Source organism: Candoia aspera, chromosome 2 (assembly GCF_035149785.1).
Source record: "Candoia aspera isolate rCanAsp1 chromosome 2, rCanAsp1.hap2, whole genome shotgun sequence".
NCBI classification, from domain to species: Eukaryota; Metazoa; Chordata; class Lepidosauria; order Squamata; family Boidae; genus Candoia; species Candoia aspera.
The window spans coordinates 263,365,857-263,654,214 of record NC_086154.1 but is presented as its reverse complement, the minus strand read 5'-3'; the positions used below and the strand labels follow the sequence as shown (position 1 = coordinate 263,654,214).

Sequence of the window (288,358 nt, the reverse complement as noted above, 5' to 3'; positions counted from 1 at the left end):
ACTCGAGTGGCTCCTCTCCAGTCGCAGATCCATGGTGCTCCTTGATTCACCAAGAAGTTCTGGAGATGAAGCACATGAACAGACGCCTAGAGTGATGGTGTCAACATCCCACCCCATCCACACACAAGGAATGAATATGACTTACCACAAGTATGAGTCCTCCTTCAGGCCCATACAGGAGATAAAGGTGGCAAAGCAGGCTCCCTTCGCCATCCAAAAGCGGATCTGCAGATTCTCATCCACCCCTCAGTTCAGGACAATTGGCTCCCTGTGGGGAGAAGTGGTAGAATTTCTAGGGAAAAATGTAGAGAAGATGGGAATGGCTCAGCTGGAGAGGATCCTAGATGAAGCAGATTATCTGGGTCCTTTTTAGTCTGGATTCAGACATGTGCATGGGACTAAAATGGCATTGGTTACTGCGGTGGCAGATCTCCACTGGGAAGCAGGAGATGTGCCCTTTCTGGTCTTACTGGGACTCTCATCAGCCATTGATCCCATTGACTGTGGTACCTCACTGGATGCTTACAGGAATTGGTAAGGGCACTGTTCTTGTGGGCAGTGGGAGATTTTTCTACTTCTGTCTTACAGGATGTTCCAGCCAGTAGTGGTGGGGAAGAAATGGTCAAACCAGCGAGTAAGCCAACATGGTATATTGTGGGGCCCAGTTCTCGCTCCACTACTCTGCACCATCTATGTGAAGCCTTAGGTAGAGGTCTCTTGTCAGTTTCCAGTGAGGTGATAACTCTCCGTTGCTACCCCAGGACAGACTGGAGATGCTGTGAACATCCTAAACCTGTCTCTGGGGCTGTGAGGGTCTGGATGGTAGAAACCAACTCAATCTGCAGCAAGATGGAGTTGCTGTTTGTCTGGAAACATTCTGGTTTGAAATGGTTCCAGATCTAGGTCTGGATAGAGCTGCTCTCCCCTTGATGGGGCAACTTCTGAACCCCCGGCTCCAGATGGAACTGCAGTGGAAGTCTTAGCCAGGAGACCTTTGTCCCCTGTGGCTGTTGTGGCTTATCTGGACCAGGATGTCTTGGCAACCGTGACTCACACCCTTATCACCACGCAGTTGGATTACTGTACTGCATTCTACAGGGGCCGCCTGTAAAAATGATTCAGAAGCTACAATTAGTAGAAAATGCGGCAGCCAAGCTGTTAATGAGTGAAAGATGGTAGGGATCCTACCATCGCTGCATTGCTCTTCTGGTTGGTGCATTGGCTGCCAAGGGGTTTCTGGGTCCAAGACAAAGTGGTAGTGTGGAGCTATAAAGCTCTCCATAGCTTGGCTTCAGGATATCTTAGGAACCGTCTCCACCAGGTAGAAGCTGCCTGCCTGGAGTCCCTTCCTTAGAAGAATTTAGGGGAACAGAGGCTCAAAGGCAGGGGTTCTCTGTCATGGCCCCTATACTCTGAAGCACCTTTGCCTCATGCCATCCCTATTAGCCTTTTGCATGTCAGTCTAGGCCAGTGTTTCTCAACCTAGTAACTTTAAGATATATGGACTTCAACTCCCAGAATTCCCTAGCCAGCATGAGTTGAAGTCCACGCATCTTAAAGTTGGTAAGGTTGAAGAACACTGGTCTAGGTTGATCGGTTTGAGCAGCATTAGAAGTTAGATAGTTATGCTTGACTGAGTGGATGACCATCGGTATTAAAAAAAAATAAGCAAATCATTCAATCTTGACCACCCAAAGCGATACTCATTGTTTTTTTCCATTGCGGTGCTCAAGTGCCTGTTCCTAAATGGGAAGTGAGCATTGGTCTATAATCCAGGATTGTCAGTCCAGAATTCCTCTGTCTTTTCAGTGCTGAATAATTATGTCCTTTGCTATTCCCAATTTTTTTAGAACGTTATTATTTTTCAAGATATAGTTAAGACGCAAACAAAAGAAAATATAGTTCTTTGCTATTCCCCATGTGTGATGCAGCCATAATTATCTGTATGATAGATTCCAAACATAATTCAAGGCCATCCTTTAAACAAGGATAATATTAAAGATGCAGCCATTGAACCAAAATGGAGTATCGACTGAAGAAAGTCAAATCACAGGAGTGAGCTGCTTCGTCTACAGTATATTAAGTTTCTGACATAATGAAAGTGGTAATCAGCTCTTTTAAAACATTCTCCAAGATGTCCAACACACACAAAATAGAAGTTTTTGCTATATTAGCCTCATCTGAAGCTCAAAGGAGATGTCTCATTTACTTTTAAAACTTTGTCATTGATTCAGCTATATAGGATATTCTAGTTCCTTATTCCAAGCTTCTTAAAGACAACTAATATTCACCTAAGCCATTGCTTTTCAACCTTGGCAACTTTAAGATGGGTGGACTTCAACTCCCAGAATTCCCTAGCCCACATGCTGGCTGGGGAATTCTGGGAGTCAAAGTCCACCCGTCTTAAAGTTGCCAAGGTTGAGAAACACTGACCTCAGAAATAGACTTTAACTGTTAGAAAAGGTTGATACTGCTTGGATCATTAGTTCACTGTACTGTGTGAACCCAGAAAATGGTTTAATACAGTAGCTGGGTTAAGTGTGTTGTGCAACAGCACAGACACACCTGATTGTGGAGACCTTTGTGCTAGTATATGGGAAAGACCCTGGGAGACAGGATGAAGAGACACTGCCAAGGGAACAGTCAGGTAAGGGAGGCCATAGCCTGCAGCTGCCTAAGGGGCAAAGCAAGAGGCTCAGAAGGGGCCCTCCCGAGTTTCTTGGTCTGTAAAGGGGACGGGGGGCGGGGGTGTTGAGGATTATACTTTCATATTTGCAAGATTCTGTCAATATAGTTTTACAATAAAATAGAATTAGCCCATCTGGTTATGATTCCTATCGCGTTTACCCCGTGAGGCCAAAGGTTTTCTTTCCAGCCACATTATAGGGCGTCATGGAGGAATAGAAAATTTAGAATTCATGTGAAGGCAAGTGCCTTTATTAGACCAACTGAAGTTAACAAAATAGTTGAGAGCCAGTTTGGTCTGGTGGTGAAGGCACCAGGCTAGAAACCAGGAGACCGAGAGTTCTAGTCCCGCCTTAGGCATGAAAGCCGGCTGGGTGACCTTGGGCCGGTCCCTCTCTCTCAGCCCAAGAGCCAATCAGGCGCAGTAGGAGAGTTCTAGTCCTGCCTGAGGCATGAAAGCCAGCTGGGTGACCTGGGGCTGGTCCCTCCCTCTCAGCCCAAGAGCCAATCAGGTGTGGTATGAGAGTTCTAGTCCCGCCTCAGGCACAAAAGCCGGCTGGGTGACCTGGGGCCGGTCCCTCTCTCTCAGCCCAACTCACCTTGCAGGGTTGCTCTTGTGGGGAAAACAGGAGGAGGAAGGAGTATTAGGTATCTTCCCCACTATGAGTTATTTATAAAAATAATAAAGGCAGGAAAACATCTAAAAAAAAACTTGATCTCTTTCCCCTACTCTTTAACATCTGTATGAAGGTGGTGAAGAGATATTTTCACACTCTAGGGTTTGGTACCATCACTACCCTGTTTATCTTATTTTTTTATTTTTATTTATTTGATTTCAAGGCTGCCTGACTCCATAAAAACTCTGGGCAGCTTACAATATTTAAAAGAATACATAATTTTAAAAGGATCATGACTGCCCAGACAAATCCTCATGACTAATATCCAGGAAAAAATATTTACCAGGGACTCCACAAACAAATTGATGACACTCAACTGTACCTCACCACCCCAGGTGATGAGGCAGATGGTTTTGACGTTCTTTCCCAAGTTCTGGACGCTGTTGGGGTCTGGATAGGAGAGCCAAGGCTGAAACTGTTGCTGTTGATACAATGGGGCTGTCCTGACAGCCTGTCCTGGCTCTCCAGAGTTGTTCCTTGATCCGCCAGGAAGCAGGATGGCAACAGAGATCTTCTGGACTCACAACTCCCACAGGAACACCAGGTGGGAGCTGTGGCCAGAGGAGCCTATGCCCAGCCCTAGCTAGCGTACCAGTTAAGGGTACCTCCTGGGGCAGGAAGACCTGGCTACAGGAACTGATTCCCTCATTAGCTCCCAGTTTTGCTATTGTAATGGGCTGCAGTTGGGCTGCCCTTAAAGACTATTCAGAAACTACAATTATCTGCAGGCCACATCACAAAGGGCTTTAAAAACGAACATATTTTTCATTTTCACATACAGTATATGTTTTTCTTTGAGGCTGTTTTTGTAGTTTTCTCTTGTGAAGTTCGTATGTGGTTTTGCATACTACCCTGGATGTCTTCAGCTGTTTCGTTATAACCTTTGTAAGCCTCCAAGAATCTTTTTGACTGAAGTGGATAGAAATGTGTTAGAAAAACAAACAAACAACAAGCCCTTCATCAGGCAATACGGCCAGAAAGCAGGAGAAAAGTAGCTGATGATGGACCATCGTCCGTATTAAGGCACAAACGGAAAGAGTCAATCTCAGGGTGGGGGTTCTTTTGGGTACCAAGGATTGGTGAGCTGCACTAGGGGCTGTCCCAAAGTTTTCTGGGAAGAAGAAATAACCATAATTAAGCATCCCATTTTTAAAAAGAAGGTTGACTTTAACAGCTGACATATCTTGGTCTAATAAAGTTCTGGATTCTGGGACTTATTAAGAGAATCTACAGCTGAAGGTCAATGCCCAGTGGGAGATGCCAGGAGGGTCTGTGTCATCTCCAAGGGTTGGGGGCAACATAATGGGAAGATCCTGGGAAGTCTCTGCCTACCACCATAGACCAGCCTTGTCCAATCGGGTGTTCTCTTGATAAAGTTGGACTACAATTCCTGGAATTTCCCAGTCAGCACCATCTTTCTTTTTAGAAGCCAGCCGTTATGTGATCATTGGGTTAAACTGAAAAGAGATTATTTTTCCATGGTTGGACTTACAAATCTCTCTTTTATGCAGCCCAACTGTTGGGCTGCCATCTATTCTGACTGGCAGTGCCTATCCAGACCATCTGACCTGGATTTCTCTTTGCCCACCTCCTGTCCCAAGAATTTGGACCTTGGCATCGAAATTGTTATTTCTGTCACTGAATTACGGTGACCCTTGAATGTTTTCTTTTTATGTGTTTCTTCAGATCGCAAGAAGAAATATAAGAGGCACATCCAAGAGGCATTTCAAAATATTCCTCAACTGGGCTTGCACCCCAGTCCAAGGGTGACTCTCCAGCAGAGCTATATAGAACTTCTTCTGAAGAGGAGACAAGACCCCCCCAAAAGAGGTCATGAGATTATGGCTGCGGAAAGAAAGCACTGGGAGATGAAGACTCATCCAGAAGGTGGCCCAAAAGTTGATCTGGAGAATTTATTTGATTCAGATAACGAAGGGGGAAGCTCCAAGACTGTTTTGTTGTTTGGACCTGCTGGGGTAGGAAAAACCACAGCCATGTGGAAACTAATGTTGGACTGGGCATCTGACAAACTATGGCACACAAAGTTTGATTATGCCTTTTACATCTCTTGCAGGGCAGTCAGCTGTGGCATCAAATTGATTAGTGCAGTTGAGATGATCCTCAGCAGCTGTCCTCCAGGAATGGTTTTAACAGAGGATGTTTTGAGAAACCAAGACAACATCCTCCTCATTGTGGATGGTTTTGATGAGCTGAAGCACTCTGATATCCCAGGGGCTATGCTGGACAAGGATCCCCATAAAAACCAGGATGTGGTAAGCCTGGTGATGGGTTTGCTCAAGAAAAAAATATTTCCAAAGTGTCACCTCCTGGTGACCACAAGACCCTTGGGTATCAGCCCACTGTTGAAGTGTCTGAGATCACCACTGTTTGTAGAAGTGTTGGGGTTTCATCCTGTTCAGAGGAAGGACTATTTCCACCGCTTCTTTCAAGATAAGGAAGAAGCTACTCAGATATTTGAACTTGTTCAAAGAAGTGAAACTCTTTTCAGTACGTGCTTCCTCCCTGCTACATGTTGGGTCATTTGCTCCATCTTCCAACAAAACCTGCAAGCAGAACTTCTTCAAGTCATCCCAGAAACTGCAACACTCACAGACATTCACATGCATCTCCTCTTGAATTTCTTGGGTACCTATTCCAGGCCAAATAACCTGGAAGAGCTGTGCTCTTTAGCTAAAGATGGGATGCTGCATAGAACAATGGCCTTCAGTGAAGAAGAGCTAAAAGAACGTGGCTTGGATTATTTGACATTAGAAACTCCTTCTGCAAGTAGGGAAGTTTTCCATCAAGATGTCCATGTGGCAGCCTTGTACAGGTTCACCCACTTGAGTTTCCAGGAGGTCTTTGCAGCCTTGTTCTACCTGCTGGACAATGATGAGACTACCGTAACACCTTACAGAGACCTGAGTGAAGTATTTGGAAATAAGAAGGAGCGCAGCAGCAACTACCTCATGTTGATCCGTTTTCTCTGTGGCTTCTCCAACAAAAAGAGGATGAGTGTCCTACAAGAATCATGGTCCTGCCAAATATCCAGGACAAAGCTTTGGCAAGAATTGCTAAGGTGGGTGGATCAGGAAGCCAAGACTCATTCCTTTAGAAGAGAGGAGGATCTGCTGGAATTGTGCCATTGCGTTTATGAAATGAAGGACACCCTGCTTGCTCAAAGTGTAATGAAGTATGTCCACAATATGGATCTCAAAACAGAACTTTTGACTGAGCTGGACTTTGCAGCTTTATCGTTTTGCCTATCAGCTGCTGAAGCTTGTAATTCGGTACGGCTCTCTGGCTATGAGTTTGGACCAGAAAGATTCCAACGACTCTTACCAGGATTGCTGAAATCTTCAGAGATCCAGTAAGTAGCAAGAGGCACAAGGGATATTTGCGCTGTCAGTGGGTTCAAAGCGTATCATTTGATTGTCCAGGATCCCAATCCATGCTGATAGTTTAACTTCTCGTTGACATCCATTCACATTTGTCTACCAAGCAGCCTTTTTTCTTCCTTTACTTTGAATCATAATGGAGATGGGAAGAGACATTTCTGGGCCTTCACAACATGCTTAACCAGGTCAGTTAAAGACCAGGCAGAAGCATTCACACAATGCACACGGTCTGGCTGGGGTTGAGTTTTGTGGCTTAGCATGCTGCATGAACTTGGTCGGGGGCATCGGGAGGAGGTCAAAACAGGCAAGATGGCAGTTACAACTGCCTGATGGAAGTGCTGCCTTTTTGACATACCTAGCACATGTGGGCAGAGTGCTAGAAAGCATTTGGCCCAGGAGAGATCAGAAAAGTCACACACCAGGCATTTCTATAAAAATAATTTTATTTACAGAAAACAAATGTATTTAAAGGCTGTTTGCTGAGAGGAGAGATTTCTCTCAGCTGCATATTCTCTGCAAGCCTACACAGAAGGGAAACTGAAACTAAAACAAGTTCAGGCAAGTTCCTCCCTTAGGCAATGCAACCATTAACACGTGAAAAAGGGGACAATTAAATTCAACCTCTTCACCTGGCCAAAATGATTAGTTACCATAGTAACCTTAATCTGTAGTAGAAAACATATTAACAGCACACACATGTAAAAAAGGGCAGAGCTTCAGCCGCACAGTGCACACACTGGTTCCCTTCACCTACCCAAGTACTGTATTCCCATGGCAAGTTACTCCTAAGAAGTGCAACTCATAACAACATGTACATACATGCAGCTTGAGAGGAAAAGAGAAACACACACACAGACACAGCACACTTGCATTATTGCATTGCATCGTTGCATTGTTACATCAAAGAAAATGCAGATGCCTTCCAGAGCTGTTGCTGATAAAGGGATTGGCAAGGGTTCCTGAAGCCAAATTCTGCAGGCTTGTATCCTGCTCACTGCGGTGATTTGGGGTTGTGTCTTTAGTAATCAAATCTTTAATCAATCCAGCAAGTTTTTGTTATCACACAGATTAAAACAGTGTTATAGAACAAAAAACCCATTTCCCCAGGCTGAACCGCTGTGGCCTCTCTCCTGCTGCGTGCAAAGACTTCACCCCCATTGCAATGACCCATCCGAGGCTGACCAGTCTGGACCTGGGTGAAAACCCCCTGGAGGATTCGGGGTTCTCCCACTTGTGTGAATGGCTTCTTGAGCCCACCTGCCAACTTCAAAGCCTCAGGTGAGCGGCCTCATTCCCACCCACAGGGCAGCAAATGGGGGGGATCTCTGCTGCCCCCTCCCCCCGCACCCGGTCATTACTTCACCACCCCTTTGGGAGGACCTCTCAGCCTGTCTCTTTTTTAGCCTGCTTATAGAGGCACTGATGATCCAGGAAAACCAACATGAAACTTTCTTTTATTTTGGGGGGAGGGGGAGTAGAAGGGATTGTTTTCATCCCACCTTCTCCATTCTCTTACCCTTCCCTTCCCAGTCGGCTGGGGCCTGGGGAGCCAGCTGTAGACCCCTGAGATGTTACTCCTTGGGAATTATTTCTTTATTTACTTCTTTATGTATTTATTCAACCCATTGTTATATTGCTGCAATCAATACTCATATGTAGTGGACAGGCCCCCAAAGTCAAGAGGGTGGCTGCACCCATGTGATCAAAGACCCTCCCCCTTTCAACATGTGTCACAAAAGGGCTGGGGCTTCAATCATGTGGCCAGGGCCACCATCTTGACTTTTTGGACCTCCCCTGCAGGTGCCCCTGATAGTGGGTGTACCTACAGGATTGTAGTTTGCCTATGTTTTTGAAAGTTTCACGTACACAAACACCCACACATAGATTAAACTGAGGGTTGTTGTCTGGGGACCTCAATTCTCAGAAGATATGTGGACTTCAACTCCCAGAATTCCCCAGCCCGCATTCAGGCTGGGGAATTCTGGGAATTGAAGTCTACACATCCTGAAGTTGCCAAGGTTGAGAAACAGTGCCTTAAAATATTAAGAGAGTTGTAGGAAATTTGGGGGGAGAATTACAGGCTTGGCGGAGAGTGCAGGGGGCGCCTTCGCCTCTGAAAAGTGGAAGGAAATGGTTCCCATGTTAAATCCTCTCAAACACATGAGAGGTTTCCCCAAAGGTTGGTTCTCTCCACCCTGGGGGGAATCTAGGGGCTGTGGAAGGGGTGCTGGCAATGCCATATGTGACCTCACTTTCTGCCATCCTTCACTCAACCAATCTGGCCCATAAACCATGGTTTACCCACCCCAGGGCTGGGTTTGCACCACAGTCTGAGCCCCAGCGAAGCAAACCACATTGTGGCTTAGTGCTGCGTGAGTTGTCCAAGGACGCAGCTGACAACTGAGCCTCTGGCCATGCGTTACCCAGTTTGAACCCGAGGGCATCACACCACGAGGGAGGCAGCATGTCTCCAGCCATCTCCTTAGGGACAGACCCCCCTCAGGGTCTGCCTCCCAGACCAAGGGGAGAGAAAGATGCAGCACACAAGTGTCCCAACTTTGCACAGAGGACTATCAGCCTGGGGGCAAATCCTTCCTTTTTCCCAATTCTCCCCTCCGTCTCCTACAGGCTGCATTCCTGCAACCTCACGGCTGCCGTCTGTCGGCCCCTTTCGCTGGTCCTGGACTCTAGCCGTACCCTTCTGGAGCTCAGCCTGGCAGGGAACCCCCTGGGGGATGGGGGAGTGAGGCAGCTGTGCCCGGTGCTGAAGAACCCATCTTCTCGGCTACAGAGACTCATGTAAGTGGGGTGGGCGGTCCTGATCCTGGATGTCAGAGGGCCTTTGGGCAAGTCAGCTCAAGGAGGTTGGTGGTTGGTGACGGACAGGCCGGCTTAGCATCCCTGAGTTTCTCCTTCAGCCATCCTGAAGGGCAGTTGGGGTGGGGGGCAGGGAGGTACTTTCTTGCCCTTTACCACATCGTATTTGCATCCCACACCTGCCCTATTGCTGTGTTTCTCAACCTCGGCAGCTTTAAGATGGGTGGACTTTGACTCCTAGAATTCCCCAGCCAGCCTTGCTCGCTGGGGAATTCTGGGAGTCGAAGTCCACCCATCTTAAAGCTGCCGAGGTTGAGAAACCCTGCCTCATTGCATCACCTTCATCCTTGGTCCTTCACTGCTATCTCAGTCATCCTTACAACCATCCTGCAGAGCAAGCTGGTAGTTGTGTGAATGTCATTAGGGCTTGTTTGAGACCTTCGCGTGAGTGGGAACTAGGATAAGATCCAAACTGGCATCCTTGCCTTCAGCCATCACCAGCTCTTCCCTGCTTTCTGTTTGCAGGCAGGCTTGACGTGCCCACCCCTGTGCAAACCCCCTAGCCCAGTCCTTGGCTGCTCTCCCAGCTGTGGCAGGTGGGAAAACTCCTCAGCCAAGTTCTAGCCTCCTTTTAACCAACTTTTAGCCACTTCAGGTTTGCTGGCTGCAGTACCAATTGCTGCTGCTGGGATTTTACCATCTCCCCGTCTTTGGCTGGGAGAGGAAATGTTTGTTAGCAGGTGCCAGCTAGCGGCTGGCATTTCTGGAGGAACTGGGACTGCTCTGCTGCTTGGCTCAGCTCGGTTTCAGCTGCTTGAGGGTCTGAATCAGCGCCCGCCTTTTCCGTGCCTTGGTTGCCCATGATGCCCTTGAGCCAGCTCTGTCTTGGCATCCCTTGCTTCTTCCTCTCTTGCTGCAACCTTCTCTCCAACATGCTCCCCCCAGGGCCAAAGGGGTTCGCCTTTGATGCCTGGAGCAGAGGCCTGGTCTGGCTGATCCAGCGGTCTTGAAATTCTGGGTGAGGAGCAAAAAGGACCCAAGGGCTTCTGCTGAACATTGCGGGTTCTCCTTCCTCACTGCCAGGAGGGTCTGGTCAAAAAGTCAAGATGGCAGCCATAAGAGTGCAATTGAAGCTCCGCCTAATTTTGATGTGAGTCACTTATGCATGTCTGACTTTTGACCACACCATGCAGGCATCCCTGCCCTTGACTTTTTTGACCACCCTGCACTTACAGTTAGTCCTTGACTTACAACAGCACTTGGGACTTGAATTTCCATCACTAAGCAATGTGGTCATAAGTGTGGCCACATTGCTTAGTGACAGTAATCCCTGCAGTTCGGGTTGCCGTCATTAACCGAATCCCACGGTTGTTAGGCGAGGCAACTTTCTGCTGGCTTCCCACAACCAAAGTCAGTTGAAGTTGCTGAATGAGTGGTCGTAGGTCGAGGACCACCTGTCCTGGTGAAGGCATTTCTGATCTGCCAAAGCGTGGTGAGTTGTCCTTGTCTTCCACTGCAGCTTACACTCCTGTGGTCTCACAGCTGGTGCCTGTGAAGATCTGGCCTCTGTCCTGGAAACCAGCAAGACCCTGTTGGAGCTGAACCTGGGCAATAACAGCCTGGGAGATGAAGGGGTCAGGCAGCTGTGCAAGGGGTTGTGGAAAAGGCACTGCAAGCTTCAAAAGTTAACGTAAGTGGGCAGTTTTCCCAGGGACCCCTCCCTCTGTTGCGGTACTTGGGTGGAAATGTTTCACAGTCTTGTTCTCCTTCTGCCACACCCCAGGAGGGGACTGACCCCACTTTCCCCATTTCGAAGGCAGAGGCAAATGGGAACTCCAGCGGAGAGAGCAAATCAGGCACCATTCAAGATCAGCTCAAGGGGCAGCTGTGTCCTTGGGCCAGGACAGTGAACTGTCCGTGTCTCAGCATCTTCAACTTACTGCCTTCCTAACGTTTTAAAGTCCAGCTGCCCTCCTCCCCAGCCAGGAGGGTCTGTAAGGCGTCAGCTCAGAGGCCAGGACTGGGTGATCTAAGTGCCACCTGTTTTTTTTTTATATGGACCTCATGTATGGTCAAAACTTTTTTGACCATACTGTTTGGACATCTCTGCATCAGGTTGAGTGTTGGTTTCATTCAAAGGCTGTTAACACCTGGGAGGTGTTAACACCGAAGGAGCCTTAACAAAGGGGGGGGGGAAATAATGATACACTGGAGCTGGGGGCCACGCCACCATTTTTCAAGGAGGTTAAGGGCCACAGGAGACAGGGGGTAAGAAAAAGTCAACAGGACCATGTCAGAATCTCCAGGGTTTTTCTGATTAGCAGTATAAATGGGAATTGGGAAGTTCTCCCTACCATATGCTGTAACTGTGGGGATTTATAGTCTGAATTTCAGCAGGTTACTTAGAAGCATCTCTAGGGGTGTAAAAAGGAGGTTTGGGAGCTGCACCAGCTTGGTCCTGGGGTCAGCCCTCCCTGCCACATCTCCTAAATGGCCACAGTTAGCAGGAGAGGCATGAGAAGCCAACAAGGTGGAAAGTCCACTTTGCGCAGATGAACCAGGATTCCCAGTGAACGTAGCCAGATTAACCCAAAGGCCTGACCCCCTCTTCCAGCAGAAGCCAGCAGGGCATCCATGGGGAGGAGGGCTGTGTCAAAAAGTCAAGTTGGCAGCTGCCATTGTGCCACTGTGCCCACCTTCTTGACTTTTTTGTCACCCTCATGGATACCCCTCAGGCCACCCAAATGCTTCTGAGGAAGTTCAGCAGCACAACATGAAGGGTATCACTTGAGCCTTGATAGGCCACTAGTATCTGGCCTTCCAATCCTGTCTAGTAGTCACTTCCATTAGCCACTCATGGAGTTGATCTAATTCCTCTTTGAAAGGCACCAGAATCACAAGGATGAGTTGCTACACTACACTAAACACGCCTGGTGTGAAGAAGGACGTTCTCAAATCCCTTTGAGAAGACAGAGCCATTTGGTGATCCTGAACTGTGTTAGAAGGGAGTGTGAATGAAAAGATCGCTCTAGTTATGCCCAGTCTTATCCCTCAAACATTTTAGCCTTTCTGCATCATCAGGAACGGTGCTCTGATTCCTCAGCATCTGCTGACCCCATCTTTTTGAGTGGACACAGGCAAGGCTGGTCAATGGCTGAAAGAAAGTCCTTCGAACTTCAGGTGGGAACACAGGGAGCCAAGTGCAGCTAATCCTTGCCTCCTTAAGTTGACCCTTATCTTCCAACCCAGATCAGTCAAGTTTTTGAATCACCTAAGAGCTGCTACAGAAACAAATACGATTTAATATTTGCATGATGTTTTCTCAAGAGGACTCCCAAGCACGTGGCTGGCGGGCAACACTCATATCGGCTTCCAAAACAAGGCCGTATGGCCGTGCATTTATGCCGCCCTACTCAGCAGTCGCTGCCACCAACACTTCAGCTCACCCGTGATGGGCATCAGATGAGTTGCAAGCTGTCAGAGTTGGCGTCCCTGCCTAAAGCCTTGCCTCATTCATCATGGTGAATGATGCCTCATTCATCATGCCTCTCAGAAAGTCCCTTTGGAGCTGCTGATGAGCACAGATTTTTTTTAGTTTTTTTATCTGCCTGTGTGATTTTTTTATAAATAACTCAAGGTGGCGAACATACCTATTACTCCTTCCTCCTCCTATTTTCCCCACAACAACAACAACCCTGTGAGGTGAGTTGGGCTGAGAGGGAGTGACTGGCCCAAGGTCACCCAGCTGGCTTTCAGGCCTAAGACAGAACTAGAACTCACCATCTCCTGGTTTCTAGCCCATTGCCTTAACCACTAGATCAGTGTTCCTCAACCTTGGCAACTTTAAGACGTGTGGACTTCAGGTGAATTCTGGGAGTTGAAGTCCACACGTCTTAAAGTTGCCAAGGTTGAGAAACACCGCACTAAACCAAACTGGCTAAATTTGCAAGCCATGTCTTCTGGACTGAAATTTGAAAGTATCCCAATTCTGATGCTTTTGTGTGCTTCTCCTCCTTCCAGGCTTACAATGGGATTGCTAAATCAGAACACGAAGAGAAAACTGCATGCAATTTGTGCTAGGCATCCTGGCTTGATTCTGGCTTCCTACTACCCTCCAGACTTCCCCCGCTTCCCAGGTGCTGAAGAGTGAAGGGTTCACAAGCGCTTTCTTTGTGCCCCTCAAGTGTGGGAAGCACCAGTGGCAAGCTGGGCGGCGGATGTGAAAATACCCAACGGCTGGCTCAGCACATCTTTTGCATTCCCTGCCGCGTGGTACTCGTGGTACTCATACAGCTGGTTCACATGTCCGGCTTCCGCTGGTCTCCCGGGCTTTCACAAGTGTGACTTGGCCACATGGTGGATGTTCTCCACCCAGAGCCCTCAGAGAGGTTGAACTCCATCTTTCATAATTCCTGACAGCATGGCAGCTGTGTGGTTGTCTGAGATACTGGACAGTGCCCATCTGAAGAAGGCTTGAGATACATGTAAAGCTTGACCTATCCTTTGTTGGGCCCTGTTATACTTCCTTTTTTTTTTTTATCCGTTCAATGGTGTCTGATTCTCAGAGACTGCCTGGACAAGTCCCTGCAGTTTTCTTGGCAGGTTTTTCAGAAGTGGTTTGCCATTGCCTTCTTCCCAGGGCTGAGAGAAAGTGACTGGCCCAAGGTCACCCAGCGGGCTTTCATGCCTAAAGCGGGACTAGAACTCCGGGTCTCCTGGTTTCTAGCCTGGTGCCTTAACCGCAACACCACGCTTATACTTATACTTATTATACTGTATTTTATTATACTTATTATACTTAATATAATTAGTATATTATACTTCCATACTTCCTATTTATTCCCATCTGCAACAAGAAGTGGTTGCTGACTGAACCATGGACTTAACATCAAGAGAAGGGAATTTCCAAATTAACCATGTTCTGATTTCAAAGGTGTGTTATATTTTTTTTCTGAACAATGAGAATCTATTTAACTTTCTGATTCTGTAAAAAGGATGGAGTGCCCACGACACATGAAGCACCCCCACCTCATTTTGTGGCCCAAAAAGCTTTAACACAGTGTTTCAGATAAGGAGAGGAAGAAGGTCATTATTAGCACACTAGATACAATGCTTTGAGACTTAGAAAGAATTTAGACGTCATTATTGGGCCCCTCATGCATAATTAGATGCTACCTTTACGATTCCCTTGGGTAGCCCTTGTGTTGGGTCACAGGCTCAGTGGAATTGGAATAATAGGCAAAACGGGTACATTTTTAAGTTGCAACCGGCCCTCTTAGTAACTCCCCCAAATGTCAAACCCCACCCCCCATCTCTCTTGGCTCAAGCAATGTCTCCCCTTCCACAGCCACCCTCAGAGTCCAATTGCAGGCAGAGAGCAGGGTTGATCTACGGTGGCAAAAAATCCCGGTGTCTGGGAGTGTCCTTTCTGACAAACAGCTTTTATTCAAAGGCACGTGTTCATGAAAGCTTATGCTTTTTAATAAAATTTGTTCGTTGGTAAAGGTGCCTCCATTGGAGGAAAACTCTGAGAGTGCCTTGGACTGCAAGAAGATCAAACCAGTCCTTCCTCCAGGCAATAAAGCCAGACTGCTCACTTGAGGGAATGATATTAAAGGCCAAACTCAAATACTTTGGCCACATCATGAGAACACAGGACACCCTGGAGAAGATGCTGATGCTGGGGAGAGTGGAAGGCAAAAGGAAGAGGGGCCGACCAAGGGCAAGGTGGATGGATGATATTCTAGAGGTGACGACTCGTCCCTGGGGGAGCTGGGGGTGTTGACGACCGACAGGAAGCTCTGGCATGGGCTGGTCCATGAAGTCACGAAGAGTCGGAAGCGACTAATAAACAACAAAAAGGTGCCTCCAGACTCCTTTGGATTATTTTGTGACCCCTAATGAAATGTGCCCCTTTCTTTGTGGCTTTTAAACAGGTTCAGTAGTTTGGGGTTTTTCCTCTCTCTCTTTTAACTGGGTGAACTTGGGAAGAGTCCTGCCAGCTTCCCCTTTTAGCCCAAAGGACAGAAGAACTGCCCTCCCCCTCTGCTAGAAGGGAAAGCAATTGGCACTTGCTTTCCTGGCATGGTGGGAAGGCAAGAACGCAGGGCATCCTCCCGCCAGGGGCCGTGGTAAGTGCCTCCTGGACGGAACACCTGCCCGTCGCAGCCAGCACCAAAGAGGCTGAAATCCCAGAAGCCACTTCGCGCAAGGGAGGGAAGGCCGCAGCGCAAAATATCTGGTAGTCCTTGACCAGCATTTCATCCACTGTTAAAGCACCTCTTTAAATCCCAACTAATAAATCAAGCACCTCTTTAATTATGTGTCTCTTTCTTGAAACATCACTTACAGTATGTTCTCTGACTCATTTGCTATTTATGGGGGGAGGGTGTTAAGTGTGGATTTCTACATCATTAATTTCCATTGGCCAGAAGCATTTTAAAGTACAAGGCAAGATAGAAAATATATCAAAATACATTTATCTATCCATCTCTGTCTGTCTGTCTGTCTCTATCTAATTCTATCTATTTATCTATCCATCTCTCTCTCTCATTCTCTCTCTCTCTCTAGTCCACCCCATTCCTAGTTCCTAGCAGACGCTGGGCTGGGTACAAGTCAAAGCAAACCCATTGTCATGTTCCCGTTCCAATGTTTATGGTTCCTCGTAACGTTTCACATGTCATATCTGCAGTTGCGTGCCTGCCTGGCCACGCTGGTAAATTTCCTTTGTGCTGACTTGTGATCTTCTGGAATGTATGTTTGGGTTATCTCTGCTGTTCAAGGTTACTTTCTCAGGCCGATTCTAACGGTTGCTAGCATCTGGGGGGGTGGTTGCTATGCTAGCCTGAGGGGAGGGTTTGCAACAGGAGCAAGGCTTTTTAAGTTTGTAATTGGCGCGCTTTTGCTCATTCTCAGCTATCTTCATACTTTGCATACTATTCATTCAATAAATTAGTTTTCTCTAGTAACTACTGATGAGACTCCTTTTATTGGAATAAGCAATCATTACATAAAGCTGAGAATCTTTAATATCAGTCCGCTAGCATCCATCCAGTTTCCTGTGAGGAGTTTAATTAGCGATGACTGAAACTGCCCCAACCTCAACCACCGGCTCGGGGGAAAGTCAGCTCTCCAGAGGGGGGGAACAAGAGCCCATGGGACCGCGGAGAGAGGGGACTCTTACGCCAGGGTCGGATGACCTCTCCAAGGCAACGGATTCCAGTTGCGATACGGAGAAGGCAGTGAAGTCAGTGGTAGTCAAGAAGACGGAGGGACCCTTGTATGGGTCGCCACCAGCCCCAGCCAAGCCGGTGTATTCCTCGCTGTTTCCGACCGTGCAGATCACCAAAAGGACGAGAGCAGTGACACCAACGGAGATGGAGACGGAGAAATCCCAGCAGCTGGAGGCGAGGATGAAATCCATAGAGGATTTGTTGGCAAAGTTAACCTTTACCAGGGACACTCAGAAAAAGAAAAAGACGGGAGGTAAAGAAGGTAGTGACTCGCCCGACACCTCCGCATCCCCAACCCCCCCTCCCCCAGTAGACAAACAGAGAAAGCCACGGAAATATTGGGGGGGAGGGCCCCCGCCGAGCAAGCCTCCAAAGAAAGCCTCCTTACCTTCCCCAAGTAGGGAGCAGAAGGAGAGAGGACGGAGCTGGGAGGGGGGGAGACGTGTGAAAGTTCGACTGGCAGAGGCTCAAGAAATAGCGCCAGAGGTGCAGGAGGAAGAGCCACCACAGCCACGAAAGGCTAAGCAAACAAAAAAGAGACACGATAGCCCAACCCAGGTCCGATATCGAGACTTTAATGTGAAGTTTAATGGGGATCCTACAAAGCTGTCATTTTTTTTGACGAATGCACACAGCTATATGGAAGAGTTTGGGAGCGTGTTTCGTTCTGAGCGGGCTAAGATTAATGCTGTCGCGACCCAACTAGAGGAGAGGGCAGCAGACTGGTTCGTGCGGCTGGTTGACATGGACACTTTGGAGTTGGATTGCTTTGATGATTTCATGTGGGCAATGAAAATGCATTTTGGTGATCCTCTAGCTGAGGAAAAAGCAAAGGTAGCCCTAAGGGAGTTGGTTCAAGGCTCCAGATCAGTCTCGGATTATGCGCTGGAGTTTCAAGCACTCTCCGGCAAAGTAGAGGATTGGTCTGCCACCACCCTTGTAGAGATGTTCAAAGATGGACTAAGACCAGATATACTATGATGGGCAGTTGTACAGGACGACCCAGCAACGCTGTATGAGTGGATACAATTGGCTGCAAAGGTTGAGCAAGCCCAAGCTAAGTATACTCAAACTAAAAGTGGTCCCAAACAACAAGCAATGGGGAAACCTACAAGGCCAGCAGCTACTGCTAGCAAACCAGTGAGACGGTCGTGGCAAGAAGAAAAAGAAAGCCGTTTTGCCAAAGGATTGTGCCTGCGGTGTGGTAAGGAGGGGCACCTGGCAGCTGCATGTCCCCGCAAGAAACCAGAGGAACGGAGAGACAGATCAGGGGGGAAATCACCAGTGGCACCGAGGAAGCTGAAAGCGACAGTAGCAGAGCTGGTGGAGGATGTGGACTTGTTTTATGGTGGGCAAGACGAAAAAGAAGCCTCCCAACCGGCGGAAAACTCCAGCCACCTGCTCTAAAAAGCGCCAAAGAGCAGGTGGAAGAAGATGGGCGCGATCATGTCTCGGTGAGTGGAAATTTCCCAATGTTAACCGTGAGACTTAAGCTCAGTTCCCCTACAAAAACTGTGGAACTATGGGCTATGATTGATTCTGGATGATCACGTTCCTTAATGCATCCTGATGTAGTAGCTGCTTTGGAGTTACCCACCTTCCCGTTGAAACGTCCCATGATTTTCACCCAATTGGATGGATCTATATCGGGGGGAAAACCAGTCACCCAGTCTACAGCGTTAGTGGCTTTGCAACTGGGTAGCCACTGGGAAAAGTTGCCCTTTGTAGTTGCACCGGTGGGTGGTCCCTTGGTCATTCTGGGGATGCCTTGGTTTGTTCAACAGAACCCTAGTATAAACTGGGTACACCGAACTGTTACTTTTGCAGATGGGTTCTATAAAGCCCCTCCTGGGGATGATGAGGAGGAGGATACCAATGTGGGGAGGGCAGCAGTGTCAACGCTGCATACCCTCGCTGTACCGTTGGAAGGGCTACCGGACCAATACCAGGACTTTGCCAATGTGTTTGGGGAGAAGGAGGCAGATCGGCTGCCGCCTCATCGGAAAACTGACTGTGCCATTGAAATTCTTCCCAATGCCAAGTTGCCCAGACCAAAGGTATATGCAATGACCCCAAAGGAATTGGCTACTCTTCGTGAATTCATAGACAAAAACTTACAGCGGGGCTTCATAGAACCAGCCAATTCACCAGTGGGTGCTCCAGTACTCTTTAGATCAAAGAAAGACGGAACTTTAAGACTATGCACGGATTTCCGTGGCTTAAACGCAGTCTCCCTATTAAACAAATCTCCCCTCCCGGTCATCAAGGAAATGTTAGCCCACTTGGCGGGGGGGAAAATCTTCTCTAAATTGGACTTAAGGGAGGCGTATTATCGCATTCGCATTTGGGAGGGGGATGAATGGAAAACAGCTTTTAATTGTGCATTTGGGGCTTTTCAGTATAAAGTGTTACCGTTTGGATTGGCTGGGGCACCTGGGGTTTTTATGCAATTGATAAATGAGGTCTTGCACGACCACTTGTTCAATGGGGTTTTGGTTTATTTAGATGATGTGTTAATATATTCAAAAACCATGAGGGAACATGTGCAATTGGTTAGGCAAGTGTTAACCAAATTGAGAAATGCTGAATTGTATGCCAAGCTATCCAAATGTGCATTTCATCAAACACAAATTGATTATTTGGGGTATAGGATTTCAGATAAAGGCATTGAAATGGATCCTGCCAAAATTGAGGCTATTTTAGTATGGGAGCCCCCACACACACGCAAACAACTACAATCTTTCCTCGGATTTGCGAATTTCTATCGTCCATTTTTAGAAAAATTTGCTGAGATTGCCTTACCCCTAACTGAATTACTCAAAACAAAGGGTGTGGGAGACACCCGCAAATCAAAGAATCCAGGGGCACTCCTAAAATGGACGCCTGCTTGTCAACAGGCGTTTGACCAACTCAAGCGACTGTTTACCTCTGAACCAATCTTGCAACACCCTGATCCTGACAGACCATTTGTGGTGCAAGTCGATGCCTCAGACTTTTCTATTGGTGCCCTCTTATTGCAAGGCGATGAGCAAGGACAATTAAAGCCTTGTGCTTATCTGTCACGTAAATTCTCTGAGACAGAGAGACACTGGCATGTTTGGGAAAAGGAGGCTTTTGCGGTGAAAGCCGCTTTGGAGAATTGGAGGCATCTATTGGAGGGGGTGGCACACCCTTTTGAAGTGTGGACTGATCATAAAAACTTGGAGTCCCTTACTGCCTCTCGTAAGCTCAGCCCTAAGCAAGTGCGATGGGCTCAGTACTTCAGCCGCTTTGATTTTAAACTCAGATTCATTCCGGGAAAGAAAAACTTTTTAGCTGATGCACTGTCGCGCCAACCCCAGGATTTGAACACAATCACAATGGCAAGAAAATACTGGCCTACATTATATTTTCTGTTCCAGATGTTTGTCATCACTCCAGTTGCTGAATGCTGAATCTTTCCAGTCCTGGGCTGAGGGGCCTAACACAAACCCTCTTCATGGAAAATACTATTCCTGGTAGCTTTCTATTCTACTGATAGCAAGAGCAACCAATGAATTTAAATTTCTATTCATAGTGATATGAGGCATTGATTAAAACAAGCTCAGGAGCTTGAGGCAATTTTCCCTTTTTGTTCAAGAAGGCTGTCCTGAGTAGAATTTCAAATACACCTATTTTCCTTTTCAATCTGGTCTTCCCAGAAGCTTGGCTTAAAACTGTCCCTCGTATGGATATAGCATCTACAGTATTTAGATCTTTCTCTGCATGCCTGCCCTCAACAGGGATGAATGGAATATTAATCAAAGGACTGCCCCTGTCATGTTCCCGTTCCGATGTTTATGGTTCCTCGTAACGTTTCACATGTCATATCTGCAGTTGCGTGCCTGCCTGGCCACGCTGGTAAATTTCCTTTGTGCTGACTTGTGATCTTCTGGAATGTATGTTTGGGTTATCTCTGCTGTTCAAGGTTACTTTCTCAGGCCGATTCTAACGGTTGCTAGCGTCTGGGGTGGGTGGTTGCTATGCTAGCCTGAGGGGAGGGTTTGCAACAGGAGCAAGGCTTTTTAAGTTTGTAATTGGCGCGCTTTTGCTCATTCTCAGCTTTATGTAATGATTGCCTATGCCTAGGACTTCTGCCAGTCCTAGCGCGATACTTGTACCCATTCCTGCAGATTTGCAACAAAAGTTTCTGACAGAGTTGAAATCGGATACTTGGTTGCAAAACAACCAGGGCGAGGTTACTTTGAAGCAAGGTTTGGCATGGAAAGATGATCGCCTCTATGTGCCCGTAACCTTGCACAAAACCGTGCTGTTCAGGTCTCATGACGATAAAACAGCTGGGCATTTTGGCTTTACAAAAACTATTCATCTAGTGCGCCGACAGTTCTGGTGGCCAACCCTGCGGCGAGATGTGAAAGCCTATGTCAAGTCTTGCCCTGTCTGTGCTACTGCAAAACGAAAAGGGGGGAAACCTCAGGGCTTTGTGCAGCCAGTGGCCAATCCCTCCCACCCCTGGGAGGAAATCTCTATGGATTTTATTGTGGATCTACCTCCTAGCCAGAGAAAGACTGTCATTTGGGTTGTTAAGGATTTTTTCTCGAAGCAAGCTCATTTCGTCCCTTGTGCGTCTCTACCATCTGCACAACAGCTGGCACGCCTCTTTCTAGTTCACGTGTACAGATTACACGGTAGCCCCGCCCGCTTGGTGACTGACAGAGGAACACAATTTACTTCACGCTTTTGGCAGGAATTTATGAAACTATTGGGCACTAAACAGGAGCTATCCACGGCTTTTCATCCCCAAACGGATGGAAATACTGAGGCGGTTAATGCCACGTTGGAGCAATATTTACGTGCTTTTGTTAATTATCAACAAGACAACTGGGTAGACCTCCTGCCATTTGCTGAAGTTGCTTACAATAATGCTGTGCATCAAAGTACTGGGGTGGTGCCCTTTCGTACTGTATTCGGCCATGACTTTGTCCCTATTCCTGAATTGCCTCCACCGTCTACCTCGCCCACCTCCCCGACCGATTGGGCCTCACAACTGGCAGATTCCTGGCCAAAACTACAGCAAGCTTTAGCCGATGCTCAAGCCACTTATCAACGACATGCTAACGAAAAAAGGGCACCACAACCTCTTTTTCAAATAGGGGATAGAGTATACCTTTCCACCAAATACATCAAATCCCCTCAACCATCCCAAAAACTGGCGCCCAAGTTCATAGGTCCGTTTCCTATTGTTGCTCAGATTAATCCTGTTACCTTTAAGTTGGACTTACCTCACAATCTCAAGCGCTTACACCCTGTTTTTCATTGCAGTTTGCTTAAACCATTCGTGGAGTCTACCCATTGGCATCCTGAGCCGGCTGCACCTCCCCCCATAATGATTGATGGTCAACAACATTTCGAAGTCAAGGAAATACTAGTTTTCTCTAGTAACTACTGATGAGACTCCTTTTATTGGAATAGGCAATCATTACACCCATACTTAAAAGTATGCAAAATTAAAATAATATATTTTAAAGTCAACAATAACCCTCTGGAGCTGTCCTAACAGCCAGGAACCACGCTGAGACAAGGAATAGGTCTCTAGTGCTTTATTACTGCACATAAGACAGAAAATCCTAACAAACTGAAGAAGCGTGGGAAAAACCCAGACAGATAAACCCCAAAGATTAAGGCGGGTCTGATCTGTGTCTCTTTGAATGGCTGCTTAACTCCTCAGTACTACGCATGCGTTTTCCCCCCTGGATAGGGGCCCCCTCCTGCTCGCCATCAGTGCTCATGACAGGAGCTCCCATAAAACTATACAGGCTAAGTCCAGACACACAACAGAGTAAGACTGCTACAAATGGTGGCAAGATCAGGACCGCCAGTACTTCTGGGGAGAAGGGTATACCACAAAGTGGGGGCCAAAGCTAAGAAAACTGGTTGCTCGATCCTTACCCCCAGCCCCTCTTCAGGAAGGGGGGGGCTGCAACAGGCTGCCCCTTGATGACCAGAGGGGTGGGTTCAATTCCCATGTGCACTGCACATAAAGGGCTTTAAGGGGGATGACCAGCACTTTGAATTGGGCTCGGACACTGACCAGCAACCAAAGCAGCAACTCTAAAATTGGTGCTGCTCATGACTGACAGGATCGTTGTCCCAGGAGTGTAGCTGCTGCATTTTGCATTCTAGCTTCTGGGTCACCTCCGAAGACCACCCTATGTAGAACACATTGCAGTAGTCCAGCCTGGCACTGATCAAGCCATTAGTTACTCTTGCCAAGGCTTCTTGGACCAGTTTGGGATGCAGCTGGCACGCTAGCCAAAGCTCGGTGAAGTGCCCACAATGTGTTCCCCCCACAAAAGGGTTGCAGCTTCAGTCTTGACTTAATACACCTCTATCAGATGGGCTCATGCTGTGTACTCAACGTGTGCTACAGGATTCAGCTGACGCAGATTTTGCACTTCCATCGTTTGAAGCACAGTGAACAGCCACCAGCCCATTCCGTCAGAGGCCAGGGCCCAATGCCACATCCTTCTCTTTCGTGCCCCCTCCCTCCAGAGGAGGACCCATCCTTGTAGCTTTTTTTTTTTTTTCCATTTTCTTTTGGGGAGCAGTTTTGGTCTTCTCGAAGCTTTGGTCTGTGGCTGATCATGAACCAACAGGGGTTGACCACACCTGCCTTAGAGGCTCCTGGTGTTCCCAGATGTGATGGGACTTCCAGTATGTCTGGAGAGGGTAATCTGAAGCTGGGCTTCCACTGTTTGGCTGCATAGAGAGTAAGGGGGATGACCTTGGCAGAAATATGCAAGAATCATTGTTTGTTTATTTATTTTATTTGTCAAATTTCTCTGCCACCCCTCTCGCGCACAATGACTCTGGGCGGCTTACAGATAATAAAACGACAAATCACTAAAAAACTACAATGTACTATAAATATAACTACCCATAAATACAAACACAAATATAAAAATATGAAGAATATAAAATATAAAAGATGGCAATAAGACAAATTACCTAGACAAAGAGAGATGAAATATTCTTCAAGTCCTGGGAAGCAAGCTAAGTGGGTTGTGCAAACATCTCCCTGATTCACTGGGTTACCAGGAGGAGGAAGAGGTCCAGCACAATCAGACCTGCAGGATTCGGTTGTTACAGCCTATCTCAATAAAATATATTTCTGGTCTTCTTTTGAAGCTGATTTTCTTGTCTGTTCTGATCTCCCTAGTGGAACTGATATCAGTCTTGCAAGTCTGCTACTCTCTTTCAAGACAGGCTGAAGATCTTGCCTTTGTTAGCGGAGAGGAGATGGCCTCCAATCCTCAGGGCTGAAGCCAATTTAGTGGTCAATTCAGAACCACTGAAATGGAGCAGAGCTTAACACAGTTTAGAAGCTGGCACAGAAAAAGGAAATAATCTTAGATAGCTTCACTGAGCATGCCAGAGACACACAGGTTATTGATCTTACACACTCAGCCCTCCCAAGCATAAAGAATCACACACTCAGACATATTAGCTTAAAGAATCTTACTGACTTTATTGTTGCTTCTGCTACATCCATCTTGGTGGAAAAGATGAAGTTCCTTTGTTCTTCTTTTCTTTCTAAATGCTTAGTTTTGCCCCAAACTCTCAGCCCTACAGCTGCCAAAAGCTGCGTGGAAGAAAGGGGAATGCCAGGCCCACCACATGGTGCCCAGAATGGAGGAGAGCAGCACACATCCCTGTGCTTGCTTCTGGTGGAGAAGAAGGAAGAGAGAAAGAGGAAGTGGGAGTGGCAACAAACAGCTTCCTCAGAGGTGCATTGTGTGACAACTCAATTTACATGCTAATTCACATGCAAATGAGGCATGCTGGATTTGCCAGAACTTCCAACAAGGGCTCTCCGCCACCCATTAAGCACCTTGCTGCAGCTTTGTTGCAACATGGCCAAGTGGATTTACAAATCACCAATTTACAAAAAGCCATGACGCAACCAACACCACAGTTGGGACAGAATTTACCTCAACCAACCGCGGCGTAGCAGCCTGTAGCCCAGCCAGCATTTCTGCATTCTCATGGGAGTTTACCAGAGAATTTTGAAGGAGACCAAGACCAATCCCCGACTTTCACAGTTCAGTTTAAACTGTTTATGGTGCGTTGGCCAGTGGAGATTGCAGCAAAGTGACCTTTGTGCTGAGTTGGCTGAAAGAAGGGGCAGTAAAAGGGGCATACTATCATTGAGGGCCACAGCCCCGTGATGGACAATGATCAAACTTCATACAAAGATTTAGAGGTTCCTTTGATGATTCTGGGAGGTGCCTGACCACTAGCCATAAAATTTGCAAACTACCGCATGGTCAGCACAGGTCAGGCATACATATCGGATTTTAAATTGTTTGCCAGAGAGATGGTTTGGAATGATCTGGTGCTGATTCATCAGTTTAGAGAAGGACCTGCTGACAAACTGAGAGATGAGCTGGTGAGACAAGCCACCTCAGATGATTTGGAACAGCTGTTCCAGCAATGTGTGTTCATTGATGGCTGACTGGAAGAGTTGAGATGGGGGAGCTATGGAAAGGGGAAGAGGGCTTGGAGCCTCTCTTCTCCCATAGCCCCTCCTCTCCTGATGGCCTCCTTGGAATCCAGCACCGGAGAACCCATTGGAATGGCATGGGAGAATAATCTTGAGGAATAGGAGGAAGGGCTGTGGCCAAGACGACAGTCGGATAAGAGAAATCTGAGTCTGGGCCAGAACTGTAACCTGAAAAAGCATCTCAGCCAAGCCCCTTTTTAGGATAAGGAGTGGGGAGGCACATTCAGAGTTGCAAGATCCTGTTACTGTAACCCAATAATAAAAGTTTTAGTATTCGTAACTTTGGTTTCTAAGTCTGGCCTGACACCCATGCAGATTGGAGCAATCTCAAAAGATCTCTGTCTTCAGGAGAGAAACAGAGAAGGAAAGATCTAGGTTTATGCTTTTATGGCAGAACTCTCCGGCACACAGCCAGACCCTGCACAGCTAAAATTCATGGCTCTGACTCAGCTATGAAATGTTGCTTGCAGAATTTGCCTACAGCAGCTCAGCAAAGTGAGAGTGTCTCCCTTGCATCAGTGTTGTTAATGTTTCCTAGATAGATTAAGGATGCTATGGTAACTAATCATTTTGGCCGGGTGAAGAGGTTGAATTTAATTGTCTCCTTTTCACGTGTTAATGGTTGCAGCACCTGGGGGGAGGAACCTGCCCGGACTTTTTTTTTAGTTTCTGTTTCCTTCTATGCAGACATGTAGAGAGTCAAGCTGCTCTCACTGAGAGCCCAAGACTTTTAAATATGTTTTGCTTTCTGTAAATAAATTATTTTTATAGAAATGCCTGGTGCGTGTGACTTTTCTGATCTCTCCTGGGCCAAAGGCTTTCCCAGCAATCTGCCAACAAGTGTGTCTCCTTTTCAGGCAACTTAAGACTTCTGACCCCGTGTGTTGCCCCCCAGAAGTCCTGCATGTGCAGCTCTCCATGCCTCAGACTTCCTGCAGGAGGGAGAGGGTGCTCAGCACCTCTTGAAGCAGAGTTTCTCAACCTTAGCAACTTTAAGATGTGTGGACTTCAACTCAAAGCATTCCCCAGCCAGCAAACACTGGTCTGGCTGATTGGTTGGAGCAGCATTAGAAGCTAGGTAGTTGTGCCTGAGTGAGTGGATGACCACCAGTATCAAAAAAATAATAAGCAAATCATTCAGTCTTGACCCCTCAAAATGATACTCATTGGTTTTTCCATGGCTGGCTGGGGAATTCTGGGAGCTGAAGCCCACACATCTTAGAGTTGCCAAGGTTGAGAAACGCTGGCTTAAAGGAACAGCTGGATTTGGCACAGGCTGCATACAAATGAACCACGGACCTCACAGACAAGAGGGGCCCAAGGTTACCACGGCGGATTTGGTGTGGCTTTCTACAAAGCGCTTGGCTTCTGCCCGACCCTCCAAGAAGCTAGACTCAGAGTTTATTGGCCCCTTCCCAGTGGTTCAGGAAACGAGCCCAGCCGCCTTGGGTTTACAGTAGCCGGCACGGATGAGGATTTGTCCTGTCCCCTTGATATCACCTTGCCACATACGAACCAGAACAGCTCCACCTCCCCTTGCCTTGGTGAATAGGGAGGAAGAGCATGAAGCGGGGGCTATTCTGGACTCCAGACACAAACATTCGGAATACCTGATTTGGTGGAAAGGGGTAGGAAACAGGAACAGCCAGAAAGGCTGGCAAAGGCTGGCAAATAATTTAAAATCTCAAAGCAGTGAGAACAGAAGAAGGTGGGGGAGTGTCTGCTTCTTAGAAAGCGGCGTTACAGGACTTGTCTAGCGACCTCGGTGAGCCGTGGATCTGCAATTTGGTCCCAGGACTCTGACCCGGAGTTTTCTATGCACATGCAGAGAGCAAGGGAGATTACCTTGATGGGAAAATGCAAAAAAAAAAAAAAAAAACGTTAACAAGGCAAAGAGGGCTGAAACGTTTTTCAGTCCCGAGAAAGGAGATAACTTTCAGAAGCGTCTCAGGCGAACACCTCCCTGATTCACTGGGGGAGAGGTAAGGTACAAGCAGACCTGCACGCTTCCGTCATTATAGCCAGTCTCAATAAAGGCAGTTCTGGCCTCCCTGGGGAGGCTGGTATCTACCGGCACCAGCCAGCAGGAAAAAGAAATGACCCCCATCGTGAGCAGCAGACGAAGAAGGAAGTCCCATCACATCTGGGAACACCAAGGGGCTCTAAGGCATGGGTGGGCAACTCACCAGTCTTTCAGGCACTGGAGACCCCAAACACAATGCTGCTAAAATGGAGATTTATTGGTGAAAAGATACCACCTAAACAGCTGCCCCAAGCCCTTCTCCTCACATCCCAGCAGATTCCCCAACTCTCTTGGCTTTGAAGCCCCCGCCTTGCTGCTCTCTGCGTTTCCTCCAGAAGCACAGCCCGGGCCACAGACATAGCTTTCCCTTCAGGATGCTGCTGAGGATGGGGCACTTCTTGCGTGTGGAAGAGGGTGGGCGTGCCGGCCTCCCTCCCTGCCCTCCTCCGGCTTCCTCTTTGTTGCTCCTGCTGCGTCTTCCTTCCTTTTCCTTTTGACTTGGGCTCTGTCTCTGGCTGTGCCTCCAAATGGACAGTCCCTGCTGCAAATTCAATTTTCTCTCCAGGATTTTACTCAGAATGGTCATCTTCTCATTCTGCTCCCTTGATCTCTTGCTCGCTGCTTGTTCTCCCCAAGGAACTGCCAAAACCAGGCTGTGCTTTGGCTCAGAGATTAGCCCCCTGAGGACAAGAAGTTCTTGGTGGGATATCTGGGTCACCCAGCTTACCTTCAACTCTTTCTTCTTCCCAGCCTTTTGGTGCATTCCAGGTAAACAGCTTATTGTCCCTGCCCCTCCAATAAGAGGGCTTCTGGCCTCATTGTCCTGCCCCAAAGCTTCTGTTTGTGTGAGATCTACTGAAGCATGCCTCTTCTGACACAGGAGCATACTGTTATCGTCTGGAATCTCATCTGGCTTTAGGGCACCATGATCTTCAGGTGATCCCAAAGCTGCTTCTGCTACTCTGCTGCAGAGCTTCTTGTCACTTGGGGTGGCTCCAGCTTCTTCATAGAAGGCCACCAAGGAAGGGGCAGCATTCTCAGCTGAAGTTGGGGGCTGTCCACCTACTGAGGTATTAGCACATCTCCAGCAATCCAGCTCTTCTCTGGATGGCTCTCCTGCCCGCTCATTCCTGCCTCCCCCCTTCATTTCCAGCCATTTGCTTCCTCCCTTGTCATCTACCCTCACTCCTTTACATTTTGTGCCACCTTGGGACACAGTGTCCAGGTATGAAAGTCCCTGCTCCTTGGAGATGGAGAAGGTGACCACCTTTCTGCCCCCTCCAGGACTGTCTGTCTGCAGTGTCAAACTGCAACCTTCAACAGAGCCTTCATGTTTATGGGAGCTGTTCTTACTCCCTGTGGAAGTTTGAACACCCGTGGAGTACCTGATTCGTTTAGAGGGTGCAGGATGTTTCAGGCAGAGGAATTTCTCACACTCAGAGGAGACTTGTTGGGAGATGGGAGTGTGACATGGTTGAACATCTGGCTCCAAAGACCTGCAGTACGTCTCGGTGGCTTCTGGCTGTTGGAGGGAAGGCTCTTCCATGTTGTCTTCTGAGGACAAAGGAGAATTCTGGGTTTTGTTGTCTTCTCCTAGTAGAGAGAAGTTGGCTGCCACAGCCTCCCCTCCCTTCCCTACAGCTTCCTCATTCTCCTTCCCTGGCCATTTCAGTTGTCTATCAGACTTCGATAAGGAGACCGAGGCTGATAAATGGTACGAAAGACCACTGGTTATCTTACAAGATTCCTTCTGTTCCCTGCTAGCAGCTGAAGGTTTTGGAAGCTGAGTCAGACCTTCCAGAGAGCCTCTGCCTTTGGCCGTCCTCTGACAGCTGTCTTCTGTCTGCCAGTCTACCAACTTTGCCTTTAAAAGGCATGGGACAAATTCCTCATTCTCAACCCTTGGCGTGGTTCTTCCACTTGCAAGCCTCACTTTTTGGAAGCTGGGTAAATCTTCAGATTTACCAACCCTGGGCATGTATTTCCTGGTGCTGTAAGCAAATGGAGAGGAGGGTGGCAGGATCCCAGGATCTTCTGTCCCCTTAGAAACTCTTGAAAGCTGCCTGTGGGTGGCTTTGTCCAACCGTAAATTTGCCTGAGGTGCAGGCCCTTGAGAAGTTCCTCTTGTAGATTTTGCTCTCTTGCAGGTGTGATGGAGTTTACTCTTTTGCATCCCTGTGGTTTCCCATCTAGGCTTCATCTCCTGCAGAGATTCTTTACTGTCTTCTATTTGGGGATGACCCCTGGTCACCTGGAAGGTTCTGGATGGAAAAGAGAAGGGAGCCTGAGATGTAGCTTCTGCAGGGTAGGAAGGCAATCTAGGCAGCATGAATGCCCTCAGTGATTGCCGAATCCTTTCTGGAAGGCCCCACCTGTGCTCTGCCGCAAGATGTCTCAGGTGGGCCTCCAAGCGTTCCTTTGTATCAGTGCTGAGGAAACTGAGGTCTTGACTAAGGATTTGCACTTCTCCTCTATCACATGGGCGTCTCTTGGTCCTAGGCTCTGCAGGGCACTTCCCTGCTTTAAGGAGATATGGGGCAAAGACTTGCAGCGATTTTATCACCGTTGCTGGCAAGCCCCACGCATGCTGGATTCTCTTCCTTTGGATGTGGAATTCCAGGAGGTTCCAGCTACTTTCTGGGAGGAAAGAGAGTTCCATCCTGGTACAAAAGGAAGTCTGTGCTTCAGTTCGTATAGACCTGCCTGTCGCTATCCCTGCCTTATCGCAAACATTCCTCTTGGGCTTTTCTATAGTTGTCTGCTTGGGCTCTCTCTTATACAACAACTGTCTACGGATGTCTTCAGTTTGCAAATCAGCTCCAGTCTTCTGTAAGCATTTGGATGGAAAAGGCAAGGGAGGCTGTGATCCAGGCATTTCAGGATGAGAACGAGATCTGGGTGGCAGGAATGCCCTCAGAGATTGCCGAACCCTTTCTGGAAGGCGCCATCTGTGCTCTGACGTCAGATGTCTCAGGTGGGCCTCCAAGCGTTCCTTTGTATCAATGCTGAGAAAACTGGGTTCCCAACTAAGGATTTGCACTTCTCTTCTTTCCCTTCTGGGTATCCTAGACATGGTCTTTCCAGCATTCCTCTCTGGTTGAAGAAGATGTGGGGCAAAGACATGCAGCGATTTGAGAACTGTTGAAGGCAGACCCCACATATGTTGGATTTTCTTTCGTTGGATGTGGAATTCCAGAAGATCCTTCACCTCAACTGGGAGGAAAGAGAGTTCCATTTTGGGACGTAAGAAAATTGTTGCTTCAGTAGTCCTCTCTCTCTTAACATGTAATGCTTTTTTGGGGACCTTTATTGTCCCCAGATTGTGCTTTGCCTTTTGCAATGGTTCTGAAATTTGGGAAGCATCTGATGTGTCTTGAGAGTGTCTGTACTGGCAAGGCCAAAGAGGCTGTGTTGGAGCCTGCCCAGATTGGGAAGAGGGCCGAGAAGGTAGGAATGTGTGAAACAAATGTTGAATCCGTTTTGGAATTCCCCACCTATGCTTTGTAGTCATGGTTCTCACACTGGTCTCCAGATGCGCCCTTGTATTTGTGTTGAGGAACAAAAGTTGCTGGGGCAGAGTTTCCACATCCGCCTTGTCTCTCAGGCCCATCTGGGCTCTGCTTTTTCCTGTGTGCTTCTGTAGGTCAAATGGAAATGGAGCAAAAATACGCAGAGACTTCAGAATGGTAGATGGCTGTCCCCATGCATGCTGGATTTTCTTGTGGATGATGTGGAACTCTAGAAGATCCCAGGACTGATGTATGTAGGAAAATCGCCTCACCTCAGGTGATCTGAGGGCAGCCACCTGAAAGCCGGAACAAGTGCTTGCATCTGGGTTCCTCTGGTGGATGTTCTTCATTGGCTTCTCTGTGGCTTCTTCCAAGGATGAAACCCACTGCAACGACCCTCCTCTTTCAGAACGGGAATCATCCTCTCCATGTTGCAGGTCGGATTCAGCGTGACGTTTATGGTGGGTTTTTCCTTCAGTGACCTGTGGTGAAGGAATCATTGCTCTCAGTGAATCTTGAATCAGCTGAGGAAGGCCCCACTTGTGTTCCCCGGCCCAACACCTGACATGGGATTCCAGGCAATCCTTTGCATCTTGACTAAAAAAATGCAAAACCCGATGAGGGATTAACACTTTAATCATAGGCTGTGGCACCCTACTTACCCTTCCTCCCTCTCCTAATCTCTCCAGAGCAGTGTCTGTCAAGGACCTTTCCCGAGGCACAGGTGGAAGTGGTGCAAAAGCATGTAGAGATGTCTGCACAAGGGATGGTAATCCCCATTCGTGCTGGATTCTCTTGTGCCGTACATGTAATCCCATAAATTCCCAGTCTTCATTTTTAAGGAATGTTGGTGGTGGTGTCTCTTTGTCAAGTACAATCCTTTGGATCTCTCTTCCACACCTTGACATTTTTCCTTGGGACATTTCTCCTAGAAGACCACCCTTGGGGAGAACCCTCTTGACTGTGGCTATATGCTGTACGTTTTCTGCCTTGCTCCGTTGCTTTGTGACAGTCTGGAAGACTTGGTTATAGGCATGCCGGGGGATTTCTGCTTGACCCTTGTTGCCTTCAACTTGGGAAGGGGATGCAGGAGGCAGAAATGTTTTCAATGATTCCTGGACACGCTTGGGAAGACCCCATCGGTGTGCTACAGTTCGGGTCTTCATGTGAGTCTCCAGCTGCTCCTGTGTCGCAGGATCCAAGAACAAGCTCTTGGTTATTTTGACTGTCACTTTTAGCGCACCCCATGAGCCAGTGATGGCAATGCCAAATCCCTCTGAGTCTCGTTCTGGTTCTAACTGGAGTGCACCAAATGCCTGAAGAGATTTGTGAATCATGGACGGCAAGCCCCACTCATGCTGTAGCTTCTTGTGCCGGACATGCATCTCCAGAAGATCCAAAGTCTCTGTTTGGACAAAAGATGAAGCCTTCCTTGAGAATCTCAGTTCTTTTGTTCTGGAACCCATTGCATTTGCTGTTTGACTCCCTTGGCCAATGTTCTTCTCCAGGGCCCTTCTTCTGAGCATGGACATTTTTAGCAATTGGCTTCCTGTAGTAACTTTGCCAAGCATCTTGTTCAAGGATTTAGTATAAATACTGGGAAGGCCCCAAAGATGTATCAAATGCTTGTGTTTAATGTTCAAATTCATCTTTTCCAGAATGTTCTGCTCCAGGAAATACAAGCAAGATGCTCTAGGTCTTATTACTGAGGAAACGAAGGGACGTTTAGGGAGAAAAGCATGCTTGATGGGGCCGGAAAACGTCTTATATCCTATTAACTGGAATTTAATCTCCAGAGATTTTTTCTTGAGATGGGTCTCCACAGTATACCTAAGGAGATCTTCTAGAGCTTCCTTGTTCTTTGGGGAAAGTGTGTTACTTTCTACCCACCTTGCACTGTCTGTCTGAGTTTCTCCAAGGCCAGACATGGGCTGAGGTTTTTCCCATGGAACTGGTGAGTGAAAAAACTTCAAAAACTGATGGACTTTCTGGGGGAGGCCCCATCTTCGCTGCAGCTTCATCCTTCGAATATGGAGCTCTAGGTTTTCTCTGACCTTCTCAGAAAGGAAATGCAACTCTGAAGAGAACAAGGAGGTCTGAGTCACAGCCTTAGAAAGATTAGGATGCCAGGGGGGTTCCCCAGTAAAGCCCTGGAGGGACCTCTGGACCAGGGAAGCACAGCCCCACTCATGCTGTAGCCTCTTCTTTTTAACATGCATTTCTAAGTTTTCTGTGACAACATTTTTGAAAAACGGGGCCTTTACTTCTGAAAACTCAAAGGCAACCTCTCTGAACTTAACTGAAGACAAAGCTCCAGCAGGGCACATTGCTGCCAGCGTCTCCACGTACTTCAGACCGAGTCCCCAGAGGGAGGCCAGGCGGCCCCGCTGCAAGGCTAGTTCAATCCGACCCAGCGCCACCAAGCCAACGGAGGGGCTGGGGCAGGGGCTGCGGGTTTGGGGGGGCTTGAGACCAGGAAGGATCAGCCTGGGGAGGGGGAGCCTTCGGGACCACCAAGTGCAGTGCCAAGAGAATCGGGGGGCGGCGGGAAAGCTTTCCAAGCGCACCTCCAAACATTTCTTAGTCAGGTGGAGCTGCAGCCTTTCCAAGACCTCCATTTTGAACCTGAGAGGTGGATGAGCTGGACATGATCCGACAGCCTCCTCCTCTCCCCGCCTAGGGTTTGCAAGCCCCCCTGCCCATGTTTCTATCCCCAGATGGGGCTGCTGAGAAAGGGGTTTTACTGCCAGTCTCTTCTTCTCTTTATAATGAAGTCCTGGGAACAACCGTCTGCAGGACTCAAGGACTCTCCTGGGCAAACCCCACCTCTGCTGGAGCTTCATCCTCTGCAGGTGAAACTCGAGGCAGTTGGTGACTCTCCGAGGAAGGAAAAATAGCTCTCCAGGTAGCACGGAGGCATGCGCCACAGCCTTCGCACGATGCAGCTGGGATGCGGGGCCAGCAAAGCCCTGCAGCGATCTCAGGACCAGAGAAGGGTAGCCCCACTCGTGCTGCATCCTTTTCTTCCTAAGGTGCATTTCTAAGACCGCCCGGGCCGATGCCTGGAAGAACGGGGTCTTCTCTTCGGAGAATTGAAGGGCAGCCTCCCTGGGGCCGGCGGATGGCAGAGGCCTGTCTGCATCCGGGTGGACGATGGCTGCCATCTCAGCGACAGCTTCCACGTACTTCAGACCGAGTCCCCAGAGGGAGGCCAGGCGGCCCCGCTGCAAGGCTAATTCAATCCGACCCAGCGCCACCAAGCCAACGGAGGGGCAGGGGCTGCGGGTTTGGGGGGGCTTGAGACCAGGAAAGATCAGCCTGGGGAGGGGGAGCCTTCGGGACCACCAAGTGCAGTGCCAAGAGAATCGGGGGGCGGCAGGAAAGCTTTCCAAGCGCACCTCCAAACATTTCTTAGTCAGGTGGAGCTGCAGCCTTTCCAAGACCTCCATTTTGAACCCAAGAGGTGGATGAGCCGGACATGATCCGACAGCCTCCTCCTCTCCCCGCCTAGGGTTTGCAAGCCCCCCTGCACGTGTTTCTATCCCCAGATGGGTCTGCTGGGAAAGGGGTTTTACTGCCAGTCTCTTCTTCTCTTTATAAGTAAGTCCTGGGAACAGCCGTCTGCAGGACTCAAGGACTCTCCTGGGCAAACCCCACCTCTGCTGTAGCTTCATCCTCTGCAGGTGAAACTCTAGGAGGGTGCAGGTTTCCCCAGGAAGAAACCGAAGTCCCTGTGGCAGAGTTCTGATATGGCTCTTGGACTTGTGGAGGACAGAGCCTGGGACAAAGCTTTGCAGGAAAGCCTTCAGAGACCTCTGGACCACCTTTGGGAAGCCCCACTCATGCTGCAGTCTCTTTCTTCTGACATGTGCTTCCAAGGATTCCCGCCCCCATTGTTGGAGAAATGGGGTCCAAGCCCCAGAGAATCCAGAGGCAGCCCTTCTGCACTGGAGAGGTTTGGAGAACAACAGAGGAGGCACCACTGCAGCCAGGGACTCTGCGTACCGCTGCCCCAGGCCCCAGAAGGAGCTCAGGTACCATCGCTGCACAGCCATCTCCATCGTCTTGGCATTCTTGGAGACCACAAAGGGCAGGAAGACCAGGCGAGGTTGCAAGGGCTTGTCCCCATGCGATACCAGTTTGGGCAGAGGCTGCCTGGTCAGCTGCACTGTATGTCTCCAAGAACGGAGGGCAACAGCTGGAAACACCTCTGCTTGCATTTCTACACACTTCTTAGCCAGATGACGTTTCACCTTCATCTGAACTATATCCAGCGATCTATGGAGCAGCTGTGGGGTGGTGGCCACCGTCTTTTTGGCCCTCTTGCCCTGTTTCTGGATGGGAAAATTTTCACTCTTGGGCAGAAGAGGTGGCCCCATGCGCCTGAGGGCCTCTTGTGCCCGCCTGGGCAGCTGCCAATACTTCAGCTGTACTCTCTTCTTCAGATGAAGCTCGAGCCTCTTCTTGGTCTTTGCAGGCACAAAGGGGAGGACCTGAGGCCTTCTCACCACAACTGTGACCCCCAGGTGCCTCCACAAGGAAGAGGATGGAGCAGAGGGCATAAAGCTTCTGAGGGACCTGAGGAGAACCCAAGACATCCCCAGCAGATGCTGCAGCCTCTTTGCTACCAAGTGGGACTCTAAGCTCTGAATCATAGCTTCCTTCACAAAGGGGACAGGCACAGGTGGAAACGGCATCTCCTCTGCCCTGGTAGCACCAGGAGAAGGTTGCTCGGGTGTGCCTCTGCAACCCTCCTCCTTCAGAAGGACACTTTTATGGTGTTTATGGGATCTGTGGCTCTTCGACCTGCTGAAGGTGATGGCAGAGTAGCCGGAAGAGTCTGTCCAGGTAGTGAAAGAGGAGGTCTCATACGTGCTTGAAGAGAAACTCGAGAGGTCCTCCATCTGAACATCCTGATCCGCAGAGAAACTGCCCTCTGCCTTTCGGTCCCGGGAGGTACATTTTGATGCCTTCTCCCCCACCGGGAAACTTGCAACATCAGAGGAAGCTGCTCTTGCGCGCGCAAGGCAAACACGGCCCAAACAGGCAGAAGATGCCCTAGAGCTCTGTAGGCAGGATTCGTGCTCTTCCTCTACGGAGACCCCAGGAGGGATGGGGCCTTCCGCTTCCTTGCGCAGGCATCTTGGGTCGGTGCAGCCACAGCCGTCTGCTCCCTGCCAAGAAATCAGCTGCCCGGCCTCCTGAGCTACACACTCACACACTTCATGGGCCAGTTCTTTGCAGAGCAGTTGGCGAACTTGCTGATGGGGTTCCCGGAGGGCAATATCTTGTGGGCCCACCAGCTGCTCTTGTGTAGTACCTGCCGAGGAGAAGAATAATTCCAACATTTGACAACTTTGGGGAACATCTTTGCCCATCCCATTTAAACATAAAATGGCTAAGAAGCACACGTGCCCTGGCAGTGCCCTGTGCCCGGCTGAAAAGGGCTGCTTCCAAGCCACATCTCTGACAGGGCAGGGGATGAATGTTTCATCTGAATGCAAAGCCGCTGGGCAAACTAGAGCATAACTGTTGTCTGCAGCAATGTTAGAGTCCAGCAAATCTGCTGGAAGTCATGATGATCTGAGCTGGGAAAACATGATTAAACTATTGCTGTACAGGTAGTCCTCACTTAACAACCATTCATTTAGTGACGGTTCGGACTTACAACGGTGTTGAAAAAAACGACTTACAACCAGTTCCCACACTTACGACGGTCGCAGCATTCCTGCGGTCATGTGATCACGATTTGGGCGCTCAGCAATCGGTTCACATTTAGGACCATCGCAGCGTCCCGTGGTCACGTGATTGACATTTTCAACCTTCCCAGCTGCCTTCTGGCAAGCAAAATCAATGGGGAACTGTGTGATTCACTTAACAACTACATGGTTCACTTAATGACCATCGCAAAAGGTCATCAAATCGGGTCAGATTCGCTTAATGACCACTTTGCTTAGCAACCTAAATTCTGGTCCCAATTGTGGTTGTTAAGCAAGGACTACCTATACGCTGTCTCTCTGGTCCCTTGGGGGCTCTGGTGCGGTATATTTGCCAGTTAATCATTGCAATAATATACGAATTTGCTCATAGAATTATGCAAGGATTTATTTATTTATCTATCTGTCTAATTTATCCCCGCCCATCTCCTCCCGTCGGAGGATAACTATGAACGAATACATTTCCCTGTTGGTGATACGCTTGGCTTGTTTTCCTTTGCTGAATGCTGCCTCAGCCAGGCCAAGGGTTTTCAGCAGCTCTTCATTAGCCTTCTGCCCGCCAAATCTCTCCAAACACCTTCTTGGGGACCTTCCCCTGTATTCCCAATTCTACTGCCTTTATTTTCAGTTAAACGCTGCCTCTCTGATTCCTTTTAAATGGTTGGTCCTGGAATAACGCCCTGTTGATTGTTTGAGAGAGAGAGAGAGAGATCCCTCGTACTACAAGGTGAGCTGCCTCGGGCACAGTTTTTAAGGAAAAGTAAAAATAAAAACTACTGCAACAAATTGGTGGCTTAAGTGGTTGGAAGTATAACCTTTTCTGAGGATTTTAGTCTTCTGCTGGCTAGTCCAACTTCTCTGATGAACCTGCAAAGAGAAGGAAAAAAGAGGAATGGAGGTCTGCTGTGAGCATCTAATGGCAATTATTTGGCCCGGGACTCGTCCCTCGCAGCAGCCGTACACCGAAGGCCATGGTAGTTGCACTTGTGCTGCAGGGACTTAACCAGGTTCCCCGTTGACCCACTGTCTGGTTTCACCCAATGCAATACAAAGTAACTGAATGAGGCAGGTTCTGACAATTTCCTATTCCATAAGGAAGATTTACCAAGTTTCATGCCATACATAAATATGGCAGTCTATCTGATCGGATTGTGCGTTGTATCCACAGCCTCTTTTATTTTTATTTATTTTGTTAGATGTATGTAGTAGTAGTAGTAGTGAAGTTTGTTGTCGTGACCACAGGCCATAACATAAGAATGCAACAAAGTACAATAAAATATAATGACATTGAAACAATAAAATGTTGAGATTACAAAATAAAATAATAAAGGGAGCATTAAATATAAAAAAGGTTACAACAAAATAGAGCCCGAGCTACAACTAAGAACTTAAATATTTCTTCCTAAGTTTAACTGAGAGCAGAGCAGAGGTAGCAGCTTGGTTGCCAACAGTTGGAAGCCCGTCAGAGCCCTTGAGTTCGTCTGCCATTGACAGTTTGGCCCTGATCTCGTTGTAAATGGGGCAGCGGAGGACATAATGGACAGCATCCTCCGCTAGACCAGCACCACAAGGACAGAGGCCTTGTTCGACAGGGAGCTCACACCGCCTCCCTTCCAGATATGCGGAGGGCAGGGTCTGCGGGCAAAGGGATGTTCAAGCCCTTCTCGGTGATGCTCTGCTTACGTTAACCAGGTACTGGGAGAGGCTTCTGTGCTTTTCATAATGATGGTACCAGGATGAAAATTCAGACGGTGGTACCGCAATCGCGTCTTTATTAGCATCCCTTTCAGAAAGCCAATCTCTAACATTTTCTCTATTCCAGGTTCTGAGTTCTCCCAAAGATGGTAGGGAATGCATTTGTAAAATGGGTGACAAAAGTTTAGTCCACTGACTTCCAGCTGTGTAATGGAGAAAACAGAGATTGGCAAGATGGGATTCTTGAAGGCTTTCTAAATTCTTATAGTGGCCCAACAATGCAAGCTGTATTCGAACAGCGATGGAAGGCAGTCCTGCCTCCATCCTTAAATAGGCAGCAGGGGTGCCCTGGGGGAGGCCCAAGAGCTTCCTTACAAAGTTGTCTTGGACTACTTCCAATTGGGCAATGACCTTCTCACCCACCCCCAAATCTCAGCCCCATATAGCATCTGGGCTATCACCTTGCCTTGGAATATTTTAAATACAGGGGCTACCAATTGCCATCCTTTGGAATAGAAAAATGTCGGAATGGCACCTACTGTATGCTGAGCAGGTGCCAAGACATTAGATAAGTGTACTTTCCACAAAAGGGACTTATGAAAGGTGATGCCCAGGTATTTAAAGGAGGGACATTGCTCTATTAGTTGGGCATTAATTGTCCATCTATGTTTAATATTACTTTTGCCAAAAACTGCTACTTTAGTTTTTATTGTAATTTATCTTCAGTTTTTCCATTTCACAATAAGCAGCTAGTCTGGCCAGTAATCTTCTACGGCCGATCTCAGTATAGGTAATAAGAGCCATGTCATCAGCGTACATTAATATTGAGATTGTCTGTCCATTGAGCAAAGGGGAGAAAAAACCCTTGTGACTTCATGACCTCTACAATATCTTCTACAATATAGAAATTAAATAAAAAGGGGGCAAGTAGACAGATGTACGTATATGGCCCCCTATGCCAGTCAAGAACAACTCTGCCACCAAACGTCACAATAATTTTCTAAGACCTTCCTGCCAGAGTTGTATGTTAAGAATTCTTTCATGCCTGGACCCAAGTCCTAAAGCTTCTGCCTTACAGAGCCATGTCCCAGCCTTCCCTTGGACCCTGGGCACGTGGGATGGCCACGTAAGAGCTATTCCTGAGGAGGCAGTTCGACATCCTTTTGAAGGTTAACAGCAGTGAACTTTCTGATTGTTCCCAAAGAGAAGCTTGAAAGCACAGAACTGGCAGTTCCACTGTCAATTTCTTTGTTTTTCTCTTCTCTGTAAAATCCTCCCTTTTAAATCACAGAAGCACAATGCGAAATGTGATTTTCTCCTAATTGTCCAGTGTTGGCTGTCTCATCCAGGAAGTTGGCAGGCAGGTAGGCAGACAGACCTGTTTCCCACTCAAGATGCCTGCTCTGCATTAATGGTGCTATGAACACTGCCCCATGTGTGAAATACTTACGGAATAGCTATTTTCCATTGAATGCTGCCAAACTGGCAATGAAGGTTTTTAAAAATCCCCCACATAGATAGATGACTGATAGACAGACACATACACATCCACCAAGTTTGTTCAGTGAAGGCAACTACCGACACAGGGCTCAGCCCTTGAATTCATCTTCTTGAGAACGGTCACATTTTCCTTGCTGCGACTTCTTCCCTGTTGGAAAAGTCTCTGTAAAACTCACCCATTCTACAAGGGACGAACGTACAGATACGCATTCATGGAAGACAAACGGGTGTCTGTAGCTTCTTCGAAGCCACTCAGAAGCCGCATACCAAACTGTGAAACTTTTCAAAATTTTCCAGATGATGAAGAAAACTAAGATCAATGGGGCATTTCTGCAGAGAGGCAGAAGACATTTCTGAAGAGCAAAGAAGCCACCACATGAAATTATGCATTCCATGTTTGTAAGAAAAAGTCCCTGTGCTGCTTTTAAGTATGAACAGGGTCTTGGTGTGATGTGTTCTGACCGCATCATAAAGGTCTCCATGCAGCTCTGTGCCAATCCCATCTCAGAAAGAACCCTTGGGCCTCCTCAGCCTCTTCATGGGAACTGCCAGTGTCTTCCAGAGTTGCACATAGGGAATGCCATCCCCCACTTGCTAGGATTCGTGATGCTCTGCGCACAGGTCTGTATGTGCTCTGATGGGCCTGCTTTGTCCTATGGTAACTTGAGATGTTTTCATGAGAGATGTCTTTGTATTTCCTGTGTGTGGCTTTATGCATGTTCTTAGGACATGCTTGCCTTAGAAACAGCACCATGGCCAACCCTTGAAGAACAGAACCTCGAAACACAAGCATGGCTTTGCTGGATGAGACCTGCCAAGGCTCATCTAATCCAGCATTATATTTCTCACGCTGATCAAACAGGAGGACTCAAAAGCAGGAGATACAGAGATTTACCCCTTTCTCGCTCCTCTTTCCCTGAAACCATGGGCAGGCTGGAGGTAAAGTAGAGTCTTCAAGCCCAGTAGCCCTCAAAGCAGCTGCCTGGAATCATGTGGCTGTAGAAATCAACATTTTAACTAGATGTGTCCTCCATGAATATATCCAGTCCCCTTTTAAATGCATCTAAGTATTTCTTCGTGATTAAATTCACCTTTTTGTTTACGTAGCACTCAAGGCAGCTTTGACTAATTATGTACCATCAAGTTGGCGTCAACTCTTGGAGACCACACAGATTTTCTCTAAGACAATCTATCCATAACCTGTTCTTTCAAGTCTCCCAACAATGCCCCCATCACCACTGCAAGTGAGCCACCCATGTTGCTGCTGGTCATGTAGAGGAAATACACGGAAGACCATTGTTACTTTGAGGAGTTAGTTGACATATGTTGATTTTCTCCCTCACACAAAGAAGATTAGAGTTTATTTTGAGTTATGTTGATGTTTGATTGACTTGTTTTTGTTTCTGCTGGGCATGAGGAGAGGGGAGATAAAACCACAAGACTGTTTTTGTAAGAATAAGCCCACTCCTCCAACAGCCCTCCAAAAGTGTGGAGGGGGAAGAGATCATTCCCCCCCCCCCATTGTTTTTTGTAAATCTGCAAGACTTCCCAGGCTCTTGTAGACAGGTGTTTTTGGCCTGAGAAATGGCAAGTCAAGGTCAGGTCTCATAGCCTGCAACCATGTAACATGGTCACAAGGTTGGAGGGCCAGACTTCAATAAAAACTCCTGGAATTGGTTGGAATTTTGGGAGCTTCTGTGCAGACTCTTAAGCGCTGGGGTTCTACAGAACAAAAAAAGCCAGCCTTTTGGGGATCCCTGTTGCCTTGGTCAGGAGGCTCCTGGCAACATAAAAGGGAATAAAGGCATCACCTTGCTTTGGTATGTATGATTTCTTTCTGTATGCTATGCTTTTTATACTTTCGTTTAATGTGCCTAAACTGTATTTCTGTGTGAACGCTGTTTGTTTCAGTTTATAATAAAGTTTAAAGCTTCTTTATCCACTGGTGTGCTTATTACCTCTGGATCTAAAAAGAACCAATTGCCTGAGTGCCTGATCACTGCTTGGACACTTGGCAGGACAGGTCACTCTCTTCTTTCAGTGCAATGTAGACCAGCCTCCTCGTGGTGCACCCCGGGCAACGTGACTTGTGACGGCCAAATAGTCTACACAACTGGCTGCTGGACCTCACAAGGATTTCCCAGCAAGAAAAGCAGCACGAACACCGAACTATGCCATACAATTAAAAAAAAATCCTCTTCTCTTTCCTTCCACCTTTCCCAGCATTATGGACTTCTCAAGGCAGCTGGGTCCTCCTACTGGATCCGAAATATGATAGACAGCTTGCAGCAATTAAAATACAGATTATAAGCCATAAGAAATGTAATTCAATTAAATTTATGACAAAATGTAAATCAATTTCATTAAAATCAAAATTAATTCTATTATCAGCTTGGTGAAAGAGATGGTATTTCACCATTTTCCCAAAAGGTGGGGGAATCGGAGCCAAAGGACCACCCTGGGAAGTGCCTTCCCTAGCCTTGGGCTACAAAGGAGAAGGCCCTGCCTGTGTGAGACCAGGCTGAAGCTCCCATAACCTAAAGATGACACAGGTATGTAAACAGAGAGGACAGGAAGCCAGGAATTATCTTGTCTGTAAGATCCCTTCTGGGAGATGGATAAGAAGGAAGCAAGTTGTTAAGGAAACAAAGGAAAAATGTCACCTAAACCAGACAAAGGAAGTTGGGCCTGAGTACGCGGAAACCCCCCCCCATCCCATCAACAGCTACCGGACTTGTAAATTAACAAGGCAAGAGTAGCTGCCAGTCTTGTGAATCAACAAAGGGCTTTTGAGGATAAAAGGGGTCCCGAAGCCCACCCACTCGAGTCATCTTTGGATCCAGGCTTGGTGGCTTCCAGACTTGGCAGCTTCTGTCCCTCTAGCTAGTGCCTGGCAGCCTAGTTGAGAAGGACATGGGTAAGTGTGGTTGAGTGTGTGTGTGCGTGTGAGAAAGAGCAAATGTACTTTGCAACCAGTAAAGTTTTGCTGTTACTTTATATTCACTGGGTCTCCGTGTATTACAAAGAACCTGTTGTGCCTCAGTGTTCCATTGGAAGTGATTTGGATGTATTCCTAATTATTTCCCGGCCAGCTGACCAGGGCTGTGTGTCTTGTCTGCTCAGACCACACTCTGGAAAACCCAGGCAGAAAGCCAGGGGGGCTGTCAAGATCTGCATGCTCAACAGACTGAGAGAGTGTGAGCGACTGACTGACCATAAGCCGAACCTGGGAGCGCGTGTAACACCCACACGCTAGATAGGCAGTGAGATTCTTCAACATACCTCACTGCAGATCTAAGGAACAAGGCAGCTTCGCAGCCACAGAGGCACTACCTTCAGATAGCAATGAGCCCTAAACTACCTGGAGCAGTGTTTTTCGACCTTGGCAACTTTAAGATGTGTGCACTTCAACTCCCAGAATTCCCCGGCCAGCATACAACTCCCATAAATCTCTAGCCAGGTTGAAAAACACTGATCTAGGGCTTTAAAGGGCAAGACAAGCATCTTACTTTATTCCTGGTCAGCAACACGGGGCAGCAGCCTGGTTATCACCTTTTGCCCCAGCTGCAATTTCCAGACACTTTTTTAGCCCTCTCTAAAGCAGGTTGCCACATAATGAGAAGACAGGACACCCTGGAGAAGATGCTGATGCTGGGGAGAGTGGAGGGCAAAAGGAAGAGGGGCCGACCGAGGGCAAGGTGGACGGATGATATTCTAGAGGTGACGGACTCGTCCCTGGGGGAGCTGGGGGTGGTGACAACCGACGGGAAGCTCTGGCGTGGGCTGGTCCACAGAGTCACGAAGAGTCGGAAGCGACTGAACGAATCAACAACAAAAGCAGGTTGCAGCTACCAAGAAGGCAGGTAATCAAGACACAGGCACCTGTTGCTATGCACAGCCAGCTCAGGAAGGGTTATTGTGGGTGATTTGTCACAGATGACACTCAGATGAAAATCTCCTAGACCAGCATTTCTCAACCTCAACAACTTTTAAGATGTGGGGACAGAATTCCCAGCCAGCAATATTGTTAGGCTGAAATCTTAAAACCCTCTTGCCAAAGAAAACCCCATTAATTCAGAGATTTAGCTGAGGATGTAAAAGAATCTCCAGTTTCAGAGCACAGCACACAATTTCCTTTATAACGGCAGAAATTATTTATTTATTATTCTAATTTTGCTACCTATTATGAATTACATTCAAAGGAAAAAGCAATTATTAGTGCTAAACTTCAACATCTCGTATAGTTTATACCTAACATTAAACAAAATAGACGTTTTTCTAATTGAAGCCTTTATTTTCCCATCACAAAAGGTCCTGACATTCTGGATCCCAGCTGCTTTGCTTTCTCCACCGATGGAAACGCCCACTTTTCCTTTGCAGTTCGCTGAAATCCAGGAGTAGCAAAGGCCTTTTCCATCATTCCACCTTCGCAAGAGAGTTGCGCCCTTTTAGTTTTTACAGAAAATAAAAGTTGCAACAGCCTTAGACTATATAAAAAATCAAAATATTGGTGAACGGTACCACCGCGCCATAAGCAACCGCCGAGCGGTTTACAGAAAAGCTTTAAATCAGGCTGATCCCTGGGAAATGCTTGAGTCACGCTAAGCCACGTTTCTTTGTAACCTTAGTTCGCAACCTCAGTTTCTAAAGGTAACCCCAGTCGGTCTCAGCAGGTCTTCTGAGGCCACGTGACGGACGCGGTCTGGGGGAGGGAGGCCCGCCCCCCGCAGCTCTGGCCAATAGGAAAAGAGGGGCGGCCCTCCCTCTCTGCGCAAGCGCCCGCCTGTCCCTCCCTCTGCGTTGCGCGTGCGCGGGCCGCCCTTCGCGCTGAGGAGGCTGGGAGTGGCGCCGTCTTGGTTGCCGCGCGGCGGCGGTCGGTGTGCGGGGAAGGTGCGTGCTGGGGATGATGGGGGTCGGTGTCCAAGGCCTGGCGGTCCGCCCAGCAGGCCAGTGGCGAGCCGGGGCCGGGGCCGCGTTCACACGTTTCCGGGTCAGGCTGGGTTGGGCCCTCGGCAGCCGGGAGAGGAGTCCGCGGCCCGGCCGGTGCAGGGAGCGCAGCGCGCGAGGGCGGCCCGGCTCGCCCGCTCGCTCGCTCGCTCGGGGAAGAGGGCGAGGCGGGGAGGCGGGCATGCCCATTCCCGGGCCTCTCAGGCCGGATTCCCTCCTCTGCTTCCTCCCTCCGTCCGTCCTTCCTTCCATTCGTTCATTTACTTACTTATTTTCTATAGCCGCCCAACTCAACAAGTTATTATTAGATTTTTATCCCGCCTTTTATATATTCTGGCTCACCCAAGGGAGCAAACATACCAACTACTGTACTCCTATCGCCTGTTCTCCCCACAACAGCAACCCTGTGAGGTGGGCTGGGCTGAGAGAGAGGGGCTAAGGATGCTTTAATATGATGAAGGCACCTCATATTGAGTCAAGACGTTGGTCTGGCTTGACATCGGTAAACTGTGTTTTCAGTAGCGGTTGCTTCATTGAACGGTTATCTCTTTCCTTTTTTCCTTTTATTACCGTTGAAGACGGAACAGATAAACCTTGGTCTGTTCAGCGGGGTCAGTTGCCACCTTTGTGGGAATTTGCATCTGTAATCATAGCATATTGATGCTGATCCTGTGGATGAAGTGTTGTTTCTCTCCTAGTTCCTTACAGCATTGCAAACCATGGAGAATTATCAGAAGTCCAAGACGGTGGAGAAGCCTTCTCCTCTTCCCTTTACCAACTTGCCGTCAGATATCATTGAAATGAAAGTGAAGGATGGAAGCAAAATCCGGAATCTAATGGGCTATGCCATTGGCAAGATGGAGCAGGAGACCATGAGGCAGATGCTCTTCAGCGGGGCTGGCAAAGCAATCAACAAGACTATCACATGCGTGGAGATCATGAAGCGGAGGCTCAAGGACCTTCATCAGATCACAAAAGTGTTCTTCCAGCAAATAGAGGAGATCTGGGAACCTATCGTGCCAGAGGCTGGCCTTGATCCTTTGACTGTAAAGCGAAATATCCCTGCCATTTGTGTTTTGCTGAGCAAAGATCCACTGGATGTTCAGGAGCCAGGTTATCAGGCTCCTGGATCTTTTGATGCCTTCTGGTTAGAAACACTGGATTTGGAGTCCCAAAGCCAAACGAAAAGGAAGAAGGGTGGAGGGAGAGGGGCAGGCCATGCAGGAAAGCACCCTCGCTCTGTCTTTCGGGAAGAATCCAAAAATAAGCCTCAGTCAAGCTGACTGAATATTTATCTGCAGAGCCAAAGAAAGCCAGACAGTTTACATCTTGAGAGAGGAAAATCAGAAAGAGGTTAATTTAAAGGAAATGGAAGAAGAGAGGCTGTGGCTGCAGAACAGTCTTGGTCAGGCTGATCATCGGCATCTGGCAAGGTGGCTCTTTTCTTCCTTTACGAAGGAAACAAAAAATGTTCTGGTGGATTGTTCAGATACTTGAAACAATAATGATTTAAAAAAAAAGCAGAGCCTTCTGGCTGGGGGGGGATGTGGAGAATCTGTGCCTGTTTACCTCTTTGGTACGTGGGTAGCTGTGATGTTTACCTGCTTCCTTCAGTGGATGGCTCTTCCTTTGATGTTACAAGAATCTTATGATCTACTTCTGTGAAAAGGCGGGTGCCTGCTGCTTCTGAAATTTCATTGTGATAGGAGAAGGGCTCCCTGTTTTTTATGGTATTCTTTTGCTTAAACATAAGAAGCATCTGCCCTCCTGTGTAGCCAAGAGGTTATCTTACTTGATTCAGCATAAAGATGAGACGGTCTCATCTTGATTGTCCAACATGCAGAGGTGCAGCTGAATATGTCTAGAGATGATGGGGGAAATGCCGGGGTTGCTTGTTAATTAAAGTCCTGTTCTATATTTTTAATAACAAGAGGGCTGTATTTATTTTTCAGTATTTGAAAAGGCTGTTTGGTCTATGAAAGCGTTGTTGCTAGCCTAGACTCTTGATGCTTGTCTCCAATAATTCTGTCTCCCTCCATAAGTGGTGCTTGAGGAAGTGAAAGAGGGTACCAAGAGCATTCACCCTCTTTAGCTGATGTAGCCATGGCTCTTCATGTACCTCTGAAAGCATCGATGCTCCAGAGATCCTGTGTGGGGCAAGAATTTCAGCTGTTTGTTGACAGTACTGATTATTACTGCTTTCAATCAAACCATTAAAAAAACCACATTCTTAGTACTTTCAGGGCTCACATCTCCTCATTAACTACATAACAACCTGTATGAGCCTGAAGCCTTCGCTGTCCAGCATTCTGTTCTCAGTGCCCAGGCACAAGTTTCTGAGTAGAAACAAGCAGGAGGTTTGGTCTGGTTTTCTTGGCAACCATTCAAAAATAATTTGCTGGATGTGTGTTCTAATTTTCCAGTTTAGCCTACAGTCCTGGAATATTCTGGTGGTCTTCCATTCAAATACCAAACAGTTTGCTGCTTAACTTTTTCAAGATCAGTCAAGATCGCTAACAGGTTGTGCCATTAATCAAGAAAGCTCAGGTTGGAATGTCATGTCTGCTATTAAGTGGCTTTACTTCGCAGTTGTCCCCAAATTCCAGTTAAAAGATGGGGAGTTGGTGCTGAGAGAGAGTGCGCAGTTTGTCTGTTTCCAAGGCATTACAAGGGCCACAAAACAATAATAAAACCACCAAGCAAGCTTGTGGGGGGGGCAGAAATGCAGAACTGACCTGGTTAAGCATGTTGTACAAATTCTGCCAATGAGTGAAGAGCCTTGAATGCTCTTTTAGGGTCCTGCATAAACAGTAAGTACTTCAGTTACTGGGATCCAGCATATAGGTAATCTCTGCAAAAAAAAAAAACAGTCTTGCTATTCTTTTCTTAGATTTCCTTAATAATGTTCAGTAACTTGTTACACTGCATTTTCAACAAACTTTTACCAAAGATTGATCAGTCACAGGATGGAAAGATGTGCAGCTGGAAGCTACTGAGGGAACAGGAAGGGAGTTGAGAAACAGGGACTGCATTCTTAGGGTTTGCAGAAGCCCAGGGAGCCAAAGCAGAGCACAAGGCTTTCCATTCCCCACCTGTGGTCGTCTACAGGCTTCTGCTTAGTCACTGTGGAGCCAGGAGGCGGGTCCCGGTGGGCCTTCGGTCTCTCCTAGAAAGCCTCCTCTTAGTCCTTCATGGCTCTGCTTCAACCTGCAGCCTTTTAGATAAATCAGATGTCAGCTCTCAGAATTATGAGCTGTGCTGGCTAAGGATTTTGGAAGCAGAAGTCCAACTCATCTGAAGGGTTTTAACTGCCTTTCTTCGGTGACTCGTTTTTGTGAGAGGAGAGCCTTGTTGGTGTGCAATGGCATAAAACCAGAAGGGTTCTGGTAGCACATTTTCTGACCAACAGATTTTATTAATAGGCATAAGCTTTATACCCGCCTTCCTCCTCCCTGTCCTGGTGGGGGAAGAACACCCTTTTCTGAAGAAAAACTGAAACCTTGCTGACGTTACTCTTAAATGGGCTTGGGCCACGTGCATCCTCCCTGCTTGGCAAACTGCATCTTCTGAAGCAGCCATGCCAGCAGTATGAGACCTCCAAAGGCTTGGCTGTAGGAGGCAGGTGGGGGAGGCAGGGAGGAGGCATTCGCTAGGGCAGCATTTCTCAACCTTGCAGCTTTAAGATGGGTGGACTTCAACCCCCAGAATTCCCTAGTCAGCATGGAGTTGATGTTGACACATCTTAAAGCTGCTGGGGTTGAGAAACGCTACCCTAAGGAAACTAGGAAAAGCAACAGGGCTGAAAAGGGGTTGTAAAAAGCTTTGGTTGTGCAGCAGTGCTCCTCCAGAGGGCACCCCACGCCCTGAAGAGCTCAGCCTTGATGACTGCTCCGGTTGCCTTGCCAAGGCACAGCACTGATGGGTAGCTTCAATAAAGCCGTCTTCTGACAACCGAGCCCTGGGAAGAGCAGAGAAGAAACCACGGAGCGTATTTTGCTGCATAGCCCAAAGTCCGGGAGGGAAGCCGCTTGGCATAAATCCAGCCAGGAATGCCACACATACCTGTGCCAACCAGAACAGAAGGCAAGGGAATTGGGCTCCTGTTACTGAACAGGTGCGGCAGTATCCAATCCTAGTTCAGATAATAGGACTTGGCGACTGACTGAATAAGTCACCATGATCTAGGCCTAAAAGACAGCGCTTGAAATGTATCTGTAGACAGACTTAACACAAGACACTTGTTTATTGAATTAAATTACAATTTGCATATTGTGCAGATGCAACCACTGTGTCTAATACTGAGCCAGTTAAACTATTTTAGAGACTCACTGTTTATTTGTAGAAACAGAAGAGGATACAAGGACCAAGTATGGGTGTAACCATGAAGATTGTAGTGAGCACAGATGTCCCAAAGTCCCAAAGATGAGAAAGAACAAAATGGAGTGATTTGCTCCAACCACATGCATGGATTTGTGAAAAGCATTCCACACTTCAGTGAGCTCATGAAGAGTTTTAGTAAACCTTGATGAAAGATTAGAAAAGATCTGGGACAAAACACAGAACTGTTTTCACCAGCCTGGTGTATTCCAGGTGTGGGAGAAATTCAAGTATTTGTAACTGACATGGTCCTAGAATTTCTGGGCAGTGTAGTCCCAGCACGTCTGGAGGGATTTGGGTGGAGGCTGGCCTGAAATATATAACAGCATCTGGAATTTGTTTTGAAAGTGGGTGAGCCTACCCGTTCTTCAGTGTACCTCCTCTTTGTTCTGACTTTTCAGTTGGACTCCTTAGCTGTCCTAGTCAACTGAAGAAAGACAACTTAATTTTCTAACCTCTTGTCTTTAAGTCAACCATGTAATCCTTTTAGGAAAGAAGCAACCAGTGATTTAGCCATCCATCCATAGCTGTGGGCTTCTGATCCATTTTTCTGCTTGCAGGTGTTCTCAGAATAAGGGACAGTATTTGAAACCAATGCGATTTAAGTCGGCCAAAATCTCAGTTTAGATGTACCTAGAAATGCAATAAAGCATTTCTAAGTTTGCACTCTTATAACAGCAAGTCTGAGTCCACATCAGGAAAGGTCAGAGCAGCGTTTCTCAACCTTGGCCACTTTAAGAAGTCTGAATTTCAACTCTCAGAATTCTCCAAATTTCCATCCGAAACTGCCTCAGTCTCTTTTTTTATCTGGTAGCATCTGTTATTCTTTAGCCTCTGTTAAATCCATTTTCATAGTAGCAGATATTTTTAAAAGTAAGTCCTGAGTGTATTGTTCCCAAACAGACTTAATTTCTTTGAAAGTAAGATAATGCTGCTCCATTATATAGGCATCTTCCCCTTTAAATGCTGTCTGGTTCCCTCTAGTTAAGCTTCAAAGTTCACTCTTATCATATGTTTATTTCTCACTGGCAGAACTTTCCCAGGAGAGAGTTCTCACAGTTGATTTCAAAGTCCTAAAGTATGTTTTCTATAAAATCTTAAACAGTCCATAAAAATCTTGTTACATATCCTCCTGGCGCTAAAGCTATTCAAAGCCAATTCTAAACCTCCTTTGCTGTTTTCAGAAGTCAAAGTTATTCTTTTTAATCTTTAAACTTACAAACATCCTCCCGGTCTGCTGGAATTTGCCCTTCAGAAGCTTCCTAATTTCCAAGGCAATTTTAATAGATAGTACCCGATGGTAATTAAGAGAGGAGGTGAATCTAGTGTCCCTTTAAAAGCTCCAAACGTGGCATTGGCAGGATGTTTCTTCCCCCAACTTCCAGAGCACTTCACCTGCTGGAGAACGCAACTGAGCAATTTCTACGCAGAGCGCCTCTGTGTGAAATACGTGTGGGCAAGCCAGTCCTCTTCATCCGAAGAGAATTTGGAAGAGCTGAAATCTTTGCCGGCTCCTCTTACCCATCGCAGCCGTCAGCTCTGCAAAAAGCAGGGCCGTCTTCAATCCGCCGTTTCTCCCTCGGAAGTCCAGTAAGATACCCTTATTAAAATATGATTTCATTGCATTTATCTGTGCCTGTAAGCATTACTGGGAACGCTTAATCAAGTCAATCTATACAGTGCTTGTATTTGTGCTGAGCTAGAACTGGGGTCTCCAGGTGAACCCCCCCCCACGCACAAGCAATTAGGGGTGTGCATAAAAATATATCTTATTCATTGGAAACCCATACCAGGATCTCCACACGCTGGAGCCGAACTCAGTATCTTTAAAAGGGCGTGATGGCCAAAGTTCTTACCAAAGTCAGAACCAAGAAGGCGTTCAGGCTCTTTCCAGACCCTCCTCTGGATCTGCGTGCCAGAATTTAATGCGGCATCTGAAACCCGACATGAAGACGTCTCCCTGTTTGGCTTGCAGGAGATGATTAGAGCTTGACCAGCCTTGCTGGGATCTTCGGTTCCAACTGCATGGTCTCCACTTTCCCTCAAGTTTGGATTTGTTCTATCGCTGGGGATGCATCAAACATAGGGGAGCAGAAATCATCTGGTGGAACTGCTAATGCAGCATTTCTCAAGAGTGGCGACTTTTAAGATGTGTGGACTTCAGCTCCCAGAATTCCCCAGCCAGCTATGCTGGCTGGGGAATTCTGGGAGCTGAAGTCCACACATCTTAAAAGTCGCCACTCTTGAGAAACGCTGTGCTAATGGAAAATGACAGGGACACGTGTGTGTTTTGCCGCTCACTGGCTCCGACCCTGAGAGCCGACAAGCTTTCCGAATTACAGTGGGAAGCAGAGATGCAGCTGCTTGTGGCCGATCAGTCTGCAAACATCCACATTCCTCCCTTGAAAGACCTCCAGGCTGCATATTGATTAATGATGTATTCTGAGAATTTAGAAGCTGCACTTTTGTGCCGAAGTGGGTTTCCAGGCAGCATTTAGAAAAATCAATGTAATTCTAACGCAGAACAATAACACTGAATAAAAATGCATCTCTAGCCAAACAGGTTTTCATTTAAAGTAGCAAGGGAAAGGAGATCTGGAGGAACCATGAGTTTTTTAAAATTCAAAATAGGGGTGTGAACCCTAACAAAGATTTCACACACCTCTTTGCAGCTTACCCCTTTTCTAAAAATGTGTGTGCATACGACTTGCACATACACCACACACACAGACTGCTGGAAAGCACACGTTTGCTGCTGAATGTCAGCACTGATCTTGGAAAGGATCCAGAACAAAGGAACGGGGGGTGGGGGCATGTTGGTCCCACTGTCCTGGGTCCAGCCCTTCCCTCCTTGCCGATTCTCACACAAAAAGGCTTTAGGTGAAGCAACAGAAAAAGAGCCCAGCTGGATCCAAGTAAACCCAGATAGCATTCATTCCTTGAATAACTTCCAGATACTTGTTCTGCAGGTATGGTTTTGTTCCTTAACTGTTATTTATAGATCCCCATTCATCCCAAGACAGCCAGCATCAAAATGCAACTTTAAAAAAAATCCATGAGCCGGCATCAGCTGAGGCAGCCCAGCAGACTGCCTTGCAGGGCAGGCGGTGGTGGGAAGAGCTTTGCGAAGAGCCAGGGGGGGAGGAAGACCCCAGCCAGCAAGCTCTGGTTCCCTCTTTGTCCACCTTTTCTTCCCAAAGGGAGGATCCTTCCTCAGTGGCTGCATTCATACAATCATTTAACCAAGCCAGTTACAAACTGGAAGCAACATTTGCTCAACACGCTACCCAGGATTATCATGAACCTCAGGTCTGTATAGTTTAGGGAGATTTAGCATTCCGTGCAAAGCAAGCCTGTATCATTCCCTTTTTCCCCACATCTTGTGCAAATCCAGAACACATTAATTCCACCAAGAGGAGGGTCCTGCTTCACGTCAAGACGGCTCTTGATCCAACAGGGCCTCTCTCTCTGGGTCTCAGTTCTCCATTTGGGATGCTTAGTCCCGATGGCCCTTGCTAAGGCTGGCAATTTTCTGGGGGACCCTGGGGCCACATGAACATGAAGCAAGGTGTAGGCAGGGCCAAAAGCAGCACCCGCTTTTTCTGACCACCTGCTTCTCGGGTCCTCCTGGAGGAAAGCCACAGAGGCCCCAGCCGATCTCCTGGGTAGTGGGGACGCTTTCGGAACCAAATCCATCGGCCTTCCCCAGCCTGCAGACGTGGATCCATGGGGAGATGGCAGCCAGGCCCTCGGGACCGCTAGCAGCCAGGCTTTCCCCCGGTCTCACAGAAGTGCCATGGACACCTCCCGAACACGTGGGCTGCATCGGCTGGACAACCAGAGCCTGGCATGCGCATCCCAGCTCACCCCATCGCGGGGCTGCTTTGTCTCCAGCTGCATGGCCCTTGCTCTTCAGCTGCAACACGCCCGACACAGGATTCTTACAACAAATTTGCCAAATGTAATCAGGCTGCGGTTCCGGCGACAGTAACGGAGACATCTCTAAAACGCCCCAAGTTACAGCCACATCCTCTCCCGCATGGAAGATGGTGGCTCCAGATCTTGGTAAGGGAGAAAAGCGACGTTTCAACCAACTTCCGAATCAACAACCTGGCACTAATTAGTCACAGACCCTGCGTGCAAGCCATATAAATAGCTCAGATGCATCCAAGGCTGCATGGCTTCTTTTGACAGATTCGCCAATCGGTGCTTCTGATTCCTGGCACCACCAGCTGGAATGATCCCTCAGAGGCAGTTTCTGGTCCAGGAAATAGAAACTGAGCATCCCTAATTTATTTCAGCCTGCCACTCAGATAAACAAGCGAGCCAGCCCGATTAATTGCACCCATTTTATTCAATAATTGAGTAAATCTGTTTTCATTTGCCTGCACATCACACAGAAAAAGGCAGATGCTCTAAGATGATGCCCTTGTGTGTTCCAGATATGCCTGTGTAGACAATAAGTAATTGAAGGCCTTTTGCTTTCCCACTCAGGAGGCAATGCTCCTCCTAAAAGGTTATTGGACCTTGGCAGTTTTGATAAGTGGCTGAAAAAAGAATAATTTCCAAAATTGCAGGCTAACTAAAAGGGGAACATCTTCTCAGCCAAGCAGAACGTTTTAGAGTTGATCAACCTAACAGATTAATCCACAGCAGGATGCAGTTTGATGCCAGTCAAATCACTTTATTCTCCTTTGTAGTTTTATGAGGTGTTTGCCCTTTGAATATCACCAATGTGGTGTTTCTCCTGGTTGCCCCCAGCAATTTGGGTGGGAAATCCCAAGCTCTGGAAGCAGAGACTGATCTGCCAGCTGAGATATGTTTTGGAGGCAGAAACCCCCAAAGCCTCAAAAATAGGTAAAAGGTTACCAGTATTTATCAGAAAATAATGTTCTTCCTGAAGCCCTTTTAATGTCTAACACATTCCCATCCACTGCAACTGAGTCCCTCCACCTTGCTGCTGATCATCCTCTTCTTCCCTTTCCTTCCACCTTTCCCAGGATTACATCCTTCTCCAGAGAGCGGGGTCTTCACATAATGCCAGCCAAAGCGAGGCTGGTCATTTGTGCCTTGACTGAGAACCCTGGATTGATTTGTTCAATGATCCATCAGTTTGTTTCCTTGGCTGTCCATGGTCTTCTCAGGAGTCTTCTCCAACCCCAAAGTTCAAAAGCATCAATACTCTTCCTGTCCTGCTTCTTCAGAGCCCAGCTTTTGCTTCCATAGAGGGCCATGGGGAATATCATGGCTTGCTGTAATACATGCCACATCTTAAGTGGGGGCAATTCCATTTGCTGAATGCTCTTCTCCATTAACAAAATGCTCTCCAGCCAGAAAACGAGCAGCACAAGGATTGGGCAAGACGTGGACTTGTCTGTCCCCGATTTGCCAGGAACTGCAGACACTTAACAAAACACCTGGGCATCCCTCAGTCTGACAAAGAGCAGTCAAAGGACCGTACCATGAACTCGTGGACTTCTGCCCTAGCGCTGGGGGCTCTCCAGACCCTGGCACTCAGCAGAGTTGCCAGGAGGGATATATCGGAGCTAACCCAAGAGAGCTTAAGGGGAGTGCAAAAGTCAGTGAGTTCAATTCCCAGCAGAGGGTTTGAACCCCACAGGATAACATCTGCCTACAAACATCTGGTGGGTCCCCAATAGGATGAAAGCAGCCATGTGCCATCTCCTGGTGGTCAGTGGAACTGAAACTGCAGAGGACCTGCACTGTGTAAAAATAGAGATATTTCTCCCCCGAGAGGGGAAGCTGTGAAAAATCTCAGTTAATGCAAGGTCTGTATCTGTCAATGGAGATTCTCAGTCATCCAGGTGGAATTGTCTGTAGGTCGAGTCATGGCAACTGGATTTCCTTCTTTTTGGCTGAAACGTTTCGCTGCTTGTCCAAGCAGCTTCTTCAGTCTTCAGAAACATTTCAGCCAAAAAGAAAGAAATCCAGTTGCCATGACGCGACCTACAGACAAGGTCTGTCTCTTTCTCCTTGTAAGAGCTTAAGGAAAGGTGGACTACAGATGCCCGTCTGATGGGTTCTGTCATTCTCTTCTGGCTGCTTAAGCAGCCAGGACCCTTGACAGCACTGCCTACTTCACGCTCAGTTGCCAAATGCCAAGTGTGACCAGAAGCAAGGCGCAGGGCCCCAGCTGCTCTGCTTCATGTCCACTATAAGACCTGGTCCGCTGCTGAGCTGCTCCACCATCTCACCAAACACTGCTGAGATTTGAATCCAGTTGTGAAACCACCTGGAACCCACGCAACCTAGTCTCCGTTCTCTTCAGACTTCAGCAAAGCTCCCTCTACACCACACTGCTGCAGACCAGTGCCTGATGGTTGGTGTTTGGAGCGGCCCTGGCCAAAATCTAGCTGCACTTCAGCTGAAGGACAAACTCCATGTTCGTCGCGTTGATGGAGTGGCTGTACAAGGACCTTCATCTTTGGAGAGTATTTCTCCTTTTTTTTCCATTCACTATCTTTGAAATCAACCGCAATAAAATCTCAAACTGCAACAGCAAATGGCATATTCTGAAATCCCTGTCTCTGTACATTTTGTCTTGAAAGTAGATTTGCCTCTAAGAAATGAGCAAATGCTTGGATGCCATCCTCTTTTTCTTCTGGCCCAGACTGTGCCCTGTCCAAAATTCCTGACTGCCCCCTTAATGTTCCCAGATTGTAGCATGCTCATTAAAGCCCCGCTCTGCTTCTCCATAAGCCCCCGAGAAGGCAGTTGGTTTGTTACTTGCAAGATATTAAAAGAGCCCTTTTTGCTTTGCCATAGTCTGTGCTGAGAATCTGGGCTGCTCAGTCTATTTGCTAGACTTCGGCTTTGTTCTCTAAGAACATCTATCCAGGTTATCAAGGTTTCCTATAACCTTGAAAATCTGCCTTTCAGGGAGAGAGAGGATGCAGTTAACTGCTTTGGTGATTGCTGAGATACTGAAGGGCGGGAGTCCAGCTGTCCCAAACCGACCGATGCTTGCGCAGACGGGTGCCTGCGGAGAAATGCAGGCAAATGTCACATGTAATTATTTACAGAGGACTTGCCTGCACTCTGTCCCAAGGCTTTTATCCTTGCAAGAGCTGTCTTCAAAATGCCTTGGCCGTCACAGCTTTACCTTGGAAAGATCCTCCCCATGCTTCCATTCCCCATCTTATTCATTTAATCCCTCACCTTTATACAGCATCTCTACGGTGAACGATGACAGCAGAGAGCAGGGCTAGGATTGACCCTGCCATACCTTGTTATCCCAAGCTTTAAAGGGAGATCAAAGGCTCCCAGAGCCCGCCTGCAGAACAGTTACAAAATGATTGATCGCCGGGGCTGAAAGGCGGAAACTCTCTGGAGGCTTCGCCCGGTAGAAAGCAAGTGGGATGCTCTGGCCGGCAGATGCAGGAAGTGGGGAGGGGTGTGGGCACGGAAAGACTGTGGGGGTGCCTCCCTTGCTGCCCCCCAAGTTTGCAGGAGGCTTGGGGGGGGTGCAGCAGGCCTTTTCCTGGGGATGAGAAGCCCAAAGGCTGACCCTTCAAACCACCAGAACTTCTATGGACGCCGTAACTTTCCACACGCCCCACAAGCAGGTCCCTGAGCCTAAAAAGAAACAGCCACTGAACGCATCACTTGTTAAAGATGTTGACTGCCTTCCCCACGTTGGCCAGCAGAAGTTATACTCCAACTAATCCAAAAAAATGGTTAATTCTATAATTTGGCCACTGTGTAAATGCAGAACGGGGAGGAAAATTCAAAATCCGTTTCAGCTATTTAGTTTATCACTGATAAGGTGAAAGGTAAGAACCACGTTGTTGTGAGGATGTTAATTATTTCCTGCATCTAAGATATTTACATGCCATCCTATTTAATCCAGAGCTGTTGACAGTGGCTGCATTCGCACACCACCTCTAACCTGATTACTAAATTAAAGGATTTTCTGGGTCCACATAAAACATTGCCCCATGAACTGAACTAGCTACATTTAAAGGACATGGCAAGGCACAAAGGAACCTAACTGAAATTAAAGCTAACCAAGTTTAGCAGCTGTTTATTTGTGTTGTGTGAATACAGAGAATCTGCTGAGGAACCACCACCTTAACCTGGTCAATGAACTGTATCTTATTCCCCCTTAAATCTTGGGGTTTGCACCTGATGCTGAACCTACCCAAGTGGTCAGAGTTCACACAACATGCTAAGCCACCAGAAAAGTCACCAGATTAGCGGGAACCAAGCTTAGCATGTTGTCTGGATGCATCCGCTGAGCCTCCTGAAGCACAGAAAGGTCTAAGGAAGGGTATGAGGATGTCCAAATGCATAAATGGCCAAGGCCCAGCCCGGGACTGTTTGCTGCAAGAAAAGGGGAGGAGCGCCCCCCACCCCACCCCCGGGAGCAGGACGCCACTCAAGAGCCTCTAAGAGCCTGGCCAGGATCCCCCCAACGTCTGCACCCCGAAAAGTGGCTGAAGGAGGAACTCCTAACCCCGCTCAGTGTCTGGAGCCAGAGTAGGGAGGGGCATCCTGTGCTTTAGAAGCAGCGGTGTCCCCGGGGCTGGGTCAAAAAAGTCCAGAGGGCACGTTATGCAATGCACGTAAAAAGGGGCAGAGCTCCGATGGCATGGATGTGGCCACCATCTTGACCTTCTGACCCCCTCCCTGCAGACCCCTACCCTGTTCAGGCGGCTCAGACCCCCAACACGCTCTGACCCCTCAGCTTTCAGCACCTTGCTCTAAAGACCGGGGGAGAGCCGGAAGTACTGCAGCCTCGCTGTCCAGAGGGCCGGGAGCCAGGACCTGCACATGCCTCAATGCCCCCCTCCAGGAGGGCCGTGTGGCAGGGGCAGCTGGCCCTCGTGTGGCTACAAAGGGGAACCTACCCGATATGCACCTGCAGGCCTTGGCAGAGGCATGGCGCGCACACAGCACGGAATAGTTCTTTCTGCAATGGGGAATACAGGTAGTCCTCACTTAACAACCATTTGTTTAGTGATGGTTTGGACTTATTAGGTAAAGGTAAAGGTTTCCCTTGACATTAAGTCCAGTCGTGCCCAACTCTAGGGGGCGGTGCTCATCTCCGTTTCAAGGCCGAAGAGCCGCGTTTGTCCGTAGACACTTCCTCTGTGGTCATGTGACCAGCATGACTAAACGGAACGCCGTCACCTGCCCGCCGAAGCGGTGCCTATTAATCTACTCACACTGGCATGTTTTCGAACTGCTAGGTTGGCAGAGGACCCCGCCACCTGGCTGTGGGGGTCATTAGCAGGGAGGGGAGGAGGGAAGACCTTTCGCTGCTTGGTGTTTTGTGCCGAGAGAAACCAGGTGCTCCGCGGAGCGAGGAACAGCGCTGCACGGAAGCCAAGGGGCCGCTTCTCCAGGAGGCGGGCGCCCAACTGTTCAGTCCTGCCGTGTTTCCCGTGAAACTGGAGCCACCTTTGGAGCGCCTCGCCCAGTGCTTCCCAACCTCGGCAACTGTAGGACAGGTGGAACTCGACTCCCGGAATTCCCCAGCCAGCATGCCGTCTCTGCTGCCATCCCTGCTTGGAAGGGGAACTGGCCCCCTCTGCCCATCGCGGGGCAAGCCGGGCTTCTATTTCCAGGCGACACCGAAGGGAGCCTCCTCGGCAGGGAAACTGTCCCTGCCTCGCCCAAGGCCTTACCCAGGTCAGCTGAGCGCCCGCCGGCTGCGTTCGCACAGGCTCAGCGTGCCGCGGGTCACCCGCCGACCCTGCCGCGGCCTTGGCAGCTGGAGGCGGCCCAGGTCCGAGCTGGGGGCAGCCCAGAGGAGGGCTCAGGCCCGTCACTGGGCGAGCCGCTTCCGCCAGGAGGCGCCGCCGCCCGCGCCCGCGCCCGACCAGCCCCGCGGCCTCGCCAAGCCGCCCTGCCCCCGGGCCCGGGGCCACTCCCGCCGGGCCGGGAAAGCCGAGGCGCCGCGCCTGTCCCGCCCCGGGCGCCCGGCGGGGCCCTCGTTCCCCGGCTGGGGCCGCGACTGGCTGTGCCGGTTCGCCGCTCCTCCGCCCCGCCGAGCGCGAAACGAGCGGGGGCCGCGGCGGGCCGGCGTGGGGAGAAGCCCCGGCCGCCCCATTCCGCCGCCGCCGCCGCCCTCTGCACATGCTCGAAAGCGCCCTGCCCTGGAAAGCCAGCTCCCGGGGGACGCGTGCAGGAAAGCGACCGGCGCTGCGCCACGCGTCCGCCGGGCCGGGCCGGGCCGGGCGGCCGGCTGCCCCCAACCCCCCGCTCCAGATCCGCGGCGGGGCGGCCTCCCGGGCGCGTCCCCCCGACCCGACCCGGCGGCGGCGGCGGCGGCTCACGTGCGGGCGGGGGGCGGGCGCTGGCGCGGGCGGCCAATGCGCGCTCCCCGGGCCCGCCCGCAGCCAATGGCGCGCAGGGGCGGGGAGCGGCGGCGCCCCCGGCCCCAGCCCGGCCAGGCGAGACGCGGCGGCGGCGGCGGGGCGTCCTCCCTCGGCGTTTCCCGGGTCCGCGGCGGCTCGCTCCCGTGAGTAGGCGGGGCGGGGGGAGTGGCGCGAGTGCCTCTGAGCGACTGCAGGGCGCGGGCGGCGGCGGAGCGCGGCGGGTCGAGCCCTTTCCCGGCCAGACGCCGCTGCCAAGCCCCGGAGCGGCAGCCCTCTGCCGGCTGCCCGGCGGAGCCTCGGAGGTAGAGCGCCCCTGCTGCTGGAGGCTCGCTCGGCCTCTCTCGGGGGCGCTGGCGGCTCCGCGGGGAGGAAGCTCCCATTGCAGTTGCGGCCGGGGAGGGTCGCGGTCCCCGAATGCCCTGCCGGGGCACGGCTGCTGACCCTCGGGGGTCCCGCCTGCAGGAGCGGCGCAGGGGTGGCGCAGGGCTGGGGTGGCGCAGGGCTGGGCTGGGTCCCCCCCTTTCGGCCACTTCGCTTCGGGGCTGGAAAGCGAATCGGGGTTCAAAGTTGTACCAAGTTTCTCAGCTGTAAAGAACAAAGGGGGGGATTCGTTTTGCGCCAAGATAGTTTCTGTGACTTCAGTTCCCCCCCCCCCCCGCCCCCGTGTGGTTTCCTCGGGGACCCTTTCGAGAGGGCTGCTCACTGGCGTCCTCCGGTTGCTTCCAGCTGGGAGTTCCTAGTGGTCTCCCATCCCGCTCTGGCTCGGAGCGCGGTGAGAAGAGAGAGAAGGCCGGGCCGGGCCACAGCCCCTCCGACCCCGGGCCCAGGAGGCCAGCCTGGCTCAGAAGCTTTGCAGAAAGTTCTGCCCCGAATTGCGCCCGGGACGGGAGTCCCCTTGTTGTAGAGACAGGAGTCCACTTGCCCTTGTTGCAGAGATGGCAAAGGGGCCTTTTGAGGGTCTGCATTTTTCTAGAGCGGCTCCTAACCACGCAAATAACCCCCACAAGTTGCTAGTCCACAAGCCATCCGTCTGCCTGCCTTCTGTACAGGTAGATCTCCCCCCCCCCCTTTTTGTAAGTTACAGGTTACAGCCTGGGGGAGGTGAGCAAACAAGAACTTGTGCAACGGGACGCCCCCCCCCCCATTTTCTTCCCTCAAAGCACCCAAATGCACCCCAGATGGTTGTCAGGGGGGCTGACGGGTGCATTTCTTGGTGGATGCCACACGTGGCTACATCACCGCTGTGTGTGTGCATTCGTGAGATCTCCTTCGGAGAAGGCTTGGCAGAATGTCGGTGCAATTTCACTGGAAATAGGATGGGACTTGTTTGCCATGGAATGCCGCAAATGGGTGAAACGAAATCCCTGGCTTTGTTCGGTTTTCTGCGTTGCGGCTGGTCTGGCCAGAAGTCAGGCGGACCCGATCCTCGGCGGAAGGTTAGGCTCGCGGGATACTTATGCTCACGGCCGGGTGAGCGTTTCTCGTGGCAGGAAACTTGAGAGCCTCATTGTCCCGGGTCCGTGGCCTGGACCGTAGGGAGTTCCGGAACAATGTATTTATTTAATCGTGACTTTTTCGATACAGGATAACCCTGATTTAACCCATTTATATAGCTGCCCGCTCAACGTGTGGCTCAGGATAGCGCCTACCCTTTAAAAGTGGCCAATAACAACCCCCAAAACCGGACAATGGTAACATGTGCTTATTTATTGGTCTCCCATCCTGCTGCAATCGAGCATCCGTCATGGGCTTACAAATGCAATAAGAGCGAACACCAAAAGGCCACTGAGAGCCGCCAAACAAAACAAAACAAAACAAACAAACAAACTCCAATCCCCCAGGCTTTGCAACCAAATCCCCCCTGGAGAAGCTCGGCTGTGAATCTCTTCCTTAAAGCGGCCAAGGTAGGGGCTGGTCTGACCTCGTGTGGGAGGCTGTTTTAGGGGGCCGGGGCCATCGCGGGAAAAGAGCACCTCTGAGCATGAATGAGGGACAATCAGCTGCTTTTCCTGGCGCAAGGGCCAGTCCCAGGCGCCAGCCGTAAAGGAGCAGAACTTTGGATTACTGCTGGGAGCCACCAGAACAGTGTTTCTCAACCTTGGCAGCTTGAAAATGTGTGGACTTCGACTCCGCACATTTTCAAGCTGCCAAGGTTGAGAAACACTGCCCTAGGCAGCCAGTGCAGGGCCCTCAATGCACATTTTAGCTGCCCCCCTCAATGGCTAGCTGCAGCTTCCTGAATGTTCTGAAGGTGGCCCCGTGTAGAGTGCGTTGCAGTAGTCCAGATGCGAGGCAAAGAGGGTGTGAGTCACTGTCACAGAGTCCTCTGGTCCCAGGAAAGGCTGCAACTGAGGCATCAGCCGGAGCTGGACAGAGCCCCCCCCCTCCCTCCACCAGAGCCTCCACCTGCTGCCCACAGGGGCACCTTCAGACAGTAGAGACGGGCGCAAACGTTCCCGATCCAACACCTGGGCAGAACCCAGGTCTTTGGAGCCTTCCAAAAGGCAGGCAGGATCAGGGCCACCTGAGCCACAGGGGGGATGCAGGGTGAGGGCACATCTCCCGGGTCCCACCAGACATCAAGTGACGGGACCTGGAGCTCCTGCACCCTGTCCGAGCGCATCAGAGCCAGACAGCCCGTGCCCGGAAGGGCTTTCTCTGTGGCATGGACCTTCTTGGCAGGAAAAAAAGTCTATATTGCAATAAAGCAGGCGGCGGCAGCGTTAGGGGACAGGAACACCGCCTGATGCCGCTGGGCTGCAAACTTCCTGTCGGGTCCAAGTAATGAAATCCAGATGAAGCTGCGAAAGTTTTTCCCGAGCAGCTTTGAAAACAAGGCCGGGCCTCTGGGTTGGCGAAGGGAGTGTGGGAGAGGCCTGCTTTTCAGAGATGGGGGGATGCGTGCCAGGCCGACCAAACCCCTTCGCCTGGCCCAGCCGTCTCGCTGCCCAACGCAAGTTCAGCAAAAGCACAGGAGAGCCATACAGCTTCCCGAAAGCCGAGAGAGAGGGAGACGGCTGGAAGGGCCCTGTGGTGAGTCGGGCGCCTCTTCTCTGTCCGGTGGGGGAAGGAAGGAACGCGTGGCGCCCCCCTCCCCATTTCAGGTCACGGGGAGCTGCGTAACAGCAAGGACCGTTATGCCCCCCATCCTACTTGGTGGCATCTGTGGCTCTGGAGAGCGTTAGGGGGAGAAGGCGCGTTCTTTTCCTGGATCCACACATCTTAAAGTTGACAAGGTTGAGAAACACTGTTCTAAGTAGACAGAACTTTTGCAGGCAAAGTGCAATTCTACTGATTAATCTGTAATTGAATTTAGAAATCTCCTCCCCCCCCCTTTGAAATCTTTCTGTTCATCTGGTGATATCTCTGGTCTCTGTGTTTGAATTCACTGCCAGGTCATCCAGAGAGGAAAAATATTCCACCACCCCCACCACCCCCCGCCAAGCTCCCTGACGGGCTTCTCAGGGTTGGGTGCCGAAGTTGTCCAGGGACAGCCGTCGAGGGAGCCAGGCAAAGGGGACTCTTTGGGGCCGAAGGCGCAGGACGCCCTCCTGGCTGGGTTCCTGTGCCCCACCACCGCACTGTGGGGGCTCTTCCCGTCAGCCCCGAGGCGAAGCTGCCCAGGCACGGGCAGTTCTCAGGGCTATGGCACTTTCCTTGGGACGGTGCCACTTTGACCTGCTCCTGTGGCTTTGGAGGACAGGAAAACTGGCCATCTCCTTACGTCAGGTTAGACTCCTGGCGTCTTCCCAGATGCCTCTCTTCTCAGGGTCTTTGTATGGCAGTGGTGCGGAAGCCGTTTGCTGTGGCCGCTTCCCCAACGGGTTATCAGCTGCCCACAGATTTCCTGGTGGGGATGGAGGGGGAATGCCAACTCCACGTTATTTCATGCCTTCCCACAGAGCTCCTGGCCAAAACAAATCCTCAAAGCAGTGTTTCTCAACCTTGGCCATTTTAAGATGGGTGGACTTCAACTCCCAGAATTCCCCAGCCAGCTGAATTCCAGGCTTTGCAATAGCCCTTTTCAGGGACGGTTTCAGTGGGCCTTCTGGTGGTCCTTGCCCTCTGAGCCCACTGGTGGATGGGCCTTCTGCCTTGGCAGAAGGTTCTCCTCACCTGGGAATGGCAGGACCGTCGTCTTAAAAGAAGTTTGGTTTCTTTGCAAAACGTCCCGTAGGGTGCATAAACTACCTCCTGAATCCATTGGGTTTGCATGATGGCCCAGGCCATAATTCCTCTGAGGCCAGAAATTCCTCAGAGGGGCTGACGGGTTGGAGAAGGAATGGGGGGCGGGGGGGGGTAGAAAGGACTCTCTTGTTGGGTGTCTCTCTTGCGGGCTGGGAACAAAGGCTGAATTGTGAGGCAGAGTCTCATGAATGGCCCCTTGAAGCAGCCCGGCTGCTGATGTTTCCAGGGAGATGCTCCATGTTGACAAGTATTTGGAGGACCTGGCACGGCTAAGATGGGCCCCTTGGGGTTGCCTGGCAGAGGCCTTCGCAGGAGCAGCTCTCCCCCTGCAAAACAGACCACTGTGAGAAAGCACAAGTGCGGGATGGCCTCTTTCAGTCCTTGTGTGAATGGTCGCGCGTTGGACAGACCCTGGGAATGCGGCACACGGACCAGTGTCTCCTTCCTGCACTGGGGAGCTCCTGAGATTCAGCATGTAGGTGGAGAGTGAACAATGGATCCGGCGTGAGGGCACCAAGCATGTGGGGCTTCGGTGCAACAACAAGAAACATGCGCAGAGCCCAAAGCCAGGCCTGTGAGCACCAGGGCTCAGTTGCTGGAATTTGGTAGGCAGAGGCTTATTTAACCTGGCTGAGAATGTCGGCGCGTCCAAGCCCGGTCTGACGTGAATTGCTGCTGCGTCTAACGGGCTGGTCTGGGCTTATGTTGAGAACCCCCCCAATCAATGGTCTTTCCTCTGTTGCAGGTGAGTCTGGGCACCCTTGGGGCCGAAGCGGGGCAGAAAAGCTGCCCCAGTGGTCCATCCTCCTGATCTGCTCCTGCTCACTGTTTGGACCACCCTGGTGCGCCCTTCCCCAGGAGGAGAACTGGCCACGCTTTGAAGGATGGCTTGAGAGGCCGGCAACCAACCTGGCCTCTGGAGGGGACCTGCTGCAGAGAAGGCCTCTCTTTTGCCTTGGGGGACTCGGGACACTTTGGAGGGAACACGGTGAGGCCGGCCTGCTCGGAAGGGCCCATCCGGAGCGGGGTCCCTGCAAGCTGACCACAGTGTCCCGCTCTGCCGGTGGCGCCTGGCCACCATCCCACCTCGCCAGGGACCCACCATGGGGGCAGGCCTCTCCACCGGGGCCATCATCGCGGTCGTCTTCAACTGCCTCATCGCTGTCCTGGTCCTGGCCCTGTTCCTCATCCTCTGCAAGGCCTGCAGGACACCCTCCTGCCCCAACCGGAGTCCTCCTTCCGAGTCCGACGAGAGGGGCAACGAGGAGAAGCACCTGTTGCAGCCGTGACTTGGCGAGGGCTTGCGGCCCATTGATTGGGTTGCCCGAGCCAGGCCGCCCTCTGTCTCACCCAGCGGCAGGGGTCTCGGCACCATGGAGGCGGGCGACTGCAGTGGAACTCGGGAACTGAGGGAAGGCCGGGCCTGGGGGAGGCCCGTGGGACAGGGAAACTGGCTGGAGCTGACCTGCCGGTGTTCAGGGATGCGCAGCCGTGGTGGCCCCCGAGGTGGAGGGTGGCGCTCTCGAGACGGAGGCTAACCCGGCCCTGCGGGAGTAGCTTGGAGGAGTCCTTCCTCTGAGGCTGGCCAGGCAGCCCGAGCCTCCGGTGGTGCTGGAGGCCGTGGAGAGGCTCCCTGTCTCTCCTCCTGGCAGCTGGTAGCGGCCTGAAGTCAGCCAGCAGGAGCAGTGGAGCAGAGCCGGCCCGCAGGAGCAGGAGAAGCGTCAGGGACAGGAAGAGATGAGCGCGCTGGGCCCTTTTGTGGAGCAGACGAGGAAGGCGATTGCTGGCTGTGTTGCCCCGGAGGGGTGGCAGGGCTGATTCTGGGGTCCCACCCCTTCTCTGGGCTCTCTTTTCACCTCCTGGGGACCATCCAGGGAAGGCTGGGCCAGGGCCCGGGGCTGGGTGCCTCTTAGCAGAGGATGGCAGAGCCCCACGCGGCTTCGAGAGAGGCAGGAAATGGATGTGGGGGAAAGGGGGAACAGCGAGCCGGAGCCTGATCTGCCCCCTCCTCCCTTCTGGCAGGCAGCAGCATTGCCAACGTCCCAAGGGTTCCAGGAAAATGGCCCGGGGGTAGGTCTGTGTGTGGGGTGGGGCACAGGGAGGGAGCTGCCCCACCACAGTAGAGCCTTGCTGGAAGGGCTCACCCCGGTCGCATCTCCGGCAGGGGCGGGAGGGGCCTCCCTCGGCCAGAACTCTCGGGGGCTTCCTTGGGTGCAAAAAGAGCAGCGCTTGCCCCTTCTCTTGCCAACGGCCTTCCCCTGGAAGTTTCATTTGTAACCCGAAAACGTTCGATCTGGGCTCCAAAATAAAATAGATCTGGGTTTCCCAAAACAAGAGTATTTTTTAAAAGGACTTCCTGTGGCTCAGCTGGCCGTGAAAGGGTGGCAGCACACGAAGGGTGTAAAGGGCTGGTGCAGACACTGTGAGGGTGTCGGCTGTTGCAGCCCCCATCAGCTCCACCCCCCCGGGCAGCAGAGGTGGGGGCTGTCTCTTCAGATGCAAGAAGTCGGCTCTGCTTTGTGCTTTTCCATCCCGCTTTGCCTGGGGGCTCAACTCCACCAGACCGATGGTGTTCCCAGGCCACCAAGGAAGCCCTTTGCTGCCTGTCAGCTGAGGACTGTAAAGATGGGGTTGGTGGTGGGGTGATGGGGAGTAGAGGGGCCAGGGGCCAGGCTATCTGGGTTTCTTTTAAGGCAGGTATCTGTGGCACCTCATGGACTTGGGATGATTCCCCCCAAAGCTAAGCAAGTTAGGTTTGGCTAGGCCTTGGATGGGAGACCGTTAAGAAATCCCAGGGCTGGCGGTTAGACAGGCAAATGGGAAAACACGCTCTGAAAGAAGGCTGGGGCCAGCCACAGGATTATGGCCAAAAGAGCAACGTGGGGGGGCCACGGAGTCACACTTGGATCAAAGGAGACTTTCACCGTTGAAGACAGAGTGATGGCCAGAAGCTGCCGAGATAGGGGGAGAGAGAGAGAGAGATCATATTTCCTGATCTCAGGCCCGTTTAGCAAAGATCCCTGTACTGAGGGAAGCGTTTGCAAAGCCTGGGCATCGGTGCCAGCACAATGGCTATTTCTGCTAGGTTGGGCCTCAGGAAAAGGCGTTTGTGCAGCTGGATGCTGTGCAGTCTCTCAGCCCTGGTGTCAAATCTCCGCTTTTATTTTTCTGGTTGCAAAGCCCCGAACAAAACCTCTTTGTGTCAGAAGAAAAGGCCGCTTCAGCACAGCCTCCCACCCTGGCCGCCGTCCCGGACGAAGCGTTCTTGCTCCTGGACTCGGGGGGCTTCCCCACCGCAGGGGAGAGGTGCGTGTTGGCGTCCTGCCCACGGACTCCTCACTTGCCAGCCTTGGCTGGTTCCCTCACCAAGTTGAGCAGTTTGTCCAGCTTTAAAATCTCCACCTCGGGCCCTTTCTGCACCTCTTGGCCCTTTTTCTCCTGCAACGACAGAAGCACACAAAGCCGTCACCCCCCCTTTCGCTATTTTCAAAGGAAACACAGGGCCCATTTGCGCAAAGCTGGTGTCATGGGGTGTGTGTGCGTGTTGGTTGGAGGAGGAGGATGAAGAAGAGGCACCACAACGAGGAGGAAAGGACTGTGTTGAACACGGTTAACCTGGTTAGTGAATTAACTCACAGGCTGGGTTTGTGCAAGACTGCAAAGTTGTGGATTGGGCTGGGTTCACAAGATGCGTGAAACCATAATAAAGGTTAAAACTAACCCAGCTTCCCAGGCGTTCCCAATGCAGCCATGAGGTTAACAGCTGGCCTGGCCATGCATGGTGGGAAAAGCTCACCTCTGGCCTTCCCATCATCCACCTGTGCATCGTTGGCCCCACTGGACTTGGGGAACAAGCAAGGATTGTGTGCCTCCAGAAGTCATTTTGCACAACAGCAGCTCTCTTAAGAGCCAGGCTCATGCGTCTCCACAGGCTATGTTCAAAAAGGTCAAGATGGCGATGCATGTAAGCAAACAAACAAACAGGAGTAGCTTTGATGGTACTGTCATGGCCTCCATCTTGACATTTTTGACCACACACTGCAGACACCCCTGAGAAGTCCCCACCATGTCGAAGACCTCCCCCCCGCCCCGCTGCAGTCACGTTGAAGCAAAGAGAAAGCAGGCAAAGCAAGAGCCAGAAATGGCTTCTTGACAGCGGCTTCCTGGGGAAAATGAATTCTCCTGCTGCTTGGGAAGACTGGCTGCTCGGGGGCGCTCTCGGGGCCACTGAGGGTTCCTTGGGCTGAACGTTCCCACTTTTGGGGGGCTGCAGTTCAAAGAAGGTTGCAGGAACGGCATGAGAGGAGAGGTGCCCCCTGTGTGCCCACGGGCTGCCTGGACCACCGGTGGATGGCAGCCACGGTGGCTGGTTCAGAGGCACTTCTCTGACCGGGAGGCCAGAGCAAAACTCGCGGCTCCCTGGACATGGCATACGATGGTGGTGGTCTCAGAAAAGCTACACTTCAAACCAGTGCTCCTCAGCCGTGGCAACTTTAAGATAGGTGGACTTCAACTCCCAGAATTCCCCAGCCAGCAATGCTCAAGGGGAAAGTTCCCCATGACCCCTTCCTTGAGTGGAGACCCCAAAATCTGCTTGAGCCAAGTGTATTTGTACAGTGCTGGGCACAGACCACAAGGTTCTGCCACCTCTATACAGTCGTATACTAAATGCTGACCAGGAATGATGCCAGGCATCTTATTGTTTGATACCATGGTCTAGATTGTCGGCTTATCATGAGAATATGGTTAGTAAAGCGGAGTATGGCACAAATCGGCTTTTGTGGTTCGTTGCTTCCTCTCTGAAAACACAAGAGCCTGTTAAGATAACTCTTGAGCCAGCATCTGACAACACCTAAGCAAGCCATAAGGGAGGCTGGCTTGAGTTCAGGGCCCTCGACAGATTGAAGACCTTGATCTGGTAGGGAGTGCTACACATCCACAATAATTGGATGTTTTAAGGAAACACCTCCATTGCTATTTTTGTTTTCTAAACCAGGTTTTCCTCTAGCTGTTTGCAACAAAGAACTAAGCCACTAATGGCGAGCAACAAGGTCTTCGGTGTCCAGTGGGGGTCATTTGGCAGAGCCTTGCCCTGGAGTCGGATAGGTGTGCGGAGCTGGGATCCGTGGCCTGGTCCCAAGAGGGAAGGCCACAGGCTGCGCCTTCCTTCTCACCGTTTCATGCCTCTGCCAAGAGCTGCCCACCTCCCCGGAAGCCACGGCGTGTGGGACGGCCGTTCCACAATGCTTCTCGCCGGAGGGCTTGTTCACGCACACGGACTCTCTTGCACCTGGGCGAATGATTAGGACGTCGGCACCAAGCCATCCAGTTTCACTACAAGGTGCCCTCTTTAACTGCCCTCTTAAAACTGAATTATTATTTTTTAAACATGACTTTTGCTTCATTCTGTTTTAGAAACGGGCAGCAGAAACCCGAGCTGGGCCAGAGGCTGCTGGTGGTCTTCTCCAAATTGCAATGCTGCAGAAACTAGACGTGACCCTGAGACAGAAGCCCTTTCTTTGTGGCGACTCGTGAGCCCTCCAAGGCTGCGTGGACCTCCAAAGCTGCGGCTTCTGCTCTTCTGAAACAACTGGGCTGTTGTTCAACAACTTGTTTATCTTGCAGAGGAGAAATTGGTCAGAGCTCCCCCGTGGCTGACCAGGCTGGTAATGCCAGTGATCTTCGCCTAGCAGCAGACCCAGCCAGGCCCGGCCCGGCTAACCTTGGCTTGTGGGAACCAGAAGATGCTTGCAGCAAGGGAAGCCAAGGTGCAGAAACCAACTGGGAAGTTGAAAAAAAAAGCTATCTTAGAAGAAGGGAATAGCACCCCCCTTCTGTGTTATTGCAAAGAGAACAGTCTGGCCCTGCCCACGGGGGTCACCAAGGGTCACGCTGACTTGAAGGGTGGCTGGCAGATCATCACATCCCTTGACAAGTGGGAGGCCGCTGAGACACAGAGCGCTGAGGTGCTCCTTCGAACCGGATTCGGGTGACCAGGCCACGAGCAGCTGGAATGAGCAGTCGGGAGATGTGAGATCTGGGCAGTAACAGGGTAGCCAGATGCCCAGCCACACTCTAGTTGGAGCAAGTGAAGCAACTTCAGGTTTTCTACTTTGGTTTGAGCCTCCCCTGGACAGCAGGGATCCTGGTAGGCTCTCCATCTCTGGAGGCTTCTGGGAAGAGGCTGGGCAGCTACCTCGTGAAGACAGCTGAACTGGTTTTCCTGCGCTCTGCTAAGGGCTGGAACAGATGACCCTGGGTGTCTCTTCCAACTCCAGAATATTAGGATTCTCTGGGGAACGTCTTCTCCATTATGGATTTGGACAGGGTTTCTATTTAAATCAAAAGTGATAATTTTTAAATGCACAGCCGTGCATATAAATTAGAATGGGGAAAATTTATGTCCATCTGTGTCCTTTTTGTCTTGCTTCTGGGGGACACGTTCTCTTTGATTGCCATTGGCTCAGCCTCGGCAGCACTGGAGGGGGTTACAGGACCAGCCTCCCCACTTTGCAGGCGAGAAAAGAAAAGAAAGTCTGGGGAATTCTGGGAGTTGGAGTCCACACCTGGAAAGCTGTCAAGGTTGAGAAACACTGCCCCAGAGAGAGATGCCGGGTACACAGATCTGCAGCCGTAATTCTGAGCCCTCTTGCTCAGCTATTTCTATCCACCACCCCCATCACCTCCAAGGCTGAACAACCCTGCAGACTGTCATCCAGCTCAGCAGGAGCCTGGCAAAAGGTTCCCCCCCCCCCCCGCTGCCAGTGAGACTGCCCCATTCTGCTGCAGAGGCCACTTGCAAACACACCAGGGAGGGCCCTTTCAAGAGGGCACTGCTCCAGAGGGACTGCGCAGCCTGCCCAACTGACCCTCCTCGCTGATGGAGCAAAAACAAGTAAATGAATAAAAAGGGGGAGAAACGGACGGGGAAAAGAAGAGAAGGTTCCAAGACCCATTATCTGATGCTTCTAAAATCGTACAAGTGAATGGTGCACTTGCATCGATGGCTCGTCTGGAAGCCTCTCTGGGTATGTCAGCAAGCCGCACCAATGGTTGCCACGTGTCTCACGGAGGCTACGGGAGGCACGTGGCCGGAGGAACACGGAGAGCTTCTTGCCTGGGCAATCTCTAATTTCCAGGCTTCCTGGCTTGGTCTCCAGGCCCCGCCAAGGGGTGGAGAGGGGAGTTCGTTTTCCATTCAGGCTGCCTCCAAAAAGGATTTCATGTCCTCAGGAAATCTCATCCTGTCCCAAGATGTTCTCCGTTTCTGGAGCTTCTGCTTTTAATTAGACACGCACAAATGCACAAACACACTATTTTGGATCCTTCTGAAGAGGAGGGGCAACAAAAACAACAACAACAGGGGAATGAATGAACAGAGACGAAGCAGGAGTAAACCTTCCCCTAAACGAGTAAGACTTCCTTCCACCGAGCTGCATTCCTCATTCTCCGCATTTCTCCATGCTCTGACCACAAGCAACCATTTCCTTCCTCCTTGTTCCATCCTCTGTTACCCATCTTCCTTCCTTGACCCCCACCCCACCCCAAGTGTCAGTTTTAAAAATCCAAAAGCTCAACACTGGACTCTGCAATGTCTGAAAGGGTGAGTAACCCTCCAGTTCTGCCATCTGTTTTCCATTTTTGTAACTTGCCGTTCCAGTGGCACCTAAGAGGGAAACCAGCAATGTCCTACCCCGATTGCCAGAGCATGTAATTTAAGGCCAAGTCACTGGAGAGGATGTGCAGAACTGACAATGCAATCTGTACTTTCCTTCTCAGGAGAATGGGTTTCATGACAGAGAATTGTTCTGGGTGTGCATCATGTTTCTCACCACCAGTTTGGCGACGCAGAGAGCAGAGGAAATGCTCCCTCCTGGGAGGACCAAGTCTGGCAGCTCCTAGAGGCCAGGTGACAGAAATCTCCAGTTCTCCGTTTCAGTAAAGGATTGGTTCAGCCTGCGTGCTATAATTAAATTAATGGATGGTTCTTGATTTTGTTGGATTTCCCAGAAGGAAATGATCTCAGCTTCGTTGCAGATGTCCTGAATAGTGAGACATTTGTTTGTTCTTTGGAGTTTGATAAATGAACCATGTAAGAAAACTGACCTGCCTCCATCACAGCCGTTATCAACCGTTGAGGCTGCTTTGCCCCATCTTCTGCCTATAACCCTTCCCATGCGTTCCCCCATATTCCTTGCATTTATTTTCTTTCTGCAACAGGCCAGTTCAGAAGAAAAAAAAATCTGACAGCTGGGTGCTTTCTGAACAGTTTCAAGAAGACTTTATCTAGAAGCCACTTTCATTCCCCAAGATGGGCACATGGTTGAGGAGAATGGCAACTGCCAAGGACCACTTCACCTGTGGAGGCACCTCAGTTGCCCTTCCCTGCCCTTTCCTTTGGGCTTCAGCGAGCATGACAAGAAGGCCAGCTGACGAGGGCAAAGGGCCAGTGGGCTCTGCCTGCATGAGGCTGATTTTGGACCCTTCCTCAGCACATAAGCCACACAGTCTCTCCTGCGCACGGCCTCCTGCTTGCAAGGCCTGGCTCGCCCCAGCTGTTAACTCACGTGTGCCCATCGGTCACGTTTCCAACAAGATGGTTCCCCCAGGGTGTGAAGTGCAGGCCTAAGGCTGTGTTCCTGGATGTGACCCGGTGTGGTGCAGAGGATGCTAAAGAACAACAGCATGGCTGAGCTGTGCCGTCAGTGGGGACAGGGTCACCTTCTTTGTGCAGAAGATGTTCAAAGGGGAAGACGTTCAAGACAGAGCGGAGGAAGAGAAGTTCTACGCCCCACATCCAAGTGTTTGAACAAGGGTTCCTGTGCTGCTTCCACAGCCAATGTTCCCTCCTGCCCCGTAACTACTGTATATCCCTTTTTGTGATGGAAATGTCCCTGAAGGGTGGTCTTCAGCGTTTCCAGAGATCCTGGAGGCCCCTCTTGGATCGGGCACAGCAAGTGCGAGTGATGATCCAGCGTGCTACAACCACAGTCTATATCTTGTGGGGCAGTGCAACAGATTCCCGGGGTGCCTCTCAGATTGCATCCTGCTTCAGAAGGGGTCTGACTCCTTGCCCCCCCACCACCACCACGAAGAGCACTCTTGGAGTGACAGGCTGAACTGCTGCGGGTGGAAGGGTCTTCTCCAAAGTCAAGGGACACTTCAGGCACAGATCCACAACCAGGCAACGGAATGGGAAGCGTGGCTTCCAGAAGGGTGAGACGGACAGATGGGTCTCTGCATTGTTACTAGGGGTGAGGCCACCAATCGTCTCCAAGGCCAAGAGCTTCATGAATCCAAGCATCGCTGCAATGAAATGCTGAAAGGAGGGGCCCTCTATCCTCAAAATTAAAGGCAAAATGGCCAGCATCCTACGGCGTACTCTTGACTGCAATCAGGGTAAAGAGCCCTTAGAGCCAAGTTTGAGTCTTGATTTCTAGAAGGATGTGCACTCTCTTGTGTTCTGGGCAAAAGCACAGAAGTGATGCCCACATCCCGTCCTCCAGCTTTCCAAGGTCAGCCAAAGTCAACTAGGTGCCGACCGCTGCTGGGGCAAACGGACAGCTAGGCAGCCCTAAAAGGTCACTGACCATTTCTGATGCACAAGCAGCGCACGGGGAACCACCTGAGAATCTGAAAGCCATAATCCCCAACTGCTACTAGGCTTGCACACCTGACCTTGCACAAGTGGCGAGGGTGAGCCTGGATTTGGGCAGTAAAGCCCCTATAACACAGTTGATGCACCACCCTTAAGGAAATGCACAATATGCACACTGTTGCTGTACAGACCCTGCAGCTTCAGGCCCCACCTCACATCTCTCCCTCCCTTGCCACAGATGGCAACTCACAGAAAGCGCCTGGTGAGCCGGAACTGCAGCGGATTGGAAAAACTTGTGAGCCAGCAGGAGACATTGAGTTTATGCCACTTGGCATCGGTGCAGAGTGATTAGCGCAATCTGTTCAATCAACGCTACCAGAAACCAAAGACTGAGCAACCTCTGGCTCAGCCGCTCCCCCTCCTTCGCCCTTCGCCCTTGGCCCTTGGCCTCCCAGGCTGGCACCGATCAATCGAAGGTCTTCCCCAGCCCCTGACCACAGGAGAGCAAAGTGAGTAGCTCTGCCCGGGGCTCATCACAGCCTCTTCTGCAGACTTTTATGGCTGGCGTGTTCTTCTTCGGCTCCACGTAATGAGCCACCGCACAAACAGGGACTTCCATAATTATGCAGACTGTAACTGTCCCTCAGCCTTTCCTCCCCCTTAGTGGAACAGCTATTAAACATCTGGGGCCACTTATTTGTTTCCAGTGGGGATTATCCAGCCAAGAGGGATGACCAGATTTCTGATACTTGGATGAGAATGCACACACACACACATACAACCCCAACCGGTTTCTTCTCTTCCTTTCCTGAGGATCCATTTCTTAGCACTGACATACCAGACCACAGCAGAACCTGATATTCCCTAGATGATCTGCAGTTAATTTGGAAGTGTGTCTGGCTCATGACTGCCTAACTGTGAAACCAACGAGCGCTTTTTTCTCCCCGCACTGCTGGTGATGGGCACTGGTGGAAAAGGTGGGGTGATTTTTGGCTGGAAGGACTGGGGCTCACCACACACCTCTGGCCCTGATCCTGACTGTCCAGCATGCATTTCATCCTGGATTCTGGCTGATCAATGTGAGCTCCCTGGTTTGTCCCTCTCCCCACTCTCCCTCTGTCTCTCCAGCCATGAAAACTGTCACACACACACACACACCCCACTAGAGGATATATTTTACATGTGATATTTCTGTCCTGCCTTTCCCCCAGGAGCCAGAGACAGCCTATGTAGCGCTCCCTCCTCCCTTCCAAGCACCCCCGTGAGAGAGGCTGGGCTGAAAGACTACCTGGGGAGCTGCCGCGGCTAAGGCTGACCTGGAACCGGGTCTCTCTCCCCCCAGGCCAGGACCTCCATGTTCCCCCACGGGGGATCTTCCACGAATCATCCTGGCCTGGCTGCTATGTTGCTGGCCCTGGCTCAGCAGATAAGAGCGAGGTCACCTCTCCCAAGATTTCCTTCTATTTGGAAAGAAATCACCCTGGCTTCATTTGATGGAAGTGGAAGGAAATCTGCACAAGACCAGTGGCCGGGAATGCCAGAAAATCTTGCGAAAAGGTCCCCTGGTTTAGAGCCGCCAGCTTTTCATAATACAGATGATCTCGGAAAGCTGGTCTCCAGGTTCCTGCCAGCCTCCCAGAGGCCTGGGGTGCCAGCCCTGTTTCAGCTCTAACTTGCATTGCTGGGGTCAAGGGAAAGGCTTTGTCCCTGGAACTCTGTGAGAGGCAGAGCCTGGGCAGGTAAAGGATTGTACAGAATTTACGGTAAGGAGGGATGCTATTTTAAGCAAAATGTACCACTAAGTTGTTTTATGTGTATTCCTAAAAGGGAAAATGGGGCTGAGAATCCTAAACATTTTCAGCCAGCTGGAAGCAAAATCTGAGTGGGCAGCAGTCCTTTAGTGGACCTCAAAGAGCAGCAAAATGGCTGTGGGAAGAGCCAGTGAAAAGCAGATTCCCAAAGTTGTGCCATCAGTCAGCTGGGATCTGATCAGGAGGAAAAACAGACTACAAAGAAACCTCAGTGGCTGAGGAGAGAGACCACAGAAGCCTTGGCCCAAAGGAGTTGGGGGAGCCTTGAGAACAGGGCTGCAACTAAGGGCAGGGGGCAAGCGGGGCATGTGCCCCGGGTGCTGTGCTGGGGGTGGTGCCAAAATGGGCGCGGAATCCATGTTTGCCCCGGGTGACACAGATTCTAGTTCCAGGCCTGCTTGAGAAGGCAGAAAGAATGCAGAATGTAATGTAGCTTTTGTCATTTGCACAAGGACATCTCAGTGCCGGTGACTTCAGGGGCTGTCGCTGCTCCCCTGCAGATGCCCACAAGCTGGGGAGGCCTGGGGAGGCACCACAAGGCATCTCTGGGGAGGGAATTGTGAGGATGGGGAGGCAGTAGCTGGCACTGCTGTTCCCAGGAAGAATCACAGAATTGGAAGGGATTTTAGAGGCCATCTTGTCCAGCCCCCTGCTTGGGGCAGGTTGCAGGACAGCCTCTCTGATACATGACTCTGTTTGAAGACCTCAAGTGAAGGAGGACCCACTGCTTCATGGGGCAGTCTGTTCCACATCCCCCTGGTGCCCAGCCTGAACTTACTTCTTTGCAGTTTTAACCCACTGATTTGGTCCTGCCCTCTTGGGTAGTAAGAGAGTAAGTCCACTTCCCGCTCTTTGTAACCACTCTTCACACAGTATCTCTGAAGACTGCTATAATCTCTCCCTTTCAGGCTAAACATACCGCATCTTTGCACCATTTCTCAAAGGGCTTGGTTGCCAGACCCTTCACCGCCTTGGTAGTCCTTGATGAACTTGCTCCCATTGGCCATTGTCCTCCTGGAACTGTGTGCACAGAACTGGACACAGGACTCCAAATTAGGTCTGGCTAGGGCAGACTGGGGTGTGTGTATTGTGTGCACATGTGCCTTTAAGTCAGCCTTGGCTCCTGATGACTGCTTGACAAGTCGCTGCAGTTTTCTTGACAGTATTTTTCAGAAGTGTTTTGCCCTGGCCTTCTTCCTAGCCACCTGGCTTTGTGCCCAAGGCAGGACTAGAACTCATGGTCGGCCGGTTTCTAGTGCCTTAAGCACCACACCAAACTGGCTCTCAGGGCAGAGCAGAGGGGAACATTTACTTCCCACGATCTGGACTCTGTGCTTCCGTTAATGCGCCCCAAGATAGCATTTCTGTCTTTAGCAGTTGTGTCAGAAACCTGTGTGAATCCTGTCTTCACTTGGTTGGTGAAAATAGGGAGGTTAAAAATAAGAGGTTGGTTCTGGGGAAAACATTCCAGAGAATTTGGGGAAGAAATTGGGCCTAAACTTTAAGTTAGGAAGTAGTTGCTTTCCTGTCAGCCAACTCTTTTTCTCCTTTAGCTTGATATATTTTGTCGTAATGGTAATTATGCAAGTCTACTCAAACTTTACATGGTTTTCATTCTTTCTGTATTTTGCTTAGTTACTTTTGAATTTTGTCTCCAGCTGTGTCTGTCTTCTTCCTTTGTCCGGTAATAGACTATCCACAGGAAGAAAAGTAATTTTTGTCAGAGAAAGAAGAGACTAGTGCTGAATATGGGACATGAAGAGGAAGAAATGGCAGAGATTTTTCTAAGCGTGTCAGGAAAGAAAGCACTTTAGGGCAAAATATCCACTCTAGGAGTCTCTCCAGACCAGATGTTCACCAGCAACCTCAATGAAGGGAAGCAGATGCTGCAACAGCATCTGGACAGCAGGACCCTCCCTTTGCTCTTCATTGGGATCCAGAGCTTGGTCAAGGTGTTTGGACAAGACTTCAAACAGCCCAGGCTGCAGAGCAGGTGAAAGGGGAATGGGTGCTGGTCTAGGTAGGTAGGTAGGTAGGTAGATAGACAGATAGATAAGACTCTGCATGCTGGACTGGATGAAGCCACCCCTGTTCATCTCTTTGAGCTAAACATTGAGAGGACAGGACCTCGAGGTCTATGACAATGTAGCTGTTTGTGTAAAGCTGGGCCACCATATACAGGCTGCAAAATTGCACATTACCATTAAATGGTAGTAAGGATATTGTGCCAATCCATTCCTGCAGGGAAGACGATCAGTGGGACTCCCTGAGAAGCATAAACTACAGTCTCGTTTGTACACCTGATGCTTGAGACAACCACAGTTCCTACACGCTTGGATACTGACAGATTAGAACAGGGTCAGAGGAGGGAACAACGGTGATGCAGGACTTGAGGACATCCCTGTGGGGGTGGGTTGAAAACATTCAGGATGTTCAATCTGGAAAATAGAAGATGGAGGGGAGACTTGATAGCTGTGCTCAGGTACATGGTGGGGTACCATGGGAAGATGGTGAAGACGACTTTTCCATGGACACAGAAGGTAGGACCGGAAATAATGGGTGTATGTTGCAGCCACCTAAACTTCATTTAAATGTAAGGAAAAACATCCTGATGGTAAGATCTATACAACTTTGGAAGGGTAGCTACAGATGTTGTGAGTTCTCCATGTCTGGAGATTTTTAAGAAGAGGTTGGACAATCACCTCTTGCGGACGGTTTGACTGCTTTTCCTGCAGCTGAGATTATGTTCATGGTCTCTTCCAACCCTATAATTCTATCTGAGGAAATACTAAGACAACATTAGGGCAACCAGATCTGGACTAAATCCCACGGCTGGCATCTACTGGTCATCTGGTTTTTCGTAGCCCAGGTTTAGTAGTCTTACATACATTCCTAGCCAATCCTTAGCATCTTTAAGAACATAAGCTGTGCCCTGCTGGATCGGAGCCCTGGCCCATCTGGCCCAGCAGCCTGTTCTCACAGTGTCCCACTAACTACCCAAGGAAGCCCACGAATCTCCCAGCAGATGCCCTCCAGAGGCAGTCCCACCGCCAGCAGGGTTAATCGCCATGGATCCCCAGGATCGATGTTCATGGGACACAAGTAGCAAAGCAGGAAAAAGCCCTGGTCCAACCCCACTAAACCGGTGAGAGGAGGCAACTTGGGAGAAGCTCCTGATTAAGGGTTGCCATTTCCATATTTCCTTTAGAGCTTGTAGGGCAGAGGAAGCCAAACCTCCCTCACCTGCCTACTGATACCAGCTTTCCAGCCATTTAAAACCCAGTTACCAATATTGCTGGGGAGGACTCTCCATGAGCTACCAAGGTATATGCCAAGTGTCCAACCCGGGTTCTATGTTCTACATTTTAAAAAAACAATGATGTGCCAAGCTTCTAACTGGCTTAGTACACCTTTTTAATTTTTAAAAGCCCCCAGATTTTCTGCAGAGTAAAGCCAGAGTTCCCAGTTACTTTGAAGGGCTGGAGAACAAATGCAACTGCAAGAACATTACCCACCCCAGAGGACACGGCCTGGGGTCAGGGCGGCTAATGGCATTAAATCCTCCACTGGCAGGTCTACTGTGTTTGCCAAAGGTGCTGGATGAAATACGACCAGGATAATCAGAGGTCAGAAGGGCTGGATGTCAGCCCCACTGAAATGCCAGAGACTGCCTCCAAATCAGGGCTGGGGATGTCCTCCAGTTACGGGCCACAGAAACGAAGCAGGTGGTGCAGCACCTGTGGAATAGCAACCTCATCCTCTGCACATGCAGCTCTCAGCGAGGTTCGCTGGCTCACTCATTTCCACTAAAAGCAGAAGGTGGGAAGGGATGGTCCCTCTCTTCTTCACCTCCCATCTGAGACAGCTTCCTCTGGCTGAGCTCAGGAACAGTCGCAGCAAACTGTTTATCTTATTACGAGTTGCCCGAACAATTCATCTTTGCTTGCCACCTGCCATCTGTTCTGGTGGGACAGCACGCTCACTGATGCTCCGTATTTAATCAAGTGAAGCCGCATGAGCCAACACCTTCTATTAATGAATCCCCTGGGATACCCATTTAGATCCAGGAAGGGCAGAAGCAGTTGCCTAGGAATGCCTTACTCCGTATTAGGGCTCTTGGGAAAAGAGGGAAAAAGTTTCTGGATTGATTAGGCCACGGGAAGAATTTGGCTCCGTTCATTCTCTGCTAGGGCGGTCTGTCCCCACCTTGGGATTGTCCTTAACGACAAGGAAGCAAGCTAGAAAGGATGTACAGAAGGTAAAATACACCACTGTGTGCTTCAAAGAATATGGTGCTGTTGGTTGCATTCTTTGAAGGCTTGAGACAGGAAGGGGCAAAACCCTTTCCAGTCTTCAGCCTAATGCCTGCCAACATTCTGAACAAGGAGCTAGTCATTCTAAGCAGTCTCATCACCCTGGAGACCCAAGCAGATGGGAAAACATTTTACCAAAGAAAGGGGGGGGAAAAGCTAAATGAGAGGCCCACAGGTTCTCTTCCACATTTATGTCTCCCTCAATGATTTATTTGTTCTTAATCTTGGATTTAGCACAATCCAGATTCTCTTCTATTTAAGCTGGAGTTTCTCAACCTTGACAACTTTAAGATGTGTGGACTTCAACTCCCAGAATTCTGCAGCCAGCCTAGCTGGCTGGCTGGGGAATTCTGGGAGTTGAAGTCCACACATCTTTAAGAGGGCTTAAAGTTTAAGCAACTTTAAGATGTGTGAAATTGCTGTGGTTGAGAAACACAGATCTAGACCTTCACTCATCTCCACCAACAGCCAAGGAAGAGCCTCTGCAGAGCAGATGGACAGGTTTGCTAATGGCACAGCTGTCCTGTGGTTTGTCCCCTGGATGTAACCTTCAGAGACGTGTCTTTAGCCAGTTGGAGGAGATATGTTCCACTTAGCTCTTCCTGTTAAAAAAGGCAGTGGAGAGAGGATATTATTTTTGATTGCTCAAGAAAAAAATAAACCAAGTTGCGCTTGTCACAGCACACAGACAGTGAATACAACGATACTAAAGTAATGGGCAAACCTTCAACATTTTTAAAAAAATAAGCAGTGAAAACAATGGTCTTTCTTAATTAAATTAGTGTGACTACAATTGTATGCATATGTATAGGAAATAGATGGTATCTGTTTTTGAGGAAAGATGCCCAGAACTGTGTTATGAAAGTTTCAGATCACTTGAACTGAAATTCCAGCTGATCTGAATATATTCCCCTCTGACCCATCCAATTTCCCTTCTTCTTTCCTTTGATCTACTCATCATTGAATTCTTGGCCGCAGTGACTTGATCTGAAATTAGAAATCTGCTTTAGTTATTCTGGCTAATAGACCTTGACAATTCTCTGTGGAGATATTTAGTTCTTTTTGAATACCATCTAGGATAGCAGGAACTGTAGGAACTTTGTCAGAAAGGCTGAAGCTTGAATGATGCTTGTAAGAGATACCAAAAATAACAACAAAAAGGCTCTTTGGATAGGTTAGAAATCAAAGGAAAGACAAAGAGGATGTAAGTCTGTTGCTAGGAGAAGGTGGGGAATTGGTAATGGGTGAGGGTGAGAAGGCAGAAATATTTAACTCCTATTTTGCATCACTTCCTGGGACCGGCAAGGAGAGGGTAAGAGAGAATTTAGCTAATGGAAAGAAGTCCAAGTCTCTAGGGCCGGACGGATTGCGTCCCAAGAAGCAGAAATGATCGCAGAACAGCCCTCGGCAATCTTTGAGAACCCCTGGAGAACCAGCAAGGTCCAGAACACTGAAGAAGAGCAAACGTCATCTCCATCTTCAAGAAGAGGAAGGAAGAGGACAGGTCTGGGGAACTACAGACCTGTCAGTTATGTCTATACCGGGCAAGGTTTTTGTGCAGATTATCAGACATCATTTTTGCGAGCACTCGGATAGGCATGACACAATCAACAGGAGTCAGACAAATTGTGCCAGACTCCCTGAACCTCCTTCTTTGATAGAGCAGCTAGCTCAAGGGGGGATGCAGTGCACTTGGACCACAGAAAAGTCCTAGGCAGAATGATTTATGATACTCTCCTTCATAAAAGGGAAAAACATGACCTAGATTGTATTACTATCAGATGGTCTCACAGCTGGCTGAAGGACTGCACCTGGAGAGTGTTCATTAATGGTTCACTTCATCCTGAAGGAAAGCACTAGTTGGAGGGCCACAGGGTTCTGTCCTTGGCCCTGTGCTGGTCAATGTTTGCATCAATGACTTGATAAAGATGAGGGGACACATATTAAGTCTGCGCATGACACAAAGCTGGGAGGGGTGGCTAATACTTGAGAGAGAGAAGAGTAGGAACAATGCAAGAGCAGGGCAGGGCAGGGAGACCTGGCTTGGCAGTAGTACACATGAAAGGGATCTGGGTGTCTTTGTTGACCACGTTGAGTATCAGTCAGCCATGAGAAGGGGCTGCTGAAAAGGCCTTTTCATTGACTGGAGCACAGAATCCAGATCACAGAGAGTGACTGTTCCTTTCTACTCTGGCCTGGCCAAACCTCATTTGGAGTTCTGTGTCCAGTCCTGGTCACCATGGTTCAAAAAGGACAGTGACAAATTGGAGCAAGTTCAGAGGAAGAGCCACCAAATTGGTGAAGGATTTGGAAACCAGGTCTGTTAAAGGTCCGTTAAAGGAACATGGTATGGTAGCCTACAGGAGAGGCAACTGAGTGCCCAGGCCTGGGGCCCCAAGTGTGTGAAGGGACCCATCTCCTGATCGTGTTAATGATGAATGATTGTTCTATCTCTTTTGGCTGTTGTGTGTTTTAATTTTTGTAGTTATCATTCTCATTGTTTTTATTTTTTTCTTTTAACACTGTTCGCTGCCCAGAGTCACTTGTGGAGATGGGCAGCTATATAAATTGATTAAACGAATAAATATGATAGATATCTTCAAATATCTGAAAGGTTGTCACATAGATGAGGGAACGGACTTATTCATTGTTGCTCCAGAGGGCAGGAGCAGAACCAATGGATGAAAACTACGGGTGGTTCTCTTTTAGCAACTGCCTTGTACAGCGACCATTCACAGTTTTGACGGTGATGAAAAAGTAACTTTGCGACCAATCCTCGCATTTATGACCTTTGCAGGTCTGTAAAGCAAAGGAAAGCTGAACTAAGATCTCAATCACAGTTGTGGTTTCACTTAGCAACTGCTTTGCTTAACGGCTGAGTTGCCAGTCCCAACTGTGGTCGCTAAACGTGGACCACCTTATAAGGAAATAGGTTCAGCTTAGACATTGCGAGGCAGCTTCTGACTGTGTGAGCTGTTAGCAGAACAGACTGCCACGTGAAGTGATGAATTCTCCCTTGTTAGACGTCTCCACACAGAGGCTGGATGGTTATCAGCCAGAGATGCTCTAATGGATCTAATGGGCCAAGCAGGGAACCGGACTAGATGACCTCAAAGGTCCTTCAAACTCCCTTATTCCAATGCGCCAATTAATGACAGAATGGGTCTGGTGCGAAGGGAATATTCACATGCAGCGTCTGCGCACGTTAGTGTGCAAGGAAGTTATGAAGATGCCAAGAACTGGACCGTTCCTCCCCCCTCCCCCCGAGACACACATCTTCTCCCCCAGACCTTGTTTTGAAACAGGCATGGCATGTCCTGCCACGTACAAGTTGCCTGCCAACTTCCTCCTGCAAACGGCTAGGATACTTTCACGCTAGGCCAGAAGACGGGCGCATTCAAAGGCACTTCCTCACGAGGATTTGGGGCCAGCTCAAGCCTGTCTCTGGACCTGCCTGCCAGACGGGGCTGGCTGGGGCTGAGACCTGGACCGACATTTGTTTCCGAGGTCTTGGAATGGCTTGCCCTCATCTTGGTGGGGGACTCTTGTTTCTCACACTTCCCAGCTCCAGGTCTCCAGAGAACTGCTCTATTTCAAGAGGAGTTTTTCCACAGGGGGTGGTCGAAAAAGCCAAAATGGCACTGCAATGGTGCAATTGAAGCTCTGCTTGTTGTGTGTGTGTGTGTGTGTTACACATGCACATAAAAACATGCAGAGCTTCAATCACACCATCACAGCCACCATCTTGACGTTTTCGACCATACCCTGTAGATAACTCTTACTGCATGTGGGGGGAAAAAACATGAAATAGCCCACTGCTTTGTGTGCCATTGTGCATGAGAAGATTTACGAGGACCCGCAGACAGTTCAAACGGCCCAGTTCAACTCCCGCTGTGGCGTTTCCGAAGCCTCTCTGCATTTGTTTAGGACTCGCTTCCCCTTCTTTTCTAACTCCAGCCACCACAGGAGAACGAAACCGTGGCTAAAGAGCCTAAAGGAAGCGCTTGGTGCTTTCATGTGCAACACAAGAATAGTGGCAAAGCGGCTTGGATGTATGCTACAATTAAGCCATTTTCCACTGCACGGTTTCCCAGAAGTAGTGAATTAGTCGCAATTTCTTTTATTTCCTCTTCAGTATGGATGGGACAAAGAAGATCTTTTCTCCTCCAGGACAGCAGCAGCAGCTAATTTTATTAAAATTAAATTTTCACGCTGCCTGACATCCTGCGACTCTGGGAGTTAAATAGCTAAACCCCGTGGGGTACCGACTGAATGACTTGTCGAGACACTTCTCTTCGTAAGCAGGAGGGCAAGAGAGTGAGCATGGGTTGGAACATGATGGTCTCCACACGTTCGGCATTTCACAGCTGGCAACAGTTAAGGCGATGGGCAAGCGCAGGCCGCTTTCAAGCTACTTCGGAGGGATTACGGAATTAAAATGTTGTACTGTAGTGTGGAAGCACCCACTGTGGAGGGAGAAAACACTTAGGAAAGGTAATATTCAGCATAACTAATTCTTGCAATTGGACGCTGATTACAGCTTGGATGATGAGATCCAGAGTGAAGCCTTTGAAAGCAAAGGAGAGAGAGGTGTCTTGACATCCAGGTTACCTACTGAGCTCTTGCTAAGTTTGAGGGCATTCTGCAAAAGAACAGTCCTCGATAGAGAGCCGAAGGGTCAGGGCAAATGCCAAGTCAGGTGCTTTGGGATGACGGTGGCTGCCACCCGTGGATGCTGGCCATGCTGCGGGGTGCTGATGGGTCAGGAGTGCTGCAAAGTGTTTGGGGCTGCTCTCGTACAGGTGCCCATCTTGGGTTGCCCAAAGTCTTTCAGTTTCCAGGGTGTGGGTGGGTGGAGCAGAAGACTCTGCTGGACCCTCACATTCACAGGGAGAGACCTGGGCAAGGGAGGGGCAGTGACTGTGCTGAATGCATCGGGCTCTGCCCTACCAACCTGCCAGAGACACTTCCTGCCTGCTTGAGCACCCCTCGCTCTCTTTGGCGTAGCTCTTAAGTCAGAAATCACGGCCTGAGCCCTAAAGACTGCGTCCTCTCCGAAAACCATGGGTGTGGTACCAGAGATCTCTCACAGTTCTCACCAAGTGTAATGTTTAGCGTGAAGGGAGGTGAACACTGTCAAATTCACAACAATATCTAATTTAAGTGAGGCATGAAAGGAATGAAAGCCAGAGAACCGAGCTGCGCCTAGTCTCACATTTTAAGATATTAAAACACCCTGAAAGTTGTTGCCAGCGATCAAATGTCTTTCCATGTTCTTTTTCTTTTTTGATTTCCCCCTTGAGCTGTACGAGATCTGCTAAAAAAACTTGAGATCACAACAATTAAACGCCAAGTAAATAGGCGCATCCCAACCCTCAGCAGTTAAGCGAGACCGGCTTCTATCCCCACACAAAACCTTGCACATGGCTGCCTGTCCTTCCCCTTCTGCACCACGTAAAGCTACATAGTGGAAGGGCTGCATCTACAGAGGGCAAGAACTGCAGCCCGACTGCTGACCCTCATCTACATTCTTGACAAGACACAGGCCTGAGATGCAACTATCTCCCGCTGTATCTCCAGCTAACCCATGAGAGTCTGTCTTGCTCCTGTGTGATAAAAATAATTGCGTCAGTTGGGGAGAGGCATAATTCCTCCCCCCTTCTCCCATTAAGGCCATTTCCAACAGGAAATGCTGTACCAAATAAATCTGAGCAAGAAACAAGTAAAGGGTACTTTCAGGATGGGGCCACGGCTTCCTGACTCTTTGGAGAAGGCCCATCTCTGGAGATTGCGGAAGAGCAGACGCCCGGCCACCATCGGAGCTGGTCCCTAAAAGCTTCTGCTCCAAAGCAAGAAGGTCACTGGGATGAAGCTCGCTTGGAAGCACTGCTGAGTGACCTTCAGGTCCCCTCTTCCAAGGCTTGACAAGGAGGGAGGATTTGTGATTAATGCCTTCCAAGGGGGATGCTATCAATGTGTTTCAGGGCATCGCTGCAGTCTTGAATACTCGGGTGCCCTGGGCTCCTAAGAGGGTTGTTAGAAGGGTTCCTGGGCATCCCCCGTGATCCTGGCTCTCTGCTTGCCAGCAAACCCCAACCAAGTTGAGCTCCAGCTAGCAGGAAATGCTTGAGTCAGATCATCGTCTACAGCAGGGGTTCTTAAACTGGGGGAATGACCCCCAATGGGCTAATCGGGGCACATCCTGGGGTTAAGCGAGCAATTGTAATTGTTGGTGAGCCGAGGATCTGGTTCGGGACTGCCACTGCTGAGATGCTTGTGCAAAAATGTCTGGATTGACGTTATTGGAGACCAGGAAAGGGGTAATTGGGTCAAACCATTTCAGAACCACTGGGCTAGAATGGAATTTCATTTTATTTCCTAGCCTGGCCGTGAGAAAGTTTTTGCTCTCTATACAGAGATCCCACCACACGCTTAAAAACATGCTTCTCAGAAAGCAGTGTATTAGAATGGTCTCCTAATTCTTCCTGAGTATTATAACCCCCAGGAGGCCTTCTCAACTAGTGTGCAAAGAAAATAACTCCGTGCATCTGGCAGAGTGAGCCACAGCTCACAAATGCTTACTGTATAATAAAATTGTTTACCCTGAAAAGAGGCAAACTGTCTAAGGCAGTGTTTCTCAACCTGGGCCACTTTAAGCGGTGTGGGCTTCAACTCCCAGAATTCCCCTAAACCAGCATTAGCTGGCTGAGGAATTCTGGGAGTTGAAGTCCACACCGCTTAAAGTGGCCCAGGTTGAGAAACACTGGTGTAAGGTACAGAGCTCTGCTTTCTATGCTTTCTTCTACAGTAGCATCTTACCTGCAGCATCCTAGAACAAGCTTTCCCAACCTGCTAGCCTCCAGATGGGCTGGACCACAGCTCCCAGAATTCCTAGCCAGCCCAAAGCAAGACAGATTGGGAGGCCACCTGATTGGGCAAAGCCGTTTCAGGGCTCGAGGTGGGAATCCCTAGGTGCAACCTTGCTTCCTTGGGCTGCCAAAATAGAGACTGCCACTAGGCAGCAGCACAGAACGGGCTTTTCTGCCCTCTAGTGGTTGTCCTCTCTGTTTTGGCAGTCCAGGTCGAGTACCCTCCCCAAAGTGAGACGGGCAGGGTTAAAGGGGAAGGGTAGAAAACTCAAAGAAGGCCCAAACTCCTTCTGAGCACCCTGCCTTATCCAAACAGGGTAGCTAAAAGTTCCCAAGGGCCTAGTTGTTAAGACAGCACAAGTTTCACTGTTGGCAGGTAAGAGAAAAAAACTTCCCAGGCTATTTCAGTAAGGTAAGGACGGTGGTGCGATCTTCAGAAATGCAGACCGTTCATTTATGTATTTCTGTCTGGCACCTCCTCCTGTTTTTCTCATAAGGACAACCTTCAGAGGCAGGCTTGCCCGAGAGACACCGACTGACCCCGAATCCGCATCCAGCCTCTTGGCCCCCTAGATCGGTGAAACTGTGGATGAGCCTCCAGCTGGCTGGAGACTGGAGGAGGACGATCGCTTTGCCGGGACCATCTGTCACTGGTATTTTTAAAGCATTCGTTGTTCGGTTCTAAAAACACTCTTGCCTCCTTTCTACACCACAAATTTAAACCAGCCTGAAGAGAAGAATTCAGAGCAACACGCAGACATCCTATCAAGCCACAGAAGAGCGGATGCTTGCATACTCAGGGGCATCTGGGAGGGAGTCAACAGAGTCAAGGTGGTGGACATGACCAAACAATAGAAGCCCCTCCCCTTTAAAGTGCATTGCTGCGTATATAAGGGGCAGGGCTTTGATCATGCCGACGCAGCCACCATCTTGACTTTTTTGACCCCTTGCCTTACAGCCAGATGGCTGTGTGAAGCTCCAGGCAACACAGTTTTGCGAAGATCCAGGCGAACTGTAACGGGCACAAAGAATGACCTCGGGGACTGGGAGGCTAAGCTCTACCAAGGAATGATGGAGGAAATTGGGGGGAGAGGCACAGGTCGGCACTTTTCATGTGCCTGGAAGATGAAACATTAAATTTTCATTTGGGGAGAAAAAGGCCCTGACTTATCCTCTGTTATCCCAGAATGAAGGGCGCAGGGTAACAGTCTTCAGAAGGCAGCAGGGGTTCAAAATTTAGGAAAACGGGCTCTAAGGGAAAGCGCAGGCCAGCTACAGAAGGACTGAGCTCCCCATGGCAGAGGGTGCAAGGGGGGTGGGCGCTGGCCAGGGAAAGCAGTCGGGATTCCTGCATCAAGCAGGGGCTGGACTGGATGGGCTCAGGGGGTCTCTGACTCTGCAAGAGGAACGCCAAGCTTGGGCGAGAGTCCTACTTGCCCAGGGGCTGAGCAGAGCAGCAATTTCCACGCATGGTTTTTGGAGGACCAGAAATTCAAAACAAACAATGACAGATGAACAAGCCAGGGAAAAAACGGCTGAAATCGGTGGCGATTAAAGGATCTGCCAGCCATCCATCCTCATGCTCACATAAACAAGCTCTGGAATGCAAATTTGCCATTTGATAAACTCAACTAATTACACTTATCCAGTTATTGTAGACAAAGTAAAAAAAAAATCACAAAGAGGCTTTAAAAAAAAAAAAAAAAAAGGGTAAAACTCAGCTTTCTAGCAGCAGGGGTAAGAAATAGTCAGATAAAGAAATCAAAGGCTTTTAAACTGGCACAGCCAAGGCTGAATATAGGGATGGGCCAAAGGCTGGGTCTGCACTGGTGGGGCGTCTTGTTAGCCTGGCTGACAGGTCGTGGAGGTGGGCCGCTGGGCAGGGGAGGGGATGAGCCAGAGCGAAGAAGCCCCCTGCAGTCGGTCCCCAGTGTAAGGATGTCCCAGTTTAGGACGACTCCTAGCTAAGAACAGACTGCCATAAAGACTATTATATTAAAAATTCGAGTCAAGTACAATGTTTTGGGTTAAGTACACAATACACTTCAGCAAAGGATCGTTAACTTGTCGTGGTGCTGGAGCTTGAGCACCTCAGTGACGCCATGAGCTAAACCGTGAAGGGCCACCCAAGACGAGAAGGTCATGACAGAGAGGTCAGACTAAATGCAATCCCTGGGGAAGGTAATGGCAACCCACCCCAGTATTCTTGCTGTGAAAACTAAATGGATCAGTACAACCAGAGATATGTCGGTATACCATCAGAAGATGAGACCCCCAGGAACAGCGAATCTGTTGTTCTAAGGATCAACACACCATTGGAACCTGGAATGTAAGATCTATGAGCCAGGGCAAATTGGATGTGGTTATTGGTGAGATGTCAAGATTAAAGATAGACATTCTGGGCGTCAGTGAACTGAAATGGACTGGAATGGGCCACTTCACATCAAATGACCACCAGATCTACTACTGTGGACAAGAGGACCACAGAAGAAATGGAGTAGCCTTCATAATTAATAGTAAAGTGGCTAAAGCAGTGCTTGGATACAACCCAAAAAACGACAGAATGATCTCAATTCGAATTCAGGGCAAGCCATCTAACATCACAGTGATCCAAATATACGCCCCAACCACAGATGCTGAAGAAGCTGAAGTAGAGCAGTTCTATGAGGATCTGCAGCACCTACTGGACAACACGCCTAAAAGAGATGTTATTTTCATCATGGGAGACTGGAATGCTAAGGTGGGCAGTCAAATGACACCTGGAATTACAGGTAAGCATGGCCTGGGAGAACAAAACGAAGCAGGACATAGGCTGATAGAATTTTGCCAAGACAGCTCACTCTGCATAACAAACACTCTCTTCCAACAACCTAAGAGACGGCTTTATATATGGACTTCCCCAGATGGACAACACCGAAATCAGATTGACTACATCCTTTGCAGCCAAAGGTGGCGGACATCTGTACAGTCGGTAAAAACAAGACCTGGAGCTGACTGTAGTTCCGATCACGAACTTCTTCTTGCACAATTTAGGATCAGACTAAAGAGATTAGGGAAGACCCACAGTTCAGCTAGATATGAGCTCACTAATATCCCTCAGGAATATGCAGTGGAGGTGAAGAATAGATTTAAGGGACTGGACTTAGTAGATAGGGTCCCGGAAGAACTCTGGACAGAAGTTGGCAGCATTGTTCAGGAGGCGGCAACAAAATACATCCCAAAGAAAGAGAAAACCAAGAAGGCAAAATGGCTGTCTGCTGAGACACTAGAAGTAGCCCAAGAAAGAAGGAAAGCAAAAGGCAACAGCGATAGGGGGAGATATGCCCAATTAAATGCAAAATTCCAGAGGTTAGCCAGAAGAGATAAGGAATTATTTTTAAACAAGCAATGCACAGAAGTGGAAGAAGACAATAGAATAGGAAGGACAAGAGACCTCTTCCAGAAAATTAGAAACATCGGAGGTAAATTCCAGGCAAAAAAGGGTATGATCAAAAACAAAGATGGCAAGGACCTAACAGAAGAAGAAGAGATCAAGAAAAGGTGGCAAGAATATACAGAAGACCTGTATAGGAAGGATAACAATATCGGGGATAGCTTTGACGGTGTGGTCAGTGAGCTAGAGCCAGACATCCTGAAGAGTGAGGTTGAATGGGCCTTAAGAAGCATCGCTAATAAAAAGGCAGCAGGAGACAACGGCATCCCAGCTGAACTGTTCAAAATCTTGCAAGATGATGCTGTCAAGGTAATGCATGCTATATGCCAGCAAATTTGGAAAACACAAGAATGGCCATCAGATTGGAAAAAATCAACTTATATCCGCATACCAAAAAAGGGGAACACTAAAGAATGTTCAAACTATCAAACAGTGGCACTCATTTCACATGCCAGTAAGGTAATGCTCAAGATCCTGCAAGGTAGACTTCAGCAATTCATGGAGCGAGAATTGCCAGATGCACAAGCTGGGTTTAGAAAAGGCAGAGGAACTAGAGACCAAATTGCCAATATCCGCTGGATAATGGAAAAAGCCAGGGAGTTTCAGAAAAACATCTATTTCTGTTTTGTTGACTATTCTAAAGCCTTTGACTGTGTGGACCATAACAAATTGTGGCAAGTTCTTAGTGGTATGGGAATACCAAGTCATCTTGTCTGCCTCCTGAAGAATCTGTATAACGACCAAGTAGCAACAGTAAGAACAGACCACAGAACAACGGACTGGTTTAAGATTGGGAAAGGAGTACGGCAGGGCTGTATCCTCTCACCCTACCTATTCAACTTGTACTCAGAACACATCCTGCGACAAGCTGGGCTTGAGGAATCCAAGGCTGGAGTTAAAATCTCTGGAAGAAACATTAACAATCTCAGATATGCAGATGATACCACTTTGATGGCTGAAAGCGAAGAGGAACTGAGGAGCCTCATGACAAAGGTGAAAGAAGAAAGTGCAAAAGCTGGCTTGCAGCTAAACCTCAAAAAAACCAAGATTATGGCAACCAGCTTGATTGATAACTGGCAAATAGAGGGAGAAAATGTAGAAGCAGTGAAAGACTTTGTATTCCTAGGTGCAAAGATTACTGCAGATGCTGACTGCAGTCAGGAAATCAGAAGACGCTTCATCCTTGGGAGAAGAGCAATGACCAATCTCGATAAAATAGTTAAGAGCAGAGACATCACACTGACAACAAAGGTCCGCATAGTTAAAGCAATGGTGTTCCCCGTAGTAACATATGGCTGCGAGAGCTGGACCATAAGGAAGGCTGAGCGAAGGAAGATCGATGCTTTTGAACTGTGGTGTTGGAGGAAAATTCTGAGAGTGCCTTGGACTGCAAGAAGATCCAACCAGTCCATCCTCCAGGAAATAAAGCCAGACTGCTCACTTGAGGGAATGATATTAAAGGCAAAACTGAAATACTTTGGCCACATCATGAGAAGACAGGACACCCTGGAGAAGATGCTGATGCTAGGGAGAGTGGAAGGCAAAAGGAAGAGGGGCCGACCAAGGGCAAGATGGATGGATGATATTCTAGAGGTGACGGACTCGTCCCTGGGGGAGCTGGGGGTGTTGACGACCGACAGGAAGCTCTGGCGTGGGCTGGTCCATGAAGTCACGAAGAGTCGGAAGCGACTAAATGAATAAACAACAACAAAATTCCCCGTAGTAACATATGGCTGCAAGAGCTGGACCATAAGGAAGGCTGAGAGAAGGAAGATCGATGCTTTTGAACTGTGATGTTGGAGGAAAACTCTGAGAGTGCCTTGGACTGCAAGAAGATCAAACCAGTCCATCCTCCAGGAAATAAAGCCAGACTGCTCACTTGAGGGAATGATATTAAAGGCAAAACTGAAATACTTTGGCCACATCATGAGAAGACAGGACACCCTGGAGAAGATGCTGATGCTGGGGAGAGTGGAGGGCAAAAGGGAGAGGGGCCGACCAAGGGCAAGGTGGATGGATGATATTCTAGAGGTGACGGACTCGTCCCTGGGGGAGCTGGGGGTGTTGACAACCGACAGGAAGCTCTGGCGTGGGCTGGTCCATGAAGTCACGAAGAGTCGGAAGCGACTGAACGAATAAACAACAACACACAATACTGCTTTCTGTACTAATATGCTTAAGATGTTTTAGTGTATTTGGAAGCCTTCCTTAAGTGTTTTATATGAAAGGTAAAATATATACTATATACTAAGACGAACATTTGACTGACTGATGCTAAATAGCCGTTCCGACTTACAGTACATACAAATTCGACTTAAGGACAGACTTAGGAACGGAAGTTGTTCTTAAACCGGGGACCTGCTGTATCTGCACGGGCTTCCATAAACACCTGCCAGAAAGCAGGCTGGTCTTTGGGCTTGCTAACGTCGCTGAATAAGGGCACCTGTCACCTGCAGTACCAACAGGGGAGACACTTATTCCTGGCCGGCTACTATGCGCAGCTCAAGGGGCTGGCTGGCCACCTTCAAGGCTCTGCATGGCGCTGGACCTCATTATCCACGGGACTGGCTTCCCCTTATTTGTTCCCCCCCCCCCATCAGATCAAAGAGAGTCCCTCTAGGTGTTTCTCAACCTTGGCAACTTTCAGATGTGTGGACTTCAACTCCCAGAATTCCCCAGCCAGCCTTGCTCCAGGTCCTTCCAACCCTAGGGGTCTATGATGCTCTCCTTCCATCTAGCCCAGGGCGAGGCGCTTGCTCTGCTTTAGAGGCAAGGGTGACCAGCACGCGACTTTTCTGGGTTTTACATTTTGATTTTGACATTTTTCTGCCTGTCTGGGCTTATATTTTCTTCCCTTTTTCTTGGGGGGTGTGATTTTATCTTGTGATGAAACTGTCAGCCTCCTAGAGGCTTCTGGATCGCGTGGCATAGAAGTGAAGTAAGTAAACAAACAAACAGAAATTTCCTGCTGGCTTAATAAAGGTATTACCGCCATGTAAACCCTGAGATTTCATCTTTTTTTTTCCTCCTGGCAACACTCGTATTTTTATTGTACCACAAAAGTCAGTCTCCCACCTTCCCATCTGTGCAAACTGTCAATAGGATGCAAAGAGCAACATGAAATGTTAGGGAGTAAATCCAGGATTACAATTTCCATTTTTTCATATTGGCTGGGGAGAGGCAGCCAGAATCTTAGCTCTGTGTGTGTGTTTGTGTGTGTGTGTGAGAGAGAGAGAGAGAGAGAGAACAATCACTAAGCAGGACTTTCTCTCCCAATTCTGTTTGCCTGATTAAGAACAGACTGGCATGGGATGCCAACCCTTCTCTGGTGCTACACATGGATTCTAGTATGGTGGACCTTCAGGCCTGAAGAAGACACGCTGTTGTGCAGTTCATTCATGAACACGGAGGTGGCTCTGCAGTGCCTGTCCGGAAGCGCAGAGTCTCGCACAGTGGGGGCACTGGAAGTCCATTGCTGTAGTAGCTCCGGGTGTGATTCTGTGATGCCACTCGTGGTTTTCTGTCAGTTTTCGGCAGTGCCGGTCTTCAAAGCTGGTGAAGGCTGCATGGCACAGGGCTTGCCGGCGGGTTCTGCCAACAGCCACAGTCTTTAGTTCCCTCGGCTGGATGTTACAGTGGTGTAGGGTTTCCCTCCAGGAGAAGCCCTCCATCGGCATTCCCCTTGGGGACCGGTCTCTCTTCAGGAGGCTGACAGGCTTGTCAACCTGGCTCTTCAGGTGAAGCTTCCCCAGTTAGGTTGACCCCGGAGATTTCCAAAATAACCCAGTTTCTAATCAAAAACGGTCTTAGGGCATTTCATAGTTGCTTATTATATTTATAGCTTTTTGACTGAAGCTTGATGATGCCATGAGTCACACAAGAACCTGCTGGGGTTACATGTGGGATATAAATCTCTCCAAGAAGAAGATGGCAAATTACTCAGAGAGCTGTTGGCAAAATAGAGTAAGAATTGCAACACGTTGTTCCGGTGATTGCACTCAGGCATTAATCCAGCTAATCACTGTGAACGACACTCGCTGGTTGATCCCTCTGTCAAGTGGAGTTAGGATTATCCTGTTTTACTCCAAGAGGGACATTTCAGGATAATCCACGGTCAGTTCCTGGCTTGTGGCCCTGCTCAGAAGGAAACAGACAGGATTCCTAGCGAGCCACACGCTCTTCCTTGAGGCCCTGCAGCCCAGAAGGACTGGCTCCGTGGGCCAGATTAGCCCGGTGCCCCGAAGGTTCCCTGTTCCTGTGCACAGCCTCTCCAGACACCGGCCCTGGAGCTGGCCACTCATTTGAGGACTCATCACTGGCTGCCATGGTTAAAGGTGTCTTCTGCAATGGGACCTCTTCAAACACCAAAATCTCTGCTTGCTGAGTGCACCCAGGTTGGCAGCTGGCAGTGAAATGGCCCCCTAGAACCAGGGTGCCAACGTTCAGCAGCAGCAGCAGCAGCCCGGCAAGTTTCGAAGAAGACGACCAGAGGAACGGTGGAAAGGTGGGAAGGAGCAAGGGGTAGGGCCTTTAGGAATGGATGCCCGCATCTTCCCAATCCATCCTGCTTTTGAGGAAAAGCGAAAGAGGCCCAACTTCTGAGGAGACATAGGGGCTGCTAACAAAATCTATGGGTCACTTTGCAAATGGAAATGTGAAAGGAAACATGGACCGGGGCTGCTCAATGTACTATCAAAGAAGATGCAAAAACGAGAGAACTTGCAAATGAAGGGACCACGGCAATTCAAAGGGTCATCCTCCGCCTGCTTACTTGCAAGTCAGCCTCAGCGTATTCAGCGCAGCAGATGGCAACCCAGGTTGGGCATAGCCATCGCGGCTGCAGCACCATCCTTGCTCAGCAGGTTACTGGGCAGGGCATGTTCCAAGTGTCAACCGCTGAGTTGGCTGGATAAGGGTTTTTTTTCCCAGTGTTGAAAGAGTTCCATTAGCTCCACCACAATTTTAATCTCTTTATGCATTTTAACATGTTATTTTTAAAAACAATCCCAAAGCTAGGAATATTCATTCCATCCTGGTTGCCATCCCTCATTTTTCTACTGCAAAAATTTCTTTTATTATAGACAAGCAAAAGAAATGAGCCCAAATGTCCTGCATGGCTGGAAGCTTCTAGTGGCTCTCTGGCTCTCTCAAATTTGACTCTCTTCCCCAGTTTCCTGGCTGAGGTCATTTCATGCAGTGCCCTTGAATGGCTTTCCAGAGCAGTTGCTGAATGCTAATCCAGAAGGTTCTCATCTGAGGCAAGGAGGACCATTTTAGCATCCTCAGTGCACAAATGCATGGGGTGCTTCAGCAGCAATTAGACCACGTGAGATGGACAAGGATGGCAGTAGCTCCAAGCCAAGTGCTGCATGAGGAATTCAAAAGGCTCCTGCCCAAAAAGGAAACACCTCTGGTGTTTGTCAGCAACAGGGAGAGGCACCTGGATTAACCAGAAGAGGTTCCACCTGTATTTTGACCAGGAGGTCTCAGATGGCACAGGCAGGAAGACAGGGCATTTGGACCAGCCTCAGTCAAGGGCAAAGGAGGAAGTCAAGAAGAAGACAATGACAACAAAATATGCTCCTAATTCCTGTTATCTGAATTTGGGGTGCAGAGGAGCATAAGCAACCTCAGAGGATCAGGTGAATGTAAAGAGGCTGGATCCATCTGGGGCCACTGAAAAGGCCCCCGGGATCAGAATCAGTAGATCTCTAGTGAGAGTGAAGACTCATAGGGGTAGCCCAGTGTTGGGAAGGGAAAATAATCCAATCTTTTTACCACCCTGTAGCCACATTGATGACACCAGGGAGTTTCAGCAGCTCATTTTTATTATAGCAGAATCAGATTTTGCACTCTGCAAAATGGAGACATGTTCAAATTTGGAGTTTGCTTGCAACGCACAGTGTGGCTGGTTGGTTGATTTCTTAATAATCAAACTCATATCCTGCCGCAATCACAGGAATCTTGGCATCTCACAAATGAAGAATATACAATGAAATGTTTTTTTAAAAATGACATGACACAAATAAAAGTCCAAACACAAGAGGGTGACATCAGGTCCCAAAGCCCTGAGGAACAGCTCCATCTCTGGCTTTTTCCAGAAGGCAGGTAATGTCAGAAACAAATCTCCCATGGGAGGACATTCCAGTGGGCTGGCCCCATTATTGTTGGAAAACAGTGCTTCCAGGTTCCCCCCACTCCCCCACCTCCTGAAAATGGAGGCCAACCAGCTGCTTCTCCCAGCAGGATCGAAGTGGTCAGGCCAACTCAAAAGGGGAGATGCTGTCCTACAGCTAACCAGACACCAAGCCACGAAGTGCTTTGTAGGTTAATACCCACATTTCAGATTGCACCTAGAAGCAAATAGGAAACCAAAGCAGGGCCGGCAAAGCAGGTGTCATCTATGCCTAATGGTCAGCTCCCATGAGCACCTGAGCCACTGCATTTTGCACCAACTTCCATCTGCTACTGGGTGGTCTTCAAAGGTGGCCCCATGTAGAGCATGTTGCAGTCTCTAATCAGGTAGTGTTGATGGATTGGGGCCCCATGGTCAGGTTTTCTTGCCCCAAGTAAGGCCATAACTGGTGCTCCAGCTGAAGCTGGGCAAAGGTCCCTCGGTCACAACCACTAGCCATCATCTGCTGACCTAGCAGGAGCTGCGAGTCCAGGAGGACCCCCAAGTCATGGGCCTGCTCTTTGAGGGACAGTGCAGCACCATCCAGAGACAAAGCAGAGGGTGGAGAGCAACCTCAGTGTATAAACAATGCCTCCGTCTTGCTAGGGTTTAGGTCTTCCATCCAGATCCGCACAGCCTCCAGGCACCAGGATAGGACGTCAACAGCATTTTCAGCCTGGGTCACAATGTACAGTTGGGTATCATCAGCATATTGATGATCAACTTACCCACAAACATACACACCCAATCTCTGAAATGATTCAGTTTTAGCATCTTGCAGAAGCCAGAAGTGCAAATTTCAAACTTCTGGGGAGAGGTTATTCCAAAATGTAGGTGCACCAAAGGAAGAAGAGCACCTTTACCCTGCACACCCCTCTCCTCACTAAAGTGGCGGAATACAAGCAGGTTCTCCAGACATCAAAGCTGGGTGGGCCAAAGCCAGTTGGAGAAGGCAGTCTGGCAAATACTCTGGTGCCAAGCCACTTAAGGCTTTGAAGGTCAAAAGCAGCACTTTGAATTGCACTCAGAAGTGACTAAGGAGCCAGTGCAGGGCATGGAGCATAGGTGTCGTATGTCTGTTTTGACTAATGCCTGTCAATAGCTGGGCTGCTGCCATCTGGCTTAACTGAAGGTTCTGAAGGACTTCAAGGCAGCCTCATGTAAAGTGCATTGCAGTAACCCAGAGTCATGAAAATGATGGCATGAGTTACCGTTGCATGTGTTCCTACTCCAGTACAGCTGCAACTAGAACTCTCGCCAGAGCTGAGCAAAGCCCCCACTGGTCACATCCTTCACATGCCCATCTAGCAGTAGCCATGAGTTTGGGAAGACTCCAGAGCCATGCACCTGCCCCTTCAGGGACAAGGCCATCCTGTCAGGAGACAGTGTTGGAGATACTGCAAAACCTCAGTGAACAAACAGGAATTCCGTCTTGCTTGTGTTCAACCTGTTTCGTGGGTGTCATGAGTGCCGTTGAGCTGAAGACATCAGCGCAATGGCACACATGACAATAACAAGGAAACAGGGGAAGGGGCTCAAGATAAGTAGCCATCAACTTACAAAGACTGAAGGACAAGAGACAATGGCTAAACGGATCGCGAGGCACACCCAAGCTGTTAGCGCTAACGCAACGGAGATCGCCCAGCTGACAGCAATCACCGGAGGAATAGGGAAACCGATGATGGGCGATCCCGGAGCGCCAGCGGGGCCTCGCAACCCCTCACCCACCGGCAGGACAGCGTGTTGGACAAAGGGGGGTGACGTAACCGCGAGTGAGGGGGCGCTGACCGGCGCGGGGTATTTAAACCCCGCACCGGCGCGCTCCTGTCACTCTCAGCTTTTTTCCTATACTGTATCTACACTGTGAATAAACCAGAGCCTGGTTCACGGAATCAGCGTCTGTGTATTACTCGGAGGTAGGCAGCGCATGACATAAAGCTGAGAGTCATAAACTCAGCCTCGCCGAGCCCCACCGGATGACAACGAGCCGCGGGAGGAGTAGACGGCGAGAAGACCAGGAAGATGAGGCCGGCGCGACGCGGACAAGGGGGGCGAGCCGCACGGCAAGAAGCAGAGGAGGACCGATCGAGGCCAGAGGCACCGCGGACTCCCGGAGCCATGGACGCCCACCCGACCCAACCCGAGCCTCAGCTCCAACCCCAAGGGGAGATGGCGACGGAGGCAACCCGACCACGGGAGGGAGCAACATACCTCCCGAGACCAGCGGAGAACCCCACGCCCCACATCGCACCCCAGCAACGGGCGTGGAGCGGCAGCCCTACGGCGGTAAGCACGGGGGAGGACGATGAAGCAACCCAGCAGACGGCGGAGGAAGCGGACCAACGGCCGACAGAGACTGAACCCCACCGGCAACCCACCCCCGCCGACACACCGATGGAACCGGCCCCAGCGGCGGCGCGGATCGCGGACGAGGACGCACAAGCTAGACTCGCGGCCATGGAGACCCAACTGAAGGAACTCCGGACCATGCTTCAGTCGCTCATGCCCCCCGCGCCGCCCAACGACGTCCCCGCACAGGTCCACACCCCGAGCGAAGTGCCGAACCCCCACGGGCCAAATGAAGGTCAACAGACGGCCCAGGCGGACGACACCACAGGCCGGGAAGCGAGAGGAAGGGGCGCACAAAACGCCCGGGCCCCAAAGGACTTCCCCATCTTCTTTGATGGGAACCCCGCGAAACTGTCGTTCTTTATCACGAACGCCAGGGAGTTCATGGGGAGGCACGGACACTCCTACGACTCCGAAGCGGACAAGATCGCTGCCGTGGCGATCAAACTACAAGACCGGGCGGCGGACTGGTACGTCCAACTGTACGAGTCCAGCTCCCCCGCCCTCGCCAACTTCCCCGCCTTCATCAATGAGATGAAAAGCTACTTCGAGGACCCACTAGCCAAAGTGAGGGCGAAAAGCGCACTCCAAAGACTTAAACAGGGCACACGCACTGTCCCAGACTACGCCCTCGAGTTCAAAGCCCTCGCGGGGAAGGTCAACGACTGGTCCGAGACCACCCTGCTGGAAATGTTCAAAAGGGGGCTCAACCGCGACGTACTTCAATGGGCCCTCTACCGCGACGACCCAGAAACTCTACACGAGTGGATCCACCTCGCGGGGAAAGCAGAACACGCGCACCGCACCTTCCTCATGACAACTACGGAAGACACGAACAACACCTGCAAAAAGGTACCCGCATCACACGTGGGGACGGCCGGCCCCACATACCCAAAGAAGGAATTTAATCGGGGGCTCTGCGGGAGGTGTGGAAAACTAGGGCACAAGACGGCAGATTGCTTCGCCAACCGACTGCCGACCAGTGTGCCTAAACCCACCCCGAAAACTAGCCCCAAACCACCTAACCTGCCGCCGCCCCCTCACCGCCAAATGACCGGAGCCACAGCGACACCAGAGGAAGGCTGGGACGCCTACTGGGGGGAAGAGGACGACGTAGACCCAGACCAGCCGGCGGGAAACGCTCCCCGCCTGCCCTGAAACGCGTTGCGAGGCAGGCGGTGGGACAGCAGCGCGGACCACCTCGACGGAACGGCGAAAGCTCCGTGATAATGGCGGCAATCAAACTCTCTGCCGGCAACGGAGCCACCACAGCCGCGGCACTAGTGGACTCGGGGTGCTCAAAAAACCTCATCCACCCCGACTTAGTCGCCAAACTCGACCTCCGCTGCTTCCCCCTCCCCACGCCGTTGGCATTCCACCAGCTGGACGGCTCTACAGCGGGAGGGAAACCAGCCACGATGCAAACCGAGCCGGTCACCCTGCAAATGGGCACTCACACCGAACGCACATCGTTCGTCGTCACCCACATCGGACGACCCATTGCAGTCCTGGGAATGCCATGGCTCGCGACAAACAACCCGCGCATCGACTGGGAGACCCGCACCTTCACATTTGGCGACGGCGAGTATCGGGCACCAGTTCCGGCGGGCAGAACCAACCCCACTGTGGGACGAGCAGAGGCGACTACACAGGACAACGCCGCTACCACAGCAGACCTACCGGAACAATACGCCAACTTCTCCGAGGTCTTCGGAGAGGCGGAAGCTGACCAACTACCCCCCCACCGCAAGACGGACTGCCGGATCGACCTGCTGCCCGACGTCCCCTTACCTAGACCGAAGATCTACTCGATGACCCCGAAGGAGATGGCAACCCTCCGGGAGTTCATCGATAAAAACCTAGACAGGGGATTCATAGAGCCAGCATGCTCACCGGTCGGAGCCCCCGTCTTATTCCGGGAGAAGAAAGACGGCACCCTACGGCTCTGCACCGACTACCGGGGCCTAAACGCGGCTTCCCTGTCCAACAAATACCCCTTACCCCTGGTGAAAGACATGCTCGCCCACCTGTCCACGGGCAAAGTCTTCTCCAAACTGGACCTTCGCGAGGCGTACTACCGCATCCGAATCAGGGAGGGGGACGAATGGAAGACTGCGTTCAACTGCCCCCTAGGCGCCTTCCAGTACAAAGTGCTGCCGTTCGGACTCGCGGGGGCCCCCGGGGTGTTTATGCAGCTCATCAATGAGGTCCTGCATGAACACCTGTTCAAAGGGGTCCTTGTCTACATAGACGACGTCCTTATCTACACTAAAACGCACAAGGAACATGTGACCCTAGTCAGGCAAGTCCTCGACAAACTCAGAAGGGCGCAGCTCTATGCCAAACCCACAAAGTGCGAATTCCATAAAGCGCGCCTAGACTACCTGGGGTACCGAATCTCCGGAGACGGCATAGAAATGGACCCCGCAAAAGTCGAGGCGGTGCTGAACTGGGAACGCCCCCGCAACAGACGCCAACTCCAGAGCTTCCTCGGCTTCGCGAATTTTTACAGGTCATTCGCCCGGGGGTTCGCAGAGATAGCCCTCCCCCTAACGGACCTCCTCAAAACCAAAGGGGTGGGGGACACCTGACGCGCCAAGAACCCGGGCACAGTATTGAATTGGACTCCCGCGTGCCAGACCGCATTCAACAAGCTGAAAGCGCTGTTCACCACGGAGCCAATCCTCGTGCACCCGGACCCAGAACGGCCGTTCGTGGTCCAAGCCGACGCCTCAGACTTCTCCCTGGGGGCCATCCTACTCCAAAAGGACCCCACAGGACTCCTGAAACCATGCGCCTACCTGTCGAGGAAATTTTCCGAGACAGAAAGGCGATGGCACGTCTGGGAGAAAGAAGCCTTCGCGGTAAAATCGGCGCTAGAAACATGGCGACACCTACTCGAGGGAGCCACCCAACCATTCGAGGTCTGGACCGACCACCGGAACCTCGAGGCCCTCCGAACGCCCAGACGCCTCAGCCCAAAACAGGTCCGATGGGCCCAATTCTTCAGCCGCTTCAACTTCCAGCTGAAGTTCATGCCGGGTAAAAAGAACTTCCTGGCCGACGCCCTTTCCCGACTGCCCCAAGACGAAGAGCCCGCCCCAGACACCATTGGGACGGTCCTATCCGCCTCGCAACTGGGGATGGCCGTGACCACCCGAAGCGGCGCTCAGAGGCAGCTCGACTCTACGGCGCAACCGACGGCGGGACAACCTGTGACCAGACGACGCCAACCGCAACTACCAGGGGGGATACGCACGGACCTCGCCGCCGCCCTCAAAACCGACCCCTGGTTCCTGGCAAACCCCGACAAGGTAACGATGGCACAGGACCTGGCATGGGGGGAAGGCAGAATCTATGTCCCGGACTCGCAACGCCAAGCGATCTTGCATAGATCACACGACGCCAAGCAAGCGGGACACTTTGGGTTCCTTAAGACCCTACACCTAACAAGGCGTCAATTCTGGTGGCCCGTGCTAAGACGAGACGTGAAAGCATACGTAGCGTCCTGCCCAACGTGCGCTAGGGCCAAACGGGCACCAGGCAAACCCGCGGGGCTTTTACAACAGGTGGCAGAACCCTCCCGCCCATGGGAGGAAATCTCCATGGATTTTATAGTGGACCTCCCACCCAGCCAGAAGAAAACGGCCATTTGGGTGGTGAAGGATTATTTCTCGAAACAGCTCCACTTCATCCCCTGCACGTTGGTCCCGTCCGCACAACAACTAGCCAAACTCTTCCTCATCCACGTGTACAGGTTACACGGATGTCCCGCACGTGTGGTGACCGACAGGGGCACACAGTTCACCTCTAAATTCTAAAGTCGAACTGAGCCAAACAAACAGGGTGTGGCCGGAGCATGCGCACGCCCAGGGTGTGACCTGGGCATGCGCACTAAGAACACACCCTAGAGAGGCACGTGGTAGAGGGCGGAACAAAGGGAGGGGCGAAAAATACTCTGGCAGGAAATTCAAAAAAAAAAAAAAAAAAAAACCATTTTGACAGCTCTCCTGGTAAAAAACCAGAAAACCGGGGGGGGGGGCACTATTCGGACAGGGGGCAGTATGTCATGAGTGCCGTTGAGCTGAAGACATCAGCGCAATGGCACACATGACAATAACAAGGAAACAGGGGAAGGGGCTCAAGATAAGTAGCCATCAACTTACAAAGACTGAAGGACAAGAGACAATGGCTAAACGGATCGCGAGGCACACCCAAGCTGTTAGCGCTAACGCAACGGAGATCGCCCAGCTGACAGCAATCACCGGAGGAATAGGGAAACCGATGATGGGCGATCCCGGAGCGCCAGCGGGGCCTCGCAACCCCTCACCCACCGGCAGGACAGCGTGTTGGACAAAGGGGGGTGACGTAACCGCGAGTGAGGGGGCGCTGACCGGCGCGGGGTATTTAAACCCCGCACCGGCGCGCTCCTGTCACTCTCAGCTTTTTTCCTATACTGTATCTACACTGCGAATAAACCAGAGCCTGGTTCACGGAATCAGCGTCTGTGTATTACTCGGAGGTAGGCAGCGCATGACAGTGGGCCTGTTTTGTCCCATGCAGACCCTCACAGTTTCCAGCCCCTGCATCTTTGACTGCATCTCCTGTATGGCCCAGAATAGCAGTGTACAGCTGGGTGTTCATTCATTCGTTCGTTCGTTCGTTCATTCTATATACTTCCAAGTCAAAAACACTCAGTGGCAGTTTACAGGAATCCAATAAAACAGCCAATTAAAATGTCTATGGTAAAACCAAAACGATAGACAAGATAGAACAACAGCAGAAGTAATAATGTAAAAAAAATTAATAACACATCCCAAATACAAAACAAAAGTGGAATGCCACAGTTAAACTGAAATGAAAAAGAGACATTATCTCTGGAGCAGAGTCCCTAAGCACAGATAGGGTGCCTTTAATTGCCGTAGAGGTGGAGTGCGTAAGCAAAAGGCCACAACGTGGGGGAAGGCAGAGCCATTCATTTGAGAAAGCAGATGCCCTACAGTGACATCGGGAAATCTTGGTAACTGCAGGCTTCCTCACAGTCATTAAAGGATCACTCAGACAACATCCATGCAGAAGCCGCTCCAGGGGACCAAAACCGACCAGGGGTGCTTTCTCTGCAGAAAACCCCAATTTCCAGAGCAAACACCTTATCGAGGGTACCAAGGCAAGCAAATCCAAAAAGGAATGGCTGTGTAATGTGGGGAAAGGGCAAAACTTGGCTCCCGCTTCTCTGGCCTTCCCTCCGCACAGTGGCTGGTCCCCACCCCCATCCTGTACTTGAGCTTTGAATCACCCTTCCTAACAATGTAAGAGATTGCTTTTGTTCTTCTCCCCAGAGGCCACAAAGAAATCAGAGTGAGTATCTATAAAAAGCCTAGGAACTATTAAAACCGGCAGGCAGGAGAGGGAAAGCTACAGGACGCAATAATCCATAGCCATGCTGTCCTTCATTTGCCACAGTGTGTAGACGCCAAGAGACGGGCCTCAGCGTATGGTGGCTGGGGGAGAGGAGATGGGCCGCAGACTCTGCAGACCACCTTCCTCATCCCCAAGAGTGCCACAACTCTAGGGTCGCTTCCTCTTGTATTAAACATGGGTTCCTGCCCTTCCGCCCCAAATCAACCACCCCTTTCATGTAATGCCACATCCGGGATTTCTTGAGGCACTTATCTGGCCAATTTGGAAAGAAGTTGGAAGAGCAAGGTTTGATTGTATGAATGATAGAATAAAGCACAATTTATTGCTTTCAAATGTGGTTCTGAAACTTTATATGGAAAGGCCTGTTGGAGCAGCGCTGCCCACAGTCACTGGTTTGAGATGGGCCGCAAATCAAATCAAATCAAATCAAATCAAACCAAACCAAACCATTGATAAATCAACTGGAACCCTGAGAGCTAGGCATCTCCAGAAATGCAGAACAGCTGTTGTTCCAAGAGAAGAATGTTAAGAACACCTACTAAGCTAGAAAAGCAAATGTTTCCAGGTTGTTGTTTACAGAACCAATGCCTCATTTATGTTAACATGCATTATTTATTGCAAACTGCTTTTCAATCTCTGGAAGGAAAGAAATAAGGCCAATAATATTCTAAGGATATATATCATGTCTGTTGTTTTGCATTCCAGTGCTTTGTGTAATCCTACCTTGTTTTCAGAGCTGATTTGTGCCCCGCCCACCCCTCTTCCACTTAAAACAACATTGTAATGCTAATTTCTTCAGCTGGGACCTCTGCTGTCTGGGCCATGGTGTCTTTAATAAGAAGTCTTCTTCTTCCACCTTTGGCCCCTATTTGCTGCTTGTCCAAAGCAGCACAGTACTGGTGAATTTCTCTTAAGTATGTTTCCTATATGGAAGTTTAACTACTAATTTTCTCTGGTTAATTGCAGTTTCAGAATCTCAAAAAAGAAAAGAAAAGAGTGAGGCGAAAAGAGGCATACAATCCTGTATCCAGAGGGTAAAAATGCAGACAACCACTAGATGATAGGAAAGAGAGCATTTGGTATCTCTCTGCTGACATCTGATGGTTATCCCAGAATTCCATGGCCAGTTTGGTTGTGTTTAAAGTCCTCACGCTGGTGGGCCAAAATAAGATCAATCAATTTAATAAGGTCAAGGTGCAAATAAGCAGCTGTGCAGGCCAGCATCAGAAGTGCACTGTGCACTATTTTACACCACTCACAAATAGCTAACCTCAGCAAGGACAATCAGGAAACTGTCCCAGGTGCAACCCACTTACCCACTTCACATACATTGCGTATGTTTTGGTGTAAGTTGTCTGGATTTTCCAAAGTCACTTACCTTGGGCATCTTGCGGAGATTGGGAGAGAGTTTCAGGCAGGTGATATGGCCACGGTCATCACCAACGATGATGATGGGGTAGACGGCATTGAACTGGACATGGGTGATTTTGTTTCGCTTCTTGGCTACCACTGGCTGGTGGCAAATAGGTTCATATTTGTTGACACTTAAGTCAAAGATGTAGGTCTGGTGAGAAAACAAGGACGCAGGTAAGAAGGGATAAAGCCACAGGAGACTGGGGGGAAGAGAGCTGGAAAGAGCTCATTCTCTCTCTCTCTCTCTCTCTCTCTCTCACTCACACACACACACACACCACATTCCCACTGAAGAGTCTCTAGTAGATGCCCCCTCCTCCCCCCAAAACCTACAGTATGCTGTTAAAGGGATTAATACAGTTTCCCCAGCTCATTTCTACTGTCGAGCACATCTGTCTGGATAGGATCAAGATGGTAATACGGGACAGGACCTGTCCTGTTCTCTGTATTGTAAACTGGGCTGCCAGCTGATTGATCTTTAATCACAGTCCCTAACATACACACTTCCTCTGCTCTGCTTGACTCACCTTCTTAAAATGCTTTAGTACTACATGAAGCCATGGAATGAGTATTCTTGGCAACATGAAAAATTCAGAGTCAGCTTTGTCAGGGATTCCCCTCTTCCCAAGGGGTTCTGACAATCAGAGTGTGTGGTAGGGTGAGATTTAGGCTCATCCAGGCCTAGAAATCTCCGCATCTCAACAAACTACATTACTTAGGAATCTTTGCGAAATTGGAACGCGAAAGGCATAACGTTTACCAGAACCAGAAAAGGTCTTGTGTGGAGGCCAGGCTGCCAAGAGGACCAAAGTCCAGCCCAGTATCGGACTGCCACTTGGTTTGGCTTGATCGAGACAAGGGAAGCTGCTCCAAGAAGTTGAGCAGAAGCATTCCAAAAGGACTTCCAGGGCACGCCCACCCTCCCAGAATCTCCGAAAAGCCTCGCGGGCTGGAATCAAGGCCCCTGAAGAAAGCCTGAGACCCTCTCTCGCCCAGGCCTTGGGGCAGGGTGGATGGGACCCCTTGTTAGATGTGCTTCACATACAGTGCGCGTGTTTTGGTGTAAGTCGTCTGGATTTTCCATCTTGCTGATTTCCTTTACTGTATTTTTATTTCCTTTATTGTATTAGTATCCTGGAGATACACACATACGTGTGTGTGTGTGTGTGTGTGTGGTTGCCCAGAGTCAGCTTGGAATCAGGCGCCGCCAAAACAGAATAAAATAAATAAATGAAATAAATCGTCAGGAGGATTCCTGGTACAATCAACGCAAAATTACTAGCCACCCAGGGATCCCCTCAAGTATTGAACTGCAGAGAATAGTATATTTTCCTAGAATAAGAATGGTTGGTTGGTTAGGATAATCACAATGCCTTCCCACGGAAACAGAACTTCCATTGCATATACGTACGTCTGGTTCAAGCTACAATGTCAGAAATATCATGACAACACATGTAAATGAAGGGAATTATAGAATTTGCATCATGCAAATTAAATCAAGAGCAATTCTGAGGAGATGAGACGGTCACCTGGACCTACCTAGACTACATCTGCAACCACCAGTGGTACCTCTCTCACCAGTTAAGAACCACTGCCGGAGCCCTGTGGGTCCCATTATTATTTTGTGGCACCGCCATACTGTCTTCCAACCATCCCATTGAAATCTGTGGACCAAAGGACAGTCATTGGCAGGAGCTTCCCCACTATTAAAATATTATGGAATGTTCCCTTCAAAACCTTTAAAAACTAGGAAAGACCACCACAGAAAACTGCAACCCTTGGGCGATGCAGGAGGAAAACGCTGAAGAGCGGGCCAGTGAACAGTTGACCGACCACCTGCTAGCTTGCCAGTCCAGAAGAGGCACCCTGTGATTGCTAAGTTGTAGCTCATTCCTTGCTCAAGCTTGCCACGGCCAGTGCTGGCTGGGACTGATGTTCAGGAACATCTGGGTGGCCGCAGCTATTCTTTCCCCTCTAGCCAAAACATGTGGGGGTCTCTCACCAGGGTTAGCCCACTCCCCTCATGGCAACTCCGTTTCATAGCAGCCACCTGCTGCCCTTCTTCCCCAGGCACGTATCTGCTTCCACAGCTAAACAGAATCTTCCTGCCACTGTCAGGCCTCTCCTTTCTCTGTACCCAAACAAGGATGCGGTGCTGTTGCAGCAGAGAGCACATCCTTAATTAAGGCCGGGGGGTGGGCAGAGAAACCTGAAAGCATCCTGATGAAGTGCTGCAGACTCTTAATTGACCTGAGGGTGAGTGAGTGGCGCTAAGGGCAGGATTCAGGCAATGCGCAGCAGCGCACACACTGCCTGGGTGCTGCTATTCTGGGCCTTGATGGTACAATCAAGGGTGCTGTTAAAAGTAATTCATGGGGGGTGGCAAAGAGGAGGGAGAGCTTGTTATGCTAACAGGTTTCACGGGCCAGGAGGGAGGCTGAAAAAAGGAATCTGGCACAGGATTAAAGGTATTCAGATGTTGCTCCACTCACCCTCGACAGCACTCTCCAGCAGATTTGTATTAAACGCTATTAATGGATGCAAAGGCTTTCCTAAGACATATCATGAAAGCTCGCTCTCCCACCCATCCCTAAAGTTCTCTCTACCAAAATCAGTTTGAGAGAGCCAGTTTGGCCTGGTGGTTAAGGCAACAGGCCAGAAACCAGGAGACTGATAGTTCTAGTCCCACCTCAGGCACGAGAGCCGGCTGGGTGACCCTGGGCCGGTCCCTCTCTCTCAGCCCAACCCACCTCACAGGGTTGCTGTTGTGGGGAAAAGAGGAGGAGGAAGGAGCATTAGGCACGTTTGCCTCCTTGAGCTATTTATGAAAAATAATAGAGGCGGGATAGAAAGTAAATAAAATAAAATAAATAAAATCAGAACTGTTAAAAATGATCCTTGGTCTGAATGCAGGAGTGTGCACGTTCTTTCCACCTGGCGTCCCACTTATTCTCTGGGCCGGGACATCTCTGGGGAGAATGGAGCCAAAAAATAAAGATGACTGTCTCAACCGGATGCTCAAAATGCTGCAATGCACATTAAAAGAGGGTGGGGCTTGGACCTCTCATTTGCAACCGCCATCTTTACTTTTTTATTGCCCCTGGAAATGCCACTGCCCTGTGCCCTGCCTGGGGCTTCAGGAGGCATAGCCAGCAGTGATATCGCGGCATCCCCAGAGCAGCGGGGGCTGAAATGCTTTGCTCTTTCCCCGTTTGGGGTGATTTGGTGGGTTTGAAGGGGCAAAACAGGCGTCTGAAGTTTTGCCCTAAAGCCCTCAAAACACCCAGAAAAGGCTCTGAAAAACTCAGCGCAAGAAGGGCAAATGCGCCAACTGCAGTTTCGTTCCATTTATTCTGCCAATCTGTCAAATTTGGCTTGTCAGATTTGAGTTTTGATTTGTTGGTCGTATTTATAGCCCACTTGCTCCTGACAAAACTAAGTCCACACTAAAATGGGACATACTACATGCCCTGGAGGACAATCAAGCTCACGCTTTTGTTCTCGTGCCTTAGCAAAGGTTTTCTTTTTTCTTTCCTTTATGACAGAGAAAGTTGCCAGCGAGGGACAGGAACAGGCAGGCTTCCCAGTTTGGTAAAATCCCCAGAGTTCAAACGTTCAGGGCAGTATCAGTGCTGGAACAATTAGGATTTATTCAGCAAAGCCACAAATGTTCCCCCTTTGTCTTGCTTTCCTCTTTATTAATACGCAACCCAGTTCCTACCTCCGGTAGCTGAGCCTGTTCAGCCTCACACAGCCCCGGCCCATCCTTTCTCTCAGGAGCACCCTGTGAGACACAAAAGCAGTCCGAACGTCCCTGCACCCCACATTCAACTGCTTTCCAGTATAAAGAAGGCCAAGGGGGCTTCCTGGACGTGGAGCTGGCTCCACTCTGGTTCATTCATAAATCACTCCCACCTTACGCACATCCATGCACACCCATCGCTGTATTCCCTCTTGGGAAAGTCACCTTATGCAAAGTGCCCAAAAGGAGAAAGAAATGGGAAAGCAAAGGAAAAAGCTGGAGATAAGAAAAGGAAAAGGAAACAGAGGTAAAACGCCACTCGCTATCCTTCCTCCTGCCTTCCTGTCCTGACAAAGCAACCTTACATTTGCTCTGCCCCAGCCCTGCTCCGTGCATTACTTCGACCTCTCTCTTTTCCAGGATCTCCACCCAACCACCTTCTGGGTCTTCCCCTTCTTCTCAACATGTGCACGATTTGATCTTCATTCACCAACCCCTTTGCTATTCGAGCCACATTCCTTTGGCACCCATTCGCTCTTGACCTTTCCTCGTTCCACCCCACCCACGCCTTCGGCACCCCCTTCCCACTGCACGCAGATGGCTGTTATGTTCCTCCTGACATCCCCGGCCCTTATTTCCATATAACAATGCGGGTAGAAGCTCACTATTATATTCGGGCACCTTTGCTTCTTTCATTCCTCGCAGCTATTATCCACTGCCTTTCTAATAGCATTTGCATACCTTAGCATTTCTCCACCCATTGCCTCATCTTTGATAAACCTTCTAGCAAGGTATGCAAATTCATCTCCTAATTTTTCATCACTGATGTGCAGCTTGCAATTGTTCGCTCCATTTTCCTTCACAAACACAACTACCCCGACCTTTGATCCACTCATTTTCAGATCCATATTCCTTCTTGCGACATGCGGCCTGCTTAAAATCCATTGCACATCATTTGGGTTCTCAGCCGACAACACGGCATTATCCACGCACGGGACTGCACGGCCCCAACCCCTGCATCTCGGCCGTCCTTATCCACTTATCCATTAAGCGAGGGAGGGGAGATTGCCCGGCCCTGTCTTATTCCCTGCTGAATCTTTGATTTGCTACGCGTTTCATTTATTCTCACACCTGCTTTTACTTCCATTAAATAACAGCTCTGACCACATTCAGCAGCTGACCCTGGACTTGGTATTCGTACATTTCGCTATCGTATACTTTCTCTAAATCAGCGTGTGTAGAATCCGCTTCCTTTCTCACGCCGATACATTTCTCAGGGATCTGAGAGAGCAAAGTTTGGTCTGCGCTCTCCCTGGGACCGACATAAAGCCACAGTGCACAAAAGGTCTCTTTTTGAACCCTATCGGTTGGGTTTCCGCCCAAAACACCTCCCCCGGCCCACTTAAGAAACAGATACCCTTGCACGCTTTTTATTTACTTTTGCCGTCTTCTCTTGATCTGGTATGTGTATGTGCACACACGCCCGGATCTTCAGGTCAGTCTTGACTTCTGGCCACTACGTGGACCAGTCCCTGCAGTTTCCTCGGCAGCACTTTTGGAAGTGCTTCGCCTTGGCCTTCTTCCCAGAGTTAAGAGGGAGGGGTTGGCCCAAAGTCACCCAGTGGCCCCCATGAACTCAGCTTTCCTCACTTCTAGTCCAGCACCTTGGTCACTAGGCCAGTGGTTCCCAGCCTTGGCCACTCGGAGATGGGTGGCCTTCAACTCCCAGCCATGCTGGCTGGGGAATTCTGGGAACTGAAGTCCACACACCTCCAAGTGGCCAAGGCTGGGAACCACTGCACCAGACCAAACTGGCTGTCTTCCTTGGTCTGACAGTCTTCTACTTCTCAGGCCCAGACACGGCCTTCCTACGTTAAGCGAGCTGTACAGCAACTTCATAAGCAAACCACATCCGTATTTTAACACTTCTCTAGGGACACCACCAGTGTCTGCAGGCTGACCATCTTGCAACATTCTCTCTGCACTTATATCTTCATCATCAACTTTTTTCTTGGATACTAAGATTTATAGTATTTGTGTACGTATTTTAAACTGGCGACATGCATTACAACATTCAGCAACGTGCAATCTTTGAATGGCAACTGAGCTTGGGGTCTGTGTAAAGTTCACTGAGTTCCAGTGCAGACTTTCTCCCCATCCAGCACATCTCTAAAGCGGTCCAAGTAGGGCTTGGCTTGTTTGCAGGCCACTGTTCCAAAGCTGCCCATGTATGCCATTAGTTTGAGATGTGCTCTCTGTTCTTTTTAAAAAGAGGACAGCTCCCCACAAACCAAAACTAGCGATGGAGTCCCTTAAAATTGTACAGGTCAAAGATATTCAAGTCACTGGACCTCTTAGCCAGAAGAGGTGGTTTCCCTGAACTCTGAAAGGAAAAAAAGCTTTTATTTGTTTTTTATAAGGTAGACCATGGAAAAGGATGGTCTGCCACACTGCTTCTTGCAGGAGACAGAGAAACCTGTGAAATACAATACAAAAAAGTCATTATCGGTGCTCTGAAAGTGAACTATGTATTAGGCCAGGCTGATCTTCCAGGCCCCAAAAGGATGTCTTGCAAGGCTCTCTCTCTCTGAGCGTTTATCTAAATCACTTGATGGGAGCTCTCCCTTCCCCTCTGCTTGACAGCTTTGTTATAGCATGAATTAGTTCCAGACAACCGGCTTGCCGGTACATCGTGATTCCAACTTACAGCCCACTTGATATTGTGCTGAGCTGTTCAGATTATTTCTGATCATTCTGGGGGTGACATTATGAAAAATGGGGCACATTTACATGCAACAAAGGATCCGCCCATCATTTCTTGCCTTTTGGGCCAACAGCTGAGCCTAGGAGCTGGCAGCTAATCAACGTTCAGTTGCTAGACTTTTCCCTGCCAGATTAAGAACCCTTCCCTGCCTGTAAACCAAGAGCCAATGGAAGTTACATCTCAACTGTTTCAGGCAGTGTTTCTCAACCTTGGCAGCTTGAAGATGGGTGGACTTCAACTCCCAGAATTCCCCAGTCAGCCTTGCTGACTGTGGAATTCTGGGAGTTGAAGTCCACCCATCTTCAAGCTGCCAAGGTTGAGAAACACTGCTTTCAGGACTCACTGTGCCTCAAATCCTACCCTGGGGCATTCTCTGGGGCAGCATGCAGATACAGGGCAGCAACTGTCCCACCAGGATCTGCGCATGCAGGTGAGGCCTTGAGATGTTCCCACCACCACAGCAGCAGAATAAGCCTTCCCATTTGCAGGAGACCACCATCAAACACATCTGGGAGTGGTAGCGTGGGATCTCTGAGGGAGGACCGCCCAGATCAATCTTAGCACATCACTACTGGTTGCCATCAGGTACAGCATGTCCACAAATTCAGCGAGTTTGAGTGAGGATCAGACTATCAACAGCTGTTAATCCACTGGCTGATCCCCTAATCACAGGCAGGATGTTTACAAGCAGTTGCTGGGAATGCTGGTCGAAGAATATTGCCAGCCTCTTGGGCTGGCTGTGACTTTTCTAGAAATGCCTGAATGCTGAATGCCGACCAAGGCTCTTTTCATGCTTTGGGAGGAAAGGATGCACAGCCCGTTTATTTCAGCGATATGCTACAGTATTAGGCTTAGTGGCAGTGGCATAATTGTGGGGAAAGGTGGATCAAACAGGTAAATGTTGAGGAATGGAGTTCCATGAGTACAGGTAGTACTTGCTTAACAACCATTCATTTAGCGATGGTTCGGACTTACAACGGTGCTGGAAAAACTGACTTATGACCGGTCCTCACACTTACAACCGTTGAGCATCCCTGGTCACATGACTATGATTTGGGTGCTTGGCAATCGGTTCACATTTATGACCGTCGCAGCGTCCTGTGGTCATGTGATCACCATTTTTTACCTTCCCGGCCAGCTTCTGGCAAGCAAAATCAATGGTGAACCGCATGATTCGCTTAACCCCCGCAGTGATTCGCTTAACAACTGCCACAAAAAATGTAAAATCGGGTTGCATTTGCTTAGCAACCACAATTCTGGTCCCAGTTGTGGTCGTTAAGCAAGGACTACCTGTACAAACATGGAAGGGAGGAAGAGAGAGAAAGTTTGATCCTGTTTATGTGCCATGTTGGGTCTCATTTTAGAACATCTACGAGCCGAGTGCTCTAGCATCACTGCAGGGGATCAGGAACCGTGCCTCTTGGAAGGGGCAAAGCAGCTCCTTCCAGCCCGTTATCTCTGGATGGCTCTTAGTTCCACCTCCAGCTTTCCCTGGCTCCGTCACCCCAGGCTTTCCACAACAGCCAGAATTCAAGGCATGCCTGCTGCCCGTGCTGTAAAACGGCATCCAAGGAGCTAACGCAAACGATGCTTGAAAGCGTTCAGGCACGACACTGCGAGACACAGCTGAGAGCGTTCAGCCGGCAGAACATGTGTCCAGAGCGCTTCAGCAAAACCCCCGGCTGGAAACAGAACCAAAGCCTGCTCAGCTGCTCGTGGGGCTGGTGGGGGGTGGAGGGGGCATGGCTTGACCTCACAGCGGTGGGCAAGGGAGAGCGAGGCATTGCTGCCTTAAACAGCATGGAAGCACCCCGTCCTTGCGACCTGTTTTGGAACACTTCCCCCGTTTTTGCTTCAAAGCATGTACCCAGGATGGATTTTATTCTTCATGCATGTGGTTAAATCATTTCCCAAAATATATTCAACCTCCGTTTGTAACCATTTTATCTATTATCTATCTATCTATCAAATTTGTGACCGCCCATCTCCTCCCACCGGAGGGACAATACCTGCTTTACATTTTCAGAAAGATGTAGCGGGATTCTTTAGTTGTGTAACAGAACTCAGCGAAACGCCTTTTTCTGTAATGGTCTCATTTCTCATCCCTCATTTTTAGTATAAAACAACTTTGTGCACTAGCATTACTTGTTCTATTTATTCCCACCTTTTTTTCAGGAGCTGAAGGCAATGTACGTAGGGCCCCCTCCTCCCATCCCCCCCCCCACAACCACCTTGTGCGGTGGGTTGGCCGAGAGCGAAAGGGACTGGCCCAAAGTCATCCAGGGAGCTTTCTGGGGTAAAGATGGATCGGGGGGGGGGAGGTCTCCCTGTTCTCAGTCCAAGGCCTTAAGCAATGCATCTCTCTGGCTTTCCAGTCTGAAAAAACATTTTTTAATGGACGTTGAAGACAACAACATAGGATCAAATTAATAAAAACCTCATTCCACAGACCGAATTACTGATACCTCTGCATTACTGGACAGAGTTACCTAGCTGAGCCAGGCTGATCTTAAATATATTTCAGCTGGGCCAGATCTGGTCAGGACTTGGATAGAAAACCAGCAGGAAATTCCAGAGCTGGGGAAGAAAAACATCCCAGAAGGCAGCCAGTAGCAAACCATTTTTGTACTGTTGCTGAGAAAACTGCACAACTGTGTCCCTGAATAATCAGGTATTGAAATCAACTCAAGGGCACCTTTGCTGTGAACCTTCATGGGACCAAGTTTCCTGTCAATGATAAAAAGTTCAAATATGCATTTGCACTTGAAAAACATGCTTTATTTTATTTCAAAGTTCCGTCACTATGGGCCAAATAGTAACTTTGAAAATTTAAAGAAAAGCAAATAATTAATTTAGTCAGGAGGCACAGAATACAAGGTCACCAAATCTTTAAACACTGGTGATGTTATTTACCATCTTGACATGATGTTGCAGCATTTTTTTTTCCATAATGAGGAAAGAATGCATATTCAGTTCAATAATTCCAGATGATCTATTGTGCGTGTGAGAGAGAAAGAAATGTGTGCTGAATGTTAATTACTTGCAGGCGGGCCTGGGAACAGGGCAGCCCAAGCAGGCTTGGAAATTATGTCGTTTTCTAAAGAAGAGCGCAGAAGGGCAATATGTCATCAGATCTCCTCTGATCATCACAAGAATTACGGATGAGTCAGAAACAAAGACAATAGGAGCCAAGCAAAGAGTTGGTAACCTGGCAACAATAATGGAATTGATACAGCCAAGAAAGGTGAGGGGGGATTCAGAGCAGGGGAGCCCTCCACTGCCCGGGGGGCATCTCCTGGCCCAGACTGCTGAGTCCTGCAAGGGACCTTCTCCCCTCCTTAGATGAGAAGCTCCAGACAAACCTGCCAATGGACCCAGATTCTGCAAGATCTGATGGGGGATCTTGTGGGAACTGCCCATCTGGTGGGATTCTGGCAGTTCAAAGGTAGGAAAAAAAGCAGCTCACTGGCATCACCTGGGATGTCATGGAAGCCAAGGGCCCGTGGCTCTGGGTTCTTGACATCGTGTTTTTACAACAGCAACCTGCTGAAATTGTGCTCCCTCTCCAGAGAAACTTCATCCACCCTCCAAGCTCAGCAACATGTCATGGTTTCTATTCATTTTCCTCTCTGAGCCTGATGCATTGTGCTCTCTTGGAGCAAGACCTTGGAAGCCCCATTCAACACATTCCGTGGCATCTCCACTGAGGACCTGCAGAATGGAGGAATGAAGCACCCTGGAACAGCATTGCGGCTTCGGCCATCGCTCTTCTGGCACATGACCTTCTTGCAAGGGGCCTGGGGCACTGTAACGGCACCCCTGGTTAGAGCAAACACTTTCAATAGAAGCTAATACCATCCAGCCCTGCTGACAATTTACTATACTGGAAGGTCCTGTGCTATTCCTCAGACTATAAAATAATAAAAATGCAGTGCTGGAAGCCGAGATTGTCACCCAGGACTTTTGTTAGTGATCTTAGCCAGGTCTACTGAAAGACATCCAATGTATTCAAACAGTCCTCCAGCCGTGAAGAACGCCTTACCCGTTTAATTTGCCCATGCAGGGGTGGACCGCTTTTTGTGCCTTTAGAGCTCTTCTGACCATGACTGCTGAAAATTGATGGCACAATGCCCTGCCCTTTTAGGTGGAAATAGAGTTGAACTACAACCCCACGGCATCACCGTAGCACACAAACCAGCTAAAGCCCTCCAAAACACCTTAAGCAAACCAAAAGACCCAGGAGCCCAAGAAGGAAAAACAGGCGTCATCTACAACACACAGTGTGAGGACTGCAACAGCCACTGTGTAGGACAGGCAGGCAGAAGGCCAGCAGAGCGCATCCACAAACACCCACTGGCAGTCAGAAGACACGATGAGAACTCCTTAATCTCACAACACATGGACAGCCTTAACCACAGTTGCAGCTGGGAAACTGTCAGCATCCTGGACCAAGCCAAATCCAGAAACGCTAGGGAATTCCTGGAAGCTTGGCACTCTGACAAGTCAGCCATCAAGAGACAAAGAAAGAAACCAATTTACACACCATTCCAAAGAGACAAAAAAGCTAAGAAGGAAACCAAAAGACCAGAACACATCCTCTCCAGCAACCAACACCCCGATAAGCAGGGATTAACACCAGAGAAACAATCAAGCAGAATACAAAAACCTAATAAAGTGACTACCAGGAGAAAACCACACCCCCATCAGCTCTGGCAGGGCAAACTTCTGTATATAAACAGGGAGCAAACCCCACACTCACTAGTGCTGATGATGTTACTTAGCTGGGTAACGAAATGTCTGCAAATAACCAAGCTCAGAGAGCACCGAGGAGTCCACAGAGTTGAGTGAAAGGTAATGCCTCCAGTGTTATAAGTCACCAAGAGATGGCGGTATTGATGTACGAGGAGCTCGGATGCGTTCTTGACCATCTGTTCTTTCACTTCAGTTGGTGGGAAGCTGCTGTGAGGAAAGGTTGGGTTGCTGTATCGTTCCTGAAATAGAAGCCTGCAGGAGGTACTCATTGCTGCTCTTTAACCAACGCACCATGACTGAATGTTTGATTGCCAAAGGAGTCCCTCCAAATGAAATTCACCACTGAGTGCAGGTTGCCCATAGAGGATGACTGCATTGGCATGAATACTGCTGCTGGGCCCAAAAATGAAAAGATGATGAACTGGGAAGAGCTGATTTGCATGATCAAGAATAAAGTGGACAAACTGTGCTGGTATGGAGAGTAGGGAAGATGACTTGAATGGAGATATGCAGGTTCCATTGCCTAGGCGAAAGGGGCTAAAACATTTTTTAAATCCAGAACATCCAGATAACATCTGGAAGCAGCTCAGACACCTCACTAATTCACTGCAGTATAAGAAGGGGGAGGAGGCACAGCACAATCAGACTTGCAAGACTCTGTTATTATAGCCAGTCTCAAAAAAGGTAGCCTTAGCCTTCCTGGGGAGTTGATTTCCTGGTCTAGCCTACCTAGCGGGGCTGACAAACACTAACAAGTTTCACATGGGAAAGGTTGACTAACTGATTAAGGACAATTGGCAGATCACTCAAAGGGAAATTGCTCTCAAGCTTGGCATTTCACGGGAACATGTCAATCTCATTACTGATGTTCTTCAATATGGGAAGGGTTCTCTAAGAAGGGTTCCTCACATGCTGACAGCATAGACAAAAGCTTCAAGAGTTGAAATTTGCCAGCAATTGTCACACTATGAGAACGAAGGTGAGGAATTTCTTTGCAGCATTGTGACAGCTGATGAGACATGGGCTTATCGTTGTGACCCAAAAACAAAGCACAAAGCGTCAATATGAAATATCATCACAAAGCTGCACCTGCATTGAAAAAAAATCAAAACCCAGGCTTCATCAGGAAAAGATTATGGCTACAGTTTTTTGGGGGGGGGGATATAGATGCTGTAATTCACGTAGATTTCATTGAACCTGGCACTACTATCAACTCAGAGCACCTCACTGCAACACTCAAAACATTGAAACAATGATTGAAGAGAGTTTGAAAGCACAAGAAGGAAATTTTGCTGCAACACTAGGCCTCACACCTCACAAGCCACCCAAGAGGCAATTGTAAAGCAGGATCCCACCATCTGCCATACAGTCCATATTTGGCGCCATGCAACTTCTATCTTTTCCCAAAATTGAAGGAATACCTTTATGGGCATTTGTTTGACCAAATGAAGAGGTGGAAAGGACAGTCAGGATCTGGCTGAAGAGACAAAATGTGGAGTTATTAAGTTTGTCTATCATTGGCAGAGGTAGCTAGCAAATGCTGGTGATTACATGAAGAAGTAAGAAGAAAGGTCAACAAAGAGCTCATATCAAGGATTACGTTCCTGTTTCACTTATTAAAATATCTGTATTTAGACAAAGTTATGGAGGTGGAGGCACTACTGTTCAACCCTCAGACCTGAAAGCTGTAGCATCAGCCTTAAAGTAGGCATTCCATAGGTTAAAAACCAAAGCAAATCCCACCCCCCCAAAAACAAGCCACACCTAGCTGTGCGATGGATCTGCCCCCAGATTATGATTCTCAGTCCTGTCAAATAACGTTAGTGCCATCCTTGGCCACGAAAAGGTCCCCTCCCAGACAGCAAGAGCATATGAAAGAGCCCAAAAATACTTCACCTTGCAGATGCCATATGATACTTTGCAGTACTGGCAGGAGGCAAGGAATATACAGCGCTATAAATATAGATGTCTGGTGCTGGGAGGAAGTCAGTCACCTTTGTGAAGGGCTCTGGAATTTGTTACTCACTCCTGAGAGCAGCTTTTGAAGCTGCCTCCTGTTTAGCACCACGGAGAGGCCAGAGAACAAATAAGATGGAATTACTGTAAAACTGAACTAGGAAACAACTAGTTGGAACAAGGAGAAATCTTGGAAAGCGCAAAGCATCCAGAAAACCAGCCATAAATCCTTGTGGCACATTAAGAATCACTCACGTCTTTCTTCCCTGCCCCAAAGAACACTCTCGTAATACCCTTTTTTGAACATTTGATGTAACTTACCCCAAGTCTCATCTGTAGCAAAGTTCACTAACATTACAGACTGAGGAGGAAGTGCCTTTCCACAATCAAGATCCCCAGCAGAACTCTGTCTCGGCTAAAGAAATGTCATTTCTGCAATATCCAGTCTTGATGCTCCTTGCTACCCAGATGTACTGTCTGACTATCTAAGGGTCCACCTCTTCCGTCATAATCCTTTCTGGAAGATGCGTTTCTCTTTCTCAGAGTTTAAACGTATTTGTAAGGATGCATTTCTTTCGCCAGGCTTTCTACTGCTTGATGATTGTACTACTGTAATTCTTTACTACTATTTTTAGTTCGTATTTTTAACCGTCTGTACTCTGTTTTTCTTCTTCCATGTTGTTACCCAACTTGAGTGCTCACCATAAGAGTATACTTCAAAGCACTCATAATTACAGTAATAACAGTAATAACAGTAAGTGAGCCAACATTTCAGGGCTGCTATTGGTCAATGAATAACCAATAGCAAGTTCTTCCCACTAAGGGCCATGCACTCCCTGCCATCATCTGGACATGGGGATTGACTCATGGCAAGCAAATGGATCTGAACAAGCTTCTTCCAAACAAGGGGGAAATGCTATGAGGGCTTGAGAGAAGGACTGGGTGCTTGGTGTTACAGGAAACAGCAAGATACGGTTGTTTGTGACTTGGGAACAAAACAAGAGGAGCATCAAGGGACATGGGGGAAAACCAGGGCCGTTCCTGAAGGAAGTCTCTGGAAGAGTCTCATTGCCTAGAAAACACAGCCTACGGTTTCCTGCAGAAGAAGTGGAGGAGGGTTTTCCCTCTGGGCAGCTGGATTTGCTACGTATGTCTTTCACATTTGTAGAGGAAGGTGATAGAATCTGCAAGGTTTCTACTTGCAGGAAGTTTCAAAAACCAGAAGGCCAAAAATATACATGCTCATCTATCATATCAGAACTCTACCACCACTAGAGAATAAGACAGGAGCATATCACAGACTCCCACGTGCAGACTGCCAGATGACCAACTTGCAAGGAATACAGGAATAACAGCCACCTTTCCCAAAGGCATCTAGGTCAATTTTTGATTGTTAAGTCCAGCTGCAGAGGAACCGGTTACTCATTAACCCCACCGCTCCAGTCCTCTGCTTAAACTAGCAGCCTCTGACAGGTCCTTTTCACCAAAAGCAAAACAAAACAAAAATGCAGGAAGATGTCTACCCACATTCCTTCTTGTCCACTTCATTGCTTGACTTCTTCCAAAGTTCATCTTCATAAAAGCCCTGGATGACACTTTTAGAGGGAGGTTGGAAACTCAAACTGGCCCATCAATTACTCAAGAAGAGGATTTGATTACAGTCCCCCAAGTGATTTTTTTCTCCACGCCATCTCCTTGTGGAGGAGGGGAATCCAGCCTCAGATGTGGAATAATACAGAGCATGGCATCTTCAGACATTTGGACATGGCTGCTATCCAGAAACACATTTTGCTGGAAGGGGGGAAAGGTAGATCAACTCCCCCCCCCCATTTTGTATGACATGGAAGGTTGCAGATGACTTATCCAAAGCTGCACCATGCAGCTTCCACTCAGGCTGCACTGGAACTGTTTCCAAGCTTCAAAAGAAAATCCATGTCCCAGCCGGGCTGCTCTCTTGCTCTGTTGTTGTTTATTCGTTCAGTCGCTTCCGACTCTTCGTGACTTCATGGACCAGCCCACGCCAGAGCTTCCCGTCGGTTGTCACCACCCCCAGCTCCCCCAGGGACGAGTCCGTCACCTCTAGAATATCATCCGTCCATCTTGCCCTTGGTCGGCCCCTCTTCCTTTTGCCCTCCACTCTCCCCAGCATCAGCACCTTCTCCAGGGTGTCCTGCCTTCTCATGATGTGGCCAAAGTATTTCAGTTTGGCCTTTAATATCATTCCCTCAAGTGAGCAGTCTGGCTTTATTTCCTGGAGGATGGACTGGTTGGATCTTCTTGCAGTCCAAGGCACTCTCAGGATTTTCCTCCAACACCACAGTTCAAAAGCATCGATCTTCCTTCACTCAGCCTTCCTTATGGTCCAGCTCTTGCAGCCATATGTTACTATGGGGAACACCATTGCTTTAATATGCGGGCCTTTGTTGTCAGTGTGATGTCTCTGCTCTTAACTATTTTATCGAGATTGGTCATTGCTCTTCTCCCAAGGATGAAGCGTCTTCTGATTTCCTGACTGCAGTCAGCATCTGCAGTAATCTTCGCACCTAGAAATACAAAGTCTTTCACTGCTTCTACATTTTCTCCCTCTATCTGCCAGTTATCAATCAAGCTGGTTGCCATAATCTTGGTTTTTTTGAGGTTTAGCTGCAAGCCAGCTTTTGCACTTCCTTCTTTCACCTTCATCATAAGGCTCCTCAGTTCCTCTTTGCTTTCAGCCATCAAAGTGGTATCATCTGCATATCTGAGATTGTTAATGTTTCTTCCAGAGATTTTAACTCCAGCCTTGGATTCCTCAAGCCCAGCTTGTCGCATGATGTGTTCTGCATACAAGTTGAATAGGTAGGGTGAGAGTATACAGCCCTGCCGTACTCCTTTCCCAATCTTAAACCAGTTGTGGTCACCTTGCTTGGATGATTATCCAGATTTGGCAGCTGGAGAAAGTGCAAAAGCAGAAAACCCTGGTTGCTGGTGGAGGCAGCCCTGATACAAACTGCCCCGGAAAACCTATTCTGATGCGAAAGGGTGCACAAAGAATTGCAGTTGAGTTGTTATGGAGTAGAAAAGGGCAAACCTCCTTTTATTGACTGCCGGGACGTGCTGATAAATGTCTAGAAGGTCACTACTCAGCTGTACCGTCTTTCACTTCTCTAAAGGTTGCTGCATTTTGTGATGAGGGATTGAAGGCCCAGGAATATCCATCTGAGAAGGAGCAGAGCCAAGTGACAAACTCATGGCAGGCTGGCATTTGCTCAGTGCTCATTCATCACAGCAGGGACAGGCCAGATCCAATACCACCCCAAAGGATCCACCTCAACACACACCAAAGCAAGCTGTGTAGATGCCTCTCTTTTATTTGTTTGTTTGTTTTACTTTGTTAATTTTTTATCACCGCCCATCTCCTCCCAAAAAGGCATTTGCTTGTTTACAGCATAAGCATGCATGCATAGATAGAGATAGAGATAGAGATAGAGATAGTGATAGAGATAGAGATAGAGAGATAGAGATAGAGATAGAGATAGAGATAGAGATAGAGATAGAGATAGAGATAGAGATAGAGATAGAGATAGAGATAGAGATAGAGATAGAGATATTTGGCAGAGAAATGTCTGAGAAACCAACTAAAGATTTGTTAAAACCACCTGCAAACTCTGTAGGTAGATTGTTCCACTGTTCTATAGACCTTATTGTCAGGAATTTTGAATTTAAATGAAATCTAGATAGCTGTGACTTAACCCCATTATTCTCAGTCCCAGCTTCTGTGGCCACAGAAGATAGTTCTTGGCCATCTTCCTTTTATTTATCTGAACATACAGCAGCAATTTGTCTCCCTTGCTCTTTTGGCCTGTCTTCACGGGTCATGTCCTCACATCCTTGTATCATCTCTCTCCTCTTCTTAACATCCTTATATTTTATGTACAAACATATTCTTGTAGAACAGCATAGCTTAAAATATTAGTTCCTGGATTTTAATACAGACTAGACTTGCTTTTTCTTGCAATCTATGGATGGCTAAACCAACCATCGTAAGAAAGGGACAATCTGCTGATTGACCATAAAGAAACAGGATCAGCCAATTGCAGGAATTGGAGTTAATAGCCTTCATCCAGGCAAGATACAGATACAATCTCCTTCCTGCCTGGAGCCATCTGGCTGCCAATAACTGAACACTGCCTGAGGAAGAGAAGGCTACCAAGTGAGTGACACAACTTTTCGGTCGCCTGGGTCTACTTAAGGCAGATGCACCATTTCTAGACAGCTGCATTGATTTGCCAGCAGTATGGTTCATGGCAGCTTTCTGCAGCTTTCATGATGCTGAAGGATCTGCCTCATCTGCAATCACAAATCTACATTAGCATAATGGCTACCACACTGGGGAACTTGGGCTATGCTTCTGCAGCCCATGGAGGGGTCTTCTTTCCACCGAGTTCCCCCACCTCCTGACCTCAAGCTTTACTGTGTCACTTCTGTAGGAAATGAGGGCAGAAACAGCAGCTCAAATCAACCTTTTCCCCACCTAGCTGAGAGATAGCGTCTGCCATTTACAGCTAAATTTCTTTTACTGCTTTACCACCCAGAAGAGCTTCTATAATGCTGGCTTAGCATGATACTGTTCAGCTCCTCGCTACTTGAAAGGGCTTCTGTCTGGAACATTTGGTGCACGGAACATGATTGCGCCAGTGCAGAAAAGTTTCTGCATGAAGATTTATTGCCAATTCATCATTGCATTAAGGTGTTGCATTCAGGGACATTTTCCTACATTGTTTAAAATCAATCTCATCCTTTCCAGAATAAATACAAAGTAGAACAGCTTCTCAGACAGGATTTCTGAGCAAAGCTGAAGGAAGTTCCAGACAAACAGGAAAAAAAAATTAGATAAGGAGAGAAGAGGGGTTATGCTAGCAAGATCTACTGAGGTGGAGGCAGGGGTAGGGAGCACAAAGGATACGTTCTTTCAGAGTTTCCAGAATGCTGTTCAGGGCCTGCTGCAGATACCCATCCAATCAAGTAGCCACACTGATAGCCCAAACTTCCGCGAATAGGTTCCATCTTCTTTGGCCAACCTTGTCTGGACTCAGAAGCCATGCAAGACCAGACCGATTTACACTTGGATGGGAAACACTAGGAAATCCCAAGAGGCTCTAGGCTAGACTGGGAAGAAGGCAGTGGTGAACCATGTCCATACTGTTGCCAGGAAAGCTACACGGATGGGTCCATAAAGTCACCAGAAGCTAGATTAGGAAGTTGAAAAACAGCGGTGACCCTCTTCTTTGCTCTTGCCAAGAAAGCTGCAAAGACGTCCCCATGAGGTTGCTAGAAGTTCAGCTCAACTCCAGGGCCATTGATGTTTTTACAATAATTGTAAAATATTGTTTGTCCCCACCCCAGTATGTTCCTCTTCCATGCCATCCCTTCTTCACTTTCACTCCATGCTATAAAATGCCAGCAGCTGTGGTCTTACCTTACAGTGGAGCCTGCTTTAGCTCTTGAACTTTTGGTTGACCTTTTTTTCAACATCTGGATGGGATCAGCTGGAGGGAAAAGGTTGTGTGTTAAGGCTGAGCTTAACTGACCTCTGTCCTGAAAGGGTCAAGAGGTCCTGAGGTAGGTTAGGCTCAACAGGATCTGGTCCAGCATTCTGTTCCCATCCTGAGGCAGATGTTTTCAGGAAGCTGTGTGTTAGGAGTGAAGGAAATGGCTGTGCCTGCTGTGAGTCCCAGCTGCCAGATACACTGTGTCTGGAAATGGAAGCTCCCCCAGTCTCACATGAACAGTTCCCTTCTCCTCAGACTGGAGTGACAAAAAGATGCTTTTATATAATCCTGTCTGCTTCGTACAAAAGCCCAATGGACAGCAAAGCGATTACAGCCAGTCCTGCAGCCCCCTTCTGGATGATGGTGCTGCTGCTGCAGAGAGACCATGGCTTCCCTGATCCGCGTATTGGGAGCGGGGCAGTTGAGGAGAAGAGCAAGTACCTCTTGTGGCAAATTGGCCAAATGCTTCTGAATACCAGAGCGCTCTGTGTCTTATGCTGCTTTATCAAACCCATTAAAGTGGATCTCTTTGGGGAATTAAGGCACCCCCACTTCATTAGATGGCGGTACTGAATTATCTGCAAGAGCTGAGCCAGGCTGCTAAAGCAGGAGGTCTCTGAGATGCAAGGACTGGGAGCAATTTCTGCTTCCTTGTTTAAGGGACGGCTAAAACCAGCCCACCTCCACCTAGTGCCTTTGACAGAGACTGACATTTCCAGCCAGCATGGCCCAGAAACCGAGCATCCTCGGAGTGGGAGTCCTGGCACTAGACCGGGGAAGGCCGGCCTAAAGCAACCGGCTTTGGGAAGAGGTCAGAGCCTGGGCAGAACCTCCCCATCCCGTTGGCCTCTGTGAAAAGGGCCACCTTTGCTGGCAAGCCACCCAAGCATTACACCCCAATTTTCCTCAAGTTGGGGTCAACTCCTGGTCTATATCCGTGGGGTGATCTCAGCAACCTATAGAAGTAGTTTGCCACTGCCTTCTTCCAGGGTGTTAAAAACTTCTCATCCTTCAGTCCTGGAATTTTTTGTAGGCCCCTAACCATGTACAAGCTAGACGCAGCCCTATTTAGCTCTGGGGGTATCAGCCAAGGTCAGGCAGCTGCTGCCACCGGTGAAAAATCCAAATAATTTATCTCTGTTGCATTTGCCCCCGAAGAACCTGGGGCGGGGGCTGTCCCCCCATCAGCAAAGAGCTAAAGGCCTGATTCCCTCCTCCTGTCTCAGCAGGGGCAGCTTTGGGGTCTGTGAGCATGTGGGCAGCTAAGGTGGGTCTGACAAATCAAAAAACACCCATTTCCCAGAAGGTAAAGTGGGGAGATGGCTCCCCCCTGTCCCCACCGTACCCCCAGGGTGCTGTCTATTACCTCAGCTTATGGTGGCCTTTTTTCCAGGGCTGGTGGGCACATTTTTAAAGAACATACTTGGCTGAAGACCCGCCCATCCACCCCCACCCCCCACCAACATCTCTGGGCCTACAAAAGCCCCACAGACATTTTCATAAAAAATTAAAGTGCTGAAAGATGGGGTTTTGGACTGCAGCAGGCCCACATCCAGTTCATCTTTTTTTTAATTAAAAGAATCTTTAAAACTATAACGTGCCGTAAGAAGCTTGACATGTGCAAAGGCGGGTGGGCATCACACTGTCTTCCCCTTAGCCTCTTTTTTCCTAACCCTCCCCAAATTTGGATTGTAAGGGCCTGTCCAAATTGCACTGAATCTACCTTTAGAAACTCCCAGCAGCTCCCATTCTGAGTTTATTTCATGGCTACAATTTCCCCCCAATCCTTCCATTCTCCCTTATTTTCAAAGACAGATGAGACGGGGTAGGAGGGGTGAGGGGACTGTCTACCAACAAACCGCAGCAACATGCAAAATTCCTCCAGTTTTCACTTACAAAAAGTGAAAAGGCACTTGAGCTGGAAAAAGGGGATCTGTAGTCAAGATTTAAGCAGACCAACAAAACTCTTCCTCAGGGAACATCCAAGGGGTAATCTATTTAGAGTTAGGGTCTCTCCCAGGAAATGGCCAGATTGATGTACAGGGTCATTCAGGGATGTCCACAGGGTGTGGTCAAAAGGTCAAGAAGGTGGCCCCAACGGCGAGATCGAAGCTCTGCCTGCTTTTTATGTGCATCAGGTGGAGCTTTGAACACACTGTTGTGGCCGCCATCTGGCCTTTTTTGACTACATCCTGCAGGCACCCCAGCCCATAAATGGAAAATGGGCCTGTTTCCAAATCAGTGGGGAAAGGAAGGCAGAACAAAGCTTTAGAAACACTTTTACAGCAAATTGGCACCCACATTTTTCTTACTGTTTCTTTCAAAGCTTGGGTCTCCATCTAGATACAGGGCACCAAACTCTCATCACACATGCCCCACATGGGAGTTGTAGCCCAACTCCCTGAGGAGGCACCAGGTTAAGGCATTTAAGGAAAGCTTTGATTTTGTGTCCCAAGTATAAGCCATGGAGCGAGGGCAACACTGCGAGGCCTCCAATCCTCCCCCCATTCTCTTGATCTCCAACCGCCTCTCAGCAGTGAGAGTCTTCTTTGTGGGACAAACATACATACTTCCTGAAGACAAAGTCAAGGCAATACTGAAATTTTCCTAATGATAAACAAACTACTCAGAGAGAGTTGGAGAATCTTTTGATTCTTGAACCTACAGCCTTACTTTTAAGTCACTGATGGACTGACACGTTGGTTTCGGGTATTTTTATACCGCCAGCTCAATCAGATTCCTGCTGGTTTATATGAAGGAAAAAACAATACCAAAACTATCGCACCCCGTGAGGCTGGCAAACTCAGGAAATCAGAACTACATGGATTTCTGGAATGATCTTTATTGCTAGTAGGGTAACGTAACAGGACCCTGAGAGCCTGCCAGGATAATTCCCCAGCTCAACTCACCTCTGGCGTAATTGTGACAGAGTTATTCTGATTCTCTTTCTCATACTTCTTGTCTCACCTGGAGTCCAGAATCTCTTCTGCAATGGCCCTGTTTCCTCCCTTAACTCTCTTGCTGCCTCCTCTGTGTTCCCAAGGGCTATTGTTCTCGCAACAACCCCCACAGTTAACGTAGACAGTCACCCACTCAGTTAAGCACAAACACCTAACCCCCAAATGCCTGCTTGAACCAAACAGTCTGGACCAACTTATGAAAGGCTAATAGACAGGCATGAGGCAGGCCTCTGGCGGTGCTCCAGAGTATGGGGGCCATGACAGGGAACCCCTGCCTTTGGGCCTCTGTTCCCCTACATTCTGCTAAGGAGGGGACCCCAGGCAGGCAGCTTCCATCTGCTGGAGACTGCCCCAAGGTATCCTGAAGCCAAGCCATGGAGAGCTTTATAGTGCCAGACCACCACTTTGCACTGGCAGCCAGTGCACCAACCAGAACAGTGACAGACCACCTGCCTACCGTCCTTCGCCCATTAACAGCTTGGCTGCCGCATTTTGTACCAACTATTGCTTCCAGATGATTAAGATGAGAACCTCTCGCAACGCATCCTTTTGCCGCATTAGGCTGAAATAGATTCTACCTGTCTGGACATAATACAGAAATATAGACCCCAGAAGAGCATCCTCTGCCACGCCCTGTCTAATCAGTCGAAATGTATGGCTCTCTTGCTCCTCTGCCCGCAACTGATAAGCATTAGTGGATCAGTCAGCAGGGGTTTATTTGCCCCCTTGGGGGGAGAAGAACTGGGGGAAAGGAGCCTGCAAAATCTCCCCCATTGGCCACTGCGCTGAAAGGAAACATCACCTTGTCCATTGCAGCTTCAATGCCTCCATTCTGCAAGAGACATTCTGCAGTCCGGGGGCTCTTAGAGAAGTGGGGCAGGTGGGCTTCCTGAGCAGAGAGCATCCCCTCCACTCACTCCTTCCTGTCACTGTTTCTTCCCCACCCCACCCCCCAGGAAACCCTCAAACAACAGGATGGCATCTTCCCCTCCTGGTGGTCAATGGGCCAGTCTCAACTGGAAGTCCAGAGAAGCAGACAAGGGGTATGCACTGCTCCGGGCAAAGTGCTGTTCTGGGTTGAAAACACAGGAGAGCCATGTCAGCTTAGAGTTGCAAAAAATCAGGACAAATTTTATTACGTTGGCCGGAAAAGGTGCTACCAGACTCCTCCGGATATGGGGGTTGAAAAACAACCTTTGGCATTTGACCTTTCTATTGGAAATACTGAAACTATCTGCCACAGCCCTGGGAATACGACGGTCTTGGAGCACTCTTGGATAGTCCCCATTTTCCCTTGCATCCCTTAGATCTCTCCTACCTGCTTCATATGCTGGGACCCAGGGATCTGTCGCAAGCCATTGCCACCTCTTACCTTCCCATCAGTGGTTACAGCAGCAAAGACAGTGGAGGAATAAGGTGCCCAGGCCACATCGCCAACAGCAGAATTCAGGTCATAGATAAACATGGGAGTCCTGCAAACAGAAGATCCGGCAGGTCAGGTGTTGCTGCAGGGTCACCTCATGCCCCGGGGGAGAGCTTTTGCAGGACCAGAGGAGATCCAAATACACACCACCTGGCGGAAAACCAGGTCAGGCACCCAGGGAAAGCTGGTTATAGAGAGCACAGGGAAAGCAGAAACCCAGAAATCAAAGCAGGCAGGTTCGACTGAGCAGAAGGCAAAGGGGTTTCCCAGAAGCACCACTGAGAACTCTCCTAAAAGGAGAACAAGAAAAAGGGTCTTCAAGCAGGGCCAGTTTGAGGCCTTTGAGAACCCTGCCCCAGACCACCTCCCATCTGGGCACAGCTGGGGCAGTTCAGCTTCCAAGGGGAAGATTCAAGAAGGCACTTTTCTGGGTCCTGTGAATATTGCTCTTGAGCCCTTTGCTTGGTAGCTTTGGGTACCAAGCGCCCACCGCTCCTGTAGGGGGACAGGGGCTGGCCCACACCCACGGAGGATGCAGGCCCACGTGAGCCTGAGCTGCAACCGCCCTCTGCTGGGGCAGGGCACAGTCCACCTGCAAGGGGGCAGGCTTTGGCTGGAGGGACCTACTTGATGGTGTGATCCCAGATCTTCACCGTCCAGTCTGAGCTGCAGGAAATGAAGACCTTGCTGTGGAAGGGGTTCCAGCTGATGGCATCAACAGCCATGTGGTGAGCATGAAAGATGTCCAGGAACTGGCTCGAGTAGGACTTTGAGCACTGCAAAAGACAGGAGGAAAAGGAACTTAGCCAGATTTTCATTGTTCTTTGCTTTATTGTTGTTGTTGTTGTTGTTGTTGTTATTATTATTATATTTTTATCCTGCCTTTTATACATTTTGGCCAACTCAAGGTAGCAGACATACCTAATACTGCTGCCTATTTTCCCCACAACAACCACCCTGTGAGGTGGGCTGGTCTGATCTGAGCTGACTGGCCCAACGTAACCCAGCCGGCTTTCATGCCTAAGGGAGAGCTAGAACTTACCATCTTCTGGTTTCTACGCCAGAATCTCAAGCGCTACACCAAGTGGCCCTTTATTTGTTTGATTTCTTTCCAGCGGTCAAGGCAGCATATAGGGGAAACTCCTTCTCCTTCCTTGACTGAGGGTAGCCTTGAACCTCAGTCCTACTGGTCCTAGTCTAGCACCTCACCCAATACAGCATTCTGCCGCTCCATTTTTTGGATTTGATTTCAAAATAAATATAACCAAACTGAGTTGCTTAGGAAAAAAAGACAACCAAATCTACAAAGTCATTGCAGCCACACTAAATTCTACTAACTGCACACACACAAACTCCAGCGTCAGTCGTAAAATGCGTTGTTCCTCATTAAAATCTCTGTAGCATCAACCTCAACCCATTTTACAGATGAAAGAACAGAGGCTGAGAGAAGTATTTGGCTACCGCCATCCAATTCTTCAGAAAGTGGTGGTTCCGGACTTCTTCCCCATCTCGTGGCTGGAAGCCTACGCCTCCCAAGGTGGATTCTGGGAAAAGATGCAGCTAACTTTAACGTGTTGCAGACAGGTACTACATTTGCCCCTCTGCACCTCAAAGGAACCCTTTGGAATTGAATCCACAGTGCTACTCGTAATAAATAAGTAAATGAAATAAAACGCGGTGCTACCTGAGAGGCTCAGATGGCAGACACTGGCTATGAGAGGTTTTTTGCTAGCTTAAGCTGGTAGCCCAGCTGAATCTGACCTTGCCTTTGTTAGCCAGGTCCAGCCTGGACCTCTGCAATGCACTGTGCACTGGGGTGCCTCTAAAGATGTTTGAAGCCTTCGGCTGATTCAGAACCTGATCAGAGAGGAGAGGGGTGGCTGGGGCTGAATCCTGGGTTGCCAGTGCAGTTCTAAGCACGAAAGCGTAACCATCCCCAAATAAAGCGCAAACTCCTCTTTCCCCAAATCACTCTCCTAACTGTCAGCTGTTAAGACTTATTACAGAACAGCAGGCTCATTCTTCAGGGACACAGAAAGTAGCCAGAAGCAAACTTCACGTCCGTGCTTTTTGAGGGCCGGTTAAGATGTCTTTCCAGTCCATTCTTAAATCATTGCACCAAGCTTACTAAAAGGGCCACTCCACCCTTCATACCACTGAAACCATCCAGCGATGCCCTTCTCACTGGTCTGCCTCAAGGGCTGTGCGACCTCTCAGGGGCTGAAACCAGCAATAAGAACTTACAGGCACCAATTTACAAAGTTGCAACAGACACAACACGATTTTTAAAGTTGCGAAGCCAAATAAACATAGCAAGTCTGGTTCGTCAGGCCAAAGAGGGATATCCAGAATTGGTTGGTCAAGCCAGGCTAGTTCAGATATCCAGCGTGACCTACAAGATTTCCTGTGCCTGCAAAGGCTGTCTCGGCACACACAGCTTGAGGCTTCTTCTCTGCTCAGGAGCTGGAGGAGGCTCAAGTGAGCTATCCAAATCCCCATCAGCAGTACTCATGGGCACTGCTTGGCCTTCTGCCCTCTCTGTTCGGAAGCTGTGAGCCCAGCGCTTCTTTCTAGTGCCGCTCACCCAGCACTAGGGCTTCTTCTGAGGGGGAATCTTCCGCGAGAGGCATCAGAGGGGGCTAGACCGACCAAGACCAGGGAAAAGGCCCTTCCAACAGCTGCTTGTACCTCCCATGCAGACTGCTACGAGCAGAGAGGGAAGGAGGTGTGTCAGCCTCTTTCTCTGCAGGCCCTTCGGAAAGCACAGAAGATTTCTTAATTAAAAGGTTTTTCTTGAATTGTATTTTTGGCCTGCTGGTGGTTTTACTGGTAACTGCTGTTTATACTCACTTTGATAGCACTGTTTATTTTAATGGGTTTGTCATCCTTTCTTATGTGCCTTCTTTAAAAGCAGTGCCAACATAACTTAAAATAAATAATACAATTAACACTGTGATTCAACCAGAACCTCCAAACCCAACTCCATAGCTTAATCATTAGCAGCCAAATAAATCTCGGCCTCTCAGACACTGGCTCCAGGCAAAGAAATCTGCCACAAAGCCGAGGGGTTTCTATGCAGACTTACAGGATACCCTAGAAACTCTTGCTATGCCGCCCTTCCTCGCTTAGTTGCTACCATTCAGATGGTTGTTGTTGTTATTCGTTCAGTCGCTTCCGACTCTTCGTGACTCCATGGACCAGCCCGCGCCAGAGCTTCCTGTCGGTCATCGACACCCCCAGCTCCCCCAGGGATGAGTCCATCCCCTCTAGAATATCATCCATCCACCTTGCCCTTGGTCGGCCCCTCTTCCTTTTGCCTTCCACTCTCCCCAGCATCAGCATCTTCTCCAGGGTGTCCTGTCTTCTCATTGTGTGGCCAAAGTATTTCAGTTTGGCCTTTAATATCATTCCCTCAAGTGAGCAGTCTGGCTTTATTGCCTGGAGGAAGGACTGGTTTGATCTTCTTGCAGTCCAAGGCACTCTCAGGATTTTCCTCCAACACCACAGTTCACACTTAGTTGCCACCATTCAGATGGTGGATTAGGCTAATTTCATGACTGTAAGCTGCCCAGAGTCCCTTGCTGAGATGGGCGGCTATAGAAGCTAAATAAATAAATAATTGTGGCGTCCTTGGCGCTCTCTGGGCCTGGTTGTTTTCTTGCAGACGTTTCATTGCCAGACTAGGCAACATCTTCAGTGCGAACTTCAGTTGCCCAGTCTGGCAATGAAACCTCTGCAAGAAAACAACCAGGCCCAGAGAGTGCCAAGGACTCCAGAGTTCAACCCTGAGCTACAAATATTCGCTTCGATTGGAATAAATAACTGCTGGCCAATTCTTGGTCACTGACACTGTATCAATGCTAAGAGCAGATCTCCTTGGGCTGAAGGGCTCCTCTTCCAGGTAATTATACTCCAATAGTGCACCTTGGACACAGGCTACTCTCTTGCTGCTAATGGTACATCCTCCCCCACCCCCATCTTCCTTTCTGGCAATGCAGAGGCACGTAAACCATGGGCAGTTTTGCACGAGAATGGAGTCGCTTGAGTCCCCTCTCAGGGAAACAGAACAACAGAGGCTGCTGCTGGAATTACTGGGGCTCAGCCCCGTAGGCTCACCTGCCTGGACCATCAGGCTCAGAAAACCCAGGGAGGAAGATCAAACCCCAAAGCTGTAGCCATTACAGGCAGAAAGTAACCCTGCAAGGGAACGAGCAGGCCAGCAGAGAAGTTGCTAACATGAGTTAAATGTGGGAAAGGACTAAACCAACTCACTCTACTCTGTGAGAGATTCTCTAATTGCACATTTACAGGGAGAGTCTAGATCGGTCCAGAGGGCAGAAGCAGGTAGTAAGAATACAGTCTGAGACATCTGGAGAAGGCAGAGGAAGGATGGATGGAGGCATTGAAAAGCACACCTGGACTGGCTTACCTGCCAGGAGGGGAGAAGAAAAATAGAGAGGGATCTGTGGAATCTCAAGCTTTTGAGATGTTTCTCTGCATGCAAAGGAAAATGGTACCCATGGTAGGGCAAGCTGTATCACTGCTTTGTCAATAGCCCAACGCAGTGATGGGTAGACCATTATTTCCCCCATTTTACAGCTGGAGAACAAAGATACACGCACAGACAGGTCTTGGGGAAGACCCAAGCCAGTCCCTAAAGCCAAATTTGTTTCCATTCTGCCCTTGTTCTGCCACCAAGCTGGCCCTTTACACATCTTTGTTTGGACACGGTTTCTATTCATGACACCACTCTTTTAAGTCTTTGCTTGAGTATCTGCTCCCGGTATTAAAGGCTTCTCTTTTTTTCTTGCAAAACAGAGATTCATAATCAGAATGTGCAGCAGAGCAGTGGCTGTTTAATGCTGCACGTCTGTTTTAATGCGGAAACAATTCAGCTGCTGACACAGGCAGCAGATAGGCCGGGTGTAATTAAGATAATGACTTCTGGGCTTCCAAAATGACATTAACCAAGCAACTTTCTGAAATTTGCCACAACTGTTCTGCAGCTAAAAATTAAGGCTTTATCAAGCAGATTGTTGGAAGGCTTTCAAGGGCACACTATTCTCATTTAGTAACAGTTTAGCAAATAGGTTAAAGGGGTAGGATGACTTTGATGCAGATCCCTTGTTCTTGCAAAGTCTTTAAAACTTTTCAAGGCAATGCATTTGATAAGCTCAGTTTCAGGTATTCCATTTTCTGACACGTTTCCCAACAGAAAACAGGGGAGGGCGGTTGACGCCAAGACCACAACCTCTTCCTGCCTTGGGCAGGGGACTGGACAAGAAGACCTCCAAGGTCCCTTCCAACCCTATGATCTCAATGATATAAGAGCGAGATACGCATCATACTGTAATATCACCAGGCGCATTTTCATTTCTGTCATTGTAGTGTGCTGCAGCCACAACTGCTTACTTTGTATTGTTGCCATCCGTGACAGAGCAGAGGTAGTTTACGAAGGTAAACCATTAAGTACTTAACCAGGCATTCTGTAGAAGTGTCTCGTTTTGGTATCATTTACCTGCCTCTACTTTTTCCCTGTAAATTCCTTTGGAAATATCCTAGAATTCTTCCTTAAGGTTTTCCCTTAATTCCCGGAAGGCCAAGGAACTGTACTCTCATGAGATCAGCCTTTCTCAACCTCTTGACCCTGGAGAAACCCTTGAAATATTCTTCAGGCCTCGGGGAACCCCTGCACATTCAGGCTCAAATAGAGGTCGGAGGTTACAAGTTATTATATTCGTTTCACGGGTAGGCCTATATTAACAGTGTTCTTCAACTAGAAATGAAGAATGAAACTTACCTTTCTAATGTGAAGTTGCCCGAGTTTGAAATACTTTTTTTAAATATTTCCATCAGGAGATCCTGATCTCCCGGGGAACCCTTACTGACCTCTTGCAGAACCCGAGGGCGCCACGGAACCCTGGCTGAGCAGCCCTCCATTAGATCATGGAAGCATCTGCAGCAGAGTTGCTTTTCTAGCTCTGCTTTTCTAGCAATGTTTTTCCACTGGTGTAATCTGAGAGGGAATATCCATTGTTTTTTGCCACTGTAATAAACAAATATGACAGTGAGATGCCGCTGAATCAGGCCCAACCTCCAACAACTGTTTGGACAAATGCCACCATCTCAGTGTGACCCTTGTGATGATGCATGCAGTAGCTCTTCTAAGGGCACTCCGGCGGCCTTCTGGACCCCCTCCGTTCATCTTGCTCCTTGTCTTCTATTACTTCCTTGCCAATCTTCTTCCTCAGCCGCTTGCACCATGTGGCCTGAGGGGGTTCGTGAGCTCCTGCCTGCTGATCACTGATTCATCCAAGGCCACGTGACAAATTTTTCTTACAGTCCATGGTGCTTTTATGGATTGCGGTTTTTAATAGTTTTTATTGCTTTAATCTGGTTTAATGATATTTATTTATTTATTTATTTTATTTGTCCCCGCCCATCTCCTCCTACTGGGGGACTCTGGGCAGTTTACAATAAAAATAATTGATTAAAACAGCAATATATAAATATAAAATTACTCTTAAGAAATAATTATTTTGTTGTTTATTCATTTAGTCGCTTCCGACTCTTCGTGACTCCATGGACCAGCCCACGCCAGAGCCTCCTGTCAGTCATCAACACCCCCAGCTCCCCCAGGGACGAGTCCGTCACCTCTAGAATATCATCCGTCCATCTTGCCCTTGGTCGGCCCCTCTTCCTTTTGCCCTCCACTCTCCCCAGCATCAGCATCTTCTCCAGGCTGTCCTGTCTTCTCATTGTGTGGCCAAAGTATTTCAGTTTTCCCTTTAATATCATTCCCTCAAGGGAGCAGTCTGGCTTTATTGCCTGGAGGATGGACTGGTTTGATCTTCTTGCAGTCCAAGGCACTCTCAGAGTTTTCCTCCAACACCACAGTTCAAAAGCATCGATCTTCCTTCTCTCAGCCTTCCTTATGGTCCAGCTCTCGCAGCCATATGTTGCTACGGGGAACACCATTGCTTTAACTATGCGGGCCTTTGTTGTCAGCGTGATGTCTCTGCTCTTAACTATTTTATCGAGATTTGTCATTGCTCTTCTCCCAAGGATTAAGCGTCTTCTGATTTCCTGGCTGCAGTCAGCATCTGCAGTAATCTTTGCACCTAGAAATACAAAGTCTTTCACTGCTTCTACATTTTCTCCCTCTATTTGCCAGTTATCAATCAAGCTGGTTGCCATAATCTTGGTTTTTTTGAGGTTTAGCTGCAAGCCAGCTTTTGCACTTTCTTCTTTCACCTTCATCATAAGGCTCCTCAGTTCTTCTTCGCTTTCAGCCATCAAAGTGGTATCATCTGCATATCTGAGATTGTTAATGTTTCCTCCAGCGATTTTAACTCCAGCCTTGGATTCCTCAAGCCCAGCATGTCGCATGATGTGTTCTGCGTACAAGTTGAATAGGTAGGGTGAGAGGATACAACCCTGCCGCACTCCTTCCCAATCTTAAACCAGTCCGTTGTTCCATGGTCTGTTCTTACTGTTGCTACTTGGTCGTTATACAGATTCTTCAGGAGGCAGACAAGATGACTTGGTATCCCCATACCGCTAAGAACTTGCCACAATTTGTTATGGTCCACACAGTCAAAGGCTTTAGAATAGTCAATAAAACAGAAATAGATGTTTTTCTGAAACTCCCTGGCTTTTTCCATTATCCAGCAGATATTGGCAATTTGGTCCCTAGTTCCTCTGCCTTTTCTAAACCCAGCTTGTACATCTGGCAATTCTCGCTCCATGAATTGCTGAAGTCTACCTTGCAGGATCTTGAGCATTACCTTACTGGCATGTGAAATGAGTGCCACTGTTTGATAGTTTGAACATTCTTTAGTGTTTCCCTTTTTTGGTATGGGGATATAAGTTGATTTTTTCCAATCTGATGGCCATTCTTGTGTTTTCCAAATTTGCTGGCATATAGCATGCATTACCTTGACAGCATCATCTTGCAAGATTTTGAACAGTTCAGCTGGGATGCCGTCATCTCCTGCTGCCTTGTTATTAGCAATGCTTCTTAAGGCCCATTCAACCTCACTCTCCAGGATGTCTGGCTCTAGCTCACTGACCACACCGTCAAAGCTATCCCCGATATTGTTATCCTTCCTATACAGGTCTTCTGTATATTCTTGCCACCTTTTCTTGATCTCTTCTTCTGTTAGGTCCTTGCCATCTTTGTTTTTGATCATACCCATTTTTGCCTGGAATTTACCTCCGATGTTTCTAATTTTCTGGAAGAGGTCTCTTGTCCTTCCTATTCTATTGCCTCCTTCCACTTCCGCGCATTGCTTGTTTAAAAATAATTCCTTATCTCTTCTGGCTAACCTCTGGAATTTTGCATTTAATTGGGCATAACTCCCCCTATCACTGTTGCCTTTTGCTTTCCTTCTTTCTTGGGCTACTTCTAGTGTCTCAGCAGACAGCCATTTTGCCTTCTTAGTTTTCTCTTTCTTTGGGATGTATTTTGTTGCCGCCTCCTGAACAATGTTGCGAACTTCTATCCATAGTTCTTCTGGGATCCTATCTACTAAGTCCAGTCCCTTAAATCGATTCTTCACCTCCACTGCATATTCCTTAGGAATATTAGTGAGCTCATATCTAGCTGATCTGTGGGTCTTCCCTAATCTCTTTAGTCTGATCCAAATTGTGCAAAAAGAAGTTCGTGATCTGAACTACAGTCAGCTCCAGGTCTTGTTTTTACTGACTGTATAGATGTCCGCCACCTTTGGCTGCAAAGGATGTAAATAAATAATTATACAATAAAAGAAAAAAAAAGTAAAAAGTGGCAAAAGAATCTGACACAGCCCGTATGTGGGAGGAGTGGTCTAAGATAGCAGCCATCCCCATGTAGAATTATTCCCTGCTCCACCCCAGGCGAGGCGGCAGAACCAGGTCTTCAGACTCTGTCGAAAGGCCAGGAGCGATGGGGGGAAGAGTGTTCCAGAGGGCAGGAGCTACTGCCGAGAAGGCCTGCCTCCTGGAGCCCGCCAGATGGAATTCTCTAACCAATGGAGTCTGCAGCATGCCCTCTCTGCCTGACCAGGTGGGATGGGCTGATGATACAGGGAAGAGGCGGTCCCTCAGATACCCTGGTCCCATGCCATGCAGGGCTTTGAAGGTCATAACCAACACCTTGAATTGGACCCGGAAGCAAACTGGCACCCAGTGCAGCTCACGCAGCAAAGGTGTTACATGTGCCTTCTAGGGGCCCCTAAAACTGCTTGCATGGCCACATTCTGGACCAGCTGTAGCTTCTGGATACTCTTCAAGGGTAGCCCCATGTAGAGTGCATTGCAGTAGTCTATATGGGAGATAACAAGGGCATGAGTGACCGTTTGGAGGGCCTCCCGATCCAGGAAAGGGCGTAACCGGCGCACAACACGAAGCTGTGCAAAGATCCTTCTGGCCACGGCTGCCACCTGCTCTTTGAGCAGGAGCCGTGAGTCCAGGAGGACCCCCAGATTATGCACCGGGTCTTTCTGGGGCAGTGCAACCCCATCCAGAACTAGAGATGACAACTTCCTGGATGCTGAGGAACCATTAATCCACAGCCACTCTGTCTTACCAGGGTTCAACCGAAGCCTGTTGTTCCCCATCCAGACCCCTTTTATTGTTATGATTTTGGTGATTTTTTTTGTTTTTTGTGTTCTTAATTCTGTGAGCCGCCCAGAGTCACATGTGTGAGATGGGTGGCTATATAAATTGAATGAATATAATAAACAAATAATCTCATGATCCATAATTTGAAACCATCTATTTCTTTTCTGTCACTCTTTCTCAGAGTCTGCCTTTCAGAGCCATATGCTACGTCCTTAAACAGTCTGATATTTAAAATGTCCTCATCCTTTATAATTATATATCTCGAAATTTGTCATGACCTTTCTCCTAGGATTAATCTCCTCTTTACATCTACATTTTCATTCTTGAACTCAAGGGAACACAACTGTGAATCATTCATTTCTTCACCACTACTAAGCTGACTAAACATGCTAGTTGGCATTACTTTTGTTTTCTTAATATTTAACATTAATCCAGATTGCCTACTTTCCTTTTTCACTTTCATAATAAGCTCTTCTAAATCTAAGTCAACAACGTGGTACCATCTGATATTTCAGACTGTTGATACTTTGACTTCCAAGTTTTATTCCAGCTTTCATTTCATCCAACACAGCCATCTTTACTGTGCAGGTTAAATAGCTCTGCATCTTGGTCTCCCTCCCTCCCCTCTTCTGAACCACCTTCTTTCCCTGTTTCTCCAAACTCAGGTCTAACTTCAGGCTCCTCAGAAGAATAATCAGATGTTCTGGCACATCCACCTGATTTAACATGACCCACATTCTGTCATGACCCATGCAACCAAAGGCCTTGCTGTAATCAGTTAAGCAAAAGGAAACCTTACGTTTTCTGGCTTCCACCGTTCTTCACTCTTATGTTAACTACAGGGTCTTGAGCCTATCTCCATTGTCTGAAATCACTGTTCTCTCCCTGTGTGGCTCCATTGTTCTTTGTAAGGTCTTAAGCAAAACTTTGCTTATGTGAGCAGTTAGTACAAAAATTTGCACATTTTCTTGCATTTACCTTCCTTACATACATATATCTTTTCCAGTCTGCAGGCCACAGCCTTGTTCCATATTTATTGAAATAGAGCTGTTAGCATTTTAAATGGCTCCTTTCCTGATGATTTAAACAGTTCAGTGCTATTTCATCTGCACCTGGCATTTTCTTATTTGACAGCTGGCCTGTTATCTCTGATCTCTTCCTTTCTAGTGGAGTTCATTCCAGAATATATACTTTCTCTACAAATGTTTCTGTCATTCGGTAATCCTGCTTTTAAGGATGTCATTATAGACTTTCCACCTTTTTAAACTTCATTTAACTCTCCCTGATATCTTCCATGATTATATTGAGTAATCTTAATTGAGGTGTAATTTTTGTGATTTCTCTAATCTTCTTTAAAATATGCCTCTTTTTTTTTGCCATTTTCCTCAGGTTGTTACAACTTTTGAATGAGACATTCCTGGTCCTTTCTTGCATGACCTAGCCTACCTAATGCACTGTAACTCTTATTGCTAAAAGTTTTCATCTTCCATCTTTCCCTGAGTATCATGATAACTTCAAAGCTATACTTTGAATTTGGGGGAGGTTTTTTCCCCCCACTTCTGGTCTCATTATGTCTCCTATCTCTTTCCATAGTTCCTCAAATTCTCTTTTGCATAAGTAAGGGTACTGAATTTGTTCCTACATTGACCTTATATTCTGACTGTATGTCATCCAGATCAAACCTTGTTTTCTCCCATCTTTAATTAAGTTTCGTCTGTGCATCTGACCCTAACAACTCATGTTTTCTTCAACAAACTGTATCTGGAAATGTCCTGCCTGACTGGACTGCATTTCTCCATTTTCTATTTCTTATCATAAAGTCAATTGGCTTCTGATGCTGCCTATCTGCTAATGTCCAGGTGTAGATACTGCTTTTACGTTGCTCGACACGAATGTTGTCAGTGAAGAAACAACTTCCTTCACAAAAATATATTGATTAAACTCATAAATCATTGCATTTACCCAACATGTAATTCCAGGTCCCACCATTTCTCCAACTTTTTTATTCCAATTATCCATTATTTCCTTTCTTGATGTTATATTTAACACTCTTTCAAGTTGTCATAGAATTCTTCAGTGTATCCCACCATTGCATCGGTAGGAAGGGCACACATTTGTGTACCACAGATGTTTACTGCATGTTCCCTAACTCTGATAAACATGATCCTGTAATTTATTAGATTATGGCCAAGCGCACTGCACAGGACAAGCTCATCAGCATCCAGGCCTTCAAGGCATTCCTAAAGGTTAAGAGAGTTGGGGCTAGCTGAATCTCAGTACTTTATTGAAATGTTGTTTGCCTTATGGCTATTGTCAACTGCCAAGAGTCTTTGGATTGAGGTGGCTACAAATCCAATAAATACATACATAAATAGGCAAGTGGGCCTCATAAATCTGATCCGCTGGGTTATTAGTCTTTTGGATGAGCAACCAAGAGAGTCCAACTGTCATTTTGGGGAAATACATTTGGGAGAATTTGATAGTCACAAAGAGTACCCCCTTTAACTCATTTTTTCCCATTAATAAAGGGAAGAAAGAATGAATTATGAGGAGGAGGAAATGTTGGCCCCATTCTGAGGTCTAGGAATAGAGGAATTTTAAAAAAAATTACAGCACCTATAACTTAGGAGAGCCAGTTTGGCGTAGTAGTTAAGGCACCAGGCTAGAAACTGGGAGACTGAATTCTAGTCCCACTTTAGGCACAAAGCCAGCTGGGTGACCTTGGGCCAGTCATTCTCTCTCAGCCCTAGGAAGAAGGTAATGGCAAACCACCTTCCAAAAATCTTGCCAAGAAAACTGCAGGGACCAGTCCAGACAGTCGCCATAAGTCAACCTTTATAACTTGCCCCAATCCCAGGACTCTGGATGCCATAAAGCATTTAACAACAACAACAACAACAACAACAACAACAACATAATAATAATAATAATAATAATAATAATTTGGGTGAAGGCTTCAGTTAGGAATGGTGGTCCAAGAATATTTCCAAAACACACAGTCAAAAAATTAAAGAAGGTGAAGATAAGATGTTCCCAGGAAGGTTGCCATAAATAAAGGTTAGTGTGTTGTACTCAGTCATCTGACCATAGACATCATCAGTCGGTCCCAAGTCTTAAGAGTACCCTTCCCAAATCCAACAGTGTGATGCATTCACAATTTTTCTAGCACTCCCATGTTGGGAGATACTCACCAACTCTATTTAGGTGAGTTCATAGACAACTGAGGCATTTTGTGTGGCAGGAAAGGCCACTTGTGCTTCATGACCAGAAAATACAACCAGGTTTTATGAGAAAGCCTCTCTTACCTTGTAGATTTTGCCTTCCTCAGTACCCACAAGGAACAGATAATCAATCTTCTTGTGAAAATCAAATGAAGTGCCACATCCTGTTCAGAAAGCCAAATAAAATATAAATAAGGCAGCAAGATATACGGGGACATATTTCTGCTGGGCTTTTATCAACATTCTGGAGCTTTATGGGGACAATTTTCCTAACAGCACCAATTCCCATGGACTAATTGGCCATTGTAAAATAGCTGGGAACAGTGATGGTGTTTTTTCCATGACCAGCAGCATTGTCTGAACCATTTGCCTAACCAAAAAAAAAAAAGGAGTTCTTTGGATCTAGCTGCTAGGAACATCAGATTGCAGGATGCCCAGATCTGTGTGCCTGTCACCTTCTTCCACCACCACATACCAGCAATGTGTAGGAAAATGGTCAACCACACAAAGATGTTGTTGAGCCTTTAGTTATCTTTTTTCTTTCAAGGGAATCTGTTCAGAGATACCCTCAAGCCAACAGAAGGAGAGCCTTATATTTCTTGAGCCAAAATTCTTCTTTCATGGGCCACAGGGGCTGCTTCAGCTGATTAAAGGGAGCGGCATCTAGCTAAGTCATTTATAGAGACCCAAGAAACCATCCTTTGGCTCACTGGAAGACCTTCCAATCAAGCCTCTTCTTTTTCTCACTGCCCTCTAGAATCCTCCACCATGTGCTTACAGGAGAGTGAGTGTGCTGGGTTTCACAGCACTTACTCCCAAGTAGGCCTGTCTAGGGTTACTGCTCTTGGTGCAGATAACATACAAAATGAAGGGAAATTCAGACTGTACCAATGGTGAACAGCTGCAGCCCCTCTGGCCCTTCCATTGTAGTTCCTTCAACCAGTAGCTTAATGATATCCGTATGAACCAGCTCATTCTGTTGGGAGAGGAAAGATCAGAGTCATTGTTGGCAGCATGGCATCAACGAGACGGAGCTTTGAAATGGAACATTTTCTTGTGGGATTTAAAAGCAAAGAGGAGGAGGAAAGTGCTGAATGCTTCACGAGGGTGTCCAACAGCTTGTGGAAGCACAGTAATAATGAGAACATTGCCTGTCCTCATGCTCCATTGAGTCCTATTATACATCCTTCTGGCTTATTTGATTTTGTGGCGGGTCTGTGGGTTCTTTCTTTTGTATTCACTTTGCTGTTTCAATAGGACAAGGAGGAAATAGGCCTTTCCTGCCTCTTATATTGGATCATCCTCCTCTATGGCAGTGGCCCTGTCTGTACTGCTAGGCAGAAGATGCTCCTTTATGCTGTGATCTCCCCTCTTCTCCATCACAAGAGATATACTTTAACTTCTGTACATTGGACGAGCTATCTAGATACACAACACACCTGAGAAGAAAGCTGAGTTGTTTTGCCAGGAAATGACCCAGGTGGATTTGTCATATATCCATTCCAATCCAGCACATGTGAGCTTGAAAGTGAAAGGTGCTGAGTTCAGTGGCTTTTACTTCCATGCAAGCCTGTAAATGTGGCTGGATTTTCTTGATAGGATTAGAAGGGAATCAGCAGGGCTAGCTGTGCCAGAGAATCACTTGGGTCTGGGGTCACAGCAAAAGGTGAAAGTTTAGATTGCTGGCTTGATGCTGAAGGCCAATCCAAAGTGCTTTTATGAGAGCAAGGCAACATGTGAGGACTTAATCCCAGACAGCCCCGAAGGGTTTTTATGGCTTTTATGGATGAGGTCCTTGCCCTCTCCTGCAGAACCCACCCATCCTTGCCTGCAAGAGCTTTGAGTACATTCAAAGTTCTGCTCCTTTGGGAAGTAGATTTAGAAACCACGTGACCCTGTGACAATTACACTGGTGAGACAAATTAAGTAGGGTTAGGGACGCCCCCAGACGTCCCTGGCATGGAGAGTCAGGCTGAATCCAAATCAAAGATTAAGTGAGGAGATAACACAGCTAGGAAATGCCCTGCTCTTGTTAATCCTTCAAACAACCTTTCCCAGAGGGCTGAGACTATCTATCTATCTATCTATCTATCTATCTATCTATCCATCCATCCATCCATCCATCCATCCATCCATCCATCCATCCACTTTCTATGCTGCTCAATTCTGGAAAGGTTCTAAGTTGCTTACGATAATACAAAAATAAAACCACCACCAACAGAAAACCTCTCTTTCCATTACCACACGAGGAGAAACAATGACGACAACTACCTACTGTGGGAAGGGGACCCACCGGACTACGAGTCCCTAAAGACCTTCTGGAACAGCCAGGTCTTGGCGGTTTTCCTAAACGCTTGCCAAGTTGATGCTGACCTGGCCACGGGTGGAGCACTGCTCTGATGGAGAGGGGAGCAACAGCAATGGCATCATGAGGTCCATGATATCCCTAGGGCTTCTACCAGACACCTATGGCTGCAGTAAAGGAATCACAGTCACAGAAGAAATACAAAAGACTTCGTTCAGACACTGCATATCTGGAGAGTGCCAGGCTTGGAAGAAGATGCGCTCTCAAGATGTAGCTTGCTTGGTTTCAGCTTAGCATAATTTGTACAGCGTGTCTTATGGATCAGTGATATGTGAACCAAGCCAACTGAGACTCATTGTATTAATAACGACTAAACAAGCAATGGCTTTGTGTGCTATGAAGCCGGTCAAAAATCTAACAGCCCTATAAGGCCATTGTTCCCTTCCTTTCAACAAGAGTGCTGTTAGTCTTGTGTGTAGGCTGAGCTAATAATGTCTGTGCAGATCTTTCATCCCATGAATTGCTATCTTTCCCTTTGTTGGGTTTTAAAATTCTTTTCCTGAAAAGGATGAATGGGGGAAGAAAAAACATTACTGCTTCACTCCCTGTGAAAACCTCCAAGCAAAGCACAGCTGAGCTCTCTCATCCCCAGAATAAAGTCCGGGTATCTTTATTTTTGGAAACTGCTTCAGGGATCTGAATGGTTTTGCACAATGGGGACTTGGGAAGAAGTTGGGTCTTAAGAGAACAAAGAGCGTGTTAGAATGGGATAAAAGGGAAGGAGGACATACGTCAGGGCGTGCAACTGGATAGGCGCTTTCCAAGGATCGGTCAGGAGCCGAAGACTGCTGCAGCGTGAATTGTGAAACGCAGCCAGAGGCTCAACTGCGGCCGACAGTACAGGCTTACGGGAAAAGTATGTTGCACTTTAGACGCCGCTGCAAGTGCAGCTGCAATTCTAAAGTTGTTTTCCTCAATTTGGTACCTTTCCAGGCGGCAGTCTGAAAACATCTAAGCAGCGTTTCTCAACCTCGGCGACTTCAAGACGTGTGGACTTCAACTCCCAGAATTCCCCAGCCAGCCATGCTAGCTGGGAAATTCTGGGAGTTGAAGTCCACACGTCTTGAAGTCGCCGAAGTTGAGAAACGCTGCTCTAGAGAGTGCCAAGTTGGAGATGAGCATCCCACCTCTGGGCAACTTCATTAAATGACTGGATTCTCATTCTGGAAAAGTGTCAAGGCTTAAGAAGCAGGTCGCAGAAAAGGAGATCAGGAGTCCCAGCCAGCACTGCCATAGGTGGCAAGCATCTAGCACGATAAGGAGGAAGGAGGCATCTAATAGTAGCCACGATGATGTCATGTGAAATGCATGACATCACTCGCTCCCCTTGCTCCCCTGCAGCAATCCATGTGTGGAGGCCAAATGTAGCTTGATTGGTTACCAGGAATGAGTGGTTCCATTTATAGTGCACTTAGCCACAGTTCACTCACCATGGTTTATTGAATAAACCATATTCTGCCGGGTTCACAGAACCATACTGTAGGTCTATATCCTAGGACATGTTCATTCCTAACCTTCCTAAGGTTGTGGTTTACGGACCAGAGTCAGCTCCCACCAAATTCTATAGGCCTCTCCTTGCTTTCAGTGGGATTTACTCCCATGACGCAGTGGCGCTGCGGGTTAAACCGCTGAACTGCTGAGCTTGCCGATCGGAAGGTCGGCGGTTCGAATCCGCGTGACGGGGTGAGCTCCCGTTGCTAGTCCCAGCTCCTGCCAACCTAGCAGTTCGAAAACATGCCAATGGGAGTAGATCAATAGGTACCGCTTCGGCGGGAAGGTAACGGCGTTCCGTTCAGTCATGCCGGCCACATGACCGTGGAAGTGTCTACGGACAAACGCCGGCTCTTCGGCTTTGAAACGGAGATGAGCACCGCCCCCTAGAGTCGGACACGACTGGACTTAATGTCGAGGGAAACCTTTACCTTTACCTTAAATGCAAATAGTATGAACTTCTAGTATGAACAAGAAGTATTGCCAAATAGCATTTGTTTTTGGCATGTTGAAGTCCTAAGCAGAGCAATTAAATCATTTATTTGATAACTGCAACATCTCACACTGAATCAGTATTATATTGTCTGGTTCACATGCTAATTTTCTTGTTTAGTTCTAGCTTAGCACTGTTGTAGCTACTCAACAAACCATGCATTAGAGCCATGTGTCAATCCAATTTGCAGCCACAATAGGGAGGCAAGAAGTCATTTCTTGAGTCAATGCAAAAGCTACTCAATGTCAACTTAGAGGGAGTAAATCCTTACCTTAACTAAGGTCCAGGAGACAATGCGGCCATCCGAAGAGACAGAGAAGAAATTCAAATTATTGTCCATATCATCTTTTTGCCACTTGACCTGGGAAAGATGGATCAGAGTAGAAACCTCTTATTTAAAAATAGCTATGGCTTTCATGGGCAATATTTGAACATTTTTCTAAGTATAGTAACAGTAGAAGTCTATTAAGCCCCAGGTTAATAGAGCCAGATGTCTCTATTCTTTACATACATGCAAGTATATAAAGAATTACATACATATCCATCCTATCATTCATGTTCAAGGTAAGCAATGTTATGGGATTAAAAGAATAAGGAGTAGTAAAAAAGGAGCACAGCTAAATCTAGCCTACACCAACACTATTTACTCTCTCTGTCATCCTTGCAAACCATCCTTCCCTCCCCCAGGTCCATATGCCACTTCATACTTGGCCTTTGGTTCTTTGAATCTCTTGCCTCCCTTCTTCACCAACTCCATCTTATCAAAGTTTCCCTTCCTCGTGACCCAATCACTCTTCCTTCATATATACTGTACGCAGGAATGCAGTCGTTCATTCTCTCTACGTGACCAGACCACCTCAATATATTTTGATCTTGGCCACTAATTTTTTTGTACTCCGTCCACATTCATTCGGCACCCATTTATCCTTGACCTGATCTCCTCTTCTTTGACCCACACACTTCTTAAATAACCCCTTCCCACTGCATTCAACTTGTATCCATTTCTTCCCTCCATATCATGAATTGGGGAAAAGCTAGTTTTGCCTGAACTCACCACAGACCACATACTAGCCACTTTCTACCAGCATTTGCATGACTTAAAATTTCTCTGTCCATTTTTCAATCTTGAATAAGCATTCTACCAACACACACTTGCTCTATTTTTTCTAGCTGATCTAGTTTACTGCTACTTATATACAACTTGCAGTTGCTCACTTCATTCTCCCTGTCAAACACAACAATCTGGGCATTCATTTTCAGATCCGTACTCCTTGTTGCATCATGCATTTTATTATTTGCTGCACATCATTTGTGTCTCTGCCAGAAACACAGCCTTATTATGAGGAGGAGCGGGGGGGGGGAGTGGAACTTGAATCAAAGGATGGCAACACAAGGCACCTCCCAGGTGAGATTCCAGCAGGAGAGGAGAAGGATTGGGAAATGCAAGTTGAAGTACAGGTGAAAGAAGGCTCAGAGTCTGAGCCTGGGAATACCTACTCCTGTTGGGGAAACAGGATTAGGAATGATGTTAGTGCCGTGGTAGGCTAGCATTGTTAGGATGGAGATAACTTGTATAAGTAAACCTGTTTAAAACTCATTATTTTGGTTGATTGATTGATTGATTGATTGATTGACTGATTATGTGCCATCAAGTTGTTATCAACTCTTAGCGACTGCTTACATAGGTTTTCTCCATGACGATCTGCCCCTGACCTGATCCTTCAGCTCTTCCAATGCCCCATCACCACTGTAACTGAATCCATCCACCTGGCTGCTGGTCGTCTTCTTCTCTTTCCTTCCACCTTTCCCAGCATTAGATCCTTCTCCAGGGAGCTGGGTCTTCACATAATGTGTCCATTATGTGTAGGATAATTTGAGCCTGGACATTTGGGCCTCAGGTTAGAACTCTGGGTTGATTTGTTCAATGATCCATCAGTTTGTTTTCTTGACTGTCCACGGTATTCTCAGGAGTCTTCTCCAACACCAAAGTTCAAACTTATTCTTTCTATCCTGCTTTTTCAAAATCCAACCTTCACTTCCACGAAGTGCCACAGGAAATTCTGTTGCTTGCTTTTGATCTTTGTAGGTATAGATACGGCTTCTGAATATAGTTTCCAAGGCCTTCATGACTGCTCTACCAAATGCTAGTCTACTTGTCATCTTAGTCATGGGAATGCAAAAGACAAGTCAAGAAAAGGATCTGGACGTGGAACAGCTGTGACAAGAAACCCTAGATGATGCCTCTCTAAGGGATTTACAAAGTAGGCTGGTGAAAGTTTTGAAGACTCCTCTTGAATGCCAAAGAATGAGGAGAGTTCAAATCCTGCGATGCCACTTGAATGATTTAAAGGTCAAGATTGTGCAGAGCGAAAAGAAGGAATATAAAGTTGGACTGTTTGACCAGGAATAAACTATTTGTCTGATATTTCTGGTAACTCCTAATGGACTTTTTGCTGAATTAGGACTGAAAAGATGACAATTTCTAGATTGTGCATAGATAAAAGTTAGGCTATGGGGAGAAGAGTTTTTTTAGTTGTAACTTTAAAAGAGGGTGAAAAATTACTATATTAGCTTATGCTCAGTGTGATGAAGGTTGGAAGCCACTTCTTTATTATTGTCTTTGTTCCTTTTTTTCCTTTCCTTTCCTTCCCTTCCCTTCCCTTTCCTGCACCTTCTGAACTTTTCTTTTTTTCTTCTAGTTTAGTTTGTATTAGTTTTTACTATGTTTATTAAAAACTTTAATGCAATTATATTTTTTTAAAAAGCAACTAGACATCCTGAAGCCACATCACAAATACCATTAATACTCTGAAGGACCCTCAGTTTTTCCTCAGTAACACGTTGAGTGCCATCCAACCTAAGAGGTCCATCATCTGGCACGGTATCATCTATCACTTTATATTGTCAATCAGTGTGGTTTTCTTGGTGAAATGAAGGAGTGGTTTGCCTTCTCCCATGTAGTATGAAGTGATGCCTTGTCATTGTCACGAAAGTGAGCATCTGCCTCCAGCATCTTCCTCTATCGCTGCTGCCCAACAGAGGTGCCTGCTGGCTTTAGCTGGGCAGCTGGGCTGACCTTCACGCCTTGGGTGACCCTGCTGGGAATAAATACTCTGGGCATACACTCCCAATGTGCTTTGTTCAACCCTCTGAGGAACAAACACACAAACACACACCCCACAATGAGGCAGCACACCAGGACTAGGGGGGACAGATTTTGGTTACTTAATAAAGGTCTATTTATTCCCTTTTTCTGTGTTAACTTAGTTTTTGTGCTATATACATTCCATCCTATTTTTAAGGGGCTGTGTGCTGAATATTGAATCCACAACATAATGCTGTTATGTTGTCTCTGTTCATTTTAATGAAGACTGTGCAGCCCTGCTTGTGAATCATGTCCGTAGTTGACCAAACTATGATCATCTTGATCATCTTAATAATTAATTTTGGCAGCAGAGAATGAGCTCTTTGGTCACAGAGCTTCGATTTCTAAAATGAGATTCCTAACTTATGCACAGCTTTCAAGAAAATGGATCGTGCTTTCCTTGCTTAAACAGCCCAATACATTATGTAGAATGAGGTGACGCTCAACTAACTTGATCTTCTGCCGTATCCTAGAAGTAAAAATCACTGAACAAAACAGGAGTCATTTTTATATGTTTGTTACTGCATAGCATTCTGGACTCCTTGGAAAGGGCCCTTTACTCTCTCTAGGTAATAACAGGGAAATAGATTCTGCTGTGTGCTTGTCTCCTGTTTTCAAAGAAAACTGTTCGTGGAAGGCAGAAGTGTCATGTTCACCATTACAAGAAGTCTCCCAGCTTAGTTCCTGATGTCATCAATGGTTAAAGCGGCAGTGGGTGGGGAGGACCGCATGAGACTCTAGAAAGCATCTGCCAGCCAGAACATACACAGTGGGATTAAATGGATAAATGCAATTACACTAAGGAGTATAATTGACTAATGTTGGTCCTTCCCAGCTGATACCTAAGGTAGTACAGTCATTTGCTCTAAGTGGTGCTTGAAGTGGGGTCAAGGGTGAAAGGGGACAGAGGTTTATCTAACCCTGTTCAGAGAGACTGACCTTTGGGATTCTGAGAGCTCAACATAGGAAATAAGGAAGGAAAGACACGCTTGAGGCTGGTGAGAGAGGGTTCCACTTGAATCAAAGGTCTTGCACCTGATCCAATTTCCAAATGTGGAAATTCAATCAGATCCTGCCACTAAATCAACCAGACTGGTCACATTAAGGAATGTCTCCAACGTGACTTCCTGGCAGTTGTTTTTAAGCCACTTGGACCAGTCACTCTCTTCAGCCCTAGGAAAGAGGCAATAGCAAGCCACTTCTGAAATCTTGCCAAGAAAAGTGCAGGGTCTAGTCCAGGTAGTTGCCTGGAGTCAGCAATGACTTGAAGGCACCAAAAGAGAGAGAGAGAGAGAGAGAGAAAGATTAATATTATTATTAGATTATTATAGCCAATCTCAATCATAGTAGTTCTAGTCTTCTTGTAGAGCTGATTTCCTGGTCTGGTCTACGTAGTGAGGCTGACAGATGTGAAAGTAGAACTTTGAAGAAGCAGAATAGAAAGAATATCTCAGCAGCGATTGGTGCACTAACAGAAGACCTGAAGGACCAGATTAGGGACAGATTGTCTTGGAGAAAGCCCATCTCTATGGTCACTAGGAGTTGACACTGACTTGATGGTACATAAATCCAATCCAATCCTCACCCCCCTTGCACTTGCTCCTACCTTTAAGGTCAACTCTTCTTGTTCTGGGCAAGAAACCTCTTGTGCAAAAGAAAGGAAGGATTAGCATTCACCCATTTGCTCCCACCCACTTTCCTCTGCTCAGAATCGCATCCACCAAGGCTGTGGACTCTGGCTGTCCATTACAAGCACTGTCCAGTGGGCAGCTGCAATATTTGTATGATATGACCTATGTTATTAAGTAAGATTATCATCAATTGGCCCTGTGTCTTTGCAAGACAAAAGGAACTCAAGCAAACTTCCTTCCTGAGCGGGACACAGCAACCAAAGACATTCCTTGACCAGAACAAGCTTGTAGATCTTGGGGCTGCCTTTCCAAGGTTCAGCATCCAGCCTGGGATGCACTGGAGGCCACCAAGAAGCTCAATCATTGCCTTTCTGACACATTTTTGTGCTTTCCAACTGACACTTCTTTCCATCTGTCCAGTGGTGCAGTCTTTCAAGTGTAACCACACTGTGTCTACTTCATTCATGGCAAGAGAATAGACTTCAGTTGTTTAAATCTACCTTGAACGCTAATTGTGCAAACCAAACACCCAAGAGAAACACATCTGCAGCCTCAGTAAGCAGGAGGCTGCAAATTAACTTTGTTTCTGAGGGTCAGAGACCCCTGAGAATATCCAGGCAGCTCTGAGAGCTACTTGGGATATTCCCAGAGCAGCTGAGCTCCCAGTTCAAGCTTGAGGGATGGGTCAGAGAAGGCCTTTAGCCGTAAATGGCATAGCCCAATGCAAGCTTTGCACAGGAGATCCTCATTGCCTCCCCAGCAACTTCAATGAGAAGGATCTTTTGAGGTCAGAAGGGCATCAGCTGCAGGGGCTGGACATCCTAAAAGTGGAAGGTACTCATGGATATACTTTTAGGTGCCAAATTAAATCCATTTTATTTGCCCAGATTTTTAATTAACAGTGAAGCAGATGCTACTACTGTTTTGTTGGCATTTATTGCTATGCAATCTCTTGTTTTCTGCTGCATATATTTGGGGTTTTACTGATTTCAGTGAAACTAAGTAATTGGATTTCAGTTGTACCTCTTTGTAGTTGGGATGAAGAGAGAAAGATAAACTGCCCCAAACATTTGCAAACTGAAAACCAGGATGTTTTAAATTAAAGAGATTTTAATAATCCTGTCTAAGACCACTTCCTCTGTTCTCATAGACCAATCTGAACCTGGAAGATGTCTGCTGCCCCACAGCTGCCCTTCCTGCATTCAGGACTTCTCTTTTTCTGGGACACCTCTGTGTTCCTCAGTTCAGAACAGTTCAATATATGGTTTCCCCAAAAATCAGTACTGATTTCCCACACTTGCAACAAACAGTGCACAGATTAGTCCTACTTTCTCTATGAACACGAGTGACTCATTCCTCAAGCAAGTGACACCCTGCAGCTTTTAACCTACTAGCAGCACCAAGGACAGTCAGTCACCCTCCAACTTTGAGACTACGTGACCAGCAAGCCAGGAATGTCTTGTTAGCACATAGAAGGAGGAGGAGGAAGAAGAGGAACCAGAGACCTATTCAGCCTATGGGTCATTTTAATATATGAATAATATGCGAGTTCCACTCCTGCCTCTGGTATCTCATACCCTTCTTAGCCTGAGGAAAGAGAAGCCAAATTTAGCCTGTTCCTGCCTCAGAAACAGAAAAAACCCTGGCAGCTCTTGGTCACTCTGGGGCAGGACTGCCAGGATTCAGAGGAGATGCAGCTGCTCCGCGGGAAGCGGGGTATGGATGGCCCTCTTCCCCCCAATGCTGTGATTTCTGCACCGTGTAGGGAAGACCACTTTTTGACAAATTGAGCACCCAGAAGGGCGGGAGGAGGAAGAAACTGATACCGGGAGTGTTCGCCATAGAATGGAGGTTTAACGTAACAGGCAGGCCAATTCTAAAACTGAGATCCTACAAATAAGCTTTGTTTTCCATTAAGAATGGCTTGGGGAGGCAGGGGAGGGGAGGAGGGATGAGCAGCAGTCCTTACCTGCCAGACGGGGTCACTGTGCTTGCCAGACATGGCGCTGCTTTTGTAGCCCGGCTGCATGGCAGCGGGTTTCTGCAGGTTGTAGATGGCCACGTTGCCATCATAGAAGCCCACCACAATCAGATAGGGGTGGTCGATGTGGATGTCGAAGCACATGATGCCACTCTCGCTGCTGAAGATGTACTCGGGGAAGGAGGGGTTCTTCAAGGAGTACAGCAGGAGCATCCCACGGCTCTGTTTCATGAAGTCATCTGGAGGAAGGGGAGGCGGAGGTGGAGGTGGAGGTGAAGGAGGAGATGAGGAGGGCGTCACTTCAGCCAGGGCATCCATTGCCAGGACTCGTTTCCGCTAGCAAGCCCCGCCCCACATCTTGTAGCAGTGAGCCCCACAGCTGCTGATATGGCAGGTCTGACATGCTGCTCCAAGTAGAATGTTTTGAAAGTGGGGTTAAGAACCACTGAGATACATTTTGCTTTGAAGGAAGCCTGTGTATTTCAGCTATTCATCCATTGGTTGCACTGCCTGCCTAAAAAACTCCCATCACCGAAACCAGAAACACGGGCATGAAACACACGCCTTCAGGCAGTGTGAAGATTATGACTGGAGACTAATCTGAATCAGCACGGCACAGCACTGGGCGCTGTAACTCCATCAGGACGGTCCTTAGCGCCCATCTCAATCAAGGCAAGATAACGGAACTGGGGTTCCATCTTGAACTTCCCTAGATAATGGGGTTCATACACAGTCGCCAATGATAATTGTAAAGCACGGGCAGCTTCATTTGGGACGAAGCAGTCCTTCAGCCTTAAAACAGTTTTATAGTTCAGGCTTTATGGTTAAAAAAAAAAGCTTTGCTAATTTGTGCCTGAAAACATACCAGACGCTGGTGAGGTTGGTCTGAGTCCAGGGTCACGTGGTCCACAAGGCACACTCCTAGCAAAACTCCAGCTGTCACGTTCTGCACTAGTTTGGTTTTGGGGTCAACTCTGAAGTAGACCCCGCACAGACTGTGATCTCGCAACAAAATCAGCTCAGTTAGTGGCTGCATTTGAACAACATGCCAAGCCCAGTAAACTTAGTTTGTTGTGCCTGAGCATAATGTGCAAGCCCAGCCAATTTCATTTGTTTATGTTCAATGGATTGCACAAACAAGGTTAGGTCTGTTGTGTGAACCCAAACCATAGAGCACATGGGTCTATCAGAAGGTGCTCAGGCATCTTCTTGTTACTCCTCCACACATTCCCATCCTCCAGGTTGACCTTTCCTGATCAAAGAAATAAGGCCTCCCCCATCCTTTGAAGAGAATCTCCATAGCTCAGGGTTGAACTGTGGAGTCCTTGGTGTTCTCTGAGCTTGGTTGTTGGCTTGCAGACATTTAATTGCCCAACTAGGCAACATCTTCATTGCTAACCCCACTCCCTTCTAGCACTGAAGATGTTGCCTAGTCAGGCAATGAAACCTCTGCAAGCAAACAACCAAGCTCAGAGAACACCAAGGACTCCACATGCCTCCATCCTGCCCAAGATAGTATCTAGAAGCAAACTTTCCTTCACACTTTTTAGTAAAACAGGCAAGGTGTTGATTAAGACATAGAAGGTGGGAGCAAAGTTGGAACTTTATTCTATAGCCATTTTCACTACCTGCAGCTATTGCCACACAACGCTGCCATCTTCAGGCTCACACCATGCAAAAGGCTCTTTTCTTTTCTGACGGGAATGTCTTAGTCTCCAACTTGGTGCCACATGCCTTGCTCTATCAAAAGAAGGTTCTATCCCATGGAGACATGTGGGATGGAGATCTAGCCCACGGGGAACTGCACTCATGCTGCAAAGAACCATGTCAGCTCCTTAGGAGGCCACAACATCAAAAGAATCTTGTGGATAATCTTGCAAGTCACTCAAGCCGTCTTGTTTGATCCTGCCAACGTAGCATCTAATTCTAAACAATTATGAGCGACTTTGTCCACAAAATGTTTAACAACCTTGTTGTAGTAGCCTGAAAGGAGATAATTAACCAGACCTGCCCCAATAGGGTATAGGTTATCTTGAAATATGAAAATGTAAGATGTGTCCTGCTGGATTGGACCCCTGGCCCATCTAGCCCAGCAGTCTGTTCTCACAGCAGCCAACTAACTGCACAAGGAAGCCCACGAGTCTCCCAGCAAATGGCCTTCAGAAGCAGTCGTACTGCCATCAAGGCTAATAGCCATGGATCCCCATGACCTCCATGAATCAGTCCAATCATTTTTGAAGCCAACCAACTGGTAGCCAGCACCACATCTTGTGGTAGCAAATTCCAAAGTTGAATTATGCATTGTGTAAAAACAGCAATCTGCCTATGCAATAAGCCTAGAGAAATACTAACTTTTTGCCATGCTTATCACTACACTGTAGGCTGGAACATCGACATATACCTTTGTTTAGTTGCAATTATTCTTCTTTTCCCACCAGTTTCACTCTAGACATCATTTCTGTCTTGGTAAATCAATGTATTCTCCAAGTTCTGCAATCAGGAATAGGCCACTTGGGGGTATCCTGTTCAATGTCCTTGTGGCCTTCACAAGGTTGACAATTCTTGTGGGAGAATGAGCCATATTGCTGGGAAAATCTCCAAGCTCGAACTGGATCTGTAAGACCTCTAGGAGACCATCATAGTTGGTCCCCAAGCTTCTGGAGGTGTGTCAGATCACATTGCATCTGATCCAAGGTAAAGGCTAGGTAAAGCATGGATCCCCCTATATGTGTTGGGCCAGATATCATCTGGTAAAGGCCAATGATTATTATGGAGGTCATGATTCCACACCCCAGAACATGGAGACTGAAGCACTAGCAGATTGAAAGGATCTATTTCCATCCCGAAAATGAGATCTAGAAGCTCACATAGAGATGCCATGGGGCAACTAAGTAGACAATACGCCAGCAGAATCCATCAGCTGAATTTGAGTCAGCAGCACATAAAGGAATGTAGAGGTGATGTTGGGGATAGGAAGGAAGGATCAAGCCATTAGCAGGGGAGCTTGCAGAAAAGATTGCCCAGAGCGCCAGCGGAAAAGAGGAAGACCTTCAATGCGATGGATTGATACAATTACCGCAACAATGGATGCAGACATTGAAACTATCAGGTGTATGGCGCAAGTCTGAACAGCATTTTGTTCTGTTATACGTAGGGTCGCCATGAGTCGTAAATGACTCAACAGCAACTAACAACAACAACAAAGACAAAGGGAAGTGTGAAAAACTCAAGCTAACCCTGACTTGATATTATTTAGTATATGGGACAGAGAGAAACTTAGATAAGCTTTCAAGATGTTACTATTCTACATTACTAGAATAAATAGTATTCCTGGAATCCTTGCCATGCCTGTTTCTTGACCTGGTCTACCCTGAAGGGCTGACATCAATCATGAAAGCCTGTTCCAGTTTCTTTCTGTTCCATCCCAACTGAAAAAGACATAGATGTAAGACAAGGTTCACTACGAACTATCACTGAAGTCAGAAGAAAGAGCTTATAGAACTTAAAGAAGCAATTACTGCCAAAAAAAGTGCTGATGAAATGACATCCATCAGATCACAAACAGTTGGAAGCAAATGAATACCTGAATAACAACTATAATTCCATCATATTCAGCATTAGTCAGACCACATTTTAAATATCACATTCAGTTCTAGGCACCACATTCAAAAAAGATTCAGAGCAACTGGAGCAAGTTAAGTGAAAGGCAGTCAGCATGGTTTACTGGACTGGGAGGAACCAGACTCATGTCCACTCTAAACCATTGGATGCCTTTGGGCCAGCCACCCTCTTTCAGCTCAATCTATCTCAGGTTGATGTGGTACAGATAAAATGAGGAGAAATCTTCCCTTGAGCTGCCTTGATTGATTAATTGATTGAATGATTGATAGATAGATTATGTGCCATCAAATCATTGTCAACTCTTAGCGACCACATATGCCGTATAGTGCTCTTAGAGAAAGGGTGGAATATAATTCAATTACATAAATAAAAAGGGTATTTTGGAGACTGGAAGCTAAATCCTGAAGGAAGATTGAAGGAACTGGGCATATTTACTGTTGAGAAACGACAACTGAAGGAGATATGATACTTGAAAGGATGCCACAGAGAAGTTCAACCTCTGTTTTCTATCATCCCAGAATAGAGGACCTTGAATAATGTATTTAAATCACGGAGATTCCAATTGAATATTAGGGGGGAAATGCCTTATTGTAAGAGTTGTTTGACAATTAAACCAGTTCTAAGAATGGCTCTTTTTGCCTGGATATATTCAAACAAATGGCTGTCTGCTGAGACACTAGAAGTAGCCCAAGAAAGAAGGAAAGCAAAAGGCAACAGCGATAGGGGGAGATATGCCCAATTAAATGCAAAATTCCAGAGGTTAGCCAGAAGAGATAAGGAATTATTTTTAAACAAGCAATGCGCGGAAGTGGAAGAAGACAATAGAATAGGAAGGACAAGAGACCTCTTCCAGAAAATTAGAAACATCGGAGGTAAATTCCAGGCAAAAAAGGGTATGATCAAAAACAAAGATGGCAAGGACCTAACAGAAGAAGAGATCAAGAAAAGGTGGCAAGAATATACAGAAGACCTGTATAGGAAGGATAACAATATCGGGGATAGCTTTGACGGTGTGGTCAGTGAGCTAGAGCCAGACATCCTGAAGAGTGAGGTTGAGTGGGCCTTAAGAAGCATCGCTAATAAAAAGGCAGCAGGAGATAATGGCATCCCAGCTGAACTGTTCAAAATCTTGCAAGATGATGCTGTCAAGGTAATGCATGCTATATGCCAGCAAATTTGGAAAACACAAGAATGGCCATCAGATTGGAAAAAATCAACTTATATCCCCATACCAAAAAAGGGGAACACTAAAGAATGTTCAAACTATCAAACAGTGGCACTCATTTCACATGCCAGTAAGGTAATGCTCAAGATCCTGCAAGGTAGACTTCAGCAATTCATGGAGCGAGAATTGCCAGATGCACAAGCTGGGTTTAGAAAAGGCAGAGGAACTAGGGACCAAATTGCCAATATCTGCTGGATAATGGAAAAAGCCAGGGAGTTTCAGAAAAACATCTATTTCTGTTTTATTGACTATTCTAAAGCCTTTGATTGTGTGGACCATAACAAACTGTGGCAAGTTCTTAGTGGTATGGGGATACCAAGTCATCTTGTCTGCCTCCTGAAGAATCTGTATAACGACCAAGTAGCAACAGTAAGAACAGACCACGGAACAACGGACTGGTTTCAGATTGGGAAAGGAGTACGGCAGGGCTGTATACTCTCACCCTACCTATTCAACTTGTATGCAGAACACATCATGCGACAAGCTGGGCTTGAGGAATCCAAGGCTGGAGTTAAAATCTCTGGAAGAAACATTAACAATCTCAGATATGCAGATGATACCACTTCGATGGCTGAAAGTGAAGAGGAACTGAGGAGCCTTATGATGAAGGTGAAAGAAGAAAGTGCAAAAGCTGGTTTGCAGCGAAACCTCAAGAAAACCAAGATTATGGCAACCAGCTTGATTGATAACTGGCAAATAGAGGGAGAAAATGTAGAAGCAGTGAAAGACTTTGTATTCCTAGGTGCAAAGATTACTGCAGATGCTGACTGCAAACAAGACATTAGAAGATGTTTAATCCTTGGGAGAAGAGCAATGACAAATCTCGATAAAATAGTTAAGAGCAGAGACATCACACGGACAACAAAGGTCCGCATAGTTAAAGCAATGGTGTTCCCCGTAGTAACATATGGCTGCGAGAGCTGGACCATAAGGAAGGCTGAGAGAAGGAAGGTCGATGCTTTTGAACTGTGGTGTTGGAGGAAAATTCTGAGAGTGCCTTGGACTGCAAGAAGATCCAACCAGTCCATCCTCCAGGAAATCAAGCCAGACTGCTCACTTGAGGGAGTGATATTAAAGGCAAAACTGAAATACTTTGGCCACATCATGAGAAGACAGGACAGCCTGGAGAAGATGCTGATGCTGGGGAGAGTGGAGGGCAAAAGGAAGAGGGGCCGACCAAGGGCAAGGTGGATGGATGATATTCTAGAGGTGACAGACTCGTCCCTGGGGGAGCTGGGGTGGTGACGACCGACAGGAAGCTCTGGCGTCGGCTGGTCCATGAAGTCACGAAGAGTCGGAAGCGACTGAATGAATCAACAACAACAACAATAGAATTGTGGTGTTGGAAGAAAATTCTGAGAGTGCCTTGGACTGCAAGAAGATCAAACCAGTCCATCCTCCAGGAAATAAAGCCAGACTGCTCACTTGAGGGAATGATATTAAAGGCCAAACTGAAATACTTTGTCCACATCATGAGAAGACAGGACACCCTGGAGAAGATGCTGATGCTGGGGAGAGTGGAGGGCAAAAGGAAGAGGGGCCGACCAAGGGCAAGGTGGATGGATGATATTCTAGAGGTGACAGACTCGTCCCTGGGGGAGCTGGGGTGGTGACGACCGACAGGAAGCTCTGGCGTCGGCTGGTCCATGAAGTCACGAAGAGTCGGAAGCGACTGAATGAATCAACAACAACAATAGAATTGTGGTGTTGGAAGAAAATTCTGAGAGTGCCTTGGACTGCAAGAAGATCAAACCAGTCCATCCTCCAGGAAATAAAGCCAGACTGCTCACTTGAGGGAATGATATTAAAGGCCAAACTGAAATACTTTGGCCACATCATGAGAAGACAGGACACCCTGGAGAAGATGCTGATGCTGGGGAGAGTGGAGGGCAAAAGGAAGAGGGGCCGACCAAGGGCAAGGTGGACGGATGATATTCTAGAGGTGACGGACTCGTCCCTGGGGGAGCTGGGGGTGGCGACGACCGACAGGAAGCTCTGGTGTGGGCTGGTCCATGAAGTCACAAAGAGTCGGAAGCGACTGAACGAATAAACAATATATTCAAACTAAGGTTGGACAGGACAATTTCCTGCCACAAATCCTGCCCTGTGAATTTTCAGTAGCATCTTCCAACTCTACCATTTTTTGCATAAACAGCACAATCAAACGCTAGAAGACAGAGAAAATAAAGCAAAAGCACAGGTGCATCCTGAAAAGGATGAATACATCCAAAAGGCCACCAACAGCTTCATAATTTAAAAAAGCTACAAAGAAGGTAGCAGCAGCAGCAGCAGCAGGCCACCACTGCATCTTTGAAAATGATTTTTCAAGCAAAATTTAATTCTCAGGACTACCCCTCCCATTATATTTTCACATTTCTGTGAAATGAGAGCAATATCAAGGAATGAAGAAATAGTTCCTGTGTCTTGAGGATCAGCACACCTTTCTTTGATAATTAGAAAGATAAATGAAGAAACATTAAAGGAATGAGGTTCATACAACCCTAAGAATTATTATTACACTGCTCCTCTCTCTCTTTCTTACACATCACACACACACACAGGCATCCCTAATCTTGAAAAGAGAAAAGAAAAAAAGCCTGCTGTTCTTTCACTTCCCTTATCACCCATTTACCACTCAGTCACATGTAATGATGAAGGAAGACGTGCCAGGAATGAAGGACAAATGAATGTGGCTAAGAGAGGGAGCCAAAAGACTTAAGTGTTTTTCTTTGTTTTGTGCAAAGCTCCCAACTAATTAGAAAGAGCCACACAGGTGAAAAATTCAGGAAAATAAAACCAGTGTAGAAAAAGCAGAGTGTAAGTCATGAGCACAGGAATGGCTGTAGGATTTTCTGTCATACAAGTAGTCCTCACTTAATGACCACAATTAGGACCGGGATTTTGGTTGCTAAGCAAAGTGGTCATTAAGTGATTTTACAACCTGTTTTGCAGCAGTCATTAAGTGAATCACTGCGGCATTAAGCAAATCACGTGATCACTAAGTGAATCACATGGTTCCCCACTGATTTTGCTTGCCAGAAACTGGCCAGGAAAGTCAAAAATGGTGTTCGCATGACCATGAGATGCTGTGACTGTCATAAATACAGACTGGTTGCCAAGTACCCAAATTGTGATCACGTGACCAGGGGGACACTGTGGCAGTCATAAGTGCGAGGACCAGTCGTAAGTCAGTTTTTCCAGCACTGTCCTAAGTCCAAACCATCACTAAACAAATGGTTAAGTGAGGACTACTTGTGGTTTGTGGCCTCATCATTTTATTGTATTTCTTCAGACTGAATATTGCCTCCCTTCCACCACATGTGTTTGCCCTATTGGAGCAAAGTGGTCATTAAGCGATTTTACAACCTCTTTTGCAGCAGTCATTAAGTGAATCACTGGATGTTGTAACCCTATGAAGGGTCACTGGATGTTGTAAAAGTATCCCCCCACTAACTCTTTGCACTTCATTCATCCACAGGGAAGGCATCAGTGTGGCTACTCCTGTCCTGTGTTTGTGGCCCTGGTTTGGGACTGTGCTCCTTCAGGGGTGTCTGCAGGAGGGTCAAACAGTCAAAGTGACTAGTATATAAGGCTGGCTCATCTGAATCATGGGCGGGAAAATCAAAGTTAGCAGTTGACAAGGCAGCGGAAAGTGCTTGGAACACAAATACAGGTCTGCATCTGTGCTGCAATTGCCAAGGGACTGTGGTGAAGCAGACTGATCCAGCCAGTGCCAGCAGAGGTGCCATGGAAACATCTGGCCAGCGAGCCACCTCATACGCTGAACAATCCTCAGAGTGAGATGAGCTGTGCAAGAACCCACTGGGGGAAGCACTTAGGAAGGGGCTGACTCATGACATTGGAGGACAGAGCAGAATTCGACTCAAAGCCCACGAGGGCCACCTCTTTTGCCCCACATGGTCCAATCAGATGCCCCAAAGAAGCTGACAAGCAAGGCCACAACTCTTCTAACTGCCCTTCGGTCAGCCCTTCCAGGTAGACCAGACAGGAAACACGACCAGATGAGCTAATACTACTTTATTGTAAGGCTACATTAACAGAATCTTGCAAGTCTAAAAGTACACCTCTCCCGCTGCCTCTATCTATCTATCTATCTATCTATCTATCTATCTATCTATCTATCTATCTATCTATCTATCTATCATCTATTTGATTTCTATAGCTGCCCATCTCGGCTTTTTATTGCCTCATCAGAGGGCGGATCCTTCCTAAGTTTCTTCCTCTTTCTGTTACTCAGTTGTGGGGTCCTCCCCCTTTTATCTGACCGTTCCCTGGGCAGCATCTCTCCCACTCGCCTCTCAGGGTCATTCCCACACCCCATTACACCTTCCCAAGCAGCAGAGGCTGATTCACCAACAGCTTCTGAACCCCAAGGCAGGGACTATAGTTAGAAGCCAGGGACAGCTTCTCCCTCCACTCAATGCCTTTTCATGGGGCTGAGCTATGGGGCACCGCAGGATACCAAATTCCACATTAACCAAGCCTGACCCCACTTAGTCTCTCAGCCCAGATAAGGCAGGCGCTGTCAGCTGCTGAAGCCATCAGACAAAGCTGAACAGCAAGCATACATGTGTGCCTGCATGCACTCTGCACCTCCATTCAGTGCTAAACAGTTAACCCATCCTCACCTTGCCTGCTGTGTTTGCACCGCACACTTAATTTGGTTATTCATTTGACCCATTTTCTAGGTTTGCACAATACACAATTAAACAAATGGATGGGGTTCACACCTCACACTAAGACAAAAAAAACAACAACCCTAAAGTTAACCTTAACGATGTCATCTGCTTACATCTACTAGGTGTTTACTTGACCTGGTAAAGTGTGCTGTAACACAGACGACATTTTTAATTTGAAAAGCAGCAATTCAGGGGGATCTGCGGGGAGGAGTGGGTCAGAAAAAGTCAAGATGGCAAACACAAGCACGAGATTGAAACCCTGCCCTATTTTATGCACAGGGCAAGGTTTTGATTGCATGGCTGCGGCCACACCAATTTGACTTTTTTGACACATGCAACCCCTGTGGAGCAATTGCAGATAAAGAAGATGTCTGCCTTTCCTTAGTTATTCCTTAAAATGTGGGTGGCAAGGCCATCCCAGTCTATATCTTATATTAAAAAACTGCTAAGCAGAATTTTGGGAATACAGCCAGGGGAGTTTCCAAAATTACCTATTTCCTAGTAAGAATTAAACCAAAGCACTTAAGGAAATAAATCTATCCCTCCCCCCATCCTTTTAATTAGATAGGTAAAGGTATGTTAGCATTTAGCAACTCTTGAACGTGTCTATTTTTAATAAGGATTTTTAGAATTTTTTTCCCCCTAGCATGATGCTCACTAAATATTTAACAGTGCCATCAAGTGGTAAAGGATTTTGGTTCCAAATTCTTGTAAGCAGCAATGTGTGATTTGCAATTCCCATTCAGATCGATGGGAGATCTATGGAAATCATCTCATCTGTAGGAACCCCTGCTGTTTAGATTAACGGACAATTTGCATATGATTGCATACATTGGTAAAATCCTACATGATTTTGCAACAGGGATGAGCTGAAAACAATTCTGTAAATCCATTTGCCAAATACACAGACACATATATAAAATCTTATCGGCCTCAGATGGTAGGCACTCAGAGATATAAAGCTCCCCAACATTTAACTCTCATGGGGAAAAGTCACTTAATTTTCTTCAGTCATATATTCTATGGTAAAAAGTTGAAAAGGAATGGATTGCTTCAGAAATACAGGTAGTCCTCACTTAACAACCATTCATTTAGTGATGGTTCAGACTTACAACAGTGCTGGAAAAACCAACTTACGACCGGTCCTCACATTTATGACCGTTGCAGCGTCCCTGTGGTCATATGATTACAATTTGGGTACTTGGCAACCAGTTTGCATTTATGACCATCACAGTGTCCTGTGGTCACGTGATTACCATTTCCAACCTTCCTGGATGGCTTCTGGCAAGCAAAATCAATGGGGAACTGTGCGATTCACTTAATGACCATGTGGCTCACTTAACTCCCATGGTGATTCACTTCACAACCACCGCAAAAAAGGCCCTAAAATCAGGTCAGGTTCGCTCAATGACCACTTCACTTAGCAACCAAAATTCTGGTCCCAATTGTGGTCGTTAAGCAAGGACTGCCTGTATTTAAGACAGCACTTCTTCCTCTCCTCCAAAGTTTCCAGGGCAAATGCCGGCAAAAGGGTGCAGGTACAGAAAAACAACGAACAGTAGGCAAACCGTGCCAATTATAAAGCACGGCAGATTGACTGTTCCTTTCTCCCCACCCCCCGCCCCAACCCCGCAACTGTTTTGTGATGTGTGAAAATGGAACCAAGATCTTGCAAGGAGGAGAATCGAGAGAAAAGATCCTAAGAAAATGAAGAACAAGGAAAGAAAGAAAGAGACTCTCGGGTGAAGATAAAAGGGGGGCAGTTAAAAAATGGACCCCCATAACCTTTGGGGTGAACAAGGGGAAGCCAGCAAAGAAAGATCGAGAGAAACAGCCGCCAACATGGAGTGGGAAACCTGAGACCTGAAGGCTGGACCGAGTTCCCCCACGGCCACCAAGTTTAGAAAAAATGGCGCACTGAGCCGTGATGTGATTGGCTCGGTTTCGGCTTAGTGCTCTGGACGAGCTCAGAGGCTGCGGTTAGCAAGGCTGCCTCGGCACAAGTGATGTGCAGCATCTTCTCGAGTTAGCCATCCAGTCTGATAAATTAATATGGACAGGCTGGATGTCCCGACAGCGATGGCTGGGCGGTACCAGGAGGATACTGAAATTGCTCCTGCAGAAATGACCTCAGAGATGCGGTATCTCCTTATGATCTGTGCTAGAATCCTCCTGTCGATACCCTCTTGAATGCTGGGTTGTTATTTTCCAGAGCCGGTTTTTTCCCTTTTTAAAGACAGAGGTAAAACTTGTTCTACTTTAGTCATCTGTCACCCCACGTATATCAGGGAGGTTTGAGAAATGCTACTTTAGTGTGGAAAAAAATAGATCCGCAATTAAACTGCCATAAGGAAGAAAAGATTAGGGGCTGGAACTGCCCTCCTCCCTGCTGTTAATAAGCTCGAGGCAGCACCGGAGCCCTGATTAAGGGCAGATAAATAAATGCAATCACTGCTAAATACCAGTGCAGGCTGATCGCGAAGCACAATCTTTTTACCTCCTGGGACTCAAAGAGTTTTGCTGGGATATTGCCTGCAGTCATGCTGAACACGCTCTCTCAGGTGTTCCCATGCAGGCAAACGTGTGACCGGGCAAACCGCTTACTTCATTCTACCTACACATGGAAATTCAAGAAGCCGTAAAAGCAGACGTGCTAAAAGAGGACAAGACAAGAAATAGCGACCTGCAAAAATACGGAGGCAGGGATGCAGTCTGCCCTCTGAAGAAGGAACCCGTATTAGTCTTTTATCTTCCCTTTCAAAAAATATTTAATAAAAATTATATAAGGGAGGAATCTGTGGTACAGCAGGCTGTGAGCACAGAGGGACCAATCCTGGGGCCTTCGGTGACGGGAAGAAACTTGCATGTGTCTAACCACTCTTGTTTCCAGATTCAAACTCAGGTGTAAAAATGGAGCTCTAGCCCTTAAAAAAGGAAAAAGAAAACAAAGCACTCCCAACCTGCTAGCTTGGAAACGACTTGGAGGAATTTCTGTTAATCAAGGGACGAAATATCCCCTTGCACAGCCCCCACGTTGCTCCCGTGTACCAGTTTTGCTTGCGTTGAGAGAGCACTCCAGACCAGCGTTTCTCAACCTGGGCAGCTTGAAGATGTGTGGCTGGCTGGGGGATTCTGGGAGCTGAAGCCCACACGTCTTCAAGCTGCCCAGGTTGAGAAAAGCGGCTCCAGTCTATTTGGTCTCTTTCTTCACCATCAAGAAAAAACATCCATCGCTGAGCTTTGTGACACCGCCCTCTCTAGCAAGACGCCCCATGGTTTTGATTATATTCGACCGTCCATCAGTTTGAATCAAAACTGCAGCACCATCGTATCAGACCAGTGTAACCATTGGGCTCTTTTCTGCTCTGAGGAGGCGGCAGCTGTGTAAATCCCCACCCCGTGACCTTGTCTGCCTTATCTTGTGATTCTTCATTTTGTTTCCTGCCATTTTGCCAGAGTGGAAAAAACTCAGAGTGCAGACTTAGGCCCCTTGAGACAGTCATGGGACCACCATGTTATAAGATCAGTTCTGGATGAGGCAGGAGGGCTAACGCCTCACCCACCGGCCCACGCAGAATGCCCTGTACGCACGGCACATTTCGCGCAACTCAAGGGACAACTGGTACTCTTTTTTCATAAATATCTGGCTCCCTTTTCCATAGGGAGAGAAACCCCTGCTCAGTAACAGAAGACGTGATTTCTAAAAAGAAAATCCCAGAACCATTCTGTGATTTTGATCCCTCGGGGGGAGGGAATGGCACTCTGCTCCACAGCAGCTCACGTCCTCGCAGCTGCCACCTTGACTTTTTTTTACCACATCCTGTGGACACTCCTGGTCCAAATGAATCAGTGACCTGACACTAAGGAAGCTGAATTAGGTGAGATGGTGGGAAATACCTCACTGCCTTCGCATTCTTTTCAGCTAAGACCACGTGGAACTCCTTGGAGCTCACAGAACAAATGCTGTTTCCAGGGGGGAAATACTTGTTGGAAACCAGCACTACTGGAAAGAGATAATCACTTTCCCATGGCTTCAGTCTACATCCAAGTATGTTTTTGAGTTCCAAAGGATGCACAATTTTGCGTGTTTTTCATCTTGTCTAAATTAGCCCATGAGATCATTAGAGGGCCAATTTGAGGGATTTATTGGACATCTATTTAGTCACCCAGAGCTCCACTTTGCAGGCTGCTATCTGAGAATGAGGAACCAAGTCTGAGAAGGAGGGAGGTTGTATATCTTGATTAAAATAAGTCTGTAAGCAGGAATGTGCACTGGGGAATAGTATTCAAAGGGCAGACAAGATACCATAATACCCCCAGCCACCCCCAAAAAGTGGAGATCTTTTAAAACGCCTAATTCAGGTAATGGAGGGATAAACTGATGCAGAACACCATTTATCCAAATTTGTTTGGCCAGAGAATGGAGTCCTCCGTCTACTGCACATACACGAAACTGTTTCAAAATGTGTGCTTTTTTTAAAATGGTATGGTGGCAGCTCAGGCTCCAAATAACGTACTTTGGACACCTTATGCAAAGACCTGGCTCTCTGGAGAAGGCTCTAATGCTGGGAGAGACGAAGGAAAGAGAAAAAGAGGATGGCCAGCAGCAAGGCAGAGGGACTCAGTCACAGGGGCGATGGAGGCACCGTTGAAAGAGCTGAAGGACCTGGTTAGGGACAGATTGACATGGAGAACATCTATCCATGTGGTTGCAAAGAGTAGGCAATGACTTGATGGGATGTAATCAATCAATCAATCAATCAATCAATCAATCAGTGATGGTGGCTATCAGTCCAAGCAACAATGGGAACCAGTGAAGAGACTTTACATCTGAATCAATTTAAGTTCAAACAGTTGAAGTGAGCCCAGCAAATGTAAGGGCATGAAGAGTTTATGTGATGCTGTGGTGCCTCAGCTGGTACACAGGATGCCACCGTGGGTTTGTTCTGTTTTATTTATCCTGTTTTTGTTTAATATTATTGTGAGCCACCTAGGATTATCTTGGATAAGACAGGTGGCCATATAAGTTTCCTAAATTAATAAATACTCTTTTGGATGTCAAGACAGAGTTCCTTCAGCACTTAATCCTTCAGCTATGATGGGACGAGAAGCAGGAGAAAAATGAATAGTGGCCACTTTCCAAATCTGCTTGGCTTGGGGCAGTTGTCAGCAGGATGCATCTCTGACCACCCCACCCCCAGCACCCCCAAGAGAAGAAATGCTTCCCTTGCCCACTGGCTGCATAGAAAGGTAGGAGGGGGTCAATGCCAGGACCTGTGGCATTGACCCACCGTGGCAAGATACCACTGTATCTTGGCCTGGGAACACTGACTCCCTTGGGTTAGCCCTGCTCCTTGGCACCACACCCCATCCGAGGTGGTGGGTTGGTAGATTCCTCCACAGTCAGACATGGAATAGCCCAGTCCCAAAGAGCCGACACCCAGAGAGAGCAGGCGACTGACCACCTTTGCTTTTGCAGCAGAAAGCAACATGCCGGGGATCCCTGTGAGTCAGCGCTGTCTGCCAGGAATGGTCCAAAAAGTCAATTCCTCAGCTGTCAGTTTGTAGTCAGTTCAAAGCTCTGCCTGGTTTCTATGCACATCGCGTGCCATCTTGACTTTTTGGACTGTGCCCCGCTGGGGGGGGGCGGGCTGATCCCCAGGGCCAGTCCTGAAAGGCCATTTGCAGAGGACCTACTGTACGGCTTCCTCCAACTCCCCGTACTTCTCCCATACTGTTAATAAATGTGCTGTGGGGAGCGCGGTACTATTGGCCAATTAAAAAATAAAATTGATATACAGGCTGTCCTAAAAGAAATTAGGCAAAATATTGGAGAACTTCAATTACTGAACAACAATCAAGCTGCCAGCTAGGATTAATGGTCCGCTTCTGCCATTTTTTTCCCATGGCCACATTTGTTTGAGGGCTGCGCGATCTAATAAGGGCCATCAGTTTTGCACATGCAGCCACATGCTACCAATGTTTTCTGTTGAGAAAATGTATTAGTACAAGCGATCGCATTGACACATTTGTTAAGTCTGATTTACAGAGGCTGATTTGGGGCCGCAATCAAGCAAGTGAGTTTTTCGTCTGCCCTAATGACTGTGTCCTGAGGAGGCTTTTATGTAATCGTGCTAATGCGGCTGCTGGCAGCGCCTTCTTTTCTCCTGGCAACCACTGGACACAACTTTATGCAACCAGAAAAGACACCTAGCCCAGCCACCAGCTAAAGGGCCATTTGAAGAAAAGTAAAGAAGGAGACGCTCAGTGTGTAAAGGTGGGCCTGCAGGGTCAGGAGGAATAATAAAGCAAAATGTCCGAAGAAGCTCTTGCTTTGTCACACGGCTTTGGCATATTGGGGGCAAAACTTACAAGAGCCGTGTCCAACGACAAACAAGTCTTTGTATTTGGGGTTCCTATAAGAAAAAGAAATATAAATTGTCAGTGTTCCAGTACTTTGACAATATACTTAGCATGTAATACACACATTTCGTTCCGCATGATTGTTATGGACATAAACGCATTTTTGCAGAGCTGGAGACTGGAGGGAGTCCCAGAACCCTGGAAATCCTACACCCAGCCAAACACACATCTCAGCCAGTAGTAGGATTATAGGTAGTCCTGGACTTACGATCTTTCTTTTAACAATGGTCCAAAGTTACGACGGCCTGGGATCGGGTGCTTTACTTCTGAGCATCGCATGATTGCATTTCGGGCACTTGGCAACCGGCTTGCATCTACGACTGGTCGCAGCATCGCAGTCACGTGACCGCATTTTGCAACATTTTTGCCGTTTTCTGGCAAAGAATGCCCATTGGGGAAGCTGAATTCACTTAAGAATCTGTGATTTGCTTAATGACCGCCATAAAATGGTCGTAAAATTGGATCTGGTCATGGGGTAGCTCGACCACAATGACTTACAGTGGAAATTCCAGTCCTAATTGTGGTTGTAAGTCAAGGACTACCTGTACTTGTATCTTCAAGCAGTTCTTTGTGGTTATACTACCCTCATCCGCACAGCTGTACCACCCAAACACCAGAAGTCGGGGTTAAGAGAAGCTTAACCGCCTTTTCCTCGGTTTTCATGATATTCTCAAGAGCCTTCTCCGACACCGAGGCTCAACAGCATAAATACTCTTTCTGTCCTGCTTCTTCAAAGTCCGTTTTTAAATTTTATAGAGTGTCGTAGGAAAAACCACTGCTTGCACGATCCTCATCTTTGTAGGTATAAACATATCCAAGCATCTGAAGACCAGTTCCAGGCCTTCGTTGCTACTCCACCAACTGCGGCATATTTCTCGACTGCTGGTTCTTTTACTGCTGATAGTCAATTCTAAAAGGCAGAAACTATCCACCACTTCAATATCTTTATTTTGAATACTAAGGCCAGTTGTTGTACCTGCTGTCATCCGTTTGGTCTTCTCTACATTTAATGGAAGTCCCATTGCTCCTGGACTGTCCTTAAGCTTGCAGCTCCCCTATCGTAGTGCAGATTATTAATGTTTCTTCCTCCAGTTTGAAAATCATGCTCATCTTCTTCCCTCAAAATATATTCAGCGTATAGGCTGAATAAATAAGGAGAGACTATATGGCTCTGTCTTGCTCCTTTGCGAATTTGGAGCAAAGTTTCACCATGTTCTGTCCAGACCACGGCTTCATGTCCTGTGTGCAGCTACTTCATGAGGACAGTTTGATGTTCTTGGATCCCCATTTTCCTAAGGACATTCCACAGCTTGATATGGTCAACACAGTCTAAGGCCTTCCAACAGTCAATGACGTACAGATTGACTTCTTTTTTGTATTCTTTGGCTTTCTCATTAGTGCATCAGCAATAATATCTCTTGTTCTGCGGTCTTTGCTAAAGCTCGCTTGAACATCTAAGGCATTTCCCCTTCCATATAAGTTTATAATCTGCACTGGACAATCCTAAGCATTATTTTTCTAAGATGTGAAATTAAGGATATTATGCAATGGTTTGCACACTTTGTTAACACTCTCCTTTCTTTGACATTCCAATTTGTTGTTCATTGTGTCATTCTCCAGGTCTGCTGGCATAGTTTGGTTAGAAACTTCACCATATTTCTATAGGTATTTCAACCATGTAGTAGCCTTCCAACTTGGTAGTGACCAGAGTGCTAATGTAACTTTATGTTCTAGTATTACAGATTTTTTTGAATCTTCTAAAGTATGTGAAATGTTGACATTTCTACTGTAAGGAATTTCAGTATCAATCAATCAATCAATCAACCAATCATCTGTCCATCCACCCATCCAATTTATATGGCCACCAAATTTAAAATCATTCTGGAGAGCTTACAACAAATTTAGAAACAAAGATAAAAACATCACCCTCAAAAGAAGACACATAGCAACTGAGGACAAACATACATCTCCATAAAATATGTGTTAAGAGATATGTGGACTCAGTCAATGCCCTGGTCCAGTGCCCCCAGGAAGAGCCAGGGCTCCAGCGCCTTTCAAAAAGCCAGCAGGGTCGGGACCAACCATACTTGGGGGGGTAAGCTTAGGCAGGTGCCACAACAGAGAAGGCCATGCTTCCTGGGCCCCATCAGATGGCATTGTTGGACAGAAGGGAGCTGGAGCATGACCATTCTGTCAGACCTGGTGGAGCAGGCAGAATGAGTAACAGACAGACAGTCCCACAAATGACCCAGCCCAAAGCTGTAAAGGGCTTTAAAGATGACAACCAGCACTGTGCACCAGGCACCCAGAAGCGTAGTGGAAGCCAGTGCAGCTGGCGAAGTAGTGCTATAACACGGGCATACCAAGACATGCCCATACCTACCTATGCTGCCACATTTTGGATCAGTTGCAGCTTCTGTGGTCTTCCACAACAGTCACATATAAAGTACACTGCAGAAATCCAAACAGGAGGTATCTAAAACACAAGGGGCTGTGAGCAGAGCCTCCCAATCCAGGAACAGGTGCAATTAGTGCACAACATTAATTTCTGCAAAGGTCCTTCTGGCCACGGCTACCACCTGCTCTTCAAGCAGGAGTTGAGAGCTCAGGAAGAGTCTCAAATTGCACACCAATCCTGCCGGGGGGGGGGGGGTTACCACCTCATCCAGGTTTAAAGATGGAAGGTTCCCAGTACCAGGGTACCCTAAAACCCAAGCCACTTAGTTGTGTCTAAGCCTGATCTTCCCCATCTAGACCCCCATGGCCTTGAGATCCTGAGAAAGAATCCTGGTAGCATCATTTGGTCAACCAGGATTGGAGATGTACACCTGAATATCATGAGCGTATTGATGATACCTTTCACCTCACGCCTGTGGGTGACCTCTCCCAGGGGTTTCATGTAGGTGTGAGGGTTTGGGGGGCTTTGCTTTGGGGGGGGCATGCTTGCCATATTATATTCTTTGTCTATTACTGTATTTTTTTTCTTGTTTTCAGTGTTTTTATTTGTGAACCATGCAGAATCATTGGGAGTTCAGTGGCCTGTAGCAAGGAAGGAAGGAAGGAAGGAAGGAAGGAAGGAAGGAAGGAAGGAAGGAAGGAAGGAAGGAAGGAAGGAAGGAAGGAAGGAAGGAAGGAAGGAAGGAAGGAAGGAAGGAAGGAAGGGAGGGAGGGAGGGAGGGAGCAAGCGAGCAAGCGAGCAAGCGAGCCGGAGAGAGCAGAGCCCTGAGGAACTCTGCAAAGCGGGGGCCTTCTTTGAATCAATTACCACCTGTTCACTGGGGTCCTTTAGCACACCAGTCTGGGGAGGGAGCCTCCTTCTGAGTTCGGAGATCTTTTGGAAGACTTTGTTTTCCGTGTCTGTTTCCATCTTCAGTGTCTTTATAGATGCTGCTGTAATACCGCTTCTCTCTGAAATGCTTGGCTACCCTGCCTAAGATTTTTGTCCTTCTTGACTTTGGCCTCTCCTCTCCTCTCCTCTCCTCTCCTCCCCTCCCTCCCTCCCTCCCCTCCCCTTCAGGTTCCATTGTTTACTTCCTTCTGTTTCTTGGTCTTTGCCAGTCTCTTTTCAGAGTCCTCCTTAAGAACGACTTGATTTAATTTCTTGATTTAACTTCTTGATTCAATTCCACAGTTCCTCTGGTTCTCTATCAATGTCTGTCCCTTCAAGGTTGTCCAGGAAACAGACTTCACAAGCAGACTAGAAGTAAGCTTTTTTGAGGTAAGCTGCATTAACAGCAACTTACAAGTCTGGTTGTGTTTCTCCTCCCCTCCTTCTTATACCTGAAGGAGTCAGGGAGGAGCCAGCCCAAGTCTCTCCCTAATGCTACCTCCTTTCCCGGGGCTTAAGGAATGTTTCCATTTGATAACAGCTTCTGAATAGTTCCCTCAAGGCCATCATCTCCACAATCAATGAAGTTCAAGACTTCAAAGCAATTCCTCGCGTTCTCCTTGAAAACGGCGAGTATACAGTACGCTTGCAGTGAAATGTGGAGATAACCTTGATGAAGGCATGCAAGCCCTGCCAAGGGAAAATAAAAGACAACTCAGTCCTGGGAAAGGGGAAGGAGAAAGAAACTCAAGATTCTGTTTCGTATAAAAGGGAGCAGAAGGAAAAGCTGACAGGCTTCCAAGATTCTGCTATTACATCCTCAACAATGAAGTAGCATTCCTATAATCCTTGCAGTGTCTGTTCTCTGACCTGGCCTACCTCGAAGACTGACATTGCTCAAGATCCTACCTTGGAAACTGGCTGGCTTTGTTACTCTGCCTTGGCTTGGCCTGGAACTTGCAGATGAACAGTTTAATGAAGAAATCACTGGACTGACAGAAATTGGTAGTGTTCTCCTGCTTCATTTGTTTCCTAGGCCATACATTCCAATTACGCTTTCCTCCTTAATACTAATATTTCCACCTTTGGCATTCCAGTCTCCAACCACAAGCAGCCCATCTTGCTTGCATGTTCTGTTGATTTCAGATTGAATTTGATCATAAAACTCATCAATCACCTCTTCTTCTACATCAGTGGTGGGACCATAAACTTGGATAATCACCATATGAAAGGGTTGTCTATGAAGTCTAATTGATACTGTTTGATCACTGACTGCATTAAATTCAAATATTGTCCTTGCTATACCTTCCCTGACTATGAAAGCAATGCAAACAGTGTTATCTTTTGATTGAAGGTATGCAATTCCAGTCCAATTCAATTTAATTCACTGATTCCTAAGCTGTCAGTCTGTAGTCAATTCATTTCATATTTCATCATGTTGAGCTTTTCCATATTTTTACTTCTTATGTTCCATGTTCTCACCATAATTCTATCTTTGCATACTCAGACTTTCTTTTTCTACATGGTAACATCAGCAAAATCCTCGTGTGGTGCAGAGAGGTAGACGGCAGTATTGCAACTGAAACTCTCCCTGCGACCCGGGTTCGATCCCAGCAGAAGCTGGATTCTCGGGTAGCCGGCTCAGGTCAACTCAGCCTTCCATCGTTCCGAGGTCGGTAAAAGGAGCACCTGGCTTGCTGGGGAAGGTGACGACTGGGGAAGGCAATGGCAACCCCCCCCCCACTCTAGTCTGCCAAGAAAAAAGCGGCATCCCCCCAGAGGGTCAGACATGACTCGGTGTTTGCACAGGGGACCTTTCACCTTTCACAACATCAGCAAATAGACATCAGAAAGGCTTTAATCTAGTCATGTCATAAACATATTCAGTTCTTCCCCTGCAGCACGTTGAGTGCCATCCAACCTGAGGGGCCCATCATCCAGCACTATATCATCTACCGATTCATCTTTTCCGTCCACATGGTTTTCTTGGTAAAATACAGGCATGATTTACCACTGCCTTCTCCCACAGTATTCATCGATGCCTTTGCCATTGTCACCAGGGTCATCTGCCTAATGATCATCTGTGTCCTAACAACCAGGAAACACACTGAGACAAGGAACTGGTCTCTAATATTTATTGCTAGTACTTAACAGGAATCCTAACAAACTGAAGAAGCGTGGGAAAACCCAGACATATAACCCCCAAGGGTTAAGGCGGTCCCGATCTGTGTCTCTTTGAATGGCTGAACAATTCATCAGTGCTACGCATGCGCTTGACAGTCTGGATGGGAGCCCCCTGCTCGCCATCCTTACTCATGACAATCTGCCTCCAGCATCTATCTACATCAGTGCTTCTCAGTATAGGTGCCTGCCTGCTTTAGCTAGGCAGCTGGGATGGCCCTCATGCCCTGGGAAACTGTGGCTGGAGTACGTGCCCAGCGATTTTCACTCATCCCTCCCAGGAACACCTGCCACCACCATGAGGCAGCACAGCAGGACTAGCCTAGGCTGACCTTAACTTATTTAATTAAATTCATTCATTCCTTACATAGATTTTAACACAGCAGATATGTGGTTTAATCAGGATGACATATTTTGCAGATATGTGGTTTAATCAGGATGACATATTCTGGGAGTTGAAGTCCACACATCTTAAAGTTGCCAAGGTTGAGAAACAATGCCATATTGCAATGACTGAGAACTCTTGCTCTAGACAAACTATAAGTCTTTTAAAAACGTGGTTGACCAGGTAATATTTTTTAAAAATAATATTTGATTGATTGATTGATTGATTGATTGATTGATTGATTGATCCATCCATCCATCCATCCATCCATCCATCCATCCATTGATATAGCCACCTGTCTCATACAGTGACTCTGGGCAGCTGACAGTAGAAAAATCAGTACAAAATATAATACAAAGCACAACAACACATGCAATAGCCAAGAAACCAAACCAATCTAACCAACAGAGTGCATCACAAGCTCTCACTAACACTTTGACGCCTGCGCCCAGAAACACAACCATGTCTTAAAGGCTGGCAGGGTGGGGGCCAATCTAATCTCTTCATTTTTATCCTGCTGTTTTAAATGATTAAACAAAAGTTATTGATTGATTTCTGCTATTATCTACCACCTCAGTCCTTATGGACTTTGGACAGTTTCCAAGCATTAAAATGCCTTTTAAATAAATAGTAAACTTTTTTGGATTCCACTTGATTGAACCCGCAAATATATTGCAACATCAGAATTTCCTAACTCTGTTTAATGATTTACAAGTATAATTATAATTAATTCATAATGAAAGATTTTGTGAGCTTGAGACTGCCCAGTCTAAGAAAACCACAGTAAATAATAAATAAATAATAAATCTGCTAGCCTCTCTGGTATCTTGGGACTTCTTACCCCAAAGCTCCTTAGGCTAATTATTTGAAGGCAATTAAAAAAAAAAGAGGTATCTTCCAACCTGGGCTATTATTTCGTGGCACTTTACATGCACTGTCGTAAAAGCATTCCAAAACTTCTCATTTATGCCTGGGGTTGTATGCGCGTGCTATCTTAGTATTAAAAATAAAAAAAATACAGCCCATATCTTTCCCACATCGTTTACATGATTTGCAGAATGTCCTCTTAGCCCTCGTGCTCAAATTGGGCATAAATCTCTTTATTCATTTTCATGTTTGGAAAAAAAAAGCAGCATCCATCAAACCTTGGGCAGTCTCCAAAGAGTTCCAAGTTCCCCTACCTTGACCTGCAGAGAAGATACTCACCAGCAGAGGGCAGTGACGGCCAGCCTCTTGGCTTTGTCAAACTGAAACTTCCACAGAGGGAGAAGGGTCCCCATGTTATCTCTATATTCGTCGGACGCATCTTCAAAGTACTTGAAATCTAGCAAAAGCAAGCCACCCCATTCAGCATTGGCTTCATGAGCACCCCCAGTCTGGCGTTCTCAGCGCCACTCTCTTTTTCAGCTTTGTATTCTCACAACCATAGTTCTTGGCGAGATGCTAAATTCCTTGTCCCCATGGGTTTTGAGTAATTTCAAAAGCATCATCGCCTCTTTTTTAAAACTCTTTCTTTCCTCCCGTTCTCAGTCTGCTGGGTTATGATGCTGTTTTAAACTTTTAATATTTTAAAATTTTAAGTTGTAAGCCTCCGTGGAAGCTCTCTGTGAGGTTAAAAGACTTTGAATCGATGTATTATAATAAATAGAGCAGATAAAAAGCTGTTATTGGGCAAGAAATTGGGGTTGGGGGGTGACCCATGAAGGGTGCTGCTTTTCTGTGGCAGCCCCAATGCTGTGGAACAGCCTCTGGGGTAGAGATCAGGCTGGCCCCCTCCCTGCTGATGTTTCAGAAAGGGCTGAAGACCAAATTGCTTTGGAAGGCTTTCTCCTGAGTTTATACCTGACACCATCTTTTCTTTCCTTTTTCCTTTTATTGCCTTGTTTTGTTGTTTTCAGACTGATGGCTGTTTTTACTTCTGTTGTGTGTTATGTTCTGTTTGTTTTATATGTGACAGTGGGCATTTTAAAAAGTTCCTACAGTATATTCAACATGTGAGAGCCAGATTGGTGTTGTGGTGAAGGCACCAGGCCAGAAACCAGGAGACCGTGAGTTCTAATTTGGCCTTGGGTACGAAGCCAGCTGGGTGGACCCCGGGAAGGAGGCCAGGGCAAACCACTTCCGAAAAACCTAGCCAAGAAAACTGCAGGGACTTGTCCGGGCAGTCTCTGAGAATTGGACACGACTGAACAGATTAAAAAAAAAATCAGTGTAAGCCACTAAGAGTCATTTTGATTGCAGAGGGTAGAAAGTGCTTAATAAATAAACAGATAAATAAATAAAACCATATATACATATTATATTTAGTATTATTATATTATTGTATGAGTTTGTTCTTTCCAACATTATGCTCTGCTCATGTTCCAGATTAAACTTTGAACTTTTCTAAAATTCAGTATTAGTCTGGAGCAGTTTTCCATTCGTTTTCTTTTTTGCACTGCCTCCTAAGAGGTTACTACTGAGTACAAACATATAAGCGTTTCCATGTCATTAAATCACAGGGCAGTAATAATAATAATAATAATAATAATAATAATAATAATAATAATAATAATGCACTAACAATATATTAAATTTATCTGACACCCAACTTTCAGTGACACTGGGCAGTTAACAAACTGTTTAAAATACTGAAACAAGAAAAGAAGAACATGAGGAGTAAAGATGGCAAGACTGACAAAACTGGATGGGAATGAAGAAAAACCATCCACACAATCTGAAGGGGCTTAGGGCACCCTCACCAAAGGCCTGGGCCAAAAAGGAGCACATCCTAAGATATATTTTACACCATGGCTGAATAATAAAGGCATGGATATTCACATTCATCAATAATCTATAAGGAAGAGGAGCATGGATTGGAAATGGGTGTCTGGGCTCATATGAGCCGAGGAAGGAGCTGAGAAATAGGAGCGCCGCTTACAGACGCCCAGAGTGCCAGCCAGGCTCCGGGCTTCTTACCTTGAGCAATATCATCAAAGGTGTTCTGATTGACCATCCGCTCCACAATCTTCGCAGCCTTTGCCACTTTGTTGATGTCATCACTCTGTCAAAAAACAGAATGAGAATATTCAAAAGCAAAGCAGGTGGGCCTGCAAGTGCTCTTAGGAATAAAGGGTGTGAGTGGCTATTGCTTCACAACGCTGGGCAGTACCCGCCCCCTCAAAGTCAACAAGTTAGTAACAAGCATCCTTGGCAAGCTGGAAGGGAGCGTCCTTATCCATTTGTCTTCTGGGAAATGGCTGTTTCATAACCAACAAGGATGCTGAGAAAGTAGCCGTAACACACCACTGAGATTTCCAATACATCTCCCGGCCCACAAAGCTTGAGACCTTCTGCCCCAGGCAAGAACAGGGAAGCTGTTTCGGCCCGAGGGTCGAGCTGACTCTAGGCAAGTCCGCAGGAGGTTGCTTCCCAGCAGCAGGTGCAGCAACAACCCCAGGAGGCGTGGACCACAGCCGGGGAAAGAAAGGAGGAGGTGGCCCCGCAAGGCCCTGGTGGTCTAAGGAGAGGAGCAAGTGGGCTGGAGGTATCCCACGCCTGCCCTGAGGCAGAATCACACAACTTTCTCTTTCTGAGGGCACTTAGTCCAACAACAGAGTTTTCCTGGACGATGATATTGGTGGGCTGATACTTTAAAAGTAACCCCCCCCCCAAAAAAATAGCTGCTGCTGAGACCAGTGATGGAGAAAAAACTGGCTGGCTTTGCATCTGAAACCAATGTAGTTTGTGACTCACAGAATGAGAATGCAACCACCTTTTGCAACCGTCCTGCATCTCCTGATGCCAACCGACACTATTGCTCTCCACCCATCTAGGATTTGCAAGGTGATGTTGCCATGTAAATACGTCTTTAATGCTCAGTCCTTTAATACTTAGTCCAAGCAAGTCTGTAAGTCCATAAAGTGGCATACAACCTTCACCTCCTTCCAACCTTCACTCCTAGTTCAGTGTTTCCCAACCTTGGCAACTTGAAGATGCGTGGACTTCAACTCCCAGTACATGTTCTTTTGTTTGCAGTTTTTCTTCTTCTGGTGGCGTACCTTTATGTCCTGATGAGTACAGCACAAAGATACCTGCAACCCATTTTCAGAGGACCTGGCCTCAGGATGCAGCCTCAGTCAGATCCTAGGTCACTGCAGTGGCAGCCTCCCTTCATCCCCAGCTGTTCCCATTTTAGAGCAGCGTTCGTCATCAACGGCACATTGATATTGCCAAAATATTTACGGACTTTTGCTTGAACTAAGTATTAAAGGACTGAGTATTAAAGACATATTTTACATGGCAACATCACCTTGCAAGTCCTAGATGGGCAGAGAGCAATAGTCCGTGGCTGGGGAAGGAGCGTGCTGCAATAAAGCATTGTGTGCACATTTGCTACGCTGTGGGGTGTCCAGCCCTTGGAAATCAAAGAATCCTCACAGAAACAAAGCAGGGATGCTAACATTTAAATTGTCCTGCAGGAAAACTGTAAGGACATGACAACTTGCGAGCCTTATTAGGGAGACAAATTAGAGCTTGGTTACTGGGGCAGGGCAAAGAATGCCAGCCTACTTTTTTGCTGACCTGAGGGCTGGAGGAATGCTCTGAGGAAGAACCCAACTTTGCAAATTGCTGCATATTTATTTACTGATTCATTCATTCGGTTTAGGTACCACCCAAGGCATAAAATTGTCCTTAAAAATGTGATGGCAGAAGCGTAACAGATTCATCCATCCTAAATTGTCGTCTCAAAACAACCAGCTTTCTTTAAATTAATAGATTCATCATGACAGGCAATTCAAATTTCAGCCCACAACCTTAACAGCCATGCTAGTCCCTCTTCAGCTTGTGGAACTGGCCTCCGCTCAGCTTCAAAACCTCCCATTGGGGAAGATCCGCTGCAGGATCTTGTTCACTCTGCTGCGCAATCAAAGGCCCTAGTCCTGCACGTGGCGTTATAGGGCTGTGTCAGCAACCTGAAGTACTGAGCCTGCTAAGATCGTTCCCCAGCAAGAATCTTCCTTTGTGAGAATCAGTAGGCCTCTGATTGGGTCACCCACCACATCAAGCAGCGATTTATCCTGTATCTTTCTGAAGCAAATCATCAGAAAAATTGTTATGCCCAATTTATCCCTTTTTAAGAGTCATTTGGAATTGACTTTCCCAGCAAAGCTTGCTGACTTGCAAATTCCCTGCCCTGAGGACTGGCTTAGCAGCACACTAATTCCCTCCTTCTGGGGATTTTCAGCTATATTATTTTATATAGCAGCAGCAATGGAAGCATCCAATACGATGCACAATATCTGTTGGCGGGAAATAAACGTTCTGGCCCAGTTTTGATATTCGCCCTTGGGAAACTCACGTTTATCTTGGAGCAACAGATTGCCTACAACAAACAACTCCTGTCTGTGGACTTCTAATTACCTAGAAATAAAATACCGACACAAATAAAGTTATCCATGCGCGGATCCCTGGGATGTTGGTGTGGAAACCATTCATTTTGCCCAGAATAAATATGATACAGCCAGACATTTGAATAGGCTGACAGTTTTTGCCAAAACCAGTGGGTCACTGTAACAGTCCAGTGGCTAATTCTGAGCCTTCTAACCAGTCCGAGATTGGATGGCTGAATGCCCCAACTTCTCAAAGACAAAAAAAAAAAAAATTAAAAATCTTCCTCCCCAGAGAAAGCTGCTAGTGAAAATATTAGATGAGATCCTTTAAGTCAGTGTTTCTCAACCTCGGCAACTTTCAGATGTGTGGACTTCGACTCCCAGAATTCTGGCTGGGGAATTCTGGGAGTTGAAGTCCACACGTCTGAAAGTTGCCGAGGCTGAGAAACACTGCTTTAAGTTCTAGTTTTCTGCATGCAGGGAGTGTTGTTCCCTAGCAGGACATTCCGTCACACCTTGTTTCTCATATCCTGCACTCCGTGGAAAGCTGAGCTGTCTGGTCCTTCTGAAAGTGGAGACTGGTTCTAAAGTATGGCTGCCGCTCTGACCAGTATTCCTTCAGGTGACTATAGAAGCAGCATCAGGATTACGTTATTATTATCGTTTATGCAACTGCTTGTGGAAAAGGACAACATACTACGAGAAGTAGCATTGATTATTTATCTGCTACCTTTCATAGGATCATAGAATCACAGCGCTGGAAGGGACTTAAGAGGTCATCAAGCCCAACGCCCTGCACACTGCAGGATTCACTCCACCCTCCCAGAGAGACGACCATCCAGCCTCTGTACGAAAACCTCCAGTCAACGGAAGAAACCACTCCATGCAGTAACCCATTCCACCGACCGACAGCTCTTATCCCCAGTGCTTAATCCGTATCTACAGTTTCATTCCTCTGGAGCGAGAATAAGTCAGAGTGCTTTGATTCAGGATAAATCTTAGTATTGTGACTGTTCCTTAACTTGTAATGTACATTCCTATTTTATTTCTATGCATTACATTATTCTACATCTCTACTATATTTCCCAGCTTAGGAGAAAGCCCCATTGAAGTGTTGAAGGACTGTCTGGGCAGCTGGACTGGCCGTATCCACCCAGGCTGGCCGCTGGGCCTGCCAAGGGGGAACAGGAAGCACAAGGAAATCTTCATGTTCAGGCTGGACCTTTGGCCAAGTGGCAGTACACTTTTTGACGCGAACCCCTATCTTTCATTTGTTCCTTGATTCTGATAACTGCCAGCTAAAGCCCAGCCTGGATCTAGGTTAGGGGTGTGCAGTCAAAGTCCACAGAGGAAAAGCAGCAGATTGTTCACGAGGGCCATTTCTAGGGGGGAAAAAACGTATGTACACGTTTTCATTTGTAATGCGTGGCAGACATATTTATTCGACTAGGTGTGCAAAGGTAGGCTGTTGACCTACATTAACTGGCATTAATTCTGAGTGGGTCAGAGGGGTGGGAGAAGATCGAAACCCACTCCACCTGGTTCAACAGTGCACTGCCCAGCCACAGCTCCCCTTCTGACAGGTGTGGCTACAGCCTCAAAAACACTGAAAAGCACAATGAATCTGACCAACTTTGGGAATGAGAGGTAACTCCCGCCAGCTGTTACTGACCTGGGAAAGGGTGCTGCGTAATTGTGAACCTAAAACTTTACAGCATAAACGAGTTTGCCTACTCAGCTCGGCAAGCAAACTCAATATCCCTTACTCTACAGCCTGCAGTTTCACATGGATATGAGCTTTTCTCCAAGTCCTTCTTCTCACTCTCATACAGCTACTGTTTCTGAGCCTCAGATCCCTTCCTTTAAGGGGCCAGTAAGACTGATGAGACGCAGGTCTGACCTCCTGGCCAAGGACGCTGGGGGCCAGGAGCACCGGAGAGAAGGCGGCTCTGCGCTCAGCAGAAGCTCCACTGACGTTTCTTCTGGAGCCACGAAAGGGGTCCTCCCACTCCGGCTGGCTGCACGGGCTAGCTGTAATCCATGGGGATTAACTCCCCGTGCAAAGTAGGTTTGTCCCTGTCTGTCTATTAAAAGGGGCCTTCAGTGAAGACACCGGAGAGACTGTCTTCCCTGAGAAACTGCAACAGAAACGTGTGGAACCATTCCTTCCTTCCTGGCTTCGTTCAAGGCAACCAGCATCAGGTTCCTTTTCAACAAAAACTGGAAGTGAACAATTATTTCTCTGCCATCAGAGGAGAACTCTGCAGTGGGAACTTCATGTCACACTACATCCAGACCAGGTAATGCAAGACCCGCAGAGACAAGTGAAATGTCCTTCTCCATCATCTCTAAGCAGACAGGTCACGTACAGGGCAACCAAGGTAAGAAACTGGTACCGTGCCAGGATATTCTAGGTGGGGGAAATGACCAGTCAGCTTTCTAAGAGGCCATATAGCAGTGTGTCATGAGTGCCGTTGAGCTAAAGTCATCAGCGCAATGGCACTCATGACAATGACAAGGAAATAGGTGAAGGGGGACAAGTTAAGTAGCCATCAACCCACAACGACTAACGGCTAATAGACAATAGATAAACGGATCACGGAGCCACCCAAGCCATCAGCGGCAGTTGCAACGGGGATCGCCCAGCTGAAAGCAATCAGCAGAAGATTGAAAACCGGAGGATGGGCGATCCTGGAAACCCTCAACCAATGGCAGGGCAACACATGGGACAAAGGGGGGTGACGTGATCAAGAGCGAGGGGGCGCTGACCGGCGCGGGGTATTTAAACCCCGCACCGGCGCGCTCCTGTCACTCTCAGCTTTTTTCTAACAACGTTGTACCTATCCTGAAATAAACCAGAGCCTGCTTTGCAACCCAGTGTCTGAACGTTATTCAGAGGTAGGCAGCGCATGACATAAAGCTGAGAGTCATAAACTCAGCCTCGCCGAGCCCCACCGGACGACAACGAGCCGCGGGAGGAGTAGACGGCGAGAAGACCAGCAAGATGAGGCCGGAACGGCGCGGGCAAGGAGGGCGAGCCGCGCGGCAAGAGACAGAGGAGGACCGACCGAGGCCAGAGGCACCGCGGACTCCCGGAGCCATGGACGCCCACCCCACCCGACCCGAGCCTCAGCTCCAACCCCAAGGGGAGATGGCGACGGAGGCAACCCGACCGCGGGAGGGAGCAGCACGACTTCCGAAACCAGCGGAGGACCCCGCGCCCCACATCGCACCCCAGCAACGGGCGTGGAGCGACAGCCCCACGGTGCTCGACACGGAGGAGGACGACGGAGACACCCATCAGACGGAGGAGGAAGCGGACCCGCGGCGGAGGGACGATGAACCCCCCACCCCCGAGGACGCGCCAACGGAACCGGCCCCAGCGGCGGTGCGGGCTGTGGACGAGGAGGCACGAGCTGAACTCGCGGCCATGCGGGCTCAGCTGACGGAACTCCGGACCATGCTCCAGGCGCTTATGCCCCCCGCGCCACCCAATGACGTCCCCGCACAAGCCCACACCCCGAGCGAAGCACCGAACCCACACGAGCCAGCGGAGAGCCAGCAGACGGCACAGGCGGCCGACACCACATCCCGGGAAGCGAGAGGCGGGGCCGCGCAAAACGCCCGGGCCCCAAAGGACTTCCCCATCTTCTTCGATGGGACCCCCTCAAAACTCTCGTTTTTCGTCACCAACGCTAGGGAGTTCATGGGGAGGCACGGACACTCCTATGACTCCGAGGCCGACAAGATCGCCGCCGTGGCGATCAAACTCCAAGACAGGGCGGCGGACTGGTACGTCCAACTGTACGAGTCCAGCTCCCCCGCCCTCGCCACCTTCCCTGCTTTCATCAACGAGATGAAAAACTATTTCGAAGACCCCCTAGCTAAAGTACGGGCGAAAAGCGCACTCCAGAGACTTAAACAGGGCGCACGCACGGTCCCTGACTACGCCCTGGAGTTCAAAGCCCTCGCGGGAAAGGTCTGCGACTGGTCTGAGACCACCCTGCTGGAAATCTTCAAAAAGGGGCTCAACCGCGACGTTCTCCAATGGGCCCTCTACCGCGACGACCCAGAAACGTTACACGGGTGGATCCACCTCGCGGGGAAAGCCGAACACGCGCACCGCACCTTCCTTATGACAACCACGGAAGACACAAACTACGTCGAGAAAAAGGTACCCGCACCACACGGGGGGATGGCCGGCCCCATATACCCAAAAAAGAAGTTCAACCGGGAGCCCTGCGGGAGGTGTGGCAAATTAGGGCACAAGACGGCGGACTGCTTCGCCAACCGACCGCCGACCAGCGCGCCCAAGCCCGCCCCGAAAATTAGCCCCAAACCACCCAACCCGGGGCCGCCCCCTCACCGCCGAATGACCGTGGCCACAGCGACACCGGAAGAGGGCTGGGACGCTTACTGGGGAGAAGAGGACAATACCGACCCCGACCAGCCGGCGGGAAATGCTCCCCGCTTGCCCTGAAACGCGTGGCGAGGCAGGCGGCGGGACAGCAACGCGAACCACCTCAACGAAACGACAAAAGCTCCGTAATATTGGCAGCAGTTCAACTCTCTGCCGGCAACGGAGCCACCACGGCCGCGGCACTAGTGGACTCGGGGTGCTCAAAAAACCTTATCCACCCCGACCTAGTCGCCAAACTCGAACTCCGCTGCTTCCCCCTCCCCACGCCGCTGGCATTCCACCAGCTGGACGGCTCCACAGCGGGGGGGAAACCAGCCACGCTACAAACCGAGCCGGTCACCCTGCAAATGGGCACTCACACCGAGCGCACGTCGTTCGTAGTCACGCCCATCGGACGGCCCATTGCAGTCCTGGGGATGCCATGGCTCGCGAAAAACAACCCGCGGATCAACTGGGCGACCCGCACCTTCACATTCGGCGACGGCGAGTATCGAGCACCAGTACCAGCTGGCAAAAGCAACCCCACGGTAGGACGAGCGGAGGCGACCACACAAGACAACGCCGCTACCACTGCAGACCTACCGGAACAATACGCCGACTTCTCCGAGGTCTTCGGAGAAGCAGAGGCAGACCAACTACCCCCCCACCGCAAGACGGATTGCCGAATCGACCTACTGCCCGACGTCCCCCTACCTAGACCAAAGATCTATTCGATGACCCCGAAGGAGATGGCAACCCTCCGGGAGTTCATCGATAAAAACCTAGACAGGGGATTTATAGAGCCAGCATGCTCACCGGTCGGAGCCCCCGTCTTATTCCGGGAGAAGAAAGACGGGACCCTACGGCTCTGTACCGACTACCGGGGCCTAAACGCGGCTTCCCTGTCCAACAAATACCCCTTACCCCTGGTGAAGGACATGCTCGCCCACCTGTCCACGGGCAAAGTCTTTTCCAAATTGGACCTGCGCGAGGCGTACTATCGCATCCGAATCAGGGAGGGGGACGAATGGAAGACGGCGTTCAACTGCCCCCTAGGCGCTTTCCAGTACAAGGTACTGCCCTTCGGACTCGCGGGGGCCCCTGGGGTGTTCATGCAGCTCATCAATGAGGTACTGCATGAACATCTGTTTAAAGGGGTCCTGGTCTACATCGACGACGTCCTTATTTACACAAAAACATACGAGGAACACGTAACCTTAGTCAGGCAAGTCCTCGACAAGCTCAGAAGGGCGCAGCTCTATGCAAAGCCCACAAAGTGCGAGTTTCACAAAGAGCGCCTGGACTATTTGGGGTATCGAATCTCCGGGGACGGCATCGAAATGGACCCCGCAAAAGTCGAAGCGGTACTAAACTGGGAGCGGCCCCGCAACAGACGGCAACTACAGAGCTTCCTGGGATTCGCGAATTTCTACAGGTCCTTCGCCCGGGGGTTCGCTGAGATAGCCCTACCCTTAACGGACCTCCTCAAAACCAAAGGGGTGGGGGACACCAGACGCGCCAAAAACCCAGGCACAGTGCTGAATTGGACTCCCGCGTGCCAGACCGCATTCGACAAGCTGAAAGCGCTGTTCACGACGGAGCCAATCCTCGCGCACCCGGACCCAGAACGGCCGTTCGTGGTCCAAGCCGACGCCTCAGACTTCTCCCTGGGAGCCATCCTGCTACAAAAAGACTCCACGGGGCTCCTGAAACCATGCGCCTACCTGTCAAGGAAGTTCTCCGAGACAGAGAGGCGATGGCACGTCTGGGAGAAAGAAGCCTTTGCGGTGAAATCGGCACTAGAAACATGGCGTCACCTACTCGAGGGAGCCACCCAACCATTCGAGGTCTGGACGGACCACCGGAACCTCGAGGCCCTACGAACGCCTAGACGCCTTAGCCCAAAACAGGTCCGATGGGCACAATTCTTCAGCCGCTTTGATTTCCAGTTGAAGTTCATGCCGGGCAAGAAGAACTTCCTGGCCGACGCCCTCTCCCGGCTGCCCCAAGACGAAGAGCCCGCCCCAGACACCATTGGGACGGTCCTATCCGCCTCGCAACTGGGGATGGCCGTGACCACCCGAAGCGGCGCACGGAGGCAGCTCGACGCTACGGCGCAGCCGACGGCGGGACAACCGGCGACGGAAAGAAGGCAACCGCAACTACCAGGGGGAATGCGCACGGACCTCGCCGCCGCCCTCAAAACCGACCCCTGGTTCCTGGCAAACCCCGACAAGGTAACGATGGCGCAAGACCTAGCATGGGGGGAAGGCAGAATCTACGTCCCGGACTCGCAACGCCAGGCGATCTTGCATAGGTCACACGACGCCAAGCAAGCGGGACACTTTGGGTTCCTCAAGACCCTACACCTAACACGGCGGCAATTCTGGTGGCCCGCGCTCAGGCGAGACGTAAAAACCTACGTGGCGTCCTGCCCAACGTGCGCTAGGGCCAAACGGGCACCAGGCAAACCCGCGGGGCTATTGCAACGGGTGGCAGAACCCTCCCGCCCATGGGAGGAAATCTCTATGGATTTTATAGTGGACCTCCCACCCAGCCAGAAGAAAACGGCCATTTGGGTGGTGAAGGACTACTTCTCAAAGCAGGCCCACTTCATCCCCTGCACGTCAGTCCCATCCTCACAACAACTAGCCAAACTCTTCCTCATCCACGTGTACAGGCTACACGGATGTCCCGCACGTGTGGTGACCGACAGGGGCACACAGTTCACCTCCAAATTCTGGCGGGCCTTCTTGAAGCTGACGGGGACCCAACAGGCCCTGTCTACGGCTTGGCATCCGCAGACGGACGGAGCCACTGAGGTTCTTAATGCCACCTTAGAGCAATTTATACGATCCTATACGAACTACCACCAGGACGACTGGGCTGAACTGCTCCCGTTCGCCGAAGTCGCATACAACAACGCCGTCCACACGAGCACGGGAAAAACCCCGTTCGAAGTAGTCTCGGGGCGCGACTTCGTCCCCATACCGGAGCTACCTCAACCCCCGGAACCCCAGGTGGACGCCAGCGACTGGGGACGGAAGATCGCGGAAGCATGGCCGGTAATCACGGCGGCGCTGAAGGAGGCACAGGCTGCTTACAAAGAGCAGGCCGACAAGCACCGGCGCCAACAACCGACGTTCCAGGCGGGGGACATGGCCTATCTCTCCACCAAGTTCCTAAAGTCAACCCAACCCTCGAAAAAACTGGGGCCTAAGTACATCGGGCCGTTCCGAGTCACGCAAATAGTGAACCCGGTAGCAATACGCCTGGACCTGCCACACAACCTCCGGAGGCTCCACCCGGTGTTCCACACCAGCCTCCTAAAACCGGCAACCACCTCCCGATGGCACCCAAGCACGCCTCAGCCCGCACCGCTTATGATCGACGGGCAACACCACTTCGAGATAAGGGACATCCTCGACTCACGCAAGCAACGAGGAACCCTACACTATCTGGTCAGGTGGAAACACTTCCCCCACCCGGAATGGGTGGCGGCGCACAACGTTAAAGCGCCTGACCTGACCAGAGCATTCCACCGGGCATACCCCGACAAACCGCAATCAAGGTCAGCAAAACCAACCCCCCCCCCCGCAGGCCTCCCCCCGCCTCCCGTGCCCCAAGGGAAAGGGCCCCCCCCAAGCCCGCGACTTGGGTGGACCTTCCCCCCCCCGGGACTCACTCCCCCCGCCCCGGGCCCACGGGGTGGTGACAAACGATCGCCAGCACCCTCCCCCCGCCCCCTGGCCGCGGGGGAGTGGCAAGCAAGTCAACAGGGCAACCTGGGGGCAACGCCCAGGAGACACAACAAAGGCGACGCACTCCAAATAAGCAAAAAAGGGCCCTACCTGGAGCTGAGCAGCACCCGACCAGCCACGCCTCTCGCCTCGCCGAACTGAGCCAAACAAACAGGGTGTGGTTGGAGCATGCGCACGCCAGGTCAGAACCCGAGCATGCGCACCATGGACACACCCTGGGAAGGCACGTGGTAGAGGGAAGAGCAAAGGGAGGGGCGACAACTACTCCGGCGGGAACTTTTGAAAAAAAAAAAAAAAAAAAAAAAAAAAAAAAAAAATGTGGCGTTTTGACAGCTCTAAGGGGAAAACCCAGAAACCCGGGGGAGAACACTATTCGGAAAGGGGGCAGTATGTCATGAGTGCCGTTGAGCTAAAGTCATCAGCGCAATGGCACTCATGACAATGACAAGGAAATAGGTGAAGGGGGACAAGTTAAGTAGCCATCAACCCACAACGACTAACGGCTAATAGACAATAGATAAACGGATCACGGAGCCACCCAAGCCATCAGCGGCAGTTGCAACGGGGATCGCCCAGCTGAAAGCAATCAGCAGAAGATTGAAAACCGGAGGATGGGCGATCCTGGAAACCCTCAACCAATGGCAGGGCAACACATGGGACAAAGGGGGGTGACGTGATCAAGAGCGAGGGGGCGCTGACCGGCGCGGGGTATTTAAACCCCGCACCGGCGCGCTCCTGTCACTCTCAGCTTTTTTCTAACAACGTTGTACCTATCCTGAAATAAACCAGAGCCTGCTTTGCAACCCAGTGTCTGAACGTTATTCAGAGGTAGGCAGCGCATGACACAGTGTTTCTCAACCTTGGCAACTTTAAGATGCATGGACTTCAACTCCCAGAATTCCCAGCCAGCGTGGGAGTTGAAGTCCACACATCTTAAAGTTGCCAAGGTTGAGAAACACTCTCATATAGGGTACAAAGGGCCTTTGTATGTGCAAAACATGTAAAATTTGATCATTATCAGGCAAAAGTATACATTAAAAGCAGTGAGCAATGGACTCATTGTGCTCTGCAGGCTTACAAGAATCGTAACTATCCCAGTAATGGTATCCGCTCTGCAGGGCTGGTCCAACCATCGCTGCTGAATTAATTCTTAGGCTTCCCTACTCACGGGTGCAGAGTCATTATTCCACAACAAAGCCTGTAATGCTATTTTTAACAAACATTTTCTTTTTAAATACTGTTTTCTTAAATGAAGGCATTATGATCTTTAGCTATTTGTAAGCCTATAAGTGCAATTTTTACCTAACTGTTGCTGGGTGTCTTTTCTTTACCCAGTTACAGGCCACTCAGCTACTAAGATAAAAAAGCCTGAGCAAGGAGGATCCTCGGACGAGCCTGGACTTCCGCGAAGCACGAGGTTCTGTGATCAAACGTTGTCAGAGGGAGGCTGCAACTAAGCAAGACTCAGCTACTGACAGCTGCTGTCATTGGGGGCTGATCCACATAACCAGCTTGCCCCAGCACCAGCCTATGGGCTCCTGACCATTTCTGGAGGGGAGGGATGCAGGATGTCCTCCTCTACCAGCCCCCCAGGAAGGCAACCATCCCCTTCTGGTCCTACTACACAGCACAAGGGGTATTTTCCAACTTGTGCCAGCTTAGTCAGGGCTGGCTGCTTTGGCCGCTGTGCCTCACCCCGTGGCAGGCAAAACTTTCCCCTCCCCTCGGCCACGGTAAGCTGGGGCAGGAACGCCCCTCCCCTCCAGTTGCTGGTTGGGCTGCCCACAGCCCCCTTTTTAACAACTTCACCACTGGAAGGGTGAAAAGCCGGGCTTTTTTTAAACAGGGCACTAAGGGAACCTGCCCCCCCACCCCCTTTTTTTAGCTAGAAGAAATTGACCCCTAGCCTGTTGAGATGTAAAGCTGAAACCAACCAACCAACTTATTTTCTTCCAGACTTACCAGATTTAATCACTGGTGTGTGTGTGTTTGTGTGTGTGTGTGATTTTCACCCGCAAGGCTTCCCACCTGGAATTCTGTATTTTCAGGCAGAGGAAGAAGCTCCTAAGCCATGCCACCCTGACCCTCACCCTTCTGTGGCTTCCACAGAATTAGCAGCACAAAACAACTGCCAATGTGCCAATTACAGGCTTGCTGTGGGAATTAATGAAGCGCGCAGAGAAAGTACTAATGGAGTCCTCTGCAACAATTTCTATTTCCTCCTAATGATCTATTTCTGGCAGACTCATCCTTCTGAGCCAGTGATAATATCACAAGTGCCCAGTCCTCATGGGCAAGAAGATTTACCTCAATCAGTTTCATGGAGGCCCACTTCCCAGTAGGGACTAAATGGGCCACAGAGGCCCATTTATAGATGCTTATAATTCAGCGGCAAAGTTTCAGGCTTCACATCAATACAGGGAGTTGCTTCTGTCCCCAGCAATGTGGAGAAAATGAGCTGAGCGTGGGCTTGGGGACTAATCCATCATTAGCCACTGCTCTGTCAGTGTAATTAAATCAGCAGTCAGATCCTTTTTCCCTTCCATCCATTTTCTTTTCCAAAATCAATTAATGTGCTTAAATCGACCCTTTTCCCCCTCCCACCAACTGGGTTCCTGCTTCTCACATGTGCAGCCTTAACGGGATTTCCTTGCATTTAGTATCCCACATAAATTCAGCTAACTGTTGTGCTAATTTTATTCAACATACCCTGGTTAACAAATCATGACTTAGAGTGATGGGTAAATCCAGCCTTTTACCAAGATTAAAAGCAAACCAATCTGTTTTTCTCCAACAGACTTCATTCAGTTTTTTGTCACAGTGGAGAAGCCAGGGGGCTGCACACCAAGAGATAAGTGCGGGAGACTGGCGGGCCCGTGCAATCTCTGAAGTGATTCCAACCAAGGCCCCTCTTGAAGTTGTTTTCCAAAGCAAGTGAGTCCCCCAGGGCTTCTAAAACAAAGCAAACCAGCTCGATGAGCCCCTGCCCAGAAGCGTTCGCAAGAAGCGAAGATAAGAAACACGGAGAGCCTTCAAAGCCACACACACCGCTTCACTGACAGAAATCACACTGCCTCTGGGCTACAAAGCTCTTTGTCAGAGCAAATCAAAATCTTCTGGTGGGTGGAAGTACAACAGGTGTGGGTCTATTTAAAGCCTTAGCAGAGCCGGACTGGGCAGTGCACTAAAGAGGAAAGGCAAATCTTAGTTTCAGCTTTGCATAAATTCCTTAATAACAGGCAATACTGTTTCATGCCTAGCAACCACGTAACTGCTGGATTTTCACCCTGAACTAGGCCACGCTGGGCTTATTCATAGTATGTTGAATAAGCCACAACTGGCTGAGTCTGTACACTGCACAATACAAAAACAAACAAACAAACAAGCCCTGACTTAGACATGAAATCAGCCAATGTACCTCAATTTGGATATATCATGTTGGCATCGCTGGGCGCAGGAGAGGTGAAAACAACGGTGACCCTTTGGAAGCGTAGCTTTTTGCAATCTCACCCACAATCCATAGAAACGCTACTGTTGAAGCCTCTCCCACATAAAACAAGCACTTTTCCAAGGGGGAAAACCGGCGGGGCAGTTGAGGTGCGGGCAGCTTCATCCGGCAAAGACGACGGAATGCGGAAGATGTCTGCAGCTGCTCCAGGAAAAACACGGTTGTAGACAGTAGAGAAGAGGAAGGAGGCAGGGACTGTGCAGGGAGGAGGTGGCATCTCTGAAGGATAACACTATGGCCGCAGAGGCAGAAACGGCAGTGTGGCCTTGGCTAAGAGAGACCGTGTATTTGTCCACTTAGTGCCTCATGGTTAAACATAATATGCCTTAGGGTGGCATGCCGGGGAACGGCTGTGGCCATTTCCAGCTTTGCCTGCACCCAGTACACCTGCTTCTACTCAGCCCCTAGATCCAGATCAGAGCAAGCCCACATGGCACTCAGTTCAGCCAGCCAAAAATTGAGCTTGATGTCCATTTATTAAACATCAGCAAACACCAAAACAGTTAACGGGCAAAGCAGGGTAAAAGGCAGGAAAAACAGGGGGAGAAAGAGATGAGCGACAGGCATGAATTGATATTATCTGTCTGTCTACGGAATGGCACAGACCTTTTCAGAGCCAGTGCTGTCGGCAATCAGCAAGGGGCCTCTCCCTAACCCTTTAATGCAGTGGTTCCCAACCTTTTTGGCACCAGGGACCGGTTTCGTGGAAGACAATTTTTCCACGGACCAGGGGTGGGGGGATGGTTTCGGGATGATTCGAGCGCTTCCTCTTTTTCCCGACCTTTTATTCTTTTTGCTTTGCGCCGTTTGGAGATAGCAGCCGACGGGCTTGCCTTCTCTGACAGGAGGCGGAGCTCAGGTGGTGACGCGAGCGATGGGGAGCAGCTGTAAACACTCAGGCTGTAAATCCACTCGCTCGCCCACCGCCCGCCTCCTGCTGTGCGGCCTGGTTCCTGACGCGCCCGTGGCCTGGGGGTTGGGCACCCCTGCTTTAGTGTACATAACAGTAGCAGAAGAGAGATGGAAAGTAGGATGGAGGGCGATGATGTATCCAACAAAGCCAGCGCCCAGAGGGAAGAAGAGTTCTGCATCCTTCCCTGACCCAGCGTTCATCTGGTAAGTTGAACTATGCCACTGTAGATGATGAGGACTATATTCTAATGCATCTCACGGGGCATCTGGCTGAAAGGCAGCTCAGACAGCTGCCCCTAGCTTGAGATAACTAACTTCTTGAGCGCGGTGGAACATGCGCCTAGGATGGAGTCCAGGGCTGCTGTCCAGAGCTGTGTATTCAAAGCACTTGGAGCCACGAGCTCAACAACCACAGCTGCATCTTGGATCTTGGCCTTTTTTAGCTTTCAGTGTGCATGCTTCCGCTCACGCATCAAACGGTCACAAATCACAGCATATGGAACTGAGTGACTGGGCTGGTCACATAAAACCTTTCCAGCAGCTTTCTGGGGTTTGATCTATAAAATATCTATAAATACAAAAAAATATACTGTATGTCTATAAATACTAGATATTTATAGATATCTAGTATTTATTTATAGGTTTCTAGTATTTAAAATACCTATAAATACTAGAGCCCCAGTGACCTCAAGAGAAAGCAGCTTAGTTCACTCATAAGAGGTAGGGATGGCTCAGTAGGGGCTGGAACTGAAAGGGCACAAAACACAGTACAGAATTAGGGAACAGCACCTGGGATTCTAGAGAAGTCAGTTTCCTTCCCATCATCTTGTCTTCTTTCTTGGCCACTGGGGCTTTTTGTTTTTCTTTCTCCTTTGACTTTTCCAGCTTTTGGAGTTCTTCCACATAAGCATCGTAGATCTTCCACTAGGAGAGATAAAGAGCAAGTCACCTGAGTTGCAGCCTCACGAAATCAGAGCTGGAAGATGCTCTTCTTGGATCATCTAGTCCAGTGGGTTCCAAACTTGGCAACTTTAAGATGTGTGGATTTCAGCTCCCAGAATTGGATGCGCTGGCTGGGGAATTCTGGGAATTAAAGTCCACACACCTTAAAGTTGCCGAGTTTGAAAAACACCAATCTAGTCCCTATCCAACCTTCTTTCGCAAACCTCCAAGAAAAGACCCAAGAGCCCACGGAAAATAGGATTCAAGAAAAAACAAGCGAAGTGCCAATTACTGTTGTCCAACTATACCTGAGTGTAAAGGTTTGCAAAATGTGAGTCCCACCAGGAATCGAGCTGGAACGGGATGAAGGATAGGGAGAAGTCCAGCTTGAGGTGCCCACGCAAGAGAGAGCTGGAGCAAGCAAGGAAGTGGGTCTGGGGAAGGGAGGAAGGAAAAGGCAAAGAAGATAGAATGGCAGGATCTGGGGCAAAGCTCGAGACCCCGTACCAGGGTTTCTCAACCAGGGTTCCGTGGCACCCTCAGGTTCCGCGAGAGGTCCTTAGGGGTTCCCTGGGAGATCACGATTCATTTAAAAAATTATTTCAAATTCAGGCAACTTCACATTAAAAAGAGGGAAGTTTCATTCTTTATTTTTAGTTTAAGAACCCTCTTAATGCCTATGTACAGGCCTACATGTGAAATGAATATAGTAAGCTTGTAACTTCTGGCCCAAATTTGAGCCTGAATATGCAGGGGTTCCCCGAGGCCTGGAAAATATTTCGAGGGTTCCTCCAGGGTTAAAAAGTTGAGAAAGGCTGCAACTGTTGCATAAGAAAATTCCTGAAGGGCCTACAACTAAGGACCGTGAGGAAAAGCTAAGATCCTGCCAGGAAAAAAAGAAGAAACAATAATGTTTAAATACAACTTATTTATATAGCCGCCCAGAGTCGCTTGTTTGTGAGATGGGTGGCTATATAAATTTGAAAAATAAATAACGTAAATGAATAATGTAAATAACTTCATACCCATGGGTGTTACAAAACGAAACACAGTTTTTCCTAGCGTCTCAAAGCTTAGGAACATTCAGACAAACTTAACAGATTTCTAAGTCATGCAAGCTGTAACTTTCCCACAGATAGCCCAGACGAGATCGTCCTGAGTTACTTTGAATAAACGCATTTGTTTGAATTCGTTTCTTCATGCTGATTACGAACGCAAGAAAACTGGAATAAAAAAAGACGCAACCCTCTCTCTTGCCACACGAATCCGCATTTTCCCTTCGGTGGGACTGCGCACCGATATATAAAGCAGCAGAAATACTGTAGGAACAGCTGTCAGAGAGACTGCAAAGGAGAATAGATCAATTCCTAGGCCACCACAAAAATCTTAACTGGTTGAACACCAACCAGGGCTGGATTTAGACAGAGTGAGGCCTTAAGCTATGGGAAGCTGTAGAGACGCTATCTAGCAAGTGTTAACAGAGCAGAAGGCTGTGTAACGGCTGAACTGCGCAACAGAAGTGTGAATGCATGCAGAAACAAAGCATATCTTAAGGAATTAATGAGGGACATGTGAGGCATACAGGAGGGCTTAATTTGTGGAGACTTTCATATATATGAAATTAAAATAAAACCGTAACAAATGAGAACAATTCAGAAATTCTGAGAGCCCCCTCCAGACTGTGTAGCTTGCTTAGCTTATGCTTAAAACTACCTCTGGCACCATCCCGAGGTTCAGTTGCCTTGTTTCCAAGAAAGAGATTAAAGGGAGTGTTCATTGGGGTGTAGTGGTGACTTAAATCAACATACGGTAGTTATGGTGTCTTCAGCAGAAGCCTTTTCATTCACAAGACCAGAGAGGTGGTCATTTTGGCATCTACCCCGTTCTCCTGGTTTCAAAATGATTTTATTTGAAAGATGAGGAGCATCATATGACTAGGTAATGAAGGCTACAGGCTTATACTCACTCACTGGGGAATAACCACCATTGGATTCAGTCAGACGGAGATAAGACAGTATTGCCAGAGACTTAGCAGCTCATAGGGACAAGGCTATGAATGCTGCTCTGGACATATCAGCCCTTCAAGGAATCCACAGCGAGGCAAGAACCCCTTGTTTTGCTGCACCTGCCAGATGAACTGGACTACAAGCTGTAAAACGCTTCACAGGAGCCCAACTGCCAAGCTGGGGAGTTACGGCCCAAGAGATAAGGAGGGCACCACGCTGGCAGAAGCTGGATTGTATGCACAGGTGCCCTGGCAGACACACAATGAAGAAAAGGATGATTACCTGGTTGGCAGTGTCCGAGAACGTTGCTCTGGGTGGGGGCTCCATCTGGCAGGCCCTGTCCTGAAAGAAAGGAGTTTGTCAAGAATTCCATCCCAGAGTTCAAACACTGCACAGATAAATCAGTTGGGTCCCTGGGATGGCCACAACTCCTCTTTCTGGAGCACTGCAGATGAGGAGAAGAGTTCCTGGAAACATGAAAGCATCTAACCCTTTTGTAAACATTCCTGGGCCTGCTAAAGATGTTGCCTCTTGGATTTGGAATGATTTCCCTAAGGACAGGAGGACTTGAGGGTATTGCGTCGGTGACCAATCTACTTGTGACCGTGAGTGCAGACCAGTAGCTTTGGATTCACAGGGTTCCAAGGGAACGGAGAGCAACTTGATAGATTCTGGAAAGGAACGAATTCCTGATTTTGACAGAGGTCAGTCTCTGCTTAGTCAGTTTTATTGCTTCTGTACCCCAGAGCCATGAACATTATTCTACAGCTATTAGTGAAATATCTGAGACAATCTCTCTAGAGAGGTGGTTACTGTCCTAATTCAAACTGAGCTAAATGTTTACTTCACCACCTGATGTCTCAGGAAGTCAATCCTCCAAACAGACAGAGAACGCAACCTAAGAGCTGCATTTATTTATTAATCTTCATTCTTTCATCCATTCCACTTGTATGGCCACCCATCTCAACACGTCAGTCTGGGCAGCAAACAAAATTAAAATAAATTCAAAACAATTGCAAGAATACAAAAATTAAAATACATAGCAGCTGATAAAACATATCCCATAATCACTATAGAATACAATCAAGAAAAGGGGTCCCTGCACACACTTGGGGCCCCAAGTCCAAGCAAAGAACCAGTTTTTAGAATTTGTGTTAATCAAATTTGTATGCTGCCTGATTCCCAACATCTCTGGGTGGCTCACAACAACCAAAACAAGAATACAATAGCAACAGAGGAGGAGGAGGAGGATGCGAAGCCAAGGATCTTTATTTATTTAATGCAGAGAGGGTACGTCCATGAAAGACCCTTGCCTAGCAACCTGCAAAGACTCTGGGGAAAAACGTTTACCCACCCTCTTCTTCTTCTTCTTCTTCATCTCTGAGCAACTAAAAACACTTGCCCTGGTTTTGAAAGCAGAGCCAGAGAATGCCTCGGGGCAAGCGGCCCAGCCTTAGCTTAAGTCTTGCTTCTCAAAAGTCAACCCTTTTCTGTCCTCTGCTGACTTGAGAACAGCTCTCCAGGCAGGACTGACAGCCAGCCGCGTGACAACTAACAAGAAGGGACAGCAAAGCTGAGACGCAGGGAAGGAGGTTGCCCTCTGTGAAACGGTGGCATTTATTCTATGTCAGAGTAAACTGTCTTGATGTCACTGGTACTTTTATTATGAATTATTATTATTATTATTACTACTACTACTATTATTATTATTACTCTTATTCTATTTCCTGAAATACACTGCGATTACTGACATTAGCATGCACTAAAGGTGACAGGTGTAAGTGTACCATTGAATCCAGTAGGGTCAACTTCTGGATAATAGATTTGATTGCATATGTGCACTGCATATGTGCACTTATAATGCCTACCCTATTCCTACAGTCAGGCTCAGTTAGAAATGAAAGCCATTACGGCAAAGGCACTGGCCCCCTGCTCTGGACTACTGGGCATTGGCCATTTAGTGATGGGGTGCTGAGTGATCCCTCGAGGCCCCTTTCAGACTCCGCAGGGGGTGATGTGACCCCTTTCAATGTTGCAGCCACCCCTTCCTTTGCACACTAGACCTTTCCTGCAGCACTCCTGCGGGAGTATAACCAAATGAACCTTCAGCATTCAGACATAGCAAACTCAAAATACCGATGCTGCGTAAAAGCAGGGTTGTTATTAAACATCACACGTGCAGCTTCAGAGCTTTAGGGGAGTGAATCTCCTGGACGGGGTAAAGCTCTTGGGAACAGCATGACAAAGAGCTCCATTACAGAGGAAGACAGCTGAATAGCTTAAAACTGTGCCCACACCATCCAGCCTCTCATGGCCTGGCCTGGAGTTTAGCTTCAAATGGCTGAGGACAGAATTTGAAGCCTGGAGGCTTTTTTTCAAGATTGAAAAGAGAGAACTTGCGCAAAAGATCTACAGAGAAATTGAAAAGTCAGGTACAGCAAGCGTTTTTCCTCCAACCCCAAGGGAAGGGAAACACTGTAATTTCCAGGTTGGATCGATGTCCAGGATGCTAAAAGCCCCATGTGGAAGGGGCATCACCCTCTGTCAGCATGCAACACGTGAGTAAGGCGAAAGCTGCCCATCCATTGTTTTTCATCAGCCCCAGAGCAAGCAACATCCACCGGGGCAAGGCAATGCTCTAAGGAAGGATACCTAGAAAGGGACTTTGCCTGGCACCCACGGGGAAGCAGGAATACCTACCCGCACAGGGTTATTGTAGGTCTGGGAGGCTCTCTCACTGAAATTAAACTTGTTGGTCAGCTTTCGTTCTTGCACTCCTCGAGGATGAGCTTCTTCCTCCTTTTCTTCCTGGGCTACAGCCTATAGCAGGAGAAAAGGTTGCGGACCTGAAAACTGGCATGGATTCCATTTTTCAGAAGGACGGGGTACCCAGGATTCCAAGACTTAGTAATAATTAAATCTGACAGAAAAACTAAATCCCTAATCAACCTGAAAGAGGAGAGAGTTAGGAAAACTATTTATTTGCTTGCTTATCTATTAGTTTAATAACGCTTCTAACTTCCTCCAATCCCAAAAGGCTCCAAGGCGATGTAAAGAAGTATCAAACAAAAAGAAAGCACATCAAAAAAAGCCCATAATAATAAATAATGAAATCAGTAAAGCATCAGAAGCAGAAAACGACCACAGAAAGAAAAAGTAAAACACACAGTAAAACTCAAGAGAGATGCCCACTGCAGTGGGCAGAGGGAATGGCCTTGAGGGACAGGGGCAAGAGCCACTGCCAAGACAACAGTCAGGTAAAAGGAACTTGAGTCCAGACCAGAACTGTAACCTGAGAAAGCGTCTCAGACAAGCCCCTCCCTTGTTCTCACCAAGATGAAGGGAGGGAGGGGGGAGGCGCATTCAGCCTTGTAACAGTAAGATTCGGTTACTGTAACCTTGTAATAAAAGTAGGATTAGCATGCATGATTTTGGTTTCCTACTCTGGTCTACCTTGAAGGGCTCACACCCATGATCAGTCAGCTGGGACCACACTGAAAAGAAGCTGTTTTAAGACGGGGGGAGAATATTCCATAAGGCAGGGGCTACTGCAGAGACAGCGCACAGTCCCTCACGAGGAGACAGAGTTTTCAGCAGATTCCAGTCCGACAAATTGTGGAAGATGACTGTAAGGGGAGGAGGTTGCAGTGGAGAGCCCCATTTTTCCCTGTGCTTTCCTGAATAAAACAGCTTCTGTTCTGATGTTTGTGAAGAGTATGGCTACTTAAAGGTTTAGCTTTCCCCAAAGTACACAGGCTTGTATAACACTAGGTTCCTGGCAGGGAAGGCCGGATGGATGGGCTGGTACAATCTCACATAAACTTTTGATAACTACTAGGCAAGAAGTATTATTATTATTATTTATTAAATTTATATCACTGCCCATCTCCCCTGATGGGGGACTCTGGGCAGTTTACAATAAAATAACACTAAAAACATAACCACCTAAAATTAGCATTAAAATATACACAAAAGCAAACATGAAATCCAAGTGGAGATGGATCACTAAGGGGTACTATGGCGCCAGCCATCCCCAGGTGGAGCTATCTCTCTCCCCCTCCCAAGCAAGGCGGCAGAACCAGGTCTTCAGTTTCTTCCGGAAGTCCGAGAGCGAGGAAACCCGTCTCAACTCTGGGGGAAGATGTTCCAAAGGGCGGGCGCCACTGCAGAGAAGGCTCGCCTCCTGGACCCCGCTAGATGAAATTCCTTTGCTGATGGGGTCCGTAGCATGTCCTCCCTGCCTGACCAGGTGGGATGGGTCGATGTTATGGGGACGAGACGGTCCCTCAGGTACCCTGGTCCCATGCCATGTAGGGCTTTAAAGGTGATAGCCAACACCGTGAATTGGACCCAGAAGCAAACTGGTACCCAATGCAGCTCGCGTAACAGTGGTGTCACATGGGCTGATTTTACAGCCCCGATAACTGTCCACGCAGCCGCATTCTGGACCAGCTGAAGCTTCCGAATGCTTTTCAAGGGTAGCCCCATGTAGAGCGCATTGCAGTAGTCTATATGGGAGATGACAAGGGCATGAGTGACTGTTCGGAGGGCATCTCGGTCCAGGAATGGGCGTAGCTGACGCACCACCCGGAGATGTGCAAAGGCCCTCCTGGCCGTGACTGCCACCTGCTCTTCAAGCAGGAGTCGTGAGTCCAGGAGGACCCCCAGGTTCCGCACTGGCTCCGAATGGGGAAGTGCCACCCCATCCAGAACCAAAGAAGACAACTTCCTGGAACCCGAGGGGCCATCAATCCACAGGCACTGTCTCACCAGGCTTCAGATGAAGCCTGTTGTTCCCCATCCAGGCCTGACTGAAAGGGGTCCAGACAATCCGTTTCCTCCAGAATTCTCTGGAGCTGCAACGCAACCACTTTCTCAACCACCTTTCCCAAAAAGGGAAGGTGGGAGACAGGGTGAAAATTGCCCAGTATAATAGGGTGCAAGGGTGGCTTCTTGAGGAGGGGGTATACCAGTGCCTCCTTAAAGGCAGCTGGAAACACCCCCTCCCTCAAGGATGCATTAACCATCACCTGGACCCAACCACAAGTCACTTCCCGGGCTGATTTTATCAGCCAGGAAGGGCATGGGTCAAGCTGACATGAGGTTGCATTCACAGTCCGGAGAATCCTGTCCACTTCCTCAGGCCCAACAGGATCAAACCGTTCCCAGATAACAGGGTAAGTACATTCCCCTGGCATCTCCCCAGACTCCGCTTCACACTTAGAGTCCAACTTAGAATGAATCTGAGTGATTTTATCCTGCAGATGCTGTGAAAACTCTTCCGAACGGCCTTGTAGGTGGGTCCCTGGATCTACCTGACCCAGAAGAGATCGAGCGATCTTAAACAAGGCTGTCGGACGGCATTCTGCAGATGCAATAAGGGCAGAGAAATATTGGCCTTTCACCACTCTTAACCGCCACAAGGTAGGCCTTAATAGCGGCTCTAGCTTGCGTTCAGTCAGATTCAGTCTTCGTCTTCCTCCAGCGACGCTCCAGATGTCTCTTAACCCTCTTCAAAACCCTCAACCCCTCCGTAAACCATGGGGAGTGATGGGTCGAGCGAGGCAAGAGAGGACGCACAGGCACGATCCTGTTCAAGGCCCCGGCCGCGGCCCTATTCCAGGCCGTGGCTAGGACCTCCACTGGACTGTGAAGCAGGCCCTCAGGAATAACCCCCAGCTCCCTCTGAAACCCTACCGGCTCCATCAGTCGTCGGGGGCAGACCAATTGAATGGGTCCAGCCTCCCTGCGGAGCGGGGTGGCACAACAGAATCTCAGGGTCACCAGGGCGTGGTCTGACCATGACAATGGGGATGGATCTAACTCTCCCTTCAGATCACATTGCCACTGCTCCAACAAGAAAACCAAGTCTTTGTGGGGTGTGACCACTGTCTCGAGTCGGGTCCTGAATAATCTGGGACAGGCCCATAGCTGCCATGGTAGCCATGAACTCCCAGGCCGTCTCCGAGGCACATCCCAGGGACAGCAGATTAAAGTCCCCCAGAACCATAAGCCTGCCAACCCCGAGATGGCCTTCAGCAGCTCGGGCAGGGAGGTTGCTACGCAGCAGGGAGGCTGGTACAGCAGCAACACCCCCAACTGTTCTCGGGATCCCAGCTTGAAAAACCTCTCACCCACAGGAGGAGTGGCACACTCACACTCATACCAAGGGACCCCAGCCCTCTGCCGCCTAATATAACGAGAATGGCCAATCTCCCTTTCCCTTCCCCCCCGCCGGAATCCCCTAAGATCTTAAAAGCCAGGGGATTTCTCCCAGAGCCACTTCACCCCCAATCCTTCCCACTTCCCCCCCAAGTCCGTCACCCCAACAGGTTTCAGTCTGTTACAAGGGCTGCCGTTGCGGGGCGCCGTCCAGCCCATCCATAGATATCCAGGGGCCACCAGGGGAGCACAGGGGACTATCGTGATCCACTGGGGTCCTCCAGGGTCCACAGGAGGTCTACTCAGGCCCACCCAGGTATGCCGCTGCCGCCGCTGGAGACCTCTGCTGCAGCTGCCCACCGCTTCATTCAGGAGGGGGGATTCCGCTTGTCTCCAGGCCACCGGGGGAGCACAGGGGGCTACCGGGATTCCGCCAGGGTCCTTCAGGGTCCACAGGAGGTCCGCTCACACCCATCCAGATATGCTGCCACTGCTGCCGCCAGAAACCTCTGCTGCCCGCCACCCGCCGCTTCGTTCGGGAGGGGAATTCCCTTCATCTCCAGGTCCACCCCGGTTTAAGTCGGGGGACCTACCAATCCACCCCTCAGCCCCCTCAGCTGACCTGGGAGCCAAAAGCCAGAGGCAGGGTTTACAGGGCTCACAGAGGCTCATGGAGGCCAATTCACCCCCTAGAGAGCCGCGGTCAGCGTCTTCCTCACCGCGGCTGCCATCTGTATAAACAACACTTACTTCCTGACCAACTCCTGGAGAAGGGAGGCCAGACAGATGTTGTCATGAGCACGGATGGCGAGCAGGCGGGGGCCCCTATCCAGGGGGGAAAATGCCTGCATAGTAGCGAGGAGTTGAGCAGCCATTGAAAGAGACACAGAACAGACCCACCTTGACTCTTGGGGGTTTATCTGTCTGGGTTTTTCCCACGCTTCTTCAGTTTGTTAGGATTTTCTGTCTAACGTAGCAGTAATAAAGCACTAGAGACTTATTCCTCGTCTCAGCGTGGTTCCTGCCTGTAGGACAGATGTATGCCATGGACAATATCTTACTTGGAATGACTGAAATGTTTGGGTTTCATCCAAGCTGCTGATAAGGTGTGCCACAAACCTTCTGCAGGTGTTTTGTTACTTACACCCCCTATCTTTTCTAAAAGTATTTTAAAAAATGGTAGACATCCCAAGTATTTTCAGCCTCAGTATAGACTTAGGCAGGAAAGACTGATGCTATTAGGGGGAACAAGGGCCTCAAATGAACCAGATGTGTGCTGAGGCCATCTATTCTCCTTTCTAAACCCTTCTTTCACTCCCTCCTAAGCACCAGCCCAACAGAAAAGAGGTTCAGATTTAGTCTGAATAAAAAGAAAGGTGTGAATAAGACATGGAAATGCATCCAGGCCTGAGATTTGCCAAGCGATTCTCCACCATATTTGGTGACTCAAACCTTTAGACCAGTGGTTCTCAACCTTGGCACGCTGTCTGGGGTAATTCTGGGAGTTGAAGTCCATGCATCTTAAAACTGTCAAAGTTGAGAAACACTGCACTATGGGATTGACAGAGGATCTCCTACTTTAAAACATAAATACACCCAAAGCACAAGTCAGCAGATGGCTACGAAGCATTACCGGCTGATCCACTTTCTCTTTTCCTCCTGCTTCTGCCTCTGTTTCTTCTGTTTCCCCTTCGGCTTCTTTAAGCTCCTCATCCAGAGCATCAAAGTCCAGAACGAGAGATGAAACAGGAGGCACTGGTAAGGACAGAATGGACAGGGGTCAAAGAAGGGCTGCTTTCAGAGGTTCTTGCAGAATAATGTATCGTCAGAAATAGCGATGGCTTCCTGTTGTGGATATTATAGCTGAGGATCCTGCTAGGAAATCAGCAGTAAAGCCCCAATTTTCTAGCCGGAAAGAGTTTCGTTGAGAAACAGGGTGCTGGCCAGATGCCAAATGCCAAAAGCTGCAGACCACTCAGCCATTTTCCTCATTCCCACCTGACAGGAACCAGCCAACCTTTCCCGTTTCAGGAGAAGTGAGGGCCCATGGAGGCGATATCTCACAATGTTGTTGTTTCTGCACATTCTTGATCAAAATCCACAAAGAGAGAATCTCCTGGATTTTCACCATTCAACCCTCTGTGGATACTCCAAGTAAGTGGGAAAATCCCACTCCCAATAGCCAACCCCTTCACTTTAATGCGCTGGGAAGAAGAGGAACCTCCTCCCAATTACACTGCAAGGCCAACATTGCCAATTGTCCACCAGCTTGGCTGAGGGGCCAACTAGGCTACCTCTGATCCCGCGCTCTCCTGCAGAGAGATACAGGAAGATCTGGATTGGAGTAGTGCACAAGCTCTGAATTCAGAAGCTCACAGATTCCAGCCTCAGCATAATCTAACATCATCTTTTCTAAAGATGTTTAAATTACTTAAATAATTTAATATGACACGCGTTGTTGGCGGAGTCAGGATAAACAAGAATTACTTTTTCACACAACTCATGGGAATCACGGCAACAAGATGAGGCTGGGGACACTGACTGTACAAAGGAATCGACTAACGACCGAAAGAAGAGAAGGCCGTCCGTATGTCGGAAAGCCCTGTTCGGAGGCAGTTGCTATGCAGCAGCAGAATCTCATCCAGTAAGACTTTTCATAAAGGTCCCAGATGGGTGAAACTGGACAGTCCTCTCTCTGATACCTGGCAGCTGCTACATTCTGCTACCAAAATGGATTAGGCTAGGCGGACCAGTAATCAGGTGCAACAGTTCCATATATCATCAGTGATGAGAAGTCCTGCTGGATCAGACCAAAGGTCTAAATGGACCAGAATCCCACTCCCACAACAAGCAACTAGATGCCACCAGGAAACCCCAAAACGGGACATGAGGGCAACTGCATTTCCTCCTTAGGTTCCTGGAAACGGGGGTTGAGAGGAACACTCCCTCCATTCCTAAAGGTAACATGAAGCCATCAGGACTAGTTATTGCCCATGAATTAATCTAATTTTCTTTTAAAGCCATGCACATTTATAGCCATCTGTACAAATTTCGATAGCTTCACCAGACGATCCATCAATGAAAGAGTGAGGACCTCCCACTTGCTTTCTTCATTCCATGTATAATTAGTTATATTTCAATAATTTCCCCTTTGCTTACTTTTTAAAAAGCAGAGGAGACCCATTTATTGTAATCTTTCCTTATAAGGAAGTCACTTGATCAGTTTAGTTGCTTTTTTTCTGCATTTTCCAGTTCTCCAGTATCTTTTTGGAGGTGAAGTGACAGAAGTTGAAGTGTACAGCATAGATTTCCAAGAATGGTCACACCATAAATTCCTATAAGAACCACATCAACCCTTTTATTTTCGGTTTCTGTTGTGGAGTTAGCCTGTTTCACATGATGAGGCTAGGGGTGTCCGCAAGGTGTAGTCAAAGATGTCAAAATGGCAGTTCTGACAGAACAAACAAAGCTCTGCTTGTTTTTTGTGTGTGTTGCCTATGCAAAGTTGAACAAGGTAACCGTTGCAATCTCAAAATCCCATTCTTGTTCAGTCTTTGCCAAACCAAGCAGCGTATATGCCAAGTCAGCATTATTTGCCCCTTGGGCATTGCTTTGTATTTGTTTATTGAATCACAACTGCACTAAGCTCCTTAAGTGGTATCATCAGAACAAACAAACAAACAAGCCACGATCCTACTTATTCCAAATCCCTTATGAACAAATAGAAAAACCCCACTTTCAATATGGATCCTTGGTGCACTTGGTGGACAGTCAGGTTACTTAATTGTGGAACTCCTTGCTTCCTGATAATTTATCCATAAGATAAATCATTTGCCTATAAATGGGCCTGCCCTCTACTTATAAATGCAAATTTTATGCAGATTTGTTGATGAGCCAGCCTGTCAAAAGCCTTTTGTAAGTACCCAACGAATGAAGTCTACAAGATCATCCAACCCACATGATTGCTGGTGCCCTCAAATGCTTTTGAAATATTATCTTTGAAAAGCCATGTTGATCCTCCTTCAGCAAGACTGATCCTTCATTGTACCTCATATGTTTTCTTACATAATCCTTTTCCTCAATTTACTGAGAATTTAGTTTTTTAGAAATTGGTGTTACACTGGCTATTTTCCAGTCCTCTGGCACGAATGCCAAACAAGGGCTCACTTAGACATGTTTGTTTGTTAAAAGCTCAATAATTTGAGGTTTGAAGGATTCTCAGATTATTCCCCTCTGGATCTAGCAAATTATTTATTCCCAATTTGCCAATCAGAACTAGAACTTCTTGCATCTCTGTTTGCCTCAGATCCTTAAACTCCCTTCCTCAAAATGTCATTTCAGCCAAAGAAATAAGCATTTCTTGGTCCTTTGGCAAAGATCAAGTCCAACGGAGACCAAAGGATGTTTTCCTACACCTTTTGCAGAGTAGGCTGATCAAATGCTTCTCCACAAACTTCTCCACTGTTTTTTTTTCATTTCTTGGACCAAATTGTCCAAACATTTCCCTTTCCGCTTTTGATGTGTTTTTAAAAGAATGGTTTCCTGTTACTCAAAACGTGACTGACAATATTTTCTCTCAAACTCTCTTTGTCATGGGCTGCTTGTAATCCTTTTGTTCTGGCTGGTGCCATCGTTTCCTCATGGGGTGCACCTTCTGTAGACAGTCTTCTTTTCGCCAACAGTACCTCTGGCATTGTTCCTCAACTGCACGTGTGATTTCTTAGATTTGAAAGCAGTTTTCACATCCTGACTCTGTGCTACACACTGTGGTTTTGAGCAATCTGAAAGTGTTCTGAAAAACACTTCATCATCTTGACTTTTCCTTTCAGCCTCCCTCATACCAATTTCCTCATTTCAAAGACATCTTCTGGTCTGAAGTGAGATGTGACTGAGGTGGGCTTCCTTGCCAATTTACCTGGTACATAGAGCTGTGCCTCCTCAGTGGCAGTGCCCTGTGGAACAGCCTCCCCCTGGAGACTGAAGGCATGGAAGACTGGCTGTTTCCCCAGGCCTTTGGGCCAGGTGGGTAGACAAGCCTGGTTGTGACTGATGTGCTTTTTGGTGAGTGGGGCTACGTTTATCCTCAGGTGGCAAGGTTATATGGGGCAGGTTTTCTGTGTTTTAATCCTCGTAAGCCACTCAGTGACACTTGTGTGAGATGGGCAGCTATATAAAACATATAAATTATATATAAATATACTCTCCCTCTTTCTCTCTCTCTCTCGTACAAACAGTAGTACAGTGGTCCCCGTTTCCAGTCAGTTTAACAATACAATGGCTTGGCCTGATTATTAAATTAACCCATTTCCTGGGCTTCTGCAATCCACAGCTTCGTAAGTCAGTCAACTAGGTTGGATTTGCACAACACACTGAGCCACCAAAAAGCAGAAGCAAGGTTCAAATCCTCCTAATTTGTGGAGGCGAGGAAAGGCTGTTCCTACTTGGCTGCTGGCGTCTCCTCTGCCTATCCTGGCCCAAAACTGGTGGGGAGCCTGAGTTCATCTTGAGGGAGGAAAGCTGCAGAGACTTCTGCGTAAGCCTTAAAAAGGCTTGACATCACTTTAACAATCAAAGGCTTCAAGCCTCCCCCACAAACCCAGGAAAAAAGACACATTAAGGTCCATCTGTGTGCCTCATCGCCAGGCTTTCCCTGCTTCCCCCCCCCCCACCCCAAGAGTTTGCCCAGCCGACCCACTGCCTGCCCGGGCCGGTCTCTCCAATGGGCAGGAGGGGGACTGCTAGGCACAGCTTGCTAATGAGGGAACCTACCAGCAGATGAACCGACCTTCATGCTCTGCCTCCGGCCCTCATCCGAATCTTTGAAGACCAGGTTCCCGTACAGAGAGAAGTGAACTGCCGTCTGCTCCACCACGGAGGTTTGCTTGTAGGCTCTCTCCTGCAGGGAAGGAAGAGAGGAGAGAAGCCCTGTTTCACTCTGGCCTGTCTAACCTTCGCACCGCCTGCTGCGTTGGCCAAGCAGACGCAGGGAGTGCTGCCACGTGCCTTCCAGATGGATCTCCCCAAATAGCGGTTACAGAGTCCTGGAGCTCACTGGGCGGGGGCAATGCTCTGTTACTTGGGATTTTCAGGGGCTTGAGATACCCTCCCAAGGCCAGGCCAGCAAGATGGAATGCAATTCTGCTTACTTTATAATTTTCTCCTCCCCAGATATCTAGGGACTGAGAGGACAGAAGACTATTCAGATACCCTCAGGAATATCCCTCCTTATCCTGCAAGAATGGCCAGTTGCAAGAAATTGCGGTGATTTTCAAAGCATGCCATGCCATGATTCTAGCCAGAAACAAATACCTGTAGTACAGTCAGAAGGGTGGCTCCTTTAAACACCATGTCTTTTTTATTAAGTTGGCCTCAGATCCCAAAAGTTCTAAAGCCGCCTTACCTAACCTGGTGCTTCTGCAGATCATTTGGGGCTGGGAATTCTGGAAGTTGCAGTCCCACAACATGTCAGAACGGGGAACGGCAAGCTGAGATCCTAAGAGCTAGGAATATTCTGAAGATGACGTGAATCGGTGATAGCTCTCGGACAACGCTGCATTTATTAGCTGCTGCTACCACCGATGGAGTTCTATGGCAGCAGCTCAGCAAGGGGAACGGCACGGTTGGGTGGACAGAATTCCATGCTAGTGCTGCTCCCCTCCGTCTACCCAGGAGGTGGATCTTGTGGGGAGGGGGCAATGCTGCTGAACAGGCTTTGAAGACTTATTTGAGGGGAAGGGGCTCAGAATCACTGCCCAGGGAAGGGACTGTCTGCTGTTTTGCTTTCTGGTAGTATCTGTTTCTGATTAATCACCTTGATCCAGCTCCCCGCCCGCCCAGCATATTATTATTACTTAAATGAAGTGCATAATGCTTCCACATTTACTAAACCTTTTCCGGAGCACTGAAATCCAGTCATGATGGTTTCTTAAGAAAAAATAAAGCTAAAAAAAAAAAGGGTGTGTCATGTTCGCCGTTTCAATGTCTGTGATACATCGTAACAGTTTGCATGTCATTAGCAGGTTGCGTGTTTCATCCTTCTCCGGAGGATGGGAGTACTTATGTTTTGGCTTTGCTCTGGAATGTATTTGCATTATCTACTGCGCTCAAGGTTACTTTCCCAGGCTAGCAACTCTGACGATTGCTAGCACCTGTGCCGGGCGGGGCTGTTACGAGGGAGGCGGGATACGTTTGTACCAAGGGTTTAAGTTTGTATTTGGCGCGCTTTTGGCTCATTCTCAGCTTTCTCTGTATTTGCTTTTAGTTCCTTAATAAATCAGATTTCATATAGCAGCCTCTTGTGAGTCTGAGTATTTGGGCTAGGGCAATCATTACATAAAGCTGAGAATCTAAGATCCTAACTCCGCTGGCCCCTGTCCAGGAAAAGACAAGTTGTCTACTCCTGTGAGGGAGAGTGCCAGCGATGAACAAACCTAACATCGTGATGATGGAAGAAGGGGAACCGGACTCGACCGTGAGGCGGCCCGACCGACCGTCCCAGGGGGGGGAGCTGTCAGCCATCCTAGAAGAGGCGAGCTCCGAGTCGGAGGATGAAGCCGAGGGTCTGAAAACCGCCCCGGAGACTACCGTAAATTCTCCGGGTGAGATGGTCACCTGGGATGAGACCCAAGGGGATGCCACGGTGGCGGGGGGCCCCTCCTGGAGGCAGAGGTACCCATTATCCCCCAACGTGGTGCAGGTGCAGCCCACGGAGGGCTCTCCCACCCCGGATCGGATCCGGGTGCTGGAGTCAAAAATGGACTCGTTAGAAGCGATACTGAAACAGCTGAGCTTAGATGTGACCTCGTTGCGGGAGGTCCGGGAAGAATCAAGCCAGCGGTATTCAACCCCTTCGTCCCATGTGCAGTCCCCGGAGCATCGACGGGCGGTGCGGAGGCGCAAAGGGGACCAGTCGGTCCAGATGGAGATCGCGGCATCGCCAGGGCGACCGCCCCGGGGCCCCGCGCCGTCGCGAGGCAGGGAAGTACAAACCCCTGCAGCACCGGCGGCGGGGCGCAGCCCGGCGGGAGGCGGGATGAGAGACTTCCCGGTCAAGTTTGATGGGGACCCAACCAAACTCTCCTTTTTCCTGACGAATGCTAAAGCCTACATGGAGGAATGGGGGTCGCTTTTCCAGTCGGAAAAGGCAAAGATCATCACCATTGCCACCAAACTGAAGGGGAAGGCGGCAGACTGGTATGTCCAGATGTGCCAGTCGGAAGCGCCTGAACTGGAAAAATTTGATGAGTTCCTCTGGGCATTGAAACAGCACTTCGAGGATCCTTTGGCGAAAGAGAGGGCGAAGCGAGCCCTGAAGGAACTTAAGCAGGGGTTCAGATCCGTGGCGGATTATGCTTTAGAGTTTAAAGCGCTGGCTGGGAAGGTGGATGACTGGTCCCAAGCCACCATTATCGAGCTATTCAAGGATGGCCTGAATACAGAGGTGCTGCGCTGGTCCTTGGGGAGGGACGACCCATATACGCTGTATGAATGGATCCTGCTGGCGGGGAGGGCTGAACATGCCCAGGAGATCTTCGCCCATCGAAAGGCCGCCAAGTCGGGGCGGGAGGTGAAGCCCAGCCGCCCAGCAAGCACCGGGGGGAAACCAGGACAACGACCCTGGGATGAGGAGCGAGAGAAGCGGTATGCAAAAGGCCTGTGTCTGAGATGTGGTAAAGAAGGGCATCGAGTGGCGGCGTGCCCGAAGGCAAAGGGAGAGGAACGGCTCGGCAAGCCGCCGACGAAGTCCCCTGCCCTGCCGAGGAAGCAGAAAGCTGCGGTGGCTGAAACCGTGGGAGACGATGTGATGTTCTACGAGGAGGAGGGTGAGCCCGAAATCCTGCAGCCAGCGGGAAACGCCAGCCACCTGCTTTAACGGGCGCCGCAGGGCAGGTGGTGGAAGAAGGGCGCGAGCCTTCATCGGTGAGTGGCAGTTACCGCATTCTCACGGTGAAGTTGAAGTTGGGCTCCCAATCCAAGACTGTAGAAGTATGGGCTATGATTGATTCGGGGTGTTCCCGGTGTCTAATGCACCCTGATGTGGTAGCGGCTCTGGAGCTACCCACTTTCCCTTTACAGCGACCCATCGCCTTTACACAGCTGGATGGGTCCATGGCAGGGGGCAAACCGGTCACCCATTACACCGGGCGGGTATCCTTGCAGCTGGGCAGCCATCAGGAAGGTTTGTCTTTTGTCGTGGCTCCAGTAGGGGGTCCCTTGGTGGTGTTGGGGGTGCCTTGGTTGGTTCAGCAAAATCCCCAAATAAACTGGGTTTACCGGACTATCACGTTTAGGGATGGGTTCTACCAAGCGACTGAGGGGAAGGGTGCCCCAGAGGAGATGGTGGGGATTGCGGCAGCTGCGACTCCGCATGTCCTGGCCCCTCCTCTGGATGGCTTACCGGCAGAATACAGGATGTTTGCTGATGTATTTGGCGAAAAGGAAGCCGACCAATTACCCCCCCATAGAAAAACGGACTGTGCCATTGAACTGCTGCCCAACACCCAATTGCCCAAGCCAAAGATTTATTCCATGACCCAAAAGGAACTGGCTCTGTTACGAGACTTTGTGGACAAAAATTTGGCGCGCGGATTCATCGAGCCGGCGAATTCACCGGTGGGGGCGCCGGTTCTCTTTCGCCCAAAAAAGGATGGGACATTGAGACTTTGTACCGATTTCCGCGGATTAAACGCCGTCTCAATTTCCAATAAATATCCCTTGCCATTGATCAAGGACATGTTATCACATCTGGCCAAGGGAAAGATCTTCTCTAAACTTGATTTAAGAGAAGCCTACTATCGTGTACACATCAAGGAGGGCGATGAGTGGAAAACCGCCTTCAATTGCCCGTTGGGAGCTTTCCAGTATAAGGTGGTTTGGCTGGGGCCCCTGGGGTATTTATGCAATTGATCAATGAAGTACTGCATGAACATCTGTTTAAAGGGGTATTGGTGTATTTGGATGATGTATTGATTTATACTGAAACCATGGAAGAGCATGTGTCTCTGGTCAAAAAAGTGCTGAGTAAACTCAGATCAGCAGAATTGTATGCCAAACTGTCTAAATGTGCATTTCACCAGACGCAAATTGACTATTTGGGGTATAGAATTTCAGATAAGGGCATAGAAATGGACCCTGCCAAGGTGCAGGCTATCATGGACTGGGAAAGCCCCCGCACCCGCAGGCAACTTCAAAGTTTCCTGGGGTTCAGCAATTACTACAGATTGTTCATAAGGGGATTTGCTGAAATTGCCTTGCCATTAACAGAACTGCTCCGAACCAAGGGTGTGGGAGATACTCGGAGAGTAAAGAATCCAGGGGCGTTGTTGCGCTGGACGCCTGCTTGTCAAACGGCGTTCGAGCGGCTGAAAGCAGCTTTTATCAAAGAGCCCATTTTGCAACATCCTGATCCCTCCAAACCGTTTGTGGTGCAGGCGGATGCCTCCGATTTTTCCATTGGGGCGTTGTTGATGCAACACGACGGGAAAGGGTGCCTCAAGCCATGTGCCTACTTGTCCCGCAAGTTCTCTGAGACTGAGCGACGTTGGCATGTATGGGAAAAGGAGGCATTCGCAGTAAAAGCCGCGTTGGAAGCTTGGCGGCATCTGTTAGAAGGGGCGAATCACCCCTTTGAGGTGTGGACTGATCATAAAAATTTGGAGGCTCTTAGCACCCCTCGAAAACTGAGCCCGAAACAAGTTCGTTGGGCTCAATTTTTTAATCGGTTCAATTTTCAGTTGAAGTTTATTCCGGGGAAAAAGAATTTCCTGGCTGATGCGTTGTCAAGGCAACCTCAGGACTCAGGGGCAGCGCCAGATGTGGTTAGCACCTTGTGGACAGCGCCCCAATTGGGTATGCAGGCTGTGACACGTAGCCAAACGCGCGCGCAGCAGCCACCCGCTGCGGACGCCGCCCAGCCGAGCGCTTTGTCAATTCCTTCCCAGTTGCAACAAAAGTTTCTCAAAGAACTGAAAACAGATACTTGGTTGCTGGCAAATAAAAACAATGTTACTTTTGACCGAGGCTTCGCTTGGAAATCCGATCGCCTCTATATCCCTGAAAGCCTCAGAAAAGAGGTATTACTCCGTTCACACAATGACAAACTGGCAGGTCACTTCGGTTTTGTAAAAACCTTGCACCTTGTTAGGAGGCAATTCTGGTGGCCCACATTGCGTAAGGATGTCAAAGACTATATTGCCTCCTGCACTGTTTGTGCGATGTCTAAGCGTAAGGTGGGGAAGCCCCAAGGACTGCTGCAGCCGGTGGCTGCCCCTTCGTGCCCCTGGGATGAAATCTCCATGGACTTTATTGTTGAATTACCACCCAGTCAACGCAAAACTGTCATTTGGGTGGTCAAAGACTATTTCTCAAAACAAGCCCACTTCATCCCTTGCGTGTCCATTCCGTCGGCACGTCAATTGGCCCGCCTGTTTCTAGTACACGTGTACAGGCTACACGGATGTCCTTCCCGCTTAATTTCGGACAGGGGCACACAATTTACTTCACAATTTTGGCGGGCGTTCCTCAAATTGTTGGGAACGAAACAAGCCCTGTCCACGGCTTGGCACCCCCAGACGGATGGGGCCACAGAGGCTCTGAATTCTACTCTAGAGCAATACCTCCGAGCTTTTGTGAATTACCAGCAGGACAATTGGGTAGACCTCCTCCCTTTTGCTGAAGTGGCTTACAACAATGCAGTGCATCAAAGCACCGGCCAAACCCCATTTCGGGTGGCTCAAGGTAAAGACTTTGTACCTATCCCTGATCTACCGCAGCCTTCGGGTGGATCGGCCACTCCGGGTGATTGGGCGTCGCAACTGGCAGACTCCTGGCCAATGATTCAAAAGGCGCTAGCTGAGGCACAATTGGATTACAAACAGTATGCTGATCGGAAGCGCGCTCCTCAGCCGCCGTTTCAAGTAGGGGACTTGGTTTACCTTTCCACCAAGTTCATAAAGTCCTCACAACCTTCCAAGAAGCTGGCGCCCAAATTTGTGGGTCCTTTCCCAATTACCGCTCAAATTAACCTGGTGACTTTTAAACTTGATTTGCCTCATAACCTCAAACGCTTACACCCTGTTTTTCATTGCAGTTTGCTCAAACCGACTATTCCTTCTGATCGCTGGCATCGCCAACCTCCACCTCCAACCCCCATCATGATTGATGGTCAGCAACACTTTGAAGTTAAAGAAATTTTGGACTCTAGACGCCTTCGCAATACGTTGCAATACCTAGTTCGTTGGAAACATTTCCCTCATCCGGAGTGGGTTGCTGCACCAGATGTGGCTTCCCCTGTCCTAGTGGCCCGTTTCCACTCTGCTTATCCCTCTAAGCCGGGTCCCTAGGAGTATTTTTAGGGGGGCGGTATGTCATGTTCGCCGTTTCAATGTCTGTGATACATCGTAACGTTTCGCATGTCATTAGCAGGATGCGTGTTTCATCTTTCTCGGGAGGATGGGAGTACTTATGTTTTGGCTTTGCTCTGGAATGTATTTGCATTATCTACTGCGCTCAAGGTTACTTTCCCAGGCTAGCAACTCTGACGATTGCTTGCACCTGTGCCGGGCGGGGCTGTTACGAGGGAGGCGGGATACGTTTGTACCAAGGGTTTAAGTTTGTATTTGGCGCGCTTTTGGCTCATTCTCAGCTTTCTCTGTATTTGCTTTTAGTTCCTTAATAAATCAGATTTCATATAGCAGCCTCTTGTGAGTCTGAGTATTTGGGCTAGGGCAATCATTACAGGGTGCCACTGATAACACATAAACTATGGGATACAACAATAAACAGCATGAGGAAAAATAATCTCAGAAACAATGCTAAAGTCTACAGTTCCTTAAAACTAACTTGGGACCTGTGTTCCAGAGGTGCCTACAAAAAATTGCATATAAAAAACAGGCATTAATCACACCATAGTAGCTGCCATCTTCACTTTTTTTACTGGATCCGGTAGATCCCCTAGCGTGCTCCATAATCAGTATGCACATAAAAGGCAGTCTCTGCATATTCAGATTTTACATTGATTGGTTCAGGCCTGCTCTACGCTAGAGAATCAATGGCCCACACTGCAGGAAGGGGGTCAGCGGAGGGAAAAATACTTACTTTAAAACTGTACCTGACGATGTTCTGTGGAGCATGGGGGTTATTGGCTCTCAGGATGCGGGTTATTTCCTCTTTCAGTTCCTACAGCAGAAAACAGCTATTTCAAACCAAATCCCCACAGTGAGATTAACAGGACGATGCATAAGACAGACACATATAAAAAATGTGTGAGGTATTTTTTATGCTGAGCTTTTGTAGGAATTACAGATTTTTCGAAATGACGTATTTTAAATGTTAAAAATAGTTGCCCTGTGTTTTTGTATTTGCTGAAAACCTGAACTGTAAGTCAACATTGTTCTTTGCTTCTTCCTTGTACGCAAAATATATGAACCGCAGCTCAGTAATGCCTAGGAATCGGCCAGTCTGGCACTCCAGTTCATTTACTCTTCTTCTGTCCTCAAGGATGTCCACGGGGTGTGGTCAAAGAAGTCAAGCGGGCAGTTGTGATAATGTAATTGAAACTCCACCTGTTGTTTATGCGCATTGCATGTACAATGCACATAAAAGAGGGCAAAGCTTCAATCACACCATCTCAGCTGCCACCTTGACTTTTTTGACCACACCTTGTGGACATCCCTCTCTATCCTTGATCCTAGGAAGTCAAAGCACGTTAGAAATCTTAATTTGCTTGAGTTCAGCTTATGGCTGAAGGCAGAGATGAACCGGTGCTTCTCCTGCCCACACCTAGTTTGGCAAATTGTACTATCCTTTATTATCCAATCCAAATTTACTTACTGCATCAGTCAGCTCCAGCTGGTCTGGGGGCTTGATTAATGACTTGGCTTGTCCCCATTCATCAGCACCCTCACCCACTTCAACACCACCTTCTTCATCCTAGAACAAGAACCACACAGCCAATTAGCACTGGACAGGGAGGACTGCCAATGCATCAGGAAATCCATGTGTGTTTTCAACCATCCCAGGGTGCTTCTGGATTAACTGCCTAGAATGAGGCTTAAATAAACCTACACAGACTGAAATAGTTCGGCATCTCTGTACTTCTGCCATAGGAACCTGCTTAGAAAAGAAGACTATTGAAACTGCCCTCCATTCCGGCCAGATTTGGAACCCATTAGCCTCTTTATCCTTCAGGTTCTTTGTTCCCACTACATTCTGCTTTGCTTTTCTTTTTGAGGAGGCATTTTAACATCTAATTTGAATTACATAAATTAACTAGAACTCTTTCTAAGGGAAAGCCATGTTTGTGCAAAAGCAATAAAGCATGTTATGGCAGTGTGGCATAAATGTTCACACACAATAATTGATTAAAATTCACAATTAAGACAATATTGCATGATGTAAAATAGACCACACCCTTTTTAGTCATCTTATGTTTTGTTTCATTTTGTTTTTGTCCCTTCAAGTCAGTATTGACGTCCCTGCGGTTTTCTTGGCAAGCCTTTTCAGAAGTGATTTGCCACAGCCTCCTTCCTAGGGCTGATAGAGAGTCACTGGTCCAAGGTCACACAGCTGGCTTTGTGCCTAAGGTAGGACTAGAACTCACGGTCTCCCGGTTTCTAGCCCGGTGCCTTAACCACTACACAAAACTGGCTAGTCATCTTGTACTATCATTATTTGAAATGTTAAAGAAAATAGCACAAAAGATGTGGCCAGAAGCATTTCTGAGAAAGGGCCAGTGGTTTGGGAGATAAGCATCACTGACTGAATCCTGGAAAACAGCAAGTCAAGCTATCTAAGCCACAGCCATTCCCTTGGATAATTTATTTCTATCATGTTTTAATCATCATGATTTGAAGAATGACATTTTGAGTTCCTCTGATCATATTCTCTTCAATTCCTAAATTAATCATAATTCAGTGACTCCTCAAAGGCTGCACAGTATATTTCAAAATGTCACTTGTCAAGATTGTATTTATACACCTTTAAAGACAGAAGATGGAATCATTTGACAGAAAGAGAGGTTTATCATATCCTTGCATAGCTAGCTGGAAGGGCAATCAAGGAAAATATGCATCTGTCCTCTTCTAACAGACGGAATACGTTTCCGTAAGAATGGTGCATGAAAGGGCAATTGAAAGCTGGCCAAAACGACATGAAAATTATGGCCTGTGAATCATGACATCATTGCACAATTATGATGGCACAATATGGTGTCGTGATGCACATAACACCATTTGCCCCCAACCTCATCCCTGCAAATGCCTGTGGGAGCATCCCGTACTACGCCATCATTTCTCATCCATGTTTCAGGCACTCTCAGCATTTCCTAGACACACTGGCAATTTTTACCCATCTACTTCCAGCTGTGCATGCTGCAATTGCTTGCTACGGTTGCAGCTTATCTTCTCTGAGACACATTTTCATGACAAAATATTATTCTGGAAATGAGAATGCTACTTCTATGATCTTAACCTGCCAAGGGAAGCCTTTTCCTTAATGAAAAATATTTTTTCTTCCTGAGGGTGGTAACTGGACAACACCCAGGGAGAGTTAGCTACCTTCTGTACCTTACCTGCATGTCACTGGCCTACATCCTTCGTGCTTCGTTTCAGATCTTTTTGCCTAGGTATCAAACCAGGTGCCTGATTCAAGCCTGGGGAAGCTTGTCAGAAGCAAAAAGTATATAAAATTCAAGTTATAAGAGGGATTATTCTTTCCCCAGGAACTGAGTGATCACAGATAGCCATTCAGTGCCAGTCTAGATTTGAACACAATCACAATGGCAAGAAAATACTGGCCTACATTATATTTTCTGTTCCAGATGTTTGTCATCACTCCAGTTGCTGAATGCTGAATCTTTCCAGTCCTGGGCTGAGGGGCTAACACAAACCCTCTTCATGGAAAATACTATTCCTGGCAGCTTTCTATTCTACTGATAGCAAGAGCAACCAATGAATTTAAATTTCTATTCATAGTGATATGAGGCATTGATTAAAACAAGCTCAGGAGCTTGAGGCAATTTTCCCTTTTTGTTCAAGAAGGCTGTCCTGAGTAGAATTTCAAATACACCTATTTTCCTTTTCAATCTGGTCTTCCCAGAAGCTTGGCTTAAAACTGTCCCTCGTATGGATATAGCATCTACAGTATTTAGATCTTTCTCTGCATGCCTGCCCTCAACAGGGATGAATGGAATATTAATCAAAGGACTGCCCCTGTCATGTTCCCGTTCCGATGTTTATGGTTCCTCGTAACGTTTCACATGTCATATCTGCAGTTGCGTGCCTGCCTGGCCACGCTGGTAAATTTCCTTTGTGCTGACTTGTGATCTTCTGGAATGTATGTTTGGGTTATCTCTGCTGTTCAAGGTTACTTTCTCAGGCCGATTCTAACGGTTGCTAGCGTCTGGGGTGGGTGGTTGCTATGCTAGCCTGAGGGGAGGGTTTGCAACAGGAGCAAGGCTTTTTAAGTTTGTAATTGGCGCACTTTTGCTCATTCTCAGCTTTATGTAATGATTGCCTATGCCTAGGACTTCTGCCAGTCCTAGCGCGATACTTGTACCCGTTCCTGCAGATTTGCAACAAAAGTTTCTGACAGAGTTGAAATCGGATACTTGGTTGCAAAACAACCAGGGCAAGGTTACTTTGAAGCAAGGTTTGGCATGGAAAGATGATCGCCTCTATGTGCCCGTAACCTTGCACAAAACCGTGCTGTTCAGGTCTCATGACGATAAAACAGCTGGGCATTTTGGCTTTACAAAAACTATTCATCTAGTGCGTCGACAGTTCTGGTGGCCAACCCTCCGGCGAGATGTGAAAGCCTATGTCAAGTCTTGCCCTGTCTGTGCTACTGCAAAACGAAAAGGGGGGAAACCTCAGGGCTTTGTGCAGCCAGTGGCCAATCCCTCCCACCCCTGGGAGGAAATCTCTATGGATTTTATTGTGGATCTACCTCCTAGCCAGAGAAAGACTGTCATTTGGGTTGTTAAGGATTTTTTCTCGAAGCAAGCTCATTTCGTCCCTTGTGCGTCTCTACCATCTGCACAACAGCTGGCACGCCTCTTTCTAGTTCACGTGTACAGATTACACGGTAGCCCCGCCCGCTTGGTGACCGACAGAGGAACACAATTTACTTCACGCTTTTGGCGGGAATTTATGAAGCTATTGGGCACTAAGCAGGCGTTATCCACGGCTTTCCATCCTCAGACAGATGGAAATACTGAGGCTGTTAATGCCACGTTGGAGCAATATTTACGTGCTTTTGTTAATTATCAACAAGACAACTGGGTAGACCTCCTGCCATTTGCTGAAGTTGCTTACAATAATGCTGTGCATCAAAGTACTGGGGCGGTGCCCTTCCGTACTGTGTTCGGGCATGACTTTGTCCCTATTCCTGAATTGCCTCCACCGTCTACCTCACCCACCTCCCCGACCGATTGGGCCTCACAGTTGGCAGATTCCTGGCCAAAAATACAGCAAGCTTTAGCCGATGCTCAAGCCACTTATCAACGACATGCCAACAAAAAAAGGGCACCACAACCTGTTTTTCAAATAGGGGATAGAGTATACCTTTCCACCAAATACATCAAATCCCCTCAACCATCCAAAAAACTGGCACCCAAGTTCATAGGTCCATTTCCTATTGTTGCTCAGATTAATCCTGTTACCTTTAAGTTGGACTTACCTCACAATCTCAAGCGCTTACACCCTGTTTTTCATTGCAGTTTGCTTAAACCCTTCGTGGAGTCTACCTATTGGCATCCTGAGCCGGCTGCACCTCCCCCCATAATGATTGATGGTCAACAACATTTCGAAGTCAAGGAAATATTAGACACTAGACGTTTCCATTCCACTCTGCAATATCTGATTTGATGGAAGCATTTCCCTCATCCGGAGTGGGTCGCTGCACGGCATGTGCGCTCTCCCCACTTGGTTGCTCAGTTTCACGCTGCTTACCCTGATAAACCCGCGCCTTAACAATTAAGTTTTTTTTCTTTGTGGGGGGGCAGTATGTCATGTTCCCGTTCCGATGTTTATGGTTCCTCGTAACGTTTCACATGTCATATCTGCAGTTGCGTGCCTGCCTGGCCACGCTGGTAAATTTCCTTTGTGCTGACTTGTGATCTTCTGGAATGTATGTTTGGGTTATCTCTGCTGTTCAAGGTTACTTTCTCAGGCCGATTCTAACGGTTGCTAGCGTCTGGGGTGGGTGGTTGCTATGCTAGCCTGAGGGGAGGGTTTGCAACAGGAGCAAGGCTTTTTAAGTTTGTAATTGGCGCGCTTTTGCTCATTCTCAGCTATCTTCGTACTTTGCATACTATTCATTCAATAAATTAGTTTTCTCTAGTAACTACTGATGAGACTCCTTTTATTGGAATAGGCAATCATTACAGCCCCACTCATTGTCCAGCATTCACACTAAGCAAGCAGTGAATCTTCAACGATTTCAGGGGAAGAGACTGGTACAATATGTTCAAATTGACATGATGATGCTCAGAACTGATTTTAGAGCTTAATGAGCAAACGTAAAGTACTGGTTCTGTTGATCAAGTGCTAGGTAGAAACAAGAGCTGTAGTTTAGAAGGCACCTGAGAGTTTTGAAGAGCAGATCAAAGTAGACCAGGTTTTATAGAGAGGATCTAAAGTGTCAAAAAAGCTTGGCCAAGATAATCCACTTTGTAAGATTTAGCACTCCATGTGAAAGTAGCCTTCTTAGATGATGTCCCTGTGCAGATGCATTGCAGCTTTCTCCCATGTCTTCTGCAGTCTATTGTCTAGCACATTTACATTCCAACATCTCCTCCTTTGTTCTCTGATGGACTGTTCAGTACCTGCAAAATCACTATGCAAACTTTGCTTCCTCCTGTTTAGTGCAATATCTATCTTCCTATGTCTTCAAGCTGTAGCCCAAGATGTTTTCAGGTGTATCTTAACCTATTTCATATCTCCTCTCTCTTTTTCTAGATACAGAATAGCTTAGTCAGATAGCTCTGTCTGAACAAAAGAGCATCATAGTGGAGTAGTTTTGCTCCCCGACAAACAGTTGTCCTGGTACATAAACTATCAACTGAGAGGTTGGTTAGAAATTAAATGTTGCTTCCCCAAAATGGAGGTTTCTGGGAAATGTGGGAGAGAAGGGGCAGGACCTTTGACTCCTACAACTGCACCAAGAAACAATCCAGAAAGTGTTACAAAGGCCTGGAAAATGCAACCAAATCCCAACAGAAGACTTGTCCCCACCCTGCTGGCCTTTCACAAGGCATTGAAAACCTGGCTTTGCCATCAAGCCTGGGGCCCTGATAGTATGGATGAGCCCATTCCTTCATCTTGGTTGTGTTCACCGAGTGTTCTCGGATGCTATATTCTTTTATGTTGCTTCTGTTGTTTTGAAATTTGGTTTTTTTACTATGTTCTATTCTGTTTTTGGCTGCTCAGAGTCATGCATATGAGGTGGGCAGCTCTATACATTTCTTAAATAACACAGGCAAAGGAACCTCAGCATTAACTGATGAGGAATCCAGGGCCAGCAATTTGGACCATTCGAAAGAGAAACCCAAAGTGCATGGAGCTTCTGCCCAAGTCTACCTGTCCTTCCATACAGAAGACCTCAGCAATCTCAGCAAGGAAGTGCATCTGATTTCAAGCCACAAAACAACCCCTCTCAGGGATGCATTCTTTGGGAATATCTGAGACAGTCTGCAGAGCCGGTCCTGTGTTTTAGGTAGTCATGGTATTTTTCCTCCAATTACTTAAACTCCAAATTAAAATGTTAAACAACATTTAGCAAATGAACATCCAGGGATAAGGAAGGCTACCTAGCAGTTTGGTTTAGGGGGTGGCAAGAAGGGTTCTCCAATAGAGGTAAATTCAGAAATTATGGAGGGATGACTAGCGACACCTTTACCTTCAAAATTGTCTAAATAGGTTGTCTGCTAGGGAGCTATCCCTAGTCCGTAGCCAAGACTGAATCTCTGGCACAGGGTTTCTCAACCTTGGCAATTTGAAGATGGGTAGACTTCAACTCCCAGAATTCCCCAGCCAGCCATGGGAGTTGCCACCCATCTTCAAGTTGCCAAGGTTGAGAAACCCTGCTCTCGCATGCCTCCAGAAACCCATCTTATTTATTTGTTCAATTTGTCCCCGCCCATCTCCTCCCATCGGGGGACTCTTCTCTTTTATACACTCCACTCTCGTCCCTTGCTTTCCCCAACCCCTGCTTTCTGTGAGATTTAGTGGAGGCCTTGTCCAGGCAAGATAGGGAAGCTTTTAAAAGCCACTTCAGGTAGGCTGTGGTTAGTGAGAGTCTGAATAACGTAATATTCAGTTTAGTGCGAATTGTAAATTGATACCAAGTCATGTTTAATGCGACCCAAAATTCAGCTAACGGGAGGCTAGCGTGTGCACAGTTGTAGCTGTGGTTTTAGATGCTGTTAATCTTCATGTGTGCAAAATGTGGGAAAGGAAGATTCCATCAGACAGCACAAGGTTAAAAAAGGAGAGGCTCGTTATTACATTAGAGCAAAAATTCGGTGTAATTGAACGACATGAAGGTGGTCCTAGCAATCCTAAAAGAGGACGAGATGCTGGAATGCCTGAATCGATGGTAGAATGCTTTTGTTCTTATTTGGCTTTCTATAATTACTCTGTGACTTTGTCAACCATAAATTTAAATTATAGGTATATTTTTATCCTTTATTGTAATATTTCATTAATATACATATACAATTTATGTTTTAAATTTTTCATTACCTATTTCCGTTGAGTTGGAACCAATTACCCTACTTTCCATAGAAATAGCACTTTGAATAGTGCAAATTCGAATAATGCGACCATTTCATGGGATTCATTAACTGCACCAACCGAGACCTACCTGTACTTCTGTTTATCCCTCTACCTCTCTGAGGAGGCAACTGCATTATATGTTTGGGCTCTTGGACTGTACTAGTAAAGGAGAAAGGTGATAATTTGGAAGAAAGAGATATGAAGATAGTTTCACTCTAATCTGGATGGCAAATCACAACAGAAAAGGAGCCAGGTATGTTCAGATGGGCAGCACTGCAAAGAAGCAGGCATGTAAGAGAGAACCTTAAAAAACAATAAATCAGGCATAGTATATCTGGAAAGAAAGCAAATGAGCTCCTTTCCTGCTCGTATCTGAATGTGCTGTGATTTAAACCAAAGGAAACAGTTTACACGATATCAGACATTATAAAAATATCTAGAAAGATGTCAGCAATATGGCAAGATGCTAGAGCATCATTCTCTGGGGCTTCCAAGTAACAAACAGGCCAGATCAACCAGGATACTTGGAGATATTCCTAAAAAAACAGTGAATTTTCCTCCAAGACTTAGATTGTAGAAATATCTGCACGCAGAGACCCTTAAAGAGATCTACAACTGTGAATATTAGAGATTTATCTAGTGATAATGACCGGATCCTTTAGAAGGGTTGAGTATAGAGACTTATACTAGCATTCTTATGTTCATAAAAATGCAGATCTCCAGTACCCTAATCTATATTACATAAGGCCTTGGACATTAATACATAGCACAAGAAAAATGCGAGCAACACGGTCCAGGAATAGTCCAAAACTAGATATTAGTCAAAAGGAATGTTATTGGGGTTCATTAATGTAGGGCCAGTGAAGGTTAATGAATACCATTGTGTGCAGTGAGCAATAGCTTGGTGGAAGCTCAACACTGACAGGGCAGTACAGCTTGATGCAGATAATGTGTCACACATGAAACAAACAATGGCATCGGTCTTGGAAAGGAGGTTTCTTTGAATTTGGCAAACAATCCTTATTTTTTAAAATGGGATCAGACTTGAAAATAAGTTTCTGGGAAGAAAGATTAGGTCTGGTGTTCTAGAAATCCAACCCATGTGTTCTGTTGTTAACAGGTTTATCTTAAGGAAAAATTCTAAGTATAGCACACTCATATATTTTTACAACTTACAAGTTACCGGATATAAATATGAATTTACATTTCTTGTAAATGTGAATGTTTGTGGATTCTAACTAATAAATATATTGGTTGAACAGCTGTTTTACAGAGACAGCAGATGCATCACACAATTCAAATTCCATATATAGCTACTGAGGGATATATATTTTCTTTTCCTAATTTTCTCTCCTACCCTTGTACCAAGTCTCCCGCATACTTCCCTTCACCTGTTGCTTTTGGAGAAACTGCTGGAAATTATTTTTGCCAGGAACCTTCTAACCCAGTGTTTCTCAGCCTCAGCAACTTTAGGATGGGTGGACTTCAACTCCCAGAATCCCCCAGCCATCATGGCTGTCTGGGGAATTCTGGGAGTTGAAGTCCACCCATCCTAAAGTTGCTGAGGCTGAGAAACACGGACCTAACCTTCTCTTCCCTTTTGCACAGAGTCTTCTGCGACCTCTGCAGTAAATATTTATGGAAGCTTCACTTGCAGAATATTGTTACCTCCACACTTCTGCAGTACAGAAGGACACTCCTATATTTAAACAGCACCTGCTGCTGGTTGGTAACTGCAAATCATAGTGAATTGTCGTAAGTTGGCAACAATCTGTCCAACAGTTATAACCAAGGGAAATACTTCGGGGAGAAAAAGTGGGTCTATAAATTTTGCTTATATAAACTGAAATCCGCAGGTGACTATGGAAGAGTTTATATTTTGTTCTAGTGGCACAGAAGGATAATTGAACAAAGGATCTGTTCATTTAATAATCTAACAAAGCATTTTTGACATATTGGATTAAATGAAAATTTTGGAAAATGGGTGAGAAGAGACATGGAGAAAACAGATATCAGCAGTAGTGTCTGATCATACAAAGGGGCAGGATGAGGCTTTGATCCCACTGTTGCAATTGGCATCTTGACTTTTTTGATCCTGCTGGATATCTGGTGAAACACAATTGCACTGCCATAACCATGTACAATTAATAATATTGTCTAGGCCTATTTTCCAAAAAGCATCCAAAGGATTGTACTTAAAGGTCAGATTCTGAATATGCATATTTATTGCTTAACCAATTATTGTCATTAAATTGGAAGCAGTGAGGCTTATTCACAAGTTTATTTATTTAGGATAAAGGAATCTGTGCATAAACAATCTAATTCGGTTTTCTCCTAAGACCACAAAGCCAAACATACTTGAAAAAATCCATTGAGATTATTGTGGTAGCTTGAAAGAAAAATGCATCTAAAATTTGAATACTTTACCCTTCTCCTTAGAGTTGATTTTGAAGTTCGAATTCCAATTTGACTCTAGAGAGAAAACAAACAAAAAATCATTATTGTTTTTTGCATGAGATCAGTGATAATCATTGGATTAATTGTTCTCAAAACAGCTAGGTCAACTAAAGCTCACAATTCATTCTACAGAAATATTAATAAGATACTTCACGGTATTATCTCCTGCCAGACCACACCAGCCAATACCTCACTGGCAACACATCAGCAGGGCTGATATGTGGAAAGCAGCAGTGTGCATTACTTTTCCTGCTTTAAGTAAGGACCCTCTTCTATTGCTTGCTGCCAGAGGGAAATAATTTAGAACAAAGATTCCAAGTCATCTTGAAAGACAACACACGGAAAGTCCCTTGCAACAGTTTACTGTGGATATAGGCAGGGCACAAATAATGAAGGCAAGTTGCAACTTTCCCTATAGGATTGTAGGCAGTATATTAGCCTAAGGTACTCATAGCCACTGCCATGAAAGCCACTGCTTCCAAAGAAAACACTGAATCTAGAATGACTTCCAAACAAGGCCTTTCAAAAGAAGTACTGTTGAGCTATCTGTCCAAAACAACAATTTTCCATCCTCCTTGAAGCATCTCTATCTTGCCTGGGCCACATTCCAGGTTAATTGTCCTCAACTGCTCCAGGTCTACCTCACAGTCTCCCTCTGATTAATAAGTAGAATGTTAATAATCCTTCAAACCAAATCTCCAGATGATTTCCCCAAGAAGCTTCATGAGCTTATAATGGGGGAGAAAATAAAATTTTTGTGATATCCACAGACCAAAGGTCATGAAGTAGAGAAGAAGCCCCACCAGAAACGATCAATGCCATCACATCTCTAAATCCAAAACAGGGTTGAAGACTGCAGTGAGATCTGTTATCTGGCCTCAGTATCCTCTGTAACCCAGAGGGAGAAGAAACACAACTTGGTGAGCCAGCTAGCCAATACCACCCAATCAGAGGACTACCCAAGCTACTGTAGAGGATGGGACTCTACTGAACTCCTCAAAAAACACTCCCACCCCAGCCCTTCATGCAGCCCTTACCAAGCTCACATTGCAGAGACCAGTGGCTAAAGATCTGGCAGATGGTCCTTTTAAAAGGACCTTGAGAAGGTGATACTCGAAAGCAAACCCAGCGTAACTCTCTTCTCATGTTTTCAGCAAGGAGAGAACTTCATCTGGTTTTAATCCAGTGAAAGCTAAACTCACAAAGAACAGTTACAGAAGGCTTGTAAACTACCAGAATATCAGGCGCAGAACCCCCAGCAGTTGTACAGAAGGATACACTCAGTATTTGGCCCTGGTGTTGGGAACTCGCTCTCAGCCATCAACTCAGTACACCGGACATGCTCTTAAATGCAAAGCTTTATGGTGGTGGTCCATAGCAGGGTTCCTCAACCTTGGCAACTCTAAGCTGTGCGGACTTCAACTTCTTTGCAGCTTTGCTGACTGGGGAATTCTGGGAGTTGAAGTCCGCACAGCTTAGAGTTGCCAAGGTTGAGGAACCCCGGTCTATAGGATCTATAGGTGATCTTATAGGATCATCCATGGATGTTATCCCAGAATCCTACAGCTTTGACCTTTGTCTAGTTGGCACTAGTGCCAATCTGCATGGGCAGAAAATACATCCCATATAAAACGTGGTAATGAGCTATCAGCCCCCCAAACAAAAGGAGGAGGTGTTTGGCTGTCCTCCATAGGCCAGAAAACACTGTAGGAGATCCTAAGAGCTCTTAATCTGGGGGGCTGTCCCCAAAATGAAAAAGCAGTTTCAGAGTCGCAACAATTATACTATTTACATGCATGAATTTCTGGACTCAGGTTGTGGAAGGAAAACATTTCTTGGGATATCTGCAAGTCAGCGATATGATTGGTTCTGTTAACTTCATCTATTTCTATTTATAACCTATTTTTATTCAGAAGAGCTAACAGCATTTAAAGCATGGAGTACGGCAACCCATAAAATATGCATAGTATTGCAACATAAAAATATTACTTATAGGCTTGAGAGATAAAAATCTATCTATAAAAACATATTTCTGAAATATACTGCCCACTTGTTAGCTAATTACAGGCTCTGAATAAATAATACATTAGCATAATTCTTTCCACCAAAATGCATTAAGGAGGGATTCTGTGGTGATGAGGCCTCTGGGAATGACTGGGAAGAGCTGCCCTCGTAGCACAGGAAAAGTGGGCAAAACAAGTGAGCTTTTACGCCAGAATAAGGTCCTGGTGGGACAAAGCAGATAGAAAGATTCTGGTATTACAGGATAAAGAGCCAAAATACTGTAAAAAACAACAACTAAGACCTTCAGAAAGATTCCAAGCAGCACAATGGGCAAACTTCACATTTACTCCTAAACCCCACAAAATCCCATCCCACATCACTTCTGCTTATCTAATGGCTGTGGCAAAACGCTCCTGGTGGCATCATGGCAGCAGCAGCAGCAGCAGCAGCAGCAAATTGAGGGGTTTCCAGAAAATACGAATCAGTGTCATCTAGGTTGTTGTGGGTGGGTGTGAAAGTAAGAATCCATAGGGTGGTGGTGTTTCATATCACAGTCCAGTGACTGGTGATAATGGAAAAATCAGGGATGACTTTTTGCAGGAAATGGACAACACTGTAAATGAATGTAATCCAGGGGGAAAAAACATTCTGTTGGGTGATATGGACAGGTTGGGAGAATACACGGAACGTTAATGGACCATTCAGAGTTGAATTAGAATCGTGAGTGTTTGGTGAGCACAGTATCAGCTTAGAAACAGGCTTGTTTTTTCAAAGATATGGTTTGGGCATAAGTCAGTCCAGCTGTATGTTTGGAAAAGGAATTATTCAAAAAGCATGGGAAGTGAGATCAATAAAAGTGATTTATATAGAAGTAAAACATGCATGAGAATAAACAGAATCTTTAGTGAATGGTTTAGCACTGAGCAGTGAATAAAACAAAGGTAGGTAAAGATTTCCCTTGACATTAAGTCCAGTCGTGTCCGACTCTAGGGGGCGGTGCTCATCTCCGTTTCAAAGCCGAAGAGTTAGGGTTTGTCCGTAGACAGTTCCGTGGTCACGTGGCTGACATGACTACACGGAACGCCGTTACCTGCCCGCTGAAGCGGTACCTATTGATCTACTCCCATTGGCATGTTTTCGAACTGCTAGGTTGGCAGGAGCTGGGACTAGCAACGGGAGCTCACCCCGTCACGCGGATTTGAACCGCCAACCTTCCGATTGGCAAGCTCAGCAACTCAGCGGTTTAACCCGCAGCGCCACCACGTCCCTTAAAACAAAGGTATCTGGGGATAAACATATGAGAAATGTGTAGAGCTCTGATGGTTGGGGGCATACATGTTTGGGTGAAGGGTATAACTGAAATTGGCTCCCCAAGGGGCTCACCGTTTAAAGCTGGCTGGCTGAATGTCAAGACTGAGTGGCTATGGATTTTTGGCCCCTCCTGTTTAGTCTGGTATGGCTAAGTTTCCATGTTAGTCTGGGATGGGAAGCACTGCCCCATTCAAGGCAGGTACACGATCTGAGGGCCTTGGACTCACAGCTCCTGCTGAAGCAGCAGCTGGCAGCTCTGGCCAAGAGGGGCTCTGCACAGATCCATCTAGCAGGTCCACTGAGCCCATTCCTGGACCAGGAGGCCCTTTAGATGGTCACTCGCACTCTAGTCACCTCATGAAAGGACTACTACTGTGATCCAGAATGTGTCACAGCTGCTCCACAAGCTGCACTAATTGCCAGGTGGCTTCCAGGTGCAATTCAAGGTGCTGGTTACCACCTATAAAGTCCTTCATGGTTATTGGAAGGACTGCCTATCTCTAATAGGTTCTGCCCATTAATAACATTTGGCAGACGGGGTGCGTTTGGGGTCCCGTCTATTAAACAATGTCACCTATCAGGCCCTCAGAGGGTTCCTTCTCTGCCACAGTGCCTGCCTTCTGGAATAGCATTTCCCCAGAGATTCATTTGGCTCCCACCCCACCGATGTTCCGCAATGGACTGAAAATTTGGCTATTTTCCCAAGCCTTGGGACAGGGTGGTGGGTGAGGCCCTGTAAGATTGTGTTTGGCATGTCTTGGTTCTGCTTTATGTGGTTTTCCTCAATGCATAACACTGGTTGCTTTTTCTTGTTCTGGTTTTTATTCTGTATGCTGCCCAGGTCATCTGGAGTCAGGCATTTCTAAATCCATGTAAATCAGTCAGTTGCTGTTCAGACTGATCCTTAACAGGGAATTGCCCACCACGGCTGCCTCAGGTACAGGCTGGGGGCCAGACAAAGGCCACGTCTTGAGGATGCTGCAGAAAAAAAGAGATGGCCAGGGTGTGAGTCAACTATCCCCCTGCAAGCAATCTGGGCATCTGCCCTGCCCTTTCAGGCCAGGAGCCTCTCCTCTCAAGGCGCTGCTGCCCCTAAAGACGCCGAGTGGCCACTGCAGGACCAACGGTCTGCAGGACCCATGGTCCTGGTGCAAGGGGATCGCTGATCCAGTGATCCTTAGGCGCGACTTAAGAGCTAATGCTCAGAAACCCTTCTGGAGACTGCCAGGATCCAGTTGGACTCGAGGGCGGGCGGAGGAGGAAAGGGCCCGGCCTGCAAGTGACTGTCGAACGGCAGAAGGCCCCAAATGGATCCCCTCCCCAGCCTTTCCCTTCTTGTAAAAAACTTATTTGGGGGATGGAGGGGTGGGCTGCTTCGCTCGCCCTTCAGAGTGCTGCACCTTTATGCAGGTCGGACAGGATGCCCTGAGTTGAGGAATTCTGGGAGACCCCCAGGTTGCATTTTCGTGCCTCCCTGCAGGGGGCAGCACAGAGAGCCCTGGCTGATGCTCCAAGAGGCTCGGCTGGTTCGCAGTGAGAAGGGAGACCACCAGGAAAGCCGAAGCCTGATAAACCAGATTATGGAATCACCAGGAAAAAAAAATGTCGCAAGAGCCGGATATTTCCCCCAAGTCACCCGGGCGAGTCGAGGTCCTGCCTTTCAGTGTTGCTACCCTTTCGCAGATTAACTTTCACGCTGATTGCAGGGCACAGGATTATTTTAAGGGTCGGCTTCATCTGGCAATTTGGATTCTTTCCATTCTGAGAGCAACAGAACCACCGGATCCATTCGGGAAACCTTTCGTGCCCCCACGGAGAAGTCCAACCGGGTGACGTCAAGGGGTGGCGCAATGGCGTCGTGGTGACGTCACGGCCACCCCCCTCCCTACCTGCTTGCGCCGGTAGAGGTCCTTCCCCGGCATCTCGAGACCAGCGCCGCCGCTGCCGCCGCCGCCCCGGCCCGTTCTTCGCTTTCTATCCTAGTCCTCAGCTGCCGGAAGTTGACTCCGGCACCCCTGGCAACCAACCGGAAGTGACTATAGAGGCGGCGGCTGAGGGGAGAAGGGCCGCCGGGTGGAGGGCTCGCGCTGCCATCTTTCCCTCGCTTTCTCTCTCTCGTTCGCCCTTTTTGTTTCCCTTCTCGACCGGGTCCCAGCGCAGGGACTCTGCCACTTTCACCCCGTGGGGAACGCTCTTGAGGGGGGAGAAAGGAGGGCGCAGGGCCAGCAGCACCGCGCTGACTAACCCGCGAGGAGGCGGCCCGAGCCCCGCGCCCCGCCCCCTTATGGCTATACAGATGAGGGGGGCCGGGCGCTCGGCCGCCCGCCGGGCCGGCGCACGCGCGCTCCCCCCTCCCCCCCATCCGGGCTGCGTCGGCGCGTGCGCACTGAGCGCGCGAGCGGGGCGGCGGGGCGGGGGCTGAGTCACGGCGGCCGGCTCTGGCGGCGGCGCGGAGGGATGAGGCAGGCGCGGGCGGCGGGCGAGCCCCGGCCCCAGTGAGGCGGCGGCGGCCTCCCCCCGGTCCTCCTGCTCTCGCTCCTCCTGCTGTCCCCCCCGGCCCGGCCCGGGGCCCGGCTCCGCGCCCGCCGGCACCATGATGGAGGAGATCGACCGCTTCCAGGTGCCCGCCGTGCGCGCCGAGATGCAGCCGCTGGTGAGTGCCGCCGCCGGTGCCGCCCCGCCCGCCTCTGCGGCAGCAGGGCCCCGCCGCGCTCCTGGCGCCCCCCCTCCCGTGCGGCGCCCCCGGCTGGGCGGGGATGACGTCACCCTCCGCCGAGCGGGTCCGCCGCCAGGCGCGCGAAGGCGGGCGGGCGGGCGGGCGGGCGGGCCGCGCTCCCGGGAGCTGTCCCCGGCCGTGGTGCTGAAGGCGGCCGGCGCCCCCCTCCGGCGGCGGGCGAGAGGGAGGGGCTCGGCCCCGGCCCCGCCCCGGCCCCGCCCCGGCGGCGGCCTGGGGGCAGGAGGAGCCCCTCGGGTCCCCGGCCCCGCGGCCCCTCCCAGCCCCGCCGTGGAGGAAACCGCCGCGCGCCGGTGTCGCCGCCTGGCGGGGGCGCGGGGCGTTCGCGCGCGGTCCAGGGCGGAGAAGCGGAGGCTGCCTCGTCGAATCGCGGCGGGCCGGACGGGCGCGGGGCCCCTTCCGCGGCAGCGCGGGCCCGGGGTATTCCTCCCAGGCAGGCGGACGGGTGCGCAATCCGAAGGAAGCCTTGCCGGGGCTGCCTGGTCGGAGGCGTGGAGAGCCCGTCTGATCAAAAAACGTCCCCGTCCTCCCTCTCTGCCTGTCGGCGGGGAATCCTCTGCCCTTTTCCGGGCGCGGAGGTCTGCCAGGTCCAAGAGAAGTTTTGCTGCCGCTTTCTTTTCTCTGCCTGGCTGCATGCGGTCAATCGCTTCTCCTGCCTTAAAGGGTTCTCCGGTTAGGTGCTGTTTCTAACCCCAGGACTGTAAAGCACAGCTGGGGCACAGCAGAAGCTAATGACCCACGGGTGTGGGCCCTTCTCCCTCTGCTGGGTCTTTCCGGGATGAGCGACAGCTTCCACCCACGGTCTGCGTCTTCTGTGTTGGAAATGTGCTACCTGATGACAAAGGAGAGGTTTTCTCCCTTGTCTTGGTGCCCTAGTTGTGCCAGACGTTTGGAGAGAGAGGGACACATCTTGTTCTTTATCTTGTATGTATGCGTGTGCATAGATATGGGTACTTTCACATGTATGCCTACTCAGGCATTATGTTCTTTTCAGTAACTTCTCAGTCTGGCATTGAATATGACTTTTTTTCCCTCTCCTGTTGTGGTTGAATGTTTGCATTGTATTCGATTTTTAATTTTACAGTATTGTCATATACCACCCTGGAAACGGATGCAGTGAGGGGTGACCCAGAAATGTCTTAAATAATAACCATTTATGAATAACATAATAAAGCTCAGTTTCCCTCTCTTGAAAGCTCCAACTGTGAACTAAAGTTTGCAATATCAGTTCAGCAGCAAATCATAGTAACCTAAAACCGCTGAAGCATCAAAGTTTCCTTGTAACTTAACCAAGTGTACTCTCTTACCCTTGTAAAATCTGTGGATCTAAGGATGAGATAAAGGTTTGATAATTAAAAAATGGTAACCAGATTATTCTACAGTAATGGGATACAGATCACATTATGACAATGACAATGTTTATACTGTAATGTTATAGCTTCAATGTTCAGATAGTTAATTTTTGAGGTTTTTGGAAGAATTTAGCCTGCGAATGGTGTTTGACTTCTGTTTTTAGCAGCATTCCTGAAAATTACTGAGCTTTTCATTCTGAAAAACTTTGTTGTTTAAAATCCTCCTGCTTCATCATTTGTTTTAATTATGATACTGTATTTTATAATTTTCACCTAGATTTGATATATTACTATGTTTTGTAAGTTCCTCTGAACTATTTATAAAGAGAAACAGCATAGGCCTGTTGTAATTTTGCAAATAATTAAAAAAAAGCAAATGAGAGGAAGAAATTGATGCAAAAGATGACAGTGGACATGTCAGGCTGCACAGGATTCTATGCAAAGCATAAAACGCTAATTGTTGTTTACTGGAAGGCTTATTCAGTCTTCTTGTTATTTCTGGCAGATGTCGCTTCCATATTTTGGAATGATTTATTGCAAGTCTGAAAGCTTATTTAAGAGAAGCTGCAGTATGGATTTTGGAAAGAAGATTCCATTGTCGAGCACTGTCCAAACCGTTTTGTCAGTTATTCTGTTCCAACTTCTGTTTTCCTTCAGGGGAGATTTCTTCTGATTTAGGATATATAACTTCCTTTCTTTCTTTCTTTCTTCATTTTACATTTTCATTCTTTATTATGCCTCCTGGAAGGAGTATTTCCAATCTCTAGATAGGAACCTCTGGTTTTCATGGCTTCACTTGTGGGCCCCCATCTCCAGTGCTGGAAACCTGGATGTTCAAGGTCAGATTGAATCAGAGACGGTTGAAGTAGCACTTCTTTCTAACGTTGTCCTAATGTGTCAAATTGAAACCCTGTCAGACCAAGATGCCTGGGAATTTTAATCCAGTATATCTAAAGGGACATCACTGAGGGATGCTGCTAGAAGTGAGATGAAAGGAATAATAGGTGCCCATCTAAAATGTATTAATATCTAATACCTCATTTACTTATTCCCCGTATGCATAATGCATCTTTTGTAGCTTTTTCCTATAGCAAGCAAGGTTTAAAAAAAAAAAAGAACTCCAGAGCTCATTAACAGATTTCCCTTTTGTAAACACGAGGCAGCAGAAATGTTGACCTCCTCAAGGAGAAGGAATCTCTCAAGGGAAAGATGGAGGATGTCAAGGTTTGGCTTGATTCACTACGCCAATTTTCCCAAATGGGGAGGTATGGAACTAGAGACCGCATGGTTGCTGTTTGCAAGGCTTTATGGTATTTTGCATTAACTGCTCCATATCTCCTGGGGTAGAGAGGAAACTTCATAGCGGGGTGCTGGTTCGGTTTTGGCAATATGGTTTAGTTGCCCTCTCTTATCTCATCCTTGCAAGACACTCAGATTGTTTTGATTCCCCACCTTCCATGCAGCTGTAAGAGAAATATCAGCACTTAGCCTCAGCACAGGGTGTCTTGCAAATGAGGTGGCAGGTGGCAGCCCATTTCCTGTACATATTTGGGGATCAAAAATCAGCTGGATTGCAGGAAAAGTAGAATAACTATCTTCTCCCCTGAAGACTGAGCTTTTTGAGGGGAAAAGTGTTCTGCAGCCTGCTTTTGGTGCATCTCTCACTTTAACGGAATCATAGAGCTGAAGGAGACCTCAGCCTCATGTAGTCCAACTCCCTGCTCAGTGCAGGATTCATTAACACATTTTGGATAAAGATGTCTTACCATCAGGAAGTTCCTTCTCAGCCAGAATCTCCTTCCCTGTAGTTTCAGCCTGTTATTTCTGCTCCTGCCCTCCAGAGGACAAGTCCACTCCTACCATTGTATGACAATTGTTTTGTTATCTGTGGGCTGCTATCATATTTCCCATATTTCCCATCAATCGTCTCTTCTGCAGGCTAAACAGACTCACTCCTCATAGGTCATGGTTTCCTGTCCCCTCCTATCTTGGTAGTGTGCTTCGAAACTTGCTCTAGTTTATTCATGTCCCTTTGAGGCTGGTGATGACTTTCTTATACTTTGGTGTACAAAACTGGACACATTATTCAGGAGGGGCATCCATTTTCATCTCTGTTGTTGGACCCTGCATCTGCTCTCTTAAACCCAGGAAGTGGTCCCAGGAGTGGGGGGGGGGATTATTTGTGCCTATTATTTTCTCAGATCAGCACTTTAGCTGGGTCAAAGTTTTGAATGGGCTGAAATACAATAATCAGTCTCTTAAAATTGCCTGAGGTGGCAAAGCCTGACTCACCTTGTCTGGGCTCAGAAGGGAATCAGGGTTGGACCGGGTTTTACTACTTGTATGGGAAATCAGCAGGAAGTCTAAAGCTGTAAAGTTAGATTGGGAAGTCAAAAAAACATCCTGAAGGAAGGCAATAGAACACCATGCCTGCCCTGGTGTGGAGAAGACTGCAGGGACAAGTCTACAAAGTCGCCAGAAGTCACGCCTGATTTGAAGGAGTCTTTACCCTTTGACCTAACCAGAATTAATTGGAAATTGTAACCGCTTGCTGATCATGGTTCCTTACTAAACAAAGTGGCAAAACATCTTAGAATGTTAGACTAGGATAAACCTAGTATGGAAAGACAGCTATTGTGCGGAGATACATCTGTGCTCAACCTTTTAGCAGTTTCCAACTCCACAGAGTGTTATCTTTTTATCTGCACACAACGAATTAGATGATTCATTCTTTATCTTCTGCATTATTACAAGGCTGATTTTCAGGGATGGCTTCATATGCAAATATTCACATTTCATTTTCTTTATTAAGAAGCTTAAGGTGACCTATCCTGATTAGGAAAAAAAGGAAGAGAACATTAACTCTGTGGTACTTGACATGCCGAAGAATAAATGGCCCACGTAATTTAAAATATTTAAAGTTGGGCATTAAATCAATTTTGTAAGCAGCATCAGGTAGCCCGACCATGATATCGTCTGTAATATTCTATCTCATGCAGGTCAGCAGTCTTCCCCAGCCATGTTGGCCTTCACCTCCTGCACAGCAGGAATTGTATTCTAATGCATCCGGACAGCACTGTGTTGGAGAAGCTGGGTAGAGCAATTTGGCTCACCACAGCTCTCCAAGTCCTTTGCGCTTTCTTCTCAAAATGTATTCAGGAGCAGGAACAGCGCTGTCCGTGTCGTTTCAGCAGCTTAATGGCACCCGTTTTCTGCTTCCCTGCCCTCAGAAACTGTGCCCTACCTCCGTATGTCCTGTCTGAGTTCAGCTGTGTGCTCATTCCTGAGTTCCCAAAGTCCTTGGAGAAGGTATCTGCAGCACCCGAGCAGCTGCAAAGTAATTGCCTTTTGGGCTGCATAATGCTGTGACAGACATGGTTCACTCAAGGCTACGTTTTCAGGTAATTGGAACACTAAGAATAAATAAATTGGGCTAGTTTTTTTTTTTTAATCGTATGGCATAGCAGTTTGGCGTTCATGCTGCTTTTCTTGCTGGGAAATCCTTGTGAGGTCCAGCAGCCATATATGTAGACTATTTAGCCGTGACAAGTCACGTTGCCCGGGGTGCACCACGAGGAGGCTAGTCTACGTTGCACCGAGTTGGGCTGAGAGGGAGGGACTGACCCAAGGTCACCCAGCCAGCTGTCGTGCCTAAGGTGTGACTAGAACTCACAGCCTGTCCTAACAGCCAGGAACCACGCTGAGACGAGGAGTAGGTCTCTAGTGTTTATTACTGCTACATAAGACAGAAAATCCTAACAAACTGAAGACGCGTGGGAAAAACCCAGACAGATAAACCCCAAAGGTTAAGGCGGGTCTGATCTGTGTCTCTTTGAATGGCTGCTTAATTCCTCAGTACTACGCATGCGTTTTCCCCCCTGGATCGAGGACCCCTCCTGCTCGCCATCAGTGCTCATGACACAGACTCCTGGTTTCTAGCCCAGCACCTTAGCCACTAGACCAAACTGGCTCTCTGGTCTAGTTTTTTTTAATAGGTGATAGGTATTAAATTTATTATTAAATTATTTGGTTAGAAAGGAGATTTGGTAGGGTGGGGTTTCATGGATAATATATATAAAGCAGAATCAGTGCAATGCAATCAATCAATCAAGGCATTCCTAATTCTCTCCCTTTTCTGGGTGATTATGGATTTAGTCCCTTCATCAGAATTCACTGTTATTGGGGCAGGTTAAAAGTACTGTCAAATAAATAAATAAATGTGAAATCCGTTCTCACAGAAGATAAGTCTTTTGCGTTGTTTTGAGAGGGCCTTCAAGGTGTGTGTTGTGGCTGTTCTGCTCTGTTTGGCCTCTTGATATTAATGTGGACTAGGAAACTGCTGCATTGTATATATCTGTGTTGAAGCAGTCGATGTGTGTTATGGGGACTGTTGTTTTACATGGCTGCTGCTGTTTTCTGTTTTGTGCTTTTAGTGCTTTATGGACTAATATATTTTATGTTTGTTGCAAAAATGGGAAGAGGGGTCTTGTCCCCTCTCTTCCAATTCAAATATGACTTTGTCGCTATTCATCGCCTGTTGTCAAATTTACCAGTTAGCAAAAGTGGGCGGTACATCTGCTCTGTCTCTGGCTGGCTGCGTAGACTTGAGGCTCAACTGGCTTCCCCATTGCTGTTGAAATGGAATTGGTTTGCCTCGTGGCAGGAAACTGATTCCATGCAGGGAAACATCGAGCAACTGAGCTGCCAGAAGTCTGGGAGGCCCTGCTAATGTTTCCATCAACTTTACGGTGTGTTCTCCTGCCAGTGTTTCTCAACCTTGGCAGCTTGAAGATGTGTGGACGTCAACTCCCAGAATCCCCAGTTTCTAAAGCAGAATTTGGAGACAGGAGATTACAGGGAATAGGAGGAATCACCTTGCCTCTTTCTTGAATAAATCCTATCAGCGGGAAAGAGGAGCCGTATCCCACCCAGATTTCTGAAGTAGTTTCTTGAGCAAGATTGCAGCTACAGTAGCAAATGTTTTCCTGAACGTTAAATCTATCACAGTGTCCTGCTTCTAAACATCCTAGAGGCTGCCCTTTAGATTTCCATTCCTCAACATACTACTTTAAGAGCAAAGTTGAAACAGGACACATCATGAGATACACCCAGACCACCACAATAATTCCCTCTAGGGATCCCCCCTGCTTGGGCAGATAAGTTGCTATTACTATAAGTACTGTAGTGACAACAAAGATCAGCTTCTTCAGGGCCTAAGAACTGTCCAGCCCTATGTCTCTGTGTTGGTGTCTCTCAGGGATGAAAATCCTACTTGTTTTCTTCTGCCCTTTCTTTCCCTGTGGTGAGCTCCTTGCGTAGTGTTTGCCAGTGGTCCTGCCTGGTACCCAGATTCTCATTTCCTGCCTTGCCGGCCCTCACACCACGTCTCCATGTCCAGGGGCACTCTCAAAAACTCGCTTCTGGCCTTCACATACCTCTCTGCTTTCTTGATTCTGAGGCTGTCACACCTACAAAACCAGCTGAGAATCAGAAGTGAAATTAGCAGTTCTTAATGAGCTACAGGAAAGCACATTAGGAGGAGAGCTTTGTGTATGTGGTATCCATATGTGAAGTGGCTTTATTTATTTAACCAATTTATATAGCCACTTACCTCACAATTGCAACTCTGGGCAGCAAACATAGGATTATAAACCAGCCAAAGCAACAAAAAATAAAGGCAGCAAATAATAATCGTACTGCAGATAGTCCTCGACTTATGACTGTTCATTTGGCGACCATTTGAAGTTGCGACAGGGTTGAAAAAAGTGACTTACAACCAGTCCTTGCACTTATGACCATCACAGGGTCTCTGCAGTCAAGTGATCAAAATTTGGGTGCTTGGAACCGGCATGTATTTACAGCAGTTGCAGCGTCCCGGGGTCACGTGATCACCATTTGCGACCCTCCCAGCTGGCTTCTGACGAGCAAAGTCAATGGGGGAAGCCAGATTCACTTAACAACCCTATGATTTGCTTAACAGCCTCAGTGATTCACTTAACAACCATTGCATATGATCTGTTTCCTTGAATACTGCATGTGAGGTTACTGGAAAGCCTACTGGGGTGTTGGATGCCTGTCAATTTGTGCCATAGCTGAAAGAATGAGGGGGTAACGTTTTCACTATATGCCAAAGTCCATTTTTTATCCCATAATTCTTCTAAGCCCATGTTTCTTGGTCTTGGCTACTTTAAGATTTGTGGACTTCAACTGCCAGAATTCCCCAGCCAGCATGAAGCCCACACATCTTAAATTGGCCAAGATTGAGAAGCATTGTTCTAAGCCTTAGAGTCTATGGAATTACGGATTATTTCTTTCTTCAGTCTTATAATGTTGTTTAGGCTGAATCATAGTAATTGCACCAAAGGTCATTAAGTGAGCAATTGGTCGAAGCAGGGATTTGAACCTGCCTCTTCCCAAGCCTAGGTTAAAATCTTTTCACCATGTTCTCTTGGCATCTTATGTAGTTTATTTAGTAATGTGGAGTAAAAGTAATCTGTTGGGCCATATCCCGGCATGTTTTTAGAAAGAACCAATGTATAGTTTTCACTGATTTTCCCTTACTGTTTGATGAGTCTCCCATTATATGAAGTATATGTTACACAAAATATAATATAATCTGATTAATTGACTATGTGCCATCAAGTCGGTGCTGACTCCTAATGACCACGTAGATAGATTTTCTCCATGACGATCGATCCCTAACCTGGTCTTTCAGGTCTTCCAGTGGTGCCCCATCACCACCGCAACTGAGTCCCTCCACCTGGCTGCTGGTCCTCCTCCTCTTTCCTTCCCCCTTTCCCAGCTTAGACCCTTCTCCAGAGAACAGGGTCTCTGCATAATGTTTTCGAAATAGGATAATTTGAGCCTGGCCGTTTGTGGCTCAAGGAAGAACTCTGGGTTGATTTATATGCCAATGAAGATTCTCGGTCATCCAGGTGGAATTGTCTGGGTTGATTTGTGAGATGATCCATCAGTTTGCTTTCTTGGCTGTCCACAGTATCCTCAGGAGTCTTCTCCAACACCAAAGTTCAAAGGCATCAATGCTCTTCCTGTCCTGCTTCTTCAAAGTCCAAGTTTTGCTTCCATAGAGTGTCACAGGGAATCCCTTGCAGAAATGTTGCCTTTTCCTTCAAATTGCCACCATGAGTGGTGGTAGAATTGGTAAAGAGCTATACAGCAGCTCCCAAAATCTGCAGAATCAAAGCTGGCAGGATTACCTTTGGCTCAGAATGGTTCTTTCCATCTGTCATTAAATAAACATTTCCAGTATACAGAACCATAATCTCCCGCGCAAGTTCTTATTCTTGTTTGTAAACCAGCACTGCAGACGATGTAGGAGACTTGAATAAGCAGCTTGCAGCCTCAGGCGATCAGTCAGGATAAAGAACCAGCTGCTTTTATCTCAGGAAAGAAAGGTTATTGTCTGCTAGTATTGATTTTGATCACTTGATATCAGTCGCTGGTGAAAAATGTTGCTTCGGGGCCACCGCAAGAAAATAATTATAGAACCGATAAAGGACGAGCTCCTGCTGGCCAAGGAGGTTTGTCAGATCCTCAAATTCATAAAGAGGCTAAGCTTCTAAGAAAACAAATTACTAATCCAATATGGCAGGCAAAGTCTGAATTACTATGTAAATAAAAAGTAATGGAGAATTGCCCCAGTCCTTACCTTGCCTTGGAACACTGTGTTCAGGTGGCTGGGAATCTGGTAAAATGTTTCCTTTTGTGGATGGGTCTTACGCAACAACAACACATACAAGGTGGACAGCTGAAGAGTGAGAAGGTGGAGAGAAATGCTCACGGCTCTTGACTGTCTTGGCTGCCAGTCAAGATGGTGCCATCATCAGATTGGCGTCACACACTCCAACATGTTCTGCAGCTTTATTGCACTGATAACTGCTTAATTGTATCTACAGGAACCAGGAACAGATAATTACTTTCTGTCTTGCTGCTGGGGAGGTTATGTTCATTGGTGCATGGATGGCACCCAAGAACTGCCATGTCCCCTTAACTCCTGGCAACAGGGATTAAGAAAGATGTGGTGTTTGCCTTTACAGAGCATGGGAAGGGGAAATAAGAGGGATTGAAATACCGTTAATTCAGTGTACTACTTTGTGTCTGAGAACATGATGTCTCAGCTGGAAGTCTGTTGAGATGCCTTTAAATGATTTTCAGTAATGGTATTTAATAAAATATTCTGGAGGTGATGGACTCGTCCCTGGGGGAGCTGGGGGTGTTGACGACCGACAGGAAGCTCTGGCGTGGGCTGGTCCATGAAGACACGAAGAGTCGGAAGCGACTAAACGAATAAACAACAAATTTAATAAAACCCTTCAGGAGCAAGTCACGGAATTTCATTCTTACTGGTCTGCTTACATGTGTAGGAATTTCAGAACATCAAGAGAAGGATCAACTTGTTCTCTTTATTGGGGTTCTGATAATATACATCATATTAGCTCAGCTGGAAGATTACCAGCTAGATATTGAGAGAGTCCCTCATGTTCCAGCTTCTCCTTTTCATCCAGCTTATTGAGAAGTTCATGTTCTTCCCAGATTATATCAGGGAGACCCAACAGTACAGAAAGTTTTTACAGACAGAAATCTGTTTGGTGAGGGAAAAATTCAGTGTAATTAGATGTCCTGCTCCCCCCCCCCTTTCTTCTCGACTATTTGGATGGTCTACAGATGTTGTCATAGTCCATCAAAAGCCAAAAAATCTGTGCTGCTTCTAAGTACCTTCTGAAATTTTTTCCTTGTGCTGTTGTGCCTGCTTTCCAAGCTACCAAGCTGTTCCTTTTTAGTTTCCAATTAAAACATTTGCTTGCTCTATAGATGAGACTTTCCTGGCAGGAAAAGATGAAACATAGACCTTTTTGAAGCTGTAATTAACCTTTTCTTCCCCCCACCTCTCTTTTTCTTCTTACCTGGAATTATTGAAGATACAAATATCTAACAAATCATTGACCAGAAATAGACTTTCTCTCCCACGCCCTCCCCATGTAGGAGATTTTGGGGTGTGCTCCTCAGTAGACTTGGCCATTTGCAGCTTGGGAGTGCAGACTTCATCTTTTCTTTTCTTTTCTTTTCTTTTCTGGTTTTTAAAACATTTGTGGGAGGGGCTTGAAATGCTTCAGTGGGCATCTGTATAGACCAGCCTTTCTTTGACCCTGGAGGAACCCCTGAAATATTTTTCAGGCCTTGGGGAACCCCTGCACATTCAGGCTCAAACATGGGCCAGAAGTTACAAAATTACTATATTTGTTTCATGGGTAGGCCATTAACTATGTTTAAGAACACAGTTAATGCATATATGTATATATATATACATACATACATGCACGCACGCACGCACGCATTAACTGTGTTCTTAAACTAAAAATAAAGAATGAAACTTACCTGTCATGAGTGAGGATGGCCAGCAGGGGGCTCCCATCCAGACTGTTAAGCGCATGCGTAGCACTGAGGAATTGGGCAGCCATTCAAAGAGGCACAGATCGGGACCGCCTTAACCCTTTGGAGTTTATATGTCTGGGTTTTTCCCACGCTTCTTCAGTTTGTTAGGATTCCTGTTATGCACAAGCAATAAAACATTAGAGACCAGTTCCTTGTCTCAGCGTGGTTCCTGGCTGTTAGGACATTACCTCTTTAAGGTGAAGTTGCCCGAATTTGAAATAATTTTTTAAACAAATCGTGATCTCCCAGGGAACCCAAGGGTGCCACGGAACCCTGGTTGAGCAAACCTGGTATAGACCAATATGATGCTCGTCTTTCCTTGATTTCTGTTTCTAATATTTATTTTCATGGCAGTTTCTTTTGAATCATGAAACGTTAAGGGGTTGGGAGTCTCCTTTAAAGCATAAGCAAAGGGTATGTAAGTTAAAAGAAATTGGGACTGAAGTTGTTTTCCTTGAGGAGACTTTTGGCTGGATATAAGCAACAATTCTAAATGTCTGGCTACTTTGATTAGTGTATTTCCAAACTGATCAAGAAGCTTGTTTTAAAATAGTTGTTAGGGTTGGCATAACTTAATTGATACGGTCCAAATACAGACTTTTCAGAATCCTACCTTTTTTTCCAGTTTGCTTAATTAATTAATTAATATAAAATTGGTAGACTAATTCAGTGACTCTTCTAACCATTGGATGGGATCTCGGTCAAATTTTGAAAACCCTTTTTAGACTTAATATGCCCCCAAATTATGTAATCAGATTCGTATTATTTACAGGACTGTATGTACAATTTTAGTGTGGTGGGTATGTGGCATTCTGTTACTCCTTTCCAGCTTAATTACACTTTCTTCTGTTGTAGACATAAAACTATTATTGTTTCTTAAAATTACAAATTCTTTGTCATTAAAGTTAAGGCACCTGACACCAGTGCTGTAACTACTTCAGACCAGCAGTCTCATTTGATTGTAATTCACACCCTTTTTTTCAAATGGTGTTGGAATGTTCCTTTGTTGAAGGATAGTGATGTAATTAAGCGGATGGAACAGGAAATGGTAGAATTTTCCATATCGAAAGAGACTCAGTGTCATCATTAGCTTTTGTCTGGGATCCGTAAAGCATTTATCTGAAGCCCTCTTCTCTGCTCAGTATGGATATAACAAGTTGTCTGCTGCCAAAAGATAATTTTTAGTACACCTTGCCAGGCAACAATATGAACAAAGGAGAGAAAAGTGTAATAAACAACTGGATTTTAGACAAATAAAGTAACATCATAATACCACTTCTTCTGTTCGTGATGTATGTTGGACAGCGTGTATGAGTCTAAATCCACTAACAGTTTTGAACTGTCTATTCCGAATAGTCCAGTTCCAGTCTCTCCTCAGGAGATGATGGGATAGATACTGGTTTTTTGTCAGTATGAGAGTCTGTTGCAGCTGCCTGGGGAGAAAATGAAATTATTAACCTTGCCTCTTTGTTCAAGAAATCGTGATTGGGATTAAATCAGTGGAAGTCAGGAAGGCTCCTAGACCTTCTGACTTCCTAGTTGATTGGTATAAGAAGTGTATTGGATCCTTCTCTCCTTTTCTATGAGAGGTAGATGTCAAAGCCTTTTCAAATAGACTCCTATCCTTCGTTTCAATGAGAGATATTTTACAGATTTCCTAAGCAAGGTTAGGATCTTGCTACCTGTGACAGATGAGCCATTTTGACCGATAAATTATGGCTTATTCTTCCAACTATCGTACACCTAGCTCAATCTAGATTTATATGAGATCATCAGTATTCTGATATTAGGGTTTTAATTCATGTAATTGTTTTACTTCAGAACAGGTATGGTCAGCCCCGCTAGGTAGACTAGACTAGGAAATCAACTCCACAGGAAGGCTAAGGCTACCTTTTTTGAGACTGGCTATAATAACAGAGTCTTGCAAGTCTGATTGTGCTGTGCCTCCTCCCCCTTCTTATACTCCAGTGAATTAGTGAGGTGTCTGAGCTGCTTCCAGATGTTATCTGGAGTTCTGGACTTTAAAATTGTTTTACTGCTTGTCATCTTCCTTACTCTCTACAGATAAATCTAGCAGCTGCTATGTCTTTAGATGCTGAAAGCTTTTGATATGGTTTCTGGGAAGTTTTGAAATGAGAGATGAGTTATGGATTTCCCCAGAGTTTATATTATAGCCTGGATCGGTGTTTCTCAACCTTGGCAATTTTAAGGTGTGTGGACTTCAACTCCCAGAATTCCCCAACCAGCTGAGTTGAAGTCCAGACACCTTAAGTTGCCAAGGTTGAGAAACACTGGCCTGGACTGAAAATATATCTGAATACTGTAGTGAATGGGCAAGTCCTCCTCACTCTTCCCATTCAGTAATTTTGCCCAGTTGAGCATCTCAAGGTTGACATGATTCCCAGACATGGAATCAGCATCTCCATCTCTGAGGAACGCAGTTGCTAAGGACATTGGGGCTGGCAAGGGAACCAAGTCCACCTTTGCCTGGGGAAGATGAAAGGGGTTGACTCTCAACCTTGGCAACTTGAAGATGTCTGGACTTCAACTCAGCTGGCTGGGAAATTCTGGGAGTTGAAGTCCACACTTTTAAAGTTGCCAAAGTTGAGAAACACTGCTCTAGCCTCTAGTGGTCAGTTTGAAAATCTAAGTCTGGGAGGGAGAGAATCACAGGGAAAGAACAGTGAGAAGTGCTAGACTGTGTCTGAAAGAAGTTGGGTTTTTCCATCTCCCCTTAGCCTCAGAAAGTAAGCTTGGTCATTCCCAAAACATTAAAACAAATCAAAATAACACTGAATCAGGAAGGGACCATTGGGAACAGTTAAACAAAATTCCACTCAAGGAATCCTCCCTCTAGTAGAAAATAAGCTGAAACCAGCCCCTCTCCTCTATTCTTCAAGGAAAAATAGCCCTTCCTTTGGACCCAACCACAGGGTCTGGATGTGACCCCTGGGATTTGGGTGTTCCACCCCCATCCAGGTGCACAGTGTCAGTGTTAGCCAAGTTGCGGGGAAGGGAGGCTCTCTAATTCAGCGAATCTCACTGTTCCTTTCCTTCTTAACATTTGAAAGGCCACCACGCTAGCACATTGAAGGCCTAAGGATTTACTGCCTTTTATGGTGCACACAGTCAGCTGTTTAGAGCAAGTGTCTTTGTCTGCCTCCTTTGGGGAAATCAGCAAAGTCTCCGAAAGGTGAAAGGTCCCTTTTACATGACCAGTCCGCTCCCTCAGATAAATGCTAAATGCACTAGTAGGCATCTTCAAGGAAACCTCTTTTATTTGCCGGGGCGTTTTTCCTTCTGAAGTCTGTATCCCTCTCCAGCTGGTATGGCAGATCTTTATACAGTCAGATGTGCATATGGCTGCCATCAGCGGCCCCCTGTGGTGTTCAGAGAGCATGCTGACCATTCTCTCTGAATGCCAGCAGGTAAGAAAGGGAACGAGCAAATGAGTTTTGCTTTGCACAGGAACTTCAAAAGATTCTTCTCTGTTTAGGAAGCTGTTGGGGATTGGTTAATAAGCTTCTTTTTGCCCTCAAATAAAATGTTCCCCTTTTGGAATCTGGTGTCTTTCAGATGGGAAAAAGACTCTGCCAGCCTTCCAATGTCTTTAAATTTTGAATAACCTGTTTATACAGTGTGCGGACTAATAATCTCAGGTTTCCTTTTCAGTTAAAGAAAATATTGATTGCCGCCATCATAGGAAACTCACTCTTGCCTATGGATCCTTATGTTCCTAAGCAGGACCATCCATTCACCAGATGGGTTTGACTAAGACCAGCACCAGAACCCCGTAATGGATTGCAGAAGCATGCTTGCGGGGCCCAAAATATTAACTATTGACTAGAGCAGGGGGTGCAAAACTGAGCTAGGGGGAATATAATAGAGCCTTCTAGGGAGGGGGAAAATAAATGTTTGACTAACTGTATCCAGAATAATAAGAGAATTCTACCCTGCAGTTCTTGGTGGCATGTCCCAATAATTGTATAATATCCTTACCTATTACAGCCCTGGATTAACCATTAAGTAAAATAAGGCCAGGCTTAGGGCTTCAAGGGAAGGGGGGCATCACAGAATATTTTCCCCTTGCTATCATACCCATAACACTTTCATGGCCACCCTCAACTTAAGGTTTCAGCACTTATTGAGTCTTAATGTCTTGTCAGTTAACTCAGTGTTCCTCAACCTTGGCCACTTTAAGATGGGTGGGGAATTCTGGGAGTTGAAGTCCACCCATCTTAAAGTGGCCAAGGTTGAGGAACACTGAGATAAACAATGGAAGGGCCGAGGGGCACCACTGTTGGGCAGTGCTTAGGGCAGTGTTTCTCAACCTCAGCACCTTTAAGAGGTGTGGACTACTTCAATTCCCAGAATTCCCCAGCCAACATGCTTCCAGGGTTGGGACAGAACTGAACTGGGATTACGTGAATGTCCGTCATCCAGGGAGAAAGCTAAGCAGCTTGGCAGGGCCCTGTTGGAGCCAGGCAGAAGTGGTGCAGTGTTTTATCTTGTCTGGTGGAATGATGTAAGCCCTTAGTCATAATGGGAATTCTGCTATCTGAATCAAATCGTGTCAGGGTTTAGCAAACAAACTTCTCTCAAACTTCAGGGAAAGAATTCTAGTTTTTGCAGTACGATAGAAGTTCTGTCTGTTGTTCTTGTACTTCCCTTTCAAAAAGGGGCGATGCTGGTGGCGGCATCCGCTGTTCATTTCCATTGTGATTTGAGAACTTCTGCCTTCGTAGGCACTATGCCGCATTTCCACAAAAATACCTCTCAAGTCCAGCAAATACAGAATTAAAAGTAAACAATAATCCAGGTAAAATGTAATTAAAACAGCTTTGGCAAGGGAACAAACAGCACCCACCTGTTAAAATCTCCTGCAGTGAACTAGAGGGCTTTAGTGCCTAAACCTAGCTGAATGAAAAGTATTTGCCTGCTTAAAGAAAGACAAAGAGGCTGCACTTTCAAGATTTCCAAACAGGATGCAGGCTTAAGAACAAAACAGACCTCGGTTCTTTAACAGGCATTCAAATACATGATAATTGTGGCTTTAGTGGAATGTGTTCCTCTCAAACATCTGTTCAATGGGCATTCGGTTTTCTTCAATAACTGAGCCTCTCCTTGTTCCACTAACCACCTTGGAGATGCCCAAAGTCTGTAACCTGACCAGGATAATGTAATTGCCCAGCTGCAGATCACTGGATGGCACTGTGCCCCCACAATGCAAATTTGTGCCTTTAGAAAAATGTCCTGCTTCCTTCTCCGTTGCATCTCCAGATGGTTTGTGAAAATTAATTGTATAAAAGGTGAGAATGCACTTCCTGCTTTTCATATCCGGTGAAGTATGGCAGTGGGCGTTGGTAGGGATAGCTTGGGCTTCCTTCTGAAACCGTCCTGAAATTCTGTTAGAAACGGGTCTCGCTGTTACAGGTGGAAGGGTTCTTGGAGACCAAATGTTTCAGCAATGCAGCTGGAATTCAGGGAACCACTTAACTCCGTGTTTCTCAAACTTGGCAACCTTAAGACGTGTAGACGTCAACTCCCAGAATTCCCCAGCCATAAATAGTTATTTATTACTATTTTGATTCAATAAATTCCATAAATAAGAAGAGAGAGAAGTCAGACTAGAAATAAACCAAAATTGAAAACATGCCTCACAATGTTCAATGTGGTTTGTTTAAGTTTGCTGAATAAGCTGTTATCGACGGGGTTTGCATGGTATGCTAAGCCAGAAAACAAAAGTTAGTTTGTTTGTTTCATTCAGTTTGTGTGGCCGCCCATCTCAAACCAGTGACCCTGGGCAGCGAGTAACATTTGATATAGCGACACGTTACATCAGAATCAGACAAACCACAATGTGGTTTTATTTATTTATTTAGCAAATTGATATATCCGCCCATCTCATAAAACATGACTCTGGACAGAATACAATACATAAAAACACTAAAAACCATAAAACACTCAAACAGAAATAAAAAACAGAAAACTCAAGGGAGCAAGAGAACAACCATCACACAACCACCTTGCTGGCTCCCCATGGGACCCCCAGGGTTGATGGAAAAACCACGTTTTGAGGGCTTTCTGGAAGACAAGCAGGGATGGGGCCAATCTCACCTCGGGGGGGAATGATGTTCTGGAGGGCGGGGGGCACAGCAGAAAAGGCACACTGTCTGGGTCCCGTCAGATGGAACTCCTTAGTAGACAGGGCCCACAACATGCCCCTCCTGCCAGACCTGGTGGGATGGGCAGATGTAACTGAGGAGAGGCCCCATGCCGTGTAGGGCTTTAAAGGTCAAAACCAGCACCTTGAATTGCACCCGGAAGCAAACTGGCAGCCAGTGCAGCTCACAGAGCAGAGGTGTAACATGTGCCATCCTAGGGGCACACATAACTGTCCATGCCACCGCATTCTGCACCAGCTGAAGCTTCTGGACACTCTTTCAAGGGCAGCCCCATGTAGAGTGCATTGCAGTAGTCCAATTGGGAGGTGACCAGGGCATAAGTGACTGAGTAGAGCCTCATGGTCCAGGAAAAGGTGCAACTGGCGCACAACATGAAGTTGTGCAAAGGGCCTCCTAGCCACACGCAGGAGTTGTGAGTCAAGGAACTCCAGGTTGCACAGAGGGTCTGCCTGGGGCAGTGCCACCCCATCCAGCACCAGAGGTGGTAAAGACCCAGATCCAGAAGGCCCCAAAACCCAGAGCCACTCAGTCCTGCCAGGGTTCGGCTGAAGCCTGGCGTTCCCCATCCAGGCCCCACAGCCCCTAGGCACAGGGACAGGACATCCACAGCATCCATATTATTGCCAAGAAAACTACCGAGAAATACCCATAAAGTTGCTGAGAACTGAGTTCAAGTTAAGACTTTAACACTAAGGCAAACTAGGGCTGTGCTCACTTTGAAAATGATTTGGAGGACCCTTGTGTGAGCTGGAGGGCACTCTGCTGCTTTGTTGAGCCAGCTCACGAAAGTAGCTGTATCTTTAATGAAAAGCTTGGCACTGAAGCCGCAGGGGTCTTTCAGCCTCTTCACAAATGTGGCTGTGAACTGAAATCTACTAGATTTGGGGTGGAGAGGAGCTCTGCCATGCCCTTGAAGAGCGGACTGGGCGCGCAAAGCACAGAGTACACATCTTAATTTTTAAAGCTTGAGTCTGATGCCCCTCAAGCCTCTCTGTGTAACGTATGAAGCACCACATTAAATAACCATAAAGTGACACACATTGGGACAAAAAACTCTTCATTTAATATATGCTAATCAGGTCTGAGCTGTTGGTAACCAACCAAGGGTAAAACTCTTGGGGTCATAGTGGATAGCTCGATAAAGACTTGAACTCAAGTGTGCAGCAACTGTGAAAAAAGAGAATACCTCACTAGAGATCATGAGGGGTTCAGGATAAAACAGGCAATGCTATAATGCCCTCATGCAGACCTGTGGTCCATATCTGGAATCCTGTGTACGGTTCTGGCCGCCACATTTGAGAAAGGATATCAGATGGCAGGACAAAGTGCCAAAGAAGACCATCAAAATGATCAGAGGGCTCAAACATTTTCCCCGTAGCAAAATTCAGGACTCAGACTTGGAAAAAAGGTGATGGGAGACACGACTGAGACATGTAAACTCATGCATGGTCTTGAGAAAATGGCAGGGAGAAACTTCTCATCTTCTCCTGTAACTCCAGGACCATAGTGGAGCTCACTGGAAGGAGATTTAGAACAGACAAAAGAGCGCACGGTGCATTGCTAGCCCATGAAACGCATCACTAGAAGACATGGCAATGACCACTAAATTGAATTACTTTAAGAGGAGGTTTGAGAAATTATGGAGGATCGGTCTTGTGGTCTTGAAGTTTACCTGTTTTAGCCACCTAATGGTCATTGCCAGCTGAACCTCCTGAGGAAGTAAAACACGGTCTGCAGACCACCACTATCTCATCTCATGGATTTGGGGAATGGTAAGTATCCCCACCCAGGACAGGCTGGTTCCATCTGGAAGAGGTGATCCTGAGCTTACTCAGGACCCAAGTTGTGTAGGGCTTTGTAGGTTTATTTATTCATTTATTTGATTTGTATGGCCGCCCATCTCATCTAATTGACTCTGGGCAGCTCACAACAGTTAAAATCCATGTGTTGAATTATACCTGCAAAACTACTGGAAGCCACTGTAGCACCAGCAATGCACATGTACTTTGGCTGTTGTGGCTCTTACCCATCAGCATGGAGGCTGCTATATTTTATGCCAAATTCCAAGTAGTCTTCAAAGGTGGCCTCATGTAAAGCGCATGGCAGTAGTCTAGCCTAGGGGTAATGAGGATTTGAGTTACTGTTGCCAGGGCTTCCTGCTCTGGATAGGGCTGCACTCTGCATCCTAGTCGAAGCTGGGCGAAGGCCTCCTTTTGAGAATTCATGGAGTAATACTTCAGATGAGTTTAAGTAAAAATGTTTTGGCGCTGGCTAATGAAGATTTTTATGTTCAGAGCATTAGAGAAGACTGTGTCTTGCACATGCTGTTCTCAGTTTGCTAACCTGAATTTGTACGTGCTGTTGGTTCTCAGAGCTGCAACTGTGAGATGGTTTTTAAATAATACAGTTTATTGTGTTTACAACAAAGCAATTGATTTTTATTTCCAGCTTATGTGTCTTCCTATCTGCACAGATGCCAAAAAGCTAAGATGCATACACAGCTATCTCTCCAGTTTGAAAAGTTGCTTGAACAGAACTGAGGCAGCAGTGAGGCTTAGCCATGGGATCCTCTGATTTCAAAGGATCAGATGTATTTCAATTTTTAAATACATTGTGATTTCCCTTATATTTACAATTTCAGGAAGTGCTGCCTTATAGTAGACTGAGATTGTCTACTAGTCTTCCACGTTGTGATCAGAAGCAACACTTCTGTTATAAATTTAAGGACTGTTGCCATCTACAGATTGTGCATTTGCATACAAATTAGCTGGTATCACAGGGGAAATAAATGTTTGTCAGTTCTCTTGTTGAGCCTCAGAGTGGCTGCATTGATTGGTAACAAAGAATATCCACAAGGGCTGGTTGGTCTGTGACTTTTCATGGATAGCAGCTTTTCCAGATGTTTTGACTGGACTAGGATGGGTCACAGCTTTCAAAATGTGCACATAAATCAGTGGAGGTATATGAATTAGAATAACATAATTTACAGTTTGATACTGTCAGGATTCTCTCTCTTACCTTTTCCTTTAAAGAGAATCTTAGAACTGAAAGAGCTCTAAATAAGAGAATGCAAGTGGCACATTTGGTATTGAGTGCCAGATATTCACAAGACCCAGGCTCTTACCCCTTATTTCAGTGGTTTTGCAAAGGAGAGATTCCTGGTGGATTGAGCCCAGTGATAGGTGGATAGGAAATTATGGGCTGATTGCTAAACCATCATCTTCCTGGCCTGCCTGTGAATCCATTGGGATGAGCTCTATGTTAAAGGCTAATATTGGCTGTTGGGAATAAAAATGAATTAATCAGCACACATTGCATAGTACCTTTTCCAAACTCAAACCTACCAGATGTGTTGGGACTACAAATTCTAAAATGTGTGGCTAGCCCTGGCCTGTCCCACCTGGTCAAGCAGAGAGGGCATGCTACGGACCCCATCAACAAAGGAATGTCATCTAGCGGGGTCCAGGAGGTGGGCCTTCTCTGCAGTGGCACCCGCCCTTTGGAACATCTTGCCCCCGGAGGTGAGGCGGGCGCCTTTGTTCCCAGACTTCCAGAAGAATTAAAAAACCTGGTTCTGCCGCCTTGCCAATAGCTCTTCCTGGGGGTGATTGGTGCCGTAGTGCCCACCCTGTTGAATGGGAGCTTTTCACCACAAGGGGCGTATATTTATCTATTTATAATTGATATTTGTATTGTAATTTAGGTTTCATGGTTTTAATTTGTTATTGTGTTGTAAACCGCCCTTTGGGTGAGATGGGCGGTGACAGAAATTTGAAAAAAGAAAGAAAGAAAGAAAGAAAGAAAGAAAGAAAGAAAGAAAGAAAGAAAGAAAGAAAGAAAAAGAAAGAGAAGTTTCGGCTCCAACACACTCAGAAAGACAGTCATACAGAGTGTTAGTTTTCTTACTTTAAGGAGTTTTGGACTACTTGTGTGAGCTAGAGGTCCAGAAAAGCAGTTTCCCTTCCCTCCTTTAGAGCTGTCAGGGGGGTCCACCCAGAGAAGTCTCATGGCCGTAACATTTAAAATCTGGCATTTTTAACTGGGGGTATTCCTAATGGCTTTAAGACTGCAGTCTTTAGACTATAAATGAAGCATCTATTTACGGCCCTCCTAAACAGAAGCAAATGACTTGCAGGGGACATGGATGTGTTGAAGGCATGACTACACTATCGTCCAGTCATTCTGCTCCTTCCTCAGTGATGTTGCAAAGAGGTCAGGCAAGCAGTTGTTCTCTTTTGGAATGCCACAGGGCTGGATTCTTTCTCCCTGTTCTTCAACATCTGTCTGAAGCTGCTGGAGGTCAACCATCTGGTTTGGGAGACTGAATCAGTATGCTGGTGATATCCAGTAGTACATTGCTGCCCCAGGCTATACAATGTCTTGACCAAATGTCTAGTGGCTATGAATGTCTTGACCCACATCTGGATGGGACAAAACATGCTGATACTGGACCAGTGCAAGACAGAGTTGTTCTTCCTTCATTGAGGTTCTTGGATGTCTCTGGTGTTGTCTTTTGATGGGGCGTACTGCCCTTGAAAGAGAGGTCTACAACTTGGAGTGTCTCCTGAATTTGTGGCTGCTGCTTGATGGGCAGGTGGAGGTTATGGCAAGGGGACAGAGGGTGCCCAGCTCCAATCAGTGTGCCAATTGCAGAAGGACCTCCCAATGGTAATTCATGCTCTCTTCACCACTTGTCTGGACTATTGTAATGTGCAGTATTTGGGGGTGCCTCTGAAGACTACCCAGTCTTCAGCTGGTCCAGAGCACAGCAGGCCATGTGTTAACTGGCACACACGGCCAGGAGCATATTTCACATGTGCTGGCTCCCCATAGGCTGCTGGGTACAATTCAGAATGCTGGTTTTAATCTTTAACGCTGTGCATGACTTGGCTCAGAGATACTTACAGGACTGTCTTTTCCATCCAATTTTGATCCACTTCACTTATATGTCACAAGAGGACCTGCTAGTCATTCCCGGCACCCATGAAATAAGGAGGGTGGAAACATGGAGATGCGGCTTTTGTTGCATCTGCACTCTGGAATAGCTCCCCCCACCCCAAAATTCGATCAGCTCCCACGGTTTTCTGTAATTCACTACAAACAGAGCACTTGAAGTGTGAAGTATTGCCATTAAATTTTACTGGTTTCATAATTGTATTGATTTCTATCCTTTGATATTTCTACTACAGATGTTCTATTGTGCTGTGTTACAGATGCTTTGTAAACTGCCGAGTGTCTTCTCAATTGCAGGGGGCATAAGTCTAATAAAAGAAATAAACAAATGACGGCAGGCCTGATGGGTTTTGTGTTTTTTGCCCCCAACAGGATCCAGCAGCAGCCTCCATCTCTGACAGAGACTGTGACACGAGAGAGGGCGAGACAGTAGCCATGAATTACAAACCGTCCCCTCTACAAGTGAAACTAGGTAAGTCTTCCACAGCTTGGCCAAAGAACTGGAAGAGCTTTGTCACTTCCACTTTAACTGTATGCATACATATTGTCATATATGCAAATCCATCATGCTGTTCCCTTTCAGGGTAAGCAGCATTATGCCAAATGGAGAAATGGAGAAATAGTAAATTAAAGAAATCGAAAGCCTGTGATAAGAAAAAGAAACATGGCTAAATCTGGTTTGCACCCACACTGCTTACCCCGCTTTATAGCCTTGCAAACTGTCCCTGTTTTCACCATGTACTTACCTGGTTCGCACCTTGCCTTTGTTCTTCAGCCTTCTCATTTCTCTCTTGTTGAGGATCTCATCCACTCCATTCAACCACAGCTTCCTTGATCTTCAACTTCCTCCCCACCACTTCACTCTTCCTTCTTGTATCTACTTTGCCGTTCAGTCCTCCTTCATTCTCTGCATATGACCAAACCACCAGTATTTGTTTCAAATTGATCATTAGTTTTTGTATTCAATCCACATTCCTTCAGCACCCGTTCATTCTTCTTGTTTCACCGCACACACGTTGAGTACCCCTTCTCCACTGCAGTCAACTTACTCTGTATGTTTCTCCTGACATTCCCATCCTTCCCTTCCACATATCAAAATGGGCAGAGGCTTGCTCTTACGCACAGCTACATTAATTCCTTGCAATAAATCACATAATACCCATTACCTTTCTGCCACCCCTCGCGCATCTTAACCTTTCTCCATCTATTCTACCAAGGTACACAAAATCATCTGCTTGCTCTAATTTTTTGTCGCTTGTGTATAAACTTGCAGTCTTTCATGTCATTTACCCTGTCAGACATGCAGCCTTTGATATATTCATTTTCAGATCCATGCCTCTCATTTGCATCGTACAATCTGTCTGACGTTTGTTGAAACCCATTTGGGTCCTCGGCCCTCAAAATGACATCACCTGCATACAGAAGTGCATTTAGATTGATGCTCCCAATCAGCGCTGCTAATGCGGCTCCTTAACCTGCATCCATAAATATATTAAACAACTAAGAGGTATCTCACATCATTATCTTATTCCCTGTTCACTGTTGAACCGTCTCCTGTACTGTTCTTCAGATATGGCAACCGGCCTTCCACTCCGTGTTCACCAAACCGTCTTATGATCCAACCCTTTTCATTTATATGCCGTCTTTGACTCAGCATAACTCCAATAAACTTCCTCACTTTCATCCATTTCTTAGGCACCTACTGAAGGGCAACTACCTGGTATACCTGAAGCTGCCCTGAACTTCCCAAATTTTGCTTGCTGTCACCTCTTCTACCCCCTCAATCACAGTTCTGCCTAAACACCTTTCCAGACATGCTTAGCAGATCGAATCCCCCTGTGGCCCTTTCCTTCATATTGGGGCCATAATGTTCTTCCGGTCATCGGGCACAGATGCAGCCTTTGCACAGCCTCTCTATAAGCAAACCACTTCCAGATTTTTTTTCCAGTTGCACCATCCTCCACACCTGCTTTACCACTTTCCAATATGATCTCAGCATTTATTGTTGCCTTTTCATCAGTTTTCTCTTGGACACTAACACTGATAGTATGGGTTTCAGTTCCACTGTTCAATTCACTCTCTTGGGAGACCTAATATTTTTCATGCAGGATTTGTACTGATAAACAACTTATTTTGTCCGGAGCAGTGTTTCCCAACCTTGGCAACTTTCAGATGCATGGACTTCAATTCCCAGAATTCCCCAGCCAGCTGGGGCGTTCTGGGGGTTGAAGTCCACACATATGAAGGTTGCTGAGCTGGATAGAGAATTCTGGGAACTGAAGTCCACACAACTTAACATTGCTGAGGTTGGGAAATACCGGTCTAGAGATCAATTTTATTTATTTATTATTTTAATTTGTTTGTTTGTTTGTTCGATTTCTATTGCTGCCCATCTCAGTAAATTACTCTGAGCTGCTTACAACAATAAAAAGTATAAACAAAACAATGTCAATTAGAACAATTAAAATACAAAATAAGTATACATGGCCACCAAGTAAGCAATGCATGGATGTTACAGTTTACTGGGCTGTCCTTATAGCTAAACAGCAAACTCTTCAACATGGGAAGGATAATCCTAAGGCCTCAGTTACTCACTTGTAATTTGCAGAATTACATCAGTGTGCAGAATTGATATTATTAGCCACATATAAACAAACTACTGCACCATATAGATTAACTATGGATGATTATAATGAAATATACTGTAGCTACTATGTATTTTAAGCTTTATCTAGAATTTTCATATATGGTATATTTACCCATGAATATATGCCTAATATGTGTGTTTCTTTTTAGCTTTCTTTGTTTTCAATAACTTTGGATATTGCTTATTTTTTTCTTACTAATAAAAGCAAAAAATAGATACTGTATTTTTACTCTCTGTCCCTAGAGGATTTCCACTTTACTCTAGCTTTTTGTTTTCTGTTTTTCCATTTGAATTTTTTCCCCAAATTCCACTACTGACCTTATAAAAAAGAAATGCTTTGTCCCTCATTCAGACTCCCTTATCACCATTGTGTCCTACATTTATCCCCTTCACCTTTCCTTATAAACAATCAGATCAATCAGGATTTTAGATTTATATTTCTTGTGTTTATGCATGAATAGACTTATGTTTAAACTTCTACTTAAACAGGCTGTTTTTAAGAAGATCCTCTCCAAAGAGTCACCATTTTCGTTGACTCTTGGGTCTCTGAATGATCCGGTCTCTTTTTCTATCCTCCTCCCCTCTATCCATCCGTTCATGTCACCTAACCAAATATACAGTATTTTTTTTTCCCTTTGGGATGAATTCACCAGGGTATTGCACATTTTTTTGAAAAATTCATCTCTGGTCCCCATTATCACTATTTGCTGGTATATATCATGCAAATGTCCCCAACCAACCTATCTATTCCCACTTTCATATGTTCCCAAACCAACATATGTGGCAGCAACTCCAACTTCCTAACGAAGATGTTAGTCCTTTCCTGCATAATTAAACTCACACATCCATTTCCCTGTAAGCATTTGTCAGTTTCACACCACAGGATTAAACCATTCCAAACTATTCTATGCTTCCACTTTTATCTGTTTTCCTTTTATTTACCCTCTTTATTCCTGTTACATTCCAAATGTCAATATTTTGAATGCCATGGTGGTCACTAGATGGGACCATGATACTGACCTCTGCCTTCCATCATGGCTTTGGTCAACTGAGGCTTCCACATGACACTTTGTAGTAAGACAGAAGGTACCAGCAAGATTACCGGCCTTAGTCACGCCCAGCCCACATGCAGTATTCCCTGCTACAATCAGGATGGTTATGGTCAGTTACAGGTTGTTTTTGCCACTGTGCCATGCATGCTTCTGAAGTCCAGTTTTATCTCAAGCACACTTACCCTATTTTATGCATGCGAGGTTCTTTAATCTAGAGACTACCTTGCAAGTCAACATATTTTTCCCACATCCCACAAACTAAGAGGTATGTGCAGTATATTGGCATACACCTCAGATACCAAGATCCAATCACATCTATGGATCACAGGTTGTCTCCATGTTGACAAGATTATTTCAGTTAAATAACACAAATCAGCATTTAAAATTTTCCCTGTGTATGTCTGTCTGAAAGGATATAAACTGATTTTTCCAGAGAGCATACATTTGGCTGGGCCAGGAAAGGGTTCCAAAGACATACTGATGGACACTTTTAGAACCCTGTAACGTGGGGGGCCTGGGACCGTGACCGACCCAGGCTCAATGTTTTGAAAACCTGCTGTGTGAACCCTCCTGAAAGTAAGTCAGTTGGCTTGGGGGGGTGGGCAGTGAGCCAACTTTTATTTCACCCTTCAGTTAAAATGGGCTCTCTCTCCATGATGATTGCAAGAGATGGTTGTTCTAAATCCATGGTTGGGTGTTGTTTTACTCTTACATTAGAATTAAGAATTAATGCTTCTCTGTGGTAGACTTTTCCCCTTGCTAAGAAATTCAGGAACAGGTGGAAGACCTGTAGGATGTGCATTAAGCTTCACCCCAGGAATTTTCTTATTAACAAACGGGAATGAACACAGAAGGCATATTATGTTCCGCTCAGTTACCTGTGGGGTGCTGTTCTGTTAGAGCATTCCAAGGATATAGTATAACAAAATGCTGAAGGAAGATTGAATGACATTGCAGAAGAAAGAAGATTTAGCTGCCTCCTCTCAAATTGAACAGTTCCCCTGTAACAATGCAAATTAATTGGCTGTTAACTAGGAGTCAGTGAATGAAGGGCAAGGAATGCTGAGCAGGAATACAGAAAAGCAAATGAGTGTTGAACATGGAGGTACAGGTAGTCCTCGCTTAACAACCATTCGTTTGGTGATGGTTCAGACTTACAGTGGTGCTGAAAAGAACAAGTTATGACCAGTCCTCATGCTTATGACCGTTGCAGCGTCCCTTCAGTCACATGATCACAATTTGGGCACCTGACAACTGGTTCACGTTTATGACTGTCGCAGCATCCTGTGGTCGTGTGATTGCCATTTTCAGCCTTCCCAGCTGGCTCCTGGCAAGCAAAATCAGTGGAGAAACGCATGATTCGCTTAATGATGACATGGTTCGCTTAATGCTTGCGGTGATTTGCTTAACAGCCGCCACAAAAAAGGTCGTAAAATTGGGTTGGATTCGCTTAATGACCACTTTGCTTAGCAACCAAAATTCCGGTCTCAATTGTGGTCATTAAGCGAGGACTACCTGTACACTTTGTTGTGATAGAAAATGTTACCTAAGATCATTAACGTGTTGTTATCACTGCCACTGTCATTAGCAAGTTAACCTTTTTTCTTCAGTACAATGTTTTTGTTAAGGTTGTGAAGGAAAGGTGACAGTCACAGCAGTTCTCCTCTTGGTAGCTGTTCTGTGAGCTTGGCCCCTCCCCCCAAAACAGCTTAATAAATATTTTGAGCATAAACTTTCATAAAGTACTTTTAAGCCGAGAAATGCCTTCTGCGTGACTGTTTGTTTGTTCGTTTATTAAAGAGATTTATATGGCCCCCCAACTCACGGTGACTCCGGGAGGCTTACAAAAATAAAGCCCCCAACACAAAGCCTGCTGCGCGCACACGCACACACACCCCGGCGGCCACATGATTAATAGAAAAAGGAACGTTAGGCTACTGCCCCGGTTGGGCAGTCCCCTAAACGTATTCTGAAAAGTTCTGACTAGAGCGAGAGCCATTCTCTCTTCTCTCTCTCTCTCATGCACGCACGCACACACACACTTTGCATGTGAAAAACTCAACAACCTTGTCAACGCTCGTGTGTGAAGCCAGCGGCATCCACAGAGGGGTCAAAAAAGTCGCGATGCGTCAGGCCCAGCCCAAGAACTTCAGCGAATCGATCCAGCCCAACTCCAGTTCTTCGTTTGCTCCCACCGCGCGGACAGAATCTTGCCAGACCAAAGCGACTCTTCCTAACCCGAGGGGAAATAGCCGGGGAAGGCTCCAGGGCGGGGCTCCTCTGAACCTCTTAGTCTTCCCACGTTCCAGCTCCGGGCTGCGTTTTCTCTTCTCTTGCCCCCCTCCCTGGAATGTGCTCCCTCCTGCCTGAGGACCAGCAGCGTTAGTGAAACCCACCACGTCACCTCCCCCTTCAGAGACACCTTCCATCGCACGACGGTGGCCAAGCCGCGGGATTGCAGTCCCACCCCTTTTGTAAGTACGTCAACCCCGCTCACAGGTTCAGAGGGGTGGGCTTTGATCATGCAGTCCTGACCACCATCTTGCCTTTATTGCCTGCCCCCCGCGCTGCTGTGTGGGACCCAACAGCCCCCGAAAGCTCACTTCTCCGCATTACCTGCCTTCAGACTAGCCCTGAACGTAATGAATGAGAGGCCCCCTCGCCTACATTCTCACTGCAGCTTGTCCGTCCGCAGGGTCTCTTCTGCCGATCAGCAGCAACTTCCCAGGCGGGCCGCGGGGCCGTGGCTGCGAGCAGTCTTTTCCTGATGGCCCTGGACATAACCTCTGCTTTCCTCTTGGTGCCCCTTCTCCCTGTCCAGCCGAGGCCCACAGCAGCAGGGATGTAAGTGGTTCACGCGGCTTTATTGGGTAGACGGGGGGAAAAGAAAGATAAAACAACCCAGGTACATCCCCCCGAAGAACAGCCCTACTGCAGTGTTCAGAACAGGTGAGCAGTCCTGCTCCAAATAGTTTTAAGCTTGTCTGGAGAGCAGAATGGAACAGCAAGTCTCCTTCCACTCTCAGAACCAAGTCCTTGGAACCCAGCCGTTTTCCGTTGCCTCGTGCCCCAAAGGCCCTTTCGATGCTGCAGCAGCTGTTCTGTGGACAGAAGGTTGGACCATTTTGCACATGCCTGGCAGAAGAGGCCAGTCTACCTTCCTTTCTTTGACTTTTTCCATTCTTTTCATTTCCATCTGTTTGCCCACTTTCCGGGGCCTGCTTCCTATAGTGCTTTGGGTGAACTCTTATCCTTTGCCATGTTGACGTTGATGGCCTTGGGCTTGTTTGTCCAAGAGAAGGGTGCGTGATGGAACAGTGGCATCTCTAAACCAGCCCAATGGAGTTGCTCTTCCCATCTGAGAGCCATTTGTTTGTTTGTTTATTTATCACATTTCTTCACCACCCATCTCGACAAATGACTCTGACATAAGGACACAGACACCCTTTTATTTCATTTGTATGTTGGTTGGTATTACTACTTACCAGTGTTGGGGCCAGCAACACTGTCCCAGCTACTTCCAAGCCAGATTTACTCTTGATGGCTCTGCTAAATACAGAGCACACTCATCAACCAAGGGTTTGGTTCCAGAATGAGACAGAGCTTTGAGCTGTGATCACCATCATCCCGTCCAAGACCATCTTTTGGTCATGAGATCTAGGATCTACAGTGGCCTATTAAATGGCCAGCCACAGATTCTCTGAAATAATTAAGTAAATGAAGCATAAGGATACAAAGCACAATCTTAATGCCCAAGCTTTCTTGCTCTACTCCTCCTATCATGGTTCATACCCTGACAGCGTCCCATCCTTTAGGACTTAGGACCAACCAGTCTATGTTGGCTCCTCTTACTGCAGCCCAGGTATATCCATTCAACCTGTAAGTGAAAGGATATAAGGACTGATATTGAGTGGAGAGATTTAGGGTTCACCTTCTCCTTGCCATTCCTCCCTGTAGTTGTACCAGACTTCCCTTAGTGCCTCAGAAGTTTTTTGAAGGTCCCATAGAAGTCTCTCTTGCAGCAGGCAGATTTTCCAGCCTTAGGTAGTTGGCTGCAGCCTTATTTGTACCCACTTGAACCAAGCTATATTTTCTTTAGACCAGTATTCCTAGCATCCTCCACTGTGTCTAACAGTAGAGTTTTCTCGTAATTATCCTTACGACCATAGATACCTAGGCACAATTATCGCTCATAAATACATAAACCATAACCACAGTTGGGCCTGAGACCCTTGGACCAGGGACGGGACCAAACTGAAGCCCAAGGTCTCTGTCTTCCAGTGCAGAAAGAAGGGAAATGGCCCAAGAGCACTATATTCTGAGGGGCTGTATGTTCAATTGTGTGGTGTGAAAAGATCATCTCCCCAGCAGCTGCTGAACACAGAGGATATGTCCTAATTGCTGCAGAAACTGTAGAAGAAGGAAGAATTTCCAAGGAAGGACCTCACTGAATGAGCAAATAGGGAGCACAAACTAGATCTTCAAGGTGAGTTCCTACCAAATTTTCAGTCTAATTGAACAGTGAAAATTTGACTTAACAGGAGAGAACAAGAAGAAATACAAGCCTTAGTACTGTATTAGCCTTAAAAAACAAAAGTTAATATAAATGGGCATGCTTCTGAAATCATGACTTCAGTGCTTGTAGCATATTTGTGCTCTTGCCTGGGAACATCATAGCATGTACTGTATTTGCAGCAAATATAAGGCTGTAGAAATCCCTGAAGACAAAAGGTATTGGAGCAGCAAATTACTGCATTTCAGGTGATGAAAGAGTGTGAAGGCTTACAAAGGAAGAACATGTTACAATAGGAAACTGGCAGAGAATACAATGCCGTAAGGAAGACAGACTGCACGCCACAAGAAGATAAAGAGGTAACAAATGCTTATGAGTAACTGAAAGAGATGTGTGCCTGTGGAACTATGGACCTTGTGAAGTTATGATAGAACAACTTCCGAGAGTTACTAAGCCCAGCGACAGCTATTTCTTCCTGCTAATCCATGTGGGGACCAAAGATATTGCCGTGAACAGCTACAACTATATTACTGTGGACTTTGAACATCTGGAAAGGACACTCGGCAACTCAGGAGCTCAGTGGAATTTCCATCCATCCTCCCAGTGCATAGAAGAAGAGGGGCAAGAGAAACAAGATGACTGCAGGTGAAAGACTGGCTTCAGAAATAGCGTTGATGGAAGAATCTGGGACCACTCTCTGAATTACCTGGATGATGGACCAGTAGCTTGAAATGGGTCCCCACACACAAAGACTGGGGGAAAATGTGCTTAACCAAAGTATGGAGACCTTTAAATTAAATTGTGTCACATGGTCTACCATGACTTAAGTAAAATGAAGATGTGGTGGGATGGCTGTCTGATTGGAATATAGCAACTGAAGGACACAGCCTGTTCAAAAGGAACAGAAGCAATAGAAAGGGAGGAAGATTTACATTGTATTTTAACTCCCTTCTCAGGAACATAAGTGAATGATGACAGTAGTCTAGAAAATAAGAGGAAGAACAAAAACAGACAGTAGTATTGTTGGTGTCTATTGCTACCTGCCCAACCAAGGAGAAGATGTGAATGATGCTTTCCAAATGGAGACTGCAGAACGTTTAAAGAGGCATGAAGTCATGGCGATGGGGGAGTTTCGTTATGCAAACATCTACTAGAAGACTAACTTGGTCCATCATGAGCCTTCCAGGAAATTCCTGCCTTTCAGCTTTCTCTTTCAGAAGCTGAACAAAAGCCCAAAAGGATCAGCTCTCTGCCCAACAGGGAACATGTAGTTAAGTAGCAGGAACATCGGAGGAGAGTGGTTGCGTTGTGCTGGAGTTACTGGTTCTAAGGAAAACTAAAACTGAGTGTAATTGAATGCATGATTTGGGCTTCAAAACAGGTGGATATTAATCAGCTAAGAGCAGCTAGGAAGCTCTGGCGTGGGCTGGTCCATGAAGTCACGAAGAGTCGGAAGCAACTGAACGAATAAACAAAGCTATGAGTAGAATTCCAGAAAGAGGAAACAAGTGGGGAAAAGACTTCACGATTGAAGAGAAGATTATTTAAAGAAAGATACTAAAAGCATAACTGAAAACAGTTCTAATGAAGAAAAAAATGGAAGGCAGCAGAAGAAACCCAAGTGGCTAAGCAAAAATCTTAGTGAAGAAAGAATATGTGTAGACCAGGGTTTCTCAATCAGGGTTCCGTGGCACCCTCGGGTTCCACGAGAGGTCCTTAGGGGTTCCCTGGGAGATCACAATTTATTTTAAAAAATATTTCAAATTTGGGCAACTTCACATTAAAGAGGTAAGTTACATTCTTCCTTTTCAGTTTAAGAACCCAGTTAATGCATATAGACAGGCCTACCCATGAAATGAATATAATAATTTGGTAACTTCTGGCCTATCTTTGAGCCTGAATGTGCAGGGGTTCCCTGAGGCCTGAAAAATATTTCAAGGGTTCCTCCAGGGTCAAAAGGTTGAGAAAAGCTGATGTAGGAAGTGGAAAGAGGGATGGGTCACTGAGGAGAAGGGTATCCTGTGAAGATTGTACCAGGAAACTGAAGCTCAGAAGGTGGTTACGTTGGTCAGGGGTGCAAAGAACAGCCCAAAGAGGTTCGTCATATCCATTCGAAAGAAAAAGAAAAGGGTCAGCAAAACATCTCAGTTAGGCATTGGACTGCTCCATGACATTCTGATTAGCAAGCTAGTTAAGTGTGGACAGGTTGGCATGACAGTTAAGTTATAAGTAGATGGTATAGGATGGAGGATAACTGTTGTGACAATATCATTTACAAAAAAGATATTGGAATTGTAGTTAGTTATAAATGGACTATAAATCAGCAGGGAGATGTGGATGTACATAAAAGGGCAGATGAAATGTTAGGCTGCATCAATAGAAGTAAAAAATTTCCAAATCGGAGGGAGTAATAGTTCCAGCTTAGTTGGCATTGGTCAGGCTCTGCCTGGATGACTGTGTCCAGTTCTGAGCACTGCACTTTCAAAAGCTTGGTTTCAGAGAAGGACAATGAGAATAATTGGAGAACTGAAAATTAAGTCCTATGAAGAAAGACTGTGGGTGCTAGGAAGATTTAGCCTTGAGAAAAGGCAGTTAAAAGGAGGTATGATAACACTTAGCAATTTCGCAAAAGAAATTGCCGAGAAGGAAATCAAGATCCGTTGTCTCTCCTTTCGGAGCGTAGGATATGGAATATCAGAGCTGAAGTTAGAGGAAGACAGAGTTCAAATGAATATTAGGACAAACATCTTAGCAGTAAGAACAGAGGACCCAGTGATTGCAGAGGTAGTATGCTTCCTTTCACTGGGGGGGTTCACACAGAGCCTAGACAGCCAGATGCTTGGGATGCTTTATTTTGGACCGAATACTGCGCAGGGGGTGGGACTCAGATGTCTCAGGTGCCTCTCTCAACTCTATGGTTCTCTGGTCTGTGACTTCATATGACTGCTCCCCTTCTCTGCTCTAATTTCGATTGGTGTTATGTTGGTCTCCTGGACAAAGCTGAGGCAGAGCTCACACCGAACCGTAGCTCTGAGCTCCACAGGGCTTTTGCACAGAGGCAGATCTCCACTGTGAGAACTGTCACAGGCACATCACCGGTAGAGACCAGAGACAAGTCATCTTGTGTTTTGTTTGGAAAATAGCTTTAATCTCCAGCTATGGTGGGTGAATTACATGGGCTTCGATGGTGAGGAGGCAGGCAGCTTTAGCATTAAGTTGTCAAAGTTAAAAGAAACAATGGATATCAAAAAGCTCCCACATTAGAAGCAGGGCAAAAGTCCATTTGTTCAGGCAGAAGAACATTTGTAAGGATGGTGCGGGGAGGGAAGTCCCAAAGCTGCAGAGACCTTTTCATGAAGTTTATGCCATCTCTACGAAACTTCTAGTTTTTAATGAAAATAGTTTCATCCATTCATATGCTTTCCAATCTTCAGTAGTACATATTTAATTAAGAAATCAGGTGACAGAGCAAGGAAAATGCATATTGGGTTTCCTGTAAAAAGAATGGAATTCTTATCATTCCAAAAATAAATTGAAAGGTTTGCTCCAAACTTCCAGCTCTAAAGACCAAATTTGGGTGTCTCTCAAAATCTATGCAAAGCTTTGAAATCTTTGCAAAGTTGTCTCAGCCTAAAAACAAGCGCACACATTTCTAGATTCAGTCTCCTAATGTTTGTGTCTTATTCAGTAAAACTGTTCTTTCTTGAACAGAAGTGATCAAACGAAGAAATCAGAGGATTCTCTCTCCCTTCCCTCCATCCCATCTGTTCCTAATATTTATCTTAGATCGTAATACTTATCGGACAAAGGAAGGCACTGAGAGTGCAAGGAAGTCCTGAAGAGGTGCGGGCATCACTTCTGTGCTTTCATTCCTTAAAATGAAGCTTTTTCAGTTTGAACGTCCTTCCGCTCCTTGCGTGCTCAAAATGGCTAAGGAAAACAAAATGAAAACACAAACCTCTTAACACACAATCGAAGTGTAAAAAAATAGTTTGAAACAGAAGCCAAAAACAACTTCTACCATCTGAATTGCCCATCTCTCTTTTCATGATTGTACCAAGAACTATTAGCATATTAATGGGCCAGTTGCATCTCAAAATGACAGCAGCTCTGCTCCCACCTGAAAGCAGAGAGCTCAGCACAGGACTGCTCAGTTCAGATCTAAATTGGTGTGCGGTTGGTGGTACTTTGGATTTCACTGACCTCAGGATAATGGATCGTGGTGGCTGCTTGGAGTCTGTCTTTATAGATGTCAAAGAAGCGATGTGTTTGGGGAAGTCGCACAGTGATGGAACAGGCTGACCTGGAGGCATCCCAGGCAGTAGTTTTGCCTCGTCTTTTGAAAGATACTGATCTTTTGGGGCAATAAATTGCTCCGCTGAATGGAAGAGAAAATGAAGGAATGGAACACTGGCCATTACCCCTTTGGTAGGTGGCCTTGTTCCACCATTCACGCTGGGGGCTTTGGCAGATGGACAACTCAAGTGATGGATCCCTGATGGCGAAAGCCGAGCAGTTGCCCAGTACTTCTTCCAGGCACTGTCATGGCTCCTGCCAGAATATCTGTGTCTTCACTGTATGAAATACCAGTTGGTAAGGGGGGCTATAATGAAAACTTCCTTATATCCCCAAACGCAGCAGATCCTATAAGCATTTCCATGAATTTTACCTCCTAAAAAAGCTGAAAAAGGATGATCAGCTAAAGGCCAGCCAGTGCTTATTACAGATCAAGTAAGAGCTGAGGACTTGGTTCAAAACACCAACAATGTTCTAATCTAATCTAGTAGCGTTGCTTTGGGCGAAAGGGGCTTAGAGTGAATGTGGGGAAATTCCATGTCAAGAGGTCAGACACTGAAAGGGTTCAAGGGGTTTTAGTTGACCTATCGATCCTGGTAATGGGCAGAGACAACTGAGGGCCAAGCACTGAGCCTCTAGTCAGGAGGGGCAGGCTTCTTCTTGCACCTACTTTTTCCAGGGTCAGCCACCCGTTTCTCCTCATCTGTTGGAGCTTGTGTTTTCTCCTCTGAGGCTGGCCAACGGCTAGGTCAGGGCAAAACCCAGCTAGCAGCACCTGGGTGGAAACCTGGTGAATTTGGGCAGCAAACAAGGTTGTGCTGTGAGTTCTGCTTCATTCTGTGGACCAAGATCTGGACTGTATGAAGATGCTCTTGTATGTGTGCACATCTGTGGAGGATCCTGACCTCAGCAAACTGCTGCAGCCTTTGAGCTAAGAAGCCTGAGACCAGCCTCTTCAGGAAGAGGTTTCTTCTCCCTCTTCTTTTTCTGTACAGCTTCCTTCTGGATCTCTGCCCTTGCCATATTTTATAAAGATTTAGAATTCTTAGTGAATGCTTCGGGGAAAGGGGCCCAGCCTTTAGCGCCAGCCTCTCCACTGGGTCAGGAAGGGGGTTGCCACTTAGCTGCTTCCCGGTGGCAGGGAAGATTTCTCAGAAGCACAATGAGCAAGTCTTTTGGAAGGCGTCATAACCCTTGGCCCATAACCCCAGGGAGCAGGTTAACTTTAATAGATTCTGCTTCCAATTCTTTAAAAGGTTCAGCAGCCCTGAAGGAGATTAATTTCTTTGCAAGCCTAACCTTTTATCCAGATCACCATTCTTAATTCCCCGGGGCTGATGTTCATTTTCTGCAGGGCGTTCATTAGAAAGTGAGACTAAAAGTTAAGTCCTCAGATTGCATTTCCCACAAATGCCAGGTTGGAGAATGGATTTGGGCGATAATGTAGCGACCTCTCTTCTGTAAAGGCCTGGTTCTGATTAATGAGGGAGTTTCCAGGACCCTCCTTTTTTCTCAGTCAGTTGAATGATTGCCTGAGCATTTTGTCCAAAGGGGACAGGCAGGGCAAGGGTGTACACTGGTGTCTCCAGAACGTCTTCTGAAAAATAGGGAGAACGTTGTCTCCCTCGTTTCTGTGGCATGCAGTTGATTGCCACTTTCATCTGCTAGTTCTTTAGCATCAGGTACAATTTGCGCTTTTAATTCACAACTGAAACCCGGGAATGTATTTTGCATCGGGAGATAAATAGTTATTTCCTGAGAATTCCAGCTTGTGTTCTTCATCAATTCAGGGCCCTTGTGGCTGCAACCTCATGGTAGAGTGTGTGTGAACAGTGCCCACCATCTCAGGCCAGTGAGGGAATTGAATAAGACCCAAAGGTTGGGATCAGTGTTACATCCTGGTTGGGGGCTGTGTGCTTCCAAATCCATCTTGCAGGGGAATGTTGGCAGAAGATGGGAGAGTCTCCACCTGCCTGCGTCAGCCCTGCCAGGTAGACCAGACAGGAAACACGACCAGATGAGCTCATTCTACTTTGTTGTGAGGCTACATTATTTATTTGTTTGTTTATTTATTATTCAAATTTCTGTTACTGCCCATCTCCCCCCAAAGAGGGGGACTACATTAACAGAATTGTGCAAGTGTGAAAGCACAACTCTCCCGCTGACACTTTTAACGGACTGATGTATTAGGGCAGGTTCTTCCTAAGTTTCTTCCTCTGACCGTTAAGCCGCTGGGGGCTCCCCCCTCTCTTCTCTGACTGTTTCCTAGACAGCCTCTCTTCCCCTCATCCCTCAAGGCCATTCTCACATACCATCACAGCTTGTGGCCACCCCAGAGCCATCTGTCTGGTCAACTGCCACGAGAAAGAAAACGCTGGACTAAGATGAGCCTTGATAGAGCTATTCTTACGTTCTTAAGAATAGTCCACGCCCTGCCTGTCTGCCAGCCCACCAGCTGTCTGTCCTACTCCATCCATCCAACCTACTACCTGCCCATCCTTCTCTCTATAGATAAAATACTGTAGATATAGAGATAGAGATATATTAGTATTTTGACCATGGAGCACCTTCACTTATATTTGCTCGGATGCTGCCTCTGCCTTAACTTTCCACATCTGAAATGAGAATATTAATAATTAACGCTGCAGCTGCACTTTGAAGATCTATAATTAAGTCACAGTATGTGGCTAAAGGCTAAAACATGGAAGGAAAGAGTGGAGCTGATGTTTATTTTCATGAAGACAGCGCTTGGGGACAGAAGAGAGTAGGCAGAGAAGGCATTACGCAGTGGAGCTACTTGCTGCCAGATCAGTAGAGGGACGGGGCTAAAGCCACAATTGCATACACACAACACACACACACACACCGGCACACAAGTCTCATTAGATGTAGCTTAATGCATTTCCCCCGACCACTGCTTGCCCTCCCCAGTTTGGGAAAGTGTTGAAGGGTTCTGGTAACAGAGGGGCGCCTTAAAGATGTACAAAATCGTTTCTTGGGGCTGCAGCGTCCCTTAAACACGGCCTGGCCTTGCACTGCAGGGTGCAGAACCACACCGCTCTGCGTTCTTCTCTCACCCGCTTTTCACTCCTAGAGGAGCCAGAAAAGGAGGAGACCCCATAGGATTGGAGACTTGGAGGGCAATGGATGCTGGGCCTCCCCTCTGCAAGGTCCCCTGGCCCAGCATCTTCCAAGCCATGCTGCTCCTTACCCACAGATGGCACAGCAGCTGCTCTCCTGGTACCCTACTCCTCTGCATCCATGGGGAGAGAATTCTCAATTGGCTGCCCAGATGATCTGTCTCAAAAGTGCAGTAAGATGGGAGAGTCATGCCAGAAGCATGTGCAGGGTGGATATTCCTTGACACGGAGATCTTAGTGGAGCACCCAAAAGCAGTATTGTCAGTCTAGACCACTGTTTCTCAACCTCAGCTACTTTAAGATGTGTGGACTTCAACTCCCAGAATTCCCCAGCCAGTATGCTAGCTGGGGGAATTCTGGGAGTTGAAGTCCACACTCCTTGAAGTTGCCACGGTTGAGAAACACTGGTCTAGGAAGTAGCTAGGTCTGCAGAAGTCATGGCAGATTCAGTAAGAGTTCCTAGATTGTAAGGGGTTGCAAATTGTTCAGAATTTGAACCATCTGGAATTCAAGACACCCCATTTTGAATGTGAGACAGTTGTTAAGAGTGCCAAAGAGGCTGTCCGGTCAGTTTGGAAGTACGTCTGAGGGCCGTTTGAGAAGGCCCATTTCAAGTGCAAAAAGCTTTCCTGCTCTCAGAACATCTGCTCTGGGTTCACACCCCAGCATCTGAGTTTGAAACACTTTGCACACCGCAAATAGATTTGTGTCCTGCCTTTGGATGACCACCCTCAAAGCTACCTCAACATTCATAAACATACAATCGGTGCACCAAGGGTCACACAGGAAAGACAAAATTGGGGGGCTTCCCCAAGAACAACTGTTGTTCCTGCTCAGATGTAGTCCGCATTCAGTGGCATGTGATGGGAAGCAGGAGCTGGATAGTTTCCTTCATTGGCCTTCTTCTTTCCTTCATCAATTTAATGCCGTGATGAGATCTGAAATGAGTAATGCTGGAGCAGACTGAAACCTTGAGTTCGCTCTGGAGTATAACCGTGATCTAGCTCCATGAAGCCTTTAGGAACATAATGTTCAAATCTTTGGTTTCTTCTTGCCCTCACTAAGTGGCTGAGAATAAAAAGGAGATTGTGAGGTGGCTTGCTCAGAGGAGAGACAATGGGGGATTCAGCTGCCGCAGCCAGTGCTGCAGTCTAGTGTCCAAATGCGGGTTGCAAACACTTTCTAAGAACTCTTAATTGTCGGGGAGGAAGTTGAAAGGCTGCTGTCTTCTTCAGGCTTCTCTCAAGAAGTTAAGTGAAGTGCTGAAAAACAGGAAGTCCTGAAGAAGAACGGAACCACATAATTCCCCTAAATGTCAATCTATTGATCTGCTTCTTCAGATGAACATGAGAAGGGGCTTTAATTTCTTCTCCAGAAATGGAACTAGATAAATCAGCCATTCAGAGAGGGATTTTATTGCTGCTGTTCCTTTTTCTCTGATGGATGGCTTGAAGAGGAAATCATTCCCATTGAGCTGGTTACTGCGACACCAGGCTCTTAAACTTTACAGGGATTAGGTCTACTGCTGAAGGAGGGACCAACGACCAGCTGATTTATTTTTTCTCCATTGTGTTTGCTTTATTTTATTTATTTTTGTAAAAGATTATACAATATAACCCTGGGTGGCTAGCAACGATCAATCCCGTAGAATATATTAAGAAATACAAACAACCCCACCCCCCAGTCAAAAAACATCACACTCTAACAATCTCATACCAACTGCTCAGGAGCTGACTCAGCTCTCTTCCTGGCCCAACACCTTCCAGAAGGCCTAGAGGTCAGGGGCCCTCTGGCTCTCAGGGGGGAGGCGGTTCCATAGGACAGGCATGCCTCCCAGGTCCTGCCAGATGTCACTGTTTGATAGAGGGGACCTAGAGCATGCCCATCTTGTCAGATCTGGGGAGACGGGCAGATACTTTCAGGGGGAGGCAGTCCTGCAAATAACCTGGCCCTGTGCCATGTAGGGCTCTAAAGGCAATAGCCAGCACCATGAATTGCATGCAGAAAGAACTGGGAGCCAATAGTGTAATATGGCAGTGTAATATGGGCAAACCTCAGGTCCCAGAACAGTGCCCACCACTGTGTTCTGGACCAGTTGAAGCTTCCAGGTGGTCTTCAAGGCAGCCCTATATAGAATACATTGCAGTAGTCCAATTGGGAAATGATTAAGGCATGAGTGACTATGAGCAGGGCCTCCTGGTCCAGGAATGGGGGCAGTTGGCACCCAAGATTGGTCTGTGCAAAAGCCCCACAGCTGCTACCTGCTCCTCAAACAGGATGGGATGGTGTGCGATGGGATGACGTTATGGGCAGCATCACTCAAGAATCAAGGAGAAACCTAGGCACAGAACTGGATTTCTCTCTTCCCTCCATACCTTTGAAGAGATGGGAAGAGCCCTCCTTCCTTCCTCTCCATCAGTTTTAGCAAAGCAGCAATCCAAAGCCTTTTTTTAAGTTGGAAGGGTGGGACACAGAGAGAAAGCAACAGCGGGTTGGGGTAGCCATCTTAGAGTGTCCCAGGGGTCAAAAGATGTGGTGTAATCCCAACAGCAGCACCCCAATGATGGAAGCCTCTCTTGTGGAAGTTATGGCTGCCCCTGCGCGGTCTCATTCTGGCCAAGAACTGGAGACATGACTGTTGGCACGTGTAGGATAACCATTCCCCCAGGACCAGACAGCTTTGTATGTATGTATGTATGTATGTATATATATATATCCTAAATACACTTAGGTAAGGGGAATGGGACTGACTTCTGAGTAGACTGTGTTGTGATCCTTCCTGCAAAACCTGTTGAGCAGCAAGGGAAGGCAGAAGTCCAAAAGCACTACGTGAATATAAATCAGGGTGGTGTGAATTTCAGAATGGTACAGTATGCCAGGAACTGCATTTTCTTTTTCTTTTTTTCTGAATATTTATTTATTTTTATTTATTTATCAAATTTTATCACCTCAAAAGGGGGACGCTGGGCGGTTTACAACAAAAATATGACTTTTATTAAGAATTTTGATTATAATAGTAAACTAACACAAACTAAATTTAGACAAAGAGAATAGAAAAAAAGAATAAAAAGTGCAAGAAAAAGGGAAAAAAAGAAAATATAATAAACAGAAAAGAAATATATAAAGAAGTGACTTCCAACCTTCATCACAACAAGTATAAACAAACTGAATAATTCTTCACCCCCTATAAGATTACGAACAGATACCTCTTCATCCCATATCCCATCCCTTATCTATAAGCAAATTCATAAAACATCAACTTTTCAATCCTGGTGTCAGCAAAAAGTCCGTAAAGGCTGGCCTGAAGCATGAGCGGTGCTGAGCCTTGGGGAAGGAGGGTGGGAAGTGTTTCTGCCCGGCTGCAGCTGCTTTCCCCAAGCACAAGAGAGCCATCCCAGCTTCAATTCCTCACGTGTGGCTGGAGGAGGAGTTGCTCAGGGGCTCCCAAAGCCTGGTTCTACCAGAGGTTGGAGCCAACTCGATTCTCCTGGCTTCAGGGAAGCAGCTGTGGGCTGCCCCTCAATCCTTCTGAGCAAACAGCTGCCCTTCTGCTTTGGGGAAAAGGAGGCCTCCTTGTGCAGACCTTCTGTTGCTTGGAAAGGCCACCTCTCCACCTGGACAGCAGGGCCCATAGCCTGCAGAAGTGCTACAGTGTCTTCCTGCATGTGACAGAGCTTCCAGATGGGCCTTGAATGGCCCTTTGTCTTCCCTGTCTACACAGAGACACCGTTTACTTACTTGAACAACTGGCACATGGTTGGCCATGAATTACAGGCATTGCATTGCTCTGAACTGGGTTGGCGTTGGCCTTCATCTGCATGAGGAGTATGGTCCTCTGCTGTCCGAGAGGTCTGCTGGAGACAGAAGATCCAAGACTCCAGAAGGCAAGTGTTCTTTGCCTTTGCTGAAGCAGGCTGGCTCCCAAGGGTGAGCCTGCCTCATCCAACCTCAAGGAGGTTCTATTTGGAGCCTCCAGGAAAGGAGCAGATCCGAGGGAAACCAAACCTGGGGACTTCCACCCTCCTCCTCCTGATGCTGAGTTGGAGAAAAAGGCCCTGCAATGCCTGACGATGCTTTTCTTTCTCCTCCCCATCTTGATGACCTCAATAAGTGGCTCAGGCAGGCTGTCTGTTTCTCTCCCCCAGCCCTTTGCTCCATCTCCATTCCCCCTTTTAGCAGCTGGCATACCAGGGAAACTATTCATCATCTCCCAAATCTTAGTGGATGGTCTGCTTAGGAGCCATTAATCAAACGTACTGATTCTCACAGGAGGGCTTCCCTATGCCAGTTCTCTGTGTCAAGGAGGTAGCAGTGGTTAAAAAGAAGAGCTTTTTTTATTTCAAGTAATTCTCTTGCCAGGCAGTTGACCAATAAATATTGAAATGATACAAGACACAAGACAATCTAAGGAACAAGATTGGGTTAAAAAAACAGAGTCAGCAAAATGGTGATGGGTTTGATGAGGAACTTCTCAAGGATTCATTTCAAGGCTGCCGATGAGAGAGGGTCGATGAAGGGATTTCTGAAGATGCTCATCCACCAGAGCCGTGCCTCAAATTGAGAAATTCCCAATTGCTCCCTTAGGTGTTGGGCAATCTGTTCTAGGAGTCACGTAGGAAACCAGGAGTCCTGAAAAACCCAGAACCCCCTGGCTTTTTCAGATAAAATAGCATGGTTTTCCAGTATGTTTAGTTCTCGCTTTACATCAAGGGTCAACAGTAGTAGACTTAGTGATGGGCATCGATTTATTGGAAGAGGGTGTCAATTTATTCTCCATGGCACCTGAGGGCAGGACAAGAAGCCATGGGTGGAAGCTCGTCAGAGGGAGATGCAACCTGGAAACGAGGGATTTCCTGACAGTGAGAACTATGAAGCCGTGGAACGGCTGGCCTCCCGGAGTGGTGGGTGCTCCATCGCTGGAGGTTTTCAAGAAAAGATTGGACAACCATTTGACCAAGAGGGTATGAGGACTCCTGCCTTGGGCAGGAGGTTGGACTAGAAGACCTCCAAGGTCCCTTCCAACTGTATGATTCTCTGTTTGCAATGGGCAAAAGATGCTGGTGGGAGGGTGACGATGCAAAGTGGGAGGAACTGCATCATGCATGGAGGAGGGGAGGTTCTGTATGTTAAGTCTGTTCCAGAGTAGCAGCCATCTGTATGAATTTTGGAATGGAGGGAAAATGATGTTCATTGTACATCAGCATCTGCAACTGACCATGATAATAGAAAAATGATATGTACACAGTAACATCATGATGGACATTGGTTTGCTTCCACTTGCTCCACAGATACACCCACACACCCTGGAACACACCTATGGCAGTGCAGCTGGAGATGGTTCTGGGCCATAAGTCGCCCACCCTAGTTTATGCCAAGAATAACCCAAGACTTGATGTCGTTCACTTCCAGATAACTAAGTTTGCGTCTCCAGAGCAAACTCTGGCCGTTCATGCAGTGCAGTTGGCTTCCAAAAGACAGCCTGCCTCGCTAACTCCTTTTGTCAATGTCTGCCTTCCTTCTGCAGAGAAACAGCGAGAGCTGGCTCGGAAGGGGTCTTTGAAAAATGGCACCATGGGCAGCCCAGTTAACCAGCAGCCCAAGAAGAGCAACGTCATGGCGCGAACAAGGTAGCTGCTGCTTTCTAATGAGGCGCTTTTCACGTGCCTTCGTCTACAGGGCTTCAGTTGGGGCAGAGTGGTTTGGGGAAAATCAGGGGCCCCTCGCTCTGGACTAGGCTGAACCCACAGGATAAGGGGCTGGCAGAGCCAGGGCAACTAGGCCAACATCAGCAAGTATTGAATTGGCAGCAGTGACTCTCCAAGCTTAGTGAAAGGGGGTAGAAAAGAGCAGAAGAGAAGGTGTGTTGATGAACTGATCAACCTGCCTCCATTCTTTGACCCCACACATGTTCCAAGATTAAATACCGCTAAAGATAAAGCAGTGACCATGAAACAGAAGGACAACAAAAAGTAAGAGTAGAGCCAGATCAAGATTATAAAAATACCCCATTTCCAAAGTTGCACCCCGAAAAGTTGGAGTAAAGGGGCTGCAGATACCTCCACTGGGGCAAGAAGAATCTGATGTTGTAAGCATCCTGACCAAACTTGGTTCTGGAGAGGGGTGTACTTTTTAAAATAAATAAGTAAAACATATACAAATGCAAGATGACAGGGCTTGGCTTGACAGCAAGAGAAGTTTTCATAGATTATAGACAAGGATTGTAGGCTGGACATAAATCAGCAGTACAGTGTAGAAAATGAAAAGCCTGCAGTTTTGCTGTCAGGATGATGAGAAATATTGGTGCTACTCAATCCTGTGTTGGACAGTCCTCATCAACTTCATCAGTTTCTTAGGCCTGGCAACCTAAACTATAGCCGAGACAGACTCCGCTATGGAACCCAAAGTCACGCCCCATTTTTGCCCTCTTCCCTTCCTGAGAATATCTGCCTGCCTGTTAGTATCTTACAAGAGTTTAAGAAGTTGAGCTCCAATGTCAACTAGAGGGCGTTGCCAGGGCTTTCACTCATTTATCTACAAGAGAACAAAAGGATATGTCAGACTGGTGGGAAGACATTTTCTTTCTTTTAAAAGATTTGTTTCCCCTCTCAGTATGAACTGACTCCTCCGTAATACCTGAGGTGCTTCAAGTGGGCTTGGGGTTCCTGTTGGAATGCTTCCCTTTCTGCGTTCCGTTTTTCACCATGAGGATGGTAGAATCTTGGGAATGCAAGGAAGCTATTGTTCAACTGAAGAGGCTACCAGTTAGTACTAAAAAGGAGTTAAATGCTGGGTGCTTGATCCCAAATGGGAAAACTGGATGCAGTCATGGTTGTAACAAGTCAATAAAATGGGAATAATTACTCTCAGTGAAAAGTTCCTACCTTTGTGAGTTGGGTGGCCTAGAAATATAAGAATTAAATTAAGAACGTTACGGCATTTATTAGGGGAGGAGCTTTTGCTAGACCTCCTTCAAAGACATAAACAATTAAGCCAAAGAACGGCTCCATTTTCTTTTTGAAGCTTGATTTGTGAAAGAGATACCTTAAGTGGGGAAGAAACTGAAAAGTCAAGCAGAGCATGCTTGTCTTGACACATGTCAGCAGAGAAAGGTTTTATTAAGAGAATCTGATGCCTCTGTGCACTCAATTTTTAATTAAAAACAATCTTCTTGATATATTGTGCCTCACTGGTCAACTCGTGAATTAAAATTAAAACCATGCTGTTCAAGATGAGCTCGACAATTGTTAGTTTAGTAGCCTAGGAGAGATCATGATTGTGTTACATCTGATTTTCAGTCAAACGGGGGACCCCCCAAGAGAACAGGTTGCAGTTTCCTTTCTGCAAAGATGGGGATTCTTTTGCCAAAAAATTACCTACTTTCAGTTTTTTGTCTTAATTTAAATTAGCTATGCTAGACCTATAATGTTACCAGTTAGCACTGCTGGCAATGGCCACTTTCTTAAAATATCACAGACTGTCCATTGTGCATTTTGTGGAGTTTCTATTCTTACCAAGGTTAACATTTCAGGTATCTGAGGAACAAAACCCCAGCCCCTAATTTGTTTATATATATAATGTATTATTATTATCAATAATAATAATAATAATAATAATAATAGTGTGTGTTATTAATTGAATTGTTTCCATTATTACAATGCTTTTCTCTTTGTTTTTATTATTATTCATTGCCTTTGCACAATGTTGACTGAGAGGTGAAATATACGTTCATTAAACAAATGTATCATAAATTTGTTAGCACTTCAAATGCTAAAAGATGTTGTTCTAAAGTACTGAAAACTTTTTAAGGGCTTTGCAAGCCTCATCTGCAGGGATGAAGACTAAAAGCTTCATGAGGGCTATCTTTTAATCTGTGTGTGTGGATCTCTAATGTCCGTTTGGTGTTGTGGTTAACGTTGGAAACCAGGAGACCGTGAGTTCTAGTCCCACCTTAGGCATGAACCCAGCTGGGTGACACTGGGCTGATCTTTCTCTTCAGACCTGGGAAGAAGAAGGCCAGGGCAAAACACTTCTGGAAATACTGCCAAGAAAACTTCAGGGACGTGTCCATGTAGCCACCAGGAGTCAAGACTGACTTGAAGACATCAAAATATATATTGTTTGCTCTGGTGGCTAAGGCATTGGACTAGGAGCAGAGAAAGCTGAGTTCTAATCCTGCCATAAGATTTGGAAGCCAACTGAGTGATTTTGGGCCAGTCGCTCCCTCTCAGCCTCTCAGAATTTCTGAGGTCAAGCACAAAGCACGTCCAAAAATGTTGCCAAGCAAACTGCAGGGAGATATCCACACAGTCACCAGAAGTCAACACTGACTCGAAGGCATAAAAAAAAAGTCCAATAACGCAAACCCAAACATAAAATATTTGTCTGCCTTTCAGTTTAAAGCAAATTCCAGAGAAGCTGGAAATCGAAAGTTCAGTTCTAAAACAGCAAGTTCGAAAACAGGACTGGCAGAGTCACCTCACCAGAATTCAGGACTGAAGAGCCAAGTAGCAAGACAAGCTTTCATTTGGTGCCTCAGTGTAGCTTGGGGCAAGCCAACCAGGCAGGCTCTAGAGCAGTATTTTTCAAACTGGGTAACTTAAGATGTGTGGACTTCAACTCCCAGCATTTCCACCCATCTTAAAGTTGCCAAGCTTGAACAACACTGCTCTAGAGCTTTGGAGAGGGAGAACTCAGAGAGACAAAAGATTTTGCCCGGCCATTTCTGCACCTCCCCAATACCAGACCTGAGCCAGACTAGGGTCTCCTGTCGCCCCTCTCAGTCACTGCAAAGCATCCCTTCCCCAGCTGAGGAGAGCAGGATGGGGTGCTGAGACCAAGATGCAGCCGTGGAGCAAAGCACTGGCGGTATCTGCAGGAGTGGGGGCAGAAATGCCAGTTACGTCAACAACCAACAGTCGTGTAGCTCTCGGGCTGAGAAAATGTCCATCGGACGGTGGGAAAGGTGGGAGGAAAAGGTAGCAAAATTAAACCACCGCAGAAGAGGCTTTGCTTCTCCTTGATGGAGGGCAATCAGCTTCCTTCAGTGGCTTCATCCCGGTTTGCAGTGAAGTTCTTATTCAGCTGGGCCGGGTGGCATCCACTGAGTTTCAGCAGGGGAGCCTGGCAGGTTCTTCCTCCTCTCCTCCCTCCTTCAGCTTCTGTTGGGGCTCCTACTGAAGGGGTGGGGCATGGGGAGGCCAGGGGGCCCTCTGCTCATGGGCCCCGAGCTGGCTGTCACTGCCCTTGCCTCTGCTCTGTCTGCTGAGCTTCTGTCCATGGGCCCAGGCCTTACGATTGGACAGGTCCCTGTTGGTGGAGCCAGTCCTTCAGCCGTCTAGGTGCGAAGGCCAATGGGGGCTTTGGGGGCATGCCGTGGCATTCTGAAGTGTCCTGAGGAGGAGGGTTCTTTAGAGGGGGACCACGCTTGGTTTCTCCCAAACGCTGGTCAGTACAAGACCCAGCAGCTGCCGTTTGGGCTCTTCTCCATGAAGCACCTTTTTCAGCAGCACGACAGAGAAACAGCACACAAGATGTGTGGGAGTGAATATCAGTGCTGTGTACTCATGGCAGTTGTGCAGAAGCTAAACATCACACGTGTTTTTGAGTGATGATGTGTGCAAACCCACACCCCTTTGGTTAGCTTATCCTGCCGGACACTGTGCAAACCCAGGAACACAGGTGTGTTCCAAGTTCAGTGTCTGTGCGATTCCAGCCTGTTTCCCCAGGTGAAATTCAGGAGAAGCTAGTAGGCTGGTGCTACTGATAGTCATGTATTACTCATGTTTTTCCCCCAAGGACTACTGAATTTGCCTTGGAAATTGGGCTTAGCGGGTTGTGTGCTGCTGTCAGCGGTGTTGCGCCTAGATTCTATTTTATTTTAGTTTTTATTCCACGGACTTATAGAGTCGCCCAATTCAAATAAAGTGGCTCTGGGTTGCATTTAACAGAAGCAAACAATCAACAAATAACCAAATAAGAGGAACAACCCAATATAAAAGGTTTGCGTCTGTGGTTGGGCGACTCCTATAAGCCCTCCAAACAAATGCATTTGCTAGACTCTAGTGCGTAATCCATTTCCGACACACGTGCCAGGCCATTTTCAGTTCTCCCAAACTGATGTGTGATCTAGGAGGACCACAGGCTGAGATTCAAGGACACAGCCCTTCATAAGCTCATTTTATTACAGAAGCTAGAATAGGTATTAATAACAGATCAAACTAGATACAGTACTGCGAGCTGTAAAGACGCAAGCCACAGAAGGCCCATCGCTTCCTCATACCTGTGAGAGCCTCTCAGTTCTTGCTAGGCAGGTCTGTTGACACCTGTGCATTGCGCTATGGCAGTGTTTCTCAACCTTGACAACTTTAAGCCATGTGGACTTCGACTCCCAGAATTCCCCAGCCAGCATGGCTGGCTGGGGAATTCTGGGAGTCGAAGTCCACACATCTTTAAATTGCCACGGTTGAGAAACCCTGTGCGACAGTAACAGGTCAATCTGTGCTCAGGCCTTTTGCCTCTGATGGGTCAGTCTACCCTCTGTAGCATGAGAAAGGACTTGGCGTTTTGTCTCTCCTTTGTGGGATCAGATGCTTTTCTCTTTGCCTATCTCTGCATAATCTGAAAGCAAAGGCATAGTTTTTCATCCTCTTTTATTCCATGGTCGATCTGGCCTTTCCACACATCCACGACAGTACATGTAATGCTACTTTCTTTAATTTCAGGCTGGTTGTTCCTAATAAAGGCTATTCCTCATTAGATCAAAGTCCCGATGAAAAGCCATTGGTGGCGCTGGACACAGACAGGTATATATGGAATAACAAAACTAACATGCTAAATTATATTATTTGTTGCCGTACAATGAAATGTGGTCTCTCTGCGTGGAGCTTTCTGGGAACCCTTTCTTGGAGAAGCTCATGGCAGAACTTCTCCAGCTTTTGATTTGTAATGCGGAGGTGTCCGCTCACCTTGCCAGCTAGTGAGGCTGAAAGTCAACGACCACAGCATACTTGTTTTGTTGAAGCTGCCCCTTTAATAGCTGTCTTTTTCTAAAAGCTCTTCCAGCTCACGATTATGGGCACATACCCATAAGACATAACAACACCACTGTTTTGTACAAGCCTTCTCCAGTCTGATGTCCTTGAGATGTGTCAGGACAGCTGCGTTGGCTGGGAAGTTTTGTGAGTTTACTCCAAGCTATTTTGGAGCATTATGAATGCACACACTGCTACAAGCCGCAAGCTCTGATGGCATTTAAAATGGCTGAGAAGGCGTGAGGCAAAGCCAGTGGCTTTTAACCACACTGGATGGTCAAAAGGATGTCTCAATTCACCTGTTTATGCTTTTTATAAAAAGCCGGGTGTTAGGTACAAGCAGGGCCGCAACTAAGTGGGGGCAAGCAGCGCATGTGCCCTGGGCGCCGTGCTGGGGGGGGCACCAAAATGACCGCTGGGGGGGGCGCCAAAATGGGCATGGAATCCATGTTTGCCTCGGGTGACACAGACCCTGGTTGCGGCCCTGGGTACAAGAAGAAAAAGCTGGCCCTTGATGGGTCCCATCAGGGCTGCTCTTTCATTCTATCTGCTACATATCCTGCTTTTTTGTTTGCTGGAGGCCCCTTTCCCCATTGTGTGTTGTCTTGCTTTGCAGTGATGACGACTTTGACATGTCCAGATACTCCTCCTCGGGATATTCTTCAGCTGAGGTGAGTTCCATTCCATCTCTTCTTGTCTCACCAAGGATAGACTTCTTTCTGTTTGGCAAAGGACGAGGAATCTAAAACAATGGACTGGATTTTTAAAGGCAATGTAGCTTGGCAGTAGTTTTCTTTAGCTGAAACTTCTGGAATTACTGAGATATATCTGCAGTTTGGATTCAAATAATGCTCTGGGGAAGACTGATGTAACTTTCATCACAGAAGTGGGAAGAGGGAAGTGGGAATTGGCCAGAGCCATGATTAGATCCCGCCTGGGGAGCTTCAGGGCATCAGACGATGCAGGTACGTTTGTCTTTCTCAGTCTTTGAAAATGTCCTGGAATAATGATTGATAGATGGATGGATGGATGGATGGACGGACGGACGGACAGACAGACAAGGAGGCAATCAAAATAAATGTGAACTAGTGTTTGGCAATCGTGCTTACCTTTTCATTCTGGGAAGAACCCATAACCTGGAAGTAGCTTAAAAGTAGTAGTGTGTGGAAGCTCCACATTCAGGCTTGATCTTGTTAGCATGGCTGGAAAAGCACCTTTGCCCAGGAGTCTCAGCCTCTGGTAACTTTTACAGGGTGAAAAGTTGTTCTTTCCAAGGCATCAGACCAAAGCTGAGAGCATTGTAAATGCCACGATATGGCTGCTGCTATTACTAAGAGGGCCTTCCTCTCTAAAGACCATGTCTGCAGTTCTGGACCAGATGCCTCTCAGGGCAGCACCGTGCTGGACTGTTGGTGGGTTGACATGTTGGCTCTTTGTCTGCAGCAGATCAACCAGGACTTGAACATCCAACTCCTCAAGGACGGATATCGGTTGGACGAGATCCCAGACGACGAGGACCTCGATCTAATCCCGCCGAAGTCCGTCAACCCCACTTGCATGTGCTGTCAAGCCACCTCTTCCACCGCCTGCCACATCCAGTAACGGAGAAGCCTGGCGACACGAGGGTGACCAGTGCTTTCCATTATAACTGTAAAACTTAACAGCCATTGCTTCCTCCTATGGTAGGACGTGCACCTCTTTGTGTTCATAGAGTCAGGAGAAACCAAAAAAAAAAGTCATTTTAAGATCCGCTTCTCTTTTTTATTTTAAAACTACAGTAAATGAGCTGTGAGATGCTACCTGCAGACCCTTGGCCAGAAAAGCCCATTGCCCTCTTTGGAGCTGGGGGCTGGTTTCAAGATTCATGGATAGGATTCAGGGGATGGATGGATTGGCTGGGAATGCTGTAGGTGTCTCTGTCTGACAGATTTTGCCCCAGGTGCAGGAGTCTGAATGGCGGGTGAAAGCAATCTTTGACCAGAAATTAATGGAATTTTATTTTATGAGCGGGAGGAGTTGAACAGGGAGAGGACGAGAGTAAGAATGAAATACAGGAGTTTTGCTAAAGAGGAATTGGCCGGGATGGATTCATACCAGATGTTTGTTACTGGGGACTTGCAGTACAACGGTGGTGGCAATTAACAAATGCTTCCTAAAGTGTGAAAAAATGTAGCGTATAACCAGAGCCCACCTCTTCCCAGAGTCCTGTGGTTTTAGCTACTCATTGAAAGCAAGCCCTAACATATTCTGCCAACGTTGAGGAGCAGCATTTGTCACAGCAGAAATATTGGTTTCCTAAAGCTTGAAGAGCAAAAGAGAAGTTCTGCATTTGGCTAATGCCTTCTCCTGCATTTGCAAATTAACAGCTCCGTTAGCTCCTGAGAGCTGAGGGTCAACCTGCCACCCTGAGCAGATCTTGTGTAGTGCTCAGTGGGTGCAAGAGCAGGACTGTGGCTGCGTACAGATGCTCCTGATGAGTTCGTAATGCTGCACCCATTTATCCCAAGACCCAGGTGGCCAGGCCCAGCACCTGCCTCCCTGCTGGCCAGAACAGGAACCTTCTGGGGCCAGAAAAGGGGCAGGATGGGCCTGCCATCACATAAAAGGGACCCTTTGGCACAACACCTCTCCTGTTGTCTGTTGCCAATTAGCGTGCTACTGTCATTTTCAGACTGGTGCCCCGTTCAGTCATCCCCATTGCTTGTAAATATGGTGCTTCTGCGGCATTTGTAAAAACTACAGGCCATCGGTGGTAAAGGAGCTAGAAAAGAAAAGAAAAATAAATAACCAGAGTTGATTATTATTCTGCTTTGCTAAACTCAGACCGTGCCAAGCTTTGCAACATAACAGGCAAATATTTAAATATATATAGGCACAAAAACAATTTGACTGAGCAGTTGTCCCTATCTAGGCCAAGTTTCCTGCCCTCCTTGAAGGACTCCTGTTCCAAGCTGGGCTTATGATTTGTCCCCGTCTCATAAACCGTCCCCTTATGAGCCCAAAGTTCAGATTGCTGTCTCCTCCTGACAGAGCATTATGTATGTGGATACTACATATGCCATTGTGGTTAGCAGGTCCACCTTCTGTCAGTGGATAAAATGGTCCTGCTTGGATGAGGATTTCTTTCATGGTCCTCTTGGGGAGGAGTGAAGATGCAAAAGAAAACAAGGTATTTTGGAAATAAGAAACAGGAGGAACATTGCAGCTGTTGAGCTGGTATTTGAGGTTAAGGACCAGCACGGAAGAGCTGCACGGGATGAGCAGAACCATAGCAAAGGCTGACCCTTTAACTGAATAAACTCTGACCCCCACGTAAAATTATCTTATTAGTAACGACTCTAGGCCTGGAAAAGTTCGCTTAAAAAAAAGACATTCTTAACCCCTTTCAAAAGCTTCTACCTAGAGATTAACTCAACCGTATTTGATTTTCACACATTGTTCTTTCAAATTGATAACAGTAACTTTAAAAAAAAACTTTTGCACTGCTTAATGGGATTATGGTCCCCTACCTTTGTGTTTGTAGCCAAATGCTTTGTATTTTTTTTCCTCCACCAGACTTTTGGATTGCAAAAGGACTGTGCTTTGAAGTTAACTTTGCTCATATTTGTGCACTGAAGAGATTGGTAAATACCATGGCCCACCCCCCTTCTTTTGACCTGTGAGTGGCTTAAATGGGCATGTGCTTTCCAAAAACACTGGTGAAAATATAAATTTCTTCTTTCAAACTTCACAAAGGTCCTTGAGGAGGACACTATTTTAGTAAGGGCAGTAGAGTGGCATAAAATGAAAAAAAACCCAACATCCTTTTTGGCTTCTCCTTGCTTTTAAACTTTGTGTTTCCATGTTTTCTAAGAAAGAGATATATAAGAAGAGGCAAATGAGCAATGTATTCTTGCCATCAGAATTAGCAGAAGCCCATGTGGCTGTAGAGATGGTTCCCATGTCACACTGCCATTGCTTGGGGTTATTTCACACATGATAGAAGCAAACCTGGATTTTGCCCCAGTGTCCAGGCATGGCTCCTGATAAGAATCCTTGAGGGTCCGTGTGCTTGTAGGCATCTGTAACTCTGTTTGCACTCCCACTTCCTCTTAGATGTGCCCCTGAAAGCTCTTAAGGGCCTGCAATGGGTCAAGTTGTTTTATGGAGAGCTTGGCACTTCCTTAAGGAGTTTTTGACTGTGACTGGCAGGTCATCATAGGGAATGGTTCAGAAGACAGATGAACACTGTTGCACTGCTCATTAAAATCCACACAGGGGCCTGGGGGACCTTGGAGAAGAACTCTGGGACCCTGAGGAGAAACTGATCTTGCACCTCACAGCTTCCCTGAAGGTCCACTCAAACGGCAGATGTTGTCCTCCACTTCCACATCAATGAGTCCTGCAGACGATCACAGCTCATTTGGGGATAGATCAGCCCTGGTTTTAGCCTTTGGCTCCCTGTGAGGTACGCCCTGATAGTATGTCCAACATCGGAACCCCGATAAGCAGTTACTGTCTTGGGACATCCAGTTCCTCCTCTCATCACAGTTTGAGTTCCTGGGTGAAGGGACCATACGGTTTGTCATCATCTGCCCTTAGATCCAGATTGCACATAACAAGAAAGCTGTGTGCTGAAAGTGGAGGGAGAAGGCTTCAAGAGGGCCCCAAACTGGCTAGAAAAAGAATGGATTTTTCCCTCATTTTTGCCCAGATGGAGGCTGTGTTTCAGAGTCCATAGGTGCTTCTTGTGGACGTTGGGATTGGAGAGGTCTAACGGGGCTTGGCTTGGTCAGCCCTCCCTTAAAACCCTTTTCCTAAGAGAGCCTCACATCAAAGTCCAGCTCTCCAGGCTCTGCTCTTGATTTGGACCTATTCTCCTCTGAGGAAGGTCTTCTCCTGGGATGATTGGGCCTCAAGGAGGGAAGTTACCAGAGCTGTGTGTCTTGTTTGTGTGCACCTTTTGTGAAGGGTCACTGTATGGCAGTTTCCCCACAAGCAGAAGGAAGGGGCTGTCTCGTCCTGGTGGCTGGTGGCTGGTGGCTTCAGAGCTGCCTCTGGACCGTCCCATGGAGGGGGCCCACCTCCTTTTCTTGCTGGGCTCCTTTCCCACAAAGGCCACCGGCTCCCAGCAGCGCCATTTCATGCAGTCGCAGAAACCGCTCAGGAGGCACCTTGCCCATACACAGCCTCCCCAGTTGCTGGCTCTGAGCCATGTACCTGAAAATGCTCCTGCAATTATGGGGGGATAACAGGCCATCTGTTGCTCCCTCTGCCCCTAGTAATCTGCAGAACAAACTTGCTTTGCTGGCTCTTTCAATTCTGTATGGTAGACTAGGGTATCTCACCTGTCCATGAGATGGGCAGCCATATAAGATGGATGGATGGATGGATGGATCTGGTATTTTCTCCCTGTTAGGGACCATTAACCCAGATGTGGATGTCATGATTTTGGGCTTCAGACAGTGCAGGAAGCCTCCATTAACACAAGGAACTGCCTTCCTGCTCATGCAGCCTGGTGTTGCACAGAGGCAAGCAAGTTTAGACAGAGTTTGTGGGCCTCCATGCATGCTTCCCTGCCATCTTCCCCTTCCAGGGAGAGGGCCCAGACTCTGGCAACGCAAGGCCCCTCTGTTGCATTCAGAAGCTGCAGCAGACTTGGAAAAAACAGGAGACATTTTGGATGCAGCAGATCAGGGTCATTCTGCGGAAGGAAGGAAGGAAGGAAGGAAGGAAGGAAGGAAGGAAGGAAGGAAGGAAGGAAGGAAGGAAGGAAGGAAGGAAGGAAGGAAGGAAGGAAGGAAGGAGGCAGGCAGGCAGGCAGGCAGGCAGGCAGGCAGGCAGGCAGGCAGGCAGGCAGGCAGGTCAATCCAGATGTCCTTCCTCTATGTCTGAGATGCACAAACTGTCCGTCAGATTGTAGGCACGGGGTTGGGGAGGGGAGGGAGGTAGCAAGAAAAGTCAAAGGGTAACAGTTGTCTGAAGTAAACCTTGGTCTCCATGTGCAGTGGTTAGTTCTAGAATCGCAGGCTCTGCTGAATTGCACCCACCCAGCACTGCCCACCTGTTCTTCTGGTTCTGCTCCTCCTTTCCAGGCCTCACCTGCCATACTGAAAGGGTGGCCCCCTCTCTCTCTGTCCTCAGCATATTCTCCTTCTAACAATGGGAGGCTGCTCAAAACACTCTCCCCTGGTAAGACAGCTGCCCCCCATTTGCCCCAAGAGCATCCCATAGCGCATCTCGGGAGAATTCGGGAGCTAAGGTGGAGGAGGCAGGTATTTAGCAACCAAGCACCCGCTGGGGCTCCTCTCCGCGCTGGGGCAGGCTGGCTCCATCGCTGTGGGGGGTTCTCTGGCTAGACCTGGTGGTGGCCCCGAATCCCTTTACCCACCCCCCGGCCCCCTCCCTCACGTGGAGAGCGCCAGGTGGGAAAACGTGGCTGCACAACTTCTTGTCCCCGTGAAAGTCTGTGCGGTGGTCGTCTTCCTAAGTATCTTCAAGAGGCAGTCAGGAATTCTTCCAAAACGTCCTCCTTCCCTCACTTGTTAAGCACCTTCTGACCGGGGGAGATTCAGTAAGTTCTATCCCATCTTCTCTTTTGTAAAAAAATACTACTACTACTAATAATAATCTCTTTGCACCCATGGGAGGCAGAGGATGATTCTGCCCCCAGAAGCTAGCTGCAAGGAAAATAAATTTTTCTTCATTCTTGTCTGGTGGAGGGGCGGGAAACCCTTTTAGATTTTGCACTGTTCAACCTGCCCCCTCCCCTATCAGTCCCCTGTCCGCCCCACCCCCGTTGGCTCCGTTAATTAGACACGGCTATCAGGGCTGCTTCAGTTTGTCTCTTGCTAGGATATGGCAGATACCCTCCCGAGCGTGACCACTCTTCAGTTCCTGAAAGCGTAGGCCACAATTGCATGGGAACAAGGAGGTCTTCTGAGATGTTTCGCAGATCTCGGTTGGCCTTTTCACACTTCCCCCTTTCAGCGCCAGTTTATTGGGGATGTTGCCTGCCCACCATTTGTTCTCCAGGAGCAAAAGCAGAGACTCAGGGCATGTACTAAAGCTCCAGTCCCTAAGGGCAGAAGAAGAACTGAGCTGAGGAGAGCCAGGGCTTCTCCACCAGCCTCCTCTGCCCTTGTGCCCAGCTTGCTGTTGGGGGAGGTGGAAGAGGGGGTCTGTTCTAGTCAAGCCTTCTTGCCCGTGTCTGACTCGTGCGTGCATGGAACAGGCAAAGGCGAGGTGGCCTTCAGCCCGCGTTGCCATGGCATCGGGAACCCGTGTTTGGTTTGGGAATAACCAAACTGCCGGGATGCCCGTTGAGGAGACACTGGCCACATCACTTCCCTTTTAAACTCACATACAAATTGGGAAGGGGGAACCCCTTGTTTTGGCTTATTCCCACTCCGAGCAAGTCAGCTCTTGTTTCCTAGCAAGCCTGTGTCTTAATTTCTGCTTTCCCAATCTGAACAATGTAGCACAGTCCTTTTCCCATCATGTAGAAGACTGCCTTAAACCAATCTGTTGGGTTGTGGTTTTTTATTATTATAATTTACCGTCAGGTTTACGCATTAATTTATTTTTACAGTGTGGTTTTATGGAAGACACGATACATGTATAATATTTTTTTTAACATTTCCATTGCAGTATTTATCATTGTTACTGGTTGTGTGTAGTGTTAACAGAATTAATATTAAAAGGCATACATATGAAACCTACCTTGCTGTCTCCTCGTGTGAACCTCAACCTCTGAAAGGGGGAGGAAGGGGTTCTATTTTCTCAGAGGGGTGTAGAAACCAAACAGATATCGACCAGCAAAGGGGTGTGTGTGTGTGTGTGTGTGTGACTTCTTTTCCTGTGAAGCCTCAGGTGTGAGACTGGGTTGTCCCAGCCTTCCTATGGCATCCAGCCCCCTCTTACCCACCTGGGAGTATTCCTTCTAATCCCCCCGTCACTTTCTCACCTGCCCTGTCCCTGAACAGAAGCTACACAAAACTGACGCTGGGCATGGAATCTGAACGTGCCCTGGCCGCCCCTTCCCCACAGGAGGTTCCGGAGCCAGAGGAATCACACGCAACCACCTCATTTGGGAGAGTCCTAAGAACAGAAGCCGTGCCCTGCTGGATCGGAGCCCTGGCCCGTCTGGCCCAGCAGCCTGTCCTCACAGTGGCCAAACAACTCCACGAAGCAGCCCATGAGTCTCCCAGCAGATGGCCTCCAGAGGCAGTCCCACCGCCATCAAGGCTGCAGTTGCATCTTTCGACTTCTTCACAACAGGGTGTAAAGCAGGAGAAACTACTCAACAGGAGGTTGAAGGAATCGTTGTGGTGGAGTAACTGTTGAAACCTGATCCTCCTCATTCCGCATGGCAGGGAATGAAAGTGGAAACAGGCTTCCAGCACTGCATGGATCTACCCCATGGCAAATCCCACACTTGCTAGCCACAGCAGTCCATTTGCAATTACAGGTAGTCATCGCGTCACAACCACAATTGGGACTGGCATTTCAGTTGCTAAGTGAAGCAGTCATTAAGCAAATCCGAGCCAATTTTACGACCTTTTTTTGCAGTGGTCATTATGCAAAACACCACGTGTGTTAAGCGAACCATGTGGTCATTAAGCAAATCATGCGGTTCCCCATTGGTTTTGCTTGCCAGAACCTGGCTGAGAAGGTTGAAAATGGCGATCACAACACACTGCGACAGTCATAAATGTGAACCGGTTGCCAAGTGCCCAAATTGTGATCATGTGACTGCATGGATCCTGCGACGGTCATAAGTATGAGGACTAGTCATAAGTCGGGGGGGGGGTTCAGTGCTGTCGTAAGTCCAAACTGTCACTAAATGAATGGTTGTTAAGTGAGGACTACCTGTAGGCTGGCTGAGCAGTACAGTGAAGGCAAGCCCAGTGGGGACCATTCAGATGCAGATGATTCATAGTTCTTTAACACAAAAATCCTGTTCAGGAATAATAGAAAGACTGGCATGACCTTCAGCGTGGCTGTCTGTGTTGTGCCATTGGGCAAAGGCTTTCATGTAGCACTTGGGAGGCCCTTGTGAGTTTTTTGTTGGAAAATCACAAGTAGGTGAACAGTTTTCAGGCAAGCCACCCAGAGTTGTTTCAAGATGGGCGGCCATATAAATCTTCTAAACGCAGATCCTTGGAAAGGCCCAAGAACTTTCTGCCACGCTCAGGAGCTCAGGGGGGTCTTGGGTGGGAGAAGCTTCAGCATGGGAAGAACAGTGGCTCCTTACTCCAGCAGAGGGAGCATTCTGCAGGCTCAGAAGAGAGGCAAATCCATCCTCGGGTGACCCAGTTTGTCTCTGATCACCATCGCAGCTGCTAGAGACTTCTGCTTCACCTGCTGCAGGTTTCAGCCCTCGCGTGATAGCTCCCCAAAGAACTTCGTACAGAGGGATCCTGCTGAAGATTTAGTTCTGCTGTGTGCATGCTACCAGTAG

At 47.6% G+C, this 288,358-nt stretch overlaps 4 protein-coding genes across 5 annotated transcripts in view; 3 read left to right on the top strand and 1 right to left on the bottom strand.

The window, feature by feature from the left end:
* Window positions 1-15,895, top strand: part of LOC134491872 (NACHT, LRR and PYD domains-containing protein 3-like) — a 22,967-nt gene extending 7,072 nt beyond the window's left edge. The window contains exons 3-8 of the mRNA XM_063295902.1: window positions 5,049-6,732; window positions 7,868-8,038; window positions 9,389-9,559; window positions 11,097-11,267; window positions 13,598-15,082; window positions 15,440-15,895. Coding sequence (XP_063151972.1) covers window positions 5,049-6,732; window positions 7,868-8,038; window positions 9,389-9,559; window positions 11,097-11,267; window positions 13,598-13,727 — 2,327 coding nt within the window. The 3' untranslated portion in view covers window positions 13,728-15,082; window positions 15,440-15,895. The remainder of the gene's footprint in view (window positions 1-5,048; window positions 6,733-7,867; window positions 8,039-9,388; window positions 9,560-11,096; window positions 11,268-13,597; window positions 15,083-15,439) is intronic.
* A 28,737-nt stretch (window positions 15,896-44,632) lies between these two features.
* RPP25L (ribonuclease P/MRP subunit p25 like) lies at window positions 44,633-46,976 on the top strand. Its single transcript, XM_063295901.1, has 2 exons — window positions 44,633-44,685; window positions 45,441-46,976. Exon 2 carries the CDS (start codon window positions 45,462-45,464, stop codon window positions 46,023-46,025), a length of 564 nt encoding a protein of 187 aa, XP_063151971.1. The 5' UTR covers window positions 44,633-44,685; window positions 45,441-45,461; the 3' UTR covers window positions 46,026-46,976.
* A 19,921-nt stretch (window positions 46,977-66,897) lies between these two features.
* Window positions 66,898-229,650, bottom strand: DNAI1 (dynein axonemal intermediate chain 1). The gene is made up of 21 exons (XM_063293190.1): window positions 229,451-229,650; window positions 224,217-224,261; window positions 214,846-214,944; window positions 214,111-214,191; window positions 206,785-206,911; window positions 202,649-202,770; window positions 201,178-201,456; window positions 197,554-197,673; window positions 195,136-195,195; window positions 192,695-192,829; window positions 176,912-176,996; window positions 175,160-175,277; window positions 168,009-168,052; window positions 152,079-152,329; window positions 145,605-145,694; window positions 141,873-141,960; window positions 141,069-141,148; window positions 128,788-128,936; window positions 128,110-128,209; window positions 104,998-105,183; window positions 66,898-67,088 (listed from the first exon to the last, which is right to left on the bottom strand). The coding sequence occupies exons 1-21, from the start codon at window positions 229,481-229,483 to the stop codon at window positions 66,987-66,989; spliced, it is 2,394 nt and encodes a 797-aa protein (XP_063149260.1). The 5' UTR covers window positions 229,484-229,650; the 3' UTR covers window positions 66,898-66,986.
* Window positions 229,651-229,982: 332 nt separating this feature from the next.
* Window positions 229,983-283,132, top strand: FAM219A (family with sequence similarity 219 member A). Of its 2 annotated transcripts, none has more exons than XM_063295900.1 (6): window positions 229,983-230,214; window positions 252,611-252,710; window positions 273,411-273,513; window positions 278,608-278,688; window positions 279,533-279,587; window positions 280,363-283,132. In XM_063295900.1, the coding sequence occupies exons 1-6, from the start codon at window positions 230,155-230,157 to the stop codon at window positions 280,516-280,518; spliced, it is 555 nt and encodes a 184-aa protein (XP_063151970.1). In that variant the 5' UTR covers window positions 229,983-230,154; the 3' UTR covers window positions 280,519-283,132. The 2 variants fall into 2 exon arrangements, with proteins under 2 accessions (XP_063151970.1, XP_063151969.1); XM_063295899.1 differs by having other exon boundaries at window positions 229,987-230,214; window positions 280,360-283,132.
* The last annotated feature ends 5,226 nt before the right edge of the window (window positions 283,133-288,358 follow it).

Bases quoted from the DNA above. Each gene is read 5' to 3' on its own strand.
- FAM219A (XM_063295899.1), top strand. From the start codon at position 230,155: ATGATGGAGGAGATCGACCGCTTCCAGGTGCCCGCCGTGCGCGCCGAG. The intron at 230,215-252,610 runs GTGAGTGCCGCC...TGCCCCCAACAG, and splicing joins GCGCCGAGATGCAGCCGCTG to GATCCAGCAGCAGCCTCCAT. The intron at 279,588-280,359 runs GTGAGTTCCATT...CTTTGTCTGCAG, and splicing joins CGGGATATTCTTCAGCTGAG to CAGATCAACCAGGACTTGAA.
- DNAI1 (XM_063293190.1), bottom strand. From the start codon at position 229,483: ATGCCGGGGAAGGACCTCTACCGGCGCAAGCAG. The intron at 197,674-201,177 runs GTGACGGACTTG...CTCCTGCTATAG, and splicing joins ACAGACTGAAACCTGTTGGG to GCTGTAGCCCAGGAAGAAAA. The intron at 141,149-141,872 runs GTACAGTCTGAA...CTTTCTGAACAG, and splicing joins GCTGCAGCTGTTCACCATTG to GATGTGGCACTTCATTTGAT.
- RPP25L (XM_063295901.1), top strand. From the start codon at position 45,462: ATGGAGAATTATCAGAAGTCCAAGACGGTGGAGAAGCCTTCTCCTCTT.